The sequence below is a fragment of the Talpa europaea genome (genome assembly GCF_964194135.1).
Source record: "Talpa europaea genome assembly, chromosome: 3".
Taxonomy (NCBI): Eukaryota; Metazoa; Chordata; class Mammalia; order Eulipotyphla; family Talpidae; genus Talpa; species Talpa europaea.
The window spans coordinates 3,919,074-4,207,431 of record NC_140069.1 but is presented as its reverse complement, the minus strand read 5'-3'; the positions used below and the strand labels follow the sequence as shown (position 1 = coordinate 4,207,431).

The following is a 288,358-nucleotide window of genomic DNA, read 5'->3' as shown; positions in this document are numbered from 1 at the left end:
CCCATTAGCGGGTGGTAGTGGCTGGTCATGCAGCAAGAGACAGGCAGGGGGATGGAGAAACTATGGCCCACGGTGCTGTCCACTATAGCCACGTGGGAGGAGGTAGCCCAGCTAAAAATTTGGGTTTTACTCCAAATCCTTTATCTTTCCCATGATACAAATAATTGGGGGGCATCTGTGGTGTGCCAGGTACTTTTTTTTTTTTTAGATTTATTTATTTATTTATACAAGCACTGGGTACAGTCAGAAGCGCAGGGAGGGTGAGAGAATTCACCAGAGCCAGAGCGGGGAACAGAACAGGCAGACTGACGACATACACTGCTGAGGGGAGCAGCGGGTGAGATAGGAGAGGTCTGCTGTGCCATGTGGGGCCCTCGCAGGCCGGGATCGAACCGGCGTTGCAGAGGCTGCGGACAGCTTCGCAGCCCAGCGTTCAGGTACTTTCTACAAATGGAGATAGAGGAGTTAACAGAAAAAGGCAAAGTAACTGTTGTCATGGAGCTTAATAGCTACAAGAGATAGAAAAGCACTAAATAGGGGGGAAAATCAGTGTTAGGCAATGTAGCTCAGGAGCTAGGGCGCTTTTGTGAAGGGTCAGGCATGGAACAGTTTTGGCTTGGGGGCCTCCAGACTCTGTCACCACCACTCAACTCACAGCTGCAGCCAGATCTCCTTTCTACGAAAGGAGCCGGGCGTTGCTCGCTCAGTTGAGGACAGGTGGTGGCTGAAGAAGCAGGGATGGATGTGAGAAGTGCTCCAAAGATAAGATTTCCAGGTTTGGTATGGGTTGGTGAGGGCGAGAGAGGTACCCAGAACGCATAGACACTTGCCCTAATAGATCTGGGGGTGGGGGCTACCCCCAGAGCAGGGGGTCCTGGAGGAGGTCTAGGCGTGTATACGTGGGTGTAAACTGGCCCTCACGGAGTTGCTGCACCGCCCCAGCGAGAGGGCGTGACGATGCCTCGTGAGCCCTCTGGGCTGCAGACCTGCAGGCTGTTGCTTTCCCACCTACCGTTGTCACGGCTCAGCGTGTCCTGCCACGAGATCTTCTACGGAAATCTAAGTTCTCGCCGAGGAACAAACAAAACAAATTCATCCCATCTTGGCAACAATCAGAAAAATTAAACATAATAAAATCCATGGGACAGAAAAATATCTTTTGCCAAAATTACAACCCACTCAGAAACTTCAAGCTCGAGTTTCCAACTCAGCTGAAACCGTTTCTAGTTCTTCGCATGCGTGACAAACGGTAATAGAGTGAGTGGGGACAATGTCCCTCATTATTAGACTTTCTGAACGTTTTTGATCTTGCAAAAATGATATTTTGAACAGCTCCCAAGAGAAACGGAGAGAGACCAGGTCTGTGCCCCACACGCACCCCAGATCTTCCTTCTCCCTGAGATGCTGCCCATCATCTTGCTTTAGAATAAAGTGCAGTTTGTGGATTTCGTGCTGTCACCTTGGTTCCTGCAGGTCATGGCAGCTCAGAGGACACTTGCGGGCACAGGGTTTGCAGGGAGACTGGGTCGTGAATCTCTACTGTTGCTACACTTGCCCCTTCTGCACCCCCGGCTCCGTTTCTATGGTAAATGTATGACAAGACTCACCCCCAGTGTCTTTTTTCAGCCCCGCCTGCGCTGATTCTGGGCTTGACTATGAATTTGCTTTGACCAACAGGACTTTGGAGGAATCTACCCTCGCAGATTCGACAAGTGCTACCATCGAGTCTTGCCCTCAGGGAAGACTGCGGTGAAGTTCTTAGGCAGGCAGCAGAGCGGCCAGGCCCGCAGGCAGCCTGGACACCACCCCGTCTCTGCACCGAGGACATCTCAGGTACCTGGCATACAACCCCTGGTGTGGTGTGAACCCGGTGTCCTGACGAGGGGCTGCGGGGAAGGAGGAAGGAGCTGGGCGGTCATGTTGAAACTATGCAGGCAGAGTCTTCTACTGGGTTTCTCCTTCCTTTCTTCCGTCCTCCCTCTCTCTCTCTTATGGCAGCCACCATCTTGACCTCCTGATGGACTCAGCTTGGGCAGCACATATTGAAATTTGGTTCTCTCTTCCCCGGCCTACTGGGCCCTGCACGCACTTCTGCTTGTGTCCTCCTGCAAGGTGCCTTGGGACATTCATCCCTTCTCCTGGCAGGGCTGCTCTTGGGCCTTGGCAGCTCCACACTGGCCCTGCTGTTTGGCTGACCTGGTGCCCATGAGGGTCTGGGAGTCTGCATGTTTGAAATTCTTCTCCCTCCTACTCCTCTGCTCCTTCTTTCTGTTCTCTGTAAACCTCTCACTGAAGGAAAGGTTGTGAGTGTACCAGAGTGTGATTACTTTGCTTTTATGTGCATGGGTGGACTCAGATCCTTGAAATGGGGAAGTTGGGTTTTCCCCTTAACAGTTTGGGACCCTTGGGGACCCCTAAGTTTTGCTCAGTATCCATACCAGATACTCAGGCTGTCCCACTGGAGAGGTGGCATAGCCTCCTCTAACTGCCTGATGTAGGTGGGGACACCAGGAGCCAACCAGCCCCAGGGGAGCCTTTCGAAGAACACAGACCCATGAGTGATGCTGGGCAGGGCCAGCCATTCACTGAGTCCTACCCAATCACAGAATTGCAAATAAATAAAGGTTTTCAATCAGTGAATTTGGGGAGAATGATAACCTCAACACCCAGATGAAGCTGGGCTCATCTCTGTTCAAGAACTGAGAAGGTAGGCTGAGTTTTTAGGAAGAACAGCACTCAGCTGTGAATTTCTAATTTTGACACATTCATTACCTGTATCACCCTGAACCAGTTACTCCTGGGGCCTTAGGTTCCCCACAGGTAAAATGGGCACAATGCTCCTTTGTTTGGGGGCTTTGTGAAAAGAAAATGAAGTAATGTTCACAAACCATTAAAGCCACACTCTAGTATACTCAATAAAGGGGGATCAACATTTTATCATTATTATGTTGAAGTGCCTATTCCTTTCAATAGTCTATAGTTCCCTTGGACCTGATAATCAATCATATCCCCATGGCGTAACAGTGATAGGATATATTGAGGTCAGAGTGCTTATCAAATAAGTGAATGATGATGTCCTCCCTGGCTTAATTGGGATTTTTTCCACTAATACCCAGAGGATTGGGTTTTTAATGACCCAAGTACAGGACTACTTATAACCTTTATATTCTCATCACACTTCCTTTCAACTCTTACTCTGACCTAAAAACCTATACCTCTGTCCCTTGATACCTTTCTTGCCTTATCTCATTCTACCCTCCTCCTCAGTCAACATCCTCCAATCGCAGAGCCCTTCTTGAGTTCTTTGAACAAGCCAGACTCATTCTCAACTTTGGACCACGGCTGTTCCAATGGCTTGGAATGTTCTCATTACATATTTTCATTTTCTGACTCCTAACTATTGCACAGACTTTAACACAATTATTCCTGCCCCGGGGAGACCATTGGTGGGGTTACTGCCTATAATTGTCCAAGTGTTCCCCGCACAGCTTCAGGGCACTGTTGCTACCAGTTACTGTAATGGTGTCTGCCCGAGTCACAGTCACAATCCCCACAGCCGTGCTCCATCTTCCCTGACATGCAATTTAATAATCTCCCAGTCCAATCCTAGTTATTTGATATCTTTATACCCTTTTGAACATTTTCCACTTTATTTCAACTCTCCAAAATGCTTTCACTTAATTACTTGCTTATTGTATACCTGCTCACACTAGAATGTCTTGCAAACATCAGTGTGACTTTCTTGGCCACAAGTGGCCCTGGTGCCCAGAAGGAGGCCTGGGAGCACACAATTGCTCAATAAACAGGTATTAACTCCAAGGACTGAAATGCAAATGGGGCATGAGAAAGAACAGTCAGCAGAAAATTAAAATGAGACCAGCAAGTCAACTCCCTCTTCCCCTCATCACTGGGTCTCCCCACTTGTCCAGTGAACTTCTTTGCAGATCAGCTTCTCTACCTGGCAGTCCACCTGTCAGGTGTGAAGCTGCTTCCACACTTCCAGGTTATACCTCCATTTATAGAGGAGGGAAACACTCAACTCTCTTGTGAGCCTGATCCCAAAGTTCAGAATGAGGAGTGTGATTATTTCAGGTTGAGACCAGTGTTCATTGCTGGCCCAATCAGGAGGGTGAAACAAGAATTCAAGGGGGGACAGCCTAGGGATGTTCCTAGAACTGAGGAAATTTTGCGATCCAGGGAGACTGATGCTCTGCACAAGGGAGCAGTGGACCGTCAGGTTCAGATCCACATGCACCAGCAGGAGGTCACGCGGTAAGGGTCCAGCTTCAGGTTTTGGCAATCAGTGGTGGGATCTGGGGCAATCATTTAACTTTATTTTCCTCACCTGAGAAACGACAGCACCTAGTCTATTATTCCCATGCCTTTCAACTCTGCCATTTCACCAGTGTTAGAACCTGTTAAGTATCTCGGTGAACCACCCAGGTTAATCCATTTTCAACTCCCTTCTCTAATCCTGATCTACCTGGTCCCACTAACAACGAAAATGTCAGGGAAAACTTCAACTTTTGTACCAGTCCCCAGAGGCCAGAAAATGCTGAGAAATAGCAGATCGAGGGACAATTAAACCATGTTGTGTGATAAAATCACACAAAAGAGATGTTGCTATATCCTGAAACATAATAAAGACAATGGAGGAAGCCCAATAAAAGGTTCAGACCTCTAGACCCTGATAAAATGAACTTGCTTGAGGGAAAAAGGGGAGAAAAGTATAAGAAAAGGTGAACTCAGCTTTGAGAAAATGATCAAGATGCTTGGATGGAGATCATAACATTCTAAGTGGAGACACTCGACAAATGGATGACTGTAATCCTCATCCCCGAGTCACGAAGCGCCAGGCCTTCGGAGAATGCGTTTTTAAATCCTCCACACATCCCCAACCATTACCCCATTAGTACCTCTGTGCGTGTGAGTGTGTTTTGAGACGTCTTTTCAGCTGAAAGATCATTAAAAACAGAGAGCTCTGTGCAGCCTGAAGATCTGAGGCAGCTCAAGTGCTTAAGTGGTCCTGGCTGCAGTCATCAACTGCTGAGATGCCTGAAATCAGACGCAAAATTAATTGAACAGTGGAGAATTGCAGAGAATGGGTAAGAGGCAGAAAACCAGCAACCTGGAGAAATGCTGAGGCTTTGATGTAACTTTCCATTTGTTACTCTATAAAGCCAGGGACCATCTTCATTTTTTGTTCTTAATAGTAACTTGCATGCCAGGCACAAAGGAGGTGTGACTATATGAGGTGGGAGAAATATCCGTGTCGGAATAGTGATGCTTTCCATGCTTCCAGAAGACTGCTCCTTAGAACTCTCCTTGGTGTCTGTTTTGATCTGAAGTTCCCCCCCCTTAGCCAGACTGGGATTCTTTAGGATTATCCCACACTGAGAAAAAAATCACCTGTGCTATTAAAGTCATGATATTTACCTTAACCAAATGGCCAGTGGGATTTCGTTGAACAGCATTGACCTTAGAAACATTCCAATTTCTCCTTAGAAATGTTTTGATTGATCCGCATCGTTTTGAGGATAAATTCAAATGGCAACCAACGTGCTTCATTCTCTGGCTATTGCCAAGTGCCTCCAGCTCAACTTAGGACACCTGAGCTTCCTTGAACCTGTTAGACTTTTTCTAGTCTGAACCTCGCTCATTCTGTTCTTCCATTTCCAGGGATGTTCCTTCTCCCTCACCAATCCCATGCCTTGCTGATTCCTTTAGGGTTCAGCTCATATGCATCTCCCTCTCTGTCCTCTCTCAATCTGTTACTCATCACAGCACTCATCACTCTATGCTATGATTCATGCTTTTCTTCTCTTGCATTCTACTGTAGAAGCCCTTGGACTTTCATTCATCATTATACCTTCAGTTCATATGACCTTGGCTTATATATTCTGAGCACTCAGTAAGTTGTTTGTTGAATGAATAAATGATTACAAGAGGTACTAGACCTCTTTCCAAATTAGACCTGGGAATGGCACAAGAATCTCCGGGTGTTAAAAGGATCCCATTCCCTCAATTTCTTCACTGATGGACTTTGCTGAATCATGATAATTAAAGCCAGATTCTGGGCCTCTGAAATTCACACCCATGACCAGAGTTTATATAAGGGAAGAGCAGCATCAACTGGAAAGTTCCTTGTGGGGGCACCTTTGAATGGCCCCAGGGAAGCCTCGTGAACAAATGGGGTGCATTCTGCTATGGTTTCCTTCTTAGCTTTGGACTCAGGCTGCAATGTTGGTGACACTGGGAATGAAGTCAAAATAAATGAGGGAAGTCGTTGATCTTGTACCTCCCAGCAGTGCTTGCCACTGATAACACATACGACCAGACCCTCACACACCGCAGCTCTTCTCATTTGGGAGATGGGGGTGGAACTTGGGGTGGATCCTATCCTAGCACACGCGAAGGTCTTTTCTCCTGCAGTTTGGAAGTTAAACATTGGATATGCAGGGTCTCCCACTAGCTATGGCAGAGACAGACAGGGGTGAGTGTGTGGATGGGTAGACGGACAGACAGAGGATAGATGCATGTGTACGTGGGCAGATAGAGAGATGAGGAATGGTGGGGAGTGAAGATGGAGCCAGAAGAAATGATTGCTCTTGGAATTTCACTATATGTTGGGAACAGCGGAGAAAGAAAACTCAAGTATAATTAACAGTTTTCAGCCTAGGAGACTAGGAGAAGGTTGAGAAAAACTAGGGGGAAAGAAAAACTTCTTGAAGAACAAGCCTATGCTTAGAACATGTGAGAAGTGATTTTCTCTTTCCCCAAATTATGGATCAATTCTGATTGTGGTGATAAAAGAATGTTCTTTGAAAGGTTATTGGTGTGGCCATTACTCCAAGAAGAACTTCCAATGGGCTTTCCACGATATTTGACTCTAGTCCCGGGACAAAGGACTGTGTATAGCATGTGGGTCGGTGCGTATAGTCGAAAATGTCCCAGGCCGTCAAGGGAATTGGAGGTGCAGGTGTTTTACTTGTGAAAACTTTTTATTTGCATGGCCACATTGAATTGCAGGCGTGAAATTGCAGGAGTAAAGTAATCTGTAATAAGGGCCCCTTGTCACGTGTGGCGGTCCAGACCAGTGGACTGGAGGCTCCGGCTGGTGCGGAAGTGCAGGCTGCAGCTGCCACCTCTGGGTTGCAGATGGGGACATTTCGTGGGTCACCCAAGGGTGCTCATTAACAGCCCACCTCCCCACAAGCCCACAAGCCGCTCAAGTTTCCCTGTGAGCTGAGGGCACAAGGCCCTTCCTCTCCCCTGGTTTTCTGGGGACTCAGAGCTGAAGACACCACAAGCCCTATAGATTTTGCTCTGGACTGGCACTAACAATTGGGGGGCAATCCTGTCTGCAGCCCAGGAAAATGAGGGTTCCTTAGCTAGCACAGGGGGTTCAAACTCAGATACATGGGAAGGTTTAGAACCAGAGTATGGTCTCCAGAGATGGTGAAAGAGGCTATTGAGCCTGCCTGGAGGGGGAAACCTAAAAAGGCCCAGAGAAAAGAGGAGGGGCCACTGCTTGGGCAGGGGTGCTGCAGGACGGGCTGCTGCTGAAGGGTTTCTGCGAAGGAGGGGCCTGGGCGGGCTCACACCTGGGCCAGGGCAGAGCTGGGCCCAGATATCAGCTGGTCTTTCACCAAAGGAAGGTGGAGGGGGGTTTGTCGGACCTCTGAGCCTTGACATCTCCATCTGCAAAGTGTCCCTTCTGGGATACCTGCCTGCCGTGTGCATCCATATTAGTCATCCATTTTCCTGTCAGCGTGGGGAAGGAGCCAGGGCAGCTTCCAGCAGCGAGCATTCATCGCAGGGCTGAGTTTCAGGGAAATTGTGGTGGCAGCTTTGGAGTCTGGAGGACTCAGCTTGCGAGTGTCTGCATTTCTCCTAATCCCCTTCACCCCTCCTGTCTGGTCTGCTGTGAGCTGACTCACCCTTCACCCCTCGGGAGCCTCGGAGATTGAGTTTTCAAGGGCAAAAGGCAGCCCTTCTGTTTGAAGGGATTTTTTTCTAATATTTCAATTTCAGGTGAACTCACTGCCTGGGGTCTTTACCCAGCGCACTGTCAGCTCCCAGGCACTTTCCACTCTGCTTCTTCTCTGCTAGGTTTGCTCAGGAATAGCACCGTGACAAGCCCCTCTGTGGCCTCTCTGAACACACACTGGGGTGGGGGGAAACCTGGGGAAATGGCTGGACACAGAGGCCCCCAAAGCCCAGAGAGTCACTAGATTGTGTAAACACCCCAGGTGCAGCATCCCTGACATCACCCGAAAGAGGTGCACTGGCAGGTGAGGAGAAGCTTCTGGACTGGAGGTCCCCCCAGCGGCCTTGTGATTTGTGACCCTCCCCACCTGGGCTTCCCTCTTTGGTTTCGTCGGCTTTTGGCTGAGCAGGTGATGTGTGCCAGGCAGTGCTGGCATGGGGGGCTGTGAAGGTGATGGTGAGAATACCCAAGAGGGCATCACACTGGAAACCTGGCTGGCACCTTTGATGCCTTCCTGGGTGGAGGGAAATGTCAGTCCATGACCCACCATGCCGTGTGAAGGGGGGTCCACTTGGGAGGTAGGGGACTTCCACCCCATTCTTGATGTGGCTATAAGATGAGGGTTTGTTTTTAATGTCCTCAGGGGAAGTTTATTTGCACATGAAAGATCACTGATAGGTTACCTTGGTTTTAAAATTTAATATTGGGCCTCCCCAGTGGTGCAGCGGGTTGAGCACAGCACTGTGAAGCTGTCTGCAGCCTGTGCAGCGCGGGTTCGATTCCTGGCTGGCCAGGGAGAATCCCACATGACGTGGCAGACCTCTCCTGTTGCATCTGCTGCTCCCTCAGCAGTGTATTTCAGTCAGTCTGCCTGTTCTCTTCCCCACTCTGTCTCTGGTGAATCCTCTCACCATCCTGCGCCTCTGGCCTGTACCCAAGTTCTTGTGTAAAAATAAATATATATTTTTAAAAAATTTAATATTGAATTGATGAAGTTTCTAGAATAAAGTTGTATTTTTTTCAATATTTCAACGTATAAATCTTGTTTGTCAAAGTCTAGAAAATAGTAATAACAAACAAAAAGGGTTGTTTGATGCTTAGTCTCATTTATAAGATTAAGGATTTCCAGCTGTCTTTATAATTTGATGTATTTTATGTTCAGTATTTTGTCTGATTCAAACGCAATGTTTCCCAAGTACCCATCTTATGAACCTAATAGATGACCTTAAACTCATTAACAAGATTATCCTTAAGCTATCCTAAATACTCCTAGTAAAAATTCAACTGAAAACAAGGAGTAAATCAACTCCTAAACTAATCACTTTAACTGTGACCCCAAAGCTTAACTGCTATTCCAATTGACTAAGCTCTCTTAAGCATAAAAATGTCTCTATGAATCAACTATTGCTTTTATAATAAGAATCACATACAAAATTATGTCATTTTTTGGTAAAAATATATCCAAGCAATTACCTAAACATAGACACTAAAATGTTAACATCTATTAATTCTGGGTAGTATCATTTTGGTTGACCTTTATTATCTTGTTCAAACCTTTCTTCATTTTCCTAAGGATATGTATCACTTTTTAATCCAAAGAAAGACATTTTTAAGACTCCTCTGTAAGGGCCTGTTCTGGGAGGGATCCCGTGGGTTGTCCCAGAGGCCTGGCCCCCTCTGCAGCCTGAGCCCCTCAGTCACTGCAGCAGGCCTCACGAAACAGTCATTTCATCAATTTATTTGTGCAGAGACACTTCTTATATCAGGCTGTGAAGCTTCTTATTGTTTTCAACAAAGAGGAAATTTTTATCAAAAGCCGTACCCCACAGTCAGAGCCTTTGGGCCCATCATACAAATTCAAGTTTAATTGAGGGAAGCATAGATTAGAAGCTGTTTTCTCCAGGCCTGGTGGATGAGTTCACCATGACTTAGAAACTGATAGACTGTCTGCCTGGCTGAAGGACTGATGAACAGGTGGATCAACACCTGAATGACAGGGAATTGCTGGAGAGCTTTGGGCGTCTGAATAAATGAGTGCACGGAGGAGTGAAATAACTAATTACTCAGTGGCTGATTGATAGAAGCAGGGGCTAACCGGATACATGAATGAATAAGTGAAGAAAAGAGTTAAATGACTGCTCAGGACTGAATGTGTATGAGTGAATTAATTGAGTGAATAAATGATGTGACTGAGTGGATGACAGGAAATGATTGACAATAGCTGACTGACTAAATTGTTGACTGAAAGGGGGTGTAAAGCAATCAGGACTGACAGTGAGTGACTGAGAGAGAATTCAAGGATTGGCCAACTTGCTGAATGTGTGTGTGAATTAGTTGAGTGACTGACTGCATGATGGCCATTTAAAACAGAAAAAGATTCAGTGACGACAGTACGAGAAAGAGTGTACTGATGCGTGACTGAGTTGAAGGGAAGAGGTCGCACAAGAACTGCTTTGTCCTTGGAGTTTCCCCCATCCCAGTGCTACACATCTACCCAGTTGTGGACAGGCCTCTCCCTGCACGTTCCCCAGTGCCTTAGACCTGTGGGGGCCATTGCTTAGGTCTCTCCTGACTACCAAGTTGCTCTCATTCCTTTTGTGGATGGAAACAGACACCTGGTTTGCGAGCTGCTCTTGTTCTTAGGATTTTTTCACTCACTACTTGTTGTCTTACTCCATGAAATCCAAGAACACGGAGTCAAATTGGAGTCTCAGGTCTTTGCTTCTGGTCTCTTGGGAAAGATCCTGGTCCTGGAAATGCAAATCTTGCCCAGGGTCCTCCCCAGCTTCTGGAGGAAGAAACCCCATCTCCATGGTGTCTCTGCTGCTTGAGGTTCGAGTGAATCCGGAGCTCGTCCATCTCTGTGTGCCTGATGGTGTCTGATGACCAGAGGCACGTCTGTTCTCTGCCATCGGGTGGTGGGATATTGGGAAATTACACGAGCTTGGGCACAGACTATTGAAGAAATCCCAGTGCTGCCTGCTCAGTCTTTCCTTGTTAACCCATCTGGTTTCCTCCTTATGTCTCTGGCTTACCTGGCACAGACTGATCCTTGAAAAAGTTTTTGTTGAAATGAACTCCTCCCCAGTGACCCACTCAGACTCCAGACCTAGGAAGGCAGTCTCCTGCCCCTCTCTCCTGTCAGCTTGAAGTGGACAGGGAGGTGCTATAGGAGACGTTATGTGCTATCAAAGGATTTGTTAATTAGTAGTTCAGTTTATTCCTCCTGTTCATTAGTTTCAAATCACATAGTTGATCTGTTTTCCATTTATGATTGTTAAAGGAACATTTCAGAAGGAATTTTTTCTTTTAAAAAGCTCAGAGGTTACCCTTGAATTTCAGGGTGAAGATCAGCCAAAATCCATGGCAAAGAGACTGAAAATAGATGCAGTGTTTATGTGTCAGCAGCCTCTCTGGGTGTGCCACTAGCTGTTGGCATAGAATTAGAACATCACCTGTGGGTGCCAGGCTGGAATGAACGTGGGACTGACATGACCATGGAGACAGGGCTTGATGACTGTGTGAAAATCTTCCTGCTTGGTTCAAGGCTAAGCAACAAGAAGGCATTCTAATTAGACATCAAATTTTCCCTCAGGATTGGAGAGTGGGCTTCACTTCTCAAAGATCTTCACATGTGTGAATACTCACTTTAAAATGGGAGCATGGCAGGAAGAATTAAACCAGTTCTTCAAGGGTGTCCTCCTACTTCCCATACTTTTAATTTCCATGATCTTCTGTCTCATAATCACACATCTATTTTAATCACTCTATGCAATATCTGACACATGATTAGTACCTGATAAATATTTGTTGATGAAATCAATAAAAGAAAGTCAAACCCAATTCATCCTTCAAGGCTTGGTTCAAATTCCATATCATCATGTAATCATTCCTTGGATTTGCTTACAATATGCACAAAAGAAAAATCAAGAGCCCTGGAGACAGGCCAACTTGGTTTCACACCCCAGCTCTTTTACTAATTAGTTGTATGTTTAACTTCTCTCAGTCCGTTTCTCCTTCATCATTATTACTATAATCATGATCACCATCATCATGATAATGAACACTCTTGAGTATTTACCATGTGCCAGTTAAGTACATGGGGTGTATCATCTTTTCATCTTCACAAACTCCATTATGTACAATGCACAGATGAAGAAATTGAGGGACATGGAGGATCAGTCGTGGCAGTAGCTACCTCTTTATTAGACATACTGTTTGCCAGGAGCTGTGCTAAGTCTTGTAAATGTCTCCACCCTAGGGTGAGCAATGTGTCCTTGTTTCCCTAGAATGGGCCCAGTTTTAGCCCTGAAAGAGCAGTGTTCTAGGAAAACCCTCAGTCTTTCAAAAACCAGGCAGTTGATTACTTAATTATAACAAAAGAGGAGACAGGCATTATTTCTTAACTTGTGGATGAGGAAACTGATGCACAAACACGTTATGGGTCTTGCCCAAGTCCATATGCTAGTGAACGGTAGATCCAGTTCTCTGAGTCTCAGTTTCTGTGTGTGAATTTAACCATTGCACTACCCCCCTTTTTTAAAGATTTATTTATTTATACAAGCCCTGGGGTACAGGCCAGAGGCACGGGAGGGTGAGGGAATCCACCAGAGACAGAGCAGGGAGCAGAACAGGAAGAAGGACCAAAATACACTGCTGAGGGGAGCAGCGGGCACGGCAGGAGAGGTCTGCTACACCGTGTGGGAATCTCCCTGGCTGGCCGGGAATTGAACTGGCAATGCAGAGGCTGCGGACAGCCCCACAGCACTGCGCTCAACCTGCTGTGCCATCGGGGAGGCCCTGAGCTACCCTTCTGTTAGGAAGAAATGGGGAAATGCTTCCTCCCCTCCCCTTTGGAGGGTTGGGGTATTAGATAGTCTCTAACACGTGGTAAGTACAGTATATTATTAACTTTCCTACCCTGTCTCATTCAAAACTACTGCCTTATCTTCTTCTTTCTTTTTATATATAAGATTCTTAAAGAAGCACATCATATGGTCTTGCCTCCCAACTTTCCACGTACTACCCGCCTGTCCCAGTCTGGCTTCCGCTCCATCCCTATCTAAGAACTCCAGACAAAGCCATCAAATGACTGACAGATTGTTCCGTCCATTGGTCTCTTCCTAGTTCTCATTCTACTTTCCTAAAATATAAGATGTAGTCTATCTGTGCTTTCAAAATTAGAACAAATGGAAATGAACTGGAAAAAACTCCCAAGGCATTTGACACCTCTGACCTCCCTCTCCTTGTAATTCAGTTCTGTCTTCGTTCTCATGTCTCAATTCTTCCATATCTTTCAGTGCTTTTTCTCAGACTTCATTGCTCTTTATCTTAAATACTGCTGTTTTTTTTTTTTTTTCAGAGACTGTCCCTCCATATTCTCTACATAGTCTCTCACTAAGTCATCTCATTCATTTCTCACACTTAAGCACCATGCATGTACTGGTGAAATTGCCACACCCTTCTTCTGAGATTGGCACATATATATCCACCCCTATTAGTAGGCACAGCATACTTTTTGCTGCAGTAACAAGTAGACCCTTACTCGGGCTTTATAAATGATATTTCTTCTCCAGGATACATGAGCAACACAAGTTGGTAGAAGGAGCTGCCATGGGGTCATGCAGAGACTCCAGAGTGCTGGTAGATGCTTCCACCTCTGAGCACATGACGTCCACTCTCTGTGGCAGGGAGATAGTGATCTGGAAGGCGGACAATGACTTCACATTTTGGCCAAGGAATCAACAAAGGTCACCTCCACCCCCAGGCCAGTAGCAAGGACTAATCATACGATCCTGCTTGCCTGCAAAGACAAGACATTTAGTGGGCAGTATGTGTCTTTGCAATAGCAAAGGCCCCTAGACATCTCCACAGAGAGGGCACCAGGGCAGTTCAAATCCATCATGTTTCTCACAGAAGCCAGTACCCTCTCCCACCAAATTGTTCCATCTTCTGCTTTTCTGCCCTTAGGAAAAGGGCCAGCATCCACACTGTATCTGGAACTGTAAACATCTCTGATATTTACCTCCACTCCCCCAGTTTAGACAACTTGTGAAAACATTTAACCTCTTTTCCTGTCCTGAGCTCTCTGAATCTGTGCCTACTTGCCTGTTCTCAGCCTGTTAAATCAACTTATCAAGATTTTCTAGATTTTTGCTTAGCCTCTGGAGTGGCCCCATTGTTCCTCAGTATTTCCTGTTATTCATCTGTCCATTCTAGTCCATCTTCCTTGAGGCTGCCAAAGAGGTTTAGCGTGTTTCTCTTCAGTGCTAATCCAGTCACACCATGTCCTTTCTTAAATACCTTTAGTGTTTTTCCAAACTCAGGTAACACCTAGTTCTTCATCCTCAGACCTGCTCCTGCTCAAATTTTCACCTCTCAGGTACAGGAATTCCACCCTTCAGTTGCTCCACCAAAACCTTGATGTCCTCTTCATCCCTCTTTCTTTCTCACATCTCACTTTCCATCAGTAAATCTTATTGACCTACCTTCAAAATATTTCCAGAATTTGATCAGTTCTCACTAACTCTTCTGCACTGATCATGTACAAGCCACCACAATATTTCACTTAGATCTACACAAGTTCCTCTCGTTATCTCCCTCTGCTTCCACGTCTGCCCCTTGGATCTAGTTCCTGCAGACCAGCAGGAGAGACCATGGCACAGGTAAGTCAGTCTTATCACTTGGTGACCAAAACTCAATGGCTCCACATGAGCTTGGTGTAAAAGCCAAAGATGGGGAACCTGCAGGTCTCTGCAATCTGACCACCCTGGCCAACCTCTTCTCCCAGGATCCTCTTCGCATGTCACGCCACCTGTTCACACTGGTCCTCCTTGTCTTCCATGAATACAGCAGAGTCCCCTGCCTCCCTGCCTTCGTTCTTCTTTCAGCAGGAGTCCCACGCCCAGATCAGACTGGCTCCCATCCTTCGGATCTTTGGTCCCATGTCATTTCTCAGTGACCTGCTCCCTGGTCAGCTGCTATAAGTTCCCTATTTCTTCTCTTCCCCTTCCTCTGTCTTATTTTTTATCCATGTTGCTGAGCATCATCTAAAGTGCCCTGGATAATTCCTGTTTATCTTGTTTAGTGTCCCTTCCCAGGAGAAGGTGAGCGACATGAAGACACGAGCTTTTTCCTTCCTTGTTCACTAATAGATCTGCAGTGACTTGAAGGGTACCTGGCATCTAGTAGATGTTCAATAAATATTTGTAAATTGTTCTGAAGATATTGGCCAATCTCCTTAGACCAACCCTCACCTATTACTGGAATTGCTTAACTTGCCATCTAACTTCTTTGTCCTAAACCCACATTTTCCAAAAGTTTAGACAATGCCAATCCTATAAACATGCCTTTAAAAATGTTTAGGAAATATTTCATACACTTACTTACTCACCCACCAGCCCACAAAACTGGCCAAGATTTTTAATACCGACTTACATACTACAACATCTAAGAATGTTAGAACATCTAAGAATGACCCAGCCTAGTCGGGCCTTCAGATAACAGCAACCCCAGCCGCTGAGAACCATCCAGGTGAGCACGGTCCACCTGAAGCCTCGCCTGCTCCTTCCGGTGATGCTCCGTCGTGCAGTAATGGATCCCTGCACCAGTCCCCTTGCCCCACCCGGCCATATAAATTGTAAACGAGCCTGGCTTAAGCATCCCAGGCTTGGGATGTTGCTGGCTCACCTGGATGCTCTGAATGAAGGCCCTTGGTGTGTGAAGCACATCCATCCCCATTCACAAGTCTCGTAAGCACTTCATCTGCCTGTAAGCAGGATCCCCTCTTATCCAGCTGCAATGTGGACATGCAGCCCCTTGGCAAGGCTCCACACAAAAAGATCAGCTCCTCCTTTTCTTCCTCTGCAAGTCTCATGGGACTAAAGAATAGGATGACTTTATCTCCATTCTGTAAATACCACCGACTTGTGAGCACTGTCGGACTGCGTGCCCAGAGCCAGCTCCTGCTGCTGGAGTTGGTGGGACAGGCTGTCCTTCGGCTGCGGTCCATAAGTCACAGCAATTTGCTTTGAATATGCTTCTTTATGACTCCTATGGGGCACATTCTCATTTTGGGGTCTCCTAAAGCGTCCTCTGTCGTCATCGTGTGCCTGCCTTCCCCCCAAGTGTGAGCTCACAGAAAGTGCCGTCTTTCCCTCTACAGAGCGCTCCTGTTTACAGGCCTCTCCCATCCTGGGATGCCATTTGGTTTTCAGTCACTTCATAACTGGAGTTCCGAGGTCAGCACTACTTCCCCTCGCCACAGGAACGCCCCCTTCTCTGGGCTGGGCTTAGAGCAAGTCGCCTCTAGCTGTTTGTCTCCAGAACAAAAATGATGTGAATGAATGATCCAGGGAGGCCTCTTGGGAGCTGCGGAAGCAGCTCTGGGGACGTCTTCTAGGTGTTTCTACATCAAAGGAGAGATGCCATATTTCATCTGCGGTCCAGCCCACAGACCCACATGAAGAAGGCTTGCTTAAAGCCTGAGCCATCCCAAACTTACTGGGCTCCTGTGAGCTGGCAGGTATGGAAACAGAACTCTTGCTAGGGTTGCAGTACTGAACGGAAAACCAGAGGGAGGGAGCGCAGGACTCAGGGAAATAAGGAAGTGAGGGAGGGACACAAGGAGGAAGAACAAAGCCGTGGTTTAGGCATTTGCATGGGTTTTCCAGGACAGAGAACTTGAACATGGGTCCAGATTGAATTCCCTTTCTATAACTAGACCGCAATGACGACAGGAGTGTGGAAACTCACACTGGAGTCTGCCTTCCTGATGGGAGCAGCTAGCCTGGTTTTGTTATCATTCAAGCAAAGCAGGAGAGGACTGGTGGGGTTTCTGTGGGGGCATCTTGGTGTTGCTGGCAGACCCCAGGGGCAGGGAGCAGCATGTGTGAAGGAGCATGAGCCCTGGGGCCAGACCCTGGGGCAAAGCCCAGCTCAGCGCCTCTCAGCCACCGTCCCTGGAGTCGCCCGGTCCCTATGCCTGCCACCACATCCGTGCCACAAGGACAAGACAGTCTGCATCCCACGCGTTACTCTGAGGAGTCAGAGGGTTAAAGCCCACAAAGCTGGGCAGAGGCACCTGCCAGACAGGGGGGCCACCCCTTGAGTTCCCAGGACACAGAGCACCCCGTGGGTGCAGGCTTTTATGTGTCTGGTAGTTTTACTGAAGATCCAGGAGCTGGGACTGGACATGGGGCAGGTGACAGCCGAAACAAAGAGCCTGCTGTCCCGGCATCCTTCCTTCTCTCCCTGGGGCCCCTGGGCCTCCGCTTCACCCCATCCTCTCTCCACCGCTGGATGGATAGGGTGTCAGGCCGCAGGGGCCTTGGGGGCCAGGGAACAGATATCTGCCTTCAGGGGGAAGTCCTGGATTTTCTGTGGTCCTGGGGAGGAACAGGTAGGATTCTCTCCTCTACAGTCCTCCTCAGAAGGGTCACCAGAAAAAATCCAGGACACCCAGTTAATTTGAATGACAAATTACTTTTTTGGTGTAAATACAGTCTCCAAACTTCATGGGGCCTACTGCCATGAAAGACACATTTGTTGTTATCTAAAATAAAATTTTAACGGGGCACCCTATACTTTTATTTGCTAAATCTGGTAGCCCTAGGCCCTTCTAGTTTGCTCTTTATGTTTCATTTGTTTATTGTTTCTTTATGTCTGTCTCCCAGATACACAGGTGGTGGCTGCAAGCTCTTTGTTCATGCCACTCACCAGCACTTAGTGGGTACTCAGCAGCCTGTCTGCTGCACAGATCAATCCCAGGAGGGCTTTTGTTTACACCTTCGCCCCCACTCCACCTCAGGTGTCCACGTGCACACACCTATCAACTTCTCAGGCACAAGTTTTATTGCATTTCTTTTTTTTTTTTTTTTAATGGCAGGTTTAATGGGCAGGCCGATCTATTTATTATTTATTTATTATTATTATTTTAATTTTATATTTCATATTATAATAATATAATATATTATATTATAATATTATATTATATTATATATATATTTTTTACAACATTTTTCATTTTGGCACAACATATGCATTTTCATCTTGGTTATAGTCCCCATACAATTCCCATCCCCCCTTGTTTTGATACTACTCCCCCTTCCCCGCCCAACCCCACCACCCCGAAATGTGTCTCTGGTTTATAGTTGCTTGTTGATTTTGATTTCTACTTTAAGCAACCACAGGTTGAATTCAGAGCTCTCTGCCCCTCCCCTCCGTGGCCTCAGGCCTTCTCAATGTCTCTGCAAGGTCTGAAAATCGTGAAAGGTCAGAGCCCTCCAATCCCTGCTGATTTGGGGTCACCATTTCCTTGAGGCTTCCTTCTCCTCTTCTTTGATTAAAGCTGTGTTTGCCTCGCCTCCCACTTTTTTAGCAATTACACTAATTAAGCTAATTTTTCTTTGTTCTCTCTTTGCAATTTGCATAAATGGCAAATTTATATATAGTGTCCCTAATTCTCCTGTAACTGCTCTGTAATTAACAGGATGCTCGGGCTAAATATAAATAAGTGCAGAAGGAAAAACATCCTTCTGCTAAAAACCCATAAAGCCTGGGGGGAAAGAGAGCAGAGAGAGGAAAGCCATCCTCTGCTCGCTCTTACTCACCAGGCCTGATTGGGTCACGCCTGGAGGAGACCAGAGGAAGGTCAGAGGCAGCAAGAGTATCTCTCAAAGCACCCTGCCACCCGGGGCAATTTCAGGACAGAATTTGGGCCATTTTCTTGCAATAATAATACGGCCCAGTTGCATGGGGCTACAGCAGCGCAGGAGACTGTGGTCTGCTGATCCAAGGCCTCACTCTAATTCTGACCAGCGTGGTTACCTTGAGCTAAGGAACAATGAAATCCCTGGTCTCGTCACCCACATTGGAACACTCGGGAGCCGCATCATCCCCTGGTTTCCCAGATGCAACAATATCCCAGAGATGGAGGTGGCCTTAAAAAGTAGCCTGAAGTCAAACCTGCTTCTACAAATGCACATTCACAGATTGACAAGCGGCTTAAAAAATAGTGTGAATCACTTTGGTGTGGAGATAACTGGGGTCCAGTCATACCACGACTCAAGTGATGACCTTGGGGAGATGATATCATGTGTCTAAGTCCAAGTTTCCTTTTCTGCAGAGTGGGGCATAGCAGACTCGCCAGGCCGTTGGCAACATTACAAAAACAGCATTAAAGCACTTAGTGCCGCACCCGACACCTGCAGTGTAATTTAATATTCGCGTCTGCCAGGTCATGAGATTCTGTCCACACTATTATCAGGTGAACCTTGGTTTCAAGAGGACTGTGGGCTCACGACCAAGGGCCCTGGGTGATCCCCACGAGGAGGGCCAGAAGGGCTGACTGGGAAGTGGACACCCTCCACATTCAGGGAAATTGTTCTCTGTAAATCGAACAGGACCATAGAGGGGCTCAGGCAGACGCCTTACTATTCCTGTCTGGTACGGCTCAGAGGCCCCTTGTTCCGACAAGACATCACTGGGTGTTATAGAGCAACCCCGATATTAAACGGGTTCCTGGCTGTGGGTCCTCACCCGCGCGCTTTAAAGGGACTTATGAATACTACAGACACACGCAAAAGGGTTAATAAAAGGTTTATTTACAAGAGAAAAAGAAATAAGGAAAATATACAACTCAGGGAGAAAATAGGGAAATAAAGTCTTTAATGCGTCCTACCCGATCCGACGACCTGGAAACCCAAAGTCACTCTCAGAGCTGGCTGGACACTGCGAGCTGGCGGGGAGCCAAAAATGGAGAGAGCGCCCCAAAGCCCATGTGTCTGCCTTTTGTATCCACCTGGCTGCTGAACCCCACCCTCAGGTCCCAGCCACCTTCCCTTGGGTGGTGATGGGATTAGGAGTTCCCAGTGTCTGGCTTTGACCTGGGGTGGGGGTGGAGTCCACAAAGCCTATATGGAATTTGCTTTGGGACATCCTTTTCCCCCTAACATGGGGACACCAACCTCCTGCCTCCAGCACTCCCTGCCTGACATGCTGGGGCCCTGGGGCTTGATCTCTGGTGCCTCCTTAACCTCTGCTGGGGCTGTGCATGATGTACCCTGCCTGTGCCCTTCTGCATCACTCAACTGGTGATACCCAGCATGGCCCTGCCTGCAGCCCACCCCCGCGTGCAATGTCAAGGCTGAGAATCAGTGATTACGAGCTGCTTCCTAAGCTGGCTTTTCCCTAACCACACCTGCCATCCTGTGTGGATCACTCTGCTTCCTGTTCCAGGGCTGCTTCTAGTGGTACATTTGGACCCCAAATATGCAAATATGCAGGCACCCAAAATTTCAGAGTATTTAACACTCCACTCCAGGCCAACTCCCAGCGAATAGAGAGAAGAATCTGCAGATAAAAGCTTCAGCTTTGGGGCCTCCCTCATGGCACAGGGATTAAAGACAGCATTATCAAGCAATTGACAGCCACTGCAGCACGAGTTCGATCACAGCAGACCTCTCCTGTCTCACCTGCTGCTCCCCTCAGCAGTGTGTTTCAGTAGATCTTTCTGTTCTGCTCCCCTATATCTCTGGTGAATCCTCTCACCCCCACACCTCTGGCTTGTACCCCAGTTCTTGTATGAATAAATAAAAAATAATTAAAAAAAGCTTCAGCTTTGCCATTGACTTTCAGTGGGTCAATTTCGAAGTTCATTCACAAGATTTTTTTTTTTTTTTAATTTTTTCCCCAGCAGGATGGAGCTCCAGACGCTAACAGCCCCGCCTATTGGCCTTTCTCCCTCAATTTCACGTTCCCCATTCCTTGCATTTGCTTTCTGGGGTCACCTTTCAGGTGAATGACTTCTCTCCAAGACAGTATCCCATGAACTGCTGGTGGAAAAAACCCAAGCTAAGGCGCATGGGGAGTGGTCTGGAAGGGGAGACAGAAGCCGCACCATGTAGAGGATCCTGTGTCTAAGGTCGGGGGTGGGAAGGGGTCTGCGCCTCGGGAAAAATCTCCCAGTGTGTCAAGCACAGCCAGAAACAAGCCCGGGGTGATGGCGCCACAGCGAGAGGGGGCCCAGCCTGGGGGACGGATGGTCAGGGAAGACCTTTGGAGAATATGACATCTCAGTCCAGTCTCCTTCCAGAAAGAAGCCATCTTCCTCAAGCAAGACTGAAAATCTGTGGCGCCTGAAGGTGAGAATTCCATCTTCTCTGCGGGAGAGGCACTGATTAGACGCCTGTTCGCAATTCCTCACTCCTCCTACTGTTTTGAAAGGTTCTGATATGAGAGAAAATACCCACTCTGGGGAGCCCTCACCCTTTCATGATTTGCCAACCACCCCCTCAGCAAGGTGCCCGGAGCCTGCTGGAGCCGATCGAGACTCAGAGAGAAAGTGGCTGGAAATGAAGGGTTGGGGAATAAAGACTGTGTTTAGCGTTGCTCCCCGGCGCCCTTGGCAACCTCCAGGGGAGGAGGAACTTCAGCTGCGCGCTCAGCCTGCCAGGAGTCAGGGGACCCGCTTCTCTCGGGGTGACAGACACATCTGTGCAAAAGGGGGGGCCATCTCCCCGGTGGAAGCAAGGCTGTTGGATGTAAAGTTGCGATCCATGGTCACTTGCTCTCCAGGCCGCCCTTGCTCTTTCATTGCTTTATATGGAAGAATATTTGCTAAAAGGAGGCGAGAGGAGCAGAGTGGGGTGACAGATGTGCGACCCAACAGTGTTTGCCCCATGGTTTTGCTCTGCAATCTATTCAGGCGGTAAATTCTATCAATAGGTCTTTCTGATATTGAACGATTCCTCCGTTTTTGTCCTCTCTTTAAATAACTTGCTGAAAAATCAGTTTGTTAACAGTAGAGATTTTGCCTCTTTTTCAAAAGTGATATTGCCAATAATCTGCTTTTCCTCTATTATCGCTACCTGGTGTTGAGCTCGCTCTGGCCTCGTGCTTGGGATCAGGCAGTACCCACAGCTGTGGGCTCGGCTCAGCTGGGCATTGACATTCTAGAACAGAGTAGGCCACACCTGGTGCCAAGGGACACTACAGGTTGTGGACGGCCACACCCAGTAGAGGCATCTTCTTGGGTGGTGGTCTTGGGAGCAGTTCACACCGCAGTTCGCTGGCTATTCCAGATCACCCAAGTGCCAGCTCAAGTGCAAGGGAGACAGAGCACATGGGTGGCTTTAAGAGCCAGTGGCTTAGAACCAAGTAGAACCAACACAGCCGCCACAGCTCCATAGGTGTAGCTCATAGATCCCATTAGACACGCCCAGTTACAGATCCACCATCCCCACAGGGGAAGCTCAAATTTATAGCCTCCAGCCGGGCATTTAGTCTACCCTCTGTCCTCCCAGGAAGGACGTACCTCACCCATTACGGAGCTCCCCCACCACCCTCATACATCACCTGTGTTGCCTCAGCCAGAGTTGTCAATTGCACTGTTATCACACCATCCAGGGTTGCCCCACAACATACCCATCTACAAGTAGAAGGGACATTTACTCTTAATTCTTGGCTAGTTTCCCACTTTGTCGTCTCTGGAAGTTGTTGCATATGGACTGTCCCTTCCTAGAAGATTTGGCAAAACTTGGAGCTACCAGGGCTAGTTGCCTTGTGGGGGGTGGAGATAGACATGTGGTTGCTTATTTCATTTACTCAATGGTCAGTTCTGGTTTTGTTTCTTCCTGAGTGACTTTTGGTAATTTTTATTTTTCTGAAAATAATTTTATCCTCATCAAAATTATTGTCATACTATTACCTTCAAGCATTGATGAATGATTTCTAAAATTTTTCCAGAAGCTACTCTTATGTTTCCTTTGCCATTCTTCTTTGCTTATTTATATTTTCTTTTTTTTTCTTGAAAACTCTTGTCAGACCACTATTTTATGAATCTTCTCAATGAGCTATCTATCCTTTTAAAAATAAATATCCTTACCATGTCCTTATTTTCTAATTACTTTTTGATTCTAACTTTTAAAGTTTATTTGGTTAACTCTTAAGTTTCTTTGGTGTCTTAAGTTCATTCTATGAACTTAAGCATGTTAAGACTGATTTTTTCCTAACACACACGTTTAAGACAAAATGTTTCCAAGTATCGTGTAAAATGTAATACTCCAATTTTAACATGTTAATACTTTTATTATCATTTACCTACCTGTAGATGTCCATTATGATTTCTGCTTAACTCATGAATAATTGCTTTTTAATTTTTAAACATATATTTTGTTTCTTTGCACAATTCCACTTAGGTAAGGAGGTGGCAACCTGCTCTTCTTAGGCTATTAAAGCAAAAGGTTCTCAGAAGAAAATATATAGTGGAGATAATAAACACATTGGCTTGATCTTACACCCAATAAATAAAAGTAACGTCCCTAGATCAAGTATACAGCTACATAGAAGAATGTTTACTTTTCACTGCCCCATTTTATGGGGATGTTATGATTCAATCAACATTAGTTACTACTCAGTATATGGAAGGAGCTTGCTGGGGACTGAGGGTACAATTAAGTAAGAGATGTGAAACTCATGCAGGATTCTTCCATAGGAACCAGCAGAGAGCATACACGTGGGCAGAGAAGAAGCACCTGCCCCAGAGATGAGGGTGAGAGACTGGAGGCCGCAGGGGCTGCTGGGAGGGGCTGGCTGAACTGCGCTGTGAAGATGGAGCAGAAGTCAGCCAGATGGTGGAGGATGTGTCTCCAGGCGTAGGAACAGCCCAGGCCAACATGTGGGGAATCACAGAGTAGGTGGACATGGGCGTGATGCAAGAATGACTAGGGCACCCCTTCGTATTTTAGTGGAGCCTAGAAATAGACCAAGGATGCAATGGATTTCAGAGTTTGGGATGTTTCTTACGTGATGGTTTGAAACTGAACTGGACTTCTTTCTATAGCCAGCCAGTCTCTCCAAGGACTCGGCTGCTTCCTTCTGGGAGCCAAGGATGAATGTTCCTGACCTTCCTCCATCAGCAAACAAAAGCTAGCCAGTCTCAAAGCAGCTGCAAATCTGTCAACTCCCGACCCTCGCTGGTGGAGAACGAAATGCTAGCACAGCTGTGGGTGAGTTCCTACCACAGCCCAGGCCTCTGATGGCCTCACCCACTGGGGCCTGGGGAATCCTGCTACTGTTTTATGTGAGAGTTGAGGGACCTGAGCTTCCGGGTGGCCAGCACTTGCCCAGTCGCCCTGCTAGACCGGAGTGGAGATAGCACTGTCCCTTCAGATCCAGCAAACACGCCCTTGTCTCCCCGGAAGGTGAGAACGCAAGTTTTGCTGTGGGTCTTCCAAAGCTAGTCATGCAACCTGCAAGAGATCTTCAGCATGACTGAAGGCTGTGAGCAGCTGTACACATGCCCTGGAGTCTCACGGGTGACAGAGCAACGGCTGTCACGAGCAGTGGTGTCAGCAAGGAAGATTCAGCTTAAAAATAACAGCAGATCCCGCCGAGCATGACGTAAGCGATAGGGTGGATTTCTCTTCAATAACAAGCATTTGCTTTTCTCCTCAGTCTCTCCTTGCCCTCCATGTTCAGGGGCCAGGTTCATAGTATACGTGGGTTGTGACCCAATGGCGGGATGGGGAGAGGATGTGGTTGAGGGGATACAGAAGAGACAATTGCTAGGCCAGCTCCTGGAAGGCTGTTTGCAGGTGGGTTTGCAAGCACCTTGGCTGCGAGGCAGATGCCTGGGCCACCCCCCACACCCCTCCTGTCTCCAGCCCTGGCCCTTCACCTGTCACACAAGCTCACTGAAGATGTTCCTTCTCCAATCAGAGGGACTGTCACTGTCTCCTTCCATGTTCAACGCTGGCTGTGTGGGCAGGGGTGGCAAGGTGGGGTGTGACCAAGTAAAATCAGGTGATAAAATCCAATCCATTGGCATTGCTTTTAGAGACTGTAACCCGCGGCAAAATGCAAGATGTGGCCGCTTTCCTCCATAGAGCTACTGAGAATGGGGTTGTCGTTGCTCAGAAAGGAGATGATTTCTTCCTTTGACTTTTTCAGGTCTTAGCACTCTTACATGACTATAGATTTTTTTTATGTTTATTTTAATTTTGCCACCTTTGAAATCTTTGCATTGTCCCCTTGGTCAGAATTTATTCAGTTTGCCTTTTGAAACGAGATCAAATTTAATTCTACATCTCCAAGTGTGCTCAATTTTTTTTTCTCCATTCTCTTGCTTTTTAATTTTTTTTGAAAGTTTGCAGACATATTTGTCAATGGCCTCCATGATAAGGTCCCAAATTAGGATGCGCTTGCAGAATTTTTATGTATTTGGCAGCTGACTTCGATTTACAATCTAGTTCCTTTCCTCCAGTTGATGGCAAAGGAGCATGACTTTCGAGAATGCCAAGGGGCGCTTAATTCTTGAACACAGTTTACACATTAAAACTAAGTTGCCGTTTCTGAGGATCTCTGCATGTTCATGCATTCTGGGTCTCGGGCAGCCCCCGAGCGCAGTGCCTCCGTGAGCAAGCTGCGTGAGGGAGAGAACGTGGCCAGAGTTGGAGGGACTGACATTTTCACTCTTGACTGGGTAACATGATTGACAGTATTTTGCTTTCAGTAAAGGGAGGCATATTCTGTGACAGGAATAATGGCCCCTGAGTTCAAAGTTAGAGTCTATCCTCTACTCTTTCCCTTAGAAGTTTCCGCACAGGTGACGGTCCATCCCGTGGGAAGCTGGGCGTACCGCCCCCCGCCCCATAGCTTTGGCCCAGGTGGCTGGTTCCAGGACAGCATACCAGGTGCAAAAGCAACCCAAAAATGAAAAGCCACAGAAATGTACCATCCTATCCTAAAAAGAGGCACCTAAGCTGACCTCATACTCATGACCCTGAGTCCACCCTTTCCTACTCTCCCCCAAATGGACCTGGGATGACCTGAGAAGTCTCCTTGGGTGAGAGCATGTCCAGGGGAGCTGAGCAGGGTTTGGTGAAAGGCCGGGCTTTGGTTCAGCTGATCAAGGTATAGGCGATGTGAGCAGATGGGATGTAGAGTGGGGAGGAGGGTTTCAGGCACGGAGGGAGACGACAGCTGCTTTAGGAAAGGAAGATTTGAGAAACGGATGCTTAAAGGGAAACGTGGAAGGTTTGGGCACAGATTTATTCCTCTTTTTAACCTTTGCCGGGCTTCAGAAACAAGGCCTTTAAAACAAGCCTGCCTTTCTCTGCCAGGTTCTAAGAGCTGGTTTGTGATGTGGCAGAGGAGGAGGTAGTTTGGTGTGTGTGTGTGCTGGTTTGCTTTTTGGATGCTTACCTGGTGAGAAAGGACACAGGTGTCCATTGGGACAACTCGGGAGGGGTTGGCGCAACCCAGGCTGCAGCAACGCACCCGGCTTCGAGACCTGAAGCATGTCTCAGGGCGGGGGTGATGATGGATGAGCCAGGTACAGAGTTTCTCACCCTGCTGCGTCTGATGCTGGGATTCTGTTCTTAAAAGCCTTCTTGGCTGAGATGTTCAGGTCGACCAATTAAAGTTCCTAGAGGAAGGACGAGAGAGTTGGTTCTAGGAAAACACAAAGGACATTTTGCACATCCTAAGATGATTTTAAGGGTACTGCACAGTTGATAGCCACTTACCATTTCTGATTCCTAAGTAATTTTTAAGGATCTCTTTTGCCTGCAGTTTCAAAGAGATGTTTGAAAACCTTTGAAAGTTGCAAGATGAGCAAATACAGGACGCAGTCACAGCTCCTTCATTTTGTTCTATTCTTCTCTGCAACTGATTCAAGGTGACAGTCTGCTCCTGCCCCTGGGCAATAAGTCTTAGACTTTTCCAGTAGCTCTTAGGTAATTGAAAGCTTCATAGTCATTTTGTCTCAAATATTGTCTTGATTTAGGAATTCAGTGTGCAAAGATAGTAGGAAAAAAACTAAGCCAAGTTTGGTCTGTCTTCCTCCTTCTTCCCAGCTCGAAGGTGTCCAGGCTGGAAGGGGCTTTGGGGATGACTTCTCCATTGTTCAGTCTTGTGCTTTGACAATTGCTTGAGCCCCACATTCTCAGCTGTTTCTGAGCCTCCAAGGCTGGAGGGGAGAAAGATGAGGTAAGAGAATAGGAAAAGTCTTTGTGGGTGGCACCGTCACCAGCTGCCCTAGTGCCCCAGGGCCTGGCAAAAACATGGGCATGTTCAGTCTCCTCAGAAATCCTACAGCTGAGACCCTCCCCTGAGGCTCTCCCCAATGCAGCTGGAAGCAACTCAGATGCTAGGAGCCGAGGTTCTTAACAATGGGGTCCCACCCGGAGAAGTCCTATTAATTGGAATGTTCCCACCCTGGCTTTCTCTAACCCTAAAGAGCTCCCCAATAGCTCATGATAAACACCCCCCTATTCCTTTCTCCAAGAAACTGTGGCTGTCTACACAACAGGCTTCCTTAGGCCCCACCCCCCAAAGCAGCACATCAATTTTCCTTTGCCCCCAAAATTCTCAGTTGGGGACCAGAACTCAGCTACAGGAAGTGAACTTCGAATCTCCTGGAATGATTCCATGCAAACTCTTACCAAATGTGAACTGGTGCCCAAAGCTACGATGGATGGCATCTCTGAAGAAATCTCCCCAATAATTTTCCTCCTTTCATCCACTTAGCTTTCTTCAAATCATCAGTGTGTAAGAGGGTCCCTAAGAAAGTGGGTCTCAGAAGCCCTGTCCCAAGGCTTCACACTTCCACTGTAAATCTCAAGCATGGGACTGTGGCTCTGAATTTCTCATTTGTTATCTCATGGTGCTTCTCAGACTTTGTCTGCAAGATCCTCTCATAAATCTGTTTTATGATCATTTGTATGCCAAGAGGAACTTAGTTTTTCTCCCTTTGGTTTCCCACCCAAATGTTCTTGCCTTTATGATTCTATGAGTCAGCCCCTAGGATGTATTCTCTCAGTCCCAAGGCGGGGTGAGTCGTGCTGGTGTGCACCACCTCAGAAACCCACGGGATACAGGGGGCACCACTGACGCGAGTCTGGAGATCTAGGACTCCAGGTGAAGGAAATGCACACTAGGCAGGGACTTTCAAGGGCTAAGGATTAAAGAAAGCCCTTTGCATTATTCCGGGAAGATGAGGACCAGCTCCGAGGAAAAGTAACTGAAGAGTTAGGGTGAGGTACGGGATGATTATTAAGGGCAACCACACAATTTACATGCCCCCTAATCTTCAAATCAGTGCTGCATCTCCCCTAACTTGCCCTCATTCTTCAGGTTCTGATTAGCTGCTCCTTCCTCCACAAGGCTTTCCAGACTCCAGGCTGTCGTAAATGTTCCTGCTCTTCCAGGTCAAATTGTATTTGGGTATATATCACACTGTGTTGTCACTGCCTGTTCATTTTTTTGGTTATTTTATTTTTGTTAAATGAAATTTAAATGTTATCCTAATCACCTGTGTCAGTTCTCCACCTTTAGGTGCATGACCCACATTTAGGCCCCGGAGGAGGGAGGACCTGCTCGGTGTCTGTGGCGGTGTGGAGTGATAGGGGAGGGAGGGAGGCAGCATTAGGGTCTCTGGGGAGCCATGTGGCTGCACAATTTCTTGGGCTCCCCTTTGGGAAACACAGATGTCAGTAGTGACCCAGAAAGAGTCTCCTTCCACACCAGAGCCCCAGTTCACCCTGGATAACACTCTCCTGTCTTTTCCACAGATGGTGCATTTCCAGCTTTACAAGTGAACAATATATAGATTTTATTCTAGCAGCTCCACGGAGTGCCTGCAGGACCCAGGAGGGGCAGGGAGCCAGGGGACTCACTGATGGGCGCAAGACCCCTCCCTCTCTGGCATCAGCCTTGGAAGGGGGCAGCAAGGCTGAGGTGGATCCCACGGACACCCCACATGATGGAGGCCCCGGGGAGGGTGGGGCTCTGAAGCAACAAGGGCACAGAGTGGGGAGCTGCTGAGCAAAGTGTTGGGAGGCGTGTCCCCTTTTGAGGGCACTTGCAGTTGGAGGGAAGGGAGGGATCCTGAATCCAGGACGCAGGGCACGACGGTTCTGAGCTGATTTCCCCAGGCTCCCCGCGCCAGCCAACAATACAGAGGAGGACCCCGGGGCCAGCAGGGTGGAGCAGGCCCTGGGTCTTGTGGCTTAGAGTGGCACGGTGGAGGTATGGACTTGGGCTGTCCATCCTAGAACCCTCTGTGCTGCCAGCGTGTCTTGTGGTCTGGGGTGAAGGCTTCATTCACGCTCAGCCTCAGCCCTTCCCCCGCACCCAGTAGCCTGAGTGGGTACGGGGGTGCACCTCCCCATCTCGCCCGAGACAAAGCCCAAGTCTGGGAGTGAGGAAGGGGTGCTGTGTGAACACTGATGGGCCCATGGGGTGGATCAGCACCCCCTCATGTCTCAGAGAAGACAGGCTAGAAGGATGCAGTTAGTCACCCCAACTCATGCAGCCGCTCTCAGTGAGAGTGGGGTTCCCGGTCCCCACTGCAGCCCCCAGACACCCCGTCCTTCCCTGTGCACATGTTCACTGCACAGAAGTTGATATGGGATTTTCAAAAAATGTGAAACATCGTCATCACCAGAGCGAGGACTTTCTGTACCTCAAAAAAAAGGTAAGATGTTCTGCCCCTCCCCAACCCCCGTCACTTTGAACAGCTCCAGGCCATTTCACAAGTGAAAGACTAAAAATAAAAGGCCACCAATCTCTCCAACCCCATGCCTTTGAGGAGCTAAGATATTTTTTTTTTTCCATTCTAAAGCAAATTAAATATTCCATCAGTGAAGCCTAATTTAATAAAACCTATGGAAATGAAGCTCTGGCACTCATTAAAATGAAAGCCCCTCATTCACCTTGTCATCAGTTAGGGAAAGTTTGCCTTGACCTACTGGGGCCGGAGTCACCCCAAAGCTGGCCACCAAAGGCATCGTGTGCTATTAGTCCCCTAAACTCTTACTTCTTCAAATATAATTACATTTATAAAATCTTGAGTAGAATGGCTTTGATCGAGCATACCCATATGGAAAAACCTCATTAACGCAGGTGTCATTAATTCACAAAAGGTGCACATCTGGACTTGAGACCGGTGGAAGCCGACGTCCTGGCTTGCTTATTTCTAAAGGTCAACTGCTTGTAGCTGCATGCAGGTTGCCGTTAATCAGCACTTATTCCCAACTTTCCCTCCTGTTGGTACCTTCTCGCCATCCCTCTGGCTGCCTCAGTAGCCCTGGCTCCCATATTGGTCCAATTGTTCCAGCCTCCAATTTTTCAGCGCACAAATCAGATCTGCGCAGCGCAGCCCGATGACCTGTCCAGAGTCCAAATCTGCTCATGCCCTTTTCCTAGGGGAGTGTCTTGACACCTTCTCCATCACCTGCAGGAGGAAGCCCGGTCTCATGGCCCACGCCCCTGCTCCCCAGCCTTGTTCCTCTTTGCGGTTGTCTGTGCTCTGGACTGCCCAGGTCACATCACCCACCGTACCGGCCCCAGTGTGACATCCTCTTTCTCCTCTGGCGTGTCTGCTCACGCTCCTGCCTCTGACTGAACTTTGCACCCCTACCCCCAACACCTCTCTGCTGACGCTGGCTGACTCCTACCCATGCTCAGGGCTAAACTCAGACCCACCTTAAGATCTGGGAAGACTTGCCTGGCCCCTCAGTCCTGAATAGAAACCACCCTCGTGTGTTCTCATGGTGCCTCTACTTACCCCCTGTGGACTCCTGGCCATGTGCTGTCATTGCCTATTCATTTATCTGTGTCCCTGTAGAGGCCGTACGTTCCTGTCAGGGTGGAATCTTCAGAGGGGATCGGGAAAGTGCCCAGTGTCTACTAGACGCTCAAGCTAGATGACTGCAATGACTCAGTGGACCGCGAGGAGCATGGTCCATGGCCTCACCGGGAGGGAAGTGCAGGTACACACTGCATCGAAGGAGACTGAAGCTCAGAAATTTCAGTGGCTATCCCAACCCTGTGGGATTCCTACTTCACACCATCCTTGAGCCATCGCTGTGTTCCTGTGCAACTCACATCGCACCTGGGACATACATTCCCTCTGCAGGAACAGTCATGTGCGATGTGCTTGCTGGGCACGGCCTGAAGCTTGTGTCTTTCTAAGGAACTGGAATCAGATGTGACCAGGAGGCTGGCAGGAGAGCCCAGCCAATCCCAATGACCTAAAAGTGAATCCTACTGCCTCAGTTTTGACCTTCTTCCCTTGGGTCACCTCAAGAAGAATTGGGAGAAAGTCAAAACAGCTGGGTGATTCCATTAGCAACCAATAATCTGGGGATGCTGCTGAATGCTTTTGAAACTGAAGTAGCTGTAACTCCCCATGGGTCCATTAACCTGCAGCCGAAATCAGATTATGTAGAAATAACATTAAATAAAGAGCCACAGTCTTCAGTTAATTGAAAGGCAAACTTGTGAATTACAACATCACTTTCTTTGAAAGGAAGTGTAGCCCATCGCCCCAAGATACTTGAGGCAACCTGAGAGTGTCCAGTTTGTCATTCTACAGAAAACACATTTCCTATGGGGGCACTTTAGAAATGAATTTGTCATAGAAAAAAACAGTTTGAATGGAAAAAAATTGAAAGCTTCAGAATAAGACCAAGACGAGATAAATTTAAATCTTGGATCTGCCATAGTCTATGGCTCTGTGACCTTAGGGGAGTTACTTAATTTCTCTGAGCTCCAACAACCTGGTTCATTAATTGGAGGCACAGGTGATGGTAATAATATGTCTCTTTCAGTCTTACAAGGAAGGCGGACACAATAAATCACTGCCACCCAGGGAAGGGAGGACATCGAGAGAATGTTATAAGACCATCCAGGATGACCATCTCACCTGGCCAACAAGGTCTATGGCGGTTCCTTAGAGAGATGCCGCCTGAGCCCAACCCTGAAAGGTGAACAGGTTTGACGGGTTTAGGGATTGGCCATTAGTGTTTGCCCCGGAGGCCATCTTGGTCATTGAGAACCTGACTGTTGAAAATACAAGATGGGGGTCAGCTTACTGATCATATTCCTCTACTCCTTTTCCTCTTTCCAAGACCCCCTATTTATTTCCTTCCATCCTTCCTACTAAGATTCCCACATTCCTTCTCATCTTGGCTTGAGCAGAGCCCGAGAAACCTCTTGTTGGTCATTCCCTCAGCTCCAGCGGAAGGCATCTCGTCCAGTCTCTTCCTTGTGGTGTCAGTTCCTGTTGGACAGGCTGTTGTCTCCCTCCCTTCTGCCTCAGGCAGGTAGCGGGGGGGGGGTCATTTCCCAGTGTCTCTGCTCGGAGTCTCCCACTGAGTCCTGCCGTGGGAAGCATCCAGGAGAATCTGGACTCTGCACCTGCCTCTATAAGTCACATTCATGACCCAGAAAATCCCCGTGGGGAGAGGTTCTGTATGAAGGACCCCATATCCGGGTGGGGCAGAAGCAGGAGGGATGGGGTCCTGAAGAGGTTGGGTGCTCAGTGACAGACATGCAGGCGTGAATATCATTACCCAACTTCATGGATTAGGAAAATGAAGCTCACAGAGGCTCAGTAATTCCCTGAATACACACAACTGTGAGGTAGACATAGACTACATGTCTGCTCTTCCCTATCCAGGGCTCTTTCATGATGCTTTATTACTTCTTTGTTTACAAATATCTGCATTTTGTGATATATTCACCTAGTGTGGGTAAGGAACCGTGAGTATAATTACATTTTAACTTTCTGGTCTTGGCTTTTCTTCTGCCTAAATTAAGAGTCAGCCTCATCCCAACAAGGCCTGTCGCATCTTCTGTCCTTCTAGGTCTCCATTGGCCACCAATGTCAACCCACCCAGAGCCTGCTCAGACAGCAGCCAGGTTGGAACTCAGGTCTTTCTTCCGCCAGTCTCTTCTCCTTCCCACCATAGAGCTCTGCACCCTCATGAAACATTTTCACTTTATTCTAGGTTATGATGCTATAATTGGTGTGGAGGAGGTTGGGGAACTACCACTGGGGATAGCTTCTGTTGGTTGTTAATGTAAAGAGATGGGTCTCTGTTGGCTGCACTAGAAAATTCTTTCAAGATTTCATTTTTAAAATGCAAAGGAAACAGTACTTGATTCTCCAGTGAGACTAATTACTTCACTCCAAGTCATGGTGATGAAATGGCTTCAGAAAAACAACAGTTCTCCACACTGATCCCCAGGTCAGAGGGCACCCCTTGTTCTTTCCAAGGGGAGTCATTTCTGAACTGGATTATGCTATTTCTTGAGGAAGGAAATATCAAAATCAATTTGTTTAGTGTGTCTCTGTGCTGAGGGGCTTTATTCCTCAGCCACAAACATCTCAGTGGAAGCCAGATCAGGAGGGTGCGTGAGCCAGGCTGTCAGGTGAGCTCATGCCAAGTTGAAGGTAAAACATCCAACAGGAGACAAGAGTTCATCTTTACAAAGTTGTTTGGGATGAAAATACTCGCTGCAGATCAAGGCCCTTGTGAATTTAGGGCCCAATATGGACCCAACAATATGAGAGAGAAGGACCTGGGTGTGGCCTGGAATTTGTGCCTCCCAGGTGGGATGAGAGTGAAGCCTGGCCAGTGAGGTTCAGGTTTGCACCTTCTGGATGCATCTTGGCCTCCCTGACACTCACATCCCTGTTCTGTTAGCAGGGAGATTGAATCACATCCTGTGTTCCTAAACCTCATTGTTTCAGGTATGCACTCACTGCTTATTCTTTTATTGGATGTTCTTCTTTGAATTTAACTTAATTTTTTCCAAATTGTTGCCCTTTGCTAAGGAATAGTATCCATAAAATCATGGGTTTGATGTACTAGTTTACATTGCATCAGTCAGAGGGCCCTTGGAGGAAAGCAGTAAAATCTTTCCAGCCATTTTGAGCTATGAGAAATTTTCCTGGAGGACACTGGCGTCTCAGATAACATTGAGGAGGCTAGAAGTACAGGCTGGAGTAACTAAGTGTCCAAGTTGCTCTAGGTGACCAGACAGCAGCTCACAACAGAAACTCTGGTCCCTACAAATGTCCACTGCACACCACAGTCACCATGGAGTATGACCGTCCTCCAACCATGACTGTGTCATCTTCTAGGTCCCAACTCCCTGGGAGGATAAGTGTTTGACCTAACCCAAGTCGCATCCACAAACTCTCTCCCTTAGGGACGGGGCTGGAGCGGGTGGAAATCTAGTCCCTTCTACCTCCATTGGTGGCCGAGGATCTGCAAGACTGCACGAAGTGGGAGATTCCTTGGTAGGGAGAGCAAGGTGTTATTTGGAAGGTAGATTGAATGGTGGATATGAAAAATAAGCAAATCAAAACAAAACACTGAAGAACAAATATCCATTCCACTCATTAAAATAAACACATAATTATGAAAATAAAAATTCCATGCCTGTGCCCTAACATTGCAACCTCATGTACCTACTGACCCACGTGCCACACTTTAGGAAGCCCTGAACCGGCTGATCTCCAGGCCCCTGCAGCTCTGGCCTTTACATGTAGACACCAAAGTCCTGGCAGGTATAGGTTCACATGTGCTTTTCTGCAAACTCCGGAACCTTGTCTATTTTCATTTGTTAATAGTCTTTAGTTGCAGCTGTGGAAACTGTCTAGAGCCATTCTTTGGCTCTCGTTGCTCGACGTTCCTTTTCAACCTCATTTTTGATGTGTTTAGACTTGCATGAACACTCACAATGTTGCATTTTTCTTTGGTAAGTAGCAGATACTTGGCAAGAAGGAAGGAATTGCTAATGACTTGAGCTCCTGTGTCTTGTCATTAGACCACAGCTTCCTGATGTCCTAGGGCCACACCAGGGAGTGTGTGTTCCCGATGGTCAGGATACAATTTCATGCCAGGTTCCTCTGGGTTCCAGAGATAGAGCTGTAGAAGCACTTGACTAAGTGAAAATGTATTCCTCTCTTCTAACCCCCATTTGTTGTGCTTCCCTAAACACCCTGCATCTCATCAAGTAAATGTAAGTTCTTGACGGAATCTTAGCAACAGTGTTGTTCATTTATGTTGATAAGACCCAGAAATGCAAATGATTACCCAAAGTGGCCTTCAAAAAAATGACACATTAGGCCCAAATATTCTGGAAACCCATGATAGAAGTTCTAGTTAAAAAATTAGGTTACTTTTATTTCTCTTTAAAATGTGCTCTTCTCTGTAACAGGGAAGATTATACCCAAGTTGCCTGACACTTTATGTAGAAAAATGAAATAAAATTCTCTCCTTAGGTAGTTGTGGCTCCATAGAAATTAAATGCATAGTCTCATCAATAAAAGATCAGCAGTATCCATGCATGCATGTGTGCGCGCGCGCACACACACACACACAGAGCCAGAAGAGAAAGTAAATAATCCTAGATATTTGGATGCTTTGTTACTTAAGTGAATATTAGCTATAAAGGTCAAAATATAAGTATGGTTGGAAGAAAAAAATTAGCAGTTGGTCTTTTACACATCCTTTTTAACCAGGGAGAGATGAATAACGAAAAATAAAAAGAAATAGCTTCACCAAATCTTATAAATATTCTATTAGAAGCTTTAATGATCCTTACTAGTAGGATGATAACAGAGCCCTTATCAGTGGAATTCTTCAAGGAGGATGTACTTGATCTGTTTAGGCTGCCTATGGTAAAGAAACCTGGAATGTATAGTTTTATTTCTGGAACATAGCCTGCTGGAAAACGTCAGTTTCAGGTACATAATGATCAGAATATAAGATGGAGTCACACCAAGCTGAAAATCTCCCTCTGGGACAGTGAAGGCCCACAAGCATTACCAAAGACCCCACATGCCACTTCAGAGCATATGCTGCTGTCATGAGGGAACCTGAGAAGTAGCCAGAGTCACTCTGTCACCACCATCCATTTCCTCTACGTTATTGGTAAAGTTTCCATGTAAGATTTCTGATTCTTATGAATCTGAGTTCACTATGTGATATTTGTATGGACTCTATACCTGTAGGATATCTGGACTCTAGTCTTCCTCTGGGACCAGTCATGTGACTTGTCTTGGCCAATAGACTGTCAGGTGATGTGAGAGAAGAGGTTTGAAGGGCGCTGGTAGTAGCAATTCTTCTTCTTGTTGCTATTGGAACCCCGTGCCACGTGAGCAAATCCGGGTTCACTGGCTGGAGGATGACAGACACAAGGTCACTGAGACCCTCTAAAGGCCAGCCAGCCTGGCAGCTGGCAGAACTTGTCAGCTGACTACAGAGGCAGGAGTGAGCCCAGCCAAGCCCAGACTAGCTGCTGTCCTATAGACTCATGAGCTCAATAAGTGGCTGTTTTTTAAGCACCTACATGGGGAGGGGAAGGATATGCACAGAAAAACCAACACAATATATTAAAAATCCATTGTGATCAGTCTCGAGCCTCCTTCTCCCATTCTCCCCACCCTCACTACTCAGTCCTCTTTTCATGGCCCTTGATCATGGCCCTCAAGGTAGAGGGAGGTCATGGAGAGTTGCAGGGTAAATGAAGTTGTCAGGCTTTCACACCACTGGCCTCTGTGGCTATCACCTGTGGCTTTGACCTTGTTAACATAGAGGGCGTGTGGGTGTGGGTCACGCGTGCCTGACTGTGGACACCTGAGCATGGGTGTGTGCGCATGTGCAAGAGTGCACACCTGAACCTGGAGGTCAGGGCTATAAGGGTGGCAGAACAGCTATGAGAGGACAAGGAAGAGACCACGACGGAATGCCAGAGAAAGCCCAGAAAAAAAGTAAAGATTCTCAGGGGGCTCAAGTTGCTGTCTCCCTGCTGGCTGGTTTCCCCCGCGTATACCATTAAAACCTATGAAAGTGATGCCAAAGGCTCCAAAACTCTCCTTCAAAGCTCTAGAACCAACGATGAACCTACTCAGCCTGGGGTGGTTGCAAAGCAAGAGTCCAGGTGTGTCCCTGCAGAACTACGGTTGCGCCGAGACTCGCTGCAGAGACCGTGCTTACTGTTGACAGGCAGTGCAGAGCTGGCTGTAAGTGCCCTGGTGTACTAGGTGCTACAGAGCTTTAGTGTCACCTGGTCCTGTGAACACAGAGGGTAAGTCAGAACATCTCCATGGGGATATGGAGTTGGAGAGAGGGGAAGGGGGAGGGGTATGTGGTTATTGAGGTGGAATTGGGCAAGAGTAACCTGAATTTGGAAGGTGAGCATTCCATGAGGTGGGACACAACCGCCAGCTTACCTCTGTCCCCACCGCTCTTGGGGGTGTCTGTGGGGGAGTGCCTGCAAGCGTGTTTCCTACTTCATATTTGCACGTTACCTGTGCAACCCTTCAGGGAATCTGGTTGCATGTCCTCTTGGCTGATATCTGGCTTCAGGGAGTGACCAAGGTGCCGTGATTTCACCATCTGGTCACCTTGCCTGGATTGTCCAGCTCCTTCCAGAAGCTTCCTGTACCCTTTCACATTCTTCAATTCCAACTTAAATGCCTCTTGTTCCGTGAGATGTTCCATGTGACTCTAGATAAGACAGGCCATCTTCTGTGCTCTGGGGACTTGGCACATCATCTCCACTTGGCCAGTCATCACGTCCATCTTTGTTGCTTAAAAGTTGCCAATATAGCGGGGTTGTGACCACCTTGAACAGATGAACATCCCCTCCCTTTTTATCCCATGGGTGAGGTAGGCAGCAGGATCCCTCCAACCCTTGATGAATGAAGGAATCAATCAATTAGACATTCTAGTTGAACTTCAGAGAATGCATTTAATGCAATTGGTGTTTTCTGTAAAATACTTGGTTCTCTATTTTGGTAATTGTTCCCTGAGGATTAATTTGTAATCACCAACTTTCTTTTCTGTTTTTAAGGTGCCCCTTTTGACTTGAAGGTTAGTAGCTAGCTCGGTCCTCCCTGGTGGCACAAGGGATTAAGTCTCAGCACTATCGATCTATCGCCAGCCATTGCAGCTCAAGTTCAATCCCCGGCCAGGGAGCTGACCCACATGGCACAACAGACCTCTCCTGTCTCGCCCACTGCTCCCCTCAGCAGTGTTTTCAGTCCTTCTGCCTGTTCTGCTCCCCACTCTGTCTCTGGTGAATTCTCTCATCCCCCTGCACCTCTAGCCTATACCCTAGCTCTTGTATGCATAAATAAAATAAATCTTTAAAAAATGTTAGTAGTTAGCTTATAAGGAAATAAAAAGTTGTTGGAAGTATGCGAAAAACTGAGTCAAATATGTTTGAAGAAGTATTAAGGAACCAAGAGGCTCCCCTGTTTCCAAATAAAAGATGATCTGAGTTAACTAGTAGAACTATTTACTACCAATCAGGACAACTAGACTTTGGTACAATCCCCAAACCTAAGTGGCTTACCAGCCAGCATGTATTATTCTGTCTATACTACATGAACACCTTGTGGGGCAGAGAGGGCTTGGTCACTTGGGGAGCTGGGACAGTAGGTGCTCCTTCTCCACAAAGGCTGCCACCGTCACTCAGGCAGGTAGGGAGAGCCTGTGGCCCGCCCCCTGCTGTTAAAGGCACCATCTAGAGGTGATGCACAGTTTCTGCGCCCATCATGTTGGTCAAAGCAGCCATGTGGCCAGGTCTAACTTCCACAGCACGAGGCAGAGCAATTGCTCCATGGGTCAGGAAAGGGGAAAGTCAAAATATTTGAGGTATGCAAATGAGTATCACAATTAGTGACTTTGCAAAGGCATCTTCACTTTTCAAAATGTACTATCATCATCTACCTTATACTGACCTTCACCACTGAATTTAAAATAGAATTTGACAGCAATCCTTTGGAGTCAGGCACTGCTCCAGAGTTGTTTCAGAAAGTAAGATTCCTTTGTTTAAACTGCTAGAAATGAACAGAAAATAGGAAGCAACCCGAGGCTGCCTCGTGAGCATGCCCACCCAGGACGCACGGGGGAGGCCAAGGCAGCCCAAGGTGGAAAAGCTTGTGTTTTGTGGGAACACTGGGTGCCATGAAGACACGACTAGAGCCCTGAACTTCTCATGGGGTGATTGACAAGCAGGAGTGGAATTGATGAAAAAGTAGTAATTGAGCAAAATCCTGAAAAATGCATGGGGTTTGCAGAGTGGACAAGGGTGGAGAAGATAAGGTGCCAGAGGGAGATTGTCGGGGGCTCTCTGGTCAGGACAGGTGACTGCCCCTATTTGCACATTCTTTATACACATATGGCCTTGAAAAATGCCCTCCTCTTTCATCTTCTCCCCCCTTATCAATAAAGAGGTGGAATCAAATTCTTATTTTTGGAAAATAAAGCTCAACAGTGTGATTCTAAAATTCAGATGTGAGAGTAAATTATACAAATAGCTAAGAGTTTTTGATTAAGAAACACAGTGCATGTGGAAAGCTGTGTGGAGATTTCTGGACCTACTAAACATAGAGCTTCCATATGATCCAGCAATTCCACTCCTAGGTATTTACCCAAAGGACACAGAAACATCAATTCCAAAGAACACCTGCACCCCTATGTTTATAGCAGCACTGTTTACAATAGCTAAGCTTTGGAAACAACCCAAATGCCCAAAAATAGATGACTGGATCAAGAAGATGTGGTCCATATATACCATGGAATATTACTCAGCATTCAAAAAAGATAAACACATGCAGTTTGCAGCAACATGGATGGCGCTGGAAGGGATCATGCTCAGCGAAATAAGCCAAAAAGAAAAAGAAAAATACCGGATGGTCTCACTCATAGCAGGAATCTAGAAAACTTCAATAAGGGACCAGGAAAATGAATAACTATAAGATAGTGAAAATCAAAATCAACAAAAAACTATGAACCAGAGACACTTTTAGGGGGGCGGGAGGGGAGGGATTGGGGTCAGAATGGGGGGGCTGCAATTGTATGGGGAATATAACAATAAAATTTATTTAAAAAAAAAAAAAGATATGGACTATAACCAAAAAAAAAAAAAGAAACACAGTGCAATAAGATGAACTTGCCCTATCAGAAATAAAATCACATTCTAGAGATACAGCAGTTAATATTTTCTCAAAGCTTGGCATTATCGAAAGACTGGACAAATCAATTGAAAGAACAGAAAAGAGAGACTAGAATCCAATCTTTGATATTTGAGAATCTATGAGTTGCATTTCAAATCAGTCAGGAAAGGAAGAACAATCCCAGAAATGGTGTGGAAACAAATGAATGACCATTGGAAAAATTACCTCTATAATTCACACCATATGTGGAAATAATACCCAGATGCACTAAAAATAGATTATTAAAACAAAATTTGAGACATAATAAAGATGGAAAAATAGTAGTTTTATTACCTGAGATTGGGAAGGTTGTCCCACAGGAAGATGAAAGGGGACACATCAGAAAGAAAAGCCTGACTTTTGATTATAAAACAGTTTTAATTTCTTTTGTAAGAGACAACAAAATTCAAAAGAAAAGTGAGAGTAAAAAAGTATTGCAATCTATTTAACAAGTGATTAATAATAATCCAGATATACGAAGAAATCCTTTCAAAAATTATTACAAATATTCCTAGAAATACTAGGTAGAGCATCTAACGGGACAATTAAATCAAGACATCTAAAAGGCTAATAAACATGAAAAAGTTGTGAATCACATATCAAGGGAATGCACAATGAAATAAAAGGTGTGAGTTATATTAAATTTTAAAAATTGAGTTAATTAAATCCAATGCTGGTTAAATTGCTGGAAACTGGATATTCATTCTCAGGAAGTGGCAGAAAACTCAAAACAGCCAGGAACATGGGCTGTGAAGCCAGACCACCTGGGGACTTGTGCTGGGCAACTTTTGGTGAGTTCCTTACCCTCTCTCTGCTCCATTTTTCTCACTTTTAACAGTGTTTATATAGTAGCCATGTGACATTAAATGTAATAACCCACATAAAAGGATGAGAGCAGTGCTGGCACACAGTGAGTGTTCAGTGGTGATAGCTTTTATTTTTTCACTCTCATTGAGTATTAAAATTAGAAAAGCATAAACAATTCCATGCACAGGCATCTGCCCTATAGAAATAACATCGCCTGAACATATTTCTCTTTTACGAGAATATCCATTTCCATATTTTAATGGTAAAATTTTGAAAATAAATGTTCACTAAAGGACAGGAGTCTCCTATATGATGGCCATCCCACCTGCAAGTGTTTGTAAAGAATAGTGTAGGGTAAAGAAAAAATGTCAGGCTTTTCTGCCCTCCCGCCATCAGGATAGATGATGGAGCCTTGTGGTCCTGAATGCATGCCTGATGGTGGCACCTGGAGTAGGGTGTGGGCATAGGTAGATGGGATTCACCTGGGCTAAGACTGTGCTTTTAAGGGTGGCGTCACGGGGACACCAGTAGAAGCCAAGAAGCTGAGAAAGAAGTAGCAGAAGCCGAGAGAGAAGCAGAGAAGGCCAGAGAGCCCAGATAGGGTGAAGACTTGCTGGGGGCTGGGAGGCCTGCCAGCCTCCTGGCCCCCCAGCACCCCTGCCTGCCATGTACCTGGTAACCCCAATAAAAGACCTGCAAAAAATCACTGAGGACTCTGGCTCCTCCTTTACCTGGTTTGCATGGGATCAGAAAACCTGCTCAGTGTCCATTCCTGCCCTTACAATGAGCTAGGTCGTTACTTATTGGGATGGAAAGAACACTAAATATATATCATTATATGAAAAATAAGTAAGTCAGAAAACAATTTGAATAATACAATCTCTGGAAATCATTTAAAAGTATAATATTTGTAAATACATTGACAATTTTCGCTAAGGAATCATGACAGATGATTATTAGTTACTTCTGGGGAAAGGAATAGATTAAAAGACTGAAGGCAGATTTTAAGTGTTTACTTCTCCCTAACAACTACAAGTTTCTTTAGGCACTTAAACAACGATGTTTTTAAATTAAATGAAGGGCTGAGCTGTAGACGCTTTAACTAGACATGTTTCTCATGCAAATATCCTGAGACTTTCATTTTTTTCCTCCAGGCAATGGGGAGCCATGGATTGTGTTTGAGGAGACTGACCTGGTCACAGTTACAGGAATTCTTGGCTAAATAGCTTCTGCCTACATCTGTCTTGTTTTTCTCACTCAATCTCCCAGTGTCTACAAGTACTGCCTTTTCTTGCCAGCAGCCAGTGGTTTCCCCTTAATTTTCTCTTCGCCAAGCACTCAACACTCAAGTTTATTTCTCTCTTATGGTCTTTATTGTTTTTCTCTTTTCAGACAAAAATTGGTTTCTGAAACCATTTCTTCTCCATTGCTTGCCGAGACCCCGTAGGGGCCTGGAGGGGAAGGTAAAAGTATCCGGCTTTTCTGCCCTCCCACCATCAGGAGAGACGATGGATCCTTGCGGTCCTGAATGCATGCCTGATGGTGGCACCTGGAGGAGGGTGTGGGCCTAGGTAGATGGCATTCACCTGGGCTGAGACTGGGCTTATAAGGGCGGCGTCATGGGGACGCCAGCAGAAGCTCAGAGAGAAGCAGAATGAATGGAAGAGCAGAGACCACCAGAGAACACCGGAGAGCCCTGACAGAGTGAAGATTTGCTGGGGGCTGGGAGGCCTGCCAGCCTCCCGGCCCCTCTCGCCCCTGCCTGCCATATGCCTGGTAAATCCCAATAAAAGCCTGCAAAGCCACCGAGGGCTCCAGGACTCCTCCTTGACCTGGTCTGCTGGATCAGAAAACCTGCTCTGTCATTCCTGCCCCTAAAGGGTCAATTTCAGCCAAAGAGCCTTTTTTGTAAACCCCACCCACCCCCCAGTACTTGCAAACTGCTGAGTTAGAAGACTGGGTTTCAGATCCTGGGGGGAATCAGGGGATCCACCACTCTGACTCCAGTTTCCACATCACCAGTGTGTGGGGGGCGAGAGCCCAGGTCTGGATGACCCATCCAATGTGAGCACCTAAGCTCCCAGATGGGGATCCACGAAGATGGGGCCGTGGAGTTCAGTTGATGAGCAACATCACCTGGTGCTCCCTGCCTTTGCACGTCTCATGCCCTTCCCTGGACTGTGGCCCCTTCACGCACCCCCAGCCAGTTCCTGCACATTCCTTCATCTGATCATCGCAAATCCAAACGTCTACTATGTGCTAGGCACTGTCCTAAATGCTGCCATTATCCACAGAGTGGATATGGCCTCCCAGTAGCTGACAGTACAATGCAAGAGACAGACGTCAGCCAAGTAACCATAGAAACAAGCACGTAGCTACGCGGTCTCTTCGCCACAGTGATGGCGCGTCAATGGCAGTATAAGGGGGAGTCCCAGGGTTACTGCCTTAGCCTGAGCATCAGGAATTGCCTCTTGTAGGGACCATCACTGGAAGGAATGTGTTCTGGGTAAGGAGGACAAGAGCTGACAGGAACAAGGTCATGGCTGCCGCCCATGGGTGAGGGGTGAAGAGGCAGGTGAATCCCAGAGCGGGGTGGGGTAGGGAGGTGAGCGGCCAGGTCCTGAAAGTCTCTGCGATGGGCTGAGTCTGGGTTGTCTTGTGTGATGGGATTGGAATCAAGGAAGCACTTGCTCTGGCTCACCTGTTTAAGGTATCACTTAGTCTTGCTCATGGCAGGTGAGCTAGGAATAGCCATCGTGGGAGCTGGGGATACTGCTACACTGCAGGAGAGGACACGGTTGCGAGGACTAGACTGGGTGGCAGAGCTTAGGAGAAGGGTGGATTCAAAAGAAAAGCAAAGAAACTATATAAGATTTCCCTGAATGTATTTATACACACACATTTGCACACACATATGCACCATGTGTACACACACTTGCACATCTTCTGGATCTTCTAATCTAGACTATTGATGCCTTATGGACCATTATCGGCTTTTTCACAAGATCTTGTAATATGTAAGCCAAAGAAACATATCTAGGCCTCAATTTAGTCAGGATCCCTGCTTTGCACTCCCTAACAAGGCTGTAACAGGAAGAAATTCACCTCGGTTGAATCTCCAGGCACCTGGTACTGTCCCAGGCACATAAGTGATGGAGCTGCACAATTTTCAGGTGAGTGTGTGGATGGAGGGTCGGTGACAGCAACTGCAGGAGGAGCTACAGGGAGCCGGCTCCTCCGGAAAGACGAGTATAGCCCCTAAGTCCATACCCCACAGGCCTCTCTTCCCAACTCACATTTCCTTCTGGTGCATCCTTCCCCTCCTATCCTACCAGACCAGGGATCTCAGCAAGGCGGTTTCCTCACATGCTCCTTCCTGGGCCTGCCAGTTTATTCCTTGTTTCCGTGCGAGGACAGCCCTTATTTAGAGGGAAGTGTGAAGAAACAGACCCGAGGCAATTTCCTTTCTCCGCTGCCTCCCCAGCCACAACTGTCACTCCTCCTACCCTGCTTCCTCAGCAAGCTTCGAAGCCCAGAGCACCGCTGAGTGGGGAGTCCCCATTCTGGATTAGAGTCACAGCTTCACTCCTGTCCAGCTCTGTGGCGCTCGGCCTCCATTTCCTCATCTGTGAAAATGGGCAAAAGTCCCTGTCAGCCCCTCCTCCTCACCGTAGCTCAGGTCAATGCATCCATTCAGGCAATTCAGTGAGAATTCAGTGAGAGCATCACAACTTGCAGATGGCAGGCACTGCAGCCACAGAGGGACCATTGAGTGGAATAACATGGAATGATGATAATAGTGAGGAGTTTTATGTGAGAAGACAGCGTGCATCTGTGTGCTGGAGTCCTGATCCAGGGCTGGCTCAGTTTCCTGGAGAGGGCTGTGGACCAGACAGCATGTGCTGCTCCCCTCCTGCCCAGGGCAGACATTACTAATCACACCCAGAGGCCATGTCCGTGTTCTCCATCTACGTGGGCCCCTGGGGCTCACTGACAATCAGCCAGGAGCTGAAATGCATGCACCACTGGGGAAGAAAAAGCACACGGTGGAAGCCAAGATAATGTGGTTTGAATCCTAGTGCTTGTGTAATATTAAGTAAGTTCAACAATCTCCTTAAATCCCTGTGTGACTCCTCCTCGATATAAGGGACTCACTTTCCCATAACCCACAGGCTTCCAGTGACAATGACATGTATTTTGGAAGCTACCATGTGGCATAGTCAGTATGTAATACTCATTTTCTACCTGTTTTCTTCCAGTTATAAAAGACCGTCCCTCTGATGCCCAGGTGTTGCCATCTATAAACTCACATGAGGGAGGAAAGTGCCGTCTCCTGAAGGAGGATTTGAAGGGAGCAGCTCCCTTCCAGACCACATCAAAGCAGGAGACCAAAAGCCATGAATCTCTTTTCTGGTGACTCTCCTTGCTCTCCTCTCCCCATAGTTAAACCAACTGGAGAGCCATCCTGCCTCAGTTTCCCTTCCATCCTCTGGCCAGTTCTGAGAAGCAATCAGAGTACATTGGGGAAGGTTCATTATCTCCAAGAAAACCAAAGTGCTGCATCTTGGTCCAAGTCTGTGTGTTGGGGGCACCTGAGCTCAGATGCTCCCAGGACTCTTGGGGGTCTATTCTCCCCTCTGCCCCCTCAGGTCCTTTATGATCTCAGAGAATTGATGCCCCCACTGTCGGACCCCGTGCAAGGGCAGGCTGCGAAGAGACCTGCTGTTGTCAGCCTTTCTACTACTTGGTGGTCCCATTTCTACCCCCTCAACGGTCCCTCCGGGGCCTGGCCTGCAGGAACTAGGAGAAGGCGCAGTATTGAAGGAGGCCCTCATGGTCGGGGGCCATGCAAGGCTAGGCTTGTGCCAAGCCTGAGAGCCTCCCTCAGGGACCTCACTGGGCTCAGGCTGCCATGCCCTCCTGTCTGGCCACCGGTTGGAATTTGGGGTACTAGCTGCCAGATGGGAACATTCCTTACAGCCAGGCCTTCTGGAGTCAAACCCCAACACCTCCACTTGAGTCCTGGCAAGTTGTATCACTTCTCTCTCATTTGTTCCCATCCGCAAACTGGAGACAGGATAAAATGGGGGCTGCATCCATGACAGCCTCGTCAGCAAGACGAAAAGCATGAGTTTTGTTGGTTGTGTGATATTGCAAAGAATGGAGATCCTAAAAGGAAAAGGGCTGGGATGCCTCTCGAGGTTGCACCGTGCAGGCGCCTGGAGAGTCAGTCCTCAGCCGCCAGCCTCACTGGTGGTTCTTGGAGATGCCACTCGCACGCAAGGAGCCTAAGAAGCAGGTCTGCAAATAATGTCATCTCAGCCAAAGGTGGCTGGGGTTGTTTTTTGGCATCAACATTACAAGGAAATGACATTGAGTGAAACATTGTTGGAGAGGCCTTCCATCTGTGTGTCCATCTGTCCAGCCCCCAAAGGACTCCCTAGAGCATGGGATCCCGTGACTTAGAGGTCAGGAAGTGAGACTCAGGGCACACCCTTCCTCACCTGTCCCTGCATGCTCGATTGCTACGAAGAGCTGATAGTATCTGAACTCACATCCCTGACATCCCAAGTGCACTGCTCTTCCTTCCGCCCTGAAACCCTCTCTGCTTTGCAATCCACAGAGTCAGTGTGGGGCTCCTTCCTCTCCCACGCATCCGCTCCCCAGCGTGGTTCTCAGCACACCCTGGCTAGCGTGCCAGTCTGGATGAGAGTCGGCTGGGAATCTGTGTTTTTCACAAGCAGCTTAACACGAGCTGCCAGGTTTGGGCACCACGGGAGACTGGGTGACCTCTAAGTCCCTTCCACCTCCAATTTTCTAAGTATAGCTCCTGAGAAAGTGAGTGTGAACGTGATGATCGAATTGCAAGAATAAAGTACCCTGCTAAGAAAAGGCTGGCACTTTCTAAGGGACGTATAATTAAAGTCCAATAGATTAAAATTCCTTTAAGAAATGAGTAATACAAAGATTAAGGCACATCTGATATGGCTTCTGGAAAGGCTGCTCAAAGATTTACAGGCAGAGGATAAATCAGTGCTGACGAGAGAGAAGAAAATGCCCCTTATCGTTGACATCTCGCAGTGGAAGGTAAAGTCTGCAGAGGAGGTGGGTGGAGATCGCCAAGCAAGGCCCAGAGCACTTCGGCAAATATATTCCCGACAAAGACACAGAAAACCCCTTTCAAGCGGGGGCAGGGTTTGGTGGGCAGTCAGGAGTGAAGTCACTTAGCAATCACATCTTCCTGGGCGGGGATTTCCCCCCACCCCTTCTAATCACATCGAAAATGAGCAAAGGAACTTGGAGTAATTAGGAAGTAATGAAGTTGTCAGAATAAGCTATTGACCAAAGAGCAGACAAGGGAATAGATGAAAAATTTAAACGTTTCTAATTTAGCCGATCTGGAAGCTGCGCCTCCTGGGTCCACATAGGAATTATCCTCGGCGCCTAATGAGTGAGCTTTGCTGGGAAAAGCGGGGCGCAGCCCAGAAGACAAAGGAAGAAGGAATTGGAATCAAAGTCCAAATGATAATCGTGATAGTCATAGAAATGATAATTAATCCCTTACATTCTTATCCGTCTCTGCAAAGCTCTTGAGCATACAATACCTCGTTCCCTTCCCACAGAATCTCGAAAGGGAGGGAGAGCGTCCACAGATAAGTGTGGAACCCCAGTGTCAGTGGGTGTGAGGATTTGCCAAGGGCCACACAACTGACACTTCTTATGCAGAGTGGGGAGTTGGTTTCTGGTCCTTCTCTCCACTGCAGGCTCACCTGGAGGACACAGGGGTGAACAGGGCAACTGGAGTAAAGAAATGGATAGGCCGGTTAAATTAGAACTGTGGCACTAAAACATACAGAATTTTGGGGTTAGCAGAGATCAACCAGACACAGAGGCTGGTCTCTGAAGCAAAAGAGACCCAGTCATTGATTTCACACGGTGCAGAAGTTATCCTGGAACTGCTGGATCCCCTTCAAACGCCACCCGAAGCATGAAGATCCACTTGGAAAGTTGGGGGAAACAGCAGCTAGATAACACATTTCCACTTTGTAGGTTTAGACAAAGGAAGTGTTGCTGGGCTTGATCCACACGACACTCTGCCAAGGACCTGGGAGCTCTCACTCTAAGTGCTTTCAATTCGACAAGCACTGCTGGTGTGCTAATGTTAGCTCTCAAACTGAGGGGCACCCCAAGCCCCCCCCCCCAAACTCTCAAGCTCTAAAGGGGTCTGGGTGGCCATGGGCACAAGACACAGGAGAGAATTAGTGTGAAACAAACTTGAATTAGTGTGAACAGAGAGAAGAAAGGATAATCGTGTCCCAATGAAACACCCCAAGTGACCCATCCCCTCGTGGGCGAGTGTCCAGCCAAACAGGGTTGGCCCAAAGCAGGGCCCCTGGAAGTCCCTGAGGTTTGCCCCAGGTCTGAGGCACCACAGGAAAGGGGCTCCCCTCTGTCTCCTCCAGCCCCGTTTCTCTTGTTTCTTTTTCTTTCTCCCTCATAGCACTGATCATCTTTAAACACACTCTATAATTTTATTTCCATCAAGTTCCATGAAGCTCGAATCTCATTTATCTCTGGTCACTGACTTAGCCCACGTGCCTCAAGCAGATCCGGCATGTGGTAGGTGTTCAGCCAACATTTTCTGAATGAACAGGTGAATTTCTTCAACAGCACCTCAGTGTCCGAAGCAGAGAAAAGCTGACCCCCTCTGCCTAAAGCCAAGAAGGTGGCGAAGACCCCTGGCGACTCACAGCTCGCCCCCTCTGGGGCATCTCCTGAGGACCCAGTGAACAGTTTATAAGCCCGGCCGAGGGCACCCCAGAGCCCCAGATTATTTTTGCACTTCCACCTCGTGTGGTTCACTATTCACCCACTACCAACTTTCGTATTGTCTGTTTTAACAGACAATAAAACTGAAACGGGTTTTGTCGCTGGCATATTTCTCAGAATCTTTTCACATGCTCATGGGCGTTGTGAGTTTCCAGGAGGGACACAGACTATTTCCTGAACTCATTCACCCACAGAACCCACCCTTTTCTACAGAACGTCTGTGTGGGTTAAATGAAGTTAAAAATCAGGCTTTGTTCCGCCCTCCTGCCACTGGCATGGATGCACGGGCCTGGGGCATTCGCATCTTTAACTCTGGACACCTGGGCCTAGAGAGTGCGGGACACTCACGTGCAAACACTCACCCCGAGGAGAAGGCCCGGCTCAAAGGGCGGCGCTGCTACGGCTGCGGGAGGAGAGGGCATGCCAGAGAGAGGCCAGAGAAAGGGCACAAAGGTTTGCGGGGGGGCTGGGAGGCTCGGCTGCCTGAGTCCACAGTGGCCCTGCCCTGTGCCTGCTGGCACTGGGGTCTGAAAAGACAAACTCTGGGAAATGCAGCTCTACCGGCTGATGCCAACCACCCATGTTCCCGTGATTCTTTCATTCACCGTAAGTATTTAACTCCCAACACTTCTCTCATTGCTAATGCAGTCAGTACCTCTATATTAACATCAAGCTTTCATTCATAGGATCATAATTAGCAGCTAGTCATTTAAATGATTAACTGTGAACTGGGTGCACAGGAATTACACGTTAGTCCTGAGAAGGGACCAAGATGGCGGGCGTGTGGGCTGGCGCTCAGACTGGATTCCAAACTCCTGACTTTTCCTCGGGTGCGTGACTATCTCCAGGTGTGTTAGCTCAACAACAAAACTCCTGAGCCTCAGTTTCTACTTTTGTTAAGTGAGCCCCTGTGCCTGTCAGGGTATTGAGGCTCATAAGCTTCCTGAGAGGTGTGGCGTGAGGGAAGGAAGCATGTCTTCCCCAGCCCCATGCTGAGTCCTCTGCTGCTGTGCTTGGTTTATACCAGCTGACGCGCTTTGTTCAGTGTCTGCCAGGCGCTGTGCTAATGGGCCTTGTCATAATGCCCACAGAAACCAGAGGCGAATGCTCCAAATAAATCAGAGTAATGAGGTAGAGACTGGCTGTGGAAGCTTTTTCTTTTGATGTTCCTACTTTCAATGTCCTCTAGGTAGTAACACCCCTATGCACACAAACACACTGAATGTATATGTGTGTGTACGTGCACGGGTGCGTATGTGCATGTGTGTGTTAGGACTGAATGACAATATCTGGCAAGAACTTAAGCCAGTGGAGGAGACAAGGTAGCAGCTGAAGGAGTTTCGAGACAGGAGAGATGATCTTTTCCAAAGCAAGGTTGTCAGGTCAGCAGCTCGAGGGTGTCCTCCCATCAGCCCGACTATTTCCATCTATAATGAGAAGCAGGTTCCCAAAGGTTGACAGTGAGTCAACAGCCCAGAGGAAGAATGTCAACAGGATCTGCTTGGTTGTTCAGATTCAGACTGAAAAAGTGGCAAGAACATTTCCTTCTCCAAATGCTGACTGAGTCCCCAAAAAATCAGAGCGTAGTTTAATGTCCTCATTTCTCAGTCTGGTCTCTTCACATGGACACAGCTAATAATTGAGTCTCACTCTCCATGGAGGAGAGACAACATTTGAATTAAAGTAGTTCAACCTACATTATTTCAGAATCTTGGCATCAATCTGAAATCTGTAGGTGACACATCAATATATTTAGAGATGAGACTCCAGTGCTATCTGCTTGCACTCATCTGGAGATTATGAAGGATGCCTCCAAAAGTATTAACTCTAACAGTAGAGATGAAACTGCCTCCAATAGACACTTGTCCAAATTCCCTTTCCAAAAACTTGGCAAGGTTCTGACCAAGCAAGGTGGTCACTAAGGTTGGAGACTTGATGAGCAATCATCTGAGAATTCCAGGGTTGGGAGAAAGACTGTGAGCTAATACACCAAAGCCAAGGAAGTCGATCTCAAACAGGCAAGTGCAAGGTCATGAATCTGGACCCCACACCATAGATGAATGGAAAACACAGGACAAATCCATAGGGAGGGTTTTTTAGACAAGACCTGGCCTGCCCAGTCATGCCTGCATCCAAGGGCGCTAGCAAATTCTTTCAACATACTCGGCCTCTATTTGCACAGTTGTGTTAAGAGTTAGTATAAGATAAAAATTGGTGAATGCAAAGCAGAATTCCTACATTTATCTTCTTTGCAAAGACAGGTACTGTCATCCAGTCAAATCATTCTTTTCCTCCAAGTCCCAGGAGAACCCCAGAATCTTTCTCAACACTGTGCTCTGCGGAATCACACCAGGAGCTTGGGCATCCCTGCATCAATAATACCAAAAATTCTTCCCAGTGCAAATATGCTTTTTAATTGGATAAATAATAGACTTCTTCATGCTAAGAACTTTGGTCACTGCATTTTCCTAGCACAATGTTACTGATACCTGCAGGCTTGGAATTGCTGCCTTGAATAGCCTCAGGGTCAATCATCCATCTCAAGGTATTTGCACCTGAATGTCACCTGTAACCCAAAGTCCTTGATGCTGTGAGCAAGCTTCCTGAGGAAGAATACATTATGAAGACAAACTCCAAGGTGCTGGCAGGCATCTTAATAACTAAATTTCCACTGCTTTTATAACCAAGCATGTTTTTAATTGGACTTCCTTGGAGACCACCTCCTCTGTGGTGTCTTGAGGAATGTTCTTGCCAGGCATCTTTGTGTGAAGGGCACTTCACAACTTTCAGTGCTAATTATCCTCTGGAGGAAGGAGGCAAGAGCCGCTGGCCAGCAACTGGATCCCTAATCTAGGTCAACTGTTTGGAGATGATCTTTTGTTATTTCAACTTCCTCAAGCTCATTATCAGGAAGAACCTATACATTCTTGACTAACTGAACAGAACACTCCATTTCCATAACATTTTCAGAGCCCTCATCTCCAAGGAAGAGGAAAGTGATAGCAAAATAAATTGATATGAAGGAGCTCAGAACAACAAAAGATACTTAGAGAAATAGCACACAGGGCCTCACAGTGCTTACTGTGTTTTGTAATGTGTTGTCTTAGTTCCTTAAAACACCAGTCATGTTTTGGCCCATGCTTCTGTGGGTCAGGCATTCAGGCTGGGCTCAGCTGGGGTGGTTCTCTTCTCTACAAGAAGTCCAATCAGGCAACTTGACAGGCTGTTGCATTCAAGGTGGCCTCACTCATGGGTCTGGGACTTTGGTGTTGGCTATCAGTTGGGCGTATTGCTTTATATCTACCAGGCACCTCTTTTGCTCCAGATGGTCTCTCCTCAAGCAGGAATCTAGGTCAAGCTTTTTTACATGGTAGTTTGCTTCTATGAATACCCACTATTTTCAAAGCTTGCATTTGTTTTGTCCCTGAAACATCAAGAAGTTGAGGGCACCAATAGCACTGGTATGGAAAGAGTTTTTGGTTCTTACATCTGGAATCTGATGACTCCCATCACTCAGGCCTCTTCTAGTTCAGAAATCCCAAGTTGCTATCAGGCTGATATTGGGAAAGCACTAGGTAGGTAACCTGCATTAATTTGCTTTCTTTTGTACATTGTTAGAAGTCCCAGGGTGGGTGAGATTTCCCCAAACTTCTAGCCAGCACATAACATTACGGAATGTAAACCATACATCAGAAGCCCACCCTCTAAACCACTGGCCCGGTGTGTTGTCTCTCATTACCCACTTGGCTGCAGATTTGAACAGCTGTTCAATTCCACCTAAAGAATCCACTTGTATCAAACATGAGTGAGCAATGTGGATTAACTGACAATTATGGAATGGGGAAAATTTACATAGCACGACTCTCAGCAAAATGAAGAAAAAAAAAATATCCCTCGTTAAATGTTTGTCTTTCCCAAATTCCCTTCTCCGCAGGATCCCTGGGAGCTTATTTCTTCCCACAACACTCAGGCACCCTCTCTTCTCTGCCAGGTGTTACCAGGTCCTTCAAATGGATCTTGCCTTTGTCATCCAGAACAAAGCAGCTCTTTCCTCTTTAATCCTTTGTAAGAAGGTAACAGAAATTTGTTATTTTCTATTTTGAGAACTCAGTCCATGGAAAACAGGAGTAGAGAACAAACATCTTTTTTCTTTAAGATTTATTTTTATTTGTACAAGAGCTGGGGTACAGGCCAGATGTGTGGGAGGGTGAGAGGATTCACCAGAGACAGAGCGGGGTACAGAACAGGCAGACTGACTGAAATACACTGCTGAGGGGAGCAGTGGGTGAGACAGGAGAGGTCTGCTTGCCATGTGGGTTGCTCCAAGGCTGGCGGGGATTGAACAGGCACTGCAGAGGCTGCGGACAGCTTCACAGCACTGTGCTCAACTGCCTGCGCCACCAGGGAGGCCCGAGAACAAACATCTTGACCCAGTTCTACCAACTGTCCCATCACTGTTATCATGACCATCATCCAAAGCAAGATCACATAGTTTGACATCACCCTAGAAGACAGCTAGGTGACGCAGGGTGGCCATTCATTCAGGGTGCACCACCACCCCTGGTGGTGCAGGGGTTAAAGACAACATTATCAAGCTATCACCAGTCACCATGGCATGAGTTGGATCCCCGGCCAGGCCACATGGCACAGCAGACCTCTTCTGTCTCCCCGCTACTCCCCTCAGCAGTGTCTTTCAAGAGATCTGCCTATTCTGCTTCCCACTTTCTCTGGTGAATCCTCTCACCCCCATACCTCTGGCTTACACCCCAGTTTGTGTATGCATAAATAAAAAAAAAAAGCCCAACCATTTCTGAGAGGCCCACTCCATGTCACACTGTGCTTTTCACTCATACAAGGTGAACCGTTTATGTCCACATGCATCTCACATTCTGGTGCATGGAAACACAGTTCAAAACACACCTATCAATAAAATAATGTGTAGATGGTCAACGTGATAGGAGCGTAGTGCTGTGGGAGGAAATGGGGGAGACTTTCTAAACAAAGAGGCTTATGAGGCTGGAGCAGTAAGGCTGAGATCTGGAAGATGAAGAGCAGAATCTGATCTCTCACCAGCTCTCTTTCAAGCCTCATCTTGTTCTCAATGCAACAAGCCAAGGAATCATCAGAAAAGACATCACCATGGAAGAATTTAAGTTGCAAAGGATGTGGCACATGCGGGAAGTGCAGTAAAATGCCCAGTGAGATGCCTGGAATGAGCTAGGAGGCAGGCTGAGGCCTAATGGTGGAGCACTTCGGGGGCCAGGCGTGCCTTCATGGAAATTTGCTCAGGGAAATAGAGCCACTGCAGGTATCATAGAAACAAGATTTATCAGAGGAGCCAGACCTCACCTGCATGGGAGAGGTATGGGGCAGTGGGTGCCCGGAGGAGGAGCTGAAGGACCAGAGACACAGTCACAGAAGAGCAGGGAAGGGAGGCACATCAGAGGTGGTGCAGAAAGCTCAAGTCCCCGGCATGCCCAGTCCCCAAAGTGAGCAAAGCTGGTCCCATGACCCAGCTATCAAAGAGGATGAAAACATGATCCTTCCAAGGAGAGGTGCTCTATATTTGGAAGCTGTTCTACAATCAAACATATCATCCAATCTCTCTATCAAAAACATTTGAAGGCAGCAGCTCCTCTTTTTCCAAAGCCTGGTCTTTCTCGGTGTCTCTAAACCCCAGTACTTTCCATGATACAGTGCTGAGTCTCTGGGGTCCCCCTTTTTTGGATATGGCCCAAGGAATGTCGATGACAGTGCTCCTGGCTGTGTCGGCTCTACCCTTCACAGGCACCGTCTCCTGTATCCCGCACGACGGCCCTGGGGACAGGTACTGGTATACCCATGTAGACATGAACAGAGGGAGAAACTGAGGCCAGATGCTTCATTAGTGTAAGCAACCCACACCGCTGGCATTAGCTCTTGACCTCAAATCCTTGGACCACAGCCCTGGGGAGCTCTGTTCCGTGGAGGTAGGAGAAGCTGAGGGTGAGTCGACACCTTTCTAGTCTGCAGAACATATGCTGTGGGGCACAAGTGTCCAACGTGAGAGAGAAATTCTGCGATTCAACATTTGAGGCAGAACCAGACTGTGCTGGCGCATCCTTCAGCAGGGCTGCGTCCTCAAGCACCTGGAGGTCCATTTGTGCACTTGATGTGCATTAAGCCCATCTGTGCCTACTTGGTGCGATCATCAACACCGCAATTTATGGACAGGATCTGGATCACAGATGGAAATAATATTTTACTTTAGATGTCAGCTCTGATTTTTTTTTTTTAATAAATGACATTCTTGAGGGCTGTGTTGAGAAAGATCCTGAGGGATCTTTAAGAAAGTGCAGTGACATCAACAAGCAACGATTGCCAAAGGAAGGACAATGGAGCAAAGCTGCGCATGCCGGGGACCTGCCATCCCTGCGCCAGGGAAAGCCAGCCTCATCGCCCAGGAAAGTTACTGAACTGATATTTAAATTTTTTAAAGGAGGGAGAAAACTCGTGTTATTCTAGCACCTGCCAGTGGGCATATGCTTCCTATTGTTCACCCCCCACATCACTGTGCACGCGGATATTAGTCAAGAAGACACTGGTCGGAAGTGCCCGCAGGCTCCTCCTAAGCTGTGTTAGAAACAGGTCTGAACGTTAGGCCTGATGGGCTGACGCTTGGGCCACAGCACCTCGTGCAATGCTCTGAGCTCCAGCCTCCATTCCCCCAGCTCAATGAGCTGTTTTGAGAGGGCCCAGTTCCAGCTCCTCAGCACCCTTCTGTTCCTGTGCCTCCTCCTCAGGGGCTGGAGACTCGCCGCTCTCAGGACCAGCGGCTCTGCCTCCTACAGGTGGCAGGTTTGCATCACGACTTTCCATCAGGGCCCTTGGCGCTGGCAGCCGGAGGCAGGCAGGAGTGTGGCTCTGCCATGCAACAAATATAGCGCTGCTGTCCTGAAAGCTCTAACGAGACACTAACCCTCGAGGGAGATGCCATGCAATAAATACTTTTTGCCATCACACATTCCTTCCCTTTGCATAAATTTAACACCCCACTCTCTGTACAATATGTGATCTTCCTGCTAACTCCTCAGGGACAGAAATAGCTCTGGTAAGATGTGATGAAAGATGAGTGGCAGAAAGAAAGGGAGACACAGCACGTTGGTGAACCCGACTTCAACGCCGGCTTTCCTGCAGTGGGTTTTGCTTTTGCGTTAACAATGTGCAGAGATGGGGCAGGTCACCATCTGGTAGGATCCCCAAAGTGCGGAATAAACTGGAATTTTTGGACTCGACATGCTAGTTCCCTGTTTCCTCTTCCAGAGGTTTGTCTCGGCCTGCCTTTCCCTGCAAGGCTGCAGGCCACTTCCTTCACCTTCAACATGTGTCCCTGCACCAGCTTAAGAGTCAATCTGCCTCCGGGGACAGGGTTCTGAGAAAGACAAACAACACTCACATGTCAGTGTATCTGAACTTTTTGGCTCAGTTCAATTCTTGTGGAGCTTTGAAAGGGATATGCAAATAGACAAGAGTCCTTCTTCCTGGAGATCAGACCGGTGCTATAAAGAAGTCTGCCAGAGAAGTTCCAAATTGACCTAAACTACGCGCCCCAGACTTTATGGCGCCCAAGCAGGGTCTTTCAGCAGCTTGAGAATCTTTAACTATTGGTTCAAGGTGGATCTAGGTCCCCTGTGCCATCCTGGAGCCCCACCCCTTGGGAGGCCTCCTGAGAGGCCCTGGTCCTGCAGCGTGGCCTGAGGAGGTCGGGACCCTGCTCCCCAACCCCACAGCCACGGGCTCGGGGATGGCGTCCTTTCTCATGCATTGCCTGCCTCCCTCCCCTGGTCATTCTGCTGGGAAGGTCAGCTATAGGAATCCATCTTCCTCCTCCACCGAGCTTTGGTGTGACCATGCGGCTAAATCCTCATCCCCTGGAAGTCACACGAGGGGCTCCGAGGAACAGGCACCTGGCTAGAGTGGGCATTGTTCAGCCACAGGTGTGCACTGGTCAGAAGGCTCAGGGGCATGTGGCACAATCTCCAACCCAAAGGAGTTTAGAGGAAATCGAATGTGTGGGCCTGTGCAGGCCACGAGCCAGGAGTCCACACGCTGCAGACATGCTGTGTCAGGTCTTGGGAGAACCCCGCCAGGTCGCGCTCTCCTGCTGACTCCGCGTCCCCCACCCCATGCCCAGGTCTCCGTCCTCCCTCTGTGCCTCCCCAGCCCTGCCTGCTGCTGTGATGACGAAGGTGCCTCTGAATATCTGAGTTTTATCTGACCTCGGCGTCTGTCCTCTGGAGCAGGGTTGGCTCTGAGGCTGGCGCTGGGTGCACGGCAGAGGTGAGATGAGCATCCACGGCCTCAGGGAGTAGGAGGCAGCTGGGGCAGCAGCAGGGAAGTCCTGGGGGAAGCAGCAGGGCGTCTTGGGTTTCAAAAGTACAGTTCCAGGCGCGAGTTCTATCCTGCTGGGGCCTGGAGGAAGTAGGGCACATTGTTCCTCGCTGATACCCTCCAGGGGTGACTGTACTTCACCTGGCTGTGCCCGCCGGCCTGTCCTGAGTCCCAGTCTAGCCGCTGAAGCTTTGCATGGTGGGCTGGTCCCTGGCAGCTGGAGAGGTGGTCTCCCACCTGGCTCCTCCCCGATGAGTGGTTAATTCAGACCTTGGTGTATCGAAAACCCGTGGGAAAGACATGGGGTTCCCAGAAGACACACCAGCCCCAAGCAGCTGGATCTGAGGAGAGGGTCAAAAGGCCTCAGCCCCAGCTCACTTGTCTCATCTCTCCAGATGAAGGTGCGAGCTGCCTCCAAGGCTGCCCCTGCCTGGCAGGGTGTGTGCCTCACTATGGCCACGCAGACGGGGCTGCACAAGCTGCTCCTGAGCACCGAGCTGGGCCACATGGCCTCCTAGCGCAGCGCTGCTTGACAGCAAACGTCGCCTCCTGGCTTCTATGGCCTCCATCGTCTCAGTGGTCCGGGGAAATCACAGGATAGTGTGAGTGCTAATGACTGAGGCTCTGCCGCATGCCTCCCACCTGCGTCCCCATTTTCATCACTCAGTTCCTGTTGAGAACAGTTCCTGTTCCAATTATGGTTTTGGAATTGTATCAATACTTTTGGTTTCTGGCCTATATACCAGTCCCTCCAAGACTTGGTTCTCTAGAAATTGAAGCTGTATCCCCAAACCCCTGCCAGTGCTGGGAGACTTGTGTGTAGGCTTCCTGGAGGGTGACCCAAGTCTGCCAGAAAAGGTCATGCAGCCCCGGATCCCTCACCACGCTGTCTCCTGGACATCCCCCTGAAATCACTTCTGGCTCAATGTGTCCCAGCTGATGGTACCACGTAGCTTCTCCCCAATCTGCTCATGTTCCAGTGCTCTCAGTTTCTGTCATGGCATCCCTGTCTTTGCATACCCCAATCTAGAAACCCAGAGGTCATCCTTGACTCTGCTTTCCCTGACTCGCCATGGCAGTCAGTCACCCTGTCCTACTGATCCTGCTCCCAGCAGCTTCTGGGGACTGTTGCTGGCCCCCAGGTCCACACTGAGAAGCTTGGCCCAAGCCACCAACGTCCTTCCCCGTGACGGGTCATCTGTCCATGTGCAATCCTGCCTGTTGCAGCCATTGTTCACACAGCCAGAGTGATCGTATCTGTCAATTGTATCCATGCCCGACAAAGTGTTCTCCAGTTGCTCCCCTTTGTCTCGGCCCCTGGGCAGCCTATTGGTCTTAGATTAAATGCAAATTTGCAGGTCAGTTTTCCTGACCACTTTCATGCTGCCCTCTATTTAATCTTCATAGTGTTTATTGGAACTGCAATACATCGATTATTTGTGTTACTGTTTATTTAATATCTTCCCCCTAGTTAAATTAAATCCTTTAGGAGATAAGGGTGATATCTAAGTTCCTCTCCCTGTTTCCCCAGGATCTAGTTCCCCACTGAAGTCACATCCAGTACCTATTTAACAAATCCATTTAGAGTGGAGGTCACAGCATGAGGAGTGCTGAAGCAAAGCCTAACAGCCACCACCCGCAATGCTGCAAAGACAGGTCTGGCTTGAAGTTTGGATGAGACCAAAGATTCTGTCTAAGTTGCCCTTAACAGCTAATTGCCCTCAGGAAAAGCCTCACTGTGGCAGCTGCAAATACAGGTGATACCAGAGGTGACCTCAGTGTTGCTAACTTCAGGGCTTGGTAGTAGTATGTCATGAAGTCATGCTATTGCCATTCTAATGTCAAGTCTTTTCTTCTGACTATGGAAGAGGGGACAAAATTCAATGGATCCAATTTATCTTCACCTATAAAAATTTAAACCTACCGACTGAATAAATTAGGGGATGATTTCAGGTCTTCCAGGAGGATTCACCAGAGAGTTTCCTTGAAGCAGCAAGTTCTCTCTGAGGCATTTAAAATTGGATTTGATTTACAAAAATTTGATTTACACATAACTCTTCAGGAACGTATTGATTGCTTAAAGTAAGGTACGCCAGGCCATAAATACCTTTAATCTTTGATAACAAAGGCAGCAATTAAAACCGCTTTTGCTAAGCAATTTTTGAAATGGAGGGGTCAATTGCTTTGCTGGCTCCCCCTCCACAGACGAATCCCTCCCTCCCCCCCACACTGTCCTCCTGATGACATGAGATCACGGCTTCAGATTCTTTGTAGAACGAGGCTTCTGACAGCATCCCCCTCCTGTCTATGGGCTCCGAGAAAGCCACGCTCAGGTTCACTTTTATTTCCATCCCTCTTTGTTAATATCGTCCCTTTTGGGTCTCACTTCTCGGAAGGATTGTTAGAAAGGGATCGATTTGTTGGTTATTAAAAAATGGTCCATTGCTATGGTATTAGCGGGGCCTGCACTCGCTCCCCAGCCTCTGTGCGTCTCCACCCCTCGGAGAAGTTTGCCTTTTGTGTGTATGTTTGTCTGTTCGCTTTATGTGGCTCGTGGTGCGGGGTGCCTAATAAGGACTCCCGACGTTAGGTTGCTTCATCTCCAGATTGAATTTCTTTATAGATCAGCTTCACTCATTCATCTCCCAACTGGTTCTAATCAATACAGCTTGACTCGGCTTAAGGCTAGAGAAACTAACCAAACCCAGGTGCTGATAGGGGCTCCCCGCGGCCTTCTCCATGGAGCCTGGCTTTGATGGCGGCCTGTGAGGCTGGGCGCTACCCAAGCCCCACGCTGACATTGTCTGGTTTGCTTGGATTTGGGGAAACCGGAGGCCAGAGGGGCCTTTGTGAGGACAGATGGTGGAGGGAAGGTGAGTGTGAGCTGCAGGGTGTGCGCGGAACTTGCGGCCGAGCTCCCGGGAACGTCTCGGTCTCTCTGGATTCCAATCTGGTAGCTCTAGAATCAGTAGCCGGGGCTGCTGACATTGAAGGTCTTCGTGGCTCTGATGTGCTCAGACTGTGTGGAGACAGGGAGGCCCCCCCATGCCCCTGTGCCTCGGCCTCGTGTTTCGGAAGTGCCGGCCGCTTGGGCAAAGGAAGCAGTGGCCTCGGCTTCTAGGTGGTGGGAAGGGTGTTTTGCCACAGACTCCACGCCTGCTCAGTGCGCCTTGGCTGTGTGACATTGGCAGGTCACGTTACATCTCCCACAGCCTATCTCCTTCTCTGTAAAATGGGGCCTTGCCATTCCGCCCTGTGTCCGTGCCAGGAGGCTGGGAGGTCCAAAGAGGCCACGGGTGTGGGAAGCACGTTGAAAAGTACAGCACGCGCATAAAACGAAATTCACTGTCTCACCAGGTGGCCGTTGGTGCTGGAGAACAGAGGCTGTACATCACCCTGGAGCTTCATAAATCTGGCTCCCTTCTGCTCCCCATTCTCCTGGCCTCCCCTTTTCAGTTGTAGTTCATGCTGGGCCAGAAATCATGGCCTGTTTACAAGCTAGTCGAGTTGGGAGATTCATTAGTGCAGCCAATGACACAGTCCTCAGGGAGCAGGGCAGAGTTTCAGCTGAGAAAACTCTGCTAGGCAGGCAACCCCTGACCTCACTGTTCACCACCAGGCGTCCGGTCGACAAACTGGGAGCACCCGAGAGACTCAGCAGCGCTCCAGGCTCAGGATCAACCCAGCAGAGGAGCTGGCACTGGCCTCCTTGGGTCACGGAGGCATCTGTGAACTATCAGTGAAGTTCTGAGATGACACATGCTTATGTTTTTTCTGAAGCTGCTTCTCATATTTTGTACAAAATGGAATATTGTAGACCCTAGGACCTAGAAATACAATTATGTTCAGTTATCATTTCTGTTAAACTTCGATTCTGTCCCAAATCCTGACTCTGAGCCAATTTTTGGACTGGTCATGTTACATAAGTGAGCTTATTTCATTGTTTTTGTACCATCTCTGTGAGGTAGGAATTCACTTAGTAATGTTTCTTGAATGAATGAATGAATGAATGAATGAATGAATGAATACAGGTAAATAATGAATGTAGGTTGATACAGGAGTGGTATCTGGAGGCCAGAGTCACTGAGATCCCTCTGGGAGGCTGGATACTGGAGTGACTTTTATCCCTGTGCCACAACTCATTAGATATGTGATTTGGAACAAGTTACTTGTTCTCTGTAATTCCCAGTTTCTTAATCTGTGACATGAAAAGGAATAATTATACACATCTCAGGGACCAAACTGTCAATGTTAGGTGGTTCTCAGGAGGAAAAATAGAATGAAGTAATTTTTATTAATGTTATCATAAAACACAAACTAGTGTAGTGGTGCGGAATGTCTTCACCGCTCTCCTGGCCAGGTAGCCACTCTTCTGTGGACGGCAGATCTGGGCAGCTTTTAAAAATGATACCTTCTAATTTAGACCCTTGATGCTGGTAAGTTCTATAATGAAGCCATATTCAGTAGCTCCTTCCCATGTGTTATTCACCCAGTTGTGTTTGACATCTTTTACCCCCCCTCTCCCATTAGACTGTGAGCTCTCTTGAAGGAATGCTGTGCTTTAATCTTTGAATTTCCCAAAGCCACTCTTTGAACTTCATATTGATTCCCACAAAGCCAGTGCTCAAACAGTGTCTGCTGGCTACAGACATTTCACAAAGCAGAACACACAGAAGGTGAAGGCAGCTGTCATAAGGCATATGAATCTATTACACTCCCAATAATAGTGCGTAATAAGCCACCCAAAATGCAAAGCCATCCAGCAGCAACCATTTATTTTCTCTTGCTCATGGATCTGCAGGTGATTGGAGAATGGTCGGTCTTGGCTGGGCTGAGTTAGGTGGGTCTGCTTCAGGCCAGGAGTAGCTCAACTTTCTTTCACATTAAGCTCAGGTCTATGCCACCTGAGTTTATTCTGGAATCCTGGCTGAGGGGCAGTTTCCACTTCGGGGAAAGTCTTCCCAGGTAATCACAAGAGCACAGGAGAGAAATAGAACCATGCAATGTATTTCCAGCGTTTTCTTGTTTCATGAAGGTTGCTCTCTCTCATCGGTCAAAGAGAACCAGATGACCGAGCCCGATGCCGAGAGATAAGGAATTATTTGTTCTGCTTCCAAATGGTAAGAAACTTGAATTCATGTGGAGAAGGGCATGAACAAAGGATGGAAACTGAGGTCAGGGCCTCCCTGGTGGCACAAGGGGTTAAGCACCGCACTATGAAGCAATCCGCAGCCTCTGCAGCACAAGTTCGATCCCCTGCCAGCCAGGGAGCAACTCACATGGTACAGCAGACCTCTCCTGTCTCGCCTGCTGCTCCCCTCAGCAGTGGATTTCAGCTCATCTGCCTGTTCTGTTCCCCACTCTGTTTCTGGTGAATCCTCTCACCCCACCCCACCCCGCCTCCTTACCTCTGGCCTGTACCCCAGCTCTTACATGCATAAATAAATAAATCTTAAAAAAAAAAAAACAAAAATTGAGGTCAATATATCCACTTTATGGGATACAAAATCGCCAGAACTAAGAACTTAGTATTGTGGGCAATAGTTGACTGTCTGAGACTATTTGAGTGAGCACTGCTCCTTCACTTCTAGAATTGGGAATCTTGAGAGACAAGTTAAACTGGAAATCTGCAGGCGAGGGATGGAATCCAAAGCTTGGGATTTTAGAGATTCAACCCTATTTTCCTTCATTACCCATGTAGGTCCAGGGCCATAGTTTCTTTTTCCTCAGATGTAGAGATGATTAGACCGACCCTGATTATTGTGAAAATTAACATATGAAATTGCTTAGCTTCACCATATGCTAAAAGTGCCTGTCCCCACCCATCCTGCTGGAGTGAAGGTGGGGGCGGAGGAGAATGTGATTTCCTAGTGAGTGTCAGAGATCTCAGCTGTCAGGGAAGGACTCAATTTCCAGAATTGAAAAAGAAGTAATAGCAGAAAACCTTCACCACATTCACCCGCTTGTTGCTTAAAGACATGAGCAATCCACTGTTGCCTGTTTTGGATTCTAGAACACAAAGTTATTGCCAAAGAAACATAATTATAATGAATAATTAAACGAAAGTGTTTTCTGAAATCTCTTTGAGTTAAATTTCTAAATTTCTACCTTCTCACTCAATTCATAAAAGCTGAAATCAATTTGATTTCTTTGAAATCAAAAGTGTTTTTTTTTTTTGATAATTTTATCAAAATGAAATGAATGAACCTTCTCCAATCTTGTTTTGAAAGGGCACTTTCCACCCTTGGCCTTGGGAAGTGAAGTCTAGTGTATGAAACAACTGGGAGTTTGTTTTTTTTTAAAAGATTTATTTACTTATGCATACAAGAACTGGGGTACAGGCCAGAGGTGCAGGGGTGAGAGGATCCACCAGGAACAAAGTGGGGAGCAGAACAGGCAGATCTACTGAAATACACTGCTGAGGGGAGCAGCAGGCGAGGCAGGAGAGGTCTGCTGTACTATGTGGGTTGCTCCCTGGACAGCAGGGGATCAAACTCGTGCTTCAGTGGCTGTGGACAGCTTCACAATGCTGTGCTTAACCCCTTGCACCACCAGGAAGGCCCTGAAACAACTGGGAGTTGAATCTTTGTTTACTTTTATATGCCAGCGAATCTTGTGAAGAGAGCAATAGTCATGGAAAAGGATCTTCCAGCAATGTTAGAATACACCTGGGCCCTCTTTGCTGGAGAATTCCATCTAGGAATGCTTTAAGATTTTCCAAAGACCCTCTAGGTCTTCTCATGTGTCCATGTACAATCAGCCCACCACTAAACCAAAGCACATCTTACTCCCAGAATACACCTCAAATACACCTGACAACACCGTCCCCAGGGGTCACTCCCTTATGGTCCCAAAGTCACTCCTACTCCCCATCTCCAGGCATTCTCAGGCAGCACACACAGTGTCTTTTATAAACCTTGAATCCCATCACTTCGCTCAGCAAAGAGGAGTAGAAAGCCTTCCTGCTGTAGTCCTGATAAACAGGCCACCAAGGCCATCTTGGGGATGCTTGGTCTTGCCACCCCACCTGACCTCAACCTCATTGCTCGGTACTCAATCCCACCGTGCTGAGCTCCTCCAGCTCTTTATTATTCTAGATCACTCCTCAGAATCTTTACTTAGACTATCCCCTCTGCCTGGCAGAGAGACAGATAAAAAGAGTTATTCCATCTTGTGACTTTATGAAAGTTTCATTCTTAAAGGGAAAGCAAAGAACACAATTCTCACCATGGGGAATATATAAAATATATGAAGTAGCTATATGGTTAGCAGATAATCAACACAAATTAGTTACCCCACTTGCCTCCTCTCTCTCGGCCCCATCACTAACACGCCAACTCAGTGCCGCCCTCACCCCAAACTCATTCACACTGAACTTTCATTGGCCAATATTTAGGCTACTACAGCCTCATCCTGTAATCATGCACTGTTACAGATCAATTAGCTCTACCCAGAGACTATTAGAACTAGAAAAGATTCTAGATCACAAGTGCTCTGTCCTTGTGCAGACAGGTACGGTGACTCGCCCAGTGTTGCCCAGCATGTAGAACTTGGGGCTGCTCTGATTTCTATTTCTATTTATTGATTTTGCAACTGCTGTTTTTTCCAGCTTCGGTAATGTCAGCCCAAAATAAAACAGAAACTCTGCAGCCACTTTCCTTACTTATATTGCTTTGTTTCATCTTTCTTGTGATTTCCACTTCACAGGTTAAGAAATCAAATCTCAGGGAAGTTAAATAATAGCACATAATTCATGTAATGAGGATTCAAATATGTTAAAACATTAAACGAGCTTCACTAAGAAGTTACAAGTACTGGGCATCTGGTGTACAGCAGATGCTCTTAGAAACTGGATCAAGTTTGATGGAGTACATTTGTTTGTTTTTGTTTTTGTTTTCCCGGCTGTTGGAATCAAGGCCCCAAAGATATCCCTCAGCCAATAGCCACTTAGAAACAACCTGTCAATGACAGATGACTGGATTAAAATGGGGTACATATGCATGATGGAATATTACTCAGCTATAAAAAAGGTGAACTCCTGCCATTTGCAAGAAGGATAAAACTGGAAGGGATTATACTAAGTGAAATAAACCAGTGGGAGAAAGATAATTATCAGATGATTTCACTCACATGTGGAATACCGAGAAACAAAACCAAAGAACTCACAGAACTAAATCAAAACAAAGTCTAGAAATGATGACAAAATTGAGGCTGCTAGAGCGGGAGGAGAAGTTGGAGGAATTGGGGCGGCGCCCCAATGGATATGATAGAGGGACACAGGTTCGCTGTGGTCTTGCCTCTGAGGAGGTGAGAAAAATTTCTGAATCATGCATATTCATGTAAACCAATGTTACCTAAATAAATAATAATTGATTAATTAATTTTTTAGAAAAGAGACTGCATCAGTTCAGCTGAAACCCCACTGCCTGACTCCAAAGCCCTTGTTCTTCCTCACCCCGCAAAGCTGGGTTGGGCACACCATGGATTCAACATGCGGGATCGTTTCTCTTTCTCATTCTGGTTTGTCTGTACTGATGTTTTTTTTTCTTCATTATTTTCAATCATATTAAATACAGATTATTTTTATTTCCTGCCCATGGTGTGTATTAAATTTTCAAGTCCGTTGAATCTAATGAGTGCTAAACTGAGTCACAACTTCACAGAAGCAGTATTTTGGAAGAAGGACTAGGGAAACGTAAGGATCAATAAGACAGGCTCTTTGCCCAAAAGGAGGTGACGATTTTATGCCAGAGAGAGTACGAGGACCCAACATAGGTCGGACACTGGGAAGGTGAAGGGAAGAGAAAATGGCTTTTCAGGGAACCCCGCCTGCTCCAGGCGCTGCTTGTTGGTGCTGCCCAGACATTAGCACACCAGCTCTCCTAAGAGCTGCTTTTGCTGGAATCAGAAGCAGACCGCAAGTGAGTCACTCTCTAAGACCACGTTGTTCACACTAGTGAGTGCCAGAATCGAGAGTCCCCCCAGCCCGTCTGACCCTAAAACCTGGGCTTCATTCACTACGTCACCCCATTTGAGAAAGCAGCCAGCGGGGACAGGAGAAGAAACCAGAATGAGTGGTTTTTCATTTTCACCCTTAGGTGTTCTTCATCCTTAACTTCCTATTAATTGATTTAGTTTTATTGAAGAAACATCAGTTTTCAACTCTGTATATGATTGAGAGGTGCAGAATCCCACCTTTCTGGTATGTGTTATCACCCCACCCCCAAGGCACTCACAGTCTCCCACCAAAGTACGCTGGGTCCGCTCCACACTCTGCTCTTCACCCTCCACTGCCCCCTCTGGGAGCCTCAATGCTACACATTTCTAGGGTTTGTCATTGGTTTGGCTTTGTCTGCTCCTTTGCCCGACTTCTCTGTAGTCCACATATGCGTGAAACCATCCAGTGTTTGTCTTTCTCCTTCTGACTTACTTCACTTTGCAGAATCCCCTCCAGTTCCACCCATGCTGGAACAGCTCGTAACAGCTCTCTCACGCTTGAAAGCTGCACAACAATGTTGAAATTGGAATGGGACTTAAAGTTCCACTGGCTCCAGGAAGGCAAATAGGTACTTATCGTGGCCAGCAGGAAAGGCACCTCCCGCTGGAAGAAAATAGTTGAAAATAGCAAATGTTGATTTCACACTTACTCGATGCCAGCACTGTGCTGGGCACTTTGCACGTGATGTGTTTACTCTTCCCATCAACCTAATGAGGTAGGTATCATGGGGACAGATAGATAATCAAGATAGAAAATAGAGGCTGCAGGGCCTCCCCCGGTGGCACAGGCGGTTGAGCGCCGCTCTGTGAAGCTGTCAGCAGCGTTGGCAGCGCTGGTTCCATCCCGGCTGGTTGGCCGGTGAGGGTCCCACATGGCACAGTAGACCTCTCCTTTCTCGCCCGCTGCTCCCCTCAGCAGTGTATTTTATCAGTCTGCCTGTTCTGTTCCCTACTCTGGTGAATCCTCTCACCCTCCCGTGCCTCTGGCCTATACCCCAGTTCTTGTATAAATGAATAAATAAATCTTAAAAAAAAAAAAAAGGAAAGAAAATGGAGGCTGCAAAGTTTCCAGAGGTCACTTAGCCAGTAGGAAGCAGAGCTGGTGTGATTGAGTGTGGGTTGTACTTGTCATCAGTATTCAGTGTCCCTTCTCTTTGAGGAGATTTGCTGACAGAGACACTGAGAGAGGAAGGGACTTGGCCACCCTGGAGCACTGGTGAGTGAACGAGCAAGGGCGAGCTCTCGGCTTCTCTGTCTCAGCAGTCAGAATGATCAAACAGGCAAATTTTTAAATTAAGATGTTAGGGAAACGTGTAAAGAACTGAGTAGATGGTGGGAGCAGAGGTTGTGGAGCAGGACCAGCCTCTACCTCACAGCTGCTGGAAGCTACAAAGCCCTCTACCCCTCAATGCTCCCCGATGTTCCTCTACCCTTGCCATTCATCACCCCCGGGCTACCAGCTTCTGTGGGTGAGACTGCAAGGACTGATCTGTCTCTTGGAGAAGCTGTCAGCTTGCCTTTGTTGTTTTCCAAAAGTTAAGCACCTATGAGAAAAGAAAGGCTCTCTCTCCAGTCCCTGTACATTAAGAATCCTTGAGGACAGCTTCTCGGGCAATCCTGGGGTAATCAGCCACGGACCCAGACAACCAGACACACGTGTGTCCCTCTGGAATCCACACAGGCTACAAAAGAATTAACAAGGACAAATTAAGGGTTGTCAGAGCTTGGGGAAGTCAAGCTATTTTCTACCCAGGAGCAATCTGTTAAGATCATAGAAATCTGGACAAATAACTGGAAAGCACCTCTCAGGGAACAATTTTGGACCAGTGAGCAATACAGAATGACTGTCTGGCTAAGCCTCGCCAGCCCTATTACCTCAGTCCTATTTCTGGCAGGTCTCTGTAGAGCTATCTAGCCAATATCATCTCTCAACAGGACCCTGCACTGGACCTGCCTGTGGAGTTAATACTCTTTCCTCTTTCTGATTCCCCACTCCTCATGTTCCTCCTCCAGGAAAACTCCAAGATGAATTTTGCAATGAGCTGGGCATTTCATTTTGGAGCAACTCTGGTTCATAAGAAACAAAGCAGGATATGCACACTGATGCTTGGGCTGATGGGAAAATACAGACAAGAGTGGAAATAGTCCTGTATCTTTGACCTTTAAAGGGTGTATTTTTTTCTGATTGATCTTTGAATTTTTATTTTTTACTCACTAAAGAAAGATGTTTGTCTTAGGCATTTGTTGAATTTGACAATTGAACAAAGAGCATTAGTACAATCTCCTCTCAACAAGCTTTAGTGTTGAACATTAACCAGAACATACATAGGGATGGGTGGATAAATAGATGGGTGGTGGGTATAGTGATGTATGTACATTGATCTTGAGGCAGTAACAGCTTCTACTGAAGCAGGGAAAGCTCGTTAGATCACTGGAGCTACTCGGCACTTAGTATGAGCCAGGCGCTTGTGGGAGGCGCTCCAAACACAGGTGGGCCTAGACTCTTGTGTCCAACTTTTACACTCCTATACTCTTCCCCTTCTCCTCCTGTCCAATAAATGATGAGGGTGTGATCATCCATGTTTAAACATTGTCTTACATTGGGTAGGGAGTCTGGCCTAACGCTCGTTCATTCATTTATTCATTCAACAAAAATTTATGATGCATATGCAGCGTGCCAGGTCACAAAAATATAGCAGTAAACAAAAAGATGAAATTCCCTTTCCTTCTGGAACTTACATTCTAGTGGAGCTGAGACAGGTTATAAACATATGACCATAAGTTATAAGGAGAGCAGGTGAGTTTTACCCACTCATTCAGTAAGTCTGAGGTCTGACCCCAGAAGAGGTAGAAAAGGGAGCAGAGACTCATCTGGAGTCAAAGGACTCAGATGCTGAAAGGCAGAGATTAGGAGTTGTGCCAATTAAGAAAGGACACAAGGGGAGATGTGGCCACTTCCACAGAGGCCAAGGAAACAGGATGAGACGTTAAGGTCTCTGAGATGCAGGGCAACTTAAACTGGGTCTTGAGTTTGTTCTCTGAGCAGACAGAGGAGAAATATATTCTAGATCGAAGGATATTCTGATCCAGAACCCTGTAAAGAACTTGAAAACAAGAGAAAGCCAGTCAACTTCCTGCCAATTACAATAAAATGTGACTAGTCTAATTCAAAACTATATACATACAGCAATAAAGAATTTTAAAACATAAAACACCAAAAAGTAAAATAATAATAAAGTGTGGAGAGCACCTAGGTGCTTATTAGAAATTAGAATCTCATGCTGACCCCAGACTGAATGATCAGAATTTTGATCTGAACAAGACACCCAGGTGATTCCATGCAAACTGACATTTGAGAAGCACTTTTCTCAACTTCTGGCTTTCAAACGTTGCTGCTTGTTAAAATCACCCCGAGGAGCTTTTTCAATCCCCATGTCCAGACCATACAATTACTCCAGAATCTCTGAGGGCAGGACTAGACCTCATTAATTTAAAAATGCCAAGAGTGAAAGGCCGGCCTAACAAAGTTTCATCTTGCCCTTGACAGATGTGCTTTATCCTCCACAAACATGCAACCATCACACAAAGGGACTGATTTGTGAAAAAATAATTCTTAGCCCTAACTCCACAGATAAAACTACCCTGGTCATAAGCCCCAGAAAGCTTAATCAGAGAAACAGCACTTCCAACTGGTGAGTGGGGGAGGACGTGGAGTGGATTTCCCTGCCTGGTGACAAGCTGGCAGCTCCTGCCTCATGCAGATGGCTCGGCTGCTGCAGACACAGAGCCTCATATCTGACACATACGTGTTAGGCTTAGTCTTCCTGAGCCAGAGCAGACGGATTGGGGAAGAGAGGACAGCGGGTCTTCAGAGAGAAGATCACGCTGTCCCAAGTCCTCAGCGACAGCAGGTGCTGTCTTGAGGAACAGCCAAAATGCTTATTTCTCACCAAAATTGAGTCATATGAGAAAAGCTGGTGGAGCCAAGATGCAAACTTTTCTCAAGAACTTTCTTCCCAGATCTTCAGTTTGGTGCCATTTGCCTATGAGTTTCCTATAGGGAGCCATGGCTCCCTATGCTCCTGTTACCCAACCCAAGTCTACAGGAGGGACCTCTGTCAAACCAGTGGGGAGGAAGGCACCCTCTGTGGGGATGAGCCGGACAGGTGGTACTGGAAGTGGCAGTGCCCACTGGCATGCCTTGCAAAAGTGATGTCAACCTCTGACTCTCATTACAATTGGAACACCATAAAAAACAAAACAAAACATCTCACCAATTTGCACTCTCTGCTCATCCTTCTGTCCCCTTACTCCACTGCTGTCAAGATTGGGGACCAGAGGCTGGCTGGCTCTTCCGAGGGAGCTATCATAGATGTAGTCAAGTGAAGCTACAAGTTCAGGAATTCCAAATGCATCGTGAGCTTAATCATGAGTCAATCTCCGTATCTCCACCCCTTTCTAGCTCCTGGGTCTGCACTCTCACCCTACTCCAGTTGGTCTCATTTGCTCTCGTGGAGCCCCTATATCTTTATTCCAGCAGCTCACAGATCTACATTGTCAGCCTGAGTTTAAGCTCCTCATTAAGGGTATTGATAGCCTCAAATTCAAAAGTCCCTTAGTTAAGCACTGTGGGGTCCCTGTCCCATGCATATATACATGTGCACACAGCGTGGAACATGATGTCTGGCACATGGTAGATATTCGGTAAGTGTTTGTGGGATTGATGGTAAGAAATAAATGGTTTCTTAGTTTTTACCAGCAACTGAGGCAATGAGGGAAAAAAAAAAATGAGTGTGCCAGAGAAGATGAACAGAAAGCTGATACTCCTTAGAGAAGGGATGGGATGAGTTGCACATTCCCATGGAAATAGCCCTATAGCCAAAGGCAGCAGAAGTGTTTGTTGATGAACTTGAGCATTCTAATAATGGGAGAATTGAGGTCCCTTACAAAATAGGGGTTTTATTACTGGAATCTCAACCCAGATGCCATTCCCATCTCTTACATATATTATACTTAGGCTTGGTTGTTTATAGTACAGATAAACACTTTTTGGGTTTTATATTCATAATTTAGCAGTCTTGAAATATTGATCAAAACTCAACATGCCTTTTCCGCATGACATCAAGAATTTGGCAATTATGTGGTAATAGTACTGAATCCAAACTAAGTACCTTTTATTAAGAATGGATTAATACAGTATGTACATTGAAATTGTATGGCATAGTAAGGAGTAATGAACTTGATGGGCTTACAAACACTTGAAGGGACTAAAACAAGAAGAGAAATAAGAAAAAAGGGAAAACAACACTTACAATACAAGATCACTTAGATATTTAAAATGTGTACACTAAAATGCTATGTTTCACAAGGACAGAGCATAATTAAGACACATATATTAAGCATTATATAATATATGTTATATATATCTATATATATATAACATATAATATATGTTAAGTATAATTGTGGAAGGAGAATAGAATAGAAGGATTGAAGAAAAAGAGAAAAATAACATAGTAACAGGGTCTTGAACTGAATGGTGATGTCAATGTGGTATGAACTAGCATGTGGCTTTTGCCCCTAATGCTTCGGCTTTAAGATTATTGCAAATATAAGAGGTGTTTACTCGCTGCTAACTTGGTATAAAGTAGCTTCACACCTCAAGGTATTTGTTCAGTTCAAGGGCACCCCCTCCTTTTCCATCAACCCCAGTCACATTTTCAGACTGTTGAGGGGGACAATTACATTTCATGTTTAGCTGAAACATGACAAAGAAGATGAATTAAAATGTAAAATCTTGTAAGGTCTCCATCAGAAGATGCAGCATAGATTCTAAAAAGAGAGAAAAATCCCTCAGTCCTGAAAGACCCAAGAATGCTTTAAGTACCCTAGCTTTTAAGATTTAAACGCATTACTGTCTTCCCAGGAGCATGTAATCAGATTGCCCATAACAAAACTCAGAATCAATCTGATAGTGGCAACTTTGGAGCTGTTCTTGGTGCTTCAAACAACTCTCCGACTCTTTCCTGTGAAGGATTCTGTTTCCACTGGTAGAGGCTCTCCTGCCTCACCCTACGCTATGACCACTGCTCTTAGCCACTGGGATTTACTGAAGGTAGAGCTTGTCACTTAGTCAATGGGTTGGCATGAAATTGGCAGTCAATATAACTGGTGTGTTAATATTGTTGAACAAATTTTCTAATGATTCTCTGTCCAATTCTGCCTACACTCTACCCCTGTTGTCTGACTCTTATCAAGTTTTGTATGACTTGGGCATGTAATAAAGATAACATCTCTTCTATGTGTGTTTTTGTTATGCTGGAATACTTGTATCTCTTGGGAGTTAGAGAAGTTATAAAATTTCAAGAAAAGGGCTGAAAAAGAAAATAGGAGAGTGGCACATATTTGACCTCATCATAAGTTCACCTAAGACTTGTCCAGAATGAGCTTATAAATGAATAACTGTTCCTCTACCTAGAATCTCTCTTCTTCTACCCTGAAGGAAATCCTCTAGCCATCCTGCTAAACTCTATCTTGGAATATTTCCCTTCAGAAATCAAGAAAGTCATAAGTAACTTTTTAAAGGATAGAGTTCTGGATAAGTGAAAGAGTCTGGTTTTGTGATTTGTAGGAAATCTATATATTTGATCATTCAGATGACAAAATATATATTTCTCATATGTATTTAATCTTCACACCTAGTTTCTGACTCACAGCTCCTAAAATAACTTGAAATTTCCTAAGTGTTGTGACTGATAACGGTGACTCTTGGTATGTTAATGAGATGGATTTGGGGGAAGCACTTAAGGATGGAGTATGGTTGCCAGGGAAACAGCCATGTAATTAGAGGGTTGGAACTTCCAGTCCCACACTCCTGAACTTCAAGGAGAGAAGAGGGACTAGAGATTGAGTTAAATTGCTAATGGCCAATGAGTTCATAAATCAAGCCTGTGTAATGAAACTTTCATAAAAATCCATGAGTTTGGGGTTTTAGAAAGCTTCTGGATTGGTGAAGCTTCTTGATTCTGCACTTGTGAAGATATGGGGAGTATGATGCATCTGGGAGGACATAGAAGCTCCGTGCCCTTTGCTCATACTTTCCCCTACATATCTCCAGTATCTGGCTATTGATTTGGATCCTTAGTATACTTTGCAATTAACTGGCAATGTAGTGATTATATAGGTTTCCTGAGTTCTGTATGCCATTATAACAAATTAATCAACCCTGAGGAGGCTGTCTGGGGAAACTCTGATTTATAGCCAGCTGGTCAGAAGCACAGATAATAATCTGGGCTTGTGATGGGCACCTGAAGTCTGAAGAAGGGGTTGTGGAAATGTCCAGACTATAGTTGATTGGACAAGTTTAGGGTAGAAGCCTTAACTTGTGGCCAGCATCTAAGGTAAAGATTGATCATGGGCTTCTGAGCCCTAATCTGTGGAATCTAATGCTGTTGCTGGGATAGTGTCAGAATTGAGATGATTTTTTATACAACATGCTGGTGTCCAAGAGTTACTTGTTGGTGTGGGGAAGACTCAGCACCCACACAACCATTGCAATAGAACTGCAGGAAAGACCAACAACTCAGGGTCCAAGTTAAACCAAGGGCACCTTACATAAGCAAGTATTCTGGTCTAAGCATCAGCATAAAAAAATAGCACAGTTCCTGAATTATCATCTGAAGAATGAAGAAAAGCAAATGGTAAATATTTACTGGATACCAACCATATTCCAGGACTGTATTAGTCCCCAGTTAACCTGTATAACAACTATTTGAAAAGACCTTTGACCTCATTTTCTAGGTGAGAAAACCAAAGTCAGGAGAATCAGTATATTTTACATTCCAAAACAAAAGTAATAAATAGACTAATGATTTGAACCCAAGTCTAGTTGGTCCTTAAAGCCCTACAGTTTCCTTTGGCATAATAAAATGATATTCAGCATCGACTAGATAGACTAGTGATTTGACATTTGCATGCATGACCTCATTTAATCCTGCCAATGGAACTAGAAGCTAGGGACTGTGATTATTCACATGACTCTTTAAAAGATATCTGAGGGACCCATCTGTCGAGTTCCCTTCTAAAGTTGTAAAATTGATGAGCGGTGGGCTTTGGGTACAACAAGCTCTATCTTGATCCCAAGCCTCTGTTCTTGACCATTCCTCAATAGCTCCTTAACCAACCTCAAAATAAGTGACACTAAAGTGCTCCCTTTCACCTTGAAAAGACCTTGATTCTTGTGACTTTAAACATGTTCTAGGATTGAATGCATTTCTTTTTTTTTTTTAGTATTTTTTTATTTTTATTTTTATTTTTATTTTTTTAAATAATAAATTTTATTTTTATATTCCCCCATACAATTGTAAATGCCCCATTCTGACCCCAATCCCTCCCCTCCCGGCCCCCACCCCCAAAAAATGGGCAGAAGAGCTAAAAAGAAACTTCTCTGAAGAGGAAATGCAAATGGCCAACAGACATATGAAAAATGAATGCATTTCTTAACTGGCCCAACTCCAGAAATCCACGGGTGCTTTTTCATTAGAGGCTCAACATCTTCTAAAACTCCATTCACCTTGAATGGGAGGTGAAGGGTAGGATGCACCTGGAGTTTATCATCTTAAACTCCTTTCCTATGAGGAGACCAGGAGGAAAGCATGGAGGACCCGGTTTGCACTGGCGTTGATGGAGGCAAGGAGAGTCACAGCTACACCACTTCACTGATGCAATATGAAAGCTGAAAATAATAGTGTCTGGCAAAATGACAGCTTCTCAAGTGATTTCTATATTGTGGGAATTCGAGGGATCAGTATTAAGGGGACCGTGCCTCAGAGCATCTTTTTTTTTTCCTGGGAGTCACTGACCACAGAAATTGCATGGTTGGCCCAAAATTTATAGGAGAAAGGTTGTGCTATATCAGGGCTCAATTCTATTTACCCTAAATGTCTTTTTTTCACCCTTACCCCCTTGGGAGACATTAAGACATTTCAGGAAATAACCTCATACAGAGACTGAGAATATGATTGACTGACTGATATGATTTACCCTCTAATTTTCTCTGATGTTTTTCCATGAAGCCTGAAATATTGTCATTAAAGGTGCAACCCGAGTTAGAAAGACAGCATTGTAAAGTGGACGAATGATGCTGGTCATTAAAAATATGACATTCAATGAATGCAGAATGGTCCACTGAATATTTCTATTCTTGGGAATTATGAGGATTTCCATTTTTACTACTTTACATTAATACTTTTAGAATCATATATCTCTGTCAAAATCTATCATTATTTGCTTGGGATCCTGTCCTAGGATGCAATTAGGAGGTCAAAGTTATTAAGCTGGTAGAGACGTATATTGGTAAAATTTTTGGAAAACATTTTCCAACCTCTACCATTCTCATTTTTTCCAAATAGTTTGCATGTGAGTTACTGTTACGTGGCATCCCTTGTCCCCTGGCCTTGCAACTGTGCTTCTGTGTTGTGTTCAATCTGCACCTCGGGGTGTCATGATTAGCCTTAGGGAATGCAACCTTGCTTGTGTGAGGGCCGCACCACCCCCTGATGTCGTCCTTCAGAACTTCACTGTCACCATCACAGGTAAGTGGTGCCCTTCCCGCAGCAGGGCAGAGTGAAGGATGTCTTCTGAGCTTTCATCTGGGTCACTGCCAGAGAACGCAACAGAAAGCCTCTCTCTAGATGGAAATAAATACACTAGCTCTCACGAGCACGAGTCCTCGGCTGGTGCTGCGTGTCTAGCAGTGCTGTGCGTCACGGGCAGCTGTGAGAGCATCCTTGAGAATGTGATCAGCCTCTTCATGGCTTTTCAGCGACGGTGCCAATAATGGAAAATAACTTGACATGGGGGGGTTATGCTAACTGTTGGGATTACCCCCTCTTCTATGTGCACCCCCAAAAAATCCATGGAATGCTATGTTAGAGAGTGCTCCCGCACAGGCAGTGGTGTCTGCTCAAGGAATGACATGTGACCTCCCGAGGACAGAGGGTCCCTAGGGGATGAGCGATGCTGAGGACCGCAGGCCCTCAGCACAGGCCGGGCACTGGTGGAGAATTTGACAGAGAGCTGCAGGCAGGGCCTTGAAGGGTGGCAGGTGGCCCTGAGAGAGCGGCCAGCTGGCCGGAGCTGGCGAGGAAGAAGCAGTAAGCAGTGGGCGGATGCTGTTTTTATGACATTTGCTGCAAGTGGTTTTGCTTTCTGTTCTAAGATTTTGTTCTTCTTCAATTCAACTTGGAATTTGTTTTCCCATTACTGATGATGTTACATGTCATATATTTGTTTATTCCCTTTTAGCTTATGCCAGAAGGACTCTACCTACTCCAGACGTGGGGGAGTGTTTGTGTATATATGTGTGTGTGTTCTTTAAGAACATGTGATGTTACCCAAGGTTGGGGTGGGAGATGATTTGCATGGCAATTTTGGCGCGTTTCAGGAGTCCAAGGCTTCCCCTCACCTCGCTGAGTGCCGGGGAGGCGCTGCAGAGCCCAGAGTAGCCCGATGCAGTGAAAAGGTGTCTCCTGTTACTAGCGAGCAGACTGGGGGTCAGAGGCTGGCGCTCACGGTCCAGCTCAGCCACTGTGTAGATTGGCCCAGGTTTCCAATCCCATCTATTAACCCAAGATCCTCTACACGAGTCCAGTGAATCCCCTGTTCTGCCCAACTGGGTTAATGAAAGCAGACACTCTGCTACAGCAGAAATTTGAGTCCTCGATCTAAAAGCTTAAGCCCGATCCTACCCGCCCCTATTCTCATGCTGACGAGACCCCACTGCCACTCTGCTGTGAGCTCTGGCTTTCTTGCCTGTCCTGGGTGATGGCTCTTCCACCCTCTGCTTTTTTGCATCCTCTTGAGTCTCCCCGGCAGAGGTACCGAGTCAGAACTCGCGCACAGGATAAGGGCGACGGAGGCCCAACACGCCCAGGCCGCGCAAGTCAGAAAGTCTTCGTGGACTTCCTCGATGCTGTTTGTTTCTTCACTTCTTCCTCAGCTAACGCCTTCTTGGAGATCTGAGGAACATTTCATCATGGCTCCGCTGAGCTCTGAGCACAGAACTGGAGTGTTACCCAGGCACAAGCGAGAACACGGAAGCCAGAACCTCAGTCCCTTGGGGTGGTGCTGGGGAACACTTACTCCCGTTGTTTGAACTTCTACTTGAGGCATCTTCCTGTCCCTCCTCTAGCCTCCTGCCTCTCTAAGGAACTCAGCGTTCTGATGAGTGAGGTGGGGCGAAGTCACCGAACCACAAGAGACCCACGTTTTCTGCATATTCTCGTGACAAACCCAGAGAAGCCGTGGGACCGCTCCCCTGCAGTGGAGAGGCCTGGAATTTGCACCAGAGACATTCAATATGGCGGAGAAGAGGACCCTCCGGTGTGGCAAGACATGTCCGCTAGATCTCCAGACCAGCCAGCTCAGGTAGAGAACTGCTGTTTTATTTCCATTTCACAGACCCCTATGAGTCGTTTCTCAATTTATTGCAAACGCTGAGGGTACACAGGTGATATTTATTGCCCCTCTTAAAATCCCAGCTATTAAAGGGTTTTCCTGGAACCTTCAGAAAGGGCATTGCAATTGTCACTCTGAGCCCAATATAGTGCGGAGACATTGCTTCTGGCACGTGGGCCCGCTGCCCTCCTCTTGCAGGAGTTGCACCCGCGGTTACAGCATTTTCCGCTGGGGCTGCTCCAATCATTGTTAAATACAACCAAGCTCACATTGTTAGTGAGTCGGGACCCTCGGGTCTCGCTGGCTGAGTCTGCTGCAGTCACTGCCACCGAGCGAGCACGAGCTCACGGGAAGAAGACAGTCTTCCAGGGCCGGGGCGGTCCAGCCAGAGCAGCAGAGATTCGATTCATGGGCTTTTTAATTGACAGTGGGAGGCATAATTTTTTGCTTCCTTTACTGTGCTTCTCAGCAAGAACTGTAAACCAGGACTTAAAATTAGAAAAATGACTAAATTCCACTGTGTTAACTATTTAGACTCTTTAAATGGTAAGACGCATTGGAGAAGATTCTCAGGTCTGAATTCATTCGATGTTTGCAAGAAACTCTAAGTATCTAGAGAGCCCACCCAGAGCCAGCCCTGCAGATGGGCGCCAGGCCTTCCTGCATCTGTGTCGCCTTCCTGCAGAATCCTTATGTGGTCAGAGGGTCTCCGTGCAGGCCTCTGGGTGTTTCCACTGGGCCACACACTGGGTGTGACCGGAGAGCTGAAGTCAAGAATACGGGGCGATTGCTTCGCCTGGGGTTCAGAGAACCTCCTTTGGCAAAGATCAAATGACCCCTCTGGCAGTCCCAGGAGGAAGAGGGGGGAAGGACATGGGGAAAACTTACAAAGGTGGGGACACACTTCTTGAGTGTTCCCCATCCAAAGGAAGAGCTGCATGCCTGGCTGAGCACCCAGTGGGCGGGAAGACAGCACCGGTGAGGCCCCCATGGGCATGCTTTCCTCCTGCCTCAGGCCTCCACTGCCAGCTCTTCAGTGTTTCTGCCCCAAAAAAGATTCACCTGGGGAGACAGGGAGGAGGCACACCCCGGGCAACCTGTGTCCCCTGCCCTGCAGGTGGGTGGCCAAGTTCAGTTCAAGGGCAGGTAGGCTAGGAGGCCCAGATATGCTGGCACAGCTGCCATCCATTCTCATGCCCGGACTTTTCCATAATAAAAATCATACAACTTTCCAGCTGCATCTGCAGTAAACTGACGCACAGTCCAGGTTGCTGACACCTTGGACCCCCCCCCCCCCCAAGCAACAGGGGGAGAACCCAGGACTGTATCAGAGCTATGGAAGACGTCAGGGAAGTGAAACTCCTGTTTACACATCCAGACCTCTCTTTTATTTTCCGAAAACCTGAGAAAGTCCATGGCCCGAAGGGTTGAAAGTGTTGCTCTGACATAACATAATTTTATGTAATAATTTAAATCTCTGTTGGATCTGAGGCTACGTGCTATATTTGCGCTGTCCTATAAAACCCTCGCATGAATCCTAGGAGGAGGCTCTATGGGCATGGGTGAAGGGCTCACACATGCCCTACGGAGACATGGAGCTCAATGTCCAGCGCCGGAGGCACTAGTCCTCAGAAAATAATCATCCCAGAGCACAAATATGCAGCAAGCATTTCCCTAAAACGTAACTTGTAACAACCTGAATACTCATCCCCGGGAGGACTGGTCAGAGCCTCCGAGGAGTCCATCTGACGGGCTGCGTTGTGGCCACTCATAATGACAGTATAGATTTGTGTCTATTGACATAGAAACATGGTAACTGGAGACGGCCAGTGCGGGAGAGTCTGCATAACAGCATCGCATGTCTCTGAAAAAACAGAAAAGTGGGGAGTGAAGGCTGCACACACACGCCCATCCAATCCCAGCAGCGAGACCGTGTAGACGAGGGGGTGGCGGGCAGACACACAGGCGGGATCCTGGCCCCCTCTCTGGACGCCCACTGGACACCTTGGCAAGAGCCTCTCCGCCTCAGTTTCCTCCTCTGGCAAGTAGAGACTGTGAGGCGACTCGGGGCACTGGCCCGAGGAAGGGGTGCGTGGGTGACCGCCAAGTCTCAGCCGAGTGTGGCTGGTGCTGGGCGGAGGAGACTGCAGCTATTTTGACATTCGCCGGGGAGCCTGCTCCAGGGCTCTCGTGTGCGCTAAGTCACTGCTCCAGCGAAGCGGTTTCCACAGTAACTACTGTGTCTCACAGGCACTGGGGCCCCAACATGGGCAGGACTTGGCTGACTCTCTGCTCTCTGGGCATCCCCTGGAGCCACTCATGGGCATTAGGTCTGTGGCTGCACGGGTTTGGAGTGTCCAAAACGGCCTCTCTCACATGTCGGTGTGTGGGGGAGGCTGGCTTAGGCTGAGACCCTTGATAGAATCGCCTCCACGGCCCCTCAGCATCGTGACTGCAGGGTAACTGGATTCCCCTAGATTCAGCCTCTGCAGAGAAACTGGTGGACGTGGCCTGGCTAATGTATCCAGAGTCCCTCAGCCTCACTGTCACCACGCGTTACTGAGTAAAGTGGCAATAAGCCCCTCCTGATTCAGGGGAGCGGGGCGTGGACCCCTCGGTCACGGAGAAGGGTGTCCGGGTCTCACTGTAGGCAAATGTGCGGGGCGGGCAACTATTGCTACCAGCCTGGAAATCCACAGTCTGAGCCTTTTTCTGTCTCTCTGAGCAAGTGCAGACGTGTGATTTCTTCAGGGCCTGCTAAGTACCTCTGTGCACAGGGCGCTACGCACTCTACATGACGAAGCAGTCGCGCACACGGCAGACATGTGCGAGTCCTGTGTCTGTCCTGTGTCTGTAAGTCTGTGCGTAAGTCCTGTGTCGGACCCTCTGGGCCAAGGAGAGCCCGGCGTGTGCGGGCCGGGCTTTGTGTGGGAAAGCCATGGAAGGGGACGGAGCCGCTCCCTGCGGTACGTGCTGCGTAAGCTTTGCCCTTTACAGAGAGATGACGCGTTTCATCGCGCCTCCCGTTGCTATGATATCTGTCACTTTATTTATAGCCGTGTCTGCTGAGTGGCGGCCGTGTGTGAGAGGCTTCGCTGCTCCGGGAGAGAGCTGAGGAGCTCAGGAAGCCGGGCTCAGAGGTGGGCGGGAGGGGGTGGAGTGTTTCTGCTCCGTCTCTTTCATTGTCCCCCCTGAGTGGCCTCCCCAGGCCCCCCACGATCCCAGAGTGGTCTTACCTATACCTTGTCCCCCCAACTGCTCAAGCACCTCAAAACTGAGGTCTGCTCCGGGTGGGCGCCCTGTGACCCTGCTGGCTCTAGGGACGGGACATTGGGTGGGGTCTCCCCATCCTGGGAGGGAGTAGCCTGAGGAGGGGCGGGAGGGGTGAGGACTTGGAGCCCAGGCTGAGCTGCAGGGACATGAAGGGAAGCCAGCTGAGCCCGGGGCAGGCTGGGCGCAGGAATCTGACAGCCTTACAGTTCTGGGCTCCCCCCAAAAGGACCCCCAGACAGCACCTCCAGGCCCCGTGCCTGCCAGGCAGAGGTGGGGACTCCTGCCTCTGCCAGGAGGCATCACTTCCCATGGTTTCCCCCAAGGGGCCATGTGGGCAGGAAGAGCAGGTCCCCAGCTGGGATCCTTCAGTGGCTGTCTGGACCTGGATGGGGTGGGTCCTCAGGGCCGGCCTGACCCACCCTCTCCCTCGCCTGCCTGCAGCTTCCCGCAGTCCCTGGTCTGTTCATGGCCCGCTGATGGTAAAGCCTCCAGCCTCCTCATTTATCGATGTGCTCAGAACTGTGCCTGGTGCCCTGGGGAAGCAGAGCCCGCAGGGACTTCTCAGATCAATGCTAGGGCCAAACGTGGTGGGAGATTACAAGAACTGGTTGACTCTGAACTTGGCTGAACGCAAAAGGAGATGAAAAGGAAGGTTTTTACTTTAATATCCACGTGACTTTGTCCTTTCAAACTGCGACCGGAACCACTGCCTGCCACGCTGGCCCCTGCATGCGACCGCTGGCCTGGCCTCAGTGGAGGTGCACGGATTTGAGGTTCAGAGGACCTGAGTTTCATTCCACCCCTGCTGGCTGTGAATTTCCAGCTGTGTGGCCTCGGGGAAGTTACTGGACCTCTCTGAAAATCAGGTGCTTCCACAAAACTTGAATCATCACAATAACTAAAGCACTTAGTGGGAATACTAAATTAATGAATATAAATAAAAATCTGCTGTGTTTCTTTTCTCTGTATTCTACATATAAGAGAAACCATCTGCTATTTATCTTTATCCTTCTGATTTATTTAATTTAGGATCAGCCCTTCCAGCCCCATCCATATTCCTGCAAATGGCATGAGTTTGTCTTTTGGAATTTTGGGCTGTGTTGGTAGCTCCGTTTCTCTTGCACTCGTGTGGGGTTCCTGCTCGTCCAGAGATGCTCACCCCTAATCATTAGTCATATTTCTGGTTTCCAGCCTCCAGTCTGGAAAGAATGACAATGGCAGCAAGAAATACTTGGCGATGAGTAAATGCGTCCATCCATTCATCGGCTGCCCCATAAAACTGAAGTCAGGAGCCTGGGAGAGGATCATAAAGTCCCCTTTGGTTCAGGACTGACTGGAGAAATCCTCAGACCAACGTGCAGCCAGGAGGAACATTTCAGTTCCAAGGGAGGCTCTGTGGAAGGACAGGCTCTGAACACAGGCGGAGATGCCGATGGGGGTGCGGTGGAGAGAAGGAGCAGGAAGAAGAAAAGGAAAGAAGAAAGCGAAAGAGAACCGCATTGCTCCAAGCCAAGGCCCCACTCTGGAGAGGTCGGGGGTGGCACCAGCTGAGCAGGTGACCCGGGAGACCGAGATGCGACACATCGAATTGGCATCTTTCATTGTGCCGAAGCCTGTTCCCATCCTCTCGTCTCCCTAGTGTGGTGGCCACCAGGGGAAGCAGCTGGAGCCAAGTCCTCTCAGGAATAAGAGGGAGCGGGAGATATGCAAGGGAAGGGATGAAGACAAAGGACCCAGCCTCTGTGAACGGAGAGGCCTGGGACCTGGGATCTGTCACCTGAGCCGCTGCTCTGTGGCCGGGGGTGGCTGTCTCCCTCCTCCGCTGGATGACAGTGACCCCTGCAAGAGCCACTGTCCACCAGGGGGATCAGGGGCCTCGGGTCAGCACGTGGTAAGAGACACAGGAGTGGAGGTCCAGGCCTGAGTCCCCACTGGGCCTGCAGCTTGGCAAGGTGCTAAACAGAACAATCCAGAGAGCGCGGGCACAAAGAAAGGAAGCAGGCGTCGTGCTTCTGAGCCCACACTGGGTTCTACCCCTCCAGGGAGGATGCCCCTAGGTGCCCTCCCACAGCAGTGGGCCCCCTGCTCACTCCAGGGGCTACAAGGCGGGGCCTGGCTGCCCAGCACGGGCTGCCCCCATGGCTTCTCGCATGTTCATTGTGGTCCTGACCCCTCTGGGATGGGGCTCCGGAGGACAGGGACCCGAACCCACAGTATGTCCAGATGTCCGTGAAGCAAGGAGAAAGCAAAGGGGTGAACAAGTGTCAGAAGCAGCGTCTATGAGCCCTGAAACCGTCCACTGCTCCCCAACTTCTCCACATCTCAGCTCCTTCATGTATGAAGCAAGTGGACAGAATCGATGAATCTCTGGTTTTTAAAACCCTGCCCCACCAGCTGCAGCCTGTCTCCAGGTTTGTTGCTGCTGTGGCTTATATTGCCCCCAGAGTTTATATTAATTTTTAATGTAAAACTCTATGGTAACCTCTAACATGGCCTTACACACTCTGTATGACCCCTCCACGCCCTCCTTTACCCCCGAGACTCACTGTCCTTCCAGGTGTGGGGCCTTTGGTTCCCAGACCCCTTTTCATCGATGCATGTTTGTCCGTGTCTGCTGCGGGCGGGCGAGGCGTCGGGGTGTCCTGGGAGCAGACAGGGGTGCTTCTGGGGTGCTTCTCTGCCAACTGAGAAGAGAAGCCAAGAGCAGGCGGCCAGGAAATGGCTCTCGGCTCTGGCCAAGGTGGAGCCAACAGGATGGAGGTCCGGTGCCTCGGGCTGGGGGCTCTGTGTGCAGCGCCCCTGGCCCCTGCTAAGCGCCAGGCACAGCAAGTGCCACTGCCCTTCCTGGCGTTCTCACGTGCTGACTGAGCGCCGGCAGGGCCTGCCCCTCCGTGGAGGGCAATGGCTAGTGGTGTGGGCCAGGGCAGGGCTGCGTGGTCTGACTTCAGCTGATGTTCTTAACCTCTAGATGACACGGGTCCCCTGTGGGGGAGCCGGGGAGCCACGGGGACCAGACTGCGAGCAGAGCTACTACAGGTGCCACGCTGTGCCCTGGGGCACAAGAACAAAGCCCAGGTGAGGAGGTTCTCGGTGGTAGCAGGGTGTCCAGTGAAGGGGGCAATGGCTGACTGGACAGGCTGCTCCTCTCTGCTCCTCCACATGGGGGAGCCTCTGCCCTGGGGGAGCCACTTGGAGCCTGTGCCCTCTCTGCCCACCCTATTTATCTGAAAAGGCTCCTTCCTTTTTACCAGCCCAAGACAACTCACCTTAACAATTTTCCTCTCTACTTTTCCCCCCATTTTTATTAACTAGACCTGACAGGCGCCAGGATGGAGCCACCACTTGTTTCTATAATCATTTGACGAGCCCATAAGGAGAATCGCTCATCAGATAAATATGGTGCAATTAGCCTGCAACCACAATGCCATCTGTGTTTTTTTTTTAACATCCAAATGCGGTTGGAGTCAAAGACAGGGGCTCCCCTGGTGATGTGCAGAGAGGCAGGAAGGCCCTGGAGGGCCCCCCTGGGGAGCACACTGCCAGGTGTTCTGGGCAGAAGGTGGGAGAGTGTGGGAGCGCTCCCGAGGGCCAGTCGGAGGGACTTCAAGGTTGCCCAGTGGAGGCCTATGCGCCTGACTTCTCGCCTAAGGAGTTCCCACAAATGGTCCCAACCTTCATGCCTTCTGAGAGGGGCCTCCCTTGCTGGTTTGTTATATATGTGCAGACATAGATTATAATGCAGGAGCTTGACACCACTTTTATACGTGCAAAATGGAAATGACAGGTCATTTAAAAATGGAGGTATAATTGACATGTAGCATTAAATTAGTCTCAGGTATACAGTATTGGTATATGTTGCAAAATTATTACCACAAAATTTCCATCTGTCACCATGCATAGTCACGATTTTTTCTTGTTATGAGAACTTTTGAGATCTACCATTTTAACAACTTTCAAACCCACAGTATAGTATTATGAGTGATGGTCACATGTTGCTCATGACATCCCAGGGCTTATTTATTTTATAACTGAAAGTTTATACCTTCTGACCACTTCTACTCTGAAAAAAGTTATACTTCAAAAAAATACGACATAGTTCCTGACCAAATACGCACTATGAGATGTGATATAAAATTTATTATTGTTGAGGGTGTCATGATAAAAAGTCTTAAAAACTCTACAATCAGAAGAATATTATTTGATTTAAAGAAAACTTTCAAATCCTTTTAAAAGGAGATGCTTGGGTCCCACTGTCCTCAGTGAATGGATAGAAATCTGCAGGTCCAGGTGGTGGCAAAGATGTCAAAGCCCAGCCTCCAGAGGAGGTGCCCAGTCCTTGGGGCTGGACCAGGGAGGGAGGCTGTAGGATGAGCGCCTCTAGCCATGCCTAACACCATCTCTGACTTTAGGGCACTGTTTACATTTTAATGGGAGAGAGAAAAATATTAACACAAGGATATTGAAAAATAAATGCAATTATTGCTGGTTGAGATAAATTCAATGAAAGAACTAAGCCAGGGAGGAAGCATGAAGAATGGATTGGCATCTATGAGAAGGTGTTCCTGGAAATTCATATGAATAGGGGGCACATTTAAAGGATGGGGGAGTCTTTAAGCTTATCTGGTCCTTCCTTTCTGACCCCGAGGTGGCTGCCACCACGCTGAGCATCACACCCTTGCTTTAGTCAGGAGGACGGGAGGTGAGCGCTGAGGCCACATGCTTTTCTGTCTTTCATTAGTGAAAATTAGTCACCAGTAGGAAAATTTATGATTTTTTTTAATAGATTAAAACCTGTGACCTGGCACCCCCTGCTATGGATGCTGGGATGCTTATTGCATCCAAACAAAATTGGGCTTTTATTATCAAGGAAGGAAGGGGCAGAGCACGTTGGGTAGGTGGTTAAAATTGATCGCCACACACACCATTGTATTAATTCTATGACACATTTCAGGGCAATTGTTTACATTCTTCCTTCTACTCGGCATAGCCTTTTCCTTTTAATGAAAGAGAAATAAGCCCACGACATCACTGTTTTCCTCCTCTCGTCCAACCTGACTCGAACAAGAGCATGAGGTCTAGCAAGGTAGCGGCCATCTTGTCATCACGGGGAAAGACCAGACAGGCTCAGAGACTGTGACCCATGTTTACAAGCAGCTGAGCCGGTGCCAGCAGTGGGCAACCTCCACATGGCCCGTTTCATGTAAAAATAATGTGATAGACTTACATAAGCCTCTGTGTCCAGCTTTCTCATACTTGCAGCCAAACTGAATCTCAAGCAACATGAGGCAGTGAGAGGAATGACCAGCTTCTGGCACCATCCCAGGCACCCACCAGCTGGCTTCCTCTGTCACATGTGGTGATAGCAACACTGCAGACCCAGAGGGAGAGAGAATTTCCCTGGGGTTCATCTCTACTGTGCCAGTCAGTGAGTAACGCTTCCTCAGGTCCCAGGCCTCTGATGTCATGTGACTGCTGCCCTGCGCCCATCTGGCTGAGAACCTGCCTCCAAACCCCAAGTCACCATGACCTGTCTGATGTTGGGCTGTTCCCACAAGGGGTTGATCTCACACCGTAAGCCTGGAACCCTCCATGGACCCAGCTGAATCCTATGTCTCATTTTTGACTCTGTTGCTCACTCTACTTTGTCCACCTCACCCTTGATTTCTAGCTCAGGGCTGACCCTGGAATAACATGGTCATGTCTGATCAAACTCTGTATGGCAAACTGTTTTTTTAATAACAGCATATTTCTTGATTCATAATTTATTATGTTATTATTTCCAGCTTTGTTTCCTTATTATTTCACAAAGTGTAGGCTTCCACTTTAATGCTGATTATGTCTTTCCCCAGGTGCATTAGCTTACATTTATCTATATTAAATCTCACGTCACTTGCTTCCAAAAACTTGCATTCTTCTCTGTTTTTCTAGCCTCTCCAATATTCATTGTGGTTTGGAATTTGGTAGCATCTGAAATGTAATCAACTTGTCTTTTGAAATCACAAAGGAGCTAGAATAAATGCCTCTAACATATATGGGAGAGGAACTAGTATTTATCATCTATTGACTTAGTGTCTGTAGGGTAAGGTAAAAGGTATCAGGCTTTTCTGCCCTCCCGTCATCAGTATAGATGAGGGAGCCCTGTGATCCTGAAGGCATGCCTGATGGCGGGCACCTGAAGTGGGTACACCTGCGCTAAGACTGTGATTTGAAGGGCGGCATCACAGGGACGCCAGAAGCCGAGAAAGCAGCAGCAGAAGCTGAAGAGAAGCTGAGATCACCAGATAGAGTGAGGATTTGCTGGGGGCTGGGAGGCCTGCCAGCCTCCCGGCCCCCCAGCACCCCTGCCTGCCATATGCCTGGTGAACCCCAATAAAAGACCTGCAAAAAGCCACTGAGGACTCTGACTCCTCCTTTACCTGGTCTGCATGGGATCAGGAAACCTGCACCGTGTCTGTTCCTGACATTACAGTGTCTTACTTGAGATTCCCCCAAAAGCAAACCCTACAATAAAGATTTGGTGCATATAGTTCACGTGAGAGGAAATTGTGGGAAGCCCAGTGAGAGAATATGAAAGGGAGGTAGAATGGAGAAAAGGCAACAGTGGTCCACCCTGAGAGGGCTACTAATGCTGGCTTCTGGAGCTCCACCTCCTCCTCCCTGGACAGGCGGCATAGCACACACCCCCTGCCTTGATTACTTAATGGGTTCTCTTGGGGAGCAGGGGAACTAACTCCTTGAAATTTACAGTCAGCATGAGCCTAGCAAGCTCCATAGCCAAAGAGAGCTCTCAGGCTGAGAGGAGACCAGGTTTTGTGTTTTCAAGATTTGTTATGAGCTTCAGGTGGACTTTGAGATAAGGAGTATGAGCTGGACACCAGCTCCCGTCCGGGCTTTGCAACACTCAGATCCACTTTTGCCACACTTTAAACCCACTTGTTCCATCACTGACTCAGTGGGGTAGAATCTTGGATATCCTTCAACCCCCTCCTCTATGAGTCACTCAAGATTGTCCTCAGCCTTGGCAAACACTTCTGCTGTGGTAAGTTGCCTTCCCGATGGGGTAACCCAGAGCATCATCATTAAGGTATCTGAGAAGCTGATTACAATGCCCTTGTCATGTCATGGCTGACAACTTGCCCATCCAGTTACCAAAGGGCATGCAAGCGCCAGGAAGCACCACAGTGGGTCTGCTGAGTCCCACTAGACCTCACTGCTTGCACTGCTGACAGTGGCTCCAGCACTTCATGTCATTTACCCCTGAAAGTATAGTCACTACATATTTTCTTTTTTGCCTTCTGGTTTACTGGCATGTAGAGTCCAACATAACCAGTCAGTAACCAAAACTTTAAGGCTTAGTAGACCTCTTCATGTGTTGCCCAGCAGAAACACGCATCTCCTGGAAACAAACACTGATACTAGCAGTGCCTAGCATGTAGGTTTGGAAGGTAAAACATCATCCAACAGGTTTTCTGGAAGTGATGGTGTAGGGTAAGGTAAAAAAATCAGGCTTTTCTGCCCTCCCTCCATCAGGATAGATGAGGGAACCCTGTGATCCTGAATGCATGCCTGATGGTGGGCACCTGAAGTGGGTACACCTACGCTAAGACTGTGCTTTTAAGCTTAAGTCAGCTTCACGGGGACACCAGCAGCAGGAGAAGCCGAAAGAGAAGCCTAGAGAGAAGCTGAGCCATGAGAAAAGCAGAGAGAAAGTGAGAGAAGGCCAGAGAGTCCAGATAGAGTGAAGACTTGCTGGGGGCTGGGAGGCCTGCCAGCCTCCTGGCCCCCCAGTACCCCTGCCTGCTGTGTACACCAGGTAAATCCCAATAAAAAGACCTGCAAAAAGCCACTAAGGACTCTGACTCCTCCTTCACCCGGTCTGCATGGGATCCTAGAAGACCTGTACTGTGGCCTGTCCTGCCCTTACAGATGGGGACAGTGACAACAGGATGAATTTTCTATATCCCAACCCCTGTAGCTCTATCCACATGCCTCTTCTCTAGTCCTCCTCTTCACCAGTCTTCTAATCATGTTCCTTTTTATTTCTCTGACCCATAAATAAGGCCATTCCCCACTGAAAGTATCCTTTCTTAAAGTAATTTCTATTGTCACCCAAAGTTAATGATCAAGTCTACTTAAGCTCTGTGTGCTGAGATTTTTTCCTACCACTGTCTTTCATCCACACTCACGAACGAGATGAGAACATGCCAGCAGACAATGATCAGCACACTCTGTTGGACCATCTAAGAACCAGGACTGTGATTTTCCTTCTCCATTCTTGGTTATAGGAACCTTCTAAGAGGCCGTCAGTGTGAGTGTTGGAACAGGCTCTGATCAGGGGTAGGTGACAAAGGGTCTGGGTCTTCAATTTGCCTTCCAGGTGTGCCTGGGCTTAATCTAGCATGAGCCATTTTATTTTATATGATGGATTGCTGCTGTATCCATCAATCTTATGACCAGGTAGAGCTGACAATACCCAACTCTTGATGAGCAAGTGTGCAAGTGACATGATATCCCACTACCAGACACTCAATCTTTATTAAGATCCAGTCACCTGGCAGGAGCTACTTTTTGAACAGTGTGTAATGTTCTATGATAGAAAAAAAGTCTGTGATCCAGAAATGTAAACATCTGCTCTGTGGCTCTTCTACTGAAAACCACTATTGAGACTGCCAGGTCCTCTGCACAGCGTCCTTATCCACCTGGCTGTATCTGGCACTGTAAGCTCTACCTGGTCTCATGGTCCAGGGCAGAACAGCCTTTGCTGAAGCCTGAATCTGTTGCAAATCTGCTATTTCTTTGAACTTTATGGAAGCTGGAATCTTCCACATCATCCAATAAGCTGTTGGAGCAGGAGTCCTGAACATCACAAACTGTCTACTGAGTGCAAAGAACTCTGTGTGTCTTCTATTTGTAGGGAGCTCAAGATGCAATAACATGCCCAGATGATTAGACATCCAATTACGTCAACGTAGCAGCCACCAAGTCTTCACGTCTCTCTTCTACTCTCTAGTGGGAGAAGAATGTGATTTTTTGAAGCAACCTCTGACATATAACACATATGCACATATGTAAATGTTTACATGACTGTATAATTTGAAAAACAGCTCCTCTTGTGCTTTCCCAAAGGGAAGTATGAGTAGTAGAGGGAAGAACTATGATGTCCTTCTCTTCTGTCCAAGAGCATGTTACGTCAGCTTTCCCAGAGCTGCAATAGCTAAATGTTCAATATCATGCATTCAGTTAGGTTAGAACCCATGACCTGAAATTCAGAAATGACAGGACTGTCCAGCTGAAGTAAAAAGACTTTAGCACAATAAATCTAGTTAGTGGAGTCACCAACATCCCACTCATTTGCACATTCTATTTAAGTATAGCAGCAGTACAATTCAAAGAAACAAAAATATGAAAAATGAAGGAGGAAATATGGATCGCCAAGTGGTCTGAGGGAAGTTTCTAAGCAAGACAAAATGGTAGAAACTAATGGAGGAAAAAAACACAAAGGCCACAGAATTAAGAGTTTTGTGTGACAAAAAATTATAAAATAAAGTCAAAGGACAAATGATAGACTGAGGAAGTATTGGCCACTCCCATGATAGATTAAGGTTAATGTAGAAAGAACGTTCACTAATAAGAAAAATGCCAACAACGCAATAGAAAAAAAATTGGCAAGGAGAGGAATGGCCACTGCAAGCAGAGGGGACAACAAAGGGCAACAGACATAGTTCCCATGAGGAACGGCCCTTCTCAATGCAAAGTCCCCTCTCCTGCAGTTTCATGTGGGATGGAAGGAAAATAAAGTGGCTTCCTTGGGAATGAGGATGAAAGAGCCTGCAGATGTGAGTCCCTCTCACTGAGCACCAATAGTGCTCTCTCTATTGGCTCCACCTGGGAGACCTCCAGGCCCCGGGCTGCAAGGACTCTGCTGAAAGGATTAGGAAGGCATGGAAAAGCCCAAGGCTCATCCATATGCATATCCAGAGCCAGACTGCACCGTGTCTGGTGACGGAAAAGGGGCCCTCTCTTTGTCAACCCTTCATAGCCATTTCCTAGCTAATTGGCATTGGCAAGGGTTATGGGTTGAATGGCTGTAGGTAAATGAATTAATCAGGCTTTTTATGCTACTGGCCTCTGTGGCCATCACCTGCAGCCTTGATCGTGTTGATGCAGAAGGCGCTTGGGAGTGTGGGCACAGGGCACGCGAGCCTGATTGCGGCCACCTGGAGTGTGGGCGTGCACGCATGCGTAAGTGTGCACCTCTGAGCCGAGGGGCCAGGGCTATAAGGGTGGCGTCACTCAGACAGAGGACTGCCACGGGAAGACGAGAGGTGTGACTCCGAAAGAGGTGAGACCATGAGAGCATGCCAGAGAGCCCAGAGGGGATAAAAAAAGCACAAAGATTTGCTGGGGCCTGGGAGGCTTACCAGCCCCCTAACACTCCAGATCCTCTGCCTGCCCTGCACCTCGTTGCCCCACTACAATGGTGTCCACCGAAAAGATATGGTGAAATCCTAACCTCCAGTATTTCAGTATTTCTTTGGAAATAAGGTGTCGTTATATTTCAATGACTTCATGCTGGTGTCCTGTGGGTCCTTCATTCAACCTGACTAGTCTCCTTATAAGAAATGGACAAGAGCTGCAGAAAGCAGGAAAAGACGACTTTGTGACAACACCGGCGGAGACGAGGCCTGCAGCTCTGCACCAAGGATTGCTGGCAAACACCAGAAGCCAGAAGAGGCAAGGAAGGAGCCTCTCTTCCAGCTTCAGTTTCCTTAAAATTTAGAAAAAGGTGCTTACCAGGTGGGACTCCTGGGGTGATTACACTAAACCGTGCATTTGAAAGTATCTGGCACTGAATCTGGAAAAAGGGACCGGGCAGTTAGAGTTTAGGGGTCTCCTTCTATGGCATAGGCCAGGGTGGTGTGGACAAGCCTCTGTGGTAAACCCCCTGCAGTTCTCTCCTTCAGCAGCTGCCTCTCCCCACCTGCTGCAGCTGGAGAAGGATGCGTTGGGTCGAGGAGCACCTTCAGCTTCTAACACACGCTGTGACTCTGTGGAAAATCAGATTCTTCTTTCCCTGAGTCTTGCGTGAGATAGATCTTGCAGTTTCATTTTACCAAATAGAAATTGCTTTAGTCATTGCTCTTTCAATCTTTAGGGAAAAGCAGCGTTGTTATTTTTTTAATCCTCCAAACCTTTTAATATGAATCTGCCAGCAGATACCCATGGCTTCAAATAACTCTCCAGTCCCAAGCCCTCTGTTTTTACATTTCTCTCCTCTCTCTCTTTCCCTCCCTGCCCTCCCTCTCTCATAATTTTCCCTTTATTTTTTCTTCATTCGTTCAAGCAGACGGCACTCATTTCAGACTGTATTCTTTAATCAGAGTTGTGCTGTTCACCTGTTTTAATTAGATCCATGCCTAGAAATTTAGTCAGCACACACACAAAAAAACCTTACTCCTCCCACCCCCAACTGGGATTGTAGCAAACACTCTCTATCAAGGTTGACAAGTTTATTGTGAGAATCACCCCACCATGTCTCTGTAAAAATATCAGAAGAGCATTTCTCAAAACTCACATTGGCTTGATGCTCTGGCTCATGGGTTGGATAGAATAGACAGGGAGTGCAGCCCCCACTTAACAGCCCTACTAAGCTGCCTTCACTGTTCCACTGTTTCCTGCGTAACCCTGCAAACTTGTGCTAGTGACTCAGACTTTGTCTCTGTTTCCACATCAATAGATGAAGGGAAGATAATTTTTCACAATGTCCTGAAATTTAGGGTAAAGAATGTGTGTAGAGTATCTGGTACAGCTCAAGAGAAGCATATGTGTACACCCATATGTATTCACCTGTATCTATACCTACACATAGATAAAGATATGATCTAGAAACAGTTAAGACTAAAGCCAAGATGTTAGTTGTCTTCAACCACAGCGACTAATAAATCATCACAGGACACACCAAGGTACTCATCAATCCCTCATTTGCTCATTCATTCTGTCAACACTCACTGAGCGCTTATTGTGACATAGACCGGAGCTTGGGGGTGTAAAGATGGAGCCAGTTTTTGAATTTTCCTTTCTGGAACACACTCCTAGTTGCCCTGAGTGGAGGCTGCTCTCCGAGCCCCATCCATGTCTCTTTCACCTTAGCTTGTCGGTTCCCATGCTTTACTCCCAACTACCAACAGCTGCATTTCTTTTCTGATGGATTTTCCTTACTTTGGTGCCCTTCTTTGCTGCTGGCACAGAAGGCAGAAGCACTAAGGATTACACATGCCCCAGGAGTGTCTATCAGTCGAGCAGCAGGCACTGGTATGTCGATGCCCCAATTCCCTTGCTCCCTGTTGAGAACTCAGAGGTCTGAGTTTTCAAAGATCAGTTCCAAAAGTTCCCCAGCGGGAGTAACTGCATTGTGCATGGTGGGAGATGAGAAAATAATAAACCACACACAGCCTTCCTTCCTGTCTCCTCGCCCCCCACCCCAGTACTGTGTCCTTAACTTCCCAAATAAACTTCTCTCTACCAAATCCCAACTCAGGGTCTGCTTCTGGCCACTTTTCACTAGTTGACCCTGAGTAATTCAGCTTCAGCTATTCAGAGGGTGCCAATGGGCTAAAGGAAGGAGAATCCTCAGAATGAAAAGAACCCACAGAAAGAGAGACAGCAGGGTTTTGAATAACAGCAAACTCTGAGAATTACCCATCCTCTCATGGGTAAATGCCAAGTTAAACAGGCTTGGCCAAAGCACGGCGACTGAGGCCTGAAAGTTGCCCCAAATCTAAGGTAACCTCTGGCAAGAAACCACGAGAAAGGAATCAGGCAGTTCCTAGAGAGCTGGAGATACTCGAAATTCAAAATACACCAACATGAGTTCAAGCTAATGGCGGTCATTGTCTCTGCTGAGGACAGGAGCACCCATGCGTCTCTTCCTCCACTACCAGGTGCTAGTGCAAGCCAGGGAAGTGAGAGAACAAGAATTGTGTGTGTTCAGTTATCAGCCAATACGGCAGCTTAACTCTGCCCCTAACTCCCAGTGGTTCCCTGTTCAGGAAGTTGGGTTCATGGCATGCTTGGTGTTGTAGCCCTTTGCCTCTGAAACTCATCAGCTTAGAGACTGGGGGCTGGGGATGGGGTCCATAAAGTCTTCAAGGGATGGAGTTCACTCAGGATTTCATTCGCTGTCTCAGAGATTGCTCCTTACTGTTCTCTAGCAAAACTTGATAAGAACACATGCCAACTACTGTTGGGTTGGGTCAAGAGTCCTCATATTTAGAAACAGCTTTTTGATGCCATACTGTCTACCATCAAGAGCCTGATGTGGGAGCGAGCCCAAGACACTTACATTCTGTAGCTGCAGGCTCACAGGAGAAGCACAGGCCCCTCTGCACATTGCAGGTGCAGCCTGGCTCTGCCTGCTTATCTCGGAAGTTGATAAATGAGGATCAAGCATGGGGGAAATGATTTGCCAATGGCAAAAGGCTATAGAAATGATGGTGGAGATTTATGAATTTAGTTAATTCAAGAAACACAGTTAGGGGAGTATTAGGTGAGATTTCAGGCTTGCTTGTTTGTTTGATATTATTCTATTGACTTTAGTTTAGAAAATAGTAGCTAAGCCACATAAGATCACCCAGGAAACAAGAGGAGGCTGGTGAGGAGAGATCCTAATCCCTGGGAGAGGAAAAACCTAAATCTAAATGAGCAGCAAAGTCCAGTTAATGAAAAGGCTGCGGGTTATTTATTCAGGCTGTCAATGTGACTTATCTAAGAACAGGGGCCAGGTATTCCTTGCATGCATTTTGGTGACACACACAGAGAAAACACACTCCCTGTTTATTTATGCAGCCGGTAAGCAGCATAGAACTCAATTTGACTCCAACCTGCAAAGACTCATGGATTTCAGAATCACAGAGCAAAATCTGAATAGATCATCTAGGGAAGGTATATGCTGCCCTTTCTCAAGAGTCACTCAAAAAAATTTCTGGCCTGCAAAACCTAGAGAGAACCTCAGGATCCTTCTCAACATAGCGAAGTTTTCATTTTTCAGATGAGCGGACAAAACCAGCAAGCTATTATGATGTACTCAAGCGTGTTTTTCTCCTAGATAAGCTATGTAAAAAAGGGATCAAAGAAAAATATTTAAAATGAAGTAACATGTATTTATTTAATTATAGTATATAGCTAGTCTAATTAAAATCATCTTGTGGTAAAAATAGCTAGTTTCCCTTCCCTTTGAAATCTCCCTGATCTTTCAAAGCTTCCACATTTATATTTCTTTTTTTTTTAAAGATTATTTATTTTTATAGAAGAATTGGGGTACAGGCCAGAGATGCATGGGGGGGTGAGAGGATTCACCAGAGACAGAGTGAGGAATAGAACAGGCAGACGGACTGAAGTACACTGCTGAGGGGAGCAGCGGGCGAGACAGAGACATCTGTCCCACCATGTGGGTTTCTCCATGGCCGGCCGGGAATCGAACTTGTGCTGCGGAGGCTGCAGATTTCTTCATAAGTTGCGTCTTAACCCCTGCGCCACCAGGGAGGCCCACACATTTATATTTCTTATACCTCATTGTGATCAGTGTATACTTTCTATTTTCCTTGTGTCTTTTTTATACATTCAACATCATCCAATGTATACTTATTCTAGAGATTTTTCATTTTATTGGCTATATATTAGTTCATTATTTTTATCTACCAAGTTTGCTCTATGATCACCCTTTCTGGAATCTGCTGTTGCAAATTGCATGGCTTGTGAACAACCCTGTATAATGACTTCCATGTTGGTTTGCAGGGGCCACCATAACAAAGGACTACAGACTGGGCGGAGCGGGGCCAGGGAGAAGGGGATTAAACAACAGTGATTTTCTTTCTCACCACTGTGGAGACTGGAAGTTCAAAATCAAGGTGTCAGTGTGGTTGGGCTCTCAGGGGCCCCCTCATTGGCATGTAGTGGCCATCCTCTCCAGCACTCTTGCGTGGTATTCCCAGGTGTGACATTGTCCTAATCGTCTTTTATGAGGACACCAGACATAATGGCTTGGGGCCTACTCTAAAGACCTCACTTGAGCTGAATTATGTCTTTGAAAACTCTCCCTCCAAATGCAGTCACATTATAACATTGACTTGAGGGGGGTAGGGTGGCTTGGCGCACACTCAGCTCACAGCAGCTCTTTTATTTGTGTTCCTTTGAGTTTTTAGACCCGGAGCAGATGTCACGTGTCTTCTGGATGTCTGACTCTTGCTCTCTGCCCATGGGGGCCTCTGTGATATCATCTAGAAGGGCAGGAGTTTTTACCCAGTGTGTAACTTCTGCAGAGGGGGTGCCAAGCATGAGAAAGTGCAGGCAAAGAAAGCCTTTTCTTTTCCAACCCCAATAAATCATTCCAATTCACAGTGTCTGGAGCTGTCCCACGCAACCAAGAATCCAGCTGCATTTTCTTGTGAAAATAGAGCTATCTTAGTAAAATGTCACTCTGTGCTTTCCTTGTCTGCTTCCTTACCTCATTTTTCACTTTCTTACTGTGTTAACCATGTGCTTCGGGTACTTTGGCATCTGGGGCCTGCTGATCTTGGAGGGACTGCAACAACCCGCCTCGGCCGATTTCTAAAGATAATACATAATGCAGACCAAGGAATCCAGAGCCCACACTCTTGCCATCTCCTCCATCTCTACTGAGTCTTCACACTCAGGCCCATGACCCACCCGCCCATGACCCACCCCAGGGGCAGGCCCGGGGCAAACATAGACAGCCCCTGTGCCTACTGAAATTATTCAGGCCAGTTCGAAACCCACCAACCCCGCTTCACATGTTCCGTCCTGCAGAAACCATCATTACAGACTCTCACCCCACTTATCTCCCTCTCTCTGCCTCCTGACTGACCCCGGAGCTTCCCCCGGTGGCCCAATGTGGCCTAGTGGACCCCTTCCTCTTGGGACTTGTGGGTCACAAACTAGCAGTCATCTCCTGAGCTGTTGGCCTCCTATCTGAAAGACAATAAAACTGACAATAAAACTTCCACCTAAACACCTGCCTCTTGCCATCCTGGGATTTCATCCCTTAATAAACATTAATATCAGCCAGTGGTGCAGTTATTTTTCTGGGAATACAGGGTTAAGGCATCATGCAAGAAGACAATATTCGTACTGACCTACTACGTGTCAGGCAATGTACTCAGCCCTTCATTTCCTAAATTTCATTTGAAATAGACTAAAGTCATTCATAGGTTAGCTGAAATAGTTTTTAAGTCTGGTTGCAGACAGCCTTTCTCCAGAAAGATCAAGCAATGTAAAACCCATAATGCTTTCCATCCTGACAGAATGTGTTGGTTATTGTTTATTCAATAGGTGTTCAGGGCTAAATTAGATGTGATTTTTATGTAGTTACCTTAATTGCTAATGAATCTGTGTTTTAAATGAGAGCAGTGTTTGTGTGTCTGTGTTTTGTTTGTTTTCTGCAAAGGTGTTACACCCGAGCATAATCTTCTGCCCCAGCCTCAGGTCTGGGGCACAGCAGCCTTGCAGAGACTTGCTCTTACCCTGGAGTCACATCAGAGTCAGGTTCTAAGAACTGGTCTTGTAGAAATAATAGGACCCTAAATCGCCTGCCTTTTTGGAGATGAATCCCAAGGCCTAATGCCCTCTGATCTGGGGACCATGCCCTTTGAGGAGGCACATCGAATGCAGCCCTACCTTCTTGCCCCTCTTGAGAGCAACATCTGAAATAGAGTCTCTTTCTCCATCACTGGTTTCTTACTCAGCTTGGGATGTGAGCCCCTCAGCCTCAAAGCTTCCCATCCTGCAAAATAATGCCTGTTGGTAAAGCACTTTGAGATTTTTCCAAGAAACCTAGATTCTTGGGACAAGGTGTTATTATTTAGTTGATGGGAAACAAATATCCACCTAACAACCATAATTATGTTGTCAAAACTGCTTAAAATATCCACCCTGCTGGGGCTGCCGTGATGTCAGAAGTTTTGTGACTAGTAAATTGGAACATTATCATGGAATTAAAAAAGAAAAGTTACATTACCAAGTAATTCATCGGAATGATTTGATATTTCAAGGATAACCACCAAGCGATTTCAGGAACATGTAATTATATTTTCACTAGCTATTTTATGATGCATTACTCAGTAGCTGTGTGGTTGACTGTGCCTTTTTAAATGAAGAATAACGAATAACAAGTCATTAGCAAATCAAAGTCTAGGTGGGAACACAACTTGCATTTCCTTGATCCTCTCCTGCTTTTGGAATCAAAACTCCTATGAGCCAACAGGCAACCTGTAGTCACTCAGACCTGAAGCTCGTGGAGTACGCCTGGCACATCACAGGAGCTCAGTAAAAGCCAGCATGCTAGAAATTTCCTTATTTGATGTTGCAAGGCTGTGTCTTCACACATGCTATATCTGTAGCTGAAATCCCACTTTCCCCTCTGGCAAATCTTTACCCATCCAATCACTGCAAAGATCACCTCCTGTGCAAAGCTTTTTTGGACTTCCTGGGTAGATTGAGGGGGTCCCTCCCTGCTGTGCCCTGTCCTGCACCCACACCTGCCTTGTGGATCTCCCGCATTGAGTAGCCATTGGCTGCTCTCATCTTGTTCTCTTGCTGTACAATAAGTTCCATGAGGGCAGAGATTGCTGCTTTCTTTCTGCTTCCCATGAATAGATATGACTGAGCCCCTGGAGGGCTGAGGCACTGTGAGACGCCCTGGGAGGGAGTCAAGCAATCAGACATGGTTCCTGCCCTCATAGAGCTCATGGTTTAATGAAATTTTATTTGACTTTGCAGCTGAATTTCTGGCTCATATCCTACTTAGAAGATGTTTGGGGAAGGATTAATAAAGATGGGAGAAAAGATGGCAGGAAGAGAGGAAAGGCAGGAAGCCATGGAGGGACCTGCACAGGGAAGTCAGTGGAAAATGATCCCCACCCCACATTCTAGAGGGTGGTAATGTGAAGGGCAATGAGAATGTGAAGGGCACCGATTCTCAGGTGGCAGAACTAGGACTGAGAGACTGCAGGTAACCATGGTGTTGGGGTATAGAAAGAATAAGCCGGGCCTCCCCGGTGGTGCAGCGGTTGAGTGCTGGGTTGCGAAGCTGCCCGCGGCCTCTGCAGTGCCAGTTCGATCCCGGGCTGCTCCCCGGCCTCTGGAGGAGGGTCCCACATGGGGCGCAGACCTCTCCTGCTGCCCGCTGCTCCCCTCAGCAGTGTCCTTCGGTCCTTCTGCCTTCTCTGCTCCCCGCTCTGGTTCTGGTGAATTCTCTCACCCTCCCACGCTTCTGACTACCCAGTGCTTGTATAAACAAAACAAACAAATAAATAAATAAATAAAACATGCCTCTATAAAAAAAAAAAGATTTATAAAAAGAAAAAAAAAAAGAATAAGCCAAATAGCGTCCTAGGAGAGTTGCTGCAAATGCCAGAGGATTGCTTAGCCCAATACCTATACATAGTTTCTGGAAGAAGGAAAAGGCTTAAATGACTCCACTCTTGTCAAACTGCCAAGACGTGTCTAGAGCTCAGCACCATGGGGTGTTCTCTGCTCTTGAACCCAAGGTCGCAAAGCATAACCACCCACAGTTACTGTCACCTCTGCCACAGATCACTCTTGAACTCACAGAGCTCAGCAGGGATGTCTGCTGGGGAGATGGCTATGGCCACCAGGTCATTTGAGGTGATATAATGGCGTGTATATTCATCCTGGTCACTCTCCTCATCAGACAGCTGGGTGGACAGATGGACGGGGCGGGGTGGACAAACAACATAGTCATTCATTGACATTGAGGATGAGCCTGAAAGACACACCTCAACTGCCCTCTGAGAAGCTCATTCTCATCCCCAGACAAAGATGACCCCTGCTCTGCTGTAATTCCTTTATTTCACTTTGATGACAACCAGTGTTGTATATTTTGATGTAAGAAAACGGGGACAAGAGTAGGGTGAAGGATAAAATTGGATTTTTAGAGGGATGTACATGTTGATCCTCAATAATGCACACCAGAAACCTATATCATGTTATCATGCATTGTTATTTCAATAAAAATATCTAATTAAAAAATTCTAAATCTGGAACCCTGAAAAAGAGAAGAATGATTTTTGCTATTATTTCCCCCAGAATTCACATAAAACAGCCGATCTCACATTGTCAGACCATCTCTGGGAAGCAGGATGAGGCTGTATAGACACCCCCAGATCATAACTATCTATACATAGGCAGGGATCTTGACCTGAAACCCCTCAACCTGAAACATCAACTTCCTTAGGAAGAGACCCTGGGAGCCTTGGGAACACACACACACACTGTAGAGTTGTGGGGCAAAGATGGAGACTCAAGTTTGCATTGATGGCTTAGGCAGAAAGATAACAGATGTGATGTGCCAGGCCCGCCTTCAATAGAAATATACAATATCAAGTCAATGCACAAGTTTTCCCATGGGGAATGCAGGACCTGGAAGCCTTAAATGAGCCCACATGGCAGACAGATATCAACCAAGACACCCTGTAGCCCCCCTGTAGAGTTAGATTGATCTACCACTTTGACTTGTATTTTCACGAAAATTCTGTGACGCTGATCCTGGCTTCGCATGTCACCATCTCAGCTTCAGCACCCACACAATGTGACTGCTTCCTGGGCTGAAATGTGTCTCCCCCAAATCATATGTGGGATTCCAGTATTTCAGAAGGTGACTGTATTTGCAGATAGGATCTTCAACGAAGTCATTAAAATTTAGTGAGGCCATCAGGTTGGGTTCTGACTCAAGGTGACTGGGGTCCTTATAAGAAGAGGCCATGAGGACACAGTCACACACAAGGAGGACCAGGTGAGGGCACAGCAAGAAGGTGCCATCCACAGCCACGCCGGGAGATCTCAAGAGAAACCAGATTTGCCAACACCTTGATCTTACACTTCCAGCTTCCAGAACTGTGACAAAATTAACTTCTATGGTTGAAAACACCCACTTTGTGGGCCTCCCCTGGTGGCGCAGTGGTTGAGCACTGGGCTGCGAAGCTGCCCGCAGCCTCTGCAGCGCCGGTTCGATCCCCGGCTGCCGGCGAGGGTCCCACATGGCGCGCAGACCTCTCCTGCTGTGCCCACTGCTCCCCTCAGCAGTGTACTTCATCAGTCTGCCTGTTCTGTTCCCCGCTCTGGCCCTGGTGAATTCTCTCACCCTCCCGCGCTTCTGACTGTACCCAGTGCTTGTATAAATAAATAAATAAATCTTTAAAAAAAAAAAAATAATGGAGTGGGAAAAAAACAAAAAAAAAAAAAAAGAAAAAGAAAACACCCACTTTGTGAAATTCTGTTGTGGCAGCCCTGGCTCGCTAATCAAGGCTCGGCGCTATAGAATGTGCTTAGTCATCTAGTGTGAGAGTTTGTCTATTACCTACTTCATGGAAATCCATTTCTATTGGATTTCTATTAGCGACTTCATTTGAAAACACCACCACTTCCTGCCAAGCACTGTACCAGGAATCAGATATGACTAATTCCCAACAGAAATACAATTTCTAGAAAATGGAAGACGAGATCATATTCTCTGCGCTGGCCAGATTCTACTTGTCTTGCAGCTCTTCCTCTTATTCTCAGTTCTGATTGTATGTGTGTCCTCCCCATTGAATCAGGGCAACTTTGGTGCAGATGCTCTGGCCTAACCATCTGGTATGCACCATGTTACACACTCACCAACATATGCACCCGCACACATGAATGCATGCAAGACTCCTGCAGTCTTCCTGGTGCAATAAACCATGGCTGAGTGGATAAAAGGCCACCACACAAATCCCTGGGAACAACACATTTTCCCATGATCATCTTCCTCCTGGGGAGAGAAAAAGCAGCAGCCAGGACTCTCAAATCCACTTACAACCTGGACTGCAGAACAGGAAGCATTTTCTCCTCATGACTAAATCAGATGGTATCCTGCATTCATCACTATGATTTGCTTAGTGCCCATCAGCTCTCCGCCAAGCATGAACGAGCTCCCTGTACAGTCCATTTTAACCTGGAGCATCTAATAAATTTAAGAAAGGAGTTAACCTGAGATCAGACTTTGATGTATGTGGCCCTGCTTGGCTGTTCTCTCCCTACCAGGCCTCGCCAAGGCAGCCTTTCTCATTTCTACCCCTTGCATTGCTATAATAGCTTAGTCAATTTGAGCTGCTATAACAAAAATACTACAAAAGGCTTGTAAATAAGGAACATGTATTTCTCTCAGTTCTGGAGGATGGAAAGTTAAAGGTCAGATGCTGCCAGATTCAGTGTCAGGTGAAGGGCATCTTCTCAGGTTTCCCTACATGTCGGGAAGGGTGAGAGAGTGCTTAGGTCTCTTTTGAAAGGGAATTAATTCCATCTGTCAGGGCTCCACCCTCAAGACCGAATCATCTCCCACAGGCCCCAGCTCTTAATACCATCATCACTTTAGGTATTAGACTTCAACATATGAAGTTTTGAAGAACGCAGCATTCAGTCCACAGTACATGATCACCCCATCATTCTTGGGCTGGACCGGTGAAGGCAGGTACTTCCTCCAGCCCAGGTCACGGCCCTGACATGCACACCTGTCTGCTCAAAACCCCAGTGGTTCTCTGTGGCTCCTAACAATGGTTTCCAAAATGATGTCTAGGAGAATAAAACCTGATTTCCCTTGATTGCTTCCGTTTTATTTTAGTAACAAAACACAGTTATTCTTGTCATTTTCTGCAATGTTAAAGGATGGCATGTCATTTTAATGTTCGTGGGTGTAGAGAAAGTGAGAACCAGAGTCCTGTCCGATAACGTCCATATGTTGCAGGATGTCTCACAATCCCATGCTCTGGTTCCTGTCTTGGCTCTCAGCCTCATCAGTTCTATTGCCCCATGAGCCCCAAAGCCCTGGACACGCCAAGCCATTGCACGTGTTTCCCTCAACCTGGCACACCGTCCCTCCCCTCTCTCCTCTGTCCACCCTGGTGATCCTTCAAAGTACAAACCCTACGAGCAGCTCTCCTTGTTTCTCCACCTGCTGCCTTGATCAAATTTGCATCAGTCTTTGTTTTCAAGTCAGTCTTTCCTTGGAGGCAGAGAAGGTGGTTTTTCCAAATGTGCACCCCAGACCTAGCATGACTCAAATATAGAGCAGGTGCTCATTCACATTCGGCGTGTGCAGGCATGAGCCAGAGCCCATGGAGCTGACCTGGAGCTGGAGAGTCCACCCTGCCTTCCTTGAGCAATGTGGTTTCTCTTCCCCTTAAGTTTTCAGAGGCTCTGGGGGCCCCGACTCACACTTCATCTTCCAATTTCAATGAGTCCATCAGAGAGTCCCTTTCCTGAGACGTCTGTCTGATTCACTTACGTCAGCTTGGAGTATTTCTCCAGCTTGCTCCCCTTGCTGCATCCTTGTGCTTGATATTTGTTCACCAAGTCTATCAACAGTGTTAGGGATTTAATCGAGATGTGTGGACTAGAAAAGAATTTACAGTATTGTCACAAGTGTGCGCTGGGAACAGAGCTGGAGCCATCAATCATGCCTGCAAACTTGTCAACAAGGTGAAATAGCCAGATGTCTTATTTTCACGATTTTGTAATTCTCTTTGAACAACCAACGAAATGCTGCAGCCTGAAAATATGTTGCTCTTCTAATAGATGTCCCCTCTAACTACAACTGTCTACATAACAAAATACACTGGTGCCCTCTAAGACTCCCCCTGCTCAGATCTGATTTGGACCCAAACAATAGGACTCAGGAAAATGGAAAGAGGGAAATGAAAACAGAGCTTCCATGGAAACAAACATGACAGTACAGTGTCACAGACTCTGCTCAGTTGTTCTTACCGAAATGGGACAAATCAGCGCCATGTATTTTGTGTACTCAGTGGGGTTACCGTGTTCCCAGCTCTGCTCTTTGACTACTGTCTGAGACTCCACCCTTGGGATTTCATTCCATGTGAAGGCATGCAGTATATCATAGCAGATAAAGAGAGGTGGCTAGAAAACAGAGATAACCCTGGGCAAGTGACTCAGACACTCTAAACTTCAGTTTTCCCTTCTTCTAATTTGGGTCGATAACAGCATTTATTTCTTAAATGTGCCATGGGAATCAAAAGGAATAATTCAGGAAAAACACTGAGCAAAATACCTGGCCTGTAACACACACATTATTACTATAAATGCAAGCATGAAGTAAGGGAGCACAATGAAACAGGTGTTCATGACAGGACAAAAAGCAACGGTGTCTCTGTAATCATCAAACTGTAATTAGCAGAGCTTAAAGCAATCAGACTTTCTGCATGAAAGGTAGAAAATGCAACATTCATAGACAAAAAGATCAGGAGTTGAGTTCCAGACTCTACTTTCTACTGCATACTTTAATCCTGTCTGTATTGCATTGGCCAAAGTACATCAAAAAACCAGCCACCTTCAAAGAATCTGAAAACTGACTGTGATTGGTGGAGCCATGAAGATTTCCATTATCCTGTGGAAATAGGACAGCTCAGCGCCACGTGTTTTGTGTACTCCGTAGGGGGAGTTGACAGAGGGTCCTGAGTGTGACCTGCCTCATTGCCCTTGACGTACAAGTCCCAGACGTATCTCCTTTGTACCTTAATTCAAGCCCTTGTCACCTCTTAATGGACAATAATGCCAACTATTTACAAGGTCTCTTTTGCCATAAAATGTACCCTTTTAATCAATCCTCTGACAAGACAGTTGTTACACCGTCCCATGGTGAAGTGTAATAAATCCACGATGGAGTCCAAATGCCTTTGTGTGTGTCCTCGGGTCCTTCACCCCTGGGCACTTTCCTGAGTGACTTCTACCCACTCCACACTTGCCTGTGCCCCGTGTGCCAGCTAGCCTGAGATTCTAGTCATGCCTCAAACAAGCCGAAATGAACACCATTAGATCATCTGCCCTCCCCTAGGGACCTGCTCACATATCCAGCAGCCACATGGAGAGAGCCGCATGCAGGCAACTTGGCCTGAGCTTCGGCCTCAGCTGAAGTGCTCAAAGGTAAACATGGACATCAAGATGGCCCACTTAGGGCACTTCCATGCAGCGTTAGAATATGGTCCCCAGATAAAGATAAAAGAATTGATGCTAAAGATGCAAAGTAAGTTTCGGATGCCCAGCATTGGAGACATTGGTTCCAGTAATTCTAGAACAGCTCTCCTGGCTTGATTGAGAAATCATTTTGATTTTGTGAACCATTTTTTTCTTGTTTTTCCTCTTTACCTAACTTGGATTCTGTGTGTGTGTGTGTGTGTGTGTGTGTGTGTGTGTGTGTGACTTGTCATCAGAGGCATCCTAAGCAACACTCAGGTCATCCATTCTTCCTCCTTCCTCCCCTAAGCAATTGTTCAATTCAGAGACGCCCCCCTTCCCCATCACGGTCACCCTCATCTCCAGGAGCCAGTTCAGGTGTCCCGTCCTCTGTGGCAATGTGCCAACTCCCCTTTTTCCCAGCACCCCTGAGTCCTTGCTGCCTCTGCTGGGCTCCCAGACACCTTTTCTCGTGCCTGGGCACTTTCCACCCCTGGGTGGAGAGAGTTGACGCTTTCTTTTTGCTAAGCTGGTCCCCACCTGGCATCATTACATAACTTCGTTGAGGTGTGCACAGAAAGGGGAGCCAGGCAAAGGCCATGTTCTGGTAAACTATTTGGAGGGTGGGCAGGAGGCAAGAAGCGCCGGGAGCGTATAAATCCTCTGGAAAAGCCCCCGAGGCATGGCTAGGAGAAATGCCTCCGGCTCTTCCTACATGGGCAGCACTGGTGAGGCCCAAGGCAACAGGAGGAGGAACGCGGTGCACCCTTGGGCGGAGGGTGATCAGTCTCAAATAAGTATTAAATGAGGAGAAGTTTGCAGGAAACCGTTGGCTGCGATCAGAGCTGGACCCAGAAGCTGAGAGGATGAGACATGCCCGCCAGAGCTTCTCTTGCGTGCCCAGCTCTCAGGGTCACCCACTGCCTGTCGGGTCCTGCGTTGGCACCAGAGACCTGAGGAGCCGGGGAAAGGAGTTGTTGCACAGACCCGCCTTGTCCTCACTCAGCCCTGGGCCTGGATCCCAGCGTGACCTGCCCAAGAGCCGCGGAAGAGGAAGGTCTCTTGCTGGGGGTGGAGACTCTGGCTTTGCCCAGGATCCTTGGCTTGGGAGGGGCCTACCCCAAGCCTGTCCCTTCCCTTCTTTGAGGTTACTGCAGCGGTTGGGAGCAGCTCCGCCCCACCCTTGAAACGACCGTGGCCTCCTTGGAACGCACATGCTGCCCACGGTGTCCCCTGTGCCTCCTCCTCCGGCCCTGCTCCCTGGGGCGCGGCCGGGGCTGTGGATCTGCTCCTGCAGCAGGAGGACCTGCTTCCCTCTCCCCAGGGTCTTTGAAGACCGAGTCCGAGTGGAGGGAGGTGGTTTATTTGTGAGACAACTCACAGAGGCAGAAGCAAGGGGCCAGAGAGGGAAGGCGGAAGCCCCGCAGGAGGGGCGGCTGCTGGGGGCATCCTTCTGGAGTGTCCAGACATCTCTCGGGGCTCTGCCTGGAAACCCCTCAGAGAGGTAGGATGCCCCACTGCTTGACAGTCACCTCGATGGCTGGAACTCCCCTCTCTCCAGGTTGAACCCAGCGGGAGCCACCCCAGCCCCGTGGTGTCAGACTGGGCTGGGGGGGTGCCCGGCTGAGGGAAGAGAAAGGTGGGCGCGGGCATGTGGGGAGCATCCAGTGGGCGGCGCTGTCCCCTCTGCCAGGGCCAGGACCCCAGGTGGGCAGAGAGGGTGGGGATGAGTCTGAGAGGAGCAGGCTCTGTGACATGCAGCAAAGAATCTCGAGTTGATTTCAAGGCTGACTCAACCAAATGTTCTTTCCAGTTTTAAAAATGTGCTTCATCTTACCCGGAGTTGATACAAAAACAAAACCCAGGTGTTGGGTGAAATGTCTTTCAATCAAGTATGTGATGGCAGATTTCTGAAGACATCTGGATGCTTGATGACATTGGTATTCCGCTTGCTCTCTCACCACACACGCACAGGAGAGAGGGTGCACGGTGGAGAGCGAGCGCTGGGGCAGGATGGGTGAAGCCAGGGAGCAGGGCTCCGGAGCACGATCACAAAGGGGGTGCTGTGGGCAGACTCTTTGTGTCCCCTCAAAGTCTGCAGGTGGAAGGCCTAATCGCCAATGTGAGCGTGTTTAGAGGTGGGGTCCGTGGGAGGTGATCAGGGCGGAGTCCCCAAGATGGGGCTGGTGCTGTCCTGAGGGGGTGAAAGGGCCAGTCAGCAGCTCGCTCTCTCTCCCTCCTCTTCCTTCTTTCTCTCTCACACGTGGGAACACGGCAAGCAGCCATCTGTGTACCAGGGAAGGAGTGCTCACCTCAACCTGGACCCCGTGGCACCCTGATCTCAGCCCTCCAGCCTCCAGCCTTATGAGAAATGAGTGTGTGTAGCTTCAGCCGTCCTGTCTAGGGGGCTCTGCTCTGGCAGTCCCAGCGGCCAGCACAGGGGAGCGCAACTTCCACTGCCCTCTCTTGCTTCTCCTGGTTTAATTCTCCCTCCCAGGGGAAGTCCTGTCTTGCAGAGACTCTGGCAGAGGGTCTCCCCTGGCAGCGGGGAGCAGGGAGAGGCATTGTGTACTCAGCTACTCAGCATCCACTAAATCAGCCTCCTAGGTCTTTGAAAGGCTCATCTTAATGCCTGAGAAATGCTCCGGAACAGCCTCGGGCACCTGAGCTCACCATGGACAGACTGCCTTTGTGCAGAAGGACCGCCCTTAGGGCGGAGAGGGGATGCTGCACTACCCAGGCCCTCCCTGCTGGCCGCTCACAGTCATGCACACAAGAGCAAGGCCTCTGCCTCAGTCGGGAGCTCTAAGGGGTCGGCTTCCTGCCAGGCGGCTGGCTCTCTGAGAAGGTGCTTGTGTCTGGGCAGAACAGGCCTCTGCAACGAGCAATCCCTAGGCTGCTCCTCTCTCTGTGGCCTTAGAGCTGAATCTTTGTCTTTGTTCCCAGGTGAGTGTGCACAGGGGTGTCTGTGTCGTCATCTCACAGCACACAGGAACTGAGACTCTAAAGATGCCCAAATGGCATGTGGACCTGGTCGCCCTCTCGAGCGGCAGGCGAGCTGCAGTCACCCGCTCACGTGCTGGTGCTCCCGGGGTCAGGCGGGGCAGCTGCCTTGTCCTGCTTTGGAGCAGAAGAGTTTTCACCTAACATGCCCACCTGTGGATTGTAATCCCCTTATCACTCAAGCCTGCCGGCAGGTTCTGATAAACACACAGAACCACCCGTTCTGGGCTGTGGGCTAGAAAGGGACTAGCATCCTGCTTCTCCCCAGAGGGATGAGCCCAAGGAATCTGGGTGCTTCTAGAGCGGCAGAACCTGGTAAAGACATCTACAGAGGAAACCCAAGTGAGGGGGGAGTCCCCTCCCCCATGTGGACTGGGAGGGGGCGACTGTGGGAGACCCCAGGGCACCCCACACAGACTGAGGGAGCACCCAGGGCAGGGTGGGGTTCCTGCATCACTCCATGGGGTCACAGATGTAGCTGGAATTTGGATTGTATTTCCCTTTCCAGGTATCTAACAACAGTCCAGCACAGTCACTACTAACTGATGTACCCAGAGTTGGCTCAGGTAGGAAAATGCAAAGGTCCGCACGGCTTCTGGCTATGAGGCCACCACCTTCCAGCGGAAGAGGGAAGAGTTAACGAAAGTCCTGTCTTTAAAAACTTAAGTCAAATTTTTGCCTTTCCCTTCTCCCTATACCCCGATTTACAGAGAAGTTGTATCTGAGAGGAGTTTTTAATTAAAAATCTCATAATAATACACAAAATCCAGGAGATAAGGAAATTAAATATTAAATATGGATTTTTTTCCCTCCTTGCTCCCTCTCCCCACTTCCTGTTTTGGGCAAAGTTAATTGCGACGAGAGAGACAGGAGGATGGCAGCATCACAAAGCTTGATGCCGAGAAGGCTAACCAGGTGGTTTATGGAGTCTGAAGGCCTTTCCACTGTCCCTCCAGACCAGACCAGGGTGGAGACCCCCCAGCCCACCTGAGCACCCTTTATTATAATTAGTCTTTTTCCTGGTCCCTTATTTAGGTTTTCTAGATCCCTGCTATGAGTGAGACCATCCGGTATTTTTCTTTTTCTTTCTGGCTTGTTTCGCTGAGCATGACCCCTTCCAAGCGACTATAAACCAGAGACACATTACGGGGGTCGGGGGCTGGGGGGGAGGGATTAGGGTCAAAATAAGGGGGGTGGAACTGTACGGGGAATATAACCAAAATGAAAATGCATACATTGTGCAAAAATGAAAAATGATGTAAGAATTATATAAAATAAAATATATTAAATTAAAAAATGAACAGAAAAAAAAAAAAAGACCACTGTGAGAGGCAGGAAGGGAGGCGTGGACAACGCAGATTAAAGGGACTGAGAGCCTGGACAGAAGGAAAGAGAAAGAGGTTCAGGGGAGGCTTGGTCATCTCCTGCCCAGTGGGAAGGTCTCACTCACGCCGTCCCGACGGGCTGGCGGCGACCGTGGCACGTAGTGGGTCGTCCGGCCTCGTCCTCCCTGGTGGAGGGCCAAGGTCACGGCTGCAGAAGAGACAGAAAAACACACCTCGGCCCCGAGTCCTGTGCCGCGTACAGTTGTGAGCCAACGTCACCTCAATAACAAATTCAAATAAAAAATGAATGAATGAATAATTAACCTTAACATGTTTGGCTTTTAAAAGCCACATGTATTACTTTAGTTCCAAGGAAATGTTAAAAAGAGAACTGATCCTATTTTGCCAACCTAGAGAAAATTCCGAAATATTTTCAGGTACTGGACGGAGAAAGACTCAGTTCTGCCATTTGTCTCCACGCTCAGTGGCTCTTCCAGGGCCCGGGTCTGGATGCTTCGTGACACTTTCTGGGCTGTTTATAAATGATTCAAGGCTGCAGTACAGTCAGAGACTTCAAAATCTATAAAGACAATCACAGGGATAAAGAACTTTCTGAAACAAGAGCAGGTTAATTGTGTCTCCGTGGGGAGCCGGGGGAGACAAGGATGAGCCAGGCCGGGAGGATTTCAGTGCTTGTCACTGTAAACCCAGAGGATGCTTCTTGCTGGTTGTGTGAGTGTTTAAACCTGACCTCATTCTGAAAAGAATCCGAGAAAGCCCTTACAAATAGCACAGTAAGATGAAAAATAAAAATAAATTATAAAACTGGGGCAAAAACAAAATAAGCTGGAATGAGATGGAAACAGAAATTTTAAAAAGTCATCAAGTTGGAAAATTCTGTGTGATTATTCCAGTTGAGCTGCAAACTTCTTTCCTAGCAGGATGCAGGATTTATTGTGCAGGTTGGGGGCACACGGGTGAGTCTCACCATTATTGTCTGGACTTATTTCCACGCAGGTAAAAACAGATGGAAACCTTCATACAGGTAGATATACAGGTATCCACTGCTCTGGGCGGACAGGTCACACACATTCTTCCTTAAGAAAACCAAGGGGAAAATAAAAGCTTTGGTTTGCCTTTGATTCACGAGGTTGTCCATGAAAAACGTCAAAGTCAGCTTGATGTATTGTTGATGGTGCCCTCGGCCGCATATTCTGCAGCAATGCACCGAGCATCTATTACTTGCCAAGAGCCACGCAGGTGCTAGGAATAGACGAGCAGGTGAGGCAGGGCCCTGCCCACATGAGCTTGGGGGAGACAAGCAACATGGCTACTTGTACTGGGGTGCAGGGGGGTTGCCCTGTCCCCCTCTGGCTTCTTCTTGGGCTGGATGAGTCATCAGGACAGCATCAGATGTGTTAGCATCTGATCAGTTTCATACTTATGCAGAACATGTTCACATGGCTGTAAATGCTAAAGAAGAATAAAGGGGATGTATTTATGACAGGTCAACGGGGATGTTACCACCTTCTTACTCTGAGAGTAAAGATGACATTCTCAGATGGGGAGGACGTGCTCACCGACAAGCTCTCACCTGTATGAGCCCTCTCCCTTCTGCCCCAACTACATTGTTCTAAGTAGCTCCTCTTCACTTAGGAGGCTGCAAAGGTCTAGGCAAGAGCAGAAGCTTCTCCTGGCCTTCAGGGGCCGCACTACTTTCAACACAGCCCACCTGCTGTCTTTTTTTTATTATTATATTTTTAAAGATTTTTTATTTATTTATATGAGAACTGGGGTACAGACCAGAGGCACTGGAGGGTGAGAGGATTCACCAGAGACAGAGCGGGGAGCAGAACAGGCAGATGGACCAAAGACACTGCTGAGGGGAGCAGCGAGCGAGACAGGAGAGGTCTGCTATGCCATGTGGAACTCTCCCTGACTGGCCAGGAATCAAACTGCTAGGAAGCTGCAGACAGCTTCCCAGGCCTGTGCTCAACCCGATGCACCATGGGGGAGGCCCAGACACCTGCTTTCTTTAAGTGGTGGTCATAGTCCTCCTGAGCCACACCCATCCCACCTTCCCTGTAGGGTTTTTTTGTTTAAAGATTTATTTATTTGTGCATACAAGAACTGGGGTGCAGGTCAGAGGTGGGGTGGTGGTGAGAGGATTCATAGAGATAGAGTGAGAAGCAGAACAGGTGGATCTACTGAAATACACTGCTGAGGGGAGCAGTGGGGAGACAGGAGAGGTCTGCTGTGCTATGTGGGTCACCTCCCTGGCCACAGTGGCTGGCAATAGCTTGATAGTGCTGAGGCTGAAGCCCTGTGCCACCAGGGAGGCCCACCCTATAGGGTTGTTATAAACACATCAACCAGCCCAGCGCAATGCAGTCAGGGGTGATGGAGGCTATAATGAAGTCTCTATGCTCTATTATCCCGCGTCTCTATGCTGACCATGTTGAAAGTGGCAGGTGGTGTGCTAGTCTCCACCTAAGGTATCCCCTCCTACTTCTCACAAGAACCCTCGGGTGAATGTGCTGACTGAGGTTGGTGTCTGAGGTTGCACAGTCAGTGACAGCACCACACCTGATACTACAGCCCTATCTGTTCCTTCCTCATAGCCTCTCTGAGCAGGGAGATCTCAGGAACCACCAATTGATTTTTATCCATCACCACGTGAGATCTTTGCTAAACCCTGCACTCCCAAGTTTTGGTAAGAAAAACAGGAGTAACTCCTTGAAAGAAAAAGCATTTCGTGTAAGAAAAGGTTGTCATTTGTTCCTTTGGCTGTTGGCCACTAAACCATACACACGATTAATGAATTCATTGAAAATCTTCTTTCTCAAATTATTTTTCCCAAATCCCACAGAAATTGTGATTGTTTTGTGATAACTGCTGCTGTGAACCAAATTACCTTTAGCAAACCTCACACCTGGTTAATCCCCTCCCTGGGTGGACCAGCTGCCTGTGTCACAGCCCAGACAAGGCTTGCACACTGCAGGGAAATGTGAGGCATTTGAAGACAGGCCAGGGAGGAGGTGAGATGGCAGAGCTGAGCAAATTTAGAGCCATAAAGACCTTTAAGCAGGGGTGCTTGGATGCACATTCTAGAACAACTACTGCCTTCCCCGTGGGTGCGCGGGAGGGGTCAGGGAAATCCTCTATTTATCCATCATACCTAGCACAAAGCACAGTGCCTGGCCACGCTGTGTGGGTCCAGCTATGCCTTGCTCACTAGCAAAGGCCACTTGCTGCTGTGTGTCTCCACTGCCTGCACTGCTGGGCCCTGGGTAGTCTTGCCTCATTTTCTTCTGGATGAGCCCCCAGGGGAGACTCGACAGAGGCTCATGCAACAGGGAGGTCAATGCTCAGTGTTATTCCAACATGGTAAGAAAGGGGAGAAGCTGGATCTGCCCCCAAAGCTGCCCAAAGTGAAGGGGTTAGTGGCAGAGCTGGACACAAAGCCCTTCTCATTAGCCAGGAGTGTCCTTCCTAAGTGGCGTCCTTCCCTGGGCTCCAGCAAACAGCTTCCTTCTTAACATAGAAATGCATCCTGCCAAGGTCCCACGGTGTTTTGCTTCCTTCCAGGAGCATGTGGGACAGTTATGGGGAAGGGAGGAGATAATAAATGCATGGAACATCAGGATTCAAAGATGTCCTAAAAACCTCCCGGTCTGGGAGTGGAATAGGTGCAGCCAGCTTTGCAGGGCCACTTGGCAACTGCTAATAAGGCATCTGCATAAGCAATTTCTAGCTGTCCACCTGTGGGTGCGCTTTCTAGAGAAACTCCTGTGGGGCCCAGAACCCACACACACAGAAGTTTGTTGACTACACACTTAGCCTTGTAAGATCAAACAGTGGGACTCCCCAGTTGTCCCCCCACAGGGAGCTGCACCCTGTGGCCTCCGAGTGCAATGGGATAACCCTCAGAGGACTCGGGTCCATGTCAAGAAGTACCCAGAGAGCAAAACACAAGTTACAGAAGGACAGAGGGGGCTGGGCTGCCAGCTCCAGCTGCCTTAACCTATTACCAGGTGCTGGGGCTGAGTAGCTGAGATGTGTCTTCCCCGCGTTCTGGAGGCTGGGCGTCCCGCTCACACTGCAGCATGCAGCAGGTCAGGTTTCCCGGGAGGATCTCCCCTGCCTGTAGATGGCTCCGCTGAGCACCAAGCCTGTCAGGCCAGAGCTCCACCCTCTGGACCCAATCAAAGGTTCCAATTCCAAATACCATCACACTGGGGGTGAGGGCTTCAAAGTTTGAATTTGGGGGGAGACACAAGTAATCAGCTCATAGCAACTACTAATTCCAGCTCTCCTGCTCCCCCCAGCAGATGGGAGGACCGCGCGGAGGTCGGCTTGCTTCGTCCACCCAGCCATTAATAATTAGTAACAGGACGGAGCCTCTCACTCCATTCTTGGGCTTTCTCTCCTCGCCCAGTCCTCTCTGCTGCCCTAGTCCCCTTAGGGCACGTGATGCATTATCATCACCTTCTTCCGTGGTGCTGCCTCTACTCTGCCCCACCTACCCGGCCCACTCGCCTAGGGGTCATTGGGATATTTTGACAGTACTACCCTCCCCTGCCCTCAGGAGCCAGTGTTTTGTGGTCTCATAGGTGTGGCTGTTTTGTGGTCCCGTAGGTGTGGCTGCGGTCTCCATGCCTTCTCCCAAGAGCCACTAGTGTGTGTGCTCACACAGTCCGCAGAGTTTGCTGAGTGCTGCTGTGGGGCAGACACCAGACTGGCAGTGGGGATTCAAAACTAAGATGTGGTCTCAGCTCTAATGGGGCTTGGGGCTTAGCGGTGAGTAGACTTTGGTAAACCCCTTCCTGGGTGCCAGACCCTATTCCAAATGCTTTACCAAAATGGGGTTGTTGAACCACTGTTATCAGCCCCATTTTACAGATAAACAATGCAGGTAAAGAGGTTTAGATCACAGAGGAAGAAGCAACAGAGCCAGCATTCAGACTGGGGGTCTGGCTCCAGAATCTAATCAAGACAGAGTATCCCCAGCTGGATCCGCAGACAAAGACAGGGCACGGTGATGAGCCATGAGCCCCGGAGCTCACAGGCTGTGGGGACCCTGAGGAGGACGCATTCATGGAAGGCTGCATGGAAGAAGGGGCCTGGGAGCTGAATCAGGAGAATGTATCAGGCACATATTCTCAGACAAAGGGAAAAGAATGTGCAAAGACCTAGTGTGCGAGGAAGTGAGTAGTTCGGTACCTTGTGATGTTGGCTGAGTCAGGATACAAGGATTGAAGGAGGGGCATGCAATGGGTCCACTTCCAAATGGTTATCCTTTTCTATAAGGCAGCAGAATATGTACTTTAGTGGCTAAATGCTCCTGTTTTGGGCTTTAGGAACCCTGGGGTTTCAATCTCAGCTCCCAAACTTTCTAGTTGTATGAAGCTGGATCTCGTGGCGCCTCTTCTCCCATCTGTAACATGGGGATAATGAGGTGCCGACATCACAGAGCCAGAGTGAGAATTAAATATATGTATGGCCAGGACAAGGCGAGTGCTCGTTATCCCGCCACCACCATCATCATCGTCACTGCTGCCACCACCAGCACCCCCAACCCCACCCTCATTTACTTGGTAGGCTTCGTGCGCCCAGGGATGGCTGGTGCGCTGGAGGGCGGAGCCGTGGGGCCTACCTTGAAACTCTTGTTTAGAACTGTTCTTGCAGAAAGTGAACCCAAGGCTGGTGAGGGAGGGACGTGCTTCCCTCCTGTCACTTGGAGAAATGCAAAACGTCCCCACATGTCCCTTTCTGATGACAGCAAGCAAGGCCACTGCTGAAAGACAAGGACTTCTATTAACAAAGAGCACAAAGGAGCTGGGCATATTAACACCTGACTTTGCAGAAGGAGGGACAAGGACAAGGAGTGGTTTCCGGGAGGTGTGGCCTCTGAGGACACCAGTGGGCTTGCAGTCAGGAGAGCGCTGCTCCCCAGGGGCCCCCCAAGGGCAGAGAGAACCCCAGTACTGATGATCTCAACATTAGCATCAGTGTTATTTTTGACAAGCAGATCCTACCTCACATTTCTAGGATGTTTTGCTTCCAATAGACACTTAAATCTATTCGTTAATTTGAACCTCATCGCACCTTTGTGGGACAGCAGAAGCGGGACTTGATTTCTTATTTGGTGTGTAAACTGAAGGCCAGTTATGTGATCAGCGTAGTAGGGAAGCTGCAATCGTGATCAAGAATTTCCACCCTTCAGGCTAAAGTTCTTTTTACTATAATCATCCCACCCCCCAACCGATCCCTTGGTGCAGACAGCAACAAGGCTGGTTCAGGCTCAAGTTGAAGGGAAGGATGCTCAGTGTCCCACCCAGCTGTGGCAGCCAGAGTGCCCACTAGCGCGGCTGCGCGGAGGAAGAAGTCCTGCATCCCAGCCATGGCTTCGCAAACTTTGGAATCTGATGTGTCAGTAAAATTGCAAAGAATATTTTAAAAATGAAACAGGGCTGTTAATTTTGTGATTTGCAAAATGAGAATATTAGACAAATATTTAGCTTTCTACCATGCAGTATCTCAAAGAAGGATATTTTAGTGTTCCTCCACAAACCCCCCCCCCAAAAAAAAAGTAGGAAGACCCCAACCTCAGATGAAGGGCATTGCCTACAAAATAGGCAGTGTGTGGACTAGAGACACATAACAAGGGTCTAGGTTGATGCCCATTCAGGCTACTGTGTGTGGCTGCACAGTGTGTGCTCTGTGCCACGTCAGCTCACAAGGACTGTTGCGGTTTTGCTCGTATTTTCATCCTTCCCAACAGACCAGCAGAAAAATAAAAATGTTGGGAGGTAAAATGGCAGAAAAGAGACCCTCCTAATATGTCAATCCTGTAATTTGCAATGCTCTGAACGAATAGAGACACCAGCTGGCCCAGAAAATGTAAGGTGTACATTGAGGATCATGATGGAATGTCCAAGTCCTCTCCAGTGCCACTTACACCAAGCAGCTCAATGCATTAATTCCCTTCCATGCACTAGCCTGCCATGTAGACTTTTGTCAAAGAAAATCTTTGCAGTGAACAGTTGGGCAGTCACTAGTCCAATGTGTGCCTCATTTTAGAGTAAAATAATGTCCCTGGGAAGTTGTGTGATATATCGAAGACCATACAGTGTGTAACACTTGTTTGATAAGTGGCCGGAAATATGGGGATCACCTTTGGATGCTAAATACTGACACATCAATCCAACTTCCAATTTCTATCTCAACAACTGTGGAGCTCACACATATTTCTGTTTGTTTAAAAAGTGCTCAAAAAACACTTGATCCAAAACAGATTAAGACTCAGATTTAAGTCACATTTATCCAGAGCAGGCACCATGCTGGGTGCAAGAGCCTTGTTCATGCAAAGCTTCTGTGTAATTAAGGTTGACTTATGCTTCAGTATTCTTGCAAGAACTTGCAAGAAGTTTCTAGAAGTCTTATGGTAATATTGCATCAGTATGTCCACTTTGCCCTGTAACTTGATATTTCCTCCTGTTCTCAAGATGGGTTCAGCCATGTGACTTACTATAGTCATTGCAATGTTAGAAAAGTTTATGAAAGTAAAGTTACCCCACCAGCTAGTTTCCTAGAGGGATGTGAGAAACACCAGGGGAATTGAGTGATAGAACTGAAGATATTCTAGATTAGCATGGCATGGGACATGTAATTGCTTGGAATACTAAAAAAAATCATTGTTTATCTGAAATTCAAACTTAACAGGGTGTCTTATATTTTTATTTGCTAAATCTGGAAAATCTTAAACAGTCTGCAGGTGTCTTGTCAGCTAAATGCAGACACTTCAGTGAGCCCAGCCAAGGTTAGCAGAAGCTTGCTCAGCCCAGCAGTAGTTCCATGCAGTGCCTGACTCTTCCAATAGATGGAAAGGTTTTCCCTGGACATGGCACTTCATCCACTTCCCTTCAAATGGGCATTTAGGTTGTTTCCATTTTCAATGTTAAAAATAAAATTCCAGGTATTATCCTAGAATTAATATGCTTGTGCCCAAGAGTGAAACTCTAAACATCTATTTAGGGTGTTTTCAGAGAAGTAGAACTCTTGAGCAGGGTACATTTTAAATTTTGATAGCTATCGTCAAATTTCCTTTTAAAAAGTCTTTACCAATTCATCTCCCATCAACAATGTATGAAAGTGCATGTCTCCATGCATCTTCCCGACCCAGGATGATCAATCTTTAATCTTGACTGAACTGAGAGGTAGAAGATGTTAACTTACTTTTATTTGAATCTCTTTAGTAATTAGAGAAGTTGAGTATTTTCTTATATCATTATTGGCCACATATGTTTTTTCTGTGACTTCCTTCTTTTTCAATTATACCTCTTTTTTAAGATTTTATTTATTTTTGCATAGAACTGGAGTGTAGGCCAGAGGTGGGGGTGGGGGTGAGAGAAATCACCAGGACAGAGTAGGGAATAGAACAGGGGGATCTACTGAAATACACTGCTGAGGGGAGCAGCGGGCAAGACAGGAGAGGTCTGTGGTTGCCATGTGGGTTAACTCCCTGGCTGTGAATCGAAATCAGGCCATTGTGGTGGTAGTACGCTGAGAATTAACCCCTTGGCCACCAGGGAGGCCCCTCAATTGTACCTCTTGGCTGTATTACTGATCAAAAAATTTCTTCATATAATCTAGATGCTGATGCAAATATTTGCAATCATTTATTCCAGTCATTAGTCTTCAACTTTATTTCTGTGTGTATCATTTATCAAACAAGAGCTCTTATTTTCACTTTTTTAATAAACATTTAAATTTAGCATATTTAGATTTACAGAGAATTACAAATCATACAAAATATATAACCCATATTCGGTTTCCCCATTACTGATCTATTACTTTAGTATAATACACTTATTATAATTAAACTAATATTGCTATATTATCATTAACTAAAGTTCACACTTTATTAAAATCTCCTTAGTTTTTACTTTTGGCTGTTTCCCTCTCAGGACTCCCCCTTACGACCTGTCTCCTTAGGCTCCTTGTAACTGGGACAGCCTCTGCGTGATTTCTTGCTTTTGATAAGCTAGATTGTTTTGATCAATTTTGGTCAGCTATTTTGTAGAATGCCTTTTAACAGTTATTGTGTCTTTCGTCGTGATTACACTGGGGTGATGGCTTTGGGGGATGATGATGGCAGGGATATAGTGTCATTGTCATCACAAAGTATCAAGGGTACATAGCATCATTGTGATAGGACGTTAATTAATCTTGTTCCCCTTCACTAGTGTACCTTTAAGAAGCAACACACCAGGAACTGCCCACACTTAATGTCTGTAAATATTTCTGTATAGAACCACCTATATCTACATTAAGCTAAACATGAGTTTATACTGATGTCTCCATCACCAACCCATTAACACACGTTGTTCTGGCATCCTGGCCATCTTATTCATAACCTCCCACTCTGAGAAACTTGGGTCCTGCCATCCACTATTCATGTATTTAATTGTGAAATTCCAGTATTCACGATAGCAGCATGAGATTTATTTTTGTTTTTTTTTTTTGTTTGTTTGTTTGTTTTTAAAGATTTATTTATTTATTTATACAAACACTGGGTACAGTCAGAAGCGTGGGAGGGTGAGAGGATTTCGCCAGAGCCAGAGCAGGGAGCAGAACAGGCAGACCCACGAAATACACTGCTGAGGGGAGCAGCGGGCAGCAGGAGGGGTCTGCGCTCCATGTGGGACCCTCGCCCGTCGGCCGGGGATGGAACTGATGCTGCAACGCTTCACAGCCCAGCGCTCAACCACTGCGCCACCGGGGAGGCCCAGCAGCATGAGATTTATTAACTTGGACCCCATAGAAACAACTTTATCAGTTAGTATACAGTGTTAATGTGGTTTCTTTTGCTGTCAGTCTTGCAGATTTCATGCGGGTATATAGGAAAGCAATGTACTTTTCATATTAATCTTGTATTTTACTACTTTGCTATAATCATTTATTATTTCTAGATGTTTTTGGCTATTCTTTTGGACTTTCTACATACACAAATGTCATCTGTGAACAGACTATTCTATTTCTTTTCTCCCTCAATCTCTTTACCTTCGTATTTCTTTTTCTTCTGTTATTGTTTGGAAGGGGGTTGAGTCTTTTGTGTCTTATTATTGTACTAACTAGGACTATGACTATAATGTTTAATTGCCTTGTTTCTGATCTTAGAGGGAAAGTATCTGCTTCTCTCCACTGAATATGATGTTAGCTGTAGGTGTTTTGTAATTATTCTTTGTTGAGTTGATGAAGTTCACCATTGTTCTGAGCTTGCTGAGAGTTTTTATGAATGAATGAGTATTGTCAAAGGCTTTTCCTGCATTAATTGATATAATTATGTCAGTTCTATTATTTAGCTTTTTGATATGGAACTTTACATTGATTATTTTTTAAATGTAGATTCAGTCTGGTATAACTGAATAAATTCTACTTGGTCAAGGTGTATAGTCCTGCTTAAACAATGTTGGATTTGTATGCCAATATTTTGTAGGGGGTTTTTATGTCTATGTTCATGAGAGATATACTTAATTTTTTTGTAATTTCTTAATCTGATTTTGGTATTAGGGAAATCCTGGCCTCAGATAATGAGCCAGGAAACTCCCTCTGCTTCTGTTTACTGAAAGAGATAATGGAAAACTGGTATCACTTCTTTCTTAAATATTTGTAGAATTCACCAGTGAATTTGTCTGGCTTTGCAGCTTTCCCTTTGGAAAGGTTATTAATTATTGACTCAAATTTTCTGATAGCTATAGGTCTACTCAGATTATCTATTTCCCTTTGTGTGTGTTTTAAAAGTTTATTTCCTGGGCCTCCCCGGTGGCGCAGCGGTTGAGCGCTGGGTTGCGAAACTGCGCGCGGCCTCTGCGGCGCCGGTTCGATCCCCGGCTGCTCCCCGGCCACCGGAGGAGGGTCCCACATGGCGCGCAGACCTCTCCTGCCGCCCGCTGCTCCCCTCAGCAGTGTACTTCGGTCCTTCTGTCTGCTCTGCTCCCCGCTCTGGCTCTGGTGAATTCTCTCACCCTCCTGTGCTTCTGACTGTACCCAGTGCATGTATAAACAAAACAAACAAACAAACCAGCAAACAAATAAATAAAGCATGCCTCTATTAAAAAAAAAAAAAATTAAAAAAAAAAATTAAAAAAAAAAAAGTTTATTTCCTGCAAATGGCCAACAGGCATATGAAAAAATGTTCAACATCACTTGTCATCAGGGAAATGCAAATCAAAACTACCATGAGATACCATCTTACACCAGTGAGAATGGCACATATTAAAAAAACTAGCAACAACAAATGTTGGCGAGGGTGTGGAGAAAAAGGAACTCTTCTGCACTGTTGGTGGGAGTGCAAACTGGTCCAACCACTGTGGAGAGCTGTGTGGAGATTTCTGGACCTACTAAACATAGAGCTTCCATAGGATCCAGCAATTCCACTCCTAGGTATTTACCCAAAGGACACGAAACATCAATTCCAAAGAACACCTGCACCCCTATGTTTATAGCAGCACTGTTTACAATAGCTAAGCTTTGGAAACAACCCAAATGCCCAAAAATAGATGACTGGATCAAGAAGATGTGGTACATATATACCATGGAATATTACTCAGCATTCAAAAAAGATAAACACATGCAATTTGCAGCAACATGGATGGCGCTGGAAGGGATCATGCTCAGCGAAATAAGCCAAAAAGAAAAAGAAAAATACCGGATGGTCTCACTCATAGCAGGAATCTAGAAAACTTAAATAAGGGACCAGGAAAATGAATAACTATAAGAAAGTGAAAATCAAAATCAACAAAAAACTACGAACCAGAGACACTTTTAGGGGGGCGGGGGTGGGAGGAGAGGGTTTGGGGTCAGAATGGGGGGGCTGCAATTGTATGGGGAATATAAAAATAAAATTTATTATTAAAAAAAAATAAAAGTTTATTTCCTTTTAAGAAGTTGATCTATTTCACCTGTCATCAAAAAATTATTCATAGCACTCCTTGCCATTCTTTAACACCTATGAGATCAGTAGTTACGTTACTATTTTAATATTGGTAATTTGTGTTTTCTCTTTTTTTTCTCGGTTAACCTTGTTAGAATTTCTCAATTTTTAAAATCTTTTTAAAGAATTGCCTTTTTCCCCCCATTACTATCCTGTTTTCAGTTTCATTGATGTCTGCTCTGATTTTTTTTTTAATTTTTCTTTGGCATTATGCCTAAATTACACTTCTTTTTCTAGTTTCCTAAGGTGAAAACTTAGGTTCTTAATTTTACATCTTTCTTCTTTTCTAATAAATTAATATACTGCTATCAATTTCTCTTACAGAACTGCTTTCACTACTTCAGACAACTTATTTTAAGTTTTATTTTCCCTTAGTTGAGTTTTAAAATTTCTCTTCAGATTAAGGAAAAATCAGGATGAAGGCAGGCTGGGTCAAGGTCACAACCTAGCAAGGGACAAATACAAATACAAAACTCTGCCAATTTCCCTGGATGAATATTACATTTGTAGGTTAAAGTGGTCACCCAGCAAGAGAAAAGACTGAAGAGGTAAGAAGTCAGGGCATGGACACCTCATAATACCATGCTAAAGAGCTCAGATTTTATCTTGGAAGTGATGGGGAATGAAACTTTCTACTGGTTTTTAATCCACACATTTATTCAATTTGATTCTTCAATGAGAATGTGATGTTGTTATCTATAATAATTTTGGCCACCTGGTATCAATGTGGCTGACCTATGCTAACCTTCACAATATCTCAATGTCAGGGAAGTGTGGAATGCTAGTCCCTCTGAGGTTTCAGAAGCCCACAGAAAGGACATAGCTAAGAGGAGTCTTTTCTTCATCCCACATTACTCCAGGTTGCCCAGCTGTACACTGTCAGAGTTTTCTAGAATTTCTCCTTACATAACAAGCATTTAACTTAAATGTAATTGCAATTGAATGTCTGTCTACCCCACAGAGGTTTTAGATGAACGTGCAGTAGATTCCCGGACCTTTCTTCCCTAGCACCTCAAATGACTGAGCAGCATGTTAAATGCGTATATTAAATCCCTCCCTGCTAAGAACACCTGGAGGGGTTTCTCTTTCCCTGAAACACAAAGGGAGGATCCAAGAGATAGGGCATCTGATGTGGGTCAGATGTGAAGGTGGTAATAGCTGCCTCTCCTGTGAAAATCGAATGTTGGGAGTGCTGGCGAATATTGGCTGTCTGACAAGTCATTACAAAAACAAGAAGCACTCAGGGAAACATTAGCTGGTTTATAAGCAAAAGTGAAAGGGAATAAAAAGAGTCCAGAAATGTGAGATCTTGAAGGAACAGAAAAGCTCACTGATTCTACACTCCAGAAGGCAAGAACAAGATTTAGAAAATCTTGTCTTAAACAAAACAAGCAAACACAGCTTTTGACAAAAATCAGATTAAGATGTGATCCCCTGACTTAACCCCAAAAGCCTCATTATCATGATGTTGAGAGGGAAATGAACAGGGTCAAGAGGCAAAGAAATAAAGTAGAGTTGGGAAATATATCCAGGAAAGACCTTTGGGTATGGTGATCCACACATGGTAGACTGGAGGTAAAAAGGTCAGAAGTCCACTAAGGCTTGGGGAAGTTGGCATTATCAACGAAACCACAATTTCAAACCAAGAAGATCCTTGAAGATCTGAGAATAATAACAACTCTTGGTTGTCCAAATTTCCATGAACAACCAGCAACTCTACAAAAACCTGACAACCCCTAAGGAGAGCTTCTCTCCAACACCTACTTCAGATGTGGACATGGAAGAAGATGAGCAAGAACAAATCCCCCAGAGAGTAAAGCCAGGGCCATTGAGGAAAATGGAAACTCCTCCTCTTCTAGGACAAGGGATTTTCACAACATCGACCCTGCAGATTCCTATAATTCCATGGATCAGTGATGGTTATCTACCTTTCTTCTCTCCTTTGTAGAGAGGAGGTTTTACTGTGGGATTTATGTCCCTGCTCCTCCATTGTACAGAAAGGGGAAAGAGATCACTTGTAATTTTAGTTCCTAAATCCTCAGACCCTACTAACTTCTAGGGTCCTCCATGCCTTTTGCCTCTGTCCCACGTACAGGTTGGAGTTTAACATGTAGGATGACCTTAAGAAACACTAAATACATCCATTAGCCTGGGTCCCTGAATGACCATGTGGAGCAAAGCCCTCTGCTGGCCCACACCGCTTGGTGACATCAGACAGAAATATTTAGTGTGGTAGGATGCCAAGATTATGGTGTTGCTCCTTATAGCATCTACAGTTAACTATCTTAATATATTGAGCGACTATCTCAAGTCACACGAAAAGAAAAGGTCGAGAGCCTATGACTCTTAACTCTTGTCCAGTAAATTTTCTACTCTTGGAATTCATCCTGCACTGCATCTAAACTGACAGGTCATACCCCTTAGTCCCATTTTTATTCACTGGAAGAACGACGTGGTCCTGTTGATTTTCAACCAACCTATCTTGTCTGTGTTAACAAACGTGATGGAGGCATCGTCTGTTGACCCAATTTCTCTCCCTCTCCAGTGTTGAAGGATTTTATGAAGGACTGTAACTACACAATCATCCTCCTCCTTTATGAGCTCAGACAACACCCCCCCCCCTTTTATTACATTTACTGTCCTTTCTTGCCAAGGCACTTTTATGACTGTGGTGACGGTTGCCTCACTCTTGAGAAACTCAGGAATATCCCTCAGTGCTTCATATAACTTGTCACAATATTTTTAACAGCAATTCTTCTTGTGTTTTTCCATGAGAGCCTCTCACCAGCATCTCCCCTGACGACGCTGTGCAGGGCAAGAGAGCTCTGACAGCGAGAATCATCCTTCTTGCTGAAATAGCAACTACCTCCCAGGGCTGTGCCCACAGCAGCTTCTCCCTCTGTTAAAGCCACCACCCATGCTACTCCAGTGAGTTTAAGGGCTAGAGGTTAGAATTTGAAAGTTTCAGGGGGGTTTGTTGTTGCTGTAGTCTGGGTTTTTTTGTTTGTTTGTTTTTGGCAGGAGGAAAGATCACACCTGAAATTGTCTCTGAGCTTCAGAGAAGCAAAGGTAAAAGTACAGCTTAAGACAAAGGCTGCTAGAGATGGTGATATTAATAGCAAACATCTGTTTATAAATCACTTTCCTCTGTAATCCATTTTACCTGGTCCACAGTTGGAGGGGAAACATTTTAATTGGGACCCTGGTCTTCAAGGTTCAGATTTTTTTTTGCCACCCAGAAAAGACTGCCACCCCCATGATCACCCCATTTTCCATTTTTATTTAGATGCCTTTGTCTTTCCTATGTTCTCCCATCACATCCTAAGCTGCTCTTTCCTGCCATATTTATCCTTTTTTTAGAACAACAACAAATTTTTGATTCCCGAATCTCTTCACTAGCTCCTGGCACATAATGAGCACTCAGTATTCACTAGGCCAACATGGACTGAGCACCTATTGTATCACAGGACCTGTACTAGGCTCTGATGATACACTACACAGGAAGTGTTGTAGAGCAGCCCCGATATTGAACGGGTTGCCTGGCTGTGGGTCCTCACCTGTGCGCTTACAAGGGACTTATGAATACTCCACTACAGGACACACAAAAGGTTCATAATAGGCTTATTTACAAGGGAAAAGGAAATAAGGAAAATGTACAACTCACGGAGAAAATAGGGAAATAAAGTCTTTAATGCGTCCTACCCGATCCACCGACCTGGAAACCCAAAGTCACTCTCAGAGCTGGCCGGACACTGCGAGCTGGTGGAGAGCCCAAAATGGGGTCCCCCAAAGCCCACGTGTCTGCCTTTATATCAACCTGGCTGCTGAACCCCACCCTCAGGTCCCAGCCACCTTCCCTTTGGTGGTGGGATTTGGAGTTCCCAGTGTCTTTGGCTTTGGCCTGGGGTGGGGGTGGAGTCCACAAAACCTGTATGGAATTAGCTTTAGCACATCCTTTTCCCCTAACAGAAGCACCTGATCTCAGAGAGGCTGCATTCAGGAGGGGACAGACAAGAACAAGGCAGATGGAAAGAGGTGCTATGGTCAAGAGGCAAATGGGGTGGAGTAGAAAGCAGGTGGTTAAGGATCAGTGGGGGAAGGTGTGGACTGAAACTTGGATGAAGGGAGCGAGCCAGAGATGTCTGGTGAAGAAATGTCCAGGCAGAGGGAACTGCTGAGTCCTTGATGTGATGTGTTCCAGAATGGCAATGGTGGGCTGAAGAGCAGACAGCAGAGCAAGAGCAGATGAGGGTAGATGGGCAGCTGGGCCAGGCCAGGGTGAGGACCAAGGATACATTCTGGGAACATTGGGAAGCTGCTGGTGGTTTCCACAAGGGCAGATGTGTGACTTATTTCATGTTTTTAGAAAGATCCTTCTAAATGTTGGGTGGGGGGTGAATGGCAGAGTTGAGTGGCTGCAGGGATTTGAGGGAGGAGTTTGCAGCTCCCAGCAGGGGTTGAGGGTTTGGACAAAGGTGTGTCAGTGAGGCTGGCTTTGAAGACAGAGAGGAGGGTGGCAGAGATCCCCACGGCAATGGAGATGAGAAACTCCTGCACACAATGGGGCCTTTTTAAAGCATCTGCAGTACAGCAAGGAATTTTCCTGTGTCATCTCCTCCCTGCATTTATGAAACATTGTGAATCACCTTCTTGCCTGCACTAGGAAGTAGAAAGTATTATCTCCTGTTCAAGACTTGGGAAGCTCAATGACAGAAAGTGAAAGAGATTGAACCAAGGTCTCAGAACCGAGCACAGGACCCAGGTCTAAGGCCAGTGTCCACGCCATTTCTATGGATTATCTTCCCTCCCGTGGTTCTTGGAAGATGGGAACTGCCAGGGTTGTATCTCCTTCCCAAGAGTGTAGAACTAGGAATAATCATCACGCCTGGCATTTCCTGAGCACTACTTGGTTCTGGGCTCTGTGTGCAGAGAAGGCTAGACACCACTCATGGAACTCTTGATCCTCCTGGGAGGTAGATGATGAAACTGAAGTTCAGAGAACCAATTAGCTCAAGTTAATACAGAAAATAGAGGATGCTAGAAAGTGTTAGAACCAGGTTTTAAAGCCCAGCTCTGTCACTCTCTTCACACGGTGGTTTTCTGTCTCCAAAGAGACACAGAGAATTTATGTTGTCATTACAGACCAGGGTGTTTTCCTGGTTTTGACTCCTGGTCGATTTGGACCGCGGGCCCGCCCAGGGGTAGGCAACCCAGGGCCAGAGGTGAGAGGAGGTTGTGTGGGCAAGATGCCTGCAGAGACTCCCCACTGCCCTGCCACTTTGTCTCCTGGAAGGGGTGGCAACACCTCCAGCAGTCACCCTGGGGGTCAACTTCCAATCACCACATCAAAGGACCTGAAAATACATGCCAGACAGATCTTTTCAGACTGACATGGGAGAACCACCGCAGAATGATATTGCAAACGTTGCCAATAAAAGTGATGAACCACTTTTGCAAGTGACCCAAGACCAAAACTGTTTTTTTTTTTCCTTCTTTGCCTAGAACGGCACCCCCTTCATCTGTCTTACATTGTTATCAGATACAACCTTGATAGAATGAAAGCAGAGGTCACACTGAACAAACTGGCACTTTACGTGCTCAGAAAAAGCCTCCTTTGTAACAGGGAAATTAGAGCATTTCTATAGAGGGATTTTTCTTAAAAGGACAGGCTGCTTTGTTCAAATGATGCTGACCTCAGTGCTCCAAGGAAAAGCCCTTTCAGACTGTCGACCTGCTGAAATTTGTGGAGCTCCTTTTGTTTGCAGGAAGCAGCATACATTACAGGGAGTACATTAAAAGACAAATTGTAAACCATTTCTCAGTAATGTTTTGATTGTCCAAAAAGACCAAGCGTAAAATGGTCCCCATGTTACATATTGCTTATACCGACTCAGATGCTGTGGGTGTCCCGTGTGAAATATGATCTAACACTTCTCCGTGGACTGTGAGTTCTGCTTTCTGTCCACAAGCAGGTGAGTTCTCTTGGGAAGAGAGCTGACACTTTTAAACAGTAGAGTTCTGAAGGGCAGCATTAGATTTACATTGAATAGGAAGCCAGCAACACTGAGCTCTTGAATGTAGGTCTGGTAGAGGAAGAAAAGAAAGGTCACCTGAACCGGTGGTGCTCTGCAATCAGCCAGAGCAAGGCCAAAGTTTGGGAAATCATATTGCAAAGCAAAGTGTGAAAGTATGAAATGTGTTGGAGCTAAAAAACCAGGTTTTGTGTCAATCAAAACGCCAAGCATGTCATGTCTCAACATGCAATGTTATCAAAAATTAAGCAAAGTGTTTCATTTTCCTGGTGTCAATTTTAACACTTAACAATATTTTCGGCATTGTAATTACTGTTTTCATTCCACCAGGCCGTCTGTGAGTAGACACGTTTTGTCTGCAATTCTAATGATCGCTTATACTTTTTATGAGCAGATGTATTGCTTCATTAAACCTAATTGTTTATAGTTAACGATAAAAGTTTTACCAATCCTACTAACCTCCATATTTGTGTTTTGAGTGTTTGCTTCTCACCCCTTTAATATGTCATGAGAAATCAGTATTGTCATTTTTTTTTTTCCCATGAAACAGCTACATTTGTGGTGGAGCTAAATGAGACTCCTTATCGTCTCTCCTAGGGAAGGAATTCCAGTGTGATGTTGTTTAGGTTTATCCATGATGAAGATGCTTTGTATCCCAAGCCTGGGAAGGGAGGGTTTGCCTTCTCTTAGCATCATGTGGTCATCATATTAGTCCTCACCAATGTAGGGTAACATTTCATTACTAGGAATATTATGACTGTCTTCTGTGTTCTAGATCATAAAGTCAGCTCTAGAGGTAGCAAGGTGAGTTTGAGTTGAGCTATAGCAGGAGAGACCTAGCTCAGCCAAGGGGAAGAAGACCCCATCAGCCTGGCTTTGCATGACCCATAAATTCTCATTCTATGAAGATGCTGAGATTCTAGGGTTCAGGCATTACAACCCAGAACCTAGCATCTTCTAACTAATCACACTGACTCTCAGGGTTGTCATGAGGATGGGATGAGGCCGTCTACAGGTGGCCTAAGGGAGTGCCACCCTGTTGCACATGCTCAGCAAATGGAAGACCCTCCCCCACCCAACCTGTACACACATGGCAATTGGGTCATGAGCAACATAAGGAAAGAAGGCTCAGCTATCACCCAAGTAGCATATGGTTCCTGCCTCCCCTCACTTTTCTGAAGGTCAGGATAGTCTAGAAAATGTTACAGCCCCCCTCCATGGGCATATGCAAATGAGTCCAACTGCTGGATTTATGGTAAGTAAATCAGAGAATTCTTGGTGTAACAAAGGTAACTCTGCACAGAAGGTTGGAGAGCATTTTCATGCAAATGTATGAACAGGTGTTTTTCTCTCTTTAGCAAACCTTTCTTGGCTGAGACAATGAGCAATTGAAACAGCCTGGTCCTGTCCCAGGGCTGTTAATCAGGCTTGGCATTTGATGGAATGGGTGGCAGATCAGCCTTGGTGCTGGATGTGGGCAGACCCAGCCCAGGGGACCCTGCCAGGTCACTTCCTTGGCTTCATGACATAGATTCTGGCTGGGAGAGACTCATCCTGTTTGTTCCCTTCTGGACACCGAGGACAAATTCCAGGTTCAAGTTCCTTTTCAGCCTCAAACTGTAACAGGATGGTCCCCTCTCCCTGTCCTATAACAAAACTAGTTGTATGCTTCTAGAAGTTCTGCTCTCTCTAGGACTTTCATTCCGCCTTTGCATGTGGGTGGGTCAGGACAGAGAAGAGGTTGTATCTTTTGTGTAGCAATAGCAGAATCACATGTCAACCACCATTTTATGCAAAAATAAAGCATCATGTATGTAAAGGTAGAAATGCTTAGGTTAAAGTAGGAACAAGACTGGAGATATCCACGGTCACCTTGCCAGGCCCTTCACAATATCCTTGCTGTGCAGGATGCATGTGGGTCCCCTTGGGTGCCAATATTCTTCAAATACCGCCACATCTTTATTTTTTAAATTTTAATGTATTGTATTGATTTACCAAACTATATAAATTTGAGGGAATCTATCTTCATCTCCATGTGTTTAAACCTCAACTCTCCCACCACCAACAATCGAGTGCTCCCACAGGCCCCCCGCCTCCTTCACACTCTCTCTGGTGACCACCACATTTTTCACAGTCTGAGAGTTATATTTTTATTGGGATTTAGTTCATTTGCTTTGGTCATTTATATTCCACATATGAGGGAAAACATTTGATCATTGTGTTTACATTCCAAGGCTGACTCAGGGAGAAATGGACAATCTGAACAGACTAATCACCAGAACCAACAGCGCAAGCAGTGATGAAAGCCCACCATTGCTTTCATGCACCTCTGCTGCACTCCGGCTTTTCTCACACCTCAAGTTTCTTGCCTTTGAAGGGACTGGGAGGAAATCCTTTAACAACTGGAAGCAGCCTTGCCTGGGATCCGCCCCTCTTCTGTTTCCACTTTGGAGAAACAAAGAGGATGATAAGAAGAAGAAGGTTTGCAGTTTTATAGTACCTGTAGTTTGCAGAGGGAGCTTTAAAGTCTCTACTCAGTTCAAGACTATGGAAAAGGATGAGCGCTAAAGTCATCTCTTCTCACCTCTGAGAGGGTGCGCATGTGTCCTCATAGGACAGCCCAAGGGCAGGGAGGTGGGGAGACTCTCTGGTCCTGTCCCAGCTTTCCTGCCGGGCCCCTGGCCTGCATCTCTGCTCCTTCCCTCAGTCTGCCTTCCCTCCCTTGGGGTGTCGCCGTGGCTCACCTCCAACTTGGCCCTGGACATTGGGGTGACGGTGTCTGCACCTACAGAGAGGCGCCCTGTGCTTCCCCGCTCCTTGAGACAGGAGGAGACTCCAGACTCATCCTGGGCACCGTGTCAGCTGCTCATGGAACCTGTGTCTGAACCCCAACCTATGCCTGCTCCACGCACCCCAGTTCTTTTGCCTGTGCAACAGTCACCAATCTGTGACTTTAATTCTACTGTCTTTCTCAGTCTCTAGCCTGTGACAAGCCTTTGAAAGTGTCGGTGACCCCTCTGATTTCAAATGTGACAGCTGCAGGTGACCCTCTCACCTGGTTGTCCCCAGTTCTGTCAAGAAGAAAGTAGGAGATAGGGAGGAAGAAATTTAAAAGGCTGCTCTAAGTGCCTCACAGCCTTTGAGATGTGACTCGGACTTACTCCTACTCTCTTGAAGGGAAAAGAAAACGGTGAAGAGGACAAAGTGGTGATGCAAAAGCTACCACAGAGACTATCCACATTAGGATTTCCTCCGCGCCGGTGCTGTTCCACCCACCGGTGTCTGATCCTCACATCAGCACGGAAGCAGGTACTGCAGTCACCCCAGGCATGGTTTTGGTAAGGCAATGAAGTGGGGTCTAGTGAATCAAAACAAAGGTAGATTCGAATTAACACTGACATGTTTTGACCCTTTAATACTGGATTTGACCTTGGCGTTGACCCTGGACAGTCACTCCATTTCTCGGATCCTCAGCTTTCCCGCACACACAATGGGAGCAATGATTCTTCCTGTCTCGGGGATAGATTCGCGGATTAAAGGAGATGTGCCCAGCGTAATGCTGGAAAGAATCGATAAGTACAGGCCCTCTTCTTTATTCATAAATGTACTTTGTCCTTGAGCATTTCTGAGATCAACAATCTAAGTGACAAACGTAAAATCCATAAGGTAGGCGCAACGGTTTCTCCAAGCCGTATGGATTTCCTGATTGGGAAATTCATTTATTCATTCAACAAATGCTTTCTCAGGGCACACTGTGGGTCAGCACTGTGCTAGGCAGCAGAAATACAGTCGCGGACAAGACCAGCAAGTCCCTTCTCCGGCGGGACTTTATTCTAGTAAGGGAAACTGACCATCAGTGAGTCAAGAAATTATGTTGAGTGCCTTGATAAAGACACAGCAGAAATGACAGCTCTACACATCTCCACATGTCAATCCACACAAGCGCATGAGCACACATGCGTTCCCACGCGTCACACAGGCTTTTGTATGGCAAACACATGCACGTCGCATCCTAACTCACACGAACTCCTTCACAAGCATTTTGGGGTGGCTCCTTTCACACTGCATTTACCCTGTCTAGCTAGGGGGATCCACTGTCTTAGGCAGGACTCCGAGAAAGACCCCCCATGGGACTTTTAATTTCCAAAACAGTCACTCATGGTGTAAAGAGACCGGGAAGGCCGGCAAGAGCAGCTCCCTCCCAAGAAGAGGGAGAAAGACAGCAAGGAAGAAGAGGAAGGAGGAGAAGGGATGGGGAGCAGATCATGAAGGGGGAAGCGAAGAAAGGGGAGCAGGAGGGGAAGAAGAGAAGACAAAGAAATCTAGAGATTTCCTTTCCAGGCCAGGAGGCTCCCTTGCTCTCCGAAAAGCCCTCTCCTGAGCACAACCTGGAGCCTCAGAGATAAGATGGGCCAGTGTGATGGAAGCCCAAGCAGGTGGAAGAGGATATGCCAGTGTCCCCATGGTGTCTTTCTCTCCACCTTCTCTCTGTACTCATAGCAATGTCAGCTGGTCGAGCAGCAGGAGCAGAGGAACAGGCGGCCCTTAGACGGGGCTCCCATCCCCCCATCTTGAGGCAGTCCAGAAGTTTCCATATATCCTGGTGGAGAGGCTGGTCACTGAGGTCCTGAGGAGTCATAGACCTACAGGTGTGAGCCGGAGGAAGCATCTGCACAGAGCTGGAGCAACCTGGCAGGAGCAAAGGGGGTGGGCTTCTTCAGCAGTTCCCTCCTGACATCCTAAAGACACAGGCAGCGTTACTCAGGCTTCAGAGGACACTAGAACAGACACAATGGTGAGCAGTTTGTACCACACAGGCCACACCACGGTGGACACATCAGGAAGTGTGCAGAGGCTGCCTTCTCCTGACAGTGGGGGAGGCAAGTCATCCAGAGCACCCAGGGTGGGAGGGAGCACTGGCAGGAGGATGGAAATTCTGAAAAGGTGGGCTCAGAATGAATGGACTGTTTTCCCCAAAGAGACTGACTTAGCCTGCAATGGCTGTTTTAGACTGTAAGAGACTGTGAACACCCCGACCCAGCACCCCTGCCCAGTACTTTCTCCAACAGCTAGAATGAAGAGGGCTCCGGGCCAAGATGAGATCATCTTGGGCCTCCCCAGTGGTGCAGCGGGTTGAGCGCAGCGCTATGAAGCTGTCCGTAGCCTCTGCAGGGCGGGTTTTATTCCCAGCCGGTCAGGGAGATCCCCACATGGCGCGGCAGACTCTCCTGTCTCGCCCGCTGCTCCCCTCAGCAGTGTCTTCGGTCATCCTGCCTGTTCTGCTCCCCGCTCTGTCTCTGGTGAATCTTCTCTCCCTCCCACGCCTCTGGCCTGTACCCCGGTTCTTGTATAAATAAATAAATCTTAAAAAAAACAGATGAGATCACCTAGGGAGAACAAATTACAAATTAAGTGATCATGTCTGCGTTGCCGAGTTTAGTGCACACCTTTCCCTTCTACGGCATAAACAGCAGCAAAAAAGAGATGTCGGGGGACAGAATAGTGGGAGAGAGAGGTTGACATTCTTGGCCAGTGTGGTCAGGTGGGGCTGAAAGAGATGCTGACATTTACGTCATGACCTCGGGGGCAGAAAGGAGCCAGACACACACACAGGGACCCAGGCCACGGGATTCCTGACAGAGAACTGTGACCTTGCAGAGCAGCCATGGGGGGGAGGAAGCTGCTGTGAGCCGAGGGAGGGAGCCGTGACCCAGGTCTGGGGATGCAGACAAATTGCAGTTGCTCTAAGCCCTTGTCGGCCACGGCCACAAGTGTGAGGGCCTGTGATGGCAGCAGGATGTCACTGAAGTCGCTCAATTCGTGGAACTCTTCTGCACTGCTGGTGGGAGTGCAAACTGGTCCAACCACTGTGGAGAGCTGTGTGGAGATTTCTGGACCTACTAGACATAGAGCTTCCATAGGATCCAGCAATTCCACTCCTAGGTATTTACCCAAAGGACACAGAAACATCCATTCCAAAGAGCACCTGCACCCCTATGTTTATAGCAGCACTGTTGACAATAGCTAAGCTTTGGGAACAGCCCAAATGCCCAAAAATAGATGACTGGATCAAGAAGATGTGGTCCATATACACCATGGAATATTACTCAGCATTCAAAAAAGATAAACACATGCAGTTTGCAGCAACATGGATGGCGCTGGAAGGGATCATGCTCAGTGAAATAAGCCAGAAAGAAAAAGAAAAATACCGGATGGTCTCACTCATAGCAGGAATCTAGAAAACGTAAATAAGGGACCAGGAAAATGAATAACTATAAGAAAGTGAAAATCAAAATCAACAAACAACTATGAACCAGAGACACTCTATGGGGGGTGGGGGGCGGGGAAAGGAGGGATTGGGGTCAAAATAAGGGGGTTGCAATTGTATGGGGAATATAAAAATAAAATTTAAATTTAAAAAAAAAAAGGCCGCTCTGGCCGTCTGTGGCTCATGTCAGCAGGGCACTGTGTGCGGCCGAGCGCTGTCGGGAAGCTACCACCATTCCCAGACCAGACAAGACGGGGCTCCCACGAGCACAGAGGGAGCGTGGCAGGCACCCAGGGGCCCTAGAGGTCTGCGAGGCCGGCTTGCCCAGGTGGCGGGCTTGCTGGTGGATTGCCTGCGGAGATAAGCAGGAGGGAGGCAGAGGACTGACTCCCGGGTTGCAACACAAGTTACACAAAATCACTTACTGTGCTCAGGGACTCTGATGGTTAGAACTTCACCAGGCCTGGGAAGCATGCTCAGCCTGCTGACTCTGTGGTCTCTCCACCTGGTCTCTCCAGCACAACAGCTTCAGGGCCCCCGCGTGGCACCAGTGCAGCATGAACGAGCTGGACTCAGATCACCCCGAGATGCTCAGAAACAGTTGCAGCCACCCGCTTCTGGCCTGCAGGGGATGTTGAGCTGAGAGCAATGAATCCCTTGAGTCTGAGAAACTTCTGTCCATGCCTGGGCTTTTGCTCTAACCCTATGAAAGAAGAGATTGGAATATCCTAAGCTTCTGCCCTTTTCCTAATCAGAGAAGCAATCACTGCTCCCCATTTTATGACCTAGAAGGATGTAATGGGAGGGGCTCATCCCGCTATGGGTTAATCAGTGAGCATGTGCTCTGCATCCGGGACCCTCATCTTTATTCTTAGAGTCAGGATGAGGTCTCCTCCTTCTTCTTGTCTGTCACATGAAGTCTCTCCTTCTCTCTCCTTGACACACCAGGTCCCTAGACATGGGCTATAATATCCCTGGCCTGCTCCATTTCAATTCTGTGGAATTTACAACCATGTACATTCTCCATACAGATGTTAGCAAATTGATTTTTCCTTTGCTAAGTTGCCTGATGCTGTTTTGGTGACTCGCCCAGCCTGAGAAGAACCCAGGGGGTAAAGGGTGATTTCCTCTGAATTTCCATACTCCAGTTCTCTTCCTGAGAGGCCGAGCGAGGTGCAAACTGTGTCCTCTGGCTCTGGACGTCACACAGCACCACTTCTGCTCATTTGGAGCAGAGCAACAGGTCCAGCCTGTGTCAAGGGGACAGAAGACAGAAGAGGAGTCCTTTCTTGGAGTCAGACTGCAGCGAGCGTAGCACACCAGGTAAGAGGCAGAGTCTGGAGGACCCGCATGACGAGAAGCCATGCATCAACCCTCAGCCAGCAGTCCAGCTGAGCCAGCCTTCCTTCCAGTGACCCCCAATACCACCCGGCCACGTGAGCGGGCCCTCCAGAAGAGCCCGTTAGTCCCAGGTACACCACCAAGTGACCTCCAGAAAGGCCACGTGGAAGAGCAGAACCACTCGACTTGAGTCCTGCCCAAATCCTGAGCCACAGAATTATAAGACACAACAAAATGGTAGTTGTATTAGGGCAAGAAGTTCTCGGCTGGTATGTTACACTGACATAGAAAGCAGCAACACAGAGGGGGAATTGAGTTTTGGAATTGGGGGTGGCTGGGGAGAGATGGTTGGGTGAGCTTGGAGCTGGTGTGTACCACGTGATTGGAGACGTGATTCGAGCCTCGGAAGTACACGAGGGAATGCTGATTTGCACACTGGGCAGAACGTGCTTGGACCCAGTTCATTTATTCATTCATTCATTCATTCATTCACTCATTCATGCATTCTAGGGCAGGACTGGGTGAGGCAGTGAACCTCCTGGAGCTTCACTTGCCTCATTTAGAAAATTCAGAGCTCCTGTACATGAGCCAGAATCCAACTGAGCCCCAAACCCGTCCCTGCAGGACTGAAGCACCAGTGCAACTGAGCCCCCACGTGCGGATGGAAACTCTCACATCCCCATGGGGTCTTAATGAAATAGAAAAGCTCTCTATTTACATTACAGATCTCTGAGAGAGAGTCTTAAAAATAACAATCTCCTACACAGGGTGCAATCTCTATAGGAAATTTAAAATATCTAGGTCTCAGGTGATTTGCTGCCCCCCTTCTCAGCACCCCCCCACATTCCTTGCTTTATATAAACAACCAGGAAGCCCAGGGTAGGTTTTTTTTTAATATCAAAGCATCTAGTAAAAACATCTTTTATTTTTTTTCATACTCACACCTCTCGCTCTCCCTTCTCTCCCTCCCCATGAGGACTTTTTTTTCAGTTGCAATTAACAAATGATGAAATCTTTCCCCTCTCAGAGACTCTGTGCAGAGGGAAAGAGGGAATGAAGACCAGCTGTGTCTCCCCCGGCTCTGTCTTCTCTCCTGTGCCGTGGGCCAGGAGGAGGGAGAGGAAGAGACGTGAGGCTGGGCAGGCCCCAGTGCCAAGGAGCAAACACAGACTCCCTGAGTCACAACTAGGGCCAGTGACCTTCTTCACAGAGGGTAGAGCCCATGGGAGCCGCCTGATTGAAATGGGCTCTGGCCTCTGGGGAGCCATTATGACTCAATCCTGGACAACCCCTCACCTCATCTACAAAAGAATTGCTCTTTAGAAAAACAAGATAATGAGGCCATCATTGTTGTTTTTCAGGGGTGAGTAAAACATCTTAAACCTATTCCTGGTGTGTGTGGTGGTGGGGGGGCGGGAGATTGGGCCTGGGCATGTGGTCAGCCTGTGGGCATATGCTGATTGCCGACCAGCCCATTCTCCAGACCCCTGAACACGGCCTGCTCCCTGCAGACACATCACAGGTCTCAGATGCTGCTTTGCGCTTTTATCAGAACCCGAGAGACAACCAGGGACAATCATCACCAAGTTTTGTCCTGGTCCTGCATGCGGAGTCTTTTTTCCAGAGAAGAGAGAGGTGGTGATGGCGTGGGTGGGCAGGGATGGCCCAGCAGGCTCCCGGGTGCCTTGGGGCTCTGGCAGATGCTGGGCCGGTCAGATCTGAACCGCAGGGAGGTCAACTCACAAATGAGCTCACCCCTCGCGTGGCGCCTCTCATCCAGCCTTCACTGCCGTTAGGGGCTTTTTGAAGCCAGACAAATATATCTCCAGAGGCCTGGGATGGAGGAGGAAGCGGTACAAAGGCTGGAGTGACAAAGCACGAAGCCGAGAGCTGCTCCTGTGGGGCTGGCGTCGGGAGGGCCGGGGGTCGGGCAGAGACAGCCATCAGCTTTAAACACAAGGTCAGGGAGTGTGACCCTCCCACAGCCACAGAGCGCCAGGACAGGGAAGCTCAGCTGGGGCCTGGGTCAGTGACTGCCGGGCTCCCCTTTCTGGCCGAGGGCTCCATCCTAAAGCTGCTCAGCTTGAGTCACTTGTCTGGAAACATGGAGTCTTCGTGACGGGGCGGAGAGAAAGGAACTCTCATTCACTCTTGGTGGGAATATAAATTGGTGTCTCCTCTTTGGACAACACCCTGGAGGTTGTTTAGAAAACTAAATATGGAAATACCATACGATTCAGCAGTCCCACACCTACGTGTCTGTCTGAAGAATATGAAAACGCTAACGTCAGGATATTCTTAATGTATTATTCACAATAGCGAAGGCATGGACTCAACCTCAATGTCCACTGACAGCTGGATAAAGAAACTGTGGTTTATGTCCTCAATGGAATACTACTCAGCTGTTCAAAAGGAGAAATAATGTCTTTGGGGACAAAATGGATTTATCTTTTTTTTTAAGATTTATTTATTTATTTATACAAGCACTGGGTACAGTCAGAAGCACGAAATACACTGCTGAGGGGAGCAGCGGGCGGCAGGAGAGGTCTGCGGTGCCATGTGGGACCCTCGCCGGTGGCTGGGGATCGAACCGGCGCTGCAGAGGCTGCGGGCAGCTTCGCAGCCCAGCATTCAACCGCTGTGCCACCAGGGGAGGCCCAAAATGGATGTATCTTAAGGTGATTGTGCTAAGTGAAATAAGTCAGAAAGAAGAGACAGTGACCAGATAGTTTTATTCCATTTGTGGAATACAAATAACCAAAGACAACAAGCTGGCAAAATTTAGACTCTGCCCTTGTCATGCAGTCCTCCAGACAGACAAATGCAGGGTCTAACCCTACACACTGCCCCGCCCAGTACTGTCTTCTTCAGGTACATTGCTCCTTGATTGTCTCACAGGGATGAGCTGCCAATGGGCTATACTGCCTGTTCCAGGAGGGCATTCTCACCTGGTGTTAGGAGCCTGGGTCCACTCCACCTCCCCTCTGCACGGTAGGCAGAGTCACCCACCTGCCAGCTAAGGGATTGAACTGGTGCTCACCTGCTCATCTTCCAAACCCATGGGCTCTAGAAGGTGGACATGGGGTGGATGGTCTTGACCCCTGGTGCCTGTAGGCTTGGTGTTGAAAGTATCGAATAGAGAAGATAGGTCATAATTGCTCAGGAACCAAAGGCCCTGGACAGAGAGAGCTGGAGCTATATTGGTTTCCTTTTGTGGCTGAAACAAATCACTTCAAGCCTAGTGGCTTAAAGCAACACTGATTTGTTATCTTACAGCTCTGGAGAGTCAGAAGTCTAGAATGGGTCCAAATAGGTCTCACTGGGCTGACCCTAGGGAACTCAGTAGGGCCGCCATCCTCCTGGAGACACTAGGGAAGAATTGTCTCTTCTGCCTCCAGCTGCTGGAGGCACCCACAGTCCTTGGCTCACGGTCCACAGTCCTGCTTCCTTTACCTTCAAAGCCAGCAGCACGGTGCCCTCCAATCCCTGATTCTGACTGTCATGCCCACGCCTCTCTCTTCTGCTGTAAAGAACGCCTGTGATTGCATTGGGTCTACCAAGATGATCCACCATTAATTTCCATATTTTAAGGTATGCCGATTAGCAATCTTAATTCTATCTAGAATCTTCATTCCCCTGTTGTGCAACATTATATAACCACAGATTCTAGGACACAGGCATCTTGAGAGGCCATTATCTAACCTATCGTGAGAGCCACATCCTTGCTTTTAGACAAGTCGGGAAACCTGGTAGTGGCCAATGACCCCATCACCAGGACCAGAGGTCTGCTCTGAAATCCACCAGCCCCTCCCTTCACCATCATGTCGCCCTCGGCAATGCGTCAGACATACCTGTTTAATGCCTGAGTTTCTCCTTGGATGGTAACTTCCAAGAGGTAGGAACCAGTGTCTGCCTTCATCTTCTCCCCCAGGTGCAGGTATCAGGTAGCATTTGCTGCGTCAACAACTCCTCTGTGAATTACAATAGTTTCCTCTGTGCAACAACTGGAAATTAGGTCTGCTCCATATGTTTTCACATTGAAAGACCCCCAAAATGGGAAGAATGTATAATCCTCCTAGAGGGACAAAAGCAATTAATTGAGAATAATACATTCTACCCCACCTAGAGGATGTCTGGGAAAAATTTCACTTACCAAATGGATGAGTGGATGAGCTGTACCTGGATAGAAGAATCAAGAATGACTGAAAGGTTCTGTTATATTACATGTGTAATAAATATTTTATAAACCATCTTTATTCTTCAGAACAAATTGCCAATTTCTGTCTTCACGTGAGGCTGGAACAAGGATTATGTCTGGCTCTGTCTGGCCCTAACGTCCATGACTTTCTTCTGATCTATTTTCCTTGAAGAATTATCTGGAAGATAAGGCATGCTAAAATGTTGTCTTAAAAGACTGACAATTAGCATATGATGACCCCTTGTTATTAGTGCCCGGAAATTTGATTCATATGAATATATGCTGCAAAACCCATAAAGAACTGATTTATGAACACCTGTCAGTCCTGTCTTACAAACATGAAGCAATGTATGTAGCAAGAACCAGCTGTCCAGGCCTCTCCTCCCCAGACCCTTCCCAGGACAGTGTAGCTCCAGTCTAAGTTCCTCTCCCGATGGCAGCTTGCAACAGTTGACACATAACTGGTGAAAACTGCACTTACTTTTCATTGTCTACCAGGATATGAGAGTCAATGATTCTGTAATCCAATTGTCTGGTGCCAATTTCGTTTGAAATAATTGCTGATAAAATCGGAAAGAAAACTTCAGCAAATCTGAAAACGGATTAAGGCAGCACTCAGTGGCACAACGGGCTGATATTAAATATTGTTTCAGTGCTGGGATCCGGCTTCGTATTGAATCTCGATGACCACTGGGTCCCGGGGTCTGGGCTGAAGCCAAGCGGAGCCAAGTCTCCCATCAGTCATGGGGCTTGGATTCGGGGTTGGAGCTGATTCCTAAAACAATGTACTCCTCTCCACCTCAGGTTCACAAAGATTAAAAATGTGGATTTAAGAATGGCATTCCCTGAGATTAGAGTAATTCTGCTGAAGACTGCATTATAGACTCAGGGTATGACCCCACAGCACCGGAGATCACGGAAAGTGGAGACAGTTCAGACTCAAACTTCGGTATTTTTTCCAACGGACCTGATCTTCCCTTTGGACCGCGCTACCTCTTAATCTGTTCTGAATAGCGGTAACCGTGCCATGTAATTGAGGGTCAGCTCTACCTCGGGTAATCCTACTGAGCTTTCTATACCGATCAGCTTAATTATATTACTGCTCCAGTCCACTTCATAAATGCTACACAGAAAAAGCTAAATGTAATTAAAATACCCAACTATTCAAACAGATGTGCATCTGCAAAGCTGAGCACAAATTGAATTTTTCAGCCACGTATCATGTTGTATATGCAAAACATCTCCATTAATTTGTTCATTCAAAAGCATTTGTTAGGGCCTGGGTGCCGGCCGGCGCTGCGACAGCTCCTGGAACACGGGGTGACTGTGACCCAGGAGCTGTTAGAGCAGCAAGGGCACAGCGAGGGGGCCCAGGGCATCGTGTTATGATGAGGCTCCCCCTTCTGCCTCCCCTGTCTGCCCCCTGCTCTGGGCGACCCCTTGTACTCCTCCCATGGATCCTGTCCCAGAATCTCCTGCCCTTCTTTCCCCGTCTCGGCCTGACCCGTCAGTCTGCACCATCTTGAGATGAGCCGCGCTCTCGTCGTGGCTGCGAGGGCTGGTTCGCGACGGCTTCCCTAGTCCCATAACCCAGAGGTCAGGGAGAGAGAGACCCAGCGCCGGCAGCGCCAGCCGGGTCCGGTCTCTCCCTGGCCCGTGGGCATCCGGCGTCACCGTGCGGCTTCTGCTCAGTCCCAGCTACTTTCTTCCTGGAGCTTCTTCAGCCCCCAGACGCCTTCCGTTGTGTGTTGTTTCTGCCCAACATCATTTGACCCCAGCTAACCCCAACGTGAATGCAAGCTCGTTCCTCACTTCAAACACCCCCCCCCCACACACACACACACACACACCCCACTATATACATTCAGGACTTTGGTAAACTATGCCGAGGATCTGGCCGCTGTGGGAAGGGCTTGCATCTCACACTCCCCAACCCCTGCAGCCTAGTCCCCTCCCCCCATACTCTCCCCCACCCCCTTTAGCCTGGGTCCTCTGAATCCCGGCTCTTTTATGAGGCAGCACAATTTGGGTCCTGTGCTCCATCTGTCCCCACCTCAAGGACACTCAAGCCCTCGGCCTGGTCAGAGGCCTCACCTCCACAGCTGTCTCCTCCCCATACACAGCTGTCTAGGCACAGAACGAATCCCCTGCAGCCTCTGGCTACTTCTTGCACTGGATGAGTCATCGAACCAGCAGCAGACAACTTAGCGAAGGAACATCAGCTTCATCACCTGCACGTGGAGAATGTACGTGGTCGTTCAATGCAAAGAGTGATGGAGCAGACAGGGAGGCCGGGCTATCATCCTGCGGGGACTTTTCATGACAGACAGGAAGGGGTGCCCCATCCTGACTCTGAGAGCAGAGATGAGGTTCCCAGACAGGACAGGCTCGCTGACAACCTACACCTGGATGAGCCCCCACCACGAACATGTCACTCCCCTCTCTGGTTAGGGAGACTGAGGACGCACGCAGGACAATCATCTCCGTCTCAAGGGATTCAGAGCTGCCAGCCCCGACCGCTCTGCTACCCCAGCCAGGTCTAGAGGACACAGTTCTGGCCACTGGGGTGTGTGATCCCGGCTCCTTGACAGTTGACAACCCCTTGTAGTCTAAGAGCAGAAAAAGTGACTTCTGCTGGAGCTTAGTTTATTCACTCATTTAACAAATTCACAGAACACTCCCTCTGAGCCAGCACCTGGCTGCCTCCTGCAGTGAGTCCAGCCTCCAAGCCCTGCCCTCGGGCAGCCACTCTTGCACGTTCAGGTCACGCCCCTTGGCCAGTGTAGGGTCAGGTAAAAAAAGGTATCAGGCTTTTCTGCCCTCCCGCCATCAGGATGGATGATGGATCTGTGGTCCTGGGTGCATGCCTGATGGTGGCACCTGGAGTGGGGTGTGGGCGTGCGTAAGTGGGCACACCTGGGCTGAGAGACCGGGCTTATAAGGGCTGCGTCACGGGAACGCCAGCGGAACAGCAGAGAGAGGGACAGCGGGAGAGCAGAGAGAGAGTGAAAGGAGCAGAGAAGCAGAGGCCACGAGAGAAGGCCAGGGAGCCCAGAAAGAGTGAAGACTCACTGCGGGCTGGGGGGCCTGCCAGCCTCCAGTCCCCAGCACCCCTGCCTGCTGGGTATCTGGAAAATCCCAATAAAAACCTGCAAAAGCCACCGAGAGCTCCAGGACTCTCTCCTTCACCCTGCCTGCTCAGGTCATAGAGATCCTGCTCCATCCCCCCCCAGCCCCCATAAAGCCAGCCTTTCCTGGGAGGGGGCCCAAGGGGTCCCAGAACATCCCAGGGCTGTTGAGGTGCTGTCCCCAGCCTTTCTCAGCCTGACCCTGAGGACAACTTTGCACACTCCCTGCCTCCAGCTACTTCTGAACTGGGCAGTCCTGGGGCAGCCAGAGGTGGGAGCTGGGCCCAGAGGACAGATGCAGACCAGGGGGGCTGGAGGAGGGTCTGACTGAGACAGGACAGGGGGGCGGGGTTGCGGGGGTGGGGGGGTGGGGACAGCGGCAGGGTTTCCTGGAGGAGGCAGTCTCGGGAAACCTGCTCCCAAGCCGCAGGCTGAAGGAGAGGCAGCAGGGTAGGGAGCCAGCAAGCAGTGCAGGATGGAGGCAGCCAGCAAGGGCCCCCACACCACCCCCTGCAGGCATCCCTGACCTCGCTCCCTCCCATGGGTCCCGCCTGTGCTTGCAGGGACCATGCAGCTTCCTGCCGCCAGGGACTTGTGTGAATGACAGCGCAGAGAACAGGTGATTTTCAAGGACGTGGGACTAGACCTTAAGAAGCCTTTAGCCTCCACTGAGGCCTCCCAGGCTCCTCGCCCTGGACATGCTACTGTGGGAACCCGCCGCCCAGCTGGAGAAGCGAGAGCTGAGAAGACTCCAGTGTCCACCCCCATACGCTGAGAGGAGCCTCAGCGAGACTCAACCCAGCTGCCCTTGACTCTGCCCTCATGAGCGACCCAAGGAGAATGCCCAGTGGAGGCCAGTCAAGCCACAGCACAGGGCGATAGAATGGCAAGTTTTGGGGTACTTGTCTATCTCACAATGGGTCCTAGAACCTCCTAGGAGTTCTAAAAAAAAATCTCATCACAGAAAGAAAATTGCAAGATTCATCCTATTTCCTTTATTCCTTTTTTTAAAAGATTTATTTATTTATACAAGCACTGGGTATAGTCAGAAGCACGGGAAGGTGAGAGAATTCACCAGAGCCAGAGTGGGGAACAGAACAGGCAGACTGACCAAGTACACTGCTGAGGGGAGCAGCGGGCGGCAGGAGAGGTCTGTGCACCATGTGGGACCCTCGCTGGCGGCCGGGGATCTAACCGGCGCTGCAGAGGCACAGGCAGCTTTGCAGAGATCAACCACTGCGCCACCAGGGGAGGCCGTCCTTTATTCCTTTTAGTAAACATTACAATTCTTATTTACATGAGCATAGTTTTAGAACTGAACTTGGCCTCTTATGAATACTCCAAGCATCATTAATCTCTCTGAACCTCAGTTTCCTTATCTGTAAATGGGGACGATAGTAATGACCTTACAGAGCCCCAGGAATTTGGCAAAGCAACTTGCACTTGCCTGGCATATAAAAGATGCCTAATTAATGTTGATTGAACCAGTGCTTGAGTGAATGAGGCCTGTGGGCAGGATGAGGACGTAGGCGCTCAAGGAGCGGTGTCCTCTGTTGCACACATTCGGAGTTTGTAGCAAGTGTTGATTCCTGCTGGACTGACGGTCCGTGTGAGGGTGAACCACTGGGCAGTGGACTCTCAACCTGCAAGAGACAGAAGTGAGCTGTGTGTCTTGTCCTGTCTGGTGGGCAGTGAGCCATGAAGACAAGCAGGGACTGTTATTTCTTACTCAGTGTTCCAGGGAAAGCAGGCTGCTGGAGTAACCTGTTCACCCTCTTCTTCCGCTGGCATCCCGGGGAGCCTGCAGCTGGCCTAGTTTGTTAGCAAGTAACGAGATGGGTTAAATGATCTATTCAAACATCATGGTTCCTTCCTCGGGGGTTCGAGCCCTGTCTCAGTTCTTTCTTGCGTCCTACAGAGCAGTGAGCCTGTGAGGTGAAGTGGGCACTTACCAAATGTGCTGGTGGCATTTTGTTCATTCGGCAGAAGCCAGGCCTGGGGTCATGACTCCCGCACCCTCCCGCCCAGTGGTGGAGGTGATGGCGGCCTCGAGACTGTGAGCTCCCAAGGGGTGCCTTCCTGTGTCAGACCCCAGAGCAGAGCTGCTCACAATTTCTCCACACCTCCGCCCCTCCCAGCTGTCCAGCGAGAGTTATTATCTCTAACTAAAGGCAAAGACACCCAGGCTCTGAGGGTTCAATGATTTGCCAAGTCCCGCCTCTGCTGTGAATCTAAGTCAGGGCTTGAATGCTGGTTGCCCAGCGCCGCCCAGCCCGCGTGGACAGAGAAGCCGTGCCCGCCTTGCAGGCACATGTCCTCACCAGCCGACGAGCGCTGCTCGGGCTACCGCCTTAGGGCTACTGGCCGGTCCTGAGTTCGGGTTCCTTAGCACCTATCCAGCAAGTCAGACTTCATTCAGCCCAGTTGGCTTCATGTGTGAGCAACCGGGGATGCCAGGGGCTGTTCCAGGCACTGAGAGAGGCGAAGACCACCCCTCTCCACTGGGTGTGCAGTGTCAAGGCGAGGGGGACCCTGAGCTGCCTGGAGCCTGGATGTGCTTTGCAGCCTTGAGAGAGAGAAGCCGGGGCCAGGGGTAGGTGCACCCATAGGTTCCCTACCCCACGCCCCCCCCCCCCCCGAGATGCACAGGTGTTTGGTAGTTTGGATGGGAGGGAGACAGGGATGGAGGAAGGGAGAATCAACAGGAGGAAAAAAGAGATGAAGAGAGGGAGGTAAAAAGGAAGGAAGAAAAATCCAAGTTTTCTCTTGCAGGGACTTTCTGCTCCATTCAGAACATTCTTCTTTGAAAGAATGAAAGCCCCATGCGAAACCTCAGAGGACGGTTGGTAGAAGAACACAGGATTTGGGGATCTGAGATGTAGTCCAGAGATAACTAAAATTCGATGATGACTTGGCCTATTTTAAAAAATTCTTTGCAATCAGGAATTATAGAGGGGAAGAAAAAGAGGGTCAGGTGCACGGTGGGAAAGCACTTTCTGTTACAATAAAATAATGGCATTGATAGCCTATCAACAGATCTTCAGATACCACTTGTCCCTTTGCTTAATTAATTGTAGATTGCAGAGAACTTGCTCTGTGTGAGGACTTGGTTCTATTGATGCTACTGTCTGAGGGATATAGATTATTTTACACTATTTCAGAAAACGTTCTCTGTCTATAGATCCTGAGCACACAGGTATTACATGAGCATGGATTAGCTGGCTGTATCCCTTCTTGTCTCAACTTTTGCCCTGGTAGATTTTCCATTATTTTAAGGCTGAACCTGTTAGCACAAAATCCCACTTCAGAGTTAAGTATGTTGTATAAGAAGAAAGTCGTCTGCAGGCATTGCAAGGGAACATTAAAAAGGTAAGTGGGATAACAGCAGTTCCTCCAGGGAATCGCGTGGTGGGTTGTCATCAATGATTCGTAATTCAGAATAGGGATCGTAGAAAGGAAAATCGAAAAGAAAAAGGGAAATATTCAAGGATGTTTATTTGAGAGGATTTAATCAACGATCATAGCCTGTTTGCAGCCTGAAGACATTATTTTTATTTACGTGTTAGAGATCCAACTGGCTTTAGGAGATTATCTGTGAGCCGGGCAGCATCCCAGCTCTCTAGTAGGAGGCTGCGCTGGAGGACTGTGGGTGACGTAGCCGTACTCCACGCTGTGATGATGCGCTGACCGGGGAGAGAGGGGGGAGCCGGGGGCTCATGAGTTCTCCCTCATCACCAATCTGGCCTCCACCTCCATCTGCAGGGACTCGGCCAAAGCTTTCCTCTCGCCTGTCACTTCCCCAAGCACAGATGCAGGCTGTGTGTGTGGGGGGGGGGGGGCCCTGGGGGAGGCGCTGCCTCTACTCCAAGCATGTCTGGCCCTTTGTTATTTCCGTTGATGCTCTAGCGAGTGAGAGCTTTTACCCTGCCCTCCCCAGGGGAGGAGTGGCCACCACCCCCAGTGAGGTCACAGCCATCCCCCTGCTGTCCCCGCCCAGCACCTGGCTCAGGTGAATGGGTCAGTGCATGAACCAGCGACCGTGTTCTTGTCCTACTGAGGTGGAGACTGTCACCTGCCTCTCCTGAATGCCGGTTACGGGACAGAAACACACACAAACTCTTTGGGTGCATGCACATTTCAATTTTGTTGAAACGGATGTGGATTTTTTTCAAGATCACTAGCTTTCTAGACCCGAGATATAATGAGCTATTAAATAATTTAACACTCTTTTTCACACTTTTATCTGCTAAAATCCTTAAACTCGATGCTTCTCGTGCGTACAGGAAGGAATGCCCTGTATTTCAACCCTTCCCACCTCTGCCTCCTTAGAGTTTCTCTAAATCAGCTACAGGTGTTTTGTTTGGTTTTGTTTTTTACATTTTATTTATTCATGCATACAAGAACTGAGGTAGAGGCCAGAGGTGCAGGGGGTGAGAGGACCCACCAGAAACAGAGTGGGGAGCAGAACAGGTGGATCCACAGAAATCCACTGCTGAGGGGAGCAGCGAGGAAACAGGAGAGGTCTGCTGCGCCATGTGGGTAGCTCCCTGGCCGGGGATTGAACTCCGGCCGCAGTGGCTGGTGATAGCTTGCTAGCGCTGAGACTTAACCCCCGCGCCACCAGGGAGGCCCTAGGCATTTTTTTTTTCCCTAAATGCTGAAGCTGCTTACCCACCACCAGCTTTCTTTTCCTTTTGTGTTTGGAACTACAGCATCTCAGAACAAATCGCCCAGGATAAATTTGTTGGCTAGGGCACATGCAGGTGGCTTGGGGAGCACACATCACAATGTTTTTGTCACATTTCCCTGGTAACATTGGTTTGCAGCATGGCACATGATTCAGGGGTACAGGCTGACACCTAGGGAGAGGTGCGAGTTACCAACTAGGTGGAAAGACTTGCTCACACTGGAGGGGTCAGCGGGGAGTCTCATTCTCTCCCCAGCTCACCTCGCCCGCGCACCCACAGCCTCTGGCCTCCTGGAGGCCTGGTCCAGGGGGAGAGGGCAGATTCCCCCTGGCTCTGAGCCCAGAGAGGGTACCTCTCTCCGGAGCGGCGGCCCTCACGGTGGTGTCTGTGGTGTGAATGTGAGGAGCAGGGCAGGGGCGAGGGGCCTGGTGCAGGCTGGGGAGCAGGATGCTCTTTTCAGGGTGAGGGCCAAGGGCAGGACAATGTGGGTGTCCTGGGTTCTGGAACACAAACAGGGAACCCCCAAGCTATCTTGCAGCTGTCTTTCCAGAGGACTGAGGGAGGAGAACCTCAAGGGCGCAGGGGCTCTGGCATAAGAGGAGAAGTCACAGTCGAGTGGAAACCAAGCTCAAAAGACTCTTACAGAGACAGGGAGGTTCACAGCAGACCTGGCAAGATAAGAAGAAAAACACAGGGTGATAATTTCCAGAGGGAAACAGCTCCCCACTCAGCTTATGCCTCCAGCAGCTTAGGAGCTGAATGACCTTTGGCCTCAATTTCTTTATCTGTGAGAAAGGGATGATCATGTCCTTTGGTAGATTCTGCACAGCAAAGTAATTTCATCTACTGCCCCCTCCCAAACCAGTCCTAATAATTCCGACATTCTGGCCTCTCCCCATAGCCCCAGCTTCCAGAAATGTGCTTTAATTCTTATTGCAAAAAAACTTGGCTTCCTCGGGAACGGGCTGTGTTAATGCTGAGGTTGTTCAGGCGTGACGTCCAGCCCTGAGGGGCTGTTCAGGTCAGTCGTGTCGGGATCACTGGCGTGGTTTTCCTCTCCTGTTGCTGGGATTGCCGAGGTCCTGGATCTGTGCAGGGGAGGGAGGTGGTGTTCCAGGGCCTTGGAAATGTCAGCCCATCACCAGCTGACACGGAGGCATGCAGGACAGAGTGGGAGAGGCCCTGGTGATGGTTCAGGTAGGTGCAGAGCCTGGTGACGGGAGCAATTCAGAACTTTCCTGAAAGAGGCCAGCACTAACCCAGAGCAGGGTTTAGCCTGATAGGTGGAGGGGGGTGGAGAGCACAGGAGGTTGCTCTCCACAACGCGCCCCCAGAAGGAAGTCCATGCTTGACGCGGGGCCTGGAAAAGAACTTGCTTCTGGGCTGGCTGCCGCGTCTTTGGCTCCTTTCCCCAGTAAAATGGGGGGAAGCCATAGAATCCCCTCGAGGGGGAGACTGTGAGGAATAAAGAGAGAATTCCTGAAGAGGGCCAGGTTAGAGCTCCTGCTATTCTACTGTGGTGAGCCTAGGCCTGGAGCTCCCCTGCTTGGACAACCCGCTGAGGGAGTGATCCCCGGAGGCCATCACTCATTTTGGGGGATGCTTGGCAGCGGGGAGCAGGGACAGCCCAGCCTTTGTTAAATACCTGCTGTGCACAAGCCTCTCCCTTTGGTGACTTACGCGTGACCTCCTGCCTTATTGTCTCCGCCATAGCTGCTGCCTTTGCTCTCTTTCTTACTGATACTGTGATTTCATTTGCAGATGCGAAAAGGAGCCTCCAGGAAGTGCCAAGGACTCTTGCAGAGAGCTGCATGGAAGCCTCCCACCCAGACCTGCCCACCTGGAGCCTTAGGTCAGTTCTGTTCGATTCCGCTTGCAGATTCAAGGCTTCCTGCCTTCCTCCGCCCTGCTGACCCTCACGGCTGAGACCTCCCAGGGGGCTCTGAGCAAAGACCCTTCCATGGTCTTTATCACTGCGCCTGCTCTTCACCCTTTAGACAACTTGTCACATCTGCAATTCTGCATTCCTTTGTTCACAGAATAATAATAATAATCATAATCATAATATTACAAAATTATCATTTGCTGAAGACCTATATTATCTGGAAACTGAAGTACTTTCTTGTATTGTTTCATTATAACATGTATCAATCTTGCAAAGTCAGCACTTGGCTATTTCATTCCCTAATAACAGTGTTAAGGTGATGTATTTTCATTTAAAAGATAACAGATAATGGAAATAGGCCACGAGGAGGTCACGGGGCTAGGCTGTGACAGATTTGTTGCCTCCGCTGAACTCTATGCTTTAGAGGCTGAAATGGTAACTGACACGTGACATACACTCGGTGAATACTGACCCACTCAAGAGAGGAATTCCAAAGAGAAAGAACATAGAAGTTACGAGTTAGAGATGAGCGTTTTCCTTTGTGCTCAGAAACGGCTGCTGTGTCACTGCGCACCCCGGTTTATGGATGCCAGTCCAGGCGTTGGCTTAGTTGCTATGGCTGGGGAGCAGCGGGTGCATGTCTGTGTGTGCCTGTGTGTGTACATGCTCACATGTGTCTGTGGCTTGTGAGTACATGCATTTGCATGCATGCATGTGTGGATATATGTGCACACATGCCTCTGTGTATGTGTGTGGGGGGTGTGTGTTTATGTGCACCTGTGATGGCTTGCTGGGCTGAGGTTCTGGAAGGAGAGTTGACTCTTCATCACCATGAAGTCCAGGCAGGGGGGCCAGAGCTTGAAACACTACCACTTTTGCAGCCCCAGCAGAGAGAGACCAGACCCGGAGGATCTGGTGGGCTCTAAGGGCAAAGAAGGGGACAGGGCAGGATGGCCAAGAAGTCAGTGCCAGAGGAATGCTCAGCTTTGATGCTTGGAGCACAGGGAGTCATCATAGGTCATGGGGTGCCCTCGATGAACCCATGGCACCGTCCCCTGAGCGCCCAGATCTGTGTGGCTGGAGGGCTATCTCAAAGGAGACCAGCAGGGACACATCAGCCACACGCCTTGCTGGCAGCAGAAAGGACGTGGCCTTCATCAGGGCCTGCAGCAATGGAGGCAGGACCAGGCCTGCCTTTGTGAAGATGAGCGTGGGTGCAGGCCATGTGATGGGCAAGCCAGAGACCAGGGGACAGGAGGCCCGCAAGAAGACAGAGGGGGAAGGGAGTTGGAGATGTGGAGCTATTAGGGAGGGTAAGCAAAGAGGAAGAACTGCCAGGGCCTCTGTGGGGGAGGCAGCCAGGTTCCTGGAAAATGGAGAAGCCGCACAGGGAGATGAAGAAGCCCTGTAGGAGGCCAGGATTTGGGGGGTTGGGAGGAAGAATAAAATACAACTATTTGTAAGAGGACGGGCAGCTGTTTCAGGCAAGGCAAAGATGCAAATGCAAAATGGTCCTTTCATCAGAGATTCATTTGTCTTAAGGGCTCTTAGACTCATTTGAGGGGCCTGTTCTAAGAGCAAACTTGACATCTTGGAGGAACTGTTCAACGACTAACAGCAACTGCTCCCCGCACAAGTCAGAGCTGCAGCTAATTGTAAAGCCTGGTTTCGAGGCGACTTCCCCGGCACTGAGCATCTGTTGGACTTTACTTCAAGTAAATTGTCCCCACGTCATTAAAACTGAACAGCTTCTTCAGCAGAAGTGGCGTTATTTCTTTGCAGTACAATGTTCTCTTCCTCCGCATACATCAGGAACTCTAGAAAACAAATTATCAATGAAAGAAGCAATTTCTGTGAATATTTTTTATCCACATCCTACAGTCTGTTTGATTTGATGAAAAGTCCAATTTTTTCTCAAGGAAGGCATGAACTTGCTGTGACAGCCACCATTTACTAAGCCCTACTGTGTGCCAGGGAATTTATATACATAATATTAATTAATCTGTCTCAGGATGTCTACAAGGGAGGCATTTACAACTGAGAGAATTGGGGCTTAGAAAAGTTAAGTCAGTGGTCTTGAATCTTCAAAAATTAAAAAAAAAATAATGCTTAAAAAAAGGAAGGTTAAGTCACTTGCTAAAAGCTATTGCACACCTGGGAATTGAGAAGTTGGCTTGCAAAGTCTATGTTCTTGCCTTACGCCTTTGAGGCACCAGCCCTTCTTTTCTTCACAGCCAAAGAGCAGAGTTCCTTCTGCAGAGACAAGGAGCAGCCTTGTGCTTTGTTCAGTTACAACAACAGACAAATCCTGTAGCCACTTGGTTTGTAGAACATTCAAATACGAAATGTAAGAGGGAACCGCCTTCCATTTACTGAGTCACTGGTGGGTGCCTGTAGCAATAATTGAGGTGGGAATTATTATCCCCATTTCATAGTTGACAGAATGGAAGTCTGGGAGAAGGTGACCTCACTTGACCAATCATACATACGAGCAAGGAAGGGCAGGCGAGAGACTTTCATTTCTAGTTTGCTAATGCTGTTGGAAACCAGAAAGTCATTGCAGGGCTGTGTTTTGTCCTCGAGACACAAAATGAAGCATGTGCAGGCTACAGAGCACAGACCAGTATTTCCCGGTGACGTGTGTCTATGCCTGGGCCTCTAGATTTTGCTGACTTAAGCATTCTCTATCTTTTTCCTGGACAGTAAAATACAGTTTCCATTTCCTTTAAGTTCCCAGAGGAGAACAGTGTGTCAGACCAGTAAAGAACACTGAGGAAACTGATTGGTCAAAATTTGTGCATGGAACTGAGGTGACTCTATCTATGGATATTTATAAAGGGCATACTGTGTGCCTGGCACAAGTCTAAGCATTGTCAAATATTAAGTAATTTCATCCTCATAATAGCCCAGTGAGGTGGGTGCTACCGTAGTCCCTTTTCAACATGTGAGGAAACTGACACACAGATGTGTTAATTAGGTCAAGGTCACGCAGCTACGGAGAACCTGGCTCCTTAGATTATGATCTCAACGAGCATGCTATGCAGTCCTGAACTAAGTCCAGGTACTTTTTTGAGCAGAAGTGTGGGACTGGGGCTTCTGTAGTGACTTTCATTTCCCCGAGGACAGAGCAGCACCACTGGTGAATGCTGCCTGGTACATTGTTCCTGTTCGGGTGCCCTCAGCACTTGCTTCTGCTGTGTATTCCCTGATGGGGTAAAGGAAGGAATCCCAGCCCTCCCTGAGAGTGAAGTGCAGGGTGGCGCTGTGCACACTGCTGGTGCTGGCCTTCCCTGTACTTGTCTTGCAGGCAGGGAAGAACGGAGTTGATTGACTATTGAGAATGCAATCTGCAGCTTGGCATTTTGTTTATAACAAGATGCTGGTAGGTGCCACCCTGTTCTAATTCTTTCCGAGGTGATAGTCCATCTGATTCTCACAACATCTTTATGTAGTGAGGACATTTTCCTGTACTTTGTGAATGAATAAACCCCAGCAGCTAAAAGGTTAGTAATTGTCCCAAGGTTATGGGGTTTGAAGATGGCAGAGCTGGGATATGAACTTGCAGTCCATCTCAGAATCTGTGCTCTCCTGCCTTCAGCTTCCATGGAGCTGCAAGGGCATAGGGCACGCTCATCGTCTCCTCTAATGTCTGCCACCAACCTGTGGGAACAACCACTTCCCTCCTGTGATGTGGGTTAGGGAGCTTGATTCTGAAAGGGCTTATAGTTGGGTTTAGTTTGCTGGTTAGTGAGTGGGAGAGCCATAGTATGAAATTCAGGGTAGACACCCCCAGATCTTGTGCTCATTTTTTAAAAAAGATTTATTTGTGCATACAAGAACTGGGATATAAGCCAGAGGTGTGGGGGGGGGGTGAGAGGATTCACCAGAGAGAGTGGGGAGCAGAACAGGCAGATCTACTGAAACACACGCCTGAGTAGAGCAGCGGGCGAGACAGAAGAGGCCTGCGGCGCCACGTGGGTTGCTCCCTGACTGGTCGGGTATTGAACTTGTGCTGCGGTGGCTGGTGATAGCTTGATAGCGCTGTCTTTAACCCCTGCGCCACTAGGGAGGCCCCTCTTGTGCTCATTTTTTATTATCATGATGCCTTCCTGCCTCTGGACTCGCAGCCAGAGCCATGTGCACACACACCCTGAGCAAGGGTAACAGACCCCACAACAGGTAGAAGCACTGAAGGAAGCAGAAACGCGGTAAGTCAGCTCCAGGTATTTCGGGCGAAGTACTTTAACCCGGCACACTGCTCAGCAGCTTGGGAGCCTCTGGATCTGCTCTCCCACGCTGAGCGCTATTCTCTGTCCTGGGAGGGCACTGATTCTAGGGAATGTGTCAGCTGCGCTTCTCCAGCTTCTGGCTTCAGCTCGGACTGGGCCTTTGGGAGGCATCTGCGGGAAATGAGAGGGTGGGGCAGTGAGCTTCCAGTTCAGTGCCCTGCCTCCTCCCGGGTCACAACATGGCGGGGCGGGGACTGCGTCCTCTCTCTGCCGCCACCGCTGCCATGGCCAGGTTCTCCTCCCTCTGCGGAGCCTGCAGTTTCTGGGATCTGCCTCTTGCTTCTTCAGGCAGATTGTCACTGATGACCAGCCTGTCCAGCTCTTCCTTCTCAGGCTCCCTGTGTCCCACACGTACACTGGAAACAACGCGTTCTGAGACTCCTTCATGACTCCTTTTGAGTAAACAATTTGTTTGCAGCCAGAATTCTGAGCAATATAGTAAATGATAGCAAAGACAAAAGAAAACAGAAAATTGACTCCGGCATATAAGACTCAGAATAATTTATTGAGCACTTTCTATAGGTCAAGGACTGAGCTAAGCATTTTGCTTGCCTTAGCTCATTTCATCCTCACAATTGGCCTCTCAAGTGATCTTATGATTCCCCCATTTCATCGTGAAAGGGAGGCTTAGACTTTAAGTAACTCTTCCAGAACACGGAAGGTCATCACCTTGGTGACACTGGGGCTGGTGGTATCTGTTCCCACTGGACCTGAGCAAGGAGACTTGGAGACAGAAAGCCAGGCTCCCGAGAGGTCTCCAAGCTGCAGCTGCATCACAGAGACATCTCCCGTGCCTGTGAGGAGGGCCCTCAACAGGGGGCATCACCAGCTTCAATGCTGCTTCAGCCTCCCGCCCCCCAAAGAAGTCTGCCCGAATCACCCTGTTCCCTCTCACCCAGAGGCAGCCACCGGCCTGTCCTGAGTCCTCAGTGTTTGTCTGGCTGAACTCTAAGATGTCCATCAGTAAGGGGGGTTTCCTTTTCATTTAATCCAGCAACACACACACACGCACACACACCTATTTCACTCCATTTTCCGGGGACTCTTGCGTGAGTGCTCTTGGGGTCGGGTGGTGGTAGTAATAGTCCCAGGTGGTAGTAATAGTCACCTCTGCTGAAGCTGCTGGTCGCCCGCTGTGCCCTCTTCCTTGCTGAGGGCTGGTGCCAGCGTGCCAGGGAGCCCCTTCGTGGACCAGCTCGGCCCTGGGCACACAGGGCGGCCACATGAGCTGCAGCCCTAGTTCATGATTGCTCGGAAGCCATCGGGGGGACTTCTGGGGAGGCATCCTCTGGACCAGCGGACTCACGGGTGATGCTGTTTCCCTTTACTGGGGTCCCCTCCCCTTGTTCTGCCTGGGATGGGGTCAGACGCCCGCGCCAGGCGGGTCAGCCATGTCCTGCGCCCTGAGGCCGGTGGAGCAGAGAGTGGACGGCGCGGACACCCATGTCACCCCAGCGCGGCAGCCGCCGGGCAGCCCCCCGACTCCCTGAGGGTGAGGCAGGGTCGCCCGACCGGGGCCCTAAACCCCTTCCCCTAAGGAGCCTGACACCGCGGCGCGGCCTGCACTGGCGAGTGCGCCCTCTGGCCCGGCAAGGCTGGCGAAGGGCCGCGGCGCCCACCCGCTGCGCTGACCCGAGGGCGGCCCGGCCTTCCCGCCTCCACGGCCTCAGGTTCGGTCTCGGCAGCGCCGGCACCCTCGCGTCTCGGAGTCTTGCAAAGCGCCCTGTCCCGAGGCTGCGCGGCGTGGGGGAGACGCAGCAGGCCCGTCCCTGAGCACCTGCCTGGCCAGGACGGGAGGACGGGGGGGGGACGGGGGGACGGGAGGACGGGGGGGACGGGAGGACGGGAGGACGGGGGGGGACGGGAGGACGGGGGACGGGGGGACGGGGGGACGGGAGGACGGGAGGACGGGGGGGACGGGAGGACGGGGGGGACGGGAGGACGGGGGACGGGGGGACGGGGGGACGGGGGGACGGGAGGACGGGAGGACGGGGGGGGACGGGAGGACGGGGGACGGGGGGACGGGGGGACGGGAGGACGGGAGGACGGGGGGGACGGGAGGACAGGAGGACGGGGGGACGGGAGGACGGGGGACGGGGGGACGGGGGGACGGGAGGACGGGAGGACGGGGGGGGACGGGAGGACGGGGGACGGGGGGATGGGGGGACGGGGGGACGGGAGGACGGGAGGACGGGAGGACGGGGGGGACGGGAGGACGGGGGGGACGGGAGGACGGGGGGACGGGGGGGGGAACGGGAGGACGGGAGGACGGGGGGGGGACGTGAGGACGGGGGGATGGGAGGACGGGGGGGACGGGAGGACGGGGGGGACGGGAGGACGGGGGGACGGGGGGGACGGGAGGACGGGAGGATGGGGGGACGGGAGGACGGGGGGGATGGGAGGATGGGAGGACGGGAGGACGAGGGGGACGGGAGGACGGGAGGACGGAGGACGGGGGGACGGGGGATCGGGGGACGGGAGGACGGGAGGACGGGGGGACGGGAGGACGGGAGGACGGGAGGACGGGGGGGACGGGAGGACGGGAGGACGGGGGGGCGGGGGGACGGGGGGACGGGAGGACGAGGGGGACGGGAGGACGGGAGGACGGGGGGACGGGAGATGGGGGGACGGGAGGACGGGAGGACGGGGGGGATGGGAGGACGGGAGGATGGGGGGGGACGGGAGGGCGGGAGGACGGGGGGGACGGGGGGGACGGGGGGACGGGAGGACAGGAGGATGGGGGGACGGGAGGACGGGAGGACGGGAGGACGGGGGGACGGGGGGGACGGGAGGACGGGAGGACGGGAGGACGGGAGGACGGGAACACGTGGAGGACCGGAGCACTTGATCCCGCTGCGCGGACAGGACTGGAACAGCTCCGTGGTGCTGAGATCTGGGCACCTCCCGGGGCACCCCCGGGGGCCCCCCTCGGGGCTCCGTTCTCGCACCACCTCAGGGAGGCGGGGCGAGCGAGTCCGTCCCCAGCTGCCTCCTGCAGGGTCCGCGGCAGAGGCCGAAGCGCGGGTTTTGCAGGGACAGGAGCCTGCAGTGATGCGGCCGCGCGGGGCCCCTGGCCCTCTGGTCCCGACTCGGGGGGACCCACCCCGCTCCGGGAGCCCCCCCGCCTGCCCTGCTGCATGTCCAGCGCCGTCCTGAGCGGCGGAGGCTGGGCAGGGAAAGGCCGCCTGGCCGCCCTCCTGTGCCCGCGCTGCTGGCGCCCCGGCCGGCTCTCTGCCGCCCTTGGTCTCTTTCTCTCCTTCACGCTTTTTTCTAAAGATTTTCTTATTTATGCACACGCGAGCCGGGGCGCAGGCCAGAGACGCGGGGTGAGAGGCGTCACCAGCGTGGGGAGCAGAACGGGCAGACGGGCTGAAATCCACTGTGCGGGGCGCAGCGGGGGCCAGGAGAGTCTGCCGCGCCGTGTGGGTAGCTCCCTGGCCGGCCGGGACGCGAACCCGCGCCGCAGAGGCTGCGGACAGCCTCCCAGTGCGGGGCTCCACCCCTTGCGCCCCAGGGAGGCCCTCGTCCTTCACACTCTTCCTTCCTTTTCCCTCTTTTCTTTGCCTTTTACTTTTTCCCACGCTTTCAGCGAAGCCCACACCCACCCCCGCCTCCCTGGGGCGGAGCCGGGCTCTCCCTGGAGGGCCCTTGGGCCGAACCGGCCCGGCCCGCGGCTCGCGGCGCCCTGCGCTCCGCGCCTGCGCTCCCGCGCGCGGCCACGAGGGGGCGCGGGCGCAACGGCTGTGGCTCCGCCGCCCGCGGGCTCCCGCGGCTCCCCAGGGGGCCGGGCGCGGGTCCCGGCGGGAGAGACCGGGGCGCCGGCGGGTCCGTGAGCGCTGCTGCGTCCCGGGCGTGGCCGGGCATGGCCGGGCGCGGGTGCGTGTCCACTGCTCGGCTCACTGCCTTTGGGTCACTTGGCTGCTCTGAGCAACAGCAGCTCGTGACTTGGAGGCCAGCTGATTTCTGGGGTTCCTTCCGCCTGTATTACTTTGCACGGCTGGCAGGGAGTTGTGGAGGCTCAATGAGAGGTCCCGGGGAGCCCGCTGGCCCCCATGAAGTGGTCCAGCTGGGGCCTGGGCTTTGCACTGCGAAGCACCCCCCTTTAAGGGGCATCTGGGGTCCTCCCCACCCTGCTAAGTCTGCCCAGCCAGGTCCCCAGTTCTGAAGATGCCTTCGGCTGCAGCTGGCAGGAGCCGGGCTCCGAGGCCGCGGCCTGGGTGGGTGTCTCCCTGACACACGAGTGACTGGTTCCTAGGCGAGCGTGTGCCACCCCTTGGTGCCTGTCGTACATGACAAACTCCTTTGTCTCGGCGGCTGGGTGCCAGGGGGCTGCGCTAGGGAGACACGGACTTGAACGAGTGTCCAGTGCCGTCTGCCGAGGGCTGGCTGTGGACTGACCGCCCCGCTGGCTGCTGGGGCTGCGCAGAGCAGGCTCCCAGGGCACAGTGCAGAGTCAGAGGGGTTCACAGGGGACAGGAGCCCGGCGTGCCACGTGTGAGCAGTAGCACAGACACGCTTGTGGTATGGACGGGAGGGCGGGTCACTCCGTGCCTGCAACCAGCGTGGTGCTTCAGTTTACACCTCACCGAGCGCTGGGGGTCGAGGTTTTCCTTCCTCTCCCTGTGCTCGTGGACATGGGTCCCTGAGACAAGGTCCCGCAGCGGTTGAGATCATACGGCCGGCAGGGGCAACGAGGTCTCTCTGGGTTTCCCCCACCCAAGGCCAGGCATGTTTGGGCGTCGCTGCCCAGGGCACGGTAGGGGTTGGGGGGCCAGATGGGACTCAGGTTTCTTAAGGGAGTAGGGAGTTTGTCCCCTGGGCAGTTACCTGGTGCACAGTGACCGCTCCTCCAGGACACCCACCCCCAGCCGTGTCCTTCCCTCTCTGGCGCTTGGGAGACCCGCCACAGTCGGGGTTGGAAAAGGCTGGGAAGTCCGTGTCCATCTTTCTGTGCAGGTGTGAGTGGGAGACAGCTGGGGGCCCTGACAGGGCCACAGGCGTGGAGGCTGGGGCTGGTGGCTGGACTTGCTGTGGGGTGAGTGGTTCTTAAGGTGGCCCGTGACACTGGGCGTAGGTGGCTGGCAAGTGCCCCCGTCCCTGGGCTGAGAGGCAGTCCCTGGCCTGTGGACGGACGGGAACGGACAATCGGGCTTTTTCATTGCCGTCTTGGGGCCCGCAGGCCAGGGAAGACAGATGAAGCAGGGGGAGAGTGTCCTCAGAGCCCTGGCAGAAGCACAGTTTGATCCCACCCCCAGCGCACAGCGGAGCTGGCCTGCTGGCTGAGTGTGGACAGACCTGCTTGGGGCACTTCCTGCAGCTGCTTGCAGCAAAAACATTACAGCTTTTCCAGGCACTGTCGTCTGGACAGGGGTCGGGCAGTAAGCGGCCACGGGATGGCCATCTCACAGGAAGGCCAGGAGGTGCCCGCAGCCGGTGGCTCGGCCAGGTGGGTGGGTGGGGCCAATTTCCCAAGCAACTCACATAGGCATCCGTCTCCTTCCACCCTGGAGGACACCGTGTGGGTACAGCATGCTGGGCACCTGCCCTCTTGGAAGGTTCTGTGAGGAGGAGGGCCCGGAGCAGAAGATTCAGTGCCTCTGCCACCCGAGTCTGGGTGTACTGCCCTCCTCCCCAGCTGCTGGCCAGGCTTCGCTGCCAACTGCTGGCGTGTGGGGAAGGAGCTCGTGTGACACACGAGCCAGTGGCGGGTGTCACATGCTACCTGGGACACGAAGTGGGGGGGAGGCAGGCGAGGGGGCTTTAGAGGCAGGTGGGCCCAGGATCCCTTGCTGACAGCTGGGGGGCTCACCTCAAGGTATTGAACTGCCCTGAGGCCCAATCATTCCTCATTTGTAAGTGGCCATAAATAGTATCTTCCCCACCAGGTGTTAAGAGAAGCAAGAGAGAGGCAAAGTACGTAGCACTAAGTAAGTGCTTAATAAAAACAATCGGAACCCAAGGACTGGCTACCACTGAGGCAGGCAGTCCAAACTCAGAGGGGCGTTTGAGGCCACATGGTGAGGACAGCAACTGACCCATGGGTCCCCATCCTTCCCTCACACTCTAGAATGAAAGCCCCCTGATACTGGGTATAACCTGAGGTCTTGCATTTCATGTTAAGGTGATAGGGGAAAACGTTTCCCCATGAGTCCTTCCGGGGCCCCAAAGCAGCTGCCTCCCCTGGGTTTTGAGACCTGGACCCTGAGCTCAGACAGGTTGAGGAGCTAGTCAGGGTGGGGCTGGGGCTGAGCCATCCTGGTGGCCATCCTGCCAGTCCTGATCTGGGCACAGGTCAGAAACAACAAGCATAGGGTGCCAGCCCCTTCCTGCACTTGGCAGATCACCCACTGCAAGGTCCCAGAGGCGGTATCTGCTAAGTGCCCCTGGGAGCTACAGCTGGAAGCACCGCGAGGTTCAGAAGGTCCAGAGCAGCCAGGCAGGGAGAAAAGCCACCAAGGAGCAGCTAAGCATCTGCTATGTAGGGGTGAGCTGGGGGATTTCATTATGACTTGAAAGGTTTAATCTTAATGGTTGGTTTCCTAATCATCTCCACCTTGCAGATGGCACAGTGGAGGCACGGAGAGGTGAAGTGACTTGCTCAGGACACACAGCTAGTGACTGGCAGCGCCGGGATCCCAAATTCAGGCTGTCCTGTCCTGGGGGGCACCCATGCAACCGTACCACGCGACTTTCTCTGGCAAGTGTAGACCAAAGGGAGACTTGAGGAAGAGGCTTGTGGGGGGTAGGGGGGTGAGGGAGGGTGTCTCTGAAGTGGCACCTTAGCCAGGAGCCAGGTCAGTCTAGGGGTAGAGCAGACAAGAGGGTCCTTGAGATGTAGGGCAGCTTTGGGGCTCTGAGGTTTCCGCCCAGCATGACGGGATGGAGAGCTGCCCCCCTCTGCATTGTGCGAGCAGGAGCTGTGCCTGCCGGGGCCCTGGGGAAGAATCAGCCCCAGGCCCATGGGCAAAGGAGCAGCTCGCTGCTGGCTCAGTCCCTCAGCAGCCCTTCCAGGGCCTCTTCGCCAGCGGCCCCAATGCCCCAGGTATTGGGGATCCACCTCTCTGCTCCCCAACGAACCTCTAGGTCTGGGGGGAGAGGTTTGTGGTGCTGCGACCTGCACAGAATCACAGCTCTTGTGAGCTGGTGCGGGCTGACCACCCCGGGGCGGTGGGGGCCGCAGGAGTGTGACCTGTTCAGCCAGGGAAGTCCTGGAAGGCTGTCCAGGGGAGGTGACATTGAGGAGCGGCCCTGGGTTTGGCAGGGGCAAGGCAGGACAGGCTCTGAGTTTGGTCTACCGGGGAGTTCTGCCCCCCTGCTTCGGGGACTCCGAAGGTCTGGGGGAGTCTTTGTCGGGAGGCTCGGGGACAAAGAGGCACGGAGGACAGGGGCGCAGACTGGCCTCCCGCGAGGCGCCCCAGGGCCAGGCAGGGGCCCAGCTCACCCACGCAGGCCCGGCCGGGTTCGGGCCGCACCCAGCCCGCCCGCGGGGAGCGCAGGGCCCGCGGCGCCTGAAGGGCACCGGGTTTCTGTAACCCTGCGGGCGGCGCGCGAGGGGCCAGGGCGGCCGCCCAGCGCCCAGCGCCCAGGGGGGGCAGCGCGCCCGCCTCGTGTCCTTGCAAACACGGGGGGCCCGAAAGCGACAGAACTTCGGGCAAGCGCGGGCGCCTCCAGGGGCTGCGCTGCGCCCCGCGCCGGCTCCGAGAGCCCCGGGGCGGGCGCGGCTCCTCCGGGACCCTCCGCCCCCCGCGCCCTCCCCGCCGGGGACGCGGGGCGCGCGCGGAGGTCGCAGCCCCCGGCGGGACCACTCGCGGGGGGACCTCTCGCGGGGTGACCTTGGGCAGCGGCGCGACCTCTCCGGGCCTCAGTTTCCCGGGCGGGGTCCGGCCGGGCGGGCACGGCGCGGCGCGTGGCCGCGCGCCCCGGGGGTGGCAGGAGCGCCCCGCGGCGCCCCGGGAGGGGCCGGGCGGCGGGGCGCGGCGGCGGGGCGCGGGGCGCGGGGCGCGGGGCGCGGGCGCAGCGCGCAGGCGCGGCGGGCGGCGGGCGGGCCGGGGGCGGGGCGCGGGGGCGGGGCGCGGGGCGGGGGCGCGCGGGGCGCGGGGCGCCGGGCGGCTGGCGGGGCTCGCCGGGCTCGGTCGCGCTCGCCCGGGACGGCGTCAGGCTGCGGCGCGCCTCGCCCGCCCTCGCGGCCCGGGCTGTGCATCGCGCGGCTGGAGCGCGGGGCCGCGTCCCGGGGGCGGCGGCCGCCTGCTCGGGGCGCTCGGCGGCCGCGGGGGTCGGGGCTGCGCGGCCGGTGCCCGCCCCGGGGCCGCCGCCGCCGCGTGCGCTCCGGGGTCCGCGCCGCCGGGGCGCGCGGGGGGCCGGGGCTCGCGGGGCCGCGGCGGCGTCCCGGGCGCGGGCGGCCGCGGAGCATGGAGGAGAAGTACCTGCCCGAGCTGATGGCGGAGAAGGACTCGCTGGACCCCTCCTTCACGCACGCCCTGCGGCTGGTGAGCCAAGGTGAGCGCGCCGCGGACCCGCCGGGGGCCGGGGCCGGGGGCCGGGGGCCGGGTCGGGACCCGCCTGCGTCGCGGGGCGCCGGGCGCGCACCCGGGGAGCCCGGGAAGCGCGGCTTGGGCGGCCCGGCGGCCGGGCGGGGGCATTCGGGGGGACCTGGAGAACCGGGGACATTCGGGGCGAAAGCCGGGATGGGGACTTGGGGACGAAGGAGAAGCTGGGGTGTTTGGCTGAGACCCGAGGGGAGGCTTCGGGGACCGGAGGGGACCCAAGGGAAACTTCTGGCTGGAGGACAGCGCGCGTCTGGGGGTCGTGGGGGCGGGGTGGGGGCTGGAGGGGGGTCTGTGCAGGGGCCCGGGGCACTCTGGACGCGGTGGTGCGTTGGGGCTGTCCGAGCAGCCGCGGGAGATGGAAGGATTCGAGGGGCTCAGATGCCAAAGAGGTGAAGGGAACAGGTGCTGGGATTGTTGGTGAAGTTTGAGGACCTTGGGCAGGGCTGGGGTCAGACCCCGTGCACGGGGCAGGGACAGGATCCAGAGGTCCTAGAGGTGGAGCCTCCGTTCCTGCCCCGGCCAGCCCCTGGGCACTCTGCTGGGGCGCCCCCTCCCTGGGGGTGGGCGCCCACCCGGGCCTTGCCAGCTGGCCCCCAGAAGGGTCTGTGCGCTAGAAGGGGCGGCCCGGGAACCCCCTTCTTGGCTCCTCTGTCCTCTGTCTGGGAAGCGCTGAGTGGGTGGCCCTCATTGGTGACTGGCTAGAGGTTCAGACACTGGCCAAGGCGTCTTTGCTGCCTGTGCCACTTCAGCACTCCTCAGCCAGCTCAGGGTGTGGACTGGCACCCACCACCGGGACAGGGGACTTGGGGTGCATGGAGGCGCGCCTCCTCCGGACAGCCTGCCCGGGGCTCGCTCCTCCTCGGGGCTTCCTGACTCGTCTGCTGGGATGGAGGGTAAATGAAGCCTGCCTTCTCCCGGGAGGTTCTCTTTCTCTTTTCCTTCTGTATCTGGATTTGTGTTTCCGAGAAAGATGCGTCCGGGGACCACGGGTCCGCTTGTTCTGGGGGGGCAGCAGAAATGTTATCTGTTACCTTTCGTAGGGATCACGCTGGGCAGGGACTCTCGGTGGTTCCGGGAATTAATCAGGCCTGCCGATGTTCACGCTGGCGCTGGCTCTTGCATCGTGGGGCGTGAGAGATGAGAGATGCAGCAGACGTGTTCTCCTGGTGCACGGATGTCTGTTTCTTAAAACAGCGACCTCCGGTCTTTGCCTATGGCAGCCGGTTCTTCCGAGGCGATGTGTGTGTGTGTGTTGACAGATGGAGCTGGTGGGGCCGCGCCGTCTCTGAGCATTTAAGCAGGATGTTGGAATTGTGGCAAGGAAATCATCTTACAGAGCTCTTTGTTTTATTTTAATTTCAGGCTTATTTTTATTTCTTTAATAACAAGGGTTCATGAGAAAGTCGTAGGCTGCTTTCTTAGAGAAACAGAGCCTCGCGCGGTCGCCGTGTTCTGCGGGCCTGTCCTGCGGTCAGCTGGCGCTCCTGGCGCCCCACGGGCCACATGTGGCTCTGCTGCCTGCTGGCTGAGCTGTCCTCGCTGGGAGGGAGCGTCTCTGGACGTTGGCGCTGGGAAGGACCGTGCGGCTTCCTTCATAAAGAAGCTGAGCCAGGGCTCTGTTGCCCGTCCCTCCACGAAGGCACAGTTTTAACTAAAAGTGTAGTGAGTTCTCCTGTTCTGAAAGTCAGAATTTGCTTTCTGCCTTGGTGTCGGGCGTTTTGCATACTGGAAATTCTCGGGGTTTCTCGGTGTTTTCCCCGTGTTCATGGCTTCTGGGTCCTTGAAACAGACCTCGGACGATGCTGCCATTGAGTGTTTTTTTCGGATGTTCCACCTGATTGCCTTACTTTTCCATCAAAAGCCCGATTCCTGTAAGAAGTGCGTTTCTCGAATTGAACAGTTCTGTGAAGGGAGAAAGAGGTGGGCTGCACAGATGGCTTCATTGCTGTTCATTTAGATGACTTCAGACACTTTCTCCTGAAATCACAGGCTGAAATCCAGAATGCCAAGCCTGATCATTTAAAATATTAATTATGCCCTGTTATGTAACTCCCGGATCACAAGTGCCTTTCCAGCACACAGTGTTTTGAATCGGAGTGTGAATGATGAATTAGGAAGTTCTGATCTTAAATCGGATCGCCACCTTGTCATTGGCTGTGCGAAAGCGTTTTTATTTCTTACGGAGCTGTATTTTTGACTGTTTGCCTCTAAAGGAAACTGGTTATTCAGAGGTCATTCTGTGTCCACGCTGGGTCTGGGCTCCAGCTTGTGCAGAGCTGAGGGGGAGCCGAGCCCCCCACCCCCATCCCGCGGTGGGCTGTCTGTGACAGGTGTCTTCTGCGCCGAGCCCTCCAGGCGCGAGCCACACCTATGTGCAGAGTGTTGTAAAGTTGCTGTGTGGCTCCTTCGGGCACCTGCCGTCCCCTTCCACGCTAACATCCCGGGGGCGGTGCTGTGTCTCCCTTTTTCGGGGCAGGGGGCTGAGGGGCCTCGCGCCACAAGCTTGGGCAGCTGAGAGGGATTTCAGTTGAAGCAGGTTCTTGTGCTCTCAAGGCCTCGGTTCTTGTCCCTCTGTCCCGCTCCCCCAGGAAAGACACACGCACAGGTGCTAACTGAAACCCCCCTGGAATCCAGGTAACTCACACTCGCGTTTCCTGTTGCCTGACCTTGGTTTTCTTTGAAGAAATGGACACCGGTGGCAGATCCCCCTGCAGGGTTCTCCCGGCAGGCAGGCCAGGGGCCCTCGGGAGGGAACCCCTCCTGGGAGCCACCCACAACTGTGGGCATCACCCATCCCCTTCATGAAGCGGTGTATGAATGGGGTGCCGTCATTTTTAAATATTTCGTATTTGCAAACACAGATCGACTTCCTAGCTGAGTCCCACTTTTTCTAGTAATGGGACGACATCTGTGCTGCGTGCAGCTTCCAGACCTGCGCCTCACGCAGCTGCCGCCTTTTATGTTTATCTTCCCGGGATAACAAGTCCCCCCTCCCGCCCCCGCCGCGGAATCGGATACTTTGCCAACGGTGACGGGTAATGTTGACTTGACGTTCAGAAGCAGACAGGCTGTGGGGACCCCCGCCCCAGGCACACACATCAGGGCCTGGAGAGTGAATTGACTTTGCAGCTTCTTGCCAAGGAGGCTAATTGGAGCTGAAAGTAGCGGTGCATGTTTTATATTATATTTGCTGGTAGGGGATGTGCTGACTCTTCCTAAAATCATCTTCAGAAATTTTGTGCGCATTATAATTTAATCCAGTGCTCACTCCGGTATTGCTTTGGAGAGTTTTCAGTCCAAGCCAAGTAACCATTAAATAAGATTACATAACCCTGTATTTTTAATTATCTGATCTAATATATGGATCGGTGGCTGGTTCACTGCCAAGTTATATTTAGTCGTGGGTTACGACGCGAGGAAGCGGAGCAAAGGGCTTGCGACTCAGGTGGCCTGTTTGGGGCCAGGTAGATAAAGTTCTCCTGTTGGTGTTTTCATAGAACACGCGTGTCTTCCTGTTACCCCAGGCCCCCGGCCAGAGGACTCCGGCAGTTCCTCGCAGGCGTGGGTGGGGAAGCCATGACTTGGCTGTGTGTGTCGTTGAGGGCACCCCCCTTTGGAAATATTTTTGATTTGCTTGAACGTCGTCAGACTGTAAAGAGAGAAGAATGAGATGAGAAATTGCGGGATTATCTTCACTGTGACGCCTTCATGCTGTGGGGTGTGACTCTCTCCTGCTTCATCCAGAGGATGGCATGGTTGTTTAGTTCTTAATTGTTTTCCTAGGCTTATCGGGTTTTGTTTTTTGTAAGAATGGATGCGATGCCTCACATTTTCAGAGAAACTGTTTCTGGGTTTTCCGTAGTCTGTCATGGTTCAGAGGGGCCCAGTGGCTGTCTGCGGCAGTGCTGGGCGTGGGGGATGCACACCGAGGGCCTTCCGTGCCAGGTGGGCCTCAGGCCTGTGTGTGCCTGCGCGTGTCACTCCCTCCCAGTGTGTGTGCCTGCATCCACACACGCTTGCGCTTCCAGGTATCGGACCTGTGGGTGTGTGTGCTCCAGGTAGCAGCACCTCCAGGTATACGTGAGGGATCCTGGAGGCTGAGGGAAAACCAGGCCTGCTGCTGAGAAGCTCATACCTCTGTCACCTGCCTTAGCTTGAGTTTCAGGTTTATTGATTCCTCTTCCCTTATTAGTCCTTCAGCCACCCTTTTCACATATGTAGTGACTAGGTGGTTGAGATGTAACTAAGTCAGCTCGCCTGGGTTCAGACTTAGCTGTGAACATTTCCAGGCACTTGGGAACCTCCTCAGTGCCGGCTCCACGCAGGGGGCAGACGAGAGGCCATCAGCCTGGGCTGTCGCTGTAGAGAGAGGCCCCAGCCGCTCAGCGACTTCCCAGGCCTGTCCCAGGGCCAGTCCCAGCATCACGCCTCCATCTGGCCGCCCTGGCCGCAGGCTAGGGAGGTGAAGTGCCTGCCGACCTTGGGAGGACATCCGCGACAGGGGGCGGGCGGCCCCGGCCTTAATCCTTGTTCTGTGTTCTTTGCTCTTTGCTCGCTGGGCTGTCCTGGGCTTCGAGCTCCCGTGCACACCTCCACTCCGCCCTTCACACTTGTGCTCTGAGGGGTTGTGTCCTGGTGTTCTCTGCTCAGCGCGCCCACCTCTCTGGTGGAGTGACAGCCTCCCTGGGGGGACGGGGACTTGTGGGGGGGCAGGATCTGATCTCACATGTCCCAGGTCTTCAGCGTTTCACCTGATTGCTGCCAGTCTCTGACTGGGGGCCTCTATCACAAAGGGAGGCGCCCTTGCACCTGGGGGTACCGGTGAAGAAGGGAGGGGTTCCTGGAGCCTGTGGGTCAGCAGTGGCAGCGCTGCCCGCCTCAGAAGTGTGTGGAGCAGTGGGGATCTTCCTCTCAAGGTCACAAAAGACATTTCCAGGACTTTGTGGAACCAGATGTGTGTTTACTTTCCTTCTTTCTCCAGGAACTTTTCAAGCCAATCATCTCTCCGCCCTAAACGCCTAAATCTAATGGGCCCACTTACGGCAGATGCAAGGCAGGAGCTGAGGCCTTCTTCATGGCAGGTGACCCTCCCTACCTGGAGGAGGATTCTGTAGCCTCAGATGCCACCAGACACTGAGCCGAGCCCCAGGGGCACCGGCGGCAGCTCTGGTGTGTGGGTGTCGTCGTTATGTCTCAAAAAAACAAAACCCCAAAACCACAGAAGATTCTGGGTGCTCCTCAGAAGCAGGGGCGGCGATCACGATGGCAGCTGCCCGATCCAGGGGACCTGGTGTCAGGCGCTTCCCACGCCCTCACTCCTGTCCCCAGCATCCTGCGGGACAGGTGGCACTGGCTCCCGCCTCCTCCCTGGTCTTTTCAGAGGAGGCGTCCGAGGCTCCGTCAGCGCGTGGCCTGGCATCGGGCTGGCACTGGGATGGGCCTGCAGCAAGTTGCTGGGAGCCCTAAGACATAGAAGGACAGCGCCCCACACCACGGCTGGCTTTTAAATACAAGGTTCACAGTAGAGGAAGCCAGTTAGGATTTCTGTCGGGTATGATGAGTTTCTAAAGGAGGAAGGATCCTGACAATGTGCTGCTCTCCTCCGTCCTGCGGCCCTTCGTTTTAGTCTCAAGTCGGTATTCTAGGGAGGGATGCTGAGTTAGGTCCATTTCTGTGGTCAAGAAAACAGGAAAGTTCTCTGTATAAAAAGTTAACCAGCTTCTGGATAAAGCTCCCTCTAGGAGGAACCACTGAGAGAGCAGAACTCGGGAATAGAATATTCTGCTAAGCACTGACATAGGCGACTGAGCGTGTGCTATCAGGGATGCATGTCAGTTTAAGGTGTGTTTAGAAGGTCTCCATCTTTTAGAAATAAGTCTCAAAAAAGAAAAGAAACAAGAGCAAAGAACACGCAAAAATGTCCCCATAGACGCTGGTCTGGCTGCATGGGGGGGGGGGTTGAGCTGACTTCCTTGCAGTTACTAATGGGGTAGTTACCGTTTATCAGGGGCGTTTGCTGCTTAGATACTTATGTGCATTTTTTCATTTAATTCTTCTAACAGCCCTGACAGAGTGACTCCTTCAGCCCTATTTCACAGATGAGAAACCTGAGGCAGGAAGGTCAAATACGTTGGCTGCGGCCTGACAGCTAACAAGGGTAGGCCGGATTCAGGCCCTCACTCGCCCACCTCCAGGGCCCCAGACAGCGCACCTGGGCGCACCTGGGCGCACCTGGGCGCACCTGGGCACACCTGGGCGCACCTGGGAGCTCTGGCCGGGGTGTGTGACTTCCTGGGACGTTTGCTCTCATGCAGCCCTTACGGTGAAGGGGCTGCCCCTGGACAGTGACTTGCGACAGGACGGCCGTGGACGGGCCGCGGGGGTGTGAGCAGGCGCGGGGCGGTGGTGGGGGACAGTCCGTGGGGGGCAGCTTTTCCTCACAAGGGCAGAGCCCTGCAGAAGCCGCACCAGGACTGGGGGTGGCGGGGGGGGCAGTCTTGCACAGGAGTCCCGTTCCCACTTTCCCCACCTGCAGCCTCAGGGTGGGGGGCGGGGCCCCCAGAGCCTCCGCGCGGCGCCCCCACGCCCCCTCCTTCCTGCGGGTCCTCTGGGCCATCAGCGCCTGGTTGCGCTTCCCGGGGCCGGCTGCGTGTCAGGACGGGGTTCGCGGGGGGGGGGGGCTGGGGGACGGGGGGGGGGCTCGGCCCGCGTTAGCGTCACGCGCAGCGTCGCGGCGGCTCCGACGGCCGCAGGAGCCCGCGGGCCTCAGGCGCGCCCGGACCCGTCAGGCCCGCCCTGGAGAGGCCGCCCCCCGCCCCCCCCCGCCGCTGCCGCCGCGCCTCTCGGGGCGCCCCGGCCCCCCGGCGCGGGTCCCGGGCAGGGCGCGCCCCCGCCCCCGCGGGTGGGACTCCCCGGCCGGGCTCCCGCGGAGAAGCGCGGCGCGGGCCGGGCCGTCTCCCGGGCGTTCTCCCCGTTCGGCTCCGCGCGGCCCGCGCCCCCTCCTCGCCGCCAGGTGGCGCCCCGGCTCGCCGCGCCCGCGGTCCGGCTCCGGCTCCGGCTCCGGGCGGTCCCGGCGGGTCCTGGCGGGCGCGGGGCGCGGGGCTCCCCGGGCGGGCCGCGCCTCCCGGGCTCGTGCTCGCAGCCGCGGCGCCCGGGTCGGGGTTCCGGGACTCCCCCCCCCGCCCGTTTCGCTTCGCAGCCTCCATTTCACTCGCCCCCCCCCCCCGCCAGGTGGGGCCCCCCTGCTCCCCTCTGCTCCCTCCTGCGCCCCGGGCGGGCGAGCGCCCGCGTTGGGGCGGCGGGACCCGGGGCCGCTGGGGCTCGGGCAGGGCCGCGGGCGGGGCGGGGGCGCGGGCGGCCTCCCTGGACGAGCCCGGCCCCGTCGGCGTCCCCGGCAGCGTCAGCCCCGCCCGAGGCCGGACGTCGAGGATGCGTCCTGCGCCCTGGTCACCTGCTCGGCCCGCGCTGGCCCGGGGCGCCGGCCTCTCGCGGCCTCCAGCCCTGCCCGGGCGGCGCGGGGCGCGCCCACCTGCCGGCCCGCGGGGGTGTCCACCTGCCGGCCCGCGGGGGTGTCCACCTGCCGGCCCGCGGGGAGTGCCCACCTGCCGGCCCGCGAGGGTGTCCACCTGCCGGCCCGCGGGGGTGTCCACCTGCCGGCCCGCGGGGAGTGTCCACCTGCCCCCAGGACGCGCCCACCTGCCGGCCCGCGGGGGTGTCCACCTGCCGGCCCTCGGGGGCATCCACCTGCCCCCTGGGCTCTTCACCTGCCGGCCCCCTGGGCGCGTCCACCTGCTGGCCCGCGGGGCTTGTCGCGGGGGTGCCTGGGGCGCTGCAGGGCGTGTCATCCTTCTAGCTGCATCTCGCAGGTGGCTCGGCTGCGCCCCGGGCTGTCGGTGACCCCCGAGTGGGTGCCCCGGGCCCCTGGGCCTGGATTGCAGTCGGGTGAACTCAGCCAAAGCTCTGGAGCAGATTACTGGGGAAAGGCCGTGTGTTCCCCGTTTGCTTGTCCACCGCGCACCATGCGGCCAGTCACCTAAGGATGCTTCAGAGACTCAGATTCCCACCGTCTGGTCAAAAAGACCCACATATAGGCCAGGGGACCCAGTTTCCATGACAGAAGAAGGGTGATAACACACGACAGAGGCCTGCTTTGGCGTTTTTGGGTGGTTGAAATGAGGTGGGTGGGGAGGGAGAGGTATCAGTGCCACGCACAGTGACTCCTGGCTGTTGCCTCCATCCTCACAGTCTCCACCTGCACCCGAACCCCCACCTGCACCCCCACCTGCACCCCCACCTGCACCTCCACCTGTACCTCCACCTGCACCTGTACCTGCACCTCCACCTCCAATCATAATCCTTTGGGGGGAAGCAAGCACCGAGGTGGGAGAACACAGAGGTGCTGGGGACTCAGAACGACCTCCTCCAGGGAGGGGTGGGCTTACTTGAGGAGTCTTGTGGAGTCAAAGTGGAGTTGGCGGATGAGGCTCCCCTGTGGGGTCCCGGCCTTCCTGTCCCTGCAGCACCTGCTTGTCCTGCTTGTCACACAGCTCTGTGGTTGCGTTTCGGACCTTCAGCGCTCCGGTCTGGTTTTAAAAACAGTGACTTGAAACAGTCCTTACGCGTCCAGAAGTCACACGGAGGGGAGCGCAGACCCACCGGTGGCTCTTCCGGCCTGTGCCCATGTTCTCTCTGCCCAGAGCATTTCCCGTTTCCATGTCTCGCTTGGGCTAAGGTGCGGGTGCCACTTCCCCGGCCCCGGCGTCCACCTGGGGGTGTCTGTGCTAAGGACAGGGCTGCTTCTGGCGGCGCTGCGGTGCCTAGGAGGCGGTGAGGTGAGCAGCCGCCCCGGCGCTGGGCCTCCTGCACCCCTTGGCACTCTCTCCAGCTTTGCCTTTAAGGATCCGGTTGGAGATGGCTCGCTGCATCGCTGTCAAGCTCCTGGTCCCTGTTTGTCTGTGTCCCCCCGTGTTTCCAGGACCCCATGGGCCAGCGTGAGGCCATCCCTCAGTTTGGATGGTCTTGGGCGGGACCGGCTGTGATGGGGTCTGCTGTCTTCGGGGTGCCCTCCGGAAGGCAAGGTGCCGGTGCCATCTCACTCCTGGGCTGCTGGGGGGGAGTTTGATCACTGCGTTACCTCCACCGTGAAGTTACTGGGTGTTTTTGGTAATTAATTAGTACATTTGTGGGGAGATATTCTGAGACTGTGTAAATGTTCTGTTCCTCATTAAACTCCCTCACAAATTTTAGCAGCCATTAATGTTTCTTACCTGAATTAATTATTACTATGATAGCTATAAAATGGTAATTTTCTGACTCAGTTATTCCATCCGCATTTATTGGTTTGCTTTCTGCTAAAAGGGAACATCTTCATTTCTTTCCTCCGTTCCCTCCATCATCTGTCTGTGTAATTCATGCCTCCTTTAATTCATTTGTTTGTAGTTCTTTGGAATGCACATGTATATGTGGTTGCTTATTAAATTACCCCAGATTTGACCTCTGCCCTCTGCACTGCTCTGGTGCGTCCGAGTATCCCTTTACCATCCGACAGCACCCGGCTCCGCCTGGGTCTGGAGTCAGCCACCCCCGAGGCGCCTGGCCTTGCTGGTGATCAGGACCAGCCTGGGCTGCTGGTCTCTCGCTGCTTCTAGGCCCTTCACCAGCTGGAGGCCCTTCGGGGACGGTGGGTGGCTGTGGGAGTATCGCCTTTGTCTTACTTCAGACTCTAAGAGTGGGTCAGCAAACTTTTTCTGTAAAAGATCAAACAGTCAGTGTTTTGTGGGCTACACATTCTGCTCAGCTCTGTTGTCATAGCAGAGAAGAGCCACCGGCAGGGGGTGAAGGAAGGCATGGCTCTGCCCCACAGACTCTGTTCATGGAATGGCCTCCTGCTGGCTTGAGTCTTGGGTGGTAGCCAGCCCCCCATCCCTGCTGGAGGGTAGGGAGCACAGGAGGGTAGGGATCATCGGGGGTAGGGAGCACAGGAGGGTGGGGAGCACTGGGGAGTGGGGAGCATAGGAGGGTGAGGAGCACCAGAAGGTAGGAAGCAGTCCCAAATTGAGCTCAGCAGCCACCCGTGGGGGCTTGGTAGACATTCTCTTCTGTGGATCTTGTGGAGCTCAATCTCCTCTGACATCAATTTTTTGGGGGTCCTTTGACCTGGGACCTTTGATGTAAGACCTTTGCCAGGGAAGCTTCTTTACTGGCACCAGCTCCTTTCACTCCAGCCTCAGGGCAGGTGCAGACCCGGGTGTCTGCCTCAGAGGCCGCCCACTTGCTCTTGTTTGGGCTCGTGAATGGGTAGAACTTAGGACTTTCTTCTTGCAACAGCCACCCAGTAAAAAAGCAGCCAGAAAAGGAAAGTTCCAGGAGGAAAGTTTAGAAAAGGCTCTTCTGGAGGACAGCGCTTAGCCCTTTGTCTGTTCCCCGACCCCCAGGCACTCTCTGCCGCCCAGCCCAGTGGCTCAGTCCCTTTGGTATCGTGGAGGAGCCTTGAGGGTGAAGTTCGTCCCCGCTGGTGATGCGGTGACAGGTTTTGGACAGTGGGGGTGTCTGGTGCCCCCGGGTTAGGCCACTGAGCTGGCTTTTCAGCGTCTTTACCTGCAAGTGGCCCACAGAAGGGGCTAGTGAGGTGTCAGATTAGTCTCGGGACTCACCTGATTTATTTCAGAGTTGTCAGTTTCTACTTGTGTAACCTTTAAAAATCCTTTGCCAGGCGAATTTTGCCATCTTCTGGAAAAGTGTCGATAATGAACTTTTCGAAGTACCTTGATGTAGGTTTTTTAGTTGGAGAGAGTATTGGCCTTCACCTACCCATCTCCATAAAGGAAACAGTATTTCTTCTGGTTAATCAAAATCTGAATCCTCAGAATAGGGTTTTCAACCACACACTTTGTCTTGACACTTAACACACCGTCTGCTTGGAGCCAGCCGGATGCCTGCGGAAATACCCACTCTGTGTGTCTTGCTCGTTTTTAATAATAAAGACTTCATCGGAGATGGCTGCTCCATGTAACCCCAGGTACTTCCATGCTCTGCGTTCTGTCTTCATTATATTATTTAACACCGTTAGTCCAAATGTTAATGAGTCAGTTTATATTATTTAATGTCTTCTCAGTTTTTTTATGGCCAGGCAAGGAATCAAGCACTATTAAGCTCACTCATTCAGTACAGTTCGGCAAGAAGCAATTTTCCTAAGAGATTTCATTTAAGATGAGGTGCATCTGTATAGAGAATGCAAGAGCAGTTTGCTTTTTCCCTTTCAATTTTCTGATTCAGATGTTCTTTGGTACTTATTTGCAGTAAAACTGAAAAACTACCAGGGAGGGTGTATTCGTTTTCTGTGGCTACCGTAAGAAATCGTCCCGAGGGTAGGGCCTGTCTTGTCTCATGGCTCTGGAGGTCAGAAGCCTGAAGTGGTGCTCACGGCGCTAAGTCAAGGCACAGGCCTTGCTCTGTTCCTTTCCTGGATACTCGGGGAGGCTCCAGCCCTCAGCTTCGCCAGCTCCTAAAGCCTCCACCTTCCGGGATTCGGGGCCCCTCTGCCATCTTTAATGTCCACACATCACGCTGGATCCTTCCCCGCTGCCACCTCTGCTTCTCTCCTCTTAGCTTTTCACTTCCATCTGTAAGTTTCTTAGTCATTATGTTGGGCTGACCTGGATAATACCCAATTTTAGGTTAGCTGATTGATAATTTTGGTTCTGTCTGTAATCTTGAATTTGCCCTTACCGAGCAGGTGACCATACACAGGATCTCAAGGTTAGGATGTGGACATTTTGGGGGGAGTCATTTTCTGTCTGCCACAGGGCATTGGGGGAGGCCACAGAAAACTGATGTCTGTGAAGAATGAACTGGGCCCCTGTCTTTTACCACACAGAGAAATGAACTCAAAATGGATTGAACATTTGAAATAAGACCTGAAACTATAAAACTCCTAGAAGAAAACGTGGGTCGTAAACTCCTTGTTTTTGGTCTTAGTGAGATTTTGAACCTCTTTAAAGGCAAGGACAATAAAAGCAGAAATGAACAGGGGCTACATTAAACAGACAAACTTCTTCGCAGCAAATGAACCGTCAACAAAATGAAAACGCAACCTGCTGAATGAAACAAAGTGATTGCAAAGCATATATCTGATAAGGGACTGATATCCAAAAATGAGGAGCTTACAACAACAAAGCAGTCCAATTAAAAAATGGGCAGAACAGGGCCTCCCCGGTGGCGCAGCGGTTGACCGCTGGGTTGCGAAGCTGCCCGCGGCCTCTGTGGCGCCGGTTCGATCCCCGGCTGCTCCCCGGCCACCGGAGGAGGATCCCACATGGCGCGCAGACCTCTCCTGCCGCCCGCTGCTCCCCTCAGCAGTGTACTTTGGTCCTTCTGCCTGCTCTGCTCCCCGCTCTGGCTCTGGGGAATTCTCTCACCCTCCCGCGCTTCTGACTGTACCCAGTGCATGTATAAACAAAACAAACAAACAAATAAAATAAATAAATAAATAAAATCATGCCTCTATAAAAAAAAAAAAATGGGCAGAACATCTGAGTAGACATTTTTCCAAAGAAGACATGCCCTTGACCAACAGGTACATTAAAAGATGCCCGATGGGCCTCCCCGGTGGCGCAGCGGTTGAGCGCTGGGTTGCGAAGCTGCCCGCGGCCTCTGCGGCGCCGGTTCGATCCCCGGCTGCTCCCAGGCCACTGGAGGAGGGTCCCACATGGCGCGCAGACCTCTCCTGCCGCCCGCTGCTCCCCTCAGCAGTGTACTTCGGTCCTTCTGTCTGCTCTGCTCCCCGCTCTGGCTCTGGTGAATTCTCTCACCCTCCCGCGCTTCTGACTGTACCCAGTGCATGTATAAACAAAACAAAACAAACAAACCAGCAAACAAATAAAGCATGCCTCTATAAAAAAAAAAAAAAAAAAAAAAGATGCCCGACGACACTAATCATCGGGGAAACGCAAACCAAAATTGCAGTAAGACATCAGCTCACACCTCTTAGATGACAAGAACCATCAAGTGTTGGTGAGGATGTGGTGAAAAGAGAATCCCTACTGTTGGCAGGAATGTAAATTGGAGCAGCCACTATGGAAAACAGTATGGAGATTCCTCAAAAATTGAAAACAGAACAACCAGCAATTCCACTTTTGGATATTTATTGGAAGACAACGAAAACACAAACTCAAAATGTTGTATGCAATGCCCCCTCCCCCCGCCGTGTAAACGAGTGTGGGTGTGTTATCCACAATAGCCAAGATGTGGAGCTATCTAAGTATCCACTGATAGGTGGATGAGTAGAGACATTGTGATGTATATGTATACACAATGGAATATTATTCTGTCATGAAAAGGAATGGCATTTATTGCTATTTGCAACAAAATTGATGAACTTTAAAGACATTATGCTGAGTGATAAGTTTAATAAAGACAGATACTATGTGATCTGACTTTCCTATGGACAGACAAAAAAAAGGCAAAACAAAAAATAAACTCATAGATACAGAGAACAGGTTGGTGGTTGCCAGGAATATGGGGTGGGGGTGGAAGGAAAATGGTTGAAAGGGGCTGAAAGGTACAAGCTACGAGTTATTAAATGCCGTAAGGCTGTGATGTGCAGCTGCTGACCTAGCTACTGTTGAAGCTTTCTAAGAGAGTGCATCTTGAAAAACATCACAGGAAAAATGTTGTAATTTTATGGTGGGATATATTATCTAGAGTTACGGTAGTGATCATTTCGCAATATTAAAAAAAAATTAAAGATTCATCTATTTATACATATAAGAGCTGGGGTACAGGCCAGAGGTGTGTGTGTGGGGGGGTGTGTGAGAGGATTTACCAGAGACAGAGGGGAACAGAACAGGCAGACTGACGAAACACACTGCTGAGGGGAGCAGCGGGGAGACAGGAGGGGTCTGCTGCGCCATGTGGGTAGCTCCCTGGCCGGGGATTGATCTCGGGCTGCAGTGGCTGCGGACAGCTTCGTAGGTTGCATCTTAACCCCTTGTGCCACCAGGGAGGCCCACGATATTTAAAAATATTAATAATTATGTTGTAACCTCAGATTAATATAATTTATGTTAGTTATATCTCAATAAAAATGAAGAGCATCAGTAACATGGCCTTTGCCGTGTGTGTCCTCCCACACCTGCCCTTCCTCACTCTCAGCATTTCCCACCTGGGGATCGCCACATGGCCCTGGGTTGCCTGTGCGGCGTCCTGCGCCTGTCCTGCGTTCTGTGACCCTGTGCTCGCAGGGGTCTCTCCTCATCGCTGATATTTCTCTCCTCTCTGCCGGGATTGGCATTTCAGAGGAAAGGAGCAGAACATGGCAGTGTTCTTCATGAGGTGGGCCACTCATGCCCCCTTTGGTCCTGGGGTTCCAGCGGGCCGGAGTTCTCGCCCCATCCCCGAAAGCCACGTGTGTTCTGTCTCCACGCCCAGCGCCTTCTCCCTGGTCTGCGCGTCACGCACTTGGCCCCCTCCAGGGTCTCACTTTGCTCCCATCTCAGCCTGGCTTGGGTTTCCTCTTCTGTCCTTTCCTGTCCCCCGAGCACTCCGCGAGCCCGTCCTAGCCTTGCCATGGGGAGCCAAGCTCCTGGGTGGTGGGGTCTCCCCTTCAGAGGGTAAGGCCCGGGAGGCAGGGCCGGCGCCCACTGTCCGGGAGCAGAGGTGCCTTCAGCCTCGGCTCCGTGCACCTCTCCACAAAGGCCTGCAGGCCGGTCGCATGGATGTGCCCAGCTGGACCGTGAGCCTCGCAGAAGCGGACTAACTCGCACTTGGAAAGACAGTATTGGGGTGTGAATAAGAGTGAGGCCTCTGGCTTGGATTGCTCAGGTTGTCCCGCCCCTGCTTGTGAGCTGTCTGCCCTGGGGTCAGATGTGGACGGCAAGTGAAAATCCTCCTCTGAGGTCCGTAGTTGAGGGTGAGTCATGCTGATGTAGGTAGGACTTTCAGTACGGGGTGGCGGCTTTGAATGAATGATGTGGGTGTTGTTGTCATTACTCTTGATATGTTGTGATTTGTGTTTCCCAAGGGCTGGGCCCGTGCTGGGCCGGCGAAGGGGAGTAAGGGCTGACCCCTGACGCCAGAGCCTGTCCTTGTCCTGGGGCCACGGGCCGCGGGAAGTTTCCGTCTGTAGCCTCAGTTTGAGTGACAGCGATGGCGCTTGCCTCTATCCCACGCTCTTTTCCACTTTCCCCAGTTTTACTGAGAAACGATTGCCCTCCCTCACTCAGCTTATGGGATAGGGTGTGATTTCCACATATTGTGGAATGATTTCCACGGCTGGCATCTGTCTTCTCATCTAGATACAAAACGAGGAAAAGGAAGAAGAAAAGAAAAAAGGCTTCATAACCAGAGCTCTCAGGATTAATTCTCTGAACAACTTTCCTTCATGTCACCCAGAAGCATTCACTGTCGTGGCTGTGAAACTTGCATTGTGTGGAGGCATCACAAACGGGTGTGCGCAATTGCGACAGAAACTGATTTGCAGGGCCTCTCTGGTGGCGCAGTGGTTGAGCGCTGGGGTGCGAGGCTGCCCGCAGCCTCTGCAGCACCGGTCACCAGCGAGGGTCCCACATGGCGCGCAGACCTCTCCTGCCGCCCGCTGCTCCCCTCAGCAGTGTACTTCGTCACTCTGCCTGCTCTGCTCCCCGCTCTGGCTCTGGTGAATTCTCTCACCCTCCCGGGCTTCTGACTGTACCCAGTGCTTGTATAAATAAATAAATCTTAAAAAAAAAAAAAAGAAATTGCTTTGCAGAAAAACGGTGATGGGGTCTGCTCAAGCATGAGCCACACCCCACCCAGTACTCACGTTCAAAACCATCTGTGATGCAAGGGAGCTAGTCGATTCTTCTATTTCCTCTATTTTTTCTAGAAGAAGAGGGTTTGAACTGACCTAGTTGGTGTTTTGACCTCATCTTTGGACCTCCATGAAACAAATTTTCTTCCTATATTCTCCTCCCTCCGCCCCCCCCAGGACAGATATTTATCTGTTGTTCTTTCATGTTTCTCTTTATTTTCTATCGACATTTTAAATCATTCCAGTATTTTGCACACACTGAGGTTAGCGTTGCACATGCTCGTGGATGTGGGTGATCAGCACTGACATCTGTGCTCTGCCTGAGGATGCAGGGAGGGGCTGTGGTGTGGAGGTCACGTTCAGCGCGTGGGGCGGGCGGGGAGCCAGGAGAGGGTCCAGCCCACGGGGTGTCTGGAGGGAATCGAGTCCTCCCAGGGATGGCACGTTGAGCTGGCGCCCAGGGGTTCAGGAGCATGAAGGAGGAGGAAGGACGGCAGCGTGTTCAGAGCCTCAGGACCCGCCTGGTTGTGGTGGGTTCCAGACACAGCACAGAGTTGTGGAAGCCCACAGAGCCCGTGGGCTCCGGCATGGTGGGGGTGCTGGGTGGACAGATGCGGGACAGAAGAGAGACGCTGGGACAGGAAGAGCCACTTGCCTTAGTTCTACCCCTTGCGGTACTGACGGGTGGAGTGTGGACCGGGCCTGCAATCAAGGACCTTGAATCTGGTCTTGGGCCTCAGTGATTGTCCTGACATTATTGGGCCGTGTCACCCAGCAGCGCTTCAAATGTGTCTGTTACAAAATCATTGTTAAGAACCTTAAATACATCTTATTGTTTTCTGTTGTGTCCATGCGCGTAACATGCATGTCTGTTGATGTGAATATATGTAGGATATCAACATGCAGAAAACATGCACAGTGCTTCTCTATTGTAAATGTATTTATGTGAAAGTTGCATCAATAATTTTATTTATTTTTTAAAGATTTTATTTTATTCATACAATCACTGGGTACAGTCAGAAGCGCGGGAGGGTGAGAGAATCCACCAGAGCCAGAGCGGAGAGTAGAACAGGCAGACTGACGAAGTACACTGCTCAGGGGAGCAGCGGGTGGCAGGAGAGGTCTGCGCGCCATGTGGGGCCCTCACCTGCAGCTGGGGATTGAACCGCCATTGCAGAGGCTGCGGGCAGCTTCGCAGCCCAGCGCTCAACCGCTACGCCTCTGGGGAGGCCCAATATCAATAATTTTAAATAAATCTCAATATAGATGGTTATATTTGATTTTGACTGCAATACTAGCTGACACTGATCTTACTTTGCTGAGATCCGATGTTACCATATCGATTATTACCCTATTACCATATCGATCTCAGCAAACAGATCTAAGTGGGAAATGAGTGTTTTAGACACTTTAATAATTATGGCGAGCACCAGAATAATCACCAATAGGTAAGCATGATGTGCTGCAGGAGGGAACATGGTTTTTCTAATTATTTCACTATTAAAATACGGAATAGAAAGTAACTGAGCCAAGAATCCAATAGAGACAAGCTTAAAAACTAACGCCTGATCCCTGACTACAGAACTGAAGTGCCCAGTAAAGGAGGGGTAAGAACAGGCGGGGGTGGAGAGGATGGAAGTCCCGTGGTCTCTGGTGGGTCACTCTGGTGGCGATCCCTGATGGGGTGACTAAAAATGCCCTCCATTAAAACAATCATTAATTTTTTTTTTAAATGCTGTTTATTTTGACTCGGTCCTACAGCTTGGCAGAGCCTGTCGACATCCACTGCCATTTTAGCTTATTGGGAGAAACACTTAGAGAGCGTTAAATCAAGCCTTATCGCTACTCTGGGTTCGGCGTGGAGGTTAGAGGAAGGTGCGCACAGGAAGTGGCAGCTGCTCCCGCTGTGCAAAGCTCTGACAGAGGACGTGGGCAGCAGGTCAAGGAGCTGGGCTGGCGGGATTGACCAGTGGGTCCCTATTGATGGGGGTCTGGGAAGCCCGTGTCCGCAGGAGGACCAGGCCGCACCCTTGCGGGGTGTTGTGTGAGGCCGGGTGCAGGGAGGCGAGTGTTGATGAGCACAGGGACCAGCGTGTGGGGGCGGCGCCTGCTTGGCGGCTGTGAGCATCTCCTGAGTCGAGGCCCCGTGTCTGTGCTCAGCTCGCTTTGGGTCCCGAGCCCAGCAGTGCCCAGGCCAGCTGCCTGCCACCTGGTGAGCATACTTAGCATCAGTTGTGGTTCCTCACATGTGATCTGTTCTCCAGTTTCCTGTTGGACCTGGATGTCGGGTGGCGCCATCTGCACGGGTCGGGACATGGGCTGGGGTCGGGGAGGAGGGCCAGTGGGGGCCTGTGTTTTTTGTGTTGACAAGGACGTCCGGTGCAGTGGGCGTGTTCGCCGTGGACACACTGGGCTGGAAGCCTCTTCTCATAGGAGGAGAAGGGAGATGCTGGAAAGGTGAGTTGTAAGCTGGGACTAGCAGCCAAAATGTCTGTCCTCTCTTTTGGTCTTTTGTGGTTTTGATGGCAAGCGTGGTGGAATCTCAGAGTCTGCTGTGGTTTGCTCTTAGCTGCACATGTGTGTTAAATGGGAGGAAGGGAAGCTTGGGTGACTTGTGGCCCCACCCAAAGGTGCAGCTGACTCTTCTACAGAGAAGCTCTCGACCAGGGAGTGCCTTCTTCAGTGAGCGCGGATGGGGCGCTGTGCTGGAGAAGGCCAGGTGGGGAGTGTGAGGACTTGTGTGTCACACCTGCGAGGGGACGTGGAGAGAGACAGTGCTGGCCGACCCCTCGCCACCCAAGTCTCATCTCATCCTCTGATCCCACATCATCGTCCATTGTTATACAGACTTGTGCAAACTAAGCAAATGGAGCTGGACACACGCATGGTAACAACCCCACAGCGGGGCCTGCTGGAGACACGCGGGCTTGCCGCCTGGTGATTGAGTTCCTCCAGCAGCGCTGCAGGTGGGTAGCCAAGGTCAGAGAATTTTAATTGCTCCATCTCTTATACAAGGTTTCGGATTCTTGTCTGCTGATGCCCAGCCATAGCTATTCTATTACAAAAGGCATTAGGAATGTGTCAGAGCACCTCATTTGAATCCCGTGTAACCACATAAAATTGACAGATACCTCTGGCTGGAATCAGCCTGTCCGCCCGCCTCTCTCCCCCCAGGCAGTTATCGAGCATGTACCACAGGCTCAGCCAGGCCGATGCGCGCCGCTGTCTTCCGGAGCTGGCATGCCAGGGTGGGGTGGCTGCGGTGAACGGATGGCCCCGGGCAGATGGGAGGGGGCCCAGCAGGGGCTTCCTGGTAGCAGAGATGACACTTAGCCCAGACAGGGGTGGAAGAGTCTCTGATGCTGCAGGTGGACCCGTTGGGGTAAGGATAAAGCGGCCAAGAAGGAGGTGCTGGTGCAGATAGAGAAGGAGCGTGTTCTAGACAAAGGTTCAGAATTGGGAGAAAGCAGCCCTTTTGGGGACACTGAGGGAATCCGTGGACAAGTGAAGAAGGAAGAGGCTGCAGGGTGGCATCTGATTTCCTCCTGGCATTTACGGGCACCAACATCACCCATGGCCTTGCTTGTCTATTACGCTCTCTCCACTGGAGTCTGAGTTCACAGCAGGGAAGTAATTTTGTTCATCCTTGAATTCCAGCTCCTGACATGCTGTTTGGTGCATAGTAGGCACTTGGAAACTATTTCTGGAATTAATGAATTAATTCTTTCACAGGAACTTGCATTTTATTGTGAAATTGATAGTCATTCATGGAGGTCAGATAAATCTGATATTTCATTTAGTTACAGAAACATATTACAGGCCAATAAGTGGTTCTCACTGGACCCACTGAAATACTGGAAATGAACATCGGCCCCCAGTATTCCCCCTGTGTACTTCCAGAGTCGGGCTGTCACCAACCATGAATGCATTTCCCAGATTTTATGGCTGATTTGTTTGTACCTTTTTCCCCTTATTGTTGCTTTCTGATTTGAGGTTATGATGGTTAAAATACAATGAAGGGGAACAGAATTGGGAATAAAATAAAACTAAAATAATGAAACAGTGAAATTAAAGGAAAACAGACATATGCCAAGTGAAAGTGGAAAAAGCATAACCTGTGATGTCACATCGGCCTTTTTTTGAAGATTGATTTATGCATACAAGAACTGCGGTGTAAGCCAGGGGGTGAGACGATCCACCAGAGACAGAGTGGGGAGCAGAACAGGCAGACTCATGAAATACACTGCTGAGGGGAGCAGTGGGCGAGACAGGAGAGGTCTGCCGTGCCATGTGGGTCACCTCCCTGGTGGGGATCCAACTCAGGCCACAGTGGCTGGCCATAGCTTGGTAGTGCTGAGACTTAACCCCTGTGCCACCCAGGAGGCCCCCCTAACTCTTTGTTTAGACACCCTCTCACACATAGCCAGTTGGGGAAATTCTATGCCTGCGTTTCCAGCTGATAAAGAAGGAATAGCCACTTCACAGATTCTTGTGAGAATAAATGTGAGAATGTGTTTAAGCTGTCTGAGCTCACATACAACAATTAATTATCAGTACAGTCAAAAACAGAACAAAGGCTCGTTGTCTTCCCTGCACCCATATTGGCATTTAAAATATTCTTTACTTTTTTTTTAAATAATGAATTTCAGAGGACTAAGGCTAGAATGCTTTAGCTTTTCCCTACATCAATGACTATCAAAAGGAACTGTAATCTTCATTTTACTCTTGACAGGAACATTAGCCATTAGCTCTTGTTAGTGTGTGTGTGTGTGTGTGTGTGTGTGTGTGTGTGTGAGTGAGTGATTATTCAGAAGCTCTTCAAGTGCTCATATTGTTTTTAGAGTATGTCTTTTCTCCGCTGCTAAAACTGAATTATTTTGTGAAAAACTTTTTAGGCACTCATATCAGACTTTGATGTACCATTAGCCTTAAATAACTCTTCCCTTCCTGTTGGAATATACAGAAAAAGATAAAGGAGATAAAATGAAAATTTAACCTTAATTCCATCAATCATGGATAACCATTATTAGTAGTTTTGTACATTTTTTTCTGATCTTACTTGTTTGCATTGTCTACATTTTAACATAATCCCGTGGCTTTTTTGGAATTATAAAATTATTGAAATAATTTATACAGTAAATCAACTTTTTTTTGCCTATGTAACTTTGTGAGGTTAGGCACACATACTTAGATTGTTATGTCGTAGCATAGTTTTGTTTTCCCAGAAAACTCTTGTTTTGCCTCTTGTGAAGTTCGGTTTATCAAAAATATTTTTCTGAATTTTACTTATAGTATTTTAACTCAGAACCGTATTGCCCAACTCAAGATCGTGAAGATTTTCTTCTAAAACATCAGTTTCATGTTTTACATGTAGAGCCTGCGACTCATTTTCAGAAACTGTGTGTGTGGGAACGTAAGGGTCAGGTCCAGGCTCACAGCTTTCACACATGGACATCCAGTTCTTCCAATTTCGTTTTTAAAAGACTGATGTTTAGCCATTCAGTTGCCTGGTCAGCTTTTTCCTAAATAATCTCTTTTCGAATGAGTCTATTTTTGGACTCTTTCATTTTTTTAATGTGTTTATCCCTCCACCAACCATACTGTCTTTATGGCTCAACTGTATAATACATTATTTGCTAAGTGGCATGAGCCCTCCGATATTCTTGTTATAATTACTTTTGACTTTTCTAATATTTTTGCCGTTCCATCTAAACTCAAAACCTATTTATAAGAAGCCCTACTGGAATTTTAACTGGGATTCTGTTAAATCAGTATACAGATTGGGAGAGAATTGACATCTTAATTATGTTTTGTCTTCCAGTTCATGAACATATGTGTCTCCAGATTTTAGTCACTTTTAATTTCTGTTATCAGCAATCCGTACTTTTCAGCATGGTGTTGTGCACCTGTTTCATTACAATTACACTTTCTTTTACCCCAGGATAAGTTTTTGTTTACTGTTACTCATTGTGAGTGTATAGAAATATGAGTGATTGTATGTTGATCTTGTATTATATGACCTTGCTACCCCATACATACCAGCGCTTTTTAAAGAAGTTCCTTGGGAATTTTAACATAATCTTGTTGGTCACAAAACAGGGACATTTTTATTCTTTTTAACCTATGCCTCTTAGTGCTTTTTCTTCTGTTATTTCAATGTCTAAAGTTTCCAGTAACATGTTAAATAGAAGTGATAAGTGTGATTACCATTTCCCTATTTCTAGTTTCAAGAAGAAAGCATTTTTTTGCCATTAAGTATGACTCTGCCTTTGGGGTCATTGTAAATGCCTTTGTCAGGTTACAAAAAGTCTTTTAAAATTCTGTGTTTTGGAGAGTTTTTATCATCAATTATTAATGACTTTTCTCAAATGTCTTTTCTGCATTAATTGGTATGACTGGGCTTTATATTCTACCAGGTTATTAATAATGTGATTTGCATTGATTGAGCTTCAATATTGAACCAACCTTGAATTGTTGGGCTAGACCCCATTTATTTATGGTGTATTTAATATGCTAATATTTTGTTAAGGATTTGGACATATTGGATCTGAGGTTTATGTAAGGTCAAGGCCGGGGCAGAGATGGGGCAGAAAAGGGAAACTGCTGCCACCTGCATCCCCGGAGCTGGCTCTGCCCTGTTTGCAAGGGGCCTGATAAGCAGCTCTGTAAGAACAACCAGTTCTGACAGAAAACAACTTCTTTGAAAAGCAACTTCGACTCTGCATTCTCCACCTCCCTCAGGGAAGTCTCAGTGTTTCTGCTACTCTAGCCATAACACCTATTGCTGTTTCTGCACGTGCTGTTTTCACCATGTATAGTCCCTCGCACCAGGACTTTTGCCCTGAGAGTTTTCTGTCAGTATTTTTGTCTGGTTTTGGTAGCAAGGCCATACTCCACATTGTTCCCAACCACATTTAAGGATATATATACAAATAGTTGTATTTATTCCTTAAGTATTTGGTAGAAATTTCCACAGAAGCTGATTAGGGAGCTTTTATAGACGGTTTTAATCTACAAATTCAATTTCCTAAGTAGATAAAGGATTGTTTTATTTATGCTTGGACATATTTAGAAGTTCAAAACATTGCTTCATTTCTTCTAAGCTGTTGAATATATATGTGTAAGTTTGTTCCCAGTTTTCCCTTATTTTCCCCTTCAATGTCTGTAGAATCTGCATGGATATCTGCCTTTCCTTTTTGATAGTGTAATTAAACTTCCCTCCCTCCCTTATTCTTTTAATAATCAGTGTGTCTATGGGTTAATCCATTTTATTGATCTTTTCAAAGAATCAGATTTATTTCATTGCTTTTTTTCTGTTGTATTTATGCCTTCAATTTAATTGCTTTTACTCTTATGTTTATTTTGCATGATTTATTGATTTGGATTCATTTTGCTTTTCTTTTTAGTTTCTTTTTTTTTTTTTTGGCTCCTTTTTTAGTTTCTTAAGGGAGAGTTTAAATTATTGATTTCAGCCATTATTTCCTAACCACTCATTTTAAAATGTCCTTCTAGTTACTGGTTTAACTATCCTACAAGGTTTGATGTGTCGTGTTTTTATCTTTCTCTTATTCTTCTGTTCTTGATTTATGTTCTTGCACTGTCATCAGAGACCACACTTTGGATGGCTGTGTCCTGCTGTACTTACGGAACGTTACCTTGGTTTGCCTTGTTTTGTGCAATTCTGAAACTGGTTAATGCACTGCAGTTTGGGAGTTGTGAATAGCATATATGTCAGTTTGTTTATTAAATAGAGTTTGTGAATATTATTTCTAGGTTCTTTCATATATTTTTGTTGATTTTTGGTTTACTTGTTTTATCTACAACTGAGAGAAAATTGTTGCGATCTCTGTAACTCTCAGTTGTGGATTTGTCCTGGGAGTGTTTCTTCATCTGGGAGTCTGTTTATTGCATCTTCATTCTGTAAGCGTCTTTTCACTGAATCTGGAATTCTTGGTTGATAATTTTTTCCAGTCCTTTAAAATTTTAGGTTCATTCCCTTTTGGTCTCCATGGTTTTTGATAGGAATATATAATTATTCAAGTTACGATTTTCTCATGTTATAGTATTTCATTTTTCTTCGAGTTGACATTTTTAGCTTATGTTTGTAGCAGTTTTGTTATGTCTATGTATGGATTTCTTTGAGTTTATCCACTCTGGGTTTCTGAGCTACTTAATATATAGGTTTATATTTTTTATTAAATATGTGAATTGTAAGCCTTTATTTCTTCTGAAATTTTTTCTGCATCTCACTGACACTTTGCTGACGTGATATTATACTATGGGTATTATTCCACAGATCCTCTAGTCTCTTGTTTGTTTGTTTTTTTTCCTATTTTTTTTTCTTTCTGTTCTAACTGGATAATTTCCATCTTCAAAATTCAGTGTATTTTACCTGTAATATTCAAGCAGCAGTTTCTGCTCTTATTTCTTGGAGTTAAAAGGTGCTTGTGCTTTAAAAGGTGCTTTAAAAGGTGCTTGTGTTCTCTTTTTCCTTTTCTATTTACAAATTATTGAGATTTTCTGGTTCTTCACATGTCAGAAATATAGAAAGTTAATGTGGACATTTTGAGTATTTCTTGAGATTCTTCAGTTTAATTCCTTGGGAGCACATTCGTTATTTTCTATTGTGTCTGCTTGTTTCAGCAATGGTCCTCTCAGCTTTAGTCTCAGGCGTTGCTCCTGTGTTTGTGCTGCCCGTGGCTGGGCTAGAGTGTGGTCAGCGCTGCACAGTAGCTCAGTCCTTAGAGACTTTGGTATGTATGCTCCTAAGGGTTAGATCCATGCTTTCCCGTTTGGAGTGGGCCAAGTCTTTTCCTTATCTTTATTATTATTATTTTTTTTATTTCTTTTGCCTCCTATTCTCCGGCCTGCCTGTGTTGAATAGCAGAGAAAGAGACCATCCTAAGGAGATCATGTTCTCGGCCCAAGTGCTTATGCACACAGGTGTGCTTCTCCGCGGCTCTGTCCTGTGTTTGGGCAGAAAGCCCAGCTTTTACCTCCCAGCTGTACTTTGCTTTTCTGCCCCTGGTGACCATTGGCAGGTTATAGGCAAGAGAAGGGTGTCGGGGCTCTCCCTGGGTCTTGGACCACAGTTTCTCTTGGGCCTCAGAGTCGCGGATTCCTCTCTCTCAAAATGGTAACCTGTCTTGCCAGGACTGCCATTGCCTTCACTGCTCTGGGGTTGCCTGGCTGCAGAAACTTGAGAAACAGAACACACACTAAAAAACAGACAAATCCAGGGGATTTCCCAGCCCCACCCTCGTGCGGAGGGCCCCCTTCTCTGCTCCCTGGACCAGAAAGAGACTCTTTTCTTGGGGCACTTTCTCTGTTCATCATGGCTGCTGACTGCTTTTCTTGGGCTGCCTGGAGTCCAGGATGAAAACAAAAAGGAACCTCGGCCAGTGTGGTCTTGCTTCAGTTCCTAGTTTTCGTCCCCTGTTCTCCCTCAGTTTCCTTTTCCAGACCTGAGGGACCTCTGTCTGCTCTGCGCCTCCGTCCAGGTTGATTGCATTCGTGGGAGGGGCTCCTAGCTCATGCTTAATTCCATTGTAACTCAAAATGTGACATTGAACATTCTTCCATTTTTCTAAAATGCTGTGCTGCATGGGGTGTGATTCCTTTTGTAGAGAATGACTCGTTTATGTCGTCTGCATAGCCTGAGAATGGCTTCACGGGCCCTGATACGCGTATCACTGTAGTGAATTGCTTTGTGCGTGAGGCGGGGGGCCCGGCAGATGGTTTTCCACAGAATGTTCTGTTTTTCTGTCACTCAGAACAATAGCAGATGCTGTTGTCACATTTATCCCGTGTGCCAGGGCCGTGCGCCTTAGCGTGTTAGGCATGTAAGTTCCCAGGCCAGCTCGGGGGAGTCGACGCGCCTGGGGTGGTTGAAGAGTGTTTGTTGAGGAAGTTTTTGTCCAAGTGGCTAAGAAGTTGGCAACTCAAGATTAAGAATGGATTGTATTTTCCCCCAAATATTTTACAAAAATCATTTAATTTTCTTTCTTCTAAATATAGACAATACTAAATTTCCCTTCTGAGCAGAAGCTTTGATCTCCATAATGAATGAATTGCCTATCAAGTTCCTTCTTGAACTTAATGTTAAACCTAAAAGTAAAGTTCCTCTTTTCTTGCTTGTGATACTTTTGTATCTGTTATTTGTTTGACATATCAAGAGAGTCAGAAGTGTTTTGCAGATCTGAAGAATGTGAAATTTTCCTGGTTTTTACCAAATACAGCTGAGACTGCAGCCTGTGACTCTATTTGAAGCGAGCGTGGGTGAACTTTGACCTGCGGGCCAGATCTGTTTTTCTAAGACTTGCCTCTGAGAGTGGCTGGAAAGTGAAGAGGGTTTCTGACGCTGAAGGTGAGGGTGTGAAGGTCGCCCTCCGTGCCCCCCGCTACCTGCAGGCACAGGGCTGCGTGGCTGTGATGGGAGCGCCTGGTGCTGTTCATTGGCCCTTTCCAGATGTTTCTGACCCTTGCTCTGAGTTGGGTCTTCAGTGGGAATTTGCACATTTTACAGCCTAAGTCACTTCACTGAAGGCCTTTGGGGTCAGCCATATCCAGGTGCTTTCCGTCCTCTGTCACTTGTCTGTGAGAGGTGAGTTGTGAGGTTAAACGAGGTCACGTTGCCAAAATATGTGGGTGCCAGTAGGGTCCCCCAGACCCCCTAGACCTGCACGCACCTGTATTGCCAGCAGGGCCCCTGCCTCCCCTGCCAGCTGGCGCAGCCTTTTTCCTTTCCCGGCCCCTGGGCGAGGGGCTCCTCCAGTTCGCAGTGAGCCTGGGGGCAGACGCTGGTGCCCGGGGCCCAGAGCCCCACCTCGGTTTCTAGACTCTCATCTCCTGGAGGCACTGCTCCGTGTGCATATACACAGGTGGCCAGACCTCCAGAAGGCCAGAGCAGACTTCAGCCTGCTGAAGTCACATGGCCCATTGCTCGTCAGTATAAACGTCTGTGTCTTCTGAGTTATAGGATGTGGATCCCCAGTCACCTTCCAGTTGTTTGTCCTGAGGGCGACAGGGCTTAGCTCTGGAGGGAGGGTCGCCCCTGAGTGTGGACTCCGGCGTGCGCCCCTGGCTGGAAAGAGCTGCCCTGTGGGGAGGATTTCTCCTTTGTCTTGGACACATGTGAAAATTGATAATACATTTAAACTCAGAAGCCAGGGATTTTTATCTTGTCATTATTTTCTTGAACACTGCTTGTTTTTGGAGATGTAGATGGTCTGTTTCTTTGTCTCAGAGATGCTGATGCATTTTCTTTGTGTTTCCGAATATATTTGTTCAGCTTTACCTCCTATTTTTTCCTTCTCTTACCTTAATGCGGGCAATCCTTTCTTTACATAGCTGGCTTATCACTTATGCTAATGATATTGCTTCCCTCTGCCTCCTTTCTGCAGCTAGATTGCCAGTTCCTGGGGCTGGGCTTGTGTGTGCGTCTGTCTCCTCTCTGGAGAGGGAGGTGGTGGGAAGAAGCTTGTCTGCAGCTGTGGCCTTGTCCCACGCAGTGTGAAGTGTCTGTCCTTGTGAGATTGGCCCCTTCTCCAGTGCTGACATTAGGGAGAATTGTTTAGGTTTTAGGTAAAATGAACATGGTCCCCTCTCCAAAGAAACCAAAAATTCAGAGATGAAAATGAACTAGAACTTATGCTTTCAGTTAGGGAAGGTTTATTTGCAAGTGGATAAAATATTAGTTCTTGATAAACTGTGTGTGTGTGTGTGTGTGTGTGAGTGTGTGTAAGTTAAGGTAAAAGAAAATCGCCTTGGTTATAAAACTGTGGACCAGAGAACCTCAAGACATGGGGACCCTGGTCTTCCAGGTCCACCACCCAGGAGAGCTGCTGCGGCTGTGTTTGTGGTCAGTTTCGTAACTTTCCAGGTGTGATTCATGGGCCCGCTGGAGGGTCTGTGAGATCAAAAAGATTCCTTCTAGTAAGATGATGCTGTTTGTCCTTTTTTTCACTGTGGTGTTATTTTCTACCATTAACACAAAAGCAGTGCTGGGTAAAATTCCTGGTTCCTTAGCACAAATCAAAACAGTGGAGACAAAGTATACTGTTAATACTTGTATTCTTCACCCCAAGGCACTGACAGTTTACAAAAAGAAAAAGATCAAAAACTAAAACATCTTATTTCTGGTGACCTCGTTGGAACAGGAGAGATTGCTAAAGCTGTTGACTGTCAGGCTTTGGGGACAATTCTTTTTTTTACTATTCTTTGTGACCTAATGGGAAGTCTGTGGGTAGTAAGTAGTTGTCACAAGGAAAAATACCTTGTGATTGTTTGAGTTGTTAGCTGAACTAGCCACTTTTTCATGAAAATCATTTTTATTCAAAGGTTGACAGTTGACAGTTTTTCAGATTATCTATTTTGCAGATTTTTTTTTAAGATTTATTTATGCAAGAACTGGGGTACAGTCAGAGGCGCCGGAGGGTGAAAGGATTCACCAGAGACAGAGCGGGGAACAGAACAGGCAGACTGACAAAATACACTGCTGAGGGGAGCAGCGGGTGAGGCAGGAGAGGTCTGCTGTGCCATGTGGGTTTCTCCCTGGTGGGCGGGAATCAAACCCACGCTGCAGAGGCTGCAGATAGCTCCACAGTGTGGCACTCAACCCACTGTGCCACTGAGGAGGCCCCTATTTTGCAGATTTTCTAAAAAATGAATGAGCGAGCTTTTATTTTAGGTTAAATGGCTAACAGTATTTGTCATCAGAGGTAGAATTTGAGCTTTCAAGTGAAAATGAGGATGTTGGAAATCCTATTCACACTGGGAACAGCTTCCCAATACTTGAAGACATCAAAGGAGAGGAGTTACATTAAAAATGTGCTTTCAAAATATCGTTAAAATAAATGTGTTTGTATTTGGGAGGTGTGCATAAAAGCCAGGTTTTTCAAATGATCCTGCCTGATGTTTGAGTCCTGAGGTAAGTGGAGAGTCATTCAGGGCAGGCAGGCAGCTGTGAAAAGTTCTGTGATATAGTCAGATTCCGGGTTACAACTTGCCTTTAAGAAATTAGCTTGTGGGCCTCCCCCGGTGGTGCAGCGGTTGAACGCTGGGCTGCGAAGCTGCCTCTGTAGCCTCTGCAGCGCCGGTTCGATCCCTGGCTGCCGGTGAGGGTCCCACATGGCGCGACAGACCTCTCCTGCCTCGCCCGCTGCTCCCCTCAGCAGTGTACTTCGTCAGTCTGCCTGCTCTGCTCCCCACTCTGGCTCCGGTGAATCCTCTCACCCTCCCGCGCTTCTGACTGTTCCCAGTGCTTGCATAAATAAATAAATAAATAAATCTTCAAAAAAAAAATAAAAAAAGAAATGAGCTTGTTGAGTTTTGGTGTATGATCCAAGATAGCTGCGGTTATCTGGAAAGACTGCAGAAATACCTCCACTCTAACCACTTATCGATGCGGGCTTCTTCATACACTTCTGTCACGGCAATGCGTTGCTATAGAACAAACGTAGAAGCAGATTAGCGAATTTAGCTCTTTGTTTTTTTTGTTTTTTTTTAATAGAGGCATGTTTTTATTTATTTATTTGTTTGTTTGTTTGTTTTTGTTTATACAAGCACTGGGTACAGTCAGAAGCGCGGGAGGGTGAGAGAATTCACCAGAGCCAGAGCGGGGAGCAGAGCAGGCAGAAGGACCGAAGGACACTGCTGAGGGGAGCAGCGGGCGGCAGGAGAGGTCTGCGCGCCATGCGGGACCCTCGCCCGGTGGCCGGGGAGCAGCCAGGGATGGAACCGGCGCTGCAGAGGCTGCGGGCAGCTTCGCAACCCAGCGCTCAACCGCTGCGCCACCGGGGAGGCCCGAATTTAGCTCTTTGTTTGACAGACATGAAAGAAGTTTGCGCAAGTGAAACAGGGCTACACTTCTCACTGATTTTCTTTGAAAACGTTATTTTCCTGAAAAAGTTTATATGTTAAAATTATGGTTTATTTGTATTATTTCTAAATTAATGTTTCTGTTTTTCAAGTTTTAGTTAGAATATGGTAATTATTGATAGAGTATAATATAAACCAAACAGTCTCTGGGATTCTTAAAAATATAGATGAGTCTAGTGAAGAGGCCCTGAGGCCAAAAGGGTGCAAACTCCTGACTCTTGAGTGTGGCTCATGCCTTGGACAACGCTTCATTAGTACCTTGCTGGATGCTAAAGCTTGTTCCATGAAATAATTATTAAGTTTCCTGGCCAATAAATATTAACCTGATGTTAGATGTTGTTCTGGTTGCCTAATTCATAATTACTTAGCCTATAAACTACTATCAGAATGTAATAAAGTAAGCTGTTTTTGTAATTAATTGTACATTTAGGGATATTTTGGTAACAGGAAAAAAAAACACACTAATTTTCTAAGGATAGGTTTTAATTTTTACTGCGTCCTCTCCCCACCGTCACCATTTTGTGATTATTTGCCAGATGTATAGACTTAACATGATCAATTTGACACAGTAAGTGAAATGCTGATAGCCATTTGACAAAGGCCAGGGGTACGTAGGCCGTGGTGATATGTGTGGTGAATACAGAGACTTTACCGAGAATGCCTCACCTGCCACTCTGGACAAATGCAGGATCACGAGACGTGGAGCCTGGGATTCTTGGCTCTATTTTATGTATTTTTCAGCCGATTTCTATTTATCTTAAAACAAAATGCGTCCTGCATTTATTTTCTGACAGTGAGTAACCACTTGTATATGGGTTGATCTACTCCACGTAAAAGAAAATTCTGTCAGGAGAGTTGGATGTATCAGAATGGGAAGCAGACAGGGACTATCTTGTGTCCTATTTTGTTATTTTTTTTTAACAATTTAAAGCTTGACGTAATTGGTTTGCATATGTATATCTAATTTTTCTAGCCTGATTTCTCGACTTTTTGTTCCTCCACTGAATGGACTTTGAACCTTCCTCAGAAACCTAGTAGCCTCAGGTGTGGGTTCTCTTTACTTGTCTTGTGGGCCTTGATACTGTCTTGTGTTCTGTGTGGCTTCCCTCAAGCCAGCACCACGTGGTGTGGTTTCCAGGAGTGTCCCAGGAAGTCGTTGACATCGAGTCGTGTGAGACCCTCAAGTCTGTTGTTCTTTTCCACATTTTTTTCTGTATTCAAATGAGGACCTTATATGCCAGGTCTTGTGACCATGCATAGACATTTTAAAATCTGCTTATCAATTTCTAAAACAAGAAGTACTGGGATTTTGGCAGGGATCACTTTACGTGTGCAAATCAGTTTGGGAGACTTGACATATCCCTGCCACATTGAGTCTTCTCGTAGAAATGGTACTTTTACCTTCATTTATTCAGATCTTTTAAAATTTTTCCCCGGAGTGATTTATAGTTTGTAATGTACAGATCTTACATACATTTGGTTAAATTTTTGCCTAGGTGTTTCTTGTATTTAATGATATTGAAATAATGTTTTTTTTTAAGTTGCTTCTTTCCTCTTACTTAGAAATACAGCTGATTTTCATATAGTACTTTATATCCAGCAATTTTGCTAAACTACTTATTTTTTCTAGTGACTTTTTGGTATTTTTTAGGCCACTTTATAAGTAAAGACAGTTTTCCTTTTCCAATCCAAATTATTTTTCTTTTTTTCTGTTTTTATTGTGATGGCTAGAACTCCCCCTACCCTCTTCAATTCATTGTTGAATAGCTGTGCTTTGTTGTTGAGTAAAAAGAGGGTTTTCTCACCTTATTCTTGCTTATGGTTCAGTCTTTCACCATTAATTGTGAAGTTATTTGTAGATTTTACATATATGCTCTTTATAAGGTTCGAAATTTCTTTATTCCCCTATTTTGCTGAGTTTTTATCATTATGGATTTTTAATAATTTTAACATGCATTTCTACATCTGTTCAGATCATATAAAGATTTTCTTTTTTAGTCTGTTAATATGGTGAATAATAACGTTGAATTATTTTGAAATGTTAAGCCGGCTTATCTTCCCGGCTTGATCCACACTTAATGACCGTGTGCCCTGCTGTCTAGACCTTGCTAAATTCAATTTGTTAATATTTTGGTGTGGACTTTTTTTTTTTTAAATCCTTGTTCCTAAGGGATATTGATTTATATGTAATTTTCTTCTAAAAATCTTAGATTTTTTTGGTATCAGGCTAATGAAATGTTTGGAAATGCCGAGGACTCTGTCTTCTGGAAGAATTAGAGTTGGTATTTGTTTCACCTGGTGTTGGTAGATTTGACCAGTGAAGCCCATTTGGGGTCTTTGCTGATAGAAATGTTTAAAGCATGACTTCATTTTCTTCAATAGACAGGGCCTTATTTGTATTTTCTTGAGTGATCTTTGGTAATTTGAGTCTTTTAAGGACGCTGTCCATTCCATCTGGTGCTGAGGGAACCTGGTGTGACTTCCTTCCCTCACCAGCGTGTGGGCCCCGTGGTACCGGTGCTCTGGCCCTGCAGGTGTCCAACTCATTAAGTTCTGTAATTAACGTGAATATTTAGAGTTCAGTGACTCCAGCTACACTTCACAGGCTCCGCACCCCCAGCGCTGCACGGGGCTGCATCATCCTGGGAAGTCCTGCTGGACAGCCTCGTCCCGATGGTTCTGAGCCTGACGGTTGAGGCTGCAGTGTCCCCTGGGCAGGGACAGATGCTGGAAAGACCACGTCGCCTGGAAGTGCGCTCTTCACCCCATCACCCTGAGGCCCGTCCTGAAGATCTGTGCAGTGCGCAGCCCTGCTCACCATCAGGGCACCCCAGACTCCGGCCCTCACTGCTCAGGGAAGGGCCTTCCACACCTCTTGCTCATGCCTGAGGACTCGCCAGGCGGTCGAACAGGAGCAGGCTTCGCCGCAGCCCTGCTTCCCTCCAGAGGGAAGAGTCCCGTTGACCCCCGCTCTGTCCTTACTCTGTGCTTAGGTGTGGCCTCTGCGAGGAACTGTGGCCCCACGGACATTTGGGGAACTCTTCCAGGTGGTGAGCTTATTTTTTGTGTGCTCATTTGACCTCCACTTCTGCCGAGAGAGGTGGTAGGCGACCCCCATTTGACAAGCAGGGAGCTCAGTTTCAGTGAGGATCAGTACCGCCAGGCAAACCATCAGCAAGGACGAGTCGGGACAGATGTGTCCCCGAGCCCTGGTGGTCACACTCAGAGGTCTCCCATGTGCCCCGGACAGACGGGAGCTGCTGTGGGAACCGCAACCCCTGTCTGCTGACCATCAGAGACACAGCAGGTACGGTCGCCTTTTTTTCGAGTGATCGTTATCATTAATTACGTTGATGTCCAAACAGTCCATCGAGTTTGCATTAGCCTGCTCTTCCCGTGTGCCTCTGCTCCCTTTGATCTGCGAAAATGGGGGGCAGGAGGCCAGCGCCTCTGCCTGCACTGGGGGGCGGCATCGTCTCTCCCCTCCGGAGCCCTTCAGGATCCTGGCAGGTGGCCCAGGGCTGCGAGCCCTCTGTCTAGTCAGGCTGGCCTGTGTTCGATCCCTTGTTTTGATGCTCGGGTCTCCCCACATGAAGCTCTTCTGTCCATGGCATCATCAGTTTGTACTCTTACTGCAGGTGTTGAAAAGCTGGACAGCTGTGCTTGTCTGGGGCTGTGGGTTAATATGCTGTTCTGGGAGAGCCAGGAGCAAAAGCTGGTGACAGAGTGACTCGATTAAGCATTCACTTAGGGCTATTTTTGTATTTTCCTCTAAGCAACTTAATTTTACATTCATTTTATGCTCATGTTTCAGCTTCATTTGTTCCAAGCATAAGATCATGGGATTGAAGGGACTTGGCTGACTGTAGCATTTGTATGTGATACCTGTGATGCGCTTGCTTTGTCAGAGGCGTAATTAACAATATGATTTGTACATCTCCTGCCTTCTGGTGTTCACAACAGAGTTTGTAAACTTAATTAGCTCTTGGAATAGCGAATGCTCTGAAGATGATAAACCCTTTCCCTCTGAATAATGTGCTGAATGGTTATATATTCATAGAGATTTACTCGGTGCTCTTCAAATTAGGATGCGGATAGGTTTGCTTCCCAAGGTAAACATCACCTGCAGTTGCGTATTTCCCGATTACATTGTCTACCTGATTTCACAGGGGAAATCAGAAATTGAGTTCAGATAATTCAGCCTCCGGCGTCTTCATTATGGTTCCATTGTATGGAGGAAGCTTCGTGGCTGGTGTCGTCACACGGATGCCATCTCCCCAGACTCCTCTGGTGATCACTGCGGTGTGTGTGGAGGTGGAGGTGTGTTGATCACTGCCCTCAGCACCACAGGGGTTCCTGAGACCCAGGAAGGTGGCCAGAGGCCCTCGGCAGGACAGGGGGTGCTGTGAGAGCGCCCCGTGCCCAGGAGAGCTTGTCTGGCCTTTTCTTTAGAACCTTCTCACATAAGTGACAGGCTAAGAAAAAGTTGGATTATTTGGACCCCAAGCAGCATTGAACTAATGGAATCAAATTAGAAAGACTTGGTGCCATTAGATTAATGACCCTGAACCCCAAGGATCAGGAGTGGGTCCCCAAGCTGGCATTCCCCTGTTTTTATTCATGAGGTTATGAGGGCTCAAGGAGTCTGGTGACACGCCCAAGGTTCTGTAGGCGTCAAGTTCAGTCTGCCCCCCAGAGCCATCTCCTTCCTGCCACTTTCTGCCCTGAGTCCACCAAGAGGTCTTCACCTGGTTTAACAGGTACTCGAAGCACAGTGGGAAGGCAGGAGCCATGGGCCTCCGTCTGGGCACTTCCAAATGCAAACCCTCCGGGGCTGCAGGCAGGGCGAAGCCTGACGGGCAGGGCAAAGCCTGGCGTGCAGCTCGTCCGCCCAGCAGCCCGGGACAGGCGGTGCAGCGGTGTGTGTGGCTCTCGGAGGCAGTGGCTCAATGACCAGCACAGGGGGTTTGTTTATGAAGCAGAAAGGTGGCTTCCTGTCTTCCTGTCGGCTGGTTAGTTCAAACCTGGGTTTTGAAGAGTTCATCAAGCCTTCCAGGAAGAATATCATTGCTCACTCAACAGATATTTTTGAATCTGTGATATATTGATGGTGCAGAACTTGGGACTGGGGTAGGTGGATGACTACAAGAGCAGCTAGTCAGCAAGACAGAGGGTAAGACTTGCCCGCCGACGGGCGAATTCGTTCTGGAACCCACCACCAGGTGAGCCAGGGCTCCGGCGGGGCTCCACAGGTGACTTCACCTCCCCTTAAGCTTGCTGGTTCCACTTTTGGGAAATGCTATGATTAGAATCTTAATCTCTGTAATAGGAGTTGGAGTGTCTTGTCTTTATCGTTTCTACCTTGGTCCTCATTCTGCCACTGACTATTTTGCTGATCAAATCTAATCCCCTCTTACATGACATGCAGACACGTCGGGTATTTGTATATAAGTTTTTTGTTCTCCCTTGAATCATTTATCTTTTAGGATGAATAAAGCATTTTCAGTGATGTAGCTGATTTTCCTAGACAGCGTTTCACCTTCTTTCCCAGCAGTGTCTCCCTTACTAGGGCTCTTAGACAGTCCCCCCCAACCAACCCCCCCTCCGCCGTGAACAGTGTCACTTCAGATACGCCGAACAGCCCTGTGTGGGTCACTCGCTTCCCTGGACTCGCAGACACCACTGTTGTAAAAATTGCTGAGTCCTTGAAACTGGTCCAAGCAAGCGCCTCTCTGGATCCCAGGCTAGTGGTTAGTCTGAGTGTTCTGGTCTTAGTCTGACAGGCCTTGGGAAAGATGCGCATCAGACATCCCCACCTCTCACAGAGGAAAGTCAGTCGCTGCCCCCGGCTGCTCGTTGCTAGCTGTAGCCACAGAGCAGGGCGGCCGTGTCCCTTGTTTGCGCTCCGCTGCCCGCCCCTGCCAGGGCTGTTCTGTACAGGGATAAGTGACTGGGGATCCAGTTCTGAAACAGTAGAGCCTGCTGTCCGTGGGGCTGGCAGGGGGACCCCACCATGCTCGCTGCTTGGTGAAATGCTTCAGGGGTGAAGGGCGATGTGAAGCAGAGAATGCCCTCGCCTGGCTTCAGTGTGGTGGTTTTTATGTGATCTCATTTGAATGCGCAGCGGCTTGGTCCAGAATGTGAAGCTCTAGACCTCACCTGACAGAGCCTGTCAGGAAAGCCAGGGGCGGTGTCCACTGCGAGGCGAGAGCCGCTGACTCCGGGGAGAAGGGGGTATGGAATGGGGTGGGGGGTGGCCCTGAGGATGCGCCGGCCCTGAGGTGAGGGTGACGGTGTGTGCTGGGCGGCCCGTCCTCCTGCCTTTAAGCCTCTGAGGTCAGTGTGTGCACATTGACTTCTTACCCATGCCCTGACGTCCTTTGGTGATTGATGTATTTTCTTGCTGAAGTTGTATTTTGCTTTTAGGAAGGGCTTTATGCCTGTTTGACAGTTTGCAGGTAGCTTAGAACATGGAGTTATGAGGTAATACAGTATTTTTAGGCATCTTGTATGTTTTGGACTAATACAGAGCTGCAGTTTGGGGTTAATTTTTTAGCCCATTCATTGTTCTAGCCTGTGTCCTAGGGCTTTGCTGATAGGCCCTTTAAAAATCACCACGTAAATGTGTTTTAGGAACTAGTCCCAACGCTCGATTGTGCTGTTTATCTTTAGAATTCTTTTGATAAAAGTGACAGTCGAGAATCTGATTTTATGTTTCAAGGCTTTCCCCCCAATGAATCTGATTCTTTGCTGTAGAAACAGAGACTAGTTGTGATACGAAACAGTCCTAAAAGTATCCAGCCACAGCTTGCTTATATTCCAGTTTGATTTTATTTTTGAACAGCCTGTGTTATTGTATATCTAACTAACGGGGAATATTCATTGGTAATCTTATTAGATACGAAAGTAATAGAGAGCAAAATGCTCGTATTCTATGGTTGTTATAGAATGTCATCAGTGCAGTCATATTTCTATCTTGGAGTGTGGTAATGTCAGCAGGATAAATGAGAAAGACTTTGAATCTTCACACAAAGGAAATGGGTTTTATAATGAGTGCAGCCTGAACAGACTAATCTCTTTCTTGGATCATTACTTCACCTAATCATAAAACCTTTTTTAATTCAAATCCTTGCAGGGTTCTAATTGGTGACCTCTGGGGCCTGATAATTGTTTAAGATAGCTGGTCTTTTACAGTATACTTAATGATGTTTGCAATTAAAAGTGAGAAATGTGACTCAACCCCTAGGCAGGTATGGCTCAAAAGGAGATTTTCCTTTCTCAATCTTTAGTCGCTGTCGGCGTCCCTCCTCCCTGCAAGGACTCAGGTCATCATTAACTAGAATTAACCCAGTGCTGATACCAGGGGGAGACGACACCCAGGGTCCTCTTCCAGGCCAGGGGGCCGCGTGCCACGAGGACGGGTCCTGCCTCTTGTTCTCTGTGCCCCACCCCACCTTCCTCCTGGTCCTTTCCGGGTGACTCAAGCAGCAGCTGAGCCTTTCTTTGCAACCAGTTTCAACAAATACTCATTTCAGGCTGTTTCTTACTCCCAGGGGGAAGTGGATCAAGGAAGACACGATCCCCAGGGGCTGTCGGGACGGCGGCCTGACCCCATGGTCTCTTCCTCTGTGGGCTTCACTGCCAGGCGTCAGCGTGGTGGGAGTTCTCTGCACTGTTGTACGTTTCCGACGCTTTAAATTTCCTCTCTTGCTTTTGTTATATTTCTCAGTAAATAGTGGGCGTCCCCGGAACGCCCATAACGTTCTCCATTGAGTTACTGGGAGGAAATCTCGTCTGTTAGGGTTACCTGTCGCCTTGGGAAGGCTTGGTTTTGCTTTGAAGCCAGTCTGTGGCTGTGGGAGAGGAAGCAAAACCTTTCAGAGTCAGACAATCCTGGAGTCAAGCCTGGCTCTGCCACTTACTAGGCCTGAGAAGAGGAGGTGCTCATTCCTGCCTCAACACTCCGAGAGGTGGCGAGGACTCAGGTGTACGGGAAACCTTGGCATCCTCTGTAGAACATAGGGATTATCCAACTTGTTAGATTCCTTCTGGTAGGAACATCTTAAAAAAATAATTCAAAAAAAAGTTTCAGTAACATCTCATTTCTGACTTCCAATTTTTGGTCTTTGTTAAAGTTGTAAAAGTAAAATAAACCATTTTGAAAATTACACACTAATTTTGAAATTTGCTTGGATTTCTCACCAGAACTTCAGTCCCCTTGTTTCTGAAGACCTTCACATCTGTCCCGTTTAGATGGTGATTTTTGTGGGGCCTCCCTGGTGGTGCAAAGGGTTAAGTTACAGCACTATGAAGCAATCTGCAGCCACTGCAGCACGAGTTCAATCCCTGGCCAGGGAGCTGACCCACAGGACACAGCAGACCTCTCCTGTCTCCCCGCTGCTCCCCAGCAGTGTATTTCAGTAGATCCCACCTGTTCTGCTCCCCACTCTGTGTCTGGTGAATCCTCTTGCCTCTCTGTACCTCTGGCCTACACCCCAACTGTTGTATGCATAAATAAATAAATCCTAAAAAAAACAAAATTGATGGTGATTTTGCATTCTGTGGAGCCTCGGGCCATGCCTTGTCTTTGTGTCTCTCTTTTTCTGCCAAGATGCTTTTTTGCTTGGTGAATGGTTACCTATATTAAGAGAAAATTACAATGTCAGTACACTGGACACATTTTTTCTTACCTACTAAAGATAGAGCTTCCATAGGATCCATCAATTCCACTCCTAGATATTTACCCAAAGGACACAGAAACATCCATTCCAAAGAGCACCTGCACCCCTATGTTTATAGCAGCACTGTTTACAATAGCTAAGCATTGGAAACAGCCCAAATGCCCAAAAATAGATGACTGGATCAAGAAGACGTGGTCCATATACACCATGGAATATTACTCAGCATTCAAAAAAGATAAACACATGCAATTTGCAGCAACATGGATGGCGCTGGAAGGGATCATGCTCAGCAAAATAAGCCAGAAAGAAAAAGAAAAATACCGGATGGTCTCACTCATAGCAGGAATCTAGAAAACTTAAATAAGGGACCAGGAAAATGAATATAAGAAAGTGAAAATCAAAATCAACAAACAACTATGAACCAGAGACACTCTATGGGGGTAGGAGGCGGGAGGGGAGGGATTGGGGTCAGAATGGGGGGGTTGCAATTGTATGGGGAATATAAAAATAAAATTTATTATGAAAAAAAAAGAAGAATTTGTCAAAGTTTCCTTAATACTCCTGAGTAGTGCTCAGACTTCTAATTATCTGGATTTGTTTCTCTGGAACTATATTGCTTTCACAGATTCCTCTTAAAATCCATGTACAATGATATATATGTGTATATATATACATATATATATATGTATATATATATATATATAGTCACCAATGAGGCTTCGGTTTAGGTAATAACAGCCAAAGTTTGCATAATAACAATCAAAGTTCGCACAATAACAATCAAAGTTTGCATTCTTTGTTCGACCTTTTGAAGTAATTTGATAAAGATTTTTTTCTTTCGGTATTTGGTGAGATTCCCACAGAATGAAATATTAATCCAGAGCATTTTTTTTCTCACTCAAAATCAGGATATTTCTACTAGAGTGGTTGCAGGAAACTGGCAGGAGATGGGATTTGGGAATTAAATAAACTGGACTGGCAGTCTGGGCTCTGGGTTGACTGTGGGACCTTAGCTGAGTCTTGGGATGTCTCTGAGCAACTGTTTCCTTTCGCCCGGTGAAGTCGTGTCTACTCCTTGCAGTGTGAGGAAGACTGGACGCCTGGACTGCAGCCAGTCAGTACTTCCTGCTGCTGACATTGTTGTCTTATTCCTGTTACTTGTCTGTGATGGGTAGAATCAATTCACCCCGACTTCCCTTCCTTATTTCTTGTCATCCTATCTTCCTTCCTGGAGGAATCTGACTGCCGTTTTCCTGTGTATATGTTTTAATCTTATGTGTTGTATGTATATTTGAGGATATTTGTGGACAAATATTTTCTTTGTCTTTATGAAAATGGTTTCCTTCCAGGCATCCTAACTATGTAGCGTATTGACTGTTTCTTGTTCCCTAGATCTTTATTTATGCGTATTTATGATGAGCTTATTCTACCTTATTAGACAGTGATATGCATTTCTATTCTGCTGTGCAATTTATTTCTGTTTATGGAACATTATTTGCAAGATCATGAGCTGTATGAATCAATCTAGTCTGGGCAGGTTTTAGTGTATTCAACTCTGACTTGAATCTAATAGGCGTTCAGTTAGGATTGGATTGCTTAAATAAAATAATTCCTTGGTGAAAACATTTGTCATGTGGGAGGTTAAAAAATTCCTTTTCAGACCAGCAGCCACAGTGAGATTTTAGTAATCTGTCAAATAGAATTTACAGTGGCTGTGAACACTATTTATACATCCTTTTTTAAAGATCAATTGAAATCCTCCAACTCAGCTGTTGTATTACTTGGAAATAGATTTGTGAATGTTGAGCATGTAGGTATTATTCTTCTCATCGGAGCCGCTCGCTTTATTAGAGAGCCAGGCTAAGGCCTGTCCGTCACCAGATTTGTTCCAGAGTCAAGATGCTCGAGGAAGGGGTTCTGTTGTCTCCTCGACAGCCCCGTGATACTCGGTGGTGCAGGCTGGTCTGTGTTATTTAGCTCTACTTCTCTGATCCTTTCCTGCACTTTTATTAAGTACCTCTGAGACAACTCATAAAATTGGAGTCAGACGTACCTAACATGATTCGCTGTCTGACCCCGGCAAGCGCCTTCACTACACCGCACATTTGTTAGAATAAAGAGTTACTCTGAGTCCAGGACATAGCTCTATACTTGGGGAATCATGGGCAGCAAAGTAATCAGTCCCGGCATAATGAATGATTTCATTACCGGTCAGTACTCTGTATAACGCCATGTGTGGTCAGCGCGCAGGGAAACCTTGGTTTATAAAGCGGGCGTCAGATACTCTTTCTCAAGATGCCTCCAGTTCTCCAAAGATGGGGGCTGAGAGCTGCTTTTTGCAGCACCAGGCCCACTACCGTCCACTCTCTCTTCTGCTCTGCCCCCGGGAGGCTGGTGTGCATGCGCACGGCGTAAGCACAAGCTGGCTGGCCCCAGCAGCTTCTTCTTGGCTGCTGCTCCGCTCAGCGGAGGTCCCCAGCGGAGACAGGCAGGAGGGGACGGGAGCGCGGCGTGTTCATGGTCTGGCTTCTCCCCGTTTGATTAGCTCCTTCCCACACCTTCTGGCCTTCTCTCTCACCGTTCACGCCCCGTCTGCTTCTGGCCTGGGGATGGCGGCTTCTCCTTCCTAAGTAGCCCCAGACCATTCCACCCTTGGGTGTTGCTGTGTGGGTACACCCCACTAGCCACACCTTTACATATGGGCCCTCAGTTAGACTCTCCTCACATTACCCGTTGGGTCGCCATCTGTGTCCTCCTGGAAGCTTGATCCTTGGTTCTTCCCCTGGCAAGAGCTGAGGCCTGCCCTAGCACAGGCGGAACTGCAGAGAACCAGTTTCCAGCTGGTAGTTCTAGCGCTAAAGGGGGACTTACAGGCGGCGGCCTCAGTACAGGGCTTCCTTGGGCATTGACTCTTTCCTGGGCCTGTTTTAGGAGAAACTTTTGGGGTTTTTTTTTGTTTTTTTGTTTTTTTTTTCCTTTATAGAAGGCTGCAGTGTCCTGCGGACTCAACTGGTGGTTGTCGGGACACAGCGCCCGGATCACCTGCTGACGGCTGTGTCAGGAAAGCGTCCGGGCTGTACCCCTGAGCTTGCACTGTTGTTGCTCATGGCGTGGTTTCTAAGCTAATCTAACTTAGCTCATATGCGGCGTGGATTCCTGCCCAGCCGTCCTACAGGAGTGCTAGGAAGATGGGGGGTAGCGCCTAGTGTCCTGCAGATTGTGGGGGGCTGCTGTTGAAGGGGAGCTGTGTGCCTTGTGCTTCCTTCAGCCTGGGCCTGCAGAGCCTCCCCCTGTGCCGGGCTTTGGAAGGAGCTGGAAGGAGGCGTCTCACCCCCATAAACCAGGAAGATACGCCTGCGGTGGAAAGCTTCGAAGGATGCTGTGTCCTTTGGGGTAACTCATCAAAGACGGCTTCTCTAGAGAACAGGATTTAGGCAAAGACACCAAAGGGAAGGCTCTCACTGGGCATCAGGTCCACAGAAGTGCTGCAGCCTTGGAGGTCAAGGGCGGCAGCCGAGGCCCTGTTGGTGCCAACGGGAACTTGGGGACCAGGGCGGCATCCTGCGGGGGTACAAAGGCAGGCGAGGGAGAAACGCCTGCTCGGGGGGCGGACAGGGGTGAGCGCCAGTCGGGCATTCAGTAGCCTCCTTTATCTCCACGTGACCGTGTCGCCTCCGATGGCGCCTCCTCCATCTCTGGCCACTTCCAGTGCAAAGTGAGCCTGTAGTTCACCCGGGTTTGCTGTCTGTCCCGACAGATCGTTTTATTCTCCAGCTTCATTTTAATCTCTTGCCATCCACATTCCGTCCTGCTCGCCCTCTCCCCTGTAGATCGCCTGTCCGCACAGCTCTCCCCACGCTGCTCCTCGCTCCCAGCTTTTGGTTTCTCCCCCTGGGCCGCCGAACTGTATCTGGTTTTGACGTAAGAACCTGGCCTGCCTGTTCGCGTTTGTCCTCATTTCTTCTGTGTTGGCCAAAGAGAACCACCCCACTTTCTACCCTAACTTGTTCCATTTTTATTCAAGATTCCAGAGGCTGGGCTGGGAAGTTGAGTTCCTGTCTAAGTCTTTTCTAACTGACTCTGTGATTGCAGAATTTTGTCATCGTTCCTTGTTTAACTTACTCCATTTTGTAGTTAGCAAAGGGCAAAGGACAGACGGCGGCATCTTGAGGCGCCCCCCCCCCCGTGTCCGCTCTGTGGTCCGCTAGCCCCAGCGGGGATGGAGGTGGCTAAGACTAGGTTCCCTGGGGCTCGCTCGCCTCGCTGGGCGCCCTCTTTTCTCTGCTCTGCAAGTTCCAGTCATGATCCTTTAAGAAGTTAGCACTTACTTGCTTGCTCTTTTAAGGATTTTCCAAATTCCAGAGCTGCCCGCTCCTTCCGCAGCACACTGTACCTGCCTTGTGTTACATCAGCTCATCGTCACCCCAGAGAATCAGTCTTCTTCAAGGCATCAAAACTCGATCAACAAGGCCTTCCCAGTGGCGCAGCGGTTGAGCGCTGGGTTGCGAAGCTGCCCGCAGCCTCTGCAGCGCCGGTTCCATCCCGGCCACCAGGTGAGGGTCCCATATGGCGCGCAGACCTCTCCTGCCGCCCGCTGCTCCCCTAAGCAGCGTACTTCATCAGTCTGCCTGCTCTGCTCCCTGCTCTGACTCTGGTGAATTCTCTCACCTTCCCGCACTTCTGACTGTACCCAGTGCTTGTATGAATAAGTAAATAAATAAATCTTTAAAAAAAAAAAAAAAAAAAACCTGGATCAGCATTTTTCCAAACAGTCCCTCCCCCGCACAAAGGGAAGCCCATCACATTAAAAACACTACTGGGTTCTAGATAAAGTGTTTCACAGGTAATTCTCAAAAACACACCTGTTGCTTAAGGTGAGAAAAGCCGTGCAGGTGACTTTGCCATCAGTTTTCAGTGAAATATTACTTTCCTGAAGAACTAAATATGAAAGCGTGGCGTTTGGGGGAGAGAGGTGCGCTGGCTGCAAAATAGAAGCATGGCCATCTCTGTGTCAACTCTGATTTTATTCTATTTCAGAATTAAAAAAAGAATCTAACCAAACCATTTAAAATTTTACTTTAGTGTAAATTTAAAATGGGTGAAATAGTCCCATGGCCCAAAAATTCACAACAATGTGAAAAGGAGACAAAATGATGCCTCCTCGGCCCGTGCCCTCTCCCCTGCACCCCCAGGCCAGCGGGGTCACCACTGCTCCCCGCTTCTCATCTGAAAGCAGTTCCCCACTTACTGCCGGGGCTTGTACAAATAGGAACGTTTCCTCTTCACAGAAGGTCGTGCCCTGTGTAAGTGCGACCTGAAGTTGTCCTTGATGGAAACCTTTCATATAAGATGGTGTAAAATAGCTAATCTTCATTTTGGGGGTTTGCCCCAGTTTGTGTAACCATGTTGGGTTGACTGACATTTGGGTGATTTCCAGTGGTTTGTTAGTAGAGATGAGGTGTGCATCATACTTGGCACTGACCCGAGTGTATCTCCCTGTGGGTAAATTTGTGCCATGAAGTTTCTGGGACAAAGGAAAAAATACTCATTTAGATTGTTTGATTCAGTGAGAGAATTTGAAGTCTTGATGAAAATATATACCACTAAGTTTTTTTATATAGGAAATTTAGTTCATTTAATTCAAAAACTTAGTTGATTTTTTTTTCAGAGGATGAGTGGATTTTAGTAAATTTGGGAGATGAAAAAGGGACATGACCTTTGTTCCAGAAGCTTGTGCTGGGCCAGGGCAGAACCCATGGGAAATAAACAGAGACCAAAACAAGGCATTTTAACAGAAGGTGGATTTCTGAGCTGACAGAAATGTGGTGTCCGTGGTTGGAAAACCCAGTGTTTTAATCCTCTAGATTATCTAAAACCTCATCACACATTTCCTTATTAGTTCTGAGCTGGGAGATGACATCGATCCATTAAATTGTGTGGTGACAAATGCAATCTGGGGATTAGTGGGAGTCAAATCTCTTGTGCCTTCAACCTTGTGACTCTGATTGGGCTTTCCCCGTGACTGACCTTCCTTTGCCACAAGAACCGCAAGACGATGCCCACCGAGGTGGGTGTCCAGGGCCCCAGGGAGGGCCTGAGAGGAGGGGCGTGGACTTGGAATACGAACTCTCAGTGCGGACAGACATGATGCCTGGGCAGCTGTCTGGAGGCTTCAGAGATTACCTTGTGCAGCTCCCCACCTTTTTACCATTGTTTTTTAATTGGGCTTGAAAGCCTCACACTATTTATAGTCTTCAGTCAAGTAGAAAATACAAAATTGTTGATCCGAAGCTCTCAATAAATGGAATTTTTGTCTAGTTTCGAATTTTACGGCTGGAGGACAAAAGGTCTGCTGGAGAGCTGGGCCCCTGGGCCCCAGGGACAGGCGGGGCGCTCCCCGCTGCTCTCCCTGGGGCTGGATTTTGCACCTGAAACGCTACGTGAGTTTGCTGTGGCCTCAGACTGTAAGGTCTTTAGTGAATTTGAAACAATGAAGTTTTTTATTTCAACATAATTCAAAGCTTACTCAAGGGAACAGCAAGTGTTTTAGCAACTTCAGATTTATAAAGTTGGGAGTTTATATACCTAGGAAATTGGCATCTTAGTTTTTTTCTCCTCTTTAAGATCATAGGCATGTCTTCAACTTTAAACATAATGTGTGATAGAGTAGGTAGTTTTCTAATTTTTAATCTTACCTTAATGGCTTTACATATTACTTCGAATATTAAATGTCAGCGATACGGGGAATAGCATTTGGAATTCTGTTTGTGGAGTGAATATTGTGCGATTTACATATCCCCCAAAATTATAAAAAAAAAACTTTGTTATTTGCAAATAGGGAGTTAAATCTCTTTTGAAAAAATACATACACACTAAAATTTTTTTCTAATAAGTTTCAGCGTTCCTGATTTTGTTGACTGTCCTCTCTATGCGACGAGTCTACCGATCTTAGCGTAAATAGATGAATAAAAATAAAACACGGGGCTCCTTTCTTCTCATTAAAGCTGAAATCATGAATTGTTAGACTCGCTGGAGCAGATGACATGTGACTTATTGCTCTTTACTGAGGAAAACAAAACTAATTTAGCTCATTTAGTCCATTAGTCCCGCCGTTTCCAAGCCCCGTCTCCTGCGGGCTGCGTGTGTCTGCGCGTGTGTGCGCGAGTGCGCGCGAGTGCTTGTCCGTTCACGGGACTCCTGAGGGAGGAGGTGCGTGTGGTGTTTGATCATTATTACTTCTCAGGTATGGGCGGTAGGAGGAGTCTTTCCTTTTAACTTTCTATCCCATTACAACGTTTCAAATTTTTACCGAGTGTGTAAAAATAAGATTATTTTTATTGAAAAATCAAAATCAGAAGTGCACTTGACAGGTTTTCAGCCATCACCAGAACTCCATAAATCACTGCATCTCCCATGCTTCTATGTTACTGTGTACTTTTCCGTACAGATTCTGCTTAGACTCAATTTCATAGGATTGAAGCAAAGGGTGATACTAGAAAGCAGATGAAGTCGTTCATTTGGCGATTGAATATTCGTCTTCATTCTTAGAGGCTTAGACCAGGGGCTGCGGAGTGGTTTGCTGCTCCTCTCGCGCTGAATCCTTGCCTTGCCTCCCCGCCAGCCTGCACTGCCCGGCCCCTGCTGGGTGTCCCCCAAGGCTAATTGATTCTGACACGAACCCCTTGAGTGAGTGAGTGCAGCCCCCTCAGAGTAAGGCTGCCCGGTTCAGCCGTCACTGTAAATGGGGTGCCTGGTCTACCCACATTTCAGCCTGCCAACTGCAAATTTGGGGGTTCACCCCTTTGGCCCCATAACTTGCTACGTGGCTGACGGAACTTGGAGAGCCCTTCCCTGGCTGTCGTGGCTTATCATTGAAGCCTATAAGTCAGGACCCAGGTGGAGACATGCCGTGGACAGGTGTGGGGCCTGGAGCTTCTGCCTCTGGGGCCCCACCCTGCAGCTCCCCACATGCTCACCGGCCCAGAAGCTCCCCTGATGCCCTTGGTGAGGGGTTTACGTGGCTTTCATTGTGTGGGCATGCTTGGTTGACCGTGGATGGCCAAATTCAATTTCTAGGTTCTCCCCTCTTCCCAGAGGTAGGCCGGCCTGGGGTACCCCGTCTCCATGCTCATCACCTGGCTGCTTCCTCTGGCAACCAGCTGCCTGGGAGAGTAGCCTCATTAGCATGTGCTCAGGGACAGATGAACAGGCCTGTTGGTTGGGAACAAGGTAAAGCACTGCTCTCTCAGGAACCTGGGGTGTTAGGAGCTCTGCGGGAAACTGAGGGCGAAGACAAACCTGGGCTGACTCTGTGCTGTATGCCTCTTGTTCACCTGGCGAGGCCCACTGCGTACAGCACTGCCCTGGCAGGTGTGAGGCCCACTGACGGAAGGGTGCCCCACTGAACACAGCAGGGATAGTCGGAGTTCAGAGCTAAGAGTCTAGGTGAGGGCCAGTGGGTGGGGTATCACAGGGCAGGCCCCTGGGCTCTGCAGTGGTGGCTGAGCCTGGCCTGCCCCTCCAGCTTCCCACACTTCCTGCTGTCATCCCTAAAGGCCGGCTGGGTCACCTTCTGTCTGACCGGACATGAAGACAGGGGACGAGACTCCCTGGCAGCTGCCTGGAGCTCCAGACCCCGCATCAGGGGGTTCCTGGCCGTTTATTAGTGACTTAAACTTTCTGAATTTCCCTCTTGTCATCCTTTCCAAGGACTGGAGTGTGTCCTGCAGGTGACACATTCAATTCTTAAACAGCCCTGGCTCTGCAAGCCGAGTGAGTGGACCTGTCCGCCCTTGTGCGCTGTGCCAGCGCGCCCTCCCCGTGCGCGGGCCTCTGCGCCTCGCCCCTGCGGCCATGTCCACGCGCTGGTCACGTTCCTGGCCGCCTCCTGCGCGGTGTCTGCACAGCGTGCTGATGCTTTTCAGGATCTCTCACTTAACATAAGAGGTGGTTAGGAGAGGTCTGTCGAACGCAGAGACAGATTTTGCCTGTGAGACATCTGTGTCCTGTTGGGAGAGTGTCTTGGTTCTGTGCGGTTTGACAGCAGAGTGCCGCGGGCTGTGACTGGAAGAGCAGAAACCGGTTTCTCACAGTTGTTGATCTCTCAGTCCAGGGCGGACACGTCTGCAGAGTGCCGGGCTCAGGTGAGGGCCCTCCTGGCACGGCGGGCACTGGGGCAGGCTGGCTAGGACTTCCGATCCACGCTGGCCTGGAAGGATCACTTGTCGCACCGAGCCTAGGATCCTCCTGGCTTCTGCTGTTGGAGAAGGCTTTTCTAGGATCCCAGAAGTCCTGAGGTGCTGTTGGCTGGGGTGTCCCTTGTGCCCCCTGCACTGGCAGTTGAGATTTGACTTGCAGACCTGGGACTGGCTTTCGCTGTGCGGGTGAGGAATGAGCGGTGGTCACTTACCAGTCCGTGTTTCTGTGTTCGGCTTTCTGTCACCGGAGCGCTAACTAGAGCTCACAGCCACTAGGGATGGAAGCCGTGCACTTCATGATTATTTTTTTTCCTCCACAGAAATAGAAAAGTTTCAAAAAGGAGAAAGCAAGGATGAAGAAAAGTACATCGATGTGGTGATCAATAAGAACATGAAGCTGGGGCAGAAAGTGCTAATCCCCGTGAAGCAGTTCCCGAAGGTAAGAGCAGGCCTGGCCTCCCTGCGCGGGTCCCGCGTGGGGGGTGTTTCTTGGGGCTGGTTCCCCCAGCGAGGCCCCCGCCCGCCCCTCACAGCCGCCCAGGTGACACAGCCCACGCCCGCGCGGCCAGGACACCAGGTTTCACTTCTTCCCACCTTTGTGCCTTCGTTTGCTCAACGACATTGGATTAAGGATGAAGTGGGATTATCCCAGCTAAAACATTAATGTTCAAAATATTATCTAGGGGAGTCCTTGGTGGCGCAAGGGGTTAAGACACTACTTTTGAAGCTATCCGCAGCCTCTGCAGCATGAGTTCAATCCCCGGCCAGGGAGCTACTCACATGGCGCGTCAGACCTCTCCTGTCTCCCCGCTGCTCCCCTCAGCAGTGTATTTCAGTCAGTCTGCCTGTTCTCCTCCCCACTCTGTCTCTGGTGAATCCTCTCATCCCCCACACCTGTGGCCTGTACCCCAGTTCTTGTATGCATAAATAAATAAATATTTAAAAAAATGTATTATCTAGTGTAGAAAAATCGCTTTTATCCCTTATGGCCAGTGCTATTTTGCGCCACTGAGCACAGTCACTGTCGGGGTTTCAAAGCTCGGATTCAGGGTCCCGGTCACCTCCCGGGCAGCTGACCCTCCTTTCCCGCCCCCCTTCTCCTCCCGAAGGGGCTGCCCCACCTCCTGAGAGCTGGCCAGGCAGTGTCTATTCGCCCAGCGGGGGGGTTTGGTTTTGGCTCCCTACAAATTAAATTGCTGTGACGTCTTCGGACAGCTTCTTTTGCAACCACTTGTTTGCATTTCTTAGATAAATAAATCCCTTTCAATGTCCGGCTGTGTGTTCCGTCTGCCAGGAGACGTTTCCAGGGGCACAGCCAGGCGGGTGTGGACCCTGTGCCCCGGGGGGTCGTCCGGCCCCTGCATGTCTCCTTGCCAAGTGCGTGCTGATGCTTTCGGCTGTGGTTTCCCCGGTGCTCAGTGGCTTCCTGACTTTGTACTTGCTGGCTCTGATCTCCTTCTGTTGTGACGCGTCTTTTTAGATCTTTTGCCTGGGTCTCAATGGGCGATGCAGGGACGTGCCTTCTTAGGATTGAGCTGTAGGAATTCTCATACGTGCTGGATGTGGATCTTTTGTGAGACATGTTTTCTGAATTTTTGTCCCAGTTGGTGGATGGTTTATACTTTTCATAATAGTCTTATAATAAGCAGATTTTTTTTGATGATATCTAGATACCAGGTTTTTTGCCTTTATGATTATTGCTTTCTGTCAACAAATAAATCTTTGCCAACTTGAAGAAAGCGTTGAGTTCTTTATCAATTAGCAGCTAATTTCCTGCACAGCCTCTGAAAGCTTTACCGGTAGCTCTGATACATAGCCAATTCACTCTTGTGTCTGGTTTGAGACAGAAGGTCAAAATTCACTTTTTTCCCCCCTACACGGATATCCAGTTTTTCCAGCACTGTTCCTTGAAGGATGCTTCTCCCCGATGGTGGAGGGTGTGTCTGGTGAGCCTCCACGGCCGTGGCCGCGAGGGTGTGTTTTGCACTTTCTCTCCCTCCTCCACTGTCCACTTGTGGATCCTTATGCTGGTCTTTGCTGTAGCTTTTCACAGTGAGACATAAAGCTCGGTAATTAGGCCCTTCAATTGTGACGTCTTTTTCCAATTCCGTGTAAGTTTAAGAAGTACGTTCTGCGTGCTGCCAAAGGCTCTGCTGGATTCTGGTGGCAACAGCCTTGACTGCTTCGCTTGGTGCAGGGGGCGCTGGCGCAGGCCTCTCCACCTGGGCGCGCGGCGTGTGTCTGTCCAGTTACCGACAGCCTGGATTTCAGGGTAAAGGTTTTGTCTTTTGTTAAAATCGTTCCAATATTTTACGTTTTTTGACACTACTATAAATTGAATTTTAAAGACATTTTACAATTTTTGCTTGTAATGTAAAATTTTGCATACTAACCTTGTTTTGGGTACATCGCTAAATAACTTGTTAGTTCAGGTACTTCATTTGTAGATTCCCTAAGATCTTATCTACTTCCTGGCTACCTGCATGTTATTTTATTATTCAGTTTGCCTTGTATCGGGTAGGTGCTCTCGTGTAGCTGGGATACAATAGTAAGATCAGGAGTTCTTCCTCTGTTGCCCGTCAGTGTGGAAATTTGACTGTTAAAATGATAACAGCTGCAGGTGCCTTTGTAGATGTTCTTTATTCAGCAGGGAAGGTTCTCTTCTCTTTCACTTTTGCTGGGACATTTGATACTGAATGGGGGAATTTTGTTGAATGCCTCTTCTGCATCTTTTGCAATGATCGCAGGGTGGTACCTGTTTATACTTAGAGTGGATTTTATTAATTAACTTGTCTAAGTGACACCCACCATGCATTCCTGGGTTAAACCCTACTTGGCAGTAACTTTTTACCCTTTTTATACTGTTGCATTAGTGTATCTATGTCCATGTGTGATAATGGCCTGCAATTATTTTTATAGTACCTTCGCCAGATTTAGGCAGTAAGTCTGCCTTCGTGAAGCGCGCTGTGGACGTGTGCATTCCTTCTTTCTCAGAGAATGTGAGTCCATCTGTGGTTGGTTGTTCTTAAATATGCAGTGACTCAGATGAAGCCAGCTTCCCAGACCTGGAGTCTGTCCATGAGGACATGTCTTTGATCACATGATCCTAGTCATTTTCTGTTTCATCGTCCGTGAAACTTCATTTTGTGTTTCTCTGGGGATATTTTCATTTCATTATAATATTTCTGCTATTGCTCCTTGAAATATTTCTTGACCTTTTCTCTTACCATCTTTTGAGACTCCAATTCCACGTGTTTGACCTTTTGACATTCTCAAATGGTTCTTGTGATTTTGTTCACTTTCTTATTAGTTTTTTTCTTTCTCCTGTTCTTCAGATGGGATAATTTCTGCTGCTGTATTTTAAGCTCACCGATTCTGTCCTATGTCATTTCTTATTATTTTTTTTTGTCATTCCCATCAGATAAATTTTTGTAGCAGTCATTGTAAATACCTGGCTTGGATTTTATATTTCACTTATATATAAATATGTATGTCTGAAACTTTTTTTCTCACCTGCCTGGATTTTCTGGTTTGTGTTTTCATTTCAAATGTTACTTTATGTTGTCTAGCACAAGTTGTGTAGTTCCTTTAAAACCTTTAATTGTGAAATCTTAGTCATATTAGATTTGATGAATTGATAGTCGTTTATCTTGGTAATCTTATCATTCCAGTTTTGTAGAGTGAGTAATTTGGGTTGCATACTGGGCATTGTGAAACTCTGGGTTCTGTTATATTTCTTTGAGGAAGGTTGATACTTTTGGATTCAGACTGCAGATTTGTCTTTTGAGTTTGAGTTCTTCCTTCAGTTTGACTTTTGCATTTATTTCTGGCATACATGATTTGGGGATCAGCCGGAGATTTTAACATATTTTGTACATTAAATGTTGAGGCTCCCCAACTCTAATTCGTGTCTTTTCTAGTATTATTTCCCACATTTCAGCCTTGTGGTTGCCTCAAACATTGCTTCTTAAGCTAAAAGCCGTAAAATCAGTCAACTCGCCCAGATATTCTCTTCTTCCAAGTCTTGATACCCTTCCAGAATCATCTTTTTATTGGTCATTCTTCAGAGGCCTCAAATAATTGGTTTTTGTATTTTTTTTTCAGAGTTTAAGGGCTTATAGTTGTTATATAGACAGTTGGCCTTTTGGGAGCTTATTCAGCAAGCTTGCAGAACTGAGGATATGCTTTCTGAGTAAAGAGAAAAGTGTTATGAATGCTTCCTGGGCCAGCTCATGCTTAAAGGGCGACTTACTTCCAGAGACTTTGTAAGCTGACCCTGTGCTCAATGTTCTTGTGCCTCAGCCCGTAGTGGAGACTGAGATGAACAGACAGCACTGCTGGGCTTAGAGTTCACAGTCTAGCAGATGGCTCATCAGGGTGTGTACAAGCAAGTGTATGAAATCAAGCATGTGAATTAAGTGTGTGAGATAAAACCCCACAGATTGTTCGTCAGTGTTAGTATTGAGGAGAGTGGGAGGACACAGTGTGTCGGCAGAGAGTGGACTCCACTCTGGATACCTGTGATTCCAGGATCAGGCTGCTCAGAAGCTGCTGCTCTCAGCACTGGAAACAGGTGTTTCTGCTGAGCACCATCAGCCTGTTAGCTCCAGGCCACCCCACACAGAGGCCAACAGAGCGTGTCCCCTAGGTCTCAGGGAAGCCTTTGCTCGAGCTGGTGAGTGGGCGGTGCTTAGGCGGCTGCCCAAGGGCCTGGACACCAGTGGGTGGAGCGAGCTGGACACAAGATCCATCCAGGCTGACACTGTGTTGCAGCTTCTGAGCAAGAGTGACGTGCTGTTTGTGACATGCTGTTTTCCAGTGAATGGAATTGAATGACTTCCCTGCTCTTAATGGGCTCTTTTCACCCCTCCACGCCCAGCCCTTCCGCACGCTCTGGAGTTTGAGGTCTGAGCTTGTACGGTGGGAACTCAAAGGAAGCAGTGCCTGGGGCTTGAAGTGCAGCAGTCCTCTGTAGCTCCCGTGGGTGGGGCCTGAAGCTGGTGTCCCGCGGTGATGGGTCGTGACAGTGAGGCGGTCCCTGCTACGCAGCCTTGCGATGGGGTGCTGGGTCTGTGCCCCTGGCACACTCTGCGGGCTGGGTCTTACACGCACCTCTCACTCCTGTCTCCCCTCCCCTGGGGATCTGCTGAGCAGGCATCTTGCTGGCAAAGCACAAGTCATCAAGTCCTGCTCTTTGGTCTCAAGTAGCACCCAGCTGTGTGGGGAGCACTGGTCAGTGAGTTCATGTTTGAGATAGAGGGTGACAAGGTCAGTGCTGGGGTGCACTGACCCTGCAACTATGAGGTCCCTGCAGTGGACACTCCAGATGCCTGGTTAGGGTCACCCAGCGGCTTCCACATCATTTCTATTCTGTCCAACTTTCTTCTTGTTTTAAGAGTGAAAGTGGTATTCTTGCCAGCTCTACTTCTGAGCTGAAGTGGTACTTCTTGAGAATAGTATTTTGGAGAAGCTGCAATCAGGGCAGGGGGAGGTGGTGGGAGCTGAGTGGCGAGGCCTGTGCCACCCCTGTCTTCTAGGGGACATTTGGATCGTTTTAAGTACGGGTGTGGGGGTTCATCTTTGCGTTAAGGCCTCTGCCCTTTGAAGGGGTGGCGTGGATGCAGGGAGGGAGAGGTGATTGAGGCTGGTGGGACCACAGAGGCACTCAGGGGTCAGAATGCAGAGGCTGATTCATCAGGACACACATCGGGTGTGTGTCCAGGGCCCTCTGCTGGGCCCAGTCCTGCCTCGTGGGGCCAGCAGTGGGTTCTGCCAGGATCTTGGATGGCAGTGCCGTTTGCTGGGCCAGGGGCCGGGGAGGTAACGTGGAGCTAGGGAGGGAGAGGGTGCAAGTTCAATATTTGTGTTGAGAGAGGATGCAAGTTCAGTTTTTGTGTTGAGGTAGAGGTCAATAAAACACCCCTTGTTAGAATAATCAACTTTGTGGTGAGACCCAATTAGGGAAACCTTTGAACGGAGACAGTGACATGTTCTCGAGGCTTCCTTGTTTATGAAATGACAGCCTAACTGTAATTGTTCCCTGCAGAGCAGGGCCATGTCACAAATATAGTTTAGATCAATTAAAGCCAGTTCAGATGGCACATGGTCATCAGCAACAAAGAACATAATTATTGGCTCTTATACATTATGCAGCAAAACTCAAGCGTCCTCGGTGTGTGATGTTTTACCACTCGTATGATCTGTGCAACGTTTCCTACTTACAGTGGTAGATCTTTTCATATGAAAATATATTTGTTATAGAATAACTGTCATCTGGAGAAAAACCATGAGGCTTACAGGTAACACTTTGCCCTACCTTGCAAATCTGTATGCTAAATGAAGTTAATAAAAACGCAGAGTGAATGTGTTAAGTTCTGTCTCTCTTACAGTACAGTTATCACGCACAAACCCACACTTAAGGAAGGAGAGACTTAGTTTGAAAGGATATGGGCCTACGGGGCCAAGGTAGTAGGGGTTCGGGGGCATAGCTCTGAGATGTGGCATATCTCTGGGGTCAGACAGAAAAACCCTCTTTTTGGGGGGTGTTGTCCACATGGCCTGCAGGGTATAGAGGGAGGTGTGGGTGAGGTGGCTGATGGCTCTCAGGCTGAACCTTTAGGGGAGATGCCAGCCGCGGGTTCTGGTGTCGGGCTGCAGTGGAGGGGCCCGAGGAAATGAGGTCACAGCTAAGCGTAGAGAAGTCAGGTTAAGGGGCCTGCTCAGATTGATGGGACGTGGTCAGCCAGTCTTTTCTGGGACAAAGAGTGGGCATCTGGAGGCCCATGTCTGTCCTGGGAGGTGGTCCTGCCCCACATCTCACGAGTCTCGTGGGGAAGGAGGTTGTTTGCAGTGACAGGAGGTGTGCTTAGTCGTCCACGTTTTCAGAGGCCAGGGCTCAGGGAGAGCTCAGCGCTGTCCCGGTGCCCAGCATCATCTGACATGTTTTAACGGCATGGCGACCTGTTGGTATGAAGTTGGTGGAGCTGAGGGCGAGCGGGCTCAGGTACTGCCCATGGGCACCTTCCGGAGAACAGCGGCTCCTCAGCCTCGTGCCCACGGCCACACCTGTGGATCGTCACAGGAATAGTGGCAACTAAGAGAGCCGTGCCGCTGGACGCCCTTTAAAGGGTCCAAAATACACACCAAGCACATGTTACCGAGGCCTTGTAAGTGCCGAGCGGCTTAACTTCAGAGGGTTTGTTCCTTTTAACTAGACGAGAATTGCTGGTAGAATCCGGGAGGGAACTGCATTTGCAACCCGAGAGCGTGGTATCCAGGGCTCCCCCGGGCATGGGCGTTGCTCTGTGATCTTCTCTAGCAGCTTTGCACACAGAGGCCCCTGGCAGTTTGCACAACTCCCTTGTGACGGGCGCGCCCATCCCCTTCGGATGCGTGTCATTCTAGCTAGCAGTGTCCTGTCACCTGACAACCAAACGCACAGGCTGAATATTTCTGGATGTCCCCCGGGCAGTGATGCAACCCAAGGCCAGGCGGCGCAGCTGGTTGCCACTGTGGGGCCAGCTGAGCTGCGCTCAGCTCTGAGAGCCCATGAGCACCTGACTCCCTTGGCTTCTGGTCAGAGAGAGGCCAAGCCTCTGGGTGGCCTGGGCATGGCCTGGGCGTGGCCTGGACGTGGTGCAGACGTGTCCCCACGTGGCCTCGCTGTTTCAGTGCCGAGGCCGCCTCAGGCGCCCCCTGGTGGGGGTGGGGGCTCCGTGCTCAGTACAGGGCGAACATCGCTCATGGAAAATGACTCGTGTCCACAGCAGCTGGTCACTTACTGACCTGGGACAGAGAAAGCACCTCTGCGCATGCTGTGGCAGGCGACTTTTGTGCATTTTCGCAATTAATTTCCACGACTGGTGCCCACAGAAGGCGGGGTGGTCCCTGTGTTGTCGGTGAGGAGGGCTGTGACCCCGAGCTCTGTCCCAGTGGGGTGGGGGAGGCACATGGGGCACGTGGGGGCATAGGAAGGGCAAAAGCCGGAGACATCGAGGTCTGATAGGTGCGCTTTGTGAACAGATCAACAGAAGTTAACTGGAGAAAGAAGCTAAGGGCGTAGGAAGTCATTTGTTTTTCCTTCTCATGTAGAATTCTCTGTTTTTATGTTTTCTCAAGTGACCTTCAGTGAACCGTGTCACTCTGTGGACTTCAGACTCAGTATAAATTTAGATGTTTGACTGGGTGATTCTAAGGTCTCTTAATTTTTATTCATTGGAAATATTTAGTGATTAAAGGTGTGATATAAATATAATTGACCACAGAAACATGTTTTACTCTATTCTTGACACCCACTGGCATGAATAGAAATGCCTTCAAAGGGCATTGTCAGCAGCAGACTAGAGCGTTCCTGAAGAGACCAGGCGAGAGACAGATGCGGGGCTGGGGCCGGAGCGCTGGAGGAGCGGCAGCTGAAAACTAGGGGGTGGTGTCCTTTCAAGGATCTGCTGCTTCCCGACGGGGTCCTCTGTATTCCTCAGCCGTGCTTCCTCTCCTATGGGAGGCCCGGGTGCCCCGTCCTGGACATACAGACCCGCCCAGGGCAACTGCAGACCCTGCTGCCTGCCCCACCGTTGATGAGCAGCCTGGCTTTCTGTCACGGTGAGCAGGCAAGGCCGGTGTGGACATCGAGCTGCCAGTGACGGCTTTTTCAGGGCAGGTGGCCGAGGGTCGCCGGGCCGCTGGGCACACCGCACAGAGGCCTGCGCGGGAGCCTGGGGTGCCAGGGTCTGCGGGGCGTATCAGGTGAGGCCCCATCAAGGGCCCCATCAGCCGCATCCTCAGGAAGATAAGGATTTGTGACTTCCACAAAATATCTCTAAGATGCCACAAAAGGAACAAATATAAGAAAATACTCATTTTAACATGTGATAGCAGAAATAAAAACTCAATAGATATGTAGGAAATTGCCCTGAAAGTAAAGCAAAGCAAGAGAAAAGATGAAACAGTGAAAATAAGAGAGATACTTGGCGGTCCAGTGCAGGAGGTCCAATGTCCAAATTATAAGATTTCCAGAAACATAAAGCAGAGAAAATAGGGAGAGACAGGAAGGGCGTCGGGGTGGGGTGGGGGGTGGGGGTTGAGACACTGACTTCTCCTTCTACTTTGTAGTAGTGTTTGACATTTTAAATTCTTATCATTTCTGTATATTTTTAAAATAATTTGCTTAAATTTTAAAAAACAAAAATCAACTACACGTAAAAATAGCTTTGGTTGAAGACTAAGAAAGTTAAAAGTCGTCAAGGAAATAGATCATTTTGATTTTTAGTACATATTTCAGTTGCGTGTCTCGGTGAGTTGAAGAGCCCTTGTTATGCTCAAGGCAAAAGCAGCCTGGAGAGGTGGTGTCCCGGGGGCCAGCCCGGAGGGGCGAGCGTCATGGGGTGGGTCCAGAGGGGTACGGGTCCCGGGGGTCAGCCTGGAGAGGTGTGGGTCATGGGGGCCAGCTGGAGGGGAGAGGGTCATGGGGGTCTGCTCAGAGGGGTGCTGGTCCCAGAGGTCAGCCCCGGAGAGGTGCGGGTTATGGGGGCCAGCCTGGAGGGCCAACGATCATGGGGGGCTGGTCCAGCGGGGTGTGATCCCAGGGGTCAGCCCAGAGGGGTGCGGGTCATGGGGACCAGCATTTGCAGTAAAGAATCGTGCAAAGACAAGAGTTCTGACCCAGTAAACAGGGCCGACTTTCTACTTAGGACCAAGAACCGCTCTTGACTTGCCCTCCTTACAGCAAGGCTTTCAAAAGTTGCCTGAAATTCCCGGTAGTGATTCTTCTGCTCAAGAGCTGTTCATTGCACGTCTGCTGCATGCCGGCCCTGCTCTGCGGGCTTGCGTAGCCTGGACCACTGTCCTCAGTGCCGCGAGGACAGACTCTGCTGTCACTCCCTGTTCCCGTTCGACAGAGGACACCAGGGCTAGCCGGGTAGCCCCTGGCGCGGGGTCACTCTGCCGGTGAGTGGGGGCGTCGGGCCTCCAACCATAGCCGTCTGGCCTCGGAGCCCACACCCGGAGTGAAGTCACTTCTCCCCTGTGGCAAACAAGAGCGCCCTGAGCCTCGTGGCAGATGCAGCACCCATGTCCCCGTAGCGGGTTATTCTAGAAGATGTGGGTTTGTTCTCAAGCTTCTGTCAGGCACCGGTGCGTGACTACCGTGGGGCAGGGCTCTTGCCGCAGGTCTGAGCCCCTTGGAGCCAGCCAGCCTGAACCCGGCTCTGCTGCCAAGGGGCGCCCCATCCCGGGCTGCTTCCCTCCCACCCTCCCGGGCCTTGCACTGTCTGAGGCAGATGCTGAGCAGGTGTTGAGACCAGCAGGATGGCAGCTTAGAATTCCGGGGGACTCATTTATAGTTTGTGAAATATGGACATCGATGAGGGGGGTAGAAAGAAATGCACCCGCTTTCTTCAGTTTTACAGCTGCCAGCCCCGTGTTCCCCCGAGCGCAGAAGCCCCTCCGCGCCGGCGGCCCCACGTCCGGGTGGCACAGCCCGCCCCCACCCCGTGGCCTCTGCAAGCACATGTCACAGACCTGGTCTCTCTGTTTGTTTTTCCTAGTTCAACTTTGTGGGGAAACTTTTGGGTCCACGTGGCAATTCTCTGAAGCGTTTGCAGGAAGAGACGTTGACAAAAATGTCCATTCTTGGAAAAGGTTCCATGAGGGACAAAGCAAAGGTAATGTGCACTATAGACAATGGCTGTAAGTCTGTCGGTCACTTTACATGATGTGCTTTGGGATCGTTTATTGTATTCATGCATATTACATCAACACCGAGCAGGGTTTCAGGTAAAATTATATGGACATGTTGTCCAAGATGATATATTTGTGATACTGTTTAGAAAATTGTGTCACTCTGCTCAGTTTCATAACATGTAGTACTCTAAACCTATGTCCTTATTGTATCCTGTTATAAAATAAAATAGTAGTTCTTAGAGTTTTGCTTCTAGAAACTTTTGCTTCTGTGATCGTATAGAAAGTACGATGACACTGAGAAGAGGTGTCTGTGGTGTCACTGCCACTGCGTTTACATTAGTTCCTTCACGTCTGCTGTCTCCGCATGCTTCACAGAATAGACTTTTTAAAGTGTAATCTTGTATTTGCTTTTTTTGCCCATCATGTGGTGTCATACTTTTTGTCAAGTTAAAGTTGATATTCAGTGTCGTAATAATTGCTAACTGTTCTAACACATGGTTATTGTATGTGGATATTGTCACAGCAACTGCTTCCTTTTTTACATAAGCTAAGCATGACTAAGTTATTTTTATTAACCACATTATTAAATATTACCAATTCTGAAAGAAATTTTCACATCTCGTAACGTGCTATCGCTTATGTTGATCCTTGTTATCACTTCATTGAAAGAGCCATATCACTACGAAGCAAGCCCACATTCTGGGACCACCAACCAGGATGTGTTGAGCAATGGCTGTGTCGAACAAGAAAGCTATTTAGACAGTCTAGCTCCCTAGTAATTAGATGAAACAAGTCCATCTAATCACTAGCTTTCACAGTAGAAACAGTCACCATTTGTGCATTGAGTGGCTGCAGTGAATCTGCCACTCTGTGGCCCTAATATGTGTATTATTGCATGTTCTTGCAAAAATGATGAGAGAGAGATATTTATTTTATATGTAGGAAATTGAGATTTGGAGAACCTGGGTATGTTATCTGGGTTAGTCAGTCAGTTTGGTTTATTATTTGACTAAAACATGGTTCTGTATTGGACTCTTGTGATATTTGTTTGAAATATAGTTGTCAGGCCTCCCTGGTGGTGCAAGGGGTTAAGCACCACACTATGAAGTAATCCGAAGCCTCTGCAGCACAAGCGATCCCCGGCCAGGGAGCAACCCACATGGCGCAGCAGACCTCTCCTGTCTTGCCCGCTGCTCCCCTCAGCAGTGTATTTCAGTCTGTCTGCCTGTTCTGCTCCCCACTCTGTCTCTGGTGGATCCTCTCACCCCCTGCATCTCTGGCCTGTTCCCCAGCTCTTGTATGCATAAATAAATAAATCTTAAAAAAAAGAAAAGAAATACAGTTGTCCATGCCCCAGCCTATTGGGTGGCGCCTCAAGAAGAACTTTCAGTAGGTGTTTGACATAATTCCAGGGCACGGCTAGGTTAGGTTAATTACCTATTAAGCCTGACTTTGCGAGTGATGTTGCTTTCATCTCCTGATTCATCTGTTCTGACAGTAGGAGAAGGTGGACCCAGAGCGTCCTGTGCCTTGCAGGGAAGTACCCCCTTGCTCATGCGTGACTGAGTCTTCCATGAGCCTTTTTGGCCCTGAGCTGCCGCGTAGGCCAGTGGAGCCCAGGGACAGTGCGCTGCTCCTTCCGTTTGTTGTTAGGGGACTTCTTTGTCAGAAGCAGTGGTCAGGGCATGCACAGAGTCTCACAGGAGAGAGGGGAGAGTTGGGGACACCTTGATCTAAGCTGTATGTCCAGGTCACAGCAAACGCACAACTGCCCACATAGGGAGAGGGGCCCCATGTAGGGAGAGGGGCCCCACGTCTCATCAGCTTGTTATCAGGACCTGGTGGTCCTTCCAGCCTGTGCTTATCGGAGGGCTGGTGCTGGTTCTCTGCTGGCACAGCCAGCACGCAGCAGTGATGGTCGTCCATTTGGCGGGAGTCCCTGTGAGTAATGTATCGCCTCTGTCCCTGTCACCATGGCCACTTTGCTCATGAGTCGCCTGAGTACTGCTAGCATGGCTGGGGAAGGAGGTGTTTGACATCTGCTGCCTTGGGTCCCCTGGGCTATGGTTGCTGGGTGCCTGCCGCGAGCGTGGAGCGTTGTTCTACACCCGAGGGCCTCTCTTAGACCACTAATCATCGTTCACTAATCCTCTACGTCCACGCCCTTGACTCCAGGGGTCAGCACATCAGCTTGGGGAGTGTGCAGGTGGCTGGTCATTCATGGCACATCACGACACCAGCAGCTGGGCATCAGCGTGCACTGTGGGCTTACAGTCCACCATGCCCACTGCCAGTAGACTAGGGCCAAGAGTTCTTCTGTCTTGACCCCATAAGCCCCACTCTGCGTGGCCTTCAGTGGAGCAGCATTTGCTCAGTCAGTCCTGTTAGTGCTCAGCTGTGCGGGTATTTCTTCTCAGTCACCGGAATCAGACCCTCCTCCCTGAAGTCTTTGAAGCCCCATTTCCACTGGGATTTTTGGACTGCCTTTTGTCTACAGAAATTCAGTCAGTATTATGTTCATATCTAAGCGCTTCCTGTTGCTTAGTATTAAAACCTCATCCTTTTAGGTTGTCAAAGAGCTCATTGCTATATTCATCACTTATTGTTTATATGTTAGGCATAATTCTAAAGACTTTGTGTCTTAGACATAAAAATGTTTTTTACTATAACTCCTTTATTACTAATAACATGAATTACTATCACTAAGAACTCCTTTATTGCAACAACCCCGTCAATGAGCAGGAGGTACCCTATTATTATCACCATTAAAATCCCCCCTTCAGGATGAGGTAAAGTCACTCCCCCAAAGGGAAAGAGGAAATTCTGGATTTGAGCTATGAATGCTGTGGAAGTTGGTGACAGAAACCAAACTGCCTGACTATGGATCAGTATTCTCTCTTTAGAAGTATTAATTTGGTATCATATTAGAAAAAAAATTCATTTCGTTAGTTCATACTTTCAAAGTTGGACTACTTTGCATGGAGTCACATTTTTTAAAGTTCAGCTGCGAAGGCAGGTGATGAATAGACCCCAGGGCTGAGAACATCGTGTTTCGGACAGTGAGGAGGCCTGTATTTGGGGTTCAGCCACCCTGCGTTTTATACAAGGTGGATTTCAGGGGAAACGTGTAGGCAGCGTGGTCGCTGGTGTCTGCTCTCCCTACTGCAGGGTCGTCCGTCTTTCATTTTCTAGTCACTCTCAGTAAATGAGAAGGGCCTGGAGCCGGGCAGTGGGCTGGACAGTGCTGCACTGTCTGCTTGGCCAGGCAATGGCACGGAGCTGGGCCTTCAGGTACTCAGTGGCCTTGGGCTAATAAGCGCTTGTTAGCATCAGACAGACTTGGCGGGGCAAGTGTGGGGACCCTATGCAGGCTGTCTGTGCGTGTTTGATCACCGGTGTGTCTGGCTGCATGTGCCGGCCCTTGCCTGCTCTGCCTCCCGATCGTCCTTTGTCAGAATTCACATTAGTTGAGCTGACACCTTATGGGTGAAGTCGAGGGTTTGGGCCTCCTTGGCCTCTTGGCTAGTGGTGAAATCAAGAGTCCTTGCTAGGGGCTCTAGGGTGCTCTGTGTTTTAAAGTGTCAGGTTTTGGAGAGGCTAGAAAGGTGCCTACTCCATGGAAGTGGCTTTAGTGGAGATTCCTACATGACCTGTCTGAAGTTAGTGTTGGGAACAAAGACTGAGGACTTGCATTCTCCTCTGCCACCCTAGGGGTGGGGCTAGCGAGGCAGAGAGAGGCAGAGCGGGCAGAGCAGAGCCAGCAGGCCGAGCACCCTGGTTTTCTTCCTTCAAGTTTCCCCCTGAATTTCATTATGTAAACAAGCTGAAAAATATTTATCATAATCACAAAACTGCATAATAGCATCTCACATGCATTTTTCCCCGCTGTTTTATCCTTACCTTATAGAGCCTGGTGTGTAGTCAGTGAGTATGTGAATGAGCCAATGAACGAAGAAATGAAAGAATAACATCTCATTGATCACTCAGTGAATATTTGTTGAGCATCTGCTGTATACCCAGCACTTTCCAGGCATGAGACTCTAGCCCCAGACAAGACAGCTGTGGTTGCTGCTCCGCGGCGATCACCTTTCAGTGAGAGGAAGTAGCGCAGAGTAAGGGACTGCCCTGGGGCTGGTGGAAAGGCTCGAGTTGAGCCGCAGGCAGACAGCATCACGCCAGCAGAAGCGACCTGGAGCTCAGCCGAGAGAACACCCAGGCAGGAGAACCAGAGCTGGCGGGACAGGGCTGATGACGGGCTCTAGGCAGGGTCGGGGGTTGATGGGGTCCCCAGGAGCTCTCAGATGCCCCATAAGGCCTGAGGACGGCAGAGCCCACGTCTGCTGCAGACTCGGTCCTCAGGGTGGCGTTTGCTCCTCAATGAACTTTCTGGGACAACCATATACGAATGAGCTTGGGGTATACAAGCCTTCCCTTTTTCTTACAGTGACTCATTCTTCAATGTGATGTTTCCTTCTTCAGGAGGAAGAGCTGAGGAAAAGTGGAGAAGCCAAGTACTTCCACCTCAACGACGACCTGCACGTGCTCATCGAGGTCTTCGCCCCGCCCGCCGAGGCCTACGCCCGCATGGGGCACGCCCTGGAGGAGATCAAGAAGTTCCTCATTCCTGTTCGTACACCTACACTCTTTCGGATTGTTCATTGTGCTTTTCAGCCCTCCCTGTGTTTTCATCCTTGACCATTCTTACCTGTAATTGTCATTTGCCGTGACAATGGGCTGCTCATGGGCCTTTGCAAGTGAGCGACTTGGAAATATCCTTCTTCGTACTGGCGGCCATAGTTTTTTGAAGAGATTAAATAAGGCTTAAGGCCATGCAGTGGGAAAACTTGGAGTGCACAGTCGCTATTGAAAGCTGTGCGCCCCCTGCCTCGGCGTCCCTGAGACACCACGGTCACCTCCACGCTCTGGGTCCTGCACCCAGGCTCCCGAGGGCCTTCCAGGGGCCAGGCCCCTGCTGGGGTCAGGTGCACGCACAGGCGTCTGTGCTCCTTGGGCACAGATAGAAACAGCCCCGCCCCGGGGTGGGGGACAGAGAGTCCAGCAGGTGATTTCAGTGCCACGTGGCCAGGACGACGCCAGGTTTGGCCCCCGAGGAGCAGAGCGGCGGGCCTGCCGTGGCTGCCTGGCTGCCAGGTGGTTTGTGTTTTGTGACCAGCTCATGGTCTCTTTACACCTTTTCAGACACTTCGATGTCTCTGAGAATCAAATATATCGCAGCCTCCACTAGAAAGCACAATGTAGGTCTTTTTGTCTCATTTTGTATCATGTGCCAGTTCTAGATAAACAGAAATATTGTCCACTCGGGCTTTTTAGACCAGACGGCCCTCACACCTGCCCGACGGCTGTCGGGGCTGAGCCCTTCCTGACCGGGGCTGCCTGGCGGGTGGACTGCGGCCCCCGCGTGCGCCGTGATGACAGTGTCTGGGGGGGAGCTTGCATTTGTCGGGAGTGGCTGTTTCCCTCTTGGTTGACTTGGAAAAGCCGGGGTGTGGGGTCGTGTTAAATATTTCACTCGGGGAATACTTAACAGTACGATAACAGCCAGAATGATAGTCATTCATTCACTTGGTTTCAAGACAGCTTTCAGTGCGGGAGACAGATGCAACCTGTCGAATCGGGGGCTCCTTCTGCAGCTCCTCTGGCGGGAGAGGCGGGAGCCATCGGGGTTCGTAGCCATCGCGAGAGTTGGTCTCGGTGGACAGGGCTGGGGCAGCCAGGCCCCGGCCGCCCTCCAGGAGGAAGGACACTGTCTCGCCCTGGCCCTGGCTGATCAAGGTCACAGAGATTGTCCGCTTTGGTTCTTTCTCAGTATTTTAGTAGCTCTCGTTTTCGTCTGGGATCCGTTTTAAGTTAATTTTTGAGTACGCTGTGAGGCTGCGCCCTAGATCCATCTTGGTCTGTGTGGATAGCCAGTCGCCCCAAAGGCTGTCCCTGGTGGAATCGCCCGCCAGGATGGTTGGCCACCCCCATCCTCTGCCACCCCCTGTCCTCCGCCACCCCCTGTCCCCTGCCACCCCCTTCCCCTTGCCTCACGGGACGAAGTCCAGGTTGTGTAACTTTTCCAACTTGCTTCTTCTTTTTCAAAATTGTTTTGCCTACTCAGGCTCCTTTGCATTTCTCTATATATTTTAGGATCAACTTATCAATGTCTACAAAAAAGGTCCCCTGGGATTTTGCTAGGGAGAGTATTGAATCTGTAGATTAGTTTGGGGCATAATTTTATCTTAACAATATTGAGTTTTCTAATCCATTAAAATGAAATGTTTCCTCACTTTTTTTTTTTTAAACTATTCATTAATTTCTGCAGTAGTTTATAGTTTTCAGGGTACTTTCTTGTGGCTCTTTCATTGAAGTTATTTCTAAATATTATATTGTATTATTTTCTAAATTTCGTTTACAGATGCTTGTATTATATGAAATGCAGTTGAATTTTATGTATTGCCCTTGTATCTTGTGACCTTGACGGATGGTTGTGTCAGTTCTGGGGGGTGTGTGTGCGTGTTAATGAAGTCATTAGTATTTTCCTGCCATCTATAGTAAAGTTTTAATTCTCCCTTTCCAATCTGAATACCTTTAATTTTACACTTTATCTCATTTTCCTTATTGCCCTGGCTGGCGCTTTCGGGGGATTGTTGAGTGGAGGCGGTGAGTTCGGTGTGAGCTGCAGGTCTTTTGTTACTGCCCTTTGTCGTTTGAAGAAGCTCCTCTGCTCCTGGGTGTTGAGCATTTTATCCCGGAATGAGGGCTCGATTTTTCCAGAGCTTTTCCCACCCTTGAGTTGCTCATATGGGTTTTCTCCTTTATTGTCTACATAATGGCGTGTGCATTAGTCCATGCTCGGAGGTCAAGCCAGCTTTGCATTCCTAGGTGCATCCCTTGGGGGTTGACATACGACCCCCTCTATACATTGCTGGATTTGGTTTCCTGATGATTTTTAGGGTCTGTGTCTCCATATGGGCTCGCAGCTCAGGGCTTCATCACCCCCAAGGCTGGCTCCACCCTGTCGTGCTTCCCTCCCCTCTGTGGATGGAGATGCTGCTGACACCGTTTCTTTCCAGCGTGAAGGGTCGCGTGGGCCTTTCTTATGACTGACAATCAAGAAAAAACCTGTTCTGTTCTTGTTGGGACAGTTTATGGAGTACTTGGCTGCCACTCTTCTCTCGAAGGGAAGGCAGAGGCTTGCTGGTGCTCCCTGGCCCCGGTGTCTTCGAGGAGGAGCCGCTGCTCGCCGTGCGGCCTTGGCGTCCGCTGTGCCTTTGATGTTCAGCCGTTGACGCACATGTGCTCGCTTACCCTCCTCGTTCGTTAAGCTTTGTGGATCTGTAGGTTTATTTTTTCTTCCAATATGGGAAGTTTTCAGCCATTGTTTCTGTGGACTTTTCCTTCTTCCTCGGTCCCCTCCCTCCCCCGGCCCCACCCCTGGGTCCCCACTCCTGTGCTGATGCACTGAGCCTCCCCTGGGGCTGGCCCTGTGTCCCTGGCCTGTGGTTCCTGAGCTCACAACCCCGTTGGGGTCGGTCTTCCGCTCTGCAGCTCTGCTGCTGAGACTCCCTGGAGCACCTGGCGTCGCTGTGGCTGCCTGTTTTTACTCTCTTTGTGCTCGCCCACCGTCTGGGGCGGTTTCTTCTACTGCTTCGTTCTTTTCTGAGTGCGGCTCACATTTTCCCATTTGTTTGTATGGCTCCTACTTTTTTGCTGTAAAGTCCACGTTTTAGGTAATGTCGTACATAGCAAAGCTTCATTCTGATTTGTTTTAGCCCCAGACTGTTGTTGCTGCAGTTTTTGTTGTTTTTAAATAGTTTATTTGGACCAATTCTTTGGAGTCCCTCATGATTGACAGGGAATGTTGGCGTTGTTAGCGTGTTTCCCTCTCACTCTTTGCCTGTGTCACGTGGCCCGTGGGCAGCAGCGGCTGCTGTGCTCATGCTCCTGGCTCCTGAGGCTGATGGAGGGGTGTGCAGTGCGGCTGCCCCCACAGGTTTTGAGTTGGCCCTGGTGGGCCTCCTCCTCATGGGTGCCTGCCTCTCCCTTCTTTGTCCACAGACTCCCCGCCAGGCAGATGTGTGCTCAGCTCTGTGGGTGCACAGCCTGTCCAAGCAGAGGCGTGGGGGCTGTCGGGATGGGCCGCCCCCGCCTGCTGGATCTCTGTACTGTCTGGACAGTCGGCCCCCAAGTGCCCTACGTCCACGCCATAGCAGCAGGTCTTCTGACTGGATCGGTCTTCTCTTCTTTTGCAAGCAGAACTGCTGCTGATATTGACAGTACCGCTGAGCCTGGAGGTTCTTCACGCTTGCTTCCAGATTGCACACATCTCCAGCAGCTCCACGGGGCTCCAGGCTCTGCCCGGCCCAGGGGAGCTCGGGTGTCCCGGGGGCTTGGCAGGAGGGGTGAGCACCTGCAGACAAGACACCCAGACACCTTCTCTTTCCTGAGATGTCATGATTTTCCACAAACATTGCATTTCCAGGGTGCTGTCTCAGGTCAGTCATTTGTTAACCCTGCTTTTCGCCACGGGGTCAGCGTTGATAGCTGTCCTCCGTGAGAAGGCTTAGCTGAGTGCGTCGGTATTTACACATGACAATTTACTTTTCCACTCTGCACAAGTGGTGACAGTGTTGGTATTAATGTTATGTTAATGTTAGGATCATTTCACTTTTGAAGATGGGAGATCAAATGACGATTCAGAGATTAGTAACACAAAGCTACAAAGATCATGGACTCATAAGGCTTAACCTCAGAGGTGGTTGACTCGGGGGGGGGGGTGTGTGTGTGTGTGTGTGTGTGTGTGTGTATTTGAGTATACCGCCTACTTTAAAACTTAGTTTCACAAGACACTGTCTAAAGGGGGTGGGTTCTGCTCTTTGGGACACCCCGGGTGCTCCTGGGTTCAGGGCGCGGAGCTGTTCCGAAGGGTAGCTTGAGGGGGGTAAGCACTGTCCTCCCGGAGTCCGTTCTGAGCCACCTGCAGTCTCCAACATGACACAGCTCCTAACACTTCAGTGCAAATATTTAGCAGTTATGTAACATGTTTTATTTAGAATGTGCTTTACAAATAATTTACTAATCACACATTTTTAGTGAAATTGTAGGGAATATATTCTGGGGCTTTGTTTGGAGAGATTTGAAATAATGATGGATTCATATGGCTCCTCCGAGGTCTACACCCCAGACGAGTGAGGGCAGGAATTTGGTTCACAGTAAGGTCTAGACCCAGAGCCTGGGCCTCCCCTGCGGGTCACGTGACTGGCATTGCTCCTCAGGTGCCCTGGTGGCCGGCAACACCCTACCTGCCCTGGCCCTGCTCCCGCCAGGTGACATTCAGCCCAGCTTCCTTTCTGGTCCATGTCCCTGTGTCTCTCTTATCCACAACTCACTTTACTGCCAGCTTTAAGTTTTTCTTTGCATCCTGCTTTTTACAAGTAAGAAAGAGAATTATTTTTATAAATGTAATCAATGTATTGCATATTTTTAATGCTAAATCAGAATCAGAATCTGCAAAGAGAAAAGGAGCATCCAGTAGTCCAGGCAGCCCGGGCCTGAGCTTCCAGCAGCTGCTCCCAGCAGAGGCGTCCTCCGGCCCCTTGCCCCCCCCCCCCGCCCTGTGTTCGGCGCAGGTGTGAAGTTGGCCAGGTGGAGAAGCTGCCGGGCTGCAGGGTGGGCCTCTGTTGGGACCACACACGGCACGCCGTGCCTCTGCCCTGACCTCAGCGTCCCAGAGTCCACACGTCCACCCCACTCCTGGGCGGTGACAATTCCCCACCAGTCACACTGCGCGGGCAGACCTACCCGCCAGCCCGGCACCAGCAGGGTTCAGGCCTCAGCACTGGGGAGCTCTCACCCCAGGCAGACCCCCTTGGGCTCAGGTTACTCCTGGGGCCAGCCTTGGGATGTGTAGGGCCCGCCTGGGCACCCCTTCCTGCCCACTTCTAGACCCACTTCTTTAAGTTCTCAATTTCTGAAGCCAATGGCCATGGGGTCTCCGTGTTCACGCGCCCCAGACCACTGCTCAGCGCCGACAGCATCCACCCCTCCCTCTTGCTCTCCTTCTTCCTCGTCCAGAAACCCGTGGACTTTCTTGACTTTGCTCGTGCCGAGCACGCCATCCAGTGCTTTACCAGGTCTAATAAAATCAAACATCCTGCATATCTCCAGTCCCGCCCCTCCTCAGCCCTCCGCCCTCGCGTGTCCAGGCTAGCTCCGCCAAGGGCTGGGCCTCCTGAGAGCTGCCGGTGCCATGGCCGCCTCCCACGCTGCCTTGCTCCCTTTAATATCTTTATGGAGATGTAAATCACACCGTAGCATTTACCCAAGAAAGCACACGAGTCAGCGGCTGGTCGTGTATTCCCGGAGCTCCACGGCTGTCACCTTCACTCAGCTAGACCATTTTTATGAGGGGCCCCCAAATGAACCTCGTAACAGACAGCCAGCGCGCCCCATTCTTCGCCCTCCCCACTTCAATACTGATTTACGTTTTGTTCTCTTGAGTAGTTTTTAGGGAGACAGTTCACATACCACCCAAGTCCTCCCATTTCAACCGGTCAGTTCATCGACCCCTGCGTGCCCATCCACGTGCAGCCGTCTCCACCAGCAGCTTGGGGGGATGGTCAGCATCCCCCAAGGAAATGCCGTGGCCATGCGCGCCCTAGTCCCCATCTCCTGCACGCCTTGGCCTTAGGCAGCTGCTGCTGTCCCTGGAGCTTTGCCTGTCCATGGTTCCCATATAATAGTGAGGGTCTAGGGCTTCCCCTGGTGGCGCAAGTGGTTGTGCGCCACTCTGTGAAGCTGTCCGCAGCCTCTGCAGCGTCGGTTCAATCCTGGCCGACCGGCAAGGGTCCCACATGGCGCACAGACCTCTCCTGTCTCGCCTGCTGCTCCCCTCAGCAGTGTATTTCAGTCAGTCTGCCTGTTCTGCTCCCCACTCTGTCCCTGGTGACTCCTCTCACCCTCCTGCACATCTGGCCTGTACTCTGGTTCTTGTATAAATAATTAAATAAATCTTTAAAAAAGAAAAAAACAGTGATAGTCTGTCGACTTTGGTACTGGCTTCTCTCCACTCTGCGTGCTGTTTTCAAGCTTCATTCAACCGGCTTTTTATTGCTAAATAATAGTTCACTGTATGAACAGCCCAGTGTGTGGATATCTTTGGCCATTTAACTTGAGGACTTTGGGGTTGTTTATCCTTAGCTGTTATGAGCAATGGGAAAATGCTGCTGAAGGTGGACATTCGTCTGCAAGTTTTTGCATAGAAATATGTTTTTATTTTCTTGGAAGCTGGTGAAGACTTGCTAGACCGTGTGGTAGCGCTATGCTTAGCAGTTTGAGGAGCTGCTGAGTGGTTTTCCAGAGAGGCTGGCCCCGCTTCCACTCTCTCCAGCTCACCCACAGTTGATTTTGGGTATTTCTCTGTGGTCCTGTTTTGCATTTCCAGAGTGCCTCAGAGAGCTGTACATCTTTCCATGCGCTTTTGGCCATGTAATAACTTCTAAAGAGAAAGCCTACTCAAATCCTTTTTTTTTTCTTTAAACAATGAGGTTATTGTATTATTGCTGAACTGAAAGAATATATATTTTGGATACAAGTTGCTTATCGGATTAAAAAAAATTCCATTTCATGCGTTGCATTTTCATTTTCTTCGTGGAATTTTTGTGCATAGCAACAGTTGATTTAGTCCAATTTGTCTGTTTTCTCTCATCTGACCTCTTGGTTTCTTATCTAAGAATTCATTACATAGTCTGAACAGGAAATTTCTCACATCCATTAAGTGTTTTACGGTTTTAGCTCATGCATGTGGGTTTCTCATCCATTCCCAGCTTATGTTTGTGTATGGCAAGAAGTGTGAGGTCCCGCTGTATTTTTTGTTGTGCATATTTAGTTGTGACTATACCATTTGTTACTTAGATTATTTGAAAAACATGGGCAGTAATTCATGTCTGGATGTTCAGTTTGGTTTCATTGATCTTTACATCATCCTTTAAGCCAGTACCACACAGTCTTGAATTCTATAGCTTTGCAGTGAATTTTGAAGTGAGGACATGTCTGTTTGTTCTTCTTTCTAAATATGATTCTGGCCACGGAGCGTGTGGATTTCCATATAGATTGTAGGATTAGCTTGTCCACTTCTGCAAAGAAGCCAGCTGGGGTTTCTTTAAGTCTATAGATCAATTTGGGGGAATTATTGTCATCTTAACAGTATTAGATCCTCCTATGGATGAGCATTGGGTTTACATTTATTTAGGTTTAAGAAAAAATTATTTCAACAATATTTTGCAGTTTTCAGTGTACAAAGCTAGCTCTTATTTTGCTATTTTTTTCCTAAGTATGTAATTCTTTCTGATGTCACTAAATGGAATTGTTTTCTTCATTTCATTTCTGGACTGCTTATTGCTATGTTAGTATATTAATCTTGTGTCCTACAACCTTGCTAAACTTGTTTATTTGTTCAAATAACCTATTTTGTGGATTCTTTGTGATTTTCCACATAAACTATTATGCCATCTGTGAATAGAGATTGCTTTGGCTTTTCCATTCCAATCCAAATATCACTCATTTATATTTCTTACATAACTGTCCTGGCTAGAACCTCAAATACAGTGTTGGCTAGAAGTGCAGAGAGTAGACATCCTTGTCTTGTGAGTGTTTCTGTCATTCAGGTGTGTTGAATACGTCTGTGAAATATTTTTGTTGATGTGTTCAAATGATTGTTTTTTTTCTCCTTTTTTCCTGATAATGGTACCAAATTAACTGATTTTCTTTCAGATGTTGAACGAACTTCACAATTCTACTATAAATTTCACTTGTTTCTTACACATGTTCCTTCTATTGTTCATGTGGCTTGGTTTATGCTGCTGGATTTGGCTTCTCAATATTCTTGAGAGCTTTGGCACCTCTAGTCATAAAGGGTCTCATCTACAGTTTTCTTATACTGTCTTCATCACATGTTCAGGCTGTGCTCAGCTTCGCAGGATGAGTTAGGAGTCATTACCGCTCTTTTTTGTTTGTTTGTTTGTTTTTTGGCAGTTTGTGAAGGATTAGCACTGCTGCTTTATTTTTTTGTAGAATTCACCATGAAGGTCCTATCGACACAGACTTTCCCTTAAATGCCACATTTTGAGTACTAATTTAGTTTTGTTACTTATCTGTTAAGATTCCTCTTTCTTCTTAAGACAAATTTGGTAGTTTGTGTCTTTCTAGGAATTTATCCATGTCCACATCCGTGTGTCCCCTTTGTTGGCTGCTGACTCTCATTGCCCTTTCTTAAAATCCTTTTCTGTTTCTTCAAAGTCCAGTTGATTTTCCATTTTTGATTCTTGATCAGTCTGGCTGAAAAGTTTATCAGTTTTGTTAAAATTTTTCCTAGTTTTTTTTTTTTTTAATTTTTGCTTAGAAGAACTGGGGTATAGGCCAGAGGTATTGGGGGGGGGTGAGAGGATTCACCAGAGGAGCAGAACAGGCAGATCTACTGAAATCCACTGCTGAGGGGAGCAGCGAGGAGACAGGAGAGGTCTGCTGCACCCTGTGGGTCAGCTCCCTGGCCAGGGATCGAACTCAGGCTGTAGGGGTGATAGTGCTGAGACTAAACCCTTAGTCACCAGGGAGGCCCCAGTTTTGTTAATCTTATAACCACTTTGGATTTAATTGAATTGTCTTTCTTTTATTTTTGGTCTAATTTTCACTATATTTTTCCTTCAACTTACCTTGGGTTCACCCTGTTTTTCCTTTTCTAACTGCAAAAGTTAATTTATTGATATGGAAGGTCTCATTTTAAAATACAGGCATTAAAGCTCTGTGTTTCCCTCTGCACATCCCTCATGTGCCTCCTGCACAGTTTGGTGTGTTGTGTTTTCAATTTGATTCATCGCAGGCTGTTTTCTATTATCTCTGTGGATTTCTGGTTTGATCTGATAGTTATTTGGATTATGTCTTCTCACTTTGCATGTTTGTGAGCCTCACACATTTCCTGCGTCACTAGACTTCTCATCGTGGCTGGGAACGGACTTGTTTGGTCACAGGGGTTGTGTTCTGGCCCCACAGGTGGTCTCCTTAGCAAGCCCCTCATGCTCTTGAGAAGCAGGTGTGTTTGGGGTCTCATATTTTATTGATCCCACTTTTAAAGTCTTATGTTATCTATCTCTATACACTAGGAATGGCCTTTCCAAAACACAGACCTCATTACGCAGCTCACCGCCTTAAACCTTAAGTGCCTTTCAGGGTACTCATAATTCTAGACATGTAAAGTGATATTCAAAATGACTTAAAATGGGAGATTTGGCTTCTGTTTTCCCTTCCGCTTTAGTCCACACAGTGGAGGTAGCGGATGTCCTTTTTGATCATTTATACCTGGACTTCCCTCTATTATAAAAAAGAAGACACTTTTATTTATTTATTGCACATCTTTCTTGATGCACACTGAATGGAGTTGGGGATATTAAGGAGAGGGTAAGAATCAAGGACGTCTCCCCAAGCCTCTCAGTTGGGTATTGGTATGTCATGTAAGATATGAAGAGAAGCTGCATTCAGTTTTGGAAATGTTGAATTTTGGTGTGTTTTCCTGTTCTTTGCATATTGTGGTGTCGATGGTGACCCTTGAACTGTGTTATGAGTGACAATGTCACGTGTCAGCTCTGGGGAATATTTTAAACTATTCTACTTGGAAAATGTCAGGGGAAGATGTGATGGCCACTTAGAGAAGATTTTAGTTTGGGGGAAAGACTGTGTTTCTCTTGCCTTTTTAACAATTTATTGACATACTTTCTTTTTAACAAATTGAAATCTTGTTGTATGCTCCTCACCCTCTTCTCTGTAAACGTTTGTTTGCTTCTTGTCCTAACGATCTCCTTCTTTTTCCCATGAGGTGACTTATGCCATCTTCTGTCTTTTCTGTAGGACTATAATGATGAAATCCGGCAAGCGCAACTCCAGGAATTAACATATTTGAACGGTGGTTCAGAAAACGCGGACGTGCCAGTGGTTCGTGGGAAGGCCGCCTTGCGCACACGAGGGGCGCCGACCCCCGCCGTCACCAGGTTGGTGCTATTAACTCAGTTGTCATTTTGTTTGTTAGGGAAGGGTGCCATGGCAGCAGTGCCCCTGTCTTCTTTATTAGTAGCCTAACAGCTTTCTCAGTGTTTGAATACAGAGCCTGCAAAAAGTGCTCAGATAATTTGATGCCTTATTCAGAGGCTCCACGTTGGACTGATGATTCTGTGCTTGCTAGCTGAGGGCTTCAGATAAGTTTACTTCATCCGTCATTAATTTCTTCAGCTTTAAACTGAGGCTAGTTTTTTTTTTTTTGAAGATTTTACTTATTTATGCATACAAGAACTGGGGTATGGGCCAGAGGCGTGGGGGGTGAGAGGATTCACCAAAGACAGAGTGGAGAGCAGAACAGGCGGATTGTACTGAAATACACTGCTGAGGGGAGCAGTGGGGAGACAGGAGAGGTCTGCTGCGCCGTGTGTATAGCTCCCTGGCCAGGGATCGAACTCGTGCTTCAGAGGCTGCGAATAGCTTTATAGGCCTCCCTTGTGCCACCAGGGAGGCCCTGAAGCTAGCTGTGATGGAAGTAATACAATTGGTATTGGGCCTCCCCGGTGGCGCAGCGGTTGAGCGCTGGGTTGCGAAGCTGCCTGCAGCCTCTGCAGCGCCGATTCGATCCCCAGCTGCTCCCCGGCCACCGGAGGAGGGTCCCACATGGCGCGCAGACCTCTCCTGCCGCCCGCTGCTCCCCTCAGCAGTGTCCTTCGGGCCTTCTGCCTGCTCTGCTCCCCGCTCTGGCTCTGGTGAATTCTCTCACCCTCCCGCGCTTCTGACTGTGCCCAGTGCTTGTATAAATAAATAAATAAATCTTAAAAAAAAAAGAAACTTTAAAATAAAAAAAAAAAAAAGAATTGGTATGCAAGTCAAGGTCTTGGGGACAAGTGTCTCCCCACTGAGAAGTAGGCCCCTCCCTGCTGCCTCTCCTGTGCTCAGCACTGAGTCAGGTGCCCACTGGGCCTCCAGGTGCCTGCTATCCTTTCCTGCCCGTAAATCCAGTCCTGCCTGAAAATCCCTGAGCTGACACAGACACACAAAATTTTTATTTTGTTCCTTGGATTCATGACTACTTGTAATATGAAAAACAGTTTAATGAATTCATGTCATTTTAAGCAAAGCATAAATTGAGATGTGACTGTCAAATTTATTGGAGAATTATTTTTAATTTCTAAACTTTGCTCCAAAGAACCTTGGTGGCAAGAAGTAAAACAAAATTTTCTCTATTGAAAAAAAAAGTGAGGGCTTCCCTGGTGGCACAGCGTGTTGAACACAGTGTTGTGAAGCAAACCACAGCCTCTGCAGTGCAGGTTTGATTCCCAGCCGGCCAGGGAGCAACCCACATGGTGCAGCAGACCTCTCCTGTCTCCCCATTGCTCCCCTCAGCAGTGTATTTCAGTCAGTCTGCCTGTTCTGTTCCCTGCTCTGTCTCTGGTGAATCCTCTCACCTCCCCCACATGCCTCTGACCTGTACCCCAGCTCTTGTATAAAAATAAATAAATCTTAAAAAAAAGTGAATCATTATAGGATTGCTATTATGATTTAATTCAATAATGTATGTAGATGTTCAGTAAATGATAAAACTTTTATTTCCATTTCTCCTACCATTAAATTTACTTGAAATCATGGTAAATACTCGCTATATTAGTTTCCTGTGGCTGCTGTAATAAATTACCACAAATTTGATAGCTTTAAACAATAGAAATTTATCACAGTTCTGGTGACAAGGTGCTTAAAATCAGTATTACTTACTAGACCAAATTCACCTTTCTGGCGGTGCTCCCTCTGGGGGCCGGAGGGGCGAATCCTGGACCCTCCTGCATGCCCTGGCTTGTGGCTGCACCCCTGTGGCTCCTCCCCCAGCTTGTGACCTTGGCCTCCCAGCCCCTCATCTCCTAGCTTGCCTCCTGTAAAGACACCTGTGCCTGTACTGACAGCTCCCTGCATCATGAGGCCTGTCTTCCCATGTCCAGGCTCTCACCCCAGGGACCACATCTGTGAAGGCCCTTCTCCGGGGTGAAAGGTGGCATTGCAGACTGGGGTCCTTGACAGCGTGGAGAATTGCGCACTCCCTGCCCCGTCGTGAGGGCTGCCGTGTTACCAGAACCACACCTCCCATTGTTACTGAACTTCATTTCTAATTTAGTGGCCAGGTTTTAAATTACATTGAAAATGTGATGGACACACACAGGAGGCAGAAAGTTTTCTGAGTTTTAGAGAAATATCTTGGGCTGCCCAGAGGAGAAATGATTCCTCTGATCACACTGCAGACATTGCTTCTCATTTACAGCTTTTCTGTTGTCTGGCGGCTGGCGGCCTCTGGCAGGGTGGTCGTTAAGTCCACGTTTCGGACCCCGCGCGGTGGCCTGCATCTCTGGCCTCTCGAGGCTCGGGCATGTGTGTGGGCTGGGCATCCTGTGCAGGGGCTTCAGCTCCTTGGTCTCCACGAATGAAGTTCACATTCCCAGAGGCGTTAAGGAAGCCCTTTGTTTGTTCTTCTTCAAGCCAGTCTCTCGTCTCATCTCATCTTTAATCTCGACTTTGCCACGTTCCCTGTGCTTCACCCTGGGCAGGAGCTGCTTGTTCCCTGGGTCTGCACCCCCGCACCTGGGCCACCATGCCCTCGCTGTCCGTCCCCTCCCTCGCCTGTCCGAGCCCTGCTTCCCTCTCGCCCCGACCGAAGCGCACACGGGACAGATACATCGCAGGGACTGTTGACAGGGTGCTTGACAGATGCTGATAACTTAAGCCTCACAGCCGCCTGGGAGGGGACCCTACTCTGTTAACCCATTTCACACGCAGACCCCGCAGGGAAGGGCCAGGATGGAAGTGGAGGCCACAGCGGGGCTCCCAGCGGGCTCGCCCGGCTTTGCTGGCTGGGCGGTCCTGGGCCAGGCCCGGCTGGGCTTCCAGCCAGCAGAGCCGCCCCCTTCACTCCCGCCTGCAGAGCAGCTGCCTTGTCCTGTGCTGCGTGTCGTGGCTTTGTTCTGCCTTGGTCTCGAACAGAAGACGGTCTTGCCTCCCTGCCTTTGATACCAGAGACAGCCGGAAGAGAACATGCTCTCCCGCGTGGGCCAAGCCAGTGGTTCTGTACAGACCTGGGCCCCGGCGACCTGCGCTCAGGCCCTCTCCTCAGCTCTGAGCACATGGGGGTGTTTTCACCTGCTGTTTCTTTAAACACTTGAGTTGCCCTTTCGTAGCTTTTCTCCCCAGGGCCGCAACCACTCCTGTTAGACCTGAGGCCTGCCCTGCCCAGCCCAGCGTGGGTGTGGGGCTGCAGCACACTCCGGGGCGTGGGCAGGTTAAGATCATGGGCCTGCATTGTCGTCCCCCCAGACACTTGCCAGCTCTCAGCTGAGGAGGGGCTTGTGGGGCCGCACTAAACTCTGCCCCGCAGGAGCTCATGTTTTGGAGCGCCATGAACTGGCGCTTCAGCCGGGCCTGCGATGAACAGCAGGTCCTGCCTGGACACCAGTGCTGATGCGGACATGCCAGGACAGGGGACCACCACAGTCACCGAGGTGGGCTGCAGAGCCCGGGCTGCAAGGAGCACCTGCATGGCCTGCTCCACTCACCGCGGAGTGCTGGTGTGGCCGGTCAAGCAGCAGACAGTTGCGCAGGAGAACAGTAGGGCGTTCTCGCATGTTCCGTGGTGAGGCCGTGGGCTCTCCATTGGTCTCCAGGGACAGTTGCTGCCGCTGCATGGCCGAGTGTGACTCCCGAGCCGGCCACACTCCCCCCTGGACTCACCTGCAGCATTGCATGTGCCGTGGTCGCTGATTCCATTGTGCTGAGAGCAGACCCAGAGGTGCCATTCCAGAAAGCAGCATCGGGCCTTGTTAGTAGTGATCAAGGTATTCTCATATCAAAGGCAAAGGAAAAGCCTGCTAGCACTGAGGGCCGCGAGGCGGCCACGGCCTCCTGAGGGCGTCTGCTGGAGGGAAGGCAGCTCAAGGCCAGGCCTCCTGCTGTCTGCTCTCAGCTGAGAACCAGCTCCCGTCTGTTCGTGAAGCCATCCTGCCTTGGGTTTCTTCATCGCCCTACAGTCTCGGATGACAAACATTTGCTTCATCGGCTCTTCCCATTGCCCCGAGGACAGGATGGACCAAGGGGTGCAGCAGGCTTCCCGGCCGGCCGGGGGCCTCCAGGCCGACCCACAGCGCTCTGTGGAAATGCAGCGTGGCTGCCTGGGCCTGCGCCTCCAGCTGCCCGTTCCCGCCCCCGGCTGACGTGGACGTGCATTGAAATGTGAGGCACATCTGACCCTCTGTTCGGACGTGTCTGCATCCTCGGCTCTGACCGCTGCTCCTGTGGGGGAGGCCCTGCACAGGAGTCTTCCTGCTCCGTGTCCCTCTCGGCAGCAGCAGCAGCACCTCTCAGGTTCCACTTTATCTTGAAGCTCGCACCCTTTCGGGGGTGAAGGAAAGCCGTCTGGTGTATCTGGGATGCCACGGGAAGGACACATGCCCGCCGGGGGCCACGCATCAGACCTGGCCTTGCACGGCACGGCCGCTGTCCACCTCACGCTGGGGCCTGAGGCCCAGGGCTCGGCTGCACTCGCCATGGTCCCAGGGAATGGCGCCCGAGCTGGCTGCTACCCCCAGCCTTTCTTCCCCCACACATTTTACTCTCATAAAACTTGTAGGTAGGAGTCAAGCCATGCAGTGCGTGTTTACTTTGCCCTTCCAGGCTGTGTTGCTGTGACCACAGGTGTAAACGAGAAGCTGGGGCTCCCGAGGGAGCGGGGCCCCGAGGAAGCGGGGCCGAGCAGGGTCTGCTTACTAACCAGCACCCAGTGCCTGTTCCTGCTCCGCGTGCTCCCCTCGTGTGAGCCTCACAACTCTCCTGTGGAGGTGGCTGCTGTGCACCCCTCTTCCAGACAGGAAAACTGAGCCTGCATCATTTACGTGTATTACATGTATGATTGTATATATAAAATCACACACGAGACTATATTATATGCATGTTCATTAGAGACATTTAGATTTATATGTGATTTATATACCATACGCAGTTTTAGTCATGCAGACCCGTGTGCGTATAATACATGTTTGCACGCACTAGAATTCCCTTTGTGCCATGAAGTCCTATTGGCTTTGACAAGGGCTTTGTGTCATGCAGCCACTTTTTTAATACCGCACAGGTTCATTTCATTTCCCTAGAACAGCCCCTCGCCTCGCCGTTTCAGACCCTCTCCCCTGCCTCTGCCTGCTCTGTTCTGCTCCTCTGTGCCGTTTGCTTACCCGCCTCTGTGTGTTCCGTTCTCTTGTGCGGCGTCATGACTGGAGTCACGAGCAGCGGCCCCTTCAGGCTGGCTCGCCTCACTTAGCGACATGTGTCTAGATCCAGCCTTTCCTCTCTGTGGGTCGCGAGCTCGGGTTCTTTGTTGCTGAGTCGTATTCCTCTGCGAGGCTGTGCCCGCTTCTCTTGTCCACTCACGCTGAAAGGCACCTGGGTGGTTTTAGTGACCGTGAACTAAGCTGCCGTAGACGCCCACGTGTAGGTTTTGTTTGGGGGCTGGTTCCAGGTCAGCTGGGCAGCTGCGTGAGGATGCAGCGGCCGAAGCCAGGGCAAAGCCCCATCTGGCTTTGCAAGAAATGCCACATCGTCGTCCTGTTCCCAGGCCGCCACGAAGAAGGGTCCTTTGTTCTGATCGAACTCATTTTGGTAGGAATGCTTTAGTTAGTAATTTCCTCACGGCAGATGATAGGACTGTCATTTCCTTTGGTTATGTGCCATCTGTACATCTTTGTTGGTGAACTGTCTGTCCAAATCTTTTACACATTTTTAATTGCATTGTTTTCTTTACTGAGTTTTGAAAGTTCTTTGTACATCTTGGGTGTTCATCAGACGTGTGTTTTTCAAAGATTTCTCCTTTTCTGTGGCTTGTCTCTTCATCTCTTGACAGTGTCCTCCTCAGAGCAGAAGTCTTTAATTTTAATAAGGTCCACATTATTAATTTTTATTTCATGGATTATGATTTTCATCTTGCGTCGAAAGCCTCATCAATTCAAGGTCACATAGATTTATCCCTTGTTTTCTTCTGTTTTAATCTTACATTTAGGTGTAAAATCCATTCTAAGTTAATTTCTCTGAAAGATGTCAGGTCTGCGTCTAGGTATTTTTTTAGCACGTGGGTGTCCATTTGTTCCAACACCCTTTGTCGAAAAGACTGTCTTCTCTCCATCGAATTCTCTTTGTTCCTTTGTCAGTGATCACTTGACTACATTTCTGTGGATCAATTTCCAGGCTCTTTATTTTGTTCCATTGATCTGAGCGTCTATTCTTTTGCCAATACTCACTGTCTTGATTACCGTCACTTGATGCTAAGTCGTGAAGTCAGGTGCGATGAGTCCCCTCCATTTTTACTCTCCAGCATCCTCCGTATTGAGTCTTTTGCCTTTTCATCTGTTCTTTCGAATTTGCCAGCCTATGAAATAGCCGGCGGGGACTGTGACTGGGGTGGCATGGACAACTTCTTCGAGTTCTGCCAGTGGAGTTGTGTATTCCTCGCCATAGTTTCTGTGCGTGCTGTTTCTGACTTGTACCAAAGCATTTAATTTCTTTTTTTTTTTTAAAGAGGCACATATTTTTATTTATTTGTTTATTTATTTGTTTGTTTGTTTGTTTGTTTGTTTGTTTGTTTATACAAGCACTGGGTACAGTCAGAAGCACGGGAGGGTGAGAGAATTTACCAGAGCCAGAGCGGGGAGCAGAGCATGCAGAAGGACCGAAGTACACTGCTGAGGGGAGCAGCGGGCGGCAGGAGAGGTCTGCGCGCCATGTGGGACCCTCCTCCGGTGGCCGGGGAGCAGCCGGGGATCGAACCAGTGCTGCAGAGGCTGCAGGCAGCTTCGCAACCCAGCGCTCAACCGCTGCAACACCGGGGAGGCCCCTCCTTGGGAATTTTTACATGGAAATGATGTCATCTGCCAGCAGCCTTTTTTGTCTTCCTCCATGCAATTCTCTCAGCCTAATTTCTTGTTTTCTTGAATCAGGGAGGACTTCCAGTGTAATTTGAGTGGGAGCAATGAAAGCAGAGAGCCTTGCTCTGTTCCTACCCTTAGGTGCAAAGCCTTCTGGGTCACACAATGTATTAGTGGTAGGCTTTGAGCAAATTCCCGTCTATTGCTAGTTTGCTGATAGTGTTAGAGGGTGTTGCGTTCTGTCATGTGCTGCTCAAAACATAGATTTTTCTTCTTGCACCTTGTTGAGGCTGCGGCACACACTGGTTTTCTAATGTTGAATCGTCCCTATAACCTGGAAGAAATGTCACTTGGTGGCGGTGTATAATATTAAGTATATACTTGGATTCAACTTGCTAATGTTTTTGAGGATTTTTGAACCTATGTTGTTGAGCGATATCAACTTGCGGTTTTGTTTTGTTTCTAATTGTATGTCTTTGGTTATTATGGGGCCTTTTTTGTCCCCTCATGAACCTCATTCTGGGGAGGTGAGAGAGCAAGTGGCCAGCCCCAAGGCACCCTCCCAAGGTTCCCTCTCCGCCTACAAGCCACCAGCCAGTGTGGCTCCCAGGGAGGACTCAGAGAAACCTCCTGGGAGGTGGCTCCTCCTGCAGGCCCCATGGGCCCATCACCTGGCCTCTCCTGGGGCTCCTAGGCCTCTTCCACCTCCCAACTAGTGATGCAGAAAAGATTTTGGGAGGCTCTTCCATGACCTGCCTCTCAGATTGAGATAGGCAGTGGCCCCTCTGCGTGTGTTTTCTGGAAGATACTGTGAGAACTGATGCCACTTCTGTACTGTTTGATAGACTTCCCCAGTGATGCCATCTGGGCCTGGTGCCTTCTTCCTGTAGATTATTGGTAACTATCTGTAATAGACACGTTTATTCAGATTACTTATTTGCCCTTGTGTGAGCTTTGGTCCTCTGTCCTCAGAGATTTAGTTCCCTTCACCTGACTTAGCAAATCTATAGGCTTCTGGCCGTTGGCGATGGTCCTTCCTTGTCCTTTCATGTCCTGGAGAGCAGTGGCGAGGGCCTGCCCCTTCCATATTGCTTTTTTTTTACCTTGTTTAGTCTTTCTAGAGGTTTACCAATGTTATTGATCTTTTCAAACAACAAAATTTTGGTTTTGCAAATTTCCTGGGTTTTTTGGTCAATAAAGTTTTATTGGAACGGAGTCACGTTCATTAATTTACATTAATGTCCACGGCTGCTTGCACAGTTCAACGGCACAGATGTCACAAAGATCTTATGTCCTGTGGAGGCTAAAGTATTTCCTGTCTGGTCCTTTTTCTCTGTGGTTTTGGGACGTTAAGCTTTTAGCTCCATGTTTGCTATCCCAGTTGAACTAAAGAACTTGATAACCCAGGCGCAGGCAACCCCAGGGCCTGCAGTGGCCTCCTGTCGTCTGGGGGCGGCTCAGGCTGAGTCTTGTTCTCTGATACGGTGCGTTTTCCTGTCCTTGTTGCTTCACTGGACTTGTACGTTTTCTTAGGGTTGTGCTTAGGTTGACCCGCCGGTCAGAGCGCTGCCTCCTCCTCCCTCTCTGCCTTAGAGTCTCCCGTGTTGGAGACACATCATAGGTATGCTAAGAAAATATCTTGCTTACTTAAGCGTAGTCTCTTCAGTTGTCACGCGTGATCTGGGAAGATGCATTTGCTTCTCCCGCGACCTCTGGCGTATGTTTGGCCCCTGACTTTGCTGACCCTGTGCTCAGGCCATGTTAACATCTCACGAGGCCTAGGTTTCCTCCTCCACTGAGAGGTAGAGGGAGGCCCCCCGAGTGTGGTGGTGTGGAGGGGCACAGCGTGGCCTCCGAGGGACGCCTTTCCCGGTGTCGCTGCCCTGCGCTGCACCCGCTGGCGGAGTCCTGGAGCTGCCGCTGCCGCTGGCTGCACTGGGCGAGCTGCCGAAGCGCCCCGGCTTTCTCTTGGCAGATGACCGTCCGCATTTGCTTTGCCTTTTTCTCTGCCTTTGTTTCCACTTACAGAGATGAGGGAAGGTGGCTTTTGTGGTTTCCGTGCCTGCGGACGGTGGGACGCCCGAGAGGAGGATGCGTGTTGCTAACCCGACCTTCTTGCTTGCAGGGGACGGGGAGGCGTCACCGCTCGGACGGTGGGAGTCGCTGTGCCACGAGGGACGGCCACGTCCAGGGCGGTGCTGTCCCCCCGCGGGCCAGTGAGCCGGGGAAGAGGACTTCTCACTCCCAGAGCGAGAGGCGTCCCCCCGACGGGGTACAGACCTCCTCCGCCACCCCCCACTCAAGACACCTACGGAGATTATGTAAGTGAACGTGGGGAGCAGCAGTTTGGGCGGGGGCGGACCCAGCCGGACGGGCCTGGGGTGTGGTGGCCAGGTGCCCCTCCTGACCTGGCCTGCCCAGCAGACACTTACCAGGTGCTGAGTGAGAACGTGGAGCTAGTGGGGACATGCACATGAAAGAAATAGCCTCTCTGAGCTCACAGCTGGAATCCAAGCGGCGTGGGGCGAGTCTGTGGGGAGCCGTCCAAGGCCGGGGCTGGGGGCCGGGCGCTCCGGCTCACATAGCCGCGATGAGATCTTCTTCCATCCTCCGCGCCAGGTCGCCTCTGAGTAATTCAGTCATTTAAAAAATAATTGCATACACATACCAAGCTGTTTTACCCTCAAGTGTTTCCTCTCAAGCACTGCTGCTCGCTATGAATTCTTGGTGGGGATTCTTTTCAGTGAGAAAAAACAAAAGTTCCCAATTTTTAAAAATATTGCTAATCAGTTAGCTTTCCATTTACTGTTCAGTAATTCTTTGATGCAGTTCATGGACTGAACATAAGAGAAAGAAAGAATAACCATGGGAACTAGGTGAGGAGAGGAGAGGAATTCTTAACAAAAGTACCTCGGACTCTCGCTGCAACCTCCCGGCTCTGGAGCACGGCAGGGCTCTGTCTGCCCACCCGCCAGGGATGCCTGGGTTGGCACGGACGCCTCCCTTTATCACTAACACCTGCTAGGCTGCAGGCTGGAGCGCAGTGCATTGCATTTGGCAGGTCAATCCCAGCTTCACCTTGTGCCGTCAGTGGGAGAATGGGGCTCCCTCTGTCGAGCTGTGTCGAGGCGGAAAAGGGCGTGCTGGCAGGCAGACCCCTTCCTTGTCCGGCGGCCACAGCCTGTCACGCAGCTGTGGCTGGAAGACTTGAGGCCATGTCAGGCCCACTGTACCATCCACGGGGGACGGTGCATTCGAGCTCTTTAGCGTTTTGGGCTTCACATCTTTCAGAGAGCGCTAGGCCCCCCCTCCACCATGTGAGCCAGGCCCCTGTGCGCGCTCAGGGTGCATAGGCCGGCGCGTCTGGAATGAAGTCAGAGGAACACAGATGACAATGTCCTGAAGGTTAAAGCCCAGGGGAGGGAGAGACAGTCCAGGCACTTGTTTTATCCTATGTGTAGCTCTGGTTTTTACTGATCAGTGATGGGAGAGGCATTATTCTAAGAGATAAAATATTTGGTTTCTAATGCCACTTCTAGTCATTTCACTGTCTCTTTCTTATGCAAATTATTTCACCTTATTGAGCCTTAATTTCTTCATCAGCAAACTGCTTCACTTAGCAGATGAGCAGAGTGGACCAGATGCTGTAACCTCTTTTCCAACTTGAAAAATTCTACAGTGAATTGAGTGTTTTCTGAAACATACTTGGCTTCCTCTCTAATCCTAAAGATGTTTTTTCTAATAAGAAAATGGGTTTTGATCAAGAAACTTTGATATTGAAAAGAAAATCACAGCTTAAACAAAGCAACAATTTAATGAGAAGAGTAAGCTGAACGTAAGTGGCTATGAGTGTTTTGATTTCCAAGCTAAAAGTCTTCAAAAATGACATGTTTTTCTGAAATGCAAACTCACCACTTAATGTGGATAAGCTAAAAAACAAAAAATTCCATCATGTTATTTTCTCTCCGCTCTGAGCACAGCAGCCACCTGATAATTCACAGAAGTGGTTGCCGTTCACTGCTATCCCTTTGATGCCTTAATGTCGCGTCATCATCCCAAACCCCCAGGACTGAGCTGATGGCTTAACCTTCCTTAAGCCCAAGCACGCGGCACGTTCTCGGTGCAGTCGTCCAGGCTCATCAGTAGGACGCTCCTTCGGGCACCTGACATGCTCAGACGATGCAGCCATCAGGTGCAGGTCCAGGCTTGGGCCCGGCTCAGTTACCTGAGTGGATGGCCTCACAGCCCCACCCTCGGGCACCTGGACAGGAGGAGTCATGACCACCGGGTCGAATGTTCTGCTGCCCAGGGACATGCAGTGACCTGTGCAGGTGGAGGCCTGAGAACTGAGACCTGGTCCAGACTCTCTGACCCTTGAGGCACGATCCCCGCTCATCTAGCTGGGGTGATGTCATGGGCGTGAAGAAGTGGAAAATAAACCAGGAGGGAGCCCAGGACTTAGAGCTGTAGCTGCCCTGCCAGCGACTGTACCCCAGTTTCTCTCATCCGGCCCCCCTCACCCTGGCCTCCCTCACCCCAGCCCCTCTAACCCCAGCCCCTCTAATCCTGGCCCCCCTCACTGCAGCCCCCCTCACCCTGGCCTCCCTCACCCAGCCCCACTCACCCCAGCCCCACTCACCCCAGCCTCCCTCACCCAGCCCCCCTCATCCACCTCCTTCACTCCAGCTCTCCTCATCCAGGCCCCCCTCACCCCAACATCCTCACCCAAGCCTCCCTCATCCCTCCTCCCTCACCCCAACTCCCTCACATGTTCGTGATGGTGGCGTCGATGAAGGCCTTTAGGGAAAACCAAATACATATTTAAAATACACCATTGGTTCTTCAGCTGCTGCTTACAGACCCAGCTAAGAGGTGGCCGCCTCATTTTCTGAGAGCTCACCTGAAGCTTTAATTAAATGACTAGTTTGGGGATTCTAGTCCAGACGAGGGCTCCGCCGACAGCAGACTTTCCCCGTGCAGTGACGACTGGCATTATTTTTTGACAGTTAACTAATCTCTAAACTTCCTCAATTATCTTGTTTTCCACAGTGAGAAATTTAATTAAAACCCAAGTACAGACTGTGAAAAGGTTATTTATGAAAATGCATTTTAAATGTGAATTGAAAAGCCTAGGGATACCTTTTGTATTTTAGATAAAAAGATGAAAGTTCTGTAATTTTTTTACATCCGTTTTACCAGAAGCAAGAAGAAGAGCAGGCGCCAATTTACTTGAAATGTCTATCAGGAGCTTCACACGTCAATCTTGTTCCTAAATTGCTTGAAAAGGTGACCTAGTTTAGAAATGGAAAACTTTAGGAAACAATTTTAGATTTTGAATTTATGATTATGGGGAGTGTTGTTTTTTTTTTCTTCTTGCTTTAAACAAAAACAATTTTAAAACGCGCTTTTTACTAAGGAAGCAGGGAGCTCGAAATGACAAGGTCCATAGACACAGAAGGCGAGTTTACCTCCATAACCAGCGGTCACTCCGGGGGGCCCGGCCCCCAGCAGGGCCAGGGTTCAGGCAGGAGGTTGCTGAGACGCCATCCTGAGGTCAGGGACTCCCTGTGCTCCCGGAGCATTTCTGCGGCGTCACAGGACTCGACCCTGGCCTTGGGGTGACAGGCATGTGGGGGCAGCAACGGCACCCCATGAGTCCTCCCCTAGCTCCCGCGTGCTCAGGTGTGTCTCTGGTGGTGACTTGTTTGGGCCCTGCTTGTACACCTGATTTAGGATGCCCGTCTCGGGGCGGTGTGCTTGCTCCTTTGTTTGTCTTACTCTTTCACATTTTAAGTTACTGCTGGTAACTAAGGGCCCTGCCTGTTTATCCACCAGACCCAGCGGGGCAAAGCTCAACTGCCTCCCCCAGGTCAGCGGTTCTGCGCCTGGGATGCGCAGTGGGACGCTGGCTTAGGGGCCGTGGGCAATACCCAGCAAGAAGCGAGACTCCAGGCCCATGGCAGGGTGGACAGGCAAGCTGTGGTCACACAGCCCTGGCCTTCCAAGCAGCCAAGGGAGCCCCCGCTGCAGACACGCGTGCAGCGTCTCGAGGATGCAGTATTGCCGCGACAAGGACAGCAGCAGCTGGCCCGGGGGTGTGGGATGCAGGGACGGGGTTACACGGGGGAGAGAGTAACTGAGGGTGTGTGTGGGGCGCTAGATGTGCGCCCTGGCCCCAGAGCTGTGCTCTCCCGGGGCGGACGCACCGAGGTACCTCAGGGTGTGAGCCTTTTTATGACTTAGTTTGTGCCTGACTAAATGGTCACTCTACTGCCCTTTCCCCAACTTTGTGGGGTTTCTGATTTGTTTTCACTTTCCTTACTTTCCATTTATGCTTCGCCCCTCCCGTGTTTGTGGGATTTCTGGGGTCATTCTTTGTTCTCTTGTTTCCCTTTCACTGTGTTTTTGAACACCTTGTCAAACCCAAACAGATCGAATTCTTTCTCAGACTAGAACTGAGAAAAGAACCTGTGAATAATTGACATAGGCTTGTTTTTAAAAAGCTTGTTCAAATGTGGACGGAATCACAGTTGGTCTTGGTCAGCCAAATCTTTATCTAAAACCACAGCAGTTAATACTAGTATTTGCAGACATCAACAGTTCAGACAGTGACAGAATTTATCGCATTTTACAGAAGGCAGTCCCTGGACAGCTTGACGAGTCTCTGGCTGAGTGACTGGGAGTTAAAAGAAAGTAGATCTTTCTTTTTTTTTTTTTTTTTAAGATTTATTTTTATTTATTTATTTATACAAGCACTGGGTACAGTCAGAAGCGCGGGAGGGTGAGAGAATTCACCAGAGCCAGAGCGGGGAGCAGAGCAGGCAGAAGGACCGAAGGACACTGCTGAGGGGAGCAGCGGGCGGCAGGAGAGGTCTGCGCGCCATGTGGGACCCTCCTCCGGTGACTGGGGAGCAGCCGGGGATCGAACTGGCACAGCAGAGGCTGCGGGCAGCTTCGCAACCCAGCGCTCAACCGCTGCGCCACCGGGGAGGCCCCAGTAGATCTTTCAATAAAAACAAAACTACCTTTATTGGATAAGAGTGTGCCAAAAGCTTTCATGTATGTATTATATGCATATGTGTATAAATATATATATATATATAAAGTATATAAATGTGTAGACATGAGTAAATAAGAAGTATATACATGAATATATATATTTCTTAAAACATATGTATTATATATACATATATTTGATTAATCCTCCCACAATCACTGAAAATAACCAGGATGTGGGTCATAATACCCAATTGCAGATTGTGAAACTGAGTTTCAAGGAGGTTAGGAGATTTCCCCGAAGCTGCACAGCTGGTGAGATTCGGAACTGAAACTCAGACCCAGCATCAGCCTCCAGAGACTGCTGTGAAGACACTGCTCAAATCCAGGGGCCGCGTAGTAACCTTTCTCAGAGCTATCAGCTAAACAGCTGGGCACACGATCTGATGTTAATATGTGATGTTTCATTTCAATAATTATGGGGAAAAGTCTTGCTTCACCTTATTTCATCGCGTGACTTGGTCCTAAGTTATGAAGTAACTTGGCGGCGTGATTTGTTCACATGGTGGGTGGAGCTGACAGTACGTTATTACTCTGAACCTGGCAAAAATGAATTTCTTAAAAGGCGGTTTTCAGCTAATCTGTTTTATAAACTCAGAACATTCATTATAAGACTCGATCTAAATAAGCTTTTAACACTGCATTAGATAGGAAATTTTTTTATATTTTGAAATGACCAGTTATCACCCTAATTAAAGTGAGGTGTTATGTAGCTTAATTATCTCATTTTAAAGGACTCAAAACCAAAACATTATTTGTAAAGCCACTGTCTTTTGTAAAGTCTTCTGTTCAAAATGGTTTTCCCCAGCTTAAATGCTATGCTTGATTTTACTTGTGACAGAAATAGAATTAAATAGGTCATGCTGTTTCCTTTATCCTGGAAAATCTTCTTTTCAAAGCAAGATCACTTTGGTATTTGACCGTACGTTGGCACGAGTTTTGCGGGGTCGGGCATGGACAAGGAAGGCTCTGCCTGGCTCAGAACCTGCCTGCCTGCTGTTAGCCGCGATCCAGGCCACGGCCTCCTTGTCAGAGATAAAACCCCGGAGGTGCAGCTTGAGGAATAGACCAGCTTTTAGTGCAATAGGAATGTTTATTATTATTATTTCCTGTCCAGATCTGTTCACTTATTTTTAATATTGTTCTGATTTTCAGAAATAGAGTACATTTTTTTTTTAAGATTTATTTATTTATTTATACAAGCACTGGGTACAGTCAGAAGCGCGGGAGGGTGAGAGGATTCACCAGAGCCAGAGCGGGGAACAGAGCAGGCAGAAGGACCAAAGTACACTGCTGAGGGGAGCAGCGGGCGGCAGGAGAGGTCTGCGCGCCATGTGGGACCCTCCTCCGGTGGCCGGGGAGCAGCCGGGGATCGAACCGGCGCTGCAGAGGCTGCGGGCAGCTTCGCAACCCAGCGCTCAACCGCTGTGCCACCGGGGAGGCCCTAGAGTACATATTTTTAAAGGGAGAGTTTTTGCTTAAAACAGGAAACATAATGCTGATAGGTAACTGCACAGGAAAGAGCTCAGGAGGGGCCTCATGATCAAAATGTATGTCCCTAAATCCTGCACATACCCCTTGCAGCTCCTCTCTTTGCAGTCCTCTTAAGGAAGCTGTTACCACTTGGCCTTTGCTTCTTCATTCAGTCACACCTTCCTCCAATAGATGGCTGCTGCATGTTTCTGGGGGACGACACTGAATGGCACCATGCCCCCCACTCCCGGCCCAAGGGCACTGTGCACTGTCCCCAGCCCAGGTACCAGGACAGGACTATGGAGGCTTTGGGATCTGTTCTTTATCTTGCAGGAAGCCGGGGCAGCAGGTGCAGGTTTGCAAGTGGGAAACAGCCGGCCCTGATGGACGTTTTACTGACTGGTTCTGGAGGAGGGTGGACAAGGAAGCACAAAAAGCCAGGGAGGCCAGTTAGACTGTCTCACTACTGGGCAGAGCAGTTGGGGTGATTCTAATGCAGGCACATCGGGGAAGTAGAGGAAGGGGCGGGTGTGAGAGAATTTGGGAGATAAAATGGAAATGCACTGGCTGTCAGGGATGAAAGGGGAAGCCACGCAGGGGGAAGTGCTTCTCTCCAGACAGAAGTGCCTCCGCGGGCTTCTGGGCCCCTGATTGGAGATGTGTCTCCAGTAAGGCCCCTCCCAGGTGCAGGACAGGCCCACGCGACTCTGCAGAAGCAGTCAGTGGCTTACGATAACCATGCGGGGGGCCAGCTGCCTCGCTTTGGCCATGTGAGAACTGGCTCTTGACATGGTGGGGAAACTCCGAGCATGGGTGGGATGTGGGTATCTGGCCGCTTTTCCTGAGAAGGCAGTCAACCCAGCCACGCTAACAAGCTCATGCTCAGGACCCTTCCAGCTGCTGTTTCCCTGCCCATGCTGGAGGGGCGGCTCATGGTCAGTGGTTTCCAGGCAGGTAGCGGCCTGACCCGTAGTTTCGCTGGTGGCATCTCACAGGTGTGCCCGCTCTGGGCCTGTGGGGCGGGGACATCCCAGAAGAGGAGCCTCATGCACACTCCAACTGGACGAGTCTCTGGGGAGACAGCACAGAGGGGCCACGAGCACCGCGGGAGGAGCTGCACGTATCCAGGAATTGTGAGGATGGACGGGCTTTGTCCCCAAGGAGAGCATGTCTGGGAGGAAATTCAGAGATGTGAGACGCACACCCGGTGTCAAGGTCGGAGCTGTGGCTCCTGGTCTCTGTGGCAGGGGAGGGTGGGGACCTTCCCAGGAGCAGGTGAGAAGCCCACAGTGGGCTGCCCGTCTGCAGCGGCCCCTCGGGCCTCCAGGGACGAGCCCACCATCCATGCCGACAAATGGTGCTTCCACTTGCTTTTAAATTCCTCCCCTAGCCTCAGAAACATCTAAAGGGGAATTTCATAAGGTCAAATTCCAGTTGTAGAAAACACTGGACGATAAGAATATTAGGACGAGGGCGAGGGTTGTCAGCCCGGCCGCCCAGCCCTCCCGGCGCGTTTCTGTTCTCGCCTGCCCAGCCAACCCCCCCCTGCTGCTCCCAGCTAGTCACCTTGTCTCCTACCATGAAACTAAATCAGCAGAAAATCAACACGAATTCTTGCTACCCTCCTCCTGGAAATGTATCCGTGTACTTACACTCACACCCAGCTTTCCTTTTCTCCCTCATAATCTTTATGCCTCCCTTAGCCTCATAATTTTCTTAGTGTTGTCTGTAAAACAAACACTACTACTCATGGCAGGGGGTGCACCCCTGTGGCCAAACCCTGCTGTGAAATCTTCATGAAAGAAACCTTGAGAGAATTGTAAATTCAGTCTTTCCAAATCTTCAGTGTAAAAATGCACAAGTCAATAATTCAGTGACCTAAACAAATTGAAAATTCAGATAAATTGCCGGCATTGTGATAGCTGACAGAACACCTGGACGTGGCCTGGATGGCGTACTGCAGCATGAACATAGGGGAGTGCTTAGCATCCTAGTTATTTGACAAAACCCTGTCCTTTATGATTTTGATTCTTTACATCAGTACAGAAACAGAATTCTTCAATTGGTAAATGCAGATTCCTGTCAGGCGGCTGACAAAGTGTTGAAGCAGCCACCATCTCTCTGCACCGAGGAGTTGCCCCAGGCAGCCCAGGGCAGGAACCCAGCCTCTGTCGCCATTCCTGGCCCCTCCCCTCCTGCACCCACATGCTGCACCTGAGCAGTTGCAGAGACGCAGCCTGGATCCTACCACTCAGATTCCAAATCCCCACACAGATTCCAAGTGCCCACGGTCATTCATGGTCTGGGTCTGGTCCAGAGGTTCCCCGTCTTCCCGCTCCCTGACTCCCAGCGCCCACGAGGACTACTGCTTCCCCGGGGCGAAGGTTCTCAGGGCTCTGCTCCGAGGTGTTGCCCCGATGTCCATTCTACCTCATGTTTATTTTTAATGAGTTCGCCCCAACTACTTTTACTTTGTTCTGCTCTGAAGCTGAGTCCTAGCATTACCATATACATAGATTTATAATTATTTGTTCATGCAGTTGTCTTTTCAATCAGGTAGAAGGTAAAAAGTGAGAGAAAATAAAATAAAACAGTAAGTTTGTACCACTTTTGTAGTTACCTAAGTAGTTACCTTCCCCAATATTTATTTTTTTCATATGAATCCAAGTTACTGTCTAATGACCTTTCACTATCTCAAAGGTCCCTTTTAGTACTTCTGATAGAGCATGTCCCAGTTTTTGTTTATCTAGGAATATCTTGATTTCTCCATTCTGAAAGATAGTTTTGCTGGATATAGTTTTCTTAGTTGATTGTCTTTTAATTTTTGGAATATGGGATCTCAGTGTCTTCTGGCCTCTGTGATTTCTGTTGAGAAATCAACTTTGGATCTTATTAAGGTTCCCTGCACACGACGAGTGGCTTCTCTCTTGCTGTCTAAGATTCTTCGTCTTTCAACATTTTGATGATGAAGCTGGGTGTGGGTCTCTTTGAATTTATTTGTTGAGCTTCTTGGATGTGTAAATTAGATCTTTACATCAAATTTTGGAAATTCGTACCCAGTATTTCTCCAAATAATCTTTCTGTTCCTTTCCTCTCTGGTGATCTCATTTATCCATTTGTTCATGTATTTGTTGGTGCCCCACCGTCTCTGAGTTTCTGTTCATTTTTCTTTATTCAGATTTTCTTCCTTATACTGGATAATCTGAAATTTATGTATCATCAAGTTCACTGACTCTTTCTTCTGCCTAGTCGTATCTGTTGTTAAGCTGCCCTAGTGATTTCATTTTAATTATTAGAACTGGCCACTCAAAAGTTTCTTTGGAGTCGTCTTAATTTTTTTATATTTTGTGACACATTGTTTTTATACCTTTCTTTTTTTCTTTAGATAAGGCATCACTTGGTCCCTTGAATATACTTCACATTCCTGATTTAAAGTCTTTGTCTAGTGTGTCCAGAGCCTCAGCTTCCTCAGGAACAATTTCTATTGACTATTTTCTTTTTCTGTGTGGACCATACTCTCATTGTTATTTGTGTCACATATTAAATTTTTGTTTAAAACTGGACAGTTTCTACAAATGTGTCAATGGTGGAAACCAAATTTTTCTCCCTCCCCAGGATTTCTTTTTGTTTTGTTTTCAGTTGAATGATTTTTCCAAATTGATTCTATAAAGTCTGTATTTTCTGGGTGATGCTACTGAAGTGTCTCCCCTGCTAACTTAGTAGTAAGCTAATGAGTAGAAGAGATTTAATTGAAGGCCTAGAAATTAAACCGCTAGCCTTTGCCAAGAGCCCATGGGTTGATGTCAACAGTCAGTCAATTTTCAGCTGACTCTGCCCTTCGTGTTCATACGTGCTGAGCCTGCGGTCCGCTAGAGGAGACTCAGGTCTTTCCTAGACAGTGTGACATGACACTACCCCCACGCAGAGCCTTTTGGATCCTACCTTTTCAAAGCCCCTGTGGACATGTCATTCCCCCACCTTTCTTTGTAAACATTGTGATTTGTCTATTATTTACTCCAATTTTTTTTTTCACCATTTCAACTAGCTGAAATCGCAAACAATTGTCTCTAAATATTTTCTTTAAATGCAAGGTCTTTTTGCACTGGATGAGCTCTAAGTGAGATCAGATAAAGACAATCCTTTGGGAGGTGGGGTTTTCAAAGAGCTCTGCCCAGTTCTACTGTGGGGTCTCCAGCCTGAGGGATGTGCCTCCTGCAGAGCTGGTTGTGAGGCGGGAGATAAGTCAATGTAAAGCATCACAAAGCCTTCTGTTCATACCAGGATTTGGACAATAGAAAAAAAAAAATTCTCTAGAACTCTGTAAGCCTTTTGTTAGTTTTAAGAGTCCTGGAAATGTGTTGATTCTGATCATTTTTGCCAGTTTCTCTTTGCTTTTGTGAGAGACTTTTTTTTGTAAAGAGACTTTTTGGAGGTTCTTACACCATCATTTTTACTAATGTTGCTCTTACATTTTTTCATTACACTGTAATTCAATGTGTAGTTTAAATGCTAGCTGAATTAATAAAGATTCACTGAAAGCAGAATGTTTTTGTATTTTCCAGAAACTTCTCTGAACCTTGTTGTGCTTCTTTTATATTTTAGGACTACGATGATGGATATGGCCCTGCTTATGATGAACAGAGTTACGACTCCTACGATAACAGTTATAGCACCCCAGCCCAAAGGTAAGAGTCAGCCTCACAAACAGACCCAAGGCAGACATCATGCCGTCCACATCTATCCACCCTGGGGACAGGACGCTGCTTGTCCAGGGAGGGCGTGCACTTGACTTGCTCTGATTTTTTGTTTGTTTTAATTGGAAATCCAGCCAGCATATTCCTCCCAGATTCCCTGTAGCGTTAAAATAGTATGACTTGGGAAAGAAAAATGAAAGTTTCATTTACTCTAAAAATTTGGTGTAAGTGTTCTAAGGAGGAACAATGACTGACGACTCTAAACCATGCAGAAGCCTGTAAACACCCTGCATTGCTGGGGTCTGGGAAGCGAAAGTGCCACAAATTTGATTTCATATTCACACTGTCTTTGCTTCTGAGCAGCCGTGCTCCTGTTTTCTAACGGCTTCAAATTCCTATTTGTGAATAATGAGATAGTTCTGATTCATTTTCCAAAGAAGTGCTTACCCAGAAATAAATGCTGTCAGAGGCAAAACAGCCTTCCAGTCACCCCATCTGATAACACACCTTGATGTTTGCTGATATACGAAATCACTCCTCATCCTGTTCGCAGTGTTTTCCTAAATGCCCAGATCTTCTTGCTTCATATCTAGAACTCTGAGCGGAAGACCAGGCAGACAGGCCCAAGCTGCTGCTGGTCATCCCCGTGCTGGCCGCCCGGTGCGCCTGCCCGGGCAGGTGGTGCTGGTGCATGGTGACGCCGTGGCAGAAGGCGTCAGAGATGGATTTTTTCTTTTTGTTGCTGGTGATTTTCGTTTCTTCTATAACTTGGAACAATTAAACTTTCACTCTCAGATGGCCTTTCCCAGTGGGAGCTGCCCCTGTCCATGACGAGGCATTTGTATCTTTGAGGGAGTGGGCGGGCTCTGGGGCGGGCAGTGGGTAGTGGACCTTTCCACACAGTAGCGCATGTATGTGGCCAGCGCCTGGGGAAGCATGTGGTGTCTTAGTGTGAGGCCGGGCAGGTGGGCGAGGCTCCGCCACAGGCCACTTAGGGGGCTGCCACCTTAAGCGCTGTGGGCCCTGAGTCAGGGAAGACTCAAGTAAGGCAGCACCTTGCTGACAGCCCTCGACCTGCTTGGAGGCGATGTTGTGACACTGGAGCTCAGAGCTGCGTGTGCTGCATGTGTTGGCAAATGCAAGAACCCGGTATTCATTAGGAGTTCTGAACCATTGTTTAATGAATCCTCAGAATCCATGAGGTAAGCACCACTCCTTGGAGGAAAACTGGTTCACAAAAATGAGGTAATTTGCCTAAGAAATCACACGGCCTCCACACAAGGAGTCGTGCTTGACCTGGTCCCCAGAACCCTGGCGTCCTGAGCGGCTGCAGTGCCCAGTGGTGCCCCTGCCTGTGGCAGGGCAGGACGAAGCCATAGCCGGCGCACTGCCCGCGCGAGTCACCATAGCAAAATCCCAGAGGCTGGGGCAGCAACAGAGGAGCGTTTGCTTGCAGTTCTAGAGGCTGAAGCCCAAGACCCAGGTGCGGGTGCGCTGGTTTCTCCTGAGGCCCCTGTCCTCGACCTGCAGGAGCTGCTTGCTCACGGCTACCTCACACGCTCTGGCCTCTCTCTGTACACCTCCCGGCTTCTCTTGGTGTATCCAGACCTCTTCTCTTCTATAGACACTGCTCAGGTGGCATCAGCAGCCACACAAGCCCTCAGTCTAAGCCAGTCGCTTCTTCAAGAGCCCTCTCTCATTCTGAGGCCCTGGGGTCAGCACCTCAGCATACGAGCTTCTGGGAGCTGCAGTTCAGCCAAGAAAGCAACATGTAGCAGTGGTCCAGAAGTCTAGTGTGGGCCTGACGGGATCAGGTCATCCCCAGGATCAAACAGGGTTGTTGGCGACTGCTTCCTTTGTGGGCAGTACTGTCCCCTGACTTCACACAAATTCTCTCTCCCTTCTCAGCTGGTCCCCAGCATGGAATTGGCGTCTGAACCTGTCATTCCCTTGTGTGCAGGTTCCGAGAGGTCACATTACGGGTCCAGACCTACAGAGCCGGCTCTGTGTGCTCTCTGTCCTGCCCTTCCGCCTCCGTAGCCTTCCAGCTCCCTCTTTGTGATGACATCATCCCTGCTAGTGTTCCCGCCTACGGCATCCGGGCCTTGGAATGCTTGGGGATGCTTTTCACTCCATTGGCACTTAGTTTTCCTTTGAACTAGAAGCAATGCCTTGCCAGATTGGGCTGGTGGCCTGATCTCGCCCAAGAAGTTCATGTGTGAATGTTGTCCACTGTAGCCAGTGGGATCAGGGGCTTTATTTACAGTCTCACGTGCCATCCTCTCAGCAAATAGCATCCTCTGCCTCTGCCCTCCAAGAGCAAACAGCCTTGGTGCACCGACAGATGCCACGCAGCCTGATGCTCTGCAGCCTAAAATCTCTGGATTTTGACACTTCAGGTTCTGTAGATTTAATTTCATACTCCAACAATTCTCTCATTCAAAATTTGAAAATACATTCCATGATACAGTTATAACCCAGCGATACTGCAGAATTCTCCTGTTAGTAGTCTGTAGAGTACAGAGCTCTCCTGAGAAGGTCTTTGACACCCCATGATATAACAGAACACCTCCCAAACAGCATGAGAGGGTGTGTGAGCACTGAGATGGCTGCCGGCCCCCATGGCTGCTGAACACGGCAGGTGACTGGCTGAATGGCCGTGTCCAGCAGTGTGGACCACACGCCTGAGTCCAAAGACTCAGCATAGAAGCACAAGAATGTACAACAAAAATGTAATTGAAATGAATTTCACCTTTTCTTTTTCATGTGACTACTAGAAAAGTTTGACTTGCAAGTGTGACTCTTGCTTTCTCTGGGAGGCGCTGGCACGCAGCACGGGCAGTGTCTCCAGATTAGGGTGCACACCTTGGGGTGAGCATGCCTGTGCAGTAGACGCACAAGGAAATTTAGACCCACATTCACCCTTCTCCAGCTTCTGTTTGGTGATCTTCACTGTGCGTGACGTGGGGGAGCACAGATTTCACCAAGCAGTCGTAGCCACGGCCCAGAGAGGGCCTTCTCGTCTACGCACGCCCGTCATGCAGTCGTGCATGGCCGTGGCGGTCGGCGGAGCTTGGAGACCTGTGTTTAGGTCCGAGTTGTCACCTGTCCGGTTATGCTCCTTGGGCCAGCGGTTCACCTTTCTAAGCCTCGCTTTGTAAAACGTGTGACTTAGTTTCTTCTTAAGAAGGTAGACCTGAAGTGGACTAGCAAATAAGTCCCCAGGGCAGTGCTGGAGGGAACAGGTCATCCACAAGACAAGCTGGACGAGACCCCCACGGAGAGGGAGGGGCCCCCGGGAGGGAGGGCCCCCAGGAGGGCGGGCCTGTTGTCCTGGCGGAACAAACCCATGCTCTCCCACTCCTTCCCAGCTCTCAGTCATTTCTGCTTCTCATTCACACGGAGAGGCCTCCAGAGACAGGCACCAGTAAGTGGAGGACAGTGTGAGTGAGTGACTTACTGGGAGAGTGAGAGGGAGTGTTCCTTGTGGAGGGCTACTCTGCACCCCGAAAGGGGTGGTCACTCCATCTTTAACCTACACTGGGGTCGGTAGGTGAGCAGCCACTTGAAAACAACGGCGTGCGCGGGGGCTGTGACTGTTGTGTGCAGGCCTTTTCAGTAATGACTGTAAACTTCATCAGTCATAATCATTTTATGACATTGTTTTGTTACAGAAACAGCAGTTTCTCTCGGGAGGTCTGACAAATTAGGAATTTTTTATCCCAATTTTCAAATACCTTGTATTAAAATTCGAATACAAACGAGGATCCCTACAGAGTGATAGAACATTCCGTCTAGTTCAGCTACATTTCCCCATTGATTTTGTAATGACCTCGATGGTGCTAATCTTGTGGCATGGAACAAAGCCGTGTTTCTCTATGTCTGCACGTTTAATGAGTAACAAGCTGTCAACACAATCACCAGGAAGAGAAATACGAGCTATCCTTTACAATATTAGAAGTGTTCTACTATGCATCGGCTCCAAATAGTTACTGATCGATTCCTCTGGAAACACGGCTCCCAAATAGCGATCGTGAAGACAGAAGAGCTGGTGAGAACAGGGTGAAGGGTGGGGGGCAGCCTCAGGGACGGCTGTTGACCCCTGCCCTGGCAGCACCAGGGCCCCCAGGAAACCAGTTTCCACTCTGCAGACCCTTTTGAACGTATCCACGTCGTTGTCCACTAAACAAAATTAGTTTTCACTGACTTATTTATAACCCTAAGGACAATTGCAGTTGTGCAATGTGATGCATATAGTGGGTGATACTGTGATTAGTTCTGGACATTGGGTAAAAGCTAAATTTGAGTTGCCCTCATCATAAAAAAGAGGTTGCCTGTGAGGAGAAGATTCATTTACTAGATTGCCTGTCCTGGTTCCCTCATGCATTTATCAGATGCATTTATCAGATCATTTCTATACCTTCAATAGATATGATTTTTATTCATAACATCATACTATTTTAGTCTGTGCTTCTAAATAATTGTAAATTATCCAAAGGAAAATGTGATTCCTGTAGTGAGTATGAAAAAGAATCAAAAGAGGCAGAAAAAAGCGCAAATAGCCATTGGGGGAGGGGGGCATGTGTACATGACTGGATGGTAGAAATAAATCTCATAAAAGTAAACAAGTAATAAAATGTTTTAAAAATGTTTAGTTTCTGGAATGGTTTCACATGGACGTGTTAATTTCCCACGGTGCTTGGTGATTCCGACAGTCCTTTTAAGTGCACGTTGCATTTCATCTTCCAGTATCTGTAGTTTTCATGAAAACATTTAAAATTACTGAAATAGGAATTAGAAAGAGCAGCTGCCAGTTTCGGAGCATCTCTTCAGTCCAGCCCTCAACTGACTCTGCCTCTCGACGCATCGTCCCCAGCTTTACAATCACCAGCTTCCCTGCGAGGTTGGCGTGTGTGATGTTCCCCAGGAACACTGAGCAGCTGGTTCTTGTGCCTCGGCTTTTGTCTAACTCTAAGCCCATCATCCAGGGAAGAGATTTTAAAATATAACCATTGCCTTGTTGATGTGGCAGAACAGTACCTGCGCCCTTCTGCCCAGGTAGGCAGAGTGACGGAAGCTTCCAGAAGCCACGTGCACCCCTGGTGTGACTCCAAATGCCAGGTCCCAGGAAAGCAGCAGAAAACCCTGGGCTGCTGGGTGCCCGGTGCGCCCGTGTGCTGTGGCTCCCCCCTCGGCTAGTCCTCACAGCACGGTCCAGTCACGACTTCGCAAACTCTGACCATGGAGAGCTGAAAGTAATTTGGAATTTTCACATTGGACACAATGGCCTGCTGTTTAACTTCCCATATCCTCACTAAATGTCAGCAAGACTCTTAGGGAAGACACTGCTTTGTGTCATCAGCGTTGGCTGTCGTGGACTTTGACAAACAGAGATGGTGTGTCCGGAGTAAGAGTTTATAAACCACGGCTGCAGATGTCACATGTGCCTGTACTTGGCTTGGCCCTTTGGGGTTTTGGCTACTCGCTGCCCGGAGCACTGGCCTTCTTGGTGGGAAGCTGTTCCCTGAAATCCTTCTACCCCGCACCACACGGACGCTGGGCAGAGGAGCTGCCTGCCCGTGTCACGCTGGGCACCAGCGGCGACTTGGCTCTCAGCAACCCCTCAGAGGGGGCGGGAGGGCTGCAGGACAGAGCAGGCAGAGGCACCGGGGGCGGCGCAGCCCCAGGCCCAGGCGCCGGCCGGCGGGTGTGAGCGCGGCTGCTGCAGCACCAGAGCAGCTGCCCCCTCTCCGGACACTGGGCCTGGCAAGCCAGGTGTGAGGGAGCTGTGTGCGCTCCTCTGATCCAACCTGAGCCTGTGGAGAAGGGTATCGTCGCCTGCTGTTCTTCCTGAGGAAAAGTGCATCAACTCTTACACTGAGCGTCTGACCCTGTGAGCCGAGACGGCGGGGCCTCGGGGTCACAGCGCCTTCGGCTCCTCAGCTGTGTGGACAGCGAGCTCAGAAGTCTCATCTTACAGGAAAGGCCTTAAAATTAAAATCATAAAAATGCAAGGCCTTGCTTTTCAAGATTAAGTTGATCCACTTTGAAGGAGGGGATACCCGCTGAGCCCTCTGCTCAGTGTGATCTGCTGGGCCCTGGGCTCTCCTGCTGGTCATCTCAGTTAACTCCCGGGAACCCCACGCTCACCAGCTCTTCCCTCCGCAAGGACTACACAGGGGACGTGAGCTGGGCCCAGCCACGTCGCTCGTCACACCAGGCTGTCTCACGACCAAGCCCCCCTTCTCTTGCCGAACTTGGAAGCAAGTCTCCAGACGATTCGAGCCCCTCAACGGCACATGGCGCCTTCAAGCGAGATCTCACCCGCGTGGGGAGGCGGTGGGGCAGGGGCAAGCTGGCGGCGATAAATCAATTGCCACTGTCAGTTCACTCTTTAATGTTCTTGAGAGTACACGGGATTTATCACTGAGGAATTGTAGAATAATGGTATATGCGCAAACAGAGTCCACCAGGGAGATGTACTACATCATTTGGATTTAGCGCTGCCATCTGCCTAATAGCACCGAGAAGACGACACGGTCCTTATGATCAGCCATTCATGGCGGTGACAGATGCTGCTGAGAGTGAATAGACCAGGCAGAGAGGTTCGTTACGAAAATGGAGATTATGTGACGGGGTTTCTAACAAGTGGACCTGCCGGCTTTCCATCCCCGGTCCGAAATCTTCACCGGGGATCGCTAATGTCTGTTAGATGAAGATCTTCTTGGTGAGCCTCCCCCTGTGTTTTCTTACCTCTGATTCATACGTTCTTAAAATGTGTCTTCATTGATTTGTAGAGGAATTTTCCTGACAGTTCCCATATTCTTTTTAGTGAGCTTAAATGATGGAACTTTTTGTAATTGCTGACTCTTAAACATGGGCGTGTGATGTCATAAAAAGCTGAGCTCTGAAGCCACACGAGCCTGGGCTTGGATCCGAGTGCCTGTACCTCCCGGACTGCATGCCTCTGGCCAGGTCACTTAGCTTTAGAGTCTTTTCTCCTCTGCAAAATGATGACAATAATATTTGGTTTGTTGGGTAGGGATTAAATGAGATGCAGATGCTGTGCATAGGAGCTCGATAAATTTGCGGAGGTACGTGTACTGTGGGCCACAGGCTGGCCTGAGCATTTTACACCTCCATGAAAGTTGGTTACTGCTATTGTATCCCATTTTTAGATGAGGCGATTGAGGCACTTCCTGTTCTGGAAATTTCCTCAGGCCCATGGGAGAGTAAGTGCCCGAGCTAGCCTGGAAGCCGGGAGTTCTCAGAGCTCTCTGCCGCCTCTCCACGTAAATGCTGAACCAGAAACGTCTACAGCCTTTTTATTTTTTTTTAAATTTTTTAAAGGTTTATTTATTTTATACATACAAGAACTGGGTTACAGGCCAGAGTTGTGGGGGGTGATATAATTCACCAGAGACAGAGCGGGTAACAGAACAGGCAGACTGACGAAATACACTGCTGAGGGGAGCAGCGGGCGAGTCGAGAGGTCTGCTGCGTCATGTGGTAGCTCCCTGGCCAGGGATTGAACTCATGCTGCAGTGAGCTTCATAAGTTGTGTCATAACCCCTTGCGCCACCAGGGAGGCCCTCTACAGTCTTTTTTGAGAGGATGCCAATCAATAAAATTCCAACAGATCAACAATCAGAATGAGATTATACATGCCATTTTGAGTTTCCATTTGTGAAATAAAAAGTTATTAAAGGTCTCATTTAATGTCAACTATTTAGGGTCCTGACATGTTTTGAAAGCATGGACTTGGGGTCAGAACTTGAAGTCATTTGGGAAAGATGATTTATAATAGAGAGCATCAGTGTGGTTGAATTTCGGAACCTAGTCAAACCTCATTTACTAGACTCACAAGTTTAGAGGATGAAATAATTCAGACGTGGTATAGATTGTACTTTTCATCTTGAAGGGATAGTTTTCTTTTAGAAAGCAATTTTTTATGTGTATATCAAGAATCTTAAAATTGTTTTTAACTTTTGGCCCAGCATCTGTCCAATAAGTGCCTGAACTTTGTATAAAAGAAATATTGACAGGATGAATATGTTTAAGAACTCTTTAAAAAACTGAGCAATTTCTGGTAAAGTTCAAGGAAAGAAAGGGATAGAGAATAATCTCTAGTGTCTTAGTGTCTCACTGTGCCCATTGGGTAGAGTGTGATATAATTAATTAAAATGACTGATAAGATTTCGGGGGGGGAAAGTTAATAAATGCATTTGGGGCATGTTGAATTTGGAGTGTTCACAGAATTACAGCAGTTAATTGAAATCATTGATACAAAACTTTTGCATACTGATCAATCACTATATAAGTAGTAGCTATTAATATCATATTCTGATTTTCCTCAGTTACTGCAAAAGGTATTATCATGATTATGTTTTAGCCCAGTGTTTTAAGTAACCGAGGTCTCGTTTTATCTCAGGCTTACTTTTGTTAGTATCTGAACATGTGTGTGGCCTTTACCTCTCATGGGTCACACTGCACCTTTAAAAGGAATAATTATTTTTACCTTTTTGTTGGTTATTTCTTACACTGATTTTTTTTTTTTAGGCCTCCATGAAAGACCAAAAAGTAGTGTATATATAGAAAAGCAGGGAATTAATCACTAACAGTTCTGCCCATTCCCTCAATCTACCATTTATGAAGACTGTTCTACCATGAATAGTTGACAATGAGTTTTTAAGTCCACCGCATAGAAGTAGTTTATCTAATATTGAATTGAATTCTGACCTCTTTGGATTTATCAACAAGTAGTATTGAATCTGGCTCTAGACGTTGTATTTTGGAGACATCGGATGTCAAATCACATGTAAAATGTACCTGCATGTGTGTAGCCTGATGGGACATTTTAGATATAGAAAGAAACATATGCATAGCGACTAAGATGAAGTAATACAGAGAAAAGGGAGCCTCCGATGTGACTGATGCTAGACTTGGTTGGTGAGGAGGAAGGACAGACAGCGTGGGTCTGAGTCACAGCTCTGCTGCTAGCTGACAGCCAAATCACCTTTCATGGCGGGGGTGCTGGTTACCCCATCTGTGGGGGAGGTGGCGAAAGGAGTGATCACCTGCCAGGCTCTCGTCAAGTTCGGTGAATTGGTAACCCAGGTGTCACACTACCTGTGGGGGGGCGTGCTCTTTGCCCCTCTCTGGGTTAGTGTTGGTTCTTGGATCATTTGAAAGATTTGGTCAAGGAAAATGTGATGCAGAGGGAACTGAAAACAAGGGGGCTTCTGGGATGGAGGGATGTCCGGCCTGGTGGTTTGTAATCCTGCAAGGGGTAATGCAGCATTGCTGTGCTGACAGTGCTCACACGGGCTAGTGGAGGATGACCTCGGCCCATCTGATCAAAGGCCCCGTTTCATTAGCAAGGCCTCGTAGCCTCGTGTCAAGTCAACCTCTAATGCGCTCAGCTCTTGTTGCGTTGTTCAGTTGTGGCTTTTTATAATTTTGTCAATTACATATTAAATAGATTCCAAAACATAAATTATGAGAATAAATTTAATTTCCTCAGCTGTTCACAGGTCCCTCACTTATTTTCTTCACATATGCCTTTTAAACAGATTATTTTTTATTTTGGCGTTGTTCCGTGCGGTTTACATTCAGTTTTCTAGACCTTTCTGCAGTGGTGCGAGCAGGGCAGTTTGCTTCCCTTACACTTAGTCCTGGGAGCTGCTGCAATAGAGCTATTCACAGCTCCTGGAGCCAGTATCCGTCTGGTCCAGCAAGTTCCCTGAGTCTCTCTCTTTGCCTCACAAAGAGGCACACTTTGGTGCAGAGTACTCTCCCCGGGCCTGTGTGCCCTAGTAGTGCCAGCTGCACTGCTGAGATCTACCTCCTGTTTATGGAGAGGTCCACGTCCTCAAGGGCAGGGCCCCTTTGTGTCCATCTTGGTTTCCCCAGTACTGACTGGAAACCCCATCTAGTGTGCTTTTCAGTGGGATTGATAGCATTTAAAAACTCTGCATCTGCTTTAAAAGTTGGAAAACACTAAAAAATTTGGTACCTTTGAAAGTCTAATGTGAAATGGCTGCACTCCTCAGTTCTGTCTGCATGCAGCAGTTACTTATACAGCCTTGAATGAAAAACATGGGTGCCCAAGACAAACTCCTCTGTTTAGTTTTTAATCTGTGTCTTGCCGTAACCTGAGCTCTCTGTGAATTTTTAAACACTATGGATAATTTTGATGCGCAGCCAAGGTTGAGAACTAGTCTCTTGACTAGTAAGTACTCTATAAATGAGGTAGCGTGTGTAAAGCACTTTTGCCAGTGCCTCGCACACAGTTGCTAAGCAAATGTTTGTTTCCTAAAGAAATAAATTATTGGTGTTTCTGTGTGTCTCCCATTCACATGTCCCATAGGCACTGAGTCTGTGCTTTGTGTCAGGAGCTGTGCCAGGTGCACGAGAAGTATTGTGAGCAACGAGATGAAGAGCTTAAATCCTAGGGGCAGTCATGGTAACACAGCACCCTTGTTTTCAGTCCATTTCGGACATGATGGGTTGAGAAGATGTGAGACTAGACGGAGGTGGCGCGTTTCCCTAGGGGGTCTCTGCAACCACCGCCCTCTGGTGGGAGAGCCTCACCATCTCTAAAGTTACAGTGTTCTTCATTTGAATTCATGATTCAAATTCTTCCCATAGAAATCTCCATCTCCTTGGAGTAAGCTATCTTGAACAACTTGGAAAAAAATAAATGCTCTAACTTTGTAAAAATATGTGGTCATTATAGCTTCCTATCTAAAATTAATCTCAGGTGATTAAATGAGTTTACAAACTTAAAAGTGTGAAGTTTCAGGGGAAGATGGTGCCTGCAAACACTGTTATCTTGGCCTATAACCAGGTGGAAAAATAAGGCTCCCCAGTAGTCTCCACAGCCCAGGCCCTGGAGGCTATGGCTACGTCCCTTTGGTGGCAGAAGGGACTTTGCAGACGGGATTAAGTTAAGGACCCACAGCTGGGAAGATTATCTCGTTATAATCACCTTAGGCCCCTAAAGTGGGAGAGGGTGGCAGGAGGCAGAGAGCTGCAGTTCCACCTGCCCTGCAGAGGGAGAAGTGGGCCGTGAGCCAGGAGTGTGGGCGCCCCAGGTGGGAGATGCTTCCCCGGGTCCTCAAAAGTAACACAGACGGGACAACTTCCAACATCATTACAGAGTAAGTCTATGTTGTGTTGCTGAAGTCGCTATATCTGCAGCAATTGGTTACAACTACCCCAGCAGCTGATGCCCTAGTAGATGGAAAGCTCTATCCTTTGCATATGTCTATCTCCCTAATTTCAGTTTCTCTGTTCTTTTTCATAAACATGTAGTATTCAATTAAAAAAATATGAGATTAAAAGAAATAATACCCAGAGTCAAGTGGAAACAGTCAATAGAAACTGAGGCCCTGAAGGTCACAGTAGCCAAGGTCATAGTGTAGCTGTAATAACTGTGGCCAAGGACTTTGTGCAACAGGTGGGCAGGAGCGAGTAGGTGGCAGCCAGCCATGGAATTTATTTTTAAAAAGCCAGTGAAATTGCTGGAAGTGAAAAACTGCAATATCAGAAGAAGCATTATTTCAGTGGACTTACTAGCAGATTGTACACAACAAAGGAAGAGAAGTGTAGGGAAATTAATAAAAATTTCCAAACATGTTCACAAAGAGGAAGAAAAGATAACACAGAGAAAAAGGAACATTGTGCCTGAGATCTGTGAGACGGTAAAAATAACCTAAGGTGGTTTTGGTTGGACTCACAGAGAAGAGAAGAGAGAAACTTTAAGACAGAAGAAATACCAAAGAAATAATACATGAACGTTTTCCAGAATTAATGGGAAATACCATTACACAGAAGCTCAGGGAACCCCCCACAGGATGAATATGAAAAAAACCTTTCAAGTCCCAAATCAGACAGATTGCTAAAAAGGTATTCTGAAGACAATCAGAATTAAAAGGCAAGTTATGAAGAGGAAAACTAGGAAGATAAGTGACTGGCATCTGACCACGCACGGAGAAGGTGGAGATGAACAGTGCCTGGAAGTGAGAATATGGGGTGAAGGTTTCTCACATAAAAGTAAGGGAAGTTTGGACCAGCGGAGGTGCACACAAGAAATGCTAAAAGATTGGCTGAGGGGGGCCTCCTCTGGTGGCACAGCAGTTGAGCGCTGGGCCGCGAAGCTGCCGCAGCCTCTGCAGTGCCGGTTCGATCCCCCGCCACCGGCGAGGGTCCCACATGGCGCGCAGACCTCTCCTGCTGCCCACTGCTCCCCTCAACAGTGTCTTCTGTCTGTCTGCCTGTTCTGTTCCCCACTCTGGCTCTGGTGAATTCTTTCACCCTCCCATGCTTCTGACTGTACCCCGTGCTTGTATAAATAAATAAATAAATCTTTAAAAAAAAAAAAAAAAGATCGGCTGAGGGGAAGTATCACCTGATGGAAAACTCGTTCTAGACAAAGCTATGGACACCTGACCTGACGAAGCAAGTGAGACCATTTACAGAAGTCTTCATGAACCTCTGTTTCTATTTAGATCTCTTTACAAGCTGCACCTGTTGAAAGTAAAAGTCGTCATAATTAACATGCAAATTAGAGCACCCTAACTGCATTATGATAAGTGGCACCAAAAGCATAGTATTTTGCTAAAATTTCTAATTGTTTGTGAAGCATTGAAATATTTCTTGAAGAAAGACTAGTAAGTTAAAGCTGTATGTTGTGACTTCTACAGCAACCTCCAAAAATGGAAAGAGTTGTAACTAAAAAGTAGAGGAGATAAAAATACATTACTGAAACATGTTTCATTCAATTAAAGAATTGGAAGAGCACAGAAGGAGAAATGGAGGAAAACAAGCAGTTTGGAGAATTTGAAGTCAATAGATTGACTTGATTCAAAACATACCAATAATTAATTTAAACAAAAATGGATGGACAACCAATATTTATAAAGCAGATACTTCCAGACTGGATACAAAGCAAAGAACCAACCAAATATTGTTTAGAAGAAATACATTTCAAAAACATAACTCTACAGACATCTTGAAAATAAAAGATTGAAAAAAAGGATACCAAGAAGACAGCAGGCATGCAGGTCTGGTGCAGTAACTTGACGCAATGTAACCTGGAGGCAAGAGAATCACAAGCGATAGTGAGGAATTTCATAATGATAAGTGGGTGGTCTGTCAAAAAGACAAGAAATAATAGCATAACACTAGAGTGAGCGAAAGGAAGAATAAGTAAAACTGAAATAGAGAAAAGATCGCAGTTGTCAGATCACAAAGTTGGATTGGCCCTAACACCAGGACAGGAATATACAAAAGGAGCCTGAAGCATCTTGTTGGACCAGATTGTAAGGACATGCTGGAATGAATGAGTGCGTGAATGCAGGAGTGCATGATTTGCCTATTTGAGAAATGAACGAAGCCATAAAATCAATAATCTACCATGAGAACCTACCGATACCAAGGAAGATCAAATCAGACCTCCAGTTAGCAGAAAAAAGGGAGTAAAACTATACTAGGAGTCAGAGAGATAGAAAACTACCAACAAAGAAAGGGAAAATGCTGGTTCTTTGAACAGATTGTTAAAATCGATAAACTAGTAGTACTGGTCAAGTGTGGAAAAAATGAAATGGAAAATCCAAATACAGTATAAGAAATTAGAGGCACCATCACTGCAAATTCTAATCTAAACAAAGAACATCATCTACAATGAAATACAGGTGTGTTTTACAACTTAGAAAAAGTGAATAATTGAAACAAGGTCACTTATAAAAACATACATAAGAAGGAATAGAAAATGTAGGTAGCTTAGTATCCACTAGCTAAATGGAAAATTCTGTAAAAACCCTTCCCCAAAACAATGGAGGAGGTGAGATGATTTCCCAGCATATTTTTGAAGCTACCATAACTCTTTTTTTTGGTAAAGATCTATTTATTTATGCATACAAGAAATGGGGTACAGACCAGAGGTGTGGGGGGGGTGTAAAAGGATTCACCAGAGACAGAATAGGGAGCAGAACAGGAGGATCTACTGAAATCCACTGCTGAGGGGAGCAGCGGGGAGACAGGAGAGGTCTGCTGCGCCATGTGGGTCACCTCCCTTGCCGGGGATTGAACTCATGCTTCATAGGCTGCGTCTTAACCCCTTGCGCCACCAGGAGGCCCGCCACCATAACTCTTGACACCGAAATCAGAAAAAGACGCACACACACAAAATACGTAAAACTGTAGACCAAGATTTTATCATGATCATAGATGCAAGTTTCTTTACCAAAATATATTGGCAAATCAAATTTACTAATATACACAAAGGGTAATTTTTCGTGATCCAGTGGAGCTTTTCTCAGCAATGCGAGATTTATGTAACATTACATTCAATCAGTGTAATTCATCTCATTAAGTAATAGAGAAAATATATATGATTCTTTCAACAGATGCAGGAAATACTTGATACAATTCAGTATACATTAATGATGAATAACACATAGAAACCTGAGCAAACTGGAAATACCAGGTTGTGTTCTATCTAATTGAATTTTAAATCAAATTTATTTTAAAACACCATGCGGTTAGCGTCACATGTAACTGAACAGCTAGTGCTGCCTCCTAGGGCTGGGCCCTGGACTTGCCTTCTGTTTCGTTCTGAGCCCCGTCAGTGGTTAAGACAGGGAATGACAGGCGAGCAGATTGAAAGCTATCTTTACGCCCAGCTGGTGCGATTATATGGTTGAAAATCCTAAGGGATTCACCAGAAAGCTACTCAAATTAATAAGCCAGTTTCTCAGTTGTATATGATTTCTCCGTCGGTTTAGGAAGCAGGCTTCTCCATACCCTGGCAGTGAACTATCTTGAGATGGTCCTCGGGAGAGACCACAGACAGTAGCGTTGAAAGACCTTTTCAAACAGCTTTATCGACATTTTTCACTTGTTGTAAAATTCATCATTTAAGTTAAAAATGTAATGAATTTTGATAAATGTATGGATTTGAACAATCTTCAGCATAGTCCCTTTTTTTTTTTTTTTTGCTCTAGCTAGTGCTCTCCTCTCTCACAATATACCCCTCTACCCCACCCCAGCAACCCTTTAACTCGTGTTTGTTTTTATATATTTCCCTTTTCTGGACATTTTATGCAAGTATAATTAAAAGATACGATCTTTTATAAGATAAGTAGGAGCGGAATTGCTGGGTCGTATGTTAACTTTACATTTAGCCTTTGAAGGAACTCCCAATTGTTTTTCAAAATTGTTTTACCATTTTAAATTTCCACCAGTGATACATGAGGATTCTTAGAATGACTTCACCCAAATTGTGCAAGACTTCTAGACTGACAGCTCTTAACTAAACATTGCTTATAGGAAGTAAGGAAGGCCGGACTACATGGCGAGGCCTCATGTTCTGGGGTTGAAAGACCCAGTGGTGTTAAGATACCTCTTCTCCTTGAAGTCACCTATAAATTCAGTGTAATTCCAATATACATTCCTGCTTGCTTTCCCCCCCTCTTTTTAAAGAAAATGACAAGGTGGTTCTAAAATACATGGATATTTGGGGTGCCCCGGATAGCCAAAACTATCTTGGTAGAGAAAAACTGGTAATACACTGATTGCCAGATTATAAAGCCACAGGAATCAAGACAGTGTGTGCTGTGAAAGGATAAATAAGAGACGGATAGTTATCCAGAATGGGCCCCCAAAGTTGCTTTTAACACGGCGCTAAAGCAGTTCCGTGGGTGAAGACCAGGCTTTCTAGTGAATCATGCTGTAACAATGAGATTCATGTGTAGGTGGAGAAATTTTTGATTCACCACCATGCACACACCTCTCAAATGTTCACTTGAGATCTTTCATCACCTTAGGTTAAAAGATAAATTTATAAAACTCCTAGAAGAAAATACTGAAGATCACCTCCACGACCTGAGGTAAGCGAACGTTTCTTATGGTGGACACTGAGTAAAATAAGACACCGGACAGTAATTTATGATTTTGACTTCAACACCATTTAAAACATCTTTTAACCAGAGGGCATTATTTAAGAGCAGATTAGCCACAGACGGGGAAACCAGTATTTGCAACACATATCTCTGACGTCCCACCTAACGTAGGGAGAGAAGCCACAGCTCGGTGAGGAAGAAGCAAGTGGCCCCATTTCTATAATGGGCAAAGGCTGTGGCAGGAGCATCACACGGTCAGTGACCCTGTGCTCCGGGCACTGCGGCCCCTCAGAGGGGCCCACTCCCAGGGCTCTGTCCCAGAGCCCTTTGGCTGCCCACCCCCTCGTCAGCCCTGGAGACCCCAGCAACTTCCCATGTTACTCAGCATAACAAACAGGACTTGGCCTTTGGCACAGGCCAGGGAGGAAGGTGTGTGTTTTCTCCTAGACACACCTCTGCCTCCTTCAACTGCCTGGCCCCTTCACCCCTCTGCCCTGCCCTTCAGAACCACAGAAGTGCCCAAAATGAGCCCAGCTTAGGACTTCTGTGAGGGAGTCCCTATGCCTCAGACAGGACCCCCGACTCCGCCCTGTCCCCAAGTCTCGCTCCTCCAGCTCTGATGGGCGAGGGCTCCCTGGGGTCCTGCCCGTCTCCTTCGGCTGCTGGTCTCACGCTCTGTGGCCTCCTCGCCATGACTTCTCATAGAGGCAGGTCAGCGTCGTCCTCCCGTGTGATGTCAGCTTTATGAAGTTAGCAGATTTATTTTTTTTTAATGCAAGAGCTGGGGTACAGGCCAGAAGCACGGGAGGGTGGGAGGATTCCGAGAGACAGAGCGGGGAGCAGAACAGGCAGACGGACAGAAGACACTGCTGAAGGGAGCAGCAGGGAGTCAGGAAAGGTCTACGACGCCATGTGGGTCAGCTCCCTGGCAGGCCGGGAATTGAACCCACGCTGCAGAGGCTGTGAACAGCTTCACAGAGCTGTGCTCGACCCGTTTTGTGCCACCGGGGAGGTCCAACCAGTTTCATTTTTGAAAAAAAAAAAAAAATTTAGCAGAGGAGAAAAAGATCTGTCTGCTTTTCTATCAGTTTAAAATATTATTTCATCCCTGAAAAAAAAGGTACAGGACAAATCTTCAGTTACAATATTACAAATATTTTATGGCATACCTGCTTGCCATCAACCAGTTTCATCAGTGGGACCCACTGTAACTGAAAATTATTTGAATAAGGAGCAGGAATAATTGCCCACACTGTCTTAAAAGCCGCAGTTCCCACTTTTTCCTTTAACCAAATCTTATTTCCAGGCTTAAGGAACATGGTAAAATTAAGTTTTAAAATTTGCTTTTGTTTCCCTCCCCGTCACCCTCGTGATGATGGATGCTCTCCCGAGCCGGACGCGCCCAGCGCGGCACGGCCTGTCACTCTGGGATCAGGCCTTCCATTGCTGTGAGCTGATAGGATCACTGAACCTTTCTTACACAGAGAGAGGGAGATTCTCAGATTCAACTATAAGCTTTATCTGACTTTTTAAATTCAGAATAATTTAATGTTCTAAGTAGTGGCAAATACGCAGTTTTTAATTCCTAAAGAAAATTATTTACCTCCAACTTAAGTGTCTTCTGTTTTCTTGCATTCTCGGTGCAAGACACGTACCCGTCAGACTGCTGAGACCATCCCCATGTTCTAGCTGCTTCTCATGGGCTTGGAGGGTCTGTGTCTTTGCCCTGCAGATAAGTCTGAGCAGCCTTAAAAGCCCTATTTGTCTGGCTGCCCCCCAAAGATGGGGGTTTTCATCACGGGGTTGTGTGGGACTAGAAGCTAAGTGGTTGTGCTGGCTCCCTGGTTGTGCTGGCTCCATGGCCCCAAGGCAGAGAGGGAGGGAGGGAGTGGGCAGGTGCCTCCTGACTGGTGCACGGAAGAGGAGACGCTTCTCTAGATCAAAGAATCACTCTTTGCACTAACAGGCCCTGCTCACGCTCCCTGCACACCAGCCTCCCTGGCCTGTGGTGCTCCCAGCTTTCGGTCTCAAGGTCCCATTGCTACTTGACTGCCTCAAAAATGAGCGAGGGACTCAAAACATTTTAATGAACATGTTTATATCTGTTACTATGTTAATACCATGTTCAGAACTAAAACACACACTTAAAAATATTTAGTAATTACGAAATATGGACAAATCAACTCATTGCATTGCAACCAACTATTTTTATGGCGAGTCGCCATTTTCTAAAGCAGAAAAGTCAGTAAGAGATCGTGGCGTTGCTTGCTATCCCTGCACATCTCGACCGTCTGGCTGGCTCCTGGCATCTGCCCCTGCAGTCATTCTGATGTGCCGTGTTGTTGGGGTTGAGGCAACTGGGACAAGAAGCGCGTTGCTGGAGGAGGGAATCGTGTGGGGAGGCCTTCCCCGGGGTGGCCCTTCTTGGACAGGACCCCAAACTCGCTCCCGCAGTGTCGCTTCTGACCCCTGCCATTGAGCTTTCCATGTTCTCTGGGGTTGAAAAGTCTTCTCTGTCTTCCCGTGAGGGATTTTGTGGCATTACGCAGGGTCGTTTGAGCAGTTTGGGTCCAGCGAGTCAGCGTGGCCCCATGAAGCGGCGACGCCTCTCGTTAGACCTCATCTGTCCCAGCCACGGGCAGCCTCGGGAGTCTCGGGGAGTCCCGGGGAGTCTCAGGGCGCTGGCTTGCTCTCACTTGACAGTGGCAGATGAGGTTTCTAGGTTCCTCGTTTGTGCCCGAGAGCTCGAATGGCGCCCCTGGCACCCGGCGCTGTCGATGTCCTCTCTGAAGGGACAGGTCACTGCAGTTTTGCGAGCCCGTCTGCATGACCGTGGCCGGCCTGCTGTTCACGCCCGTTCACTCTTTCCAGTGAAACCAACGCTCCATGACCAGAGCAGCAGGGCCCGTGGCCAGCGGGGAGTGCCCGGTGCCCCCCGAGCTGCGCAGGGCTCTTATCCCACCACGCGGCCGGTGACGGGCACGCACAGCCCTGTCGGTTCAGCCCATGTTGTCATTTTTACCGCTTCATCGAGGAGGGAATCCTCACTTTGAAATGAAACCAGCTTTCTTTTTTTCAAACTACAAGTACGGTTTCCTCAAGCTACGAGCACAGCGTGGGGCCTTGGCGCGACTCTTCCTGAAGCGCTCGCTGCTTTTCCCGCCACGCTGGCTGCAGAGAAACAACGCACAAAGTCTGAGTATCGTGCAAACTGTGGGCGACACCTGCCGGGCGGCCTCCCAGCGGCCACCACCATGCGCCCAAGCGCGGCTCCAGGGCCCTCGAAGGCGGCTCTGCACTGATGCTCTGGGGGGTCTGAGCCTCCAGTGAGCTGCAGGCTGTCTGGAGCATGAATCCTGTCCTCACCCAGGGGCCTCACACGCCGTGGGCCCTTGGAGGGCAGACCCAGTAGAGCTGCTGCCTGGCGGAGGCAGGCCAAGTGCACCTAGAAGGGGGCTGGGCCACGGGCGCATTCAGAGCCGGCCCTGCTGTCTGGAACTGGCCGGTGAGGAGGCTCAAGAGGAACAGCCGTGCTCAGTCTGAGCACACTGAGGAGACTCAGGAGGAGGAGCGAAGGGAAGTTTCTCCCCTTCTTCTCCCAGACAAGGGGACAGTGGCTCAAGCAGTAGGATAGCCTGCAGGAGGAGGTCCAGGGGACACACGCCAAGGAGAGGCCAGGGCGTGGCAGAGCTGCCCCCAGGTGAGCGGGCAGTGACCTTCACTCTCCGTCCCTGCAGCTTGGACGGCCTGGTTCTGGAACCGCGGGCCCAGCACCTCCCTGCGCCATGTTATCAGATGTCAGGACGAGCTGTTATATAAGCAAGGCTCTCCTGGAAGGCAGCTGCAGGTCTTTAAACCAGCTACCCTAAAGGAGTCTCAGATCTTCCGGTTATCTAGGTTACAGAAAACAAGGGGAGCCCCCCAGATTTCATTGTCAACATACTTTTCCTTTATTCTCCTTTGTCTGTAAAAAATCTTCATGGTCTGTGTAAGGAACAAAGACAGCTGAATAGACAGGGAAAGCTGGACGGGGCCCACCCTGGGGCTGGTGGCTGAGTTTTGAGCGTCACGTGACAAGCCTTCAGTGAATGTTGGCTAAAATATAACTTTTATCATAATGATCACAGATAAGATTTTTTTCTTCAAGGAATGGCCAAAATCAAAGCATAGTAGCTGTGAGCCCAGAACAGAAACAAGATCAAGGATGAGGGCTGGTCAGTGGCGGGGCAGGAGTTCGGGTGTGGCGACTCGGGGTTCCTGTAACTGTTCAGTGACAGGCAAGAAAACACAGCGGGCTAAACACACCGCACCCCTTCAGAGGACCCAAGGGCCACCCCTGCAGCAGAGCCAGTGTCCCCCCGCTGGCACCCGGACCCCACCCAGGCCTCCACCCAGAACGTCTTGGCTGCCATGACGAGGGGAGAAAGGTGAGAGGAGCAGTGTGGGGAGCAGATGTGTTAGGAAGCCCCCCTCCTGGGGGCTCGGGAGAGGAAACCGTAGTCAGATGGGACATCTGAGGTTGAAGCCGGTGGGAAGTGCAAGTTCCGGTAATGACCAGACTGAAGGTGTGACAGGGAGAGGCACAGCTGATGGACAGGGTGTGTCCAGGGAGCCAGTGTCCCCCCGCTGGCACTCGGACCCCACCCAGGCCTGTTTGGAGGGCCAGGCTTAGCGGGAGGGCAGCGGGCCCTGGGTCAGGACCGGCACCAGCACTACAAAGCGCCGGAGGGGTTAGTTCCTGTGAACTTCAAGCAGAAGTTGGAGGAGAGGCCTGAGGTGGAAGGGACAGGGGGTGGGTGTGCTCCTGTGCAGGGTGGGCATCTGGCCCAGGTTTACCCTCCCCTTCAACACCTGTTGCTGGGGGCAGACTTAGCGGGAGCCGAGAACGGGGTTGCAGCACCAAGGTTGCTCCTGGCCCTCCGTTTCCCCCGTGCTGGAAGCTCTTGTCCTCAGTGGATGGAATTAAGATGCTCTGGGAGGGAGGCCTGGGTGGGGGTCCGAGTGCCAGCATGGGGGACGCTCTGGCTCCGCTGCAGGGGTGCCCTTGGGTCCTCCGAGGGGGTGGGGTGTGCTTGGTCTGCTGTGTTTTCTTGCCTGTTATTAACGTTATAAGTTGTATTAATGAAGAGATTTTTAGTGCTTTTTCCCCTTTGCCATACGCTGGGGTTTTAGCTTATCCTTGGGAAGTAGGACACGTCTTTGGTTAATAGACATTTGAGGTGCAGGAAATGAAACGCTGTGAAAGCAATTCAGATGGAACTGACAGGTATGAGAGTGGGGCTCAGCTGCACCCAGCTTCTTGACTTGATGACAGTCTCGCAATAAATAATCAGAAACCGGGAGAAATGATAGAACATGTCAGTTTAGAGTTTTCACTTGTCAAAACTAAGATTGTCTTATCGGCAAACCATTGCTGGGCCAAATTATGCTCTCTTTTATCCTTCTGCTCATTGGAAAACACCCCTCACCCCCGTTCTTTTATGCTGAATTGTGTTAGAGCACTTCATAGACAAACCCCCCGTCTGCACTCACGCTGATTACGGCTCCGCTCACTTAATAAGGAGCGTGGCTTGGTCAGAAGCCGCCACTCCCTGCCTCTGAGTCTTGGTCTCAGGACCTGCCACTTAGAGTTTCCAGTGAACAGTGGGCGCCTAAAGAAAGTTCTTTTCAGTTTTGTAAAGAGGTTACTTTCATTTTGTCTAAGCAATGGACATAAAATACTCAAGGCCCTCGAGGTTTTGTGTGTCTGAGCACCCCTGTGATGTGACTTCTGACCTCGGGAGCGGAGATGAGGCTTCCGTATTTAGCGCTAAGTTTCTGCGAAGCACCAGCCAGGTTACGCTCAGCAGACTGAAGTCGTCGTGACGACATGGGGCCGGATGCAGAGCCGTGGAGAAGGCAGCCCCGCACAGGCCGGCGGGGCACCAGGCCAGGCCTGGGGTATGACAGCACAGCAGGGGGCCCAGACAGACAGACACACAGACAGACAGCTCCGAGGTGCCCGCTCGGAGGCTCAAGTGCAGACTCGGCGTCCTGACCGAGACTTGATGTGATGTTTTCTCAAAACCGTTGTCTCTGAATTTCTGTCGTCACCATGAGAACATGTTCCACTGGAAGTGCTGTTGGTGTTTCCAGGCACAGTCCCGGCCGGGCACCGGCTTCCCTTTGCGGCGGCTTGTTGCGCTGGTCCTTTCAGTGTGAGTTTGCTCTGCCCCTGTCCCCGGAGTCCCTCTTCTTGCCTCCTCAAGGTCCGCGTGCGTCACGCCTGCCGAGGAGCCCAGGGCTCCAGAGCGGGAGGAGGGCCTTGAGTCCAGGGAGGGTGCAGGCGGGCTGGGTGCGCCCTGACCGCGTGGCCCTGTGTGCCTGCAGCCCGACTGCTGTCTCGAGCAGGAGGAGGGTCTCTGAGCCTGGGGGGAGCACGTTACACCTGGCGGCGGCAGCGGAGCCTCAGGAGCAGAGAACCCCGGGAGTGCCCTGTGAGGGGACAGCTGCGAGCCGATGGGTCCCTGAGCTGCTTCTAAGCGCTGCCGCCCTGCACGGGGGCGCCGCCTCCCTCCACCGCCTGGTCCGGAGAAGCCTGGAGATTTAATTTAGATCAGGGGTGCAGGCCCGGGAGAAGCAGCAGAGGAGCGGGGGCTGGGGCTGAGGAGGGCCAGCTGTCAGTTTGAAGACCTTTTTAGAACTCGGTCGTCCTTTACACTCCTTGTGCGTCCTCGGGAAGACGTGAGCCCACCGCCACCGCCGAGAGTGTCCGCTGGGCGGGAAGAGAGCAAGGCCTGCCCTGGACCATGGGGCTCAGCGCAGTGGGCCTCCCCCAGTGGGCTCCGGGGGGCTCCCTGTGTGTCCAGCGGAGAGCTCCAGGCCCCGCGGGGCAGACACCATATTTCGTCAGCCGTGGGGATGTGGCCAAGCGGGGGGACTAGACCAGCCACTGTCTTGCACGTGGAGGCTGCACTTGACGCCGAGAGTGGCCTGCCCAGGCACTGTGGACGCCGTCAGAACTGCCGGTTCTTCGGCCTGTGTCCTGCCTCGCTGTCCCTCTGCCCTGGCTGCCCTGGTCACCCTAGCCTCTGGCCGGCCTTGGCTGCACCCTCCTCCCAGGCCTTGCTCGCTTCAGGAAGCGTCCTGGACACAGCAGTGATGGGGCAGCCCTGGTCCCCGCACCCCATCCTTCAGGTCATGTGGAGGGAGGGTCTGTGGGGGCCAGGAGTGGGGTGGTGAAAATACACTCCCCTGGGGAGCCACCCTACCCTGGGAGGCTAGGAAGGACCTCCAAGGAGGGGTGTTCAGGCTGAAGCCCAAGCCTGGGGGAGAGGTCAGAAGAGCCCCCCCTGGTAGCAGCGGCAGGTGTGCCCCTCACCCGGTCTGAGCAGGAAGGAGGGCAGAGCTCACTCGCCCTGCTGGAGCCACGGAGCTGCCGGTTGTCTCTGGTGCCATTTACCTGAGAAAGGGAAGGTGGACCATGCGTGGCCTCTGCAGTCGACCCCCTGGGCTGTCCTGTCCCCTGAGGTTGTCCTGCTGGCCGAGCATGTCTGACCTGCCAGGTCCTCTCTGTGTGTGTGGGGGGGGGTACGGTGGCCCCTTTCCTCGGGGTGGGGGACCTGACAGCTGCGGGGGCCCTGGTGTCTGGGCCTGAGCTGTTCAGCCGCTGTGCTGGATCACTTTCCATTTTGATTAGAGCGTCTTACTTGATTGCATGAAGTTGGGATAATGAGAATGTTTCCTTCCAGGACAGTCCAAGCTGCGAGAATCAGGAGGACGGTTTCCCGACAAGGGACGCGGGGGTGGGGGCAGGAAGCCTGGGCATGAGTGCCCCCCCCCCAGACACTCAGAAAGGCTGCTGTGGGCTCAGAGTATCTGCTTACAGTTTAGTCTAGACCTTTCACAAGCGTGTCCCTGTGAAAATAGGCCTAATTCACATACGCCGTGTAGATGGAGGCTGGTTTCCTTTGGAGCAGAGTGGCCTGGCACCAGCCCCTGCCCGGGCCGTGTCAGGTGAGGGCAGACCCCGGCAGCCCCCGCCGCTCCTTCAGTTCTTGGTACTGGTGCTGCGTCCCGCCGGGCGGGGGTGATTCCTGACGGGGCCTCAATGGCACCGATGAGGTAGTGACCTCCCTCCTGTGACCGTGTTATGAAGTGGCGTGCCCGCTGCCACACAGCGCCGGACTTCCTGGCAGACAAGGGCCAAAGAGGAAATGAAATCCTGGCTCTATACACGCTCCACGCATTGGGAGGAAGCTGTGGCCTCTCCTTCCCCGGCCTCGGTGCACGGCGCCGAGACTGCCTGCGCCCAGCCCTTCCCCGGGCTCGGTCCTCCAGGAAGGTGTGTCTCTGGGGCAGCTGCTGCCAGGCCCCTGGCCGTGGGGAAGCATCAGACGCCACTGTCCGTGTCAGCCTTGGGCCTAGGGCGCCTGGGGTGATGCTGAGGCCGCTGTGCCCCGTCCCCTCAGCAGGCCCTGCCGTCAGCGCCTGGCCCTCCTCTTCATTGGTTATTTTTCAGTTTTGAGCACTTTGCTGATTGTGATTTCAACTCCCAGCCACGTCATCTTGTCCTGACCGTGTCTTCCTCTTTCTGCTTTCCGTGTTGTTTGTCCGGCGCAGCGGTGCTGACTACTACGACTATGGACACGGGCTCAGCGACGAGGCCTACGATTCCTACGGTGAGTGGCCACGGCCAGGACGGGGGCGCAGCCGCGGGAGCCCCACCGGGGCCTTCACTGGAGGGAGAGTCATAAAGACACTTTGACCGTGAAACAGCATCTTCCTCTCGGCTCATCCGTGCACGCCTAGCTCAGTTAGAAGCCCCTTTAGGATTCCAGGTTAATTTTTAAAGAGGACTAGAGACTGGCAGGAACGTGCATGAAATCAGGGTTGCACTTAGACTCTCTGTTTGGATGCATTGCCATGCGTGTGCCCGTGATCTCGTGTGTGGAGTAGTTCTCCAGGGCCGGGTCCTGAGAGCGGGGTATCCTCGTTGCTCCCCACCAGTAGGGGAAACACCGCAATAGCCACCGAGCGCTAGGGGGACTCTCCCGCTGCCATCCTGGTATTTTAATTCACTTTCAGTCCCCAGTCCTCCAAAAACACTACAGTGGGAGCTGTTCCATGAAGTTCAGCAAAGCACTGAGCAGGGAGGAGAGAGCAGGCTTGCAGACCCCACTCCATGCGGCGGGGCTGGTGGAGACGCGGGGGTCTGTGTGTGCATCTCCATATGTAGGAGACAGGCTGCCCTAGAAGTCTCCGCAGCGGCACTGTAACAGTGGCACGAAGTCCCTGCGCCGAAGGCAGGGACGTCAGTGCAGGCAGCTTCACCTGGCGGGCGGTTCTGACCATCACTGCGCCCACCGCCTGTTGAATCGGGGTCCTGGTTAATGGATGTTGTGACATTTCTGGAACATCACTGAAAAGCCATTTTCCAGTGTTCCTTTTGAAGTGTGTTTTGTTCTATCGCCTGCCCCAAGCCGTGATGACCGCACCTTGGACTTTTTTTTGTTGTTGTTTTTGCTATTTGTAGCGAACACTTAAGAGAAAAAATACCTTGGTTTGCTGAATGCTGTCGACTTAAATGGATGCAAGTTAGCTTGAAGGGATGACGCTGATTGCATGTTTGTATCAAAAGAAGAGGTCATTTGAAGCATTTTTCCTTCACAGCTTTTTAAAATTGGTCTCTTGGACACACATGGCTTTGAAATTGCCCGCTGCTCAGCAAGGAAGTTAACTGTTTGCTGTCAGAGCTGTGGGGTTCGCGGTGGAAGCCCCGAGGTTGAACGGGTGGGATTTAACTTTCGGAGCTAGAGACGGAGACCCCCTGGGGTTCACCAACGCCAGAGGGGGTTCAGCATCACCCTGAGTGGGAGCTGACGGAATCGCCCCGGGGGCTCCTGTGTTCTCAGGTGGTATTGGGGTCCCACCAGGCACAGCTTCCGAAGCTCCCCCCAGGGCCTGGAGGCTGCATGGCCCCCTCCCTGGCGACCTGCCTGTCCCCACTCTGCTCTCCGGTGGCAGCTCCTTGTGCCTTCACGGATGTGTGTCTGTGTTTTCTTTGTTCTTGCTGGTAGAAGAAAGCCAAGTGCCCCTCCTGTGTCATGCCCTGCCCCCCTCACCATGTCCTCGCCTTCAGCAAAGGTGCTTCACTTGGCTCCTTGAGCTTGTGGGCATTTCTGAAGCCAGAGGCCAAAGAAACACCCTCGCCGGGTTGCAAGACGCACCGATCTGTTGTCTTTCCACACTAGCAGCTTCGGCTCCTCAGACAGCCACTTCCCGTTGTGTTTCTAATTCTTTTCAAACAAATTCCCTGGGATTTTGTTTTTAATTTTTTTTTTTCAGTCCATCAGGGATACACGTCTGCAGCGTGACGTCCCCGTGGGTCAGAGCTGAGTGAGGTTTTGAAAGATGATGCCGTGGGCCCGCGCGGTGATCTAACTGTGACTCCTCTTCCCGGTTGCAGGGCAGGAGGACTGGACAAACTCCAGGCACAAGGCGCCCGCCTCCAGGACCTCGAAGGGCGTGTACAGAGACCAGCCCTATGGCAGATACTGATTGTCTGTCTGGTGTGCCATGCCCACCTCCACCCGTCCTGTATACTGTTCAAAGTAATTTTTTTCTATGAACAATCCCTTTTTAAATAAATCAAAATGCTTAAAATCTGAATGGATGGAACTTAAAACTACTTTGTTGAAACATCGAGCTGGGCAGACAAAAAAAGACATGTAAAAATTTTGCTATTTCCCGTCTGTATCTGAAAAAATAGGTCATCAAAAGGAAAAAAAAAATAACTTTGATTAACTAGTGTTAAACAAAAAAATAGGTTTACTAAATATGTTAATCCATCCTTTTAACATAAGCCTCACCTTTCATTTTAAAGGTTTCCATACACTCTAGTTATTTTATCTTTCAGCCATATGCTAGTTTTTTTTTTTTTCTCTTGCCAACCTGCGTAAAAAGGGAAGCCAAGTTCAAGTGCAAATAATGTGGTATTCTTTTGTAATCGAGTCTTGAAATGTTCTGTAGTGTTAAGCAAAGTCTCCTCTTGCTTGATACTAAATAAACTTTTGAAAGAAATTTCGTGTGTGTGAGCTAACAGTTTCATGTTTTTCTTATTTAAAAAGGCCTTTATAAATAGTTGTAAACAGGGAAAGGATTCATTTAACACCGCTTGTCATAAAAGGGTCACACTAAACACTGGACAACTTATTTAAAAAATGGTATAAACTTAAATGTTCCGTTCGACACACTCACCGTAGATTTAAATGCTGCTTAACGAGTCCAATGGGGATCCAGCTGCGTGAGAGGCGCGTTTTAAAACTCCGCAGGACCAAATCTTGTTTAAACACTGCTTTTAAAATAACTTCCTGATTTTCTGAAAAAGATGTGATCAGTTTTCATCTTGTTGAGCGTTTCTTCACTAGTGCAACTTTGGAATTTTTATGAGAATTTTGGTTCCTTAATGAACACCTCGCTCCCTGCTGGAAGCAATAAGCACAAAGCTTTTAAAGACAGTCTGACTTGACTAATTGAGGTCGCACTCGCCAAGGCTGAGGATGTGCAACCCTTAAACGGTCTTCATTGTCAAAGGTAAATAAATCAAATAAGATTTTAATCTCACTTAATTTATCTTAATATAACTAATAAAACCAGGGAGATGCAACTTAGCACGTGTCATTATCCATTTTAGAAAGCTTTAAGATCACCTAAATTCTCATTTTAAAAAGTTTAATTTGTTTTAGTAATCTAAAAAGCCTTAGTCTAGTCAGTTTAATTGGGGCCAATTATTCCCTATTAAACAAATGTAAAACCTCATAACTAGTTGTTTGTAATACATTCTTGGGTTAGTAATTGAGGGCACTTCTTAAAACTTGACAAATAGTTAATAAAGTTATTCTTTAATCATTTGGCTTGCTGTTTTAAGTTGTAGATTATGTAAAATGTTTGATTTTTAGTTCTGAAGGGTTTCCTTCCCTTTGAATAAAAAGGTCTTTTCTTTTGTTAGGAAACGTCGGCCGTCTTGGAAAGTCAGTGGACGCGGCTAAGCCCGGAGCGCGCAGCGGTAAGGTCTTTTCCTCTTAACTATGGGGATGTGTCATGGACAAGGGAAAAAGTTTCCTGCTTACCCAAAGTCACGTGGGGAGTTCCCCAGGCCAGTTCCTGTGACCAGCGCTAGTTAGTGATTATGGAAAGTTACCTCCTCCGGTCAGAAGGAAGCTTCCAGGTTGGGAGCAAGTCAGACCCAGCCAGCTCCCTGCAAGCTGCAGAGACCAGACGCTCAGGATGGAGCCTCGGATGACTGTCTTGGCTATAACAGTCTGGTCAACAGCATGGAAACATAGTTCAGGGCCTCCCTGGTGGCTAAGGGGTTGAGTCTCAGCGCTGTCACCGCTACGGCCTGAGTTCGACCCCTAGCCAGGGAGCTGACCCACATGGCGCAGCAGACCTCTCCCGTCTCCCCGCGGCCCCCCTCAGCAGCGGATTTCAGTCGATCTGCCTGGTCTGCTCCCCACTCTGTCTCCGGTGAGTCCTCTCACCCCACACACCTCTGGTCTATGCTCCAGTTTTTGTATGTGCATAAATAAATCTAAAAAAAAAGAAAAAGAAAACATATTCCAAATTATAAAGGTTAAAAAAGCAGTTTACCAAAAACTGTCAGATGCCCAATTTTATCTTTTAAAAACCGTGTCCTCTGTCATTTCATAGACAGCCAGGCGCACAGCGTGGAGGCCGTGTCTGCACTGCGGGCCTCAGGGCCGTGTCACAGCTTTCTGTGTGCTGATCTCGAGTTCCTGGATTTGGAAAGACAAATTATTACTTTCATAGGATAAATATTACAAAGTATGTCTTGGGATATTTTGATAAGAGCCGAGGTGTAGAGGAAATCCCGTCAGTTGGTCTCACTTCCAGGTGCCTTGTCTTTTTTCTAAATTGCTAACAGTACATGGCCCTGACCTCCCTGAGTCTGACTTTCAGAAAGTGGGTGGCCTGGGCCTGGGCCTGCCCTCCCCATGGGGGCCAGGGCAGCCCCCGACCTCTGACACCCCCACAGCAAGGGACAGGGTGACGTTTCCTTACCTCAGGCGGCCACGACGAGTTTGGTGAGGGGCAGGTAACCGGAAAGAGGGGAGCCATGAGCCGTCGCTGAACAGACAAAACTAGCCTGAAATAATTAAATTCTCTTTAGGAAGAAAATCATTCTCTTCACTCTCACAGACCAACATAAGTTTTTTTTTTTTGGCTGCTTTTCTTGCAAAAGAAGGGAACGTGCCATGCAATAGCTTTTGTCCAATGTGTGATGTTATGTGGATGTTTTTCACTGTTTTCCTTTTTTTAGTCATTTTTTTAGGACTTGGCAGGGGTTTATTTATTGCCTAATCCATGAAGCTTCATAAATAAGGAATCTGGCAGGTGCCTAGGCCACGCCCGGGGTCTCCCGAGCTGCCTCGCGGGAGTCTCAGTGGGTTTGTGTCACGTTTGTTTGGTTGAAGAACCTGTGGCTCCTCTGGACTGAGGGTGGGTGCTGAGCCCCGTGGTCAGGGTGGCCGGCGCCTGGCTCAGCGGCAGTTTTCCCGCGTGCCTTCAAGGGCTCCCCATCCGGCCTGCACTTCACCAAGCCGCTTTTCTTCTGTTTGAACAGCAACACTCTGCTAAGACCAGCAATTGTCTCCTGTCCCGAGGAGCGCCCTGTGGGCTCCCAATCCTTCCCTAGCGTTTGTCTTCCCCTTGCAGCAAATCGTCCCGTTTAGCAACACGAGCCAGAGCTCGCTACAGCAGCGCAAAGGAGGCTCTGGGGATGCTGGAGCTGTAAGACGTATCCCCTCCACTCCGGAGATTCAGATTCTTCGCTGGAAATACCCTGGCCAGCCACTTGCTGTCCCCTGCCCTTGGCCCATTGAGACCTTGTCCATCCTGCAGGATGGGTCCAGTGTCCTTTCTTTCATGACGCCTTCACCAGTTTCCAGGCCGCGCTCCCTCGTGCGCTCCGAAACCACAGGTGTAGCCTATAGCTCTTCATTCTGGTGCTGGAATCATTTGACTGACATCGCTTACAAGCTGCTATTATGACCAGGCATGTGCTTATTACTTTCGTTAAATGATTTCACTGAAAGGAAGACACTTAAGCTTCAAGAGCTGAAATCACTCAGGCAGGCTACCTCGTAATTGGTGGAACCGAGCTTTGAAGCATCCACTTGAATCCAGCCTCCGTCTCGCCCGTGTCCCCTCCCGTGGGTTCTCTGGGCTAGAACGGTGCCCCCGCTAGATTGGAGACTTCTAGGGTCCCATGTCCCTGACATTCACTCCCATGGCACCAAGCAGGGTGGACGCGAGGATGGAGACCCATCGCGGCGCTGCCCCATGCCCCCTGGCCTGGGTCCCTTCCTGGAGACATTGCTTTTAGGTCCAGCTTTCCTTATTTTGAAGATATTCCAAAGTGAAGCTGTCATCAGTGGTCACTCAGACACACCGACCATCTGTCGAGCCAGCAGTGGGCAGGGGTGGTGGGCACAGTCCTGTCCTGGAAGGCGGCGCTGCTGGGGGGGGGAGCAGGAGAGATGGGACTAGCAGGGGGGAGGCTGGGGCGTGTGGACGAGCACGTGTCCGTGGTGGTCAGCAGGAAAGGAGCCGGCAGAAGACGCGCTCCCGGGGCCGTGTTCTCGGAAGCCTTTGTACCCCGGCTCTGCCCTCCCCAGCCTGTGGCCCAGGGCAGGTTCCTTGACCTCTCTCAGCTGGTTTCCCATCCTCAGTATCTTTATGAGGATTAGAAGCATGTCAGGCACAAGCACAGGCATGTGCTTTGTTAGGATTCTTATTTACATTAACACTGCAAGTTATTAAGAGAACACGATCTCCTCAGGGGATCGAGGTGATTCATCTGTTGTATTGGATAATTCGAGAACGCAGAGCTGAGCTGTCTGGACACACAAGGGTCTGCAGGTCCTGCAAGAGCGTGAGCGCAGGGGGACCACTAGAGAGGTGGGTCCTGCCCCTCCCTCGGCAGCGAGCTCCCTGGTCGGCATGTTCTGCAGAGAACTTCCTAGAGCCGCTGCCGCCACTGGCCATGGAGCTGATCACATGGCACCCACGACCCCCCACTTCCCAGCCTCCTGTCCCTTAGCACGGGGTTTGCAGAATAAGGGTTAGCAAGGCAAGGGCACGGAGAGGGGCCTTGTCGAGGTGCATGAGGTGGTCGCTGGCAGCGGCCTGGGGCCCGCGGGGGACTTAGCAGGCACCAGAGCAGAGAAGCTAATCCCACGTTGGCAGGATGCATTTCAGAAGGTTCCACTCAAAGTGAGTCAGGAATTCTGGCCCCAGATTTAAAAGTGATGATTTAGAGGACAAATTTAAATGTGGTCAACTATCTAATTAACCAAACTCTGAGCCACTTTCTATGTTGTAAGTGATGAATAGAAATTATAAAGTTTTGCTGTTTTCTGTACAAATGCAATCATTTATATGGATGTTCAGTGTCTTGGGGAAGTAGAGACGGGAAATCCATCCTCACATTTAAAATAACCAAGTCTACTTTATGCTTGATTCAGTTCCCACCTTTGAAAAAGGTTTTAGAAACATTTTAAAATCTGAATTTCATCCTCTTATCTAAGGGGAAAATCCAGCCCTATTGGAGTTGACTCTGAACGGGATTCTTATTTCAAGCAGCTCAGTTATCTCTGCGAGTGATTAGCACCCATGCCCAAAACGGTTCTTCAGATCTTAGTGCAATGCTGAGGCTCCACTGGCTCCCGTGGTGCAACTCAGAGGCCTGTGTGGGCTTGGCCCTGCCGCCCCGCGTGCCCTGTCCAGGCTCACCCTGCCAGACCCCTCCACGGAGCCTTCACCTCTGGGCCAGTCACTGCAATTCACAGGCCCCCAGCTCCTGACACGGGAGGAGGCCGTATCGGCCCCGGGGAAGCCTTCCTCAGCCCACAGGGTCCACGTCTGGCCTGAGTGTGGAGGCCGCTGGAGAAACAACCCGCTTTACGCTCCAGGCCTCTGCCACATGATGTCCTGTGCTGGGCCACCCCCTCCCCTCCCGCACCCAAATGCAAAGGCCTTGGAGCAGGGGGCACAGACCCAGGCATGCAGGTGGAGAGCGCTCAGGATTTGGGGAGCACGATGAGGTGGCCCTCGTGCCTGGACTGGAGAGTGCAGCCAGTGAACAGTTCACTCAGTGTCAGCACACGCGCCCCAGGCATGCTGCATACACGCTCACCATTGCAGCACTCCCTTGACCGCCCCCACCACCAGCCCAGCCTCGCCTGTGTGTGGCCCTATGCGCCCCTAGTACCTCAGGGGGCCTCGGAACAGGGTGGGGCCCTGCTCTGGGCCTCTGCTCCCCCGCCGATGTGATGTGTCCTTCTTATCAACTCAAGACTTCAGGTCCTTGAAAGACAGAACAGGGTCGCACTGGGCTTGTTCAGTGGGTGAAGGGGAATGCCTGGCACTGAGCAGGACTGACATGGGCCCGCTGGTCACACTGGGAATGAGTCAGTGCCCAGGACGGGGAGTGTGAGGGGCACCGAGTGCCATTCAGCCTCTTAGTTTGTTGCTCCCTGGAAATGAGGGGTTCAGGGGCTGCTGGCGCCCGAGGTGGGAGATGACCTCCTGTCTTCACCGAGGGCCCCGCCCGCCGCCCGCCTCAATCACAGACACAGCTGTTTGAACTGTTTTGTGCATTCCTGAGCCAGCCTGTGCTTGGGCAAAACAATTTTTCCTAATTATTACTGTTTTTACATATAAAACAGCACAGTCTTCCACCCCCTTGTGTCACTGTGGACGAGCTCTCAGAGTTCATTTTCCATTTTATACTTCGAAGCTATCTCTTGCTTTTTACTGACCAGGTAATATTCCTGCGGAGGAAACGTGATTTAAACAACCCTTGAGGGACACATAGTTGCTCCCAGTGTTTTGCCCCCACTGAAGGCAGCCCTGGAAAGTGTGGCCTGATGTCTCTGCTCCACCACACTTTTCCATGCATCTCTAGAATAAACATGCAAAGCAGATTTATTGGGGATTACATTTTGTATAGCCCAGAGAGGTAGTGGCGTATCCTGACAGGCTGTTCTGCAGAAGCTGAATGCTGTAGGTATCATCACTATATGCAACTCTCAGGCCTATGACCACACAGAAAACTCACTACTCAAAGTGGGCTCAAAATGATCCTGCATACACTGCGGGAGGCTGGCACGGGGTGGCAGATCCCTGCACCTAAAGAGAGGGCACACGGTGACTGCTGGCTCCACGCTGTGTCCACAAGGAGACACACCTAGGAGGGGTGCCCTTCCCAAGCCCAGGCGTGCATCCCTCCCTCCTGAGCCTGGCCCCTCATTCACCAGGAGACACAGCCTGATAAATGGGTGGATACAGAGGACATGGTGCCTGGGAGAGGTGAACGGGTGCTGAGGAGGAGGCTTCCATGGGAGAGCACCCTGGATTGGGTCTTGAAAGCTAAGTGGAAATCTTGCAGACAGACAGACAGACACACAGGAAGGGGAAATGCCAAGGTGGGAAATCATGTGCTGGGGCCAGAGCAGCAGGTGCTGGGTGGGAGGGGCAGAGGGGGGGGGGGCTGGAGGGATGGGGCGGCTAGGTCTGGGGCGCCACAAGCCACTACCGCCCGCACCCAGCCGCTGGCCACTCTGCCTGGGCCACCTCTGGGTCCCGTGCAGCCTGCACAGGGAAGGGAGCCTGTGGCAGCTGCTGCTTGTTTGGGTTTGTTTTCCTCCCGATTGCCACCTGGGGATGGAAATATCACGATTGTATGTCGGTAGCTCTTCAAAACAGAATCTTTG

General features: G+C 49.1%; 1 protein-coding gene across 2 annotated transcripts; it reads left to right on the top strand.

The window, feature by feature from the left end:
• Positions 1-161,118: 161,118 nt before the first annotated feature.
• On the top strand, positions 161,119-281,120 carry KHDRBS3 (KH RNA binding domain containing, signal transduction associated 3; the record flags this gene model as incomplete). Of its 2 annotated transcripts, none has more annotated exons than XM_084230295.1 (9): positions 161,119-161,206; positions 209,120-209,238; positions 219,344-219,460; positions 223,959-224,105; positions 234,381-234,520; positions 243,579-243,774; positions 254,585-254,667; positions 279,183-279,241; positions 281,029-281,120. In XM_084230295.1, the coding sequence occupies 9 exons, from the start codon at positions 161,119-161,121 to the stop codon at positions 281,118-281,120; spliced, it is 1,041 nt and encodes a 346-aa protein (XP_084086421.1). The 2 variants fall into 2 exon arrangements, with proteins under 2 accessions (XP_084086421.1, XP_084086420.1); XM_084230294.1 differs by having other exon boundaries at positions 209,069-209,238.
• Positions 281,121-288,358: the final 7,238 nt, after the last annotated feature.